This window comes from Amphiprion ocellaris, chromosome 4 (genome assembly GCF_022539595.1).
Source record: "Amphiprion ocellaris isolate individual 3 ecotype Okinawa chromosome 4, ASM2253959v1, whole genome shotgun sequence".
NCBI classification, from domain to species: domain Eukaryota; kingdom Metazoa; phylum Chordata; class Actinopteri; family Pomacentridae; genus Amphiprion; species Amphiprion ocellaris.
The window spans coordinates 15,096,329-15,350,721 of record NC_072769.1 but is presented as its reverse complement, the minus strand read 5'-3'; the positions used below and the strand labels follow the sequence as shown (position 1 = coordinate 15,350,721).

Genomic DNA, 254,393 nt, shown 5'->3' with positions numbered 1-254,393 from the left:
GAATGACAAAAGACCAAGACTACACTTTTAAGATGAATCTAAATACAGACAAAAAATTTGAAAAACACCAGTGACACTTTTGAATATCTAATTACACAGAAGACACAATAACAAAATCCAAAAAAACAAATGAATTTACATATCTTAAAACGTTTTCTATTCTGAAACAAAAACATCTGGTTGTTTCTTCAAACAGTTCCTCTTTCAATGTTCTGGGTTGCACTATGAATTGATTTACTAATAACTCTTTTCTCAAAACTGCTTCCCTCATAAAGTCTACTAATAGTTGAAATCATTGATCAAACTAATGTTACCTTCTGATCACCACTAACTATACTTTTCAGTGAATACAATCAAAGTTTCTGGACCATTTCTAAATAGCACACAGGTGAACATCTCACCAAAACTCAAATGGATACTCTAAATGTGAAATCAAGACTCATGTTCACAACTTTTAAGGCTTCGATTAAACAGAAATTTCTAACTAACAGAGAAGTACTAAGACACTTTGTACATTTCAGTCCTCACACTATCTGACATTTCAAACTAACAGACAACTACACATGGACATAGAAGACACGAGTCCTTGGACTATCTCAAGGTTCTAGTTTACAGACAGCTACTGTGAAACTTCGAAAATTTCAGCCCTCACACTGTGCGAAAGCTCATCTCCTCAGGACTCAAGAGGTCTGTACACTTAGAACATCTTGGAAATCAGGGTTCAACCCTCCAGCACAAAGCCTAAAGTCCAACCTCCTCACAAAAACTGTCGAGTCCAAACTCAAGTTAAAAATTAAAGCTGCAAGCAGCATTGGACGGGTCATCCATCTTTCTCTACAAAACTCCTTTATGTCCCCGAACTGTGGCCGTGAAAACAAAAAAAAAAACAAATAAAAGCTTTGCGCTCTTTGCGCTCTTTGCGCTCTTTGCGCTCTTTGCGCTCTTTGCGCTCTTTGCGCTCTTTGCGCTCTTTGCGCTCTTTGCGCTCTTTGCGCTCTTTGCGCTCTTTGCGCTCTTTGCGCTCTTTGCGCTCTTTGCGCTCTTTGCGCTCTTTGCGCTCTTTGCGCTCTTTGCGCTCTTTGCGCTCTTTGCGCTCTTTGCGCTCTTTGCGCTCTTTGCGCTCTTTGCGCTCTTTGCGCTCTTTGCGCTCTTTGCGCTCTTTGCGCTCTTTGCGCTCTTTGCGCTCTTTGCGCTCTTTGCGCTCTTTGCGCTCTTTGCCTTTTTCAGGCAATCTTAGTTTTGCAGGAACCACCCTTCAACTCCAATCCACTGACACTCCACACCACAGACCACAACCTTTCCACTCCACTATCATCCTCCACAAGGTTCCCAGTGGGGATTCGAACCATGACCCTCCACATGACAGACACACAACCTATGTGTGAGCTATCTTTCACACAAGGTCCTTCATGGACTTTGTTGTAATGATGGTTGAAAGAGGTTGTCATACAGCCAAAGTATGTATATATTGTAAATAAAGCTGCTGTAACAATGTAAATTTCCCCTGGAGTGGGGAGAAATAAAGAACTTTATCTTATCTTTATCTTATCTTATAAAGTGTCAAAAGAGCCCTGGGCTGGATTCGAACCAAAAACCTCCTGGATGAGAGGCAGATAACTTACCACTGCGCTATCCTTCCTACTGGGTGTAACTGTTAGTTTTCGTAAATGATGGTACACAAAACTATTAAGGAGGTGAAGATAATAAAGGTACTAAGGTGGATTTCAACCGGGCACCTTCAACATGCCAGGCAAAAAACTTACCTCTACACCACCTGTCCTACAAGATGTTACTCTAACTTTGCTTAAATGATGCTAGCAATTAGTACTTCAGAGCATCCAAAGGACACATAAAAAGTGTGAGTGGGGATTTGAACCATGGACCTTCAACATGTGAGGCACAGAACTTACCTCTGCACCACATTTCCTACAAGGTGTTGTTGTAAATTGGCTTAAATGATGGCATCAATCAGTACTGGAGCAATCAAAGGACAAATAAAAGGTGTGAGTGGAGATTTGAATCATGTGAGGTACAGAACTTACATTGTAGGTTTGTTTCTGAGACTGAATACACCCAATCTCATCTGATTTGCAAAGCTAAGCAGGGTTGGGCCTGGTTAGTATTTGGATGGGAGACTACCTGGGAATACCAGCTGCTGTAAGCTTTTTACTTCTCCTCACAACCTGAACAAGACACTGCTGGTCATTCACTAGAGACAGCTATCAACTAAAACCTCTTGGTTTCTTTATTATACACTCTATGAGGTGGATAAGCTGCAGCTCATGCTGATTTATTGCTGGTTCTGGTTGGAGCCAAAGAACAAAGGCGTCACCTGTTGGAGCAGCTGATGTCCTGCAGCCTCTTCACCACAGAAAGCCTCTGACAGCTTCAATTCTTTACACTCTGACTGCAAGACACCAATCACATAGGAACATATACATGTGTGGAACAAAGAGCTGAGCTGACACTCAACATGTGTTTGACCATTTATTGATAAAGACATTCAAACATGTCTAGAGATAGAACACCAACGCACGGTGTAAGAAAGGTCAGAACAGACTTCACCTGCTCAGGAAACTGAGGTCCTTCGGGGTGCAGGGAGCAATTCTGAGAACCTTTTATGGTTGTGTGGTGGTATCAGCCATCCTGTATGGAGTGGTCTGCTGGAGCAGCAGCATCACGGCTGCAGACAGGAAGAGACTAAAGAAACTGGTTAAGAAAGCAAGCTCTGTCCTGGGCTGGTGTTAGACAGGAGGATGATAACAAAGCTGTTGTCTATCATGGAGGACATCTCCCACCCCCTGCAGGAAACAGGACCATCACCGGCAGCTCCTTCAGGGACAGACTGCTTCACCCACAATGTTTGAAGGAGGTCCTTCCTTCCTGCAGCAGTCAGACTGTGTTCAATCAAACCTGCTCCCAGTAGTTCAGATCACCCATGAAGTAACTGCAATAAAATGTAAATAAGTCAATATGTGCAATTTCACAAGATTTTTTTTTTTACAAGCATTTCTATTTCTTCTCTAAGGAGAAAGCATCTATTTATATCTGTGCACTGAGTGCTGCTGTTCTTTTTACTTTTTTCCTATCTGCTACTGCCACACTGAAAATTTCCCCACTGCAGAATCTACCTATCCATCCATCTATCTATGGTCCATCTACCTCCCTACCTATCTATCCATCCATCCATCCATCCATCCATCCATCTCTCTCACAGGTGTGGGGGTTGATTCACCTGTTCTCAATCACCTTAATCCACGAAGGCCCGGTTCTTCATTCTTCCGCTCTCTGCCAGACCAGAGACTTTGAAACCAGAACCTTTCTCCTACAATTAGTCTGGTTTCCCCTTTTTGTTTTCACCTTGGTTTAGTTATCCTTTCTGTGTTGGTTTTAGTTTCATTCGTTAAATAAACTCCTTGTAATCTTTGACCTGTGTCTGCAGATGTCCTGTGACACCAATGATCCCATCTGATATTTAGCATGTTTTCAATTATTGGTCCCATTTCTTATAAAAAAAAAAAAAAAAAAAAAAAAAAAAGCCCCCTGAAATCTGATCAGATAAATGAATGTGAAACTACTTTGGGTCTGCTGCAGCTGCCTCCCTCTGATCTTGTTCCTGCCCACAGCACAATCTGATCAGTGAAACACTGAAGGACAACTTCAGCATGTAAAACATAAATAAGCAAAGGCTGCAACTCGTGATTATTTTAATTTTAACTTAACTTTATGTGCTGTTCAAAAACTTTATTTTTTCTGCAAATGTGTAGTGATTCCAAATCTTGGTTATTGATCTCCTTGATTACAAAAAAAATCTGTATCGACCCGGAAAAAAAAACAAACATGTCAGGCACCCTATGATGTTAACTGTTTGCCTGAATGTTTTTGTTTAAAATCCTCAGTAATAACCTTTGACTGGTTGCTCTTAACCCTGTAAAACTCACTGCTGCAAAAATACAACATCAGCTTATTTTTTAATTACTATTTTCTATTATATATATCTGAAATAAACCCTAATCTGGGGTCTGACAGCAGCGTGAGGTCAAAGAAGCTGCCATCAGCTGCTGCACTTCTGTCCGTCCAGCAGATGGAGCCATGGAGCTGCAGTGAAGTGAAGAGCAGCACAAGGCAACCACCACTTCCATCCACTGACGCATTCAATTTGACTGACGCTAATGTTTTATTGACTTCCAACCACTAAACCAATAAAAGCTGCAAGCAGCGTTGGACGAGTCCTCGCATCCGAGCGGCCCGACTGGCCCACGCATATCCACCAGGAGGCGCTGCAACTGAGAGAGTAAAGTTTCAGGCAGATTGGAGCATGTACAGGCTACTTACACAGCACTTACTGTTTCATGGCGAGAAATCCAAAATGGCCGCCAAGTGGTGCAAAGATGTGATTAGGGCCGGACTCTGATCATACATGTAAAATTTCAGGCAGATTGGAGCATGTACAGGCTGGTTACACAGCACTTCCTGTTTCATGGCGAGAAATCCAAAATGGCCGCCAAGTGGCACAAAGATGTGATTAGGGCCGGACTCTGATCATGCATGTAAAATTTCAGGCAGATTGGAGCATGTACAGGCTGGTTACACAGCACTTCCTGTTTCATGGTGAGAAATCCAAAATGGCCGCCAAGTGGCACAAAGATGTGATTAGGGCCGGACTCTGATCATGCATGTAAAATTTCAGGCAGATTGGAGCATGTACAGTCTGGTTACACAGCACTTCCTGTTTAATGGCGAGAAATTCAAAATGGCCGCCATGTGGCGCTATGACTGTGAGTGTATATCAACCTATGGACGTGATTAGGGCTGGACTCTGATCACACATGTATAATTTGAAGCAGACTGGAGCATGTACAGGCTAGTTAGACAGCACTTCCTGTTTCATGGCAAGACATTCAAAATGGCCGCATTCCGCTGGTAACTATGGCCACGCCCTCAAACTTTTGCAGAGCGTTTTGATAACTTTTGATCAACCATGACGGGTGTCCATCCTGACCAAATTTGAGCTCTCTCGTGGTTACGCTGTTTGAGGTTATAGCTTTTGAAAATGTCCAAAAATGACAAAATTGTCCAAAATATGAATCATATTTCAAAATGGCCGCATTCCGTGGCTCGCCATTTCCGCGTCCTCAGACTTTTGCGGAGCGTTTTGATAACTTTTGATCACCCATGACTGGAGTACATCCTGGCCAAATTTCAGCTCTCTCAGGATTACGCTGTTTGAGTTTATAGATATCAAAAAATGTCCAAAAATGACTCATAATTCAAAATGGCCGACTTCCTGTTGCATTATGGGTAATGATGCAAGAAGCTTTTTTGTGCGTCTTGATGAGTTACATATGTGTACCGAATTTCAGAAGTCTAGGTCAAACACTGTCCGGGGGCTGAATTTTCTTAATTTTCTAGGGGGCGCTATTGAGCCATTTTGGCACGCACGCGTGCCATTTCCCTAAAATATCAAATTTTTCGCCGGTTCTGATGTGTGTGGCGATTTTCATGCGTTTTCGTGTATGTTTAGGGCGTCAAAAAGGCCGATTTCCCGGCGGACGAAGAAAAATAATAATAATAATAATTCTTAGGGTTTCAATAGGTTCCTCGCACCATTTCGTGGTGCTCGGACCCTAATAATTCCTTGCATTCCAATAGGGTCTTCGCACCATTCGGTGCTCGGACCCTAATAATAAACCCACGGGTTTCAATAGGGTCTTCGCACCATTCGGTGCTCGGACCCTAATAATAAATAATTCCTTGCATTCCAATAGGGTCTTCGCACCGTTGGTGCTCGGACCCTAATAACATGCTTTTGCTAATTTCAATACAGTAGATATAGTGCAAAGTTGTGTTCAAATGTTTTAAAAGAACTATTTACCATTTGTGAAAATATAAATTTTTGTTGTGGACATTATTTAAAGTTTTGGCTTGTTTTGTTAGTTTCTTTTTTTTCTGCTAATCATGTAAATAAATGCTTTGTTGTGTGATTTTACTGGTTACTGTCTGTAATTTAACAAAACAATGGCAATCTAGAAAATACCAGAAAATAGTTTTTTTTAAACTCTAAATATTCTTTTTCTTTCCAGTTTTTTACAGTGCAGGTTCTCTTAGTTGTTCATTATGTTCTAAAGAAACAACTCACTACACCTTTCCTCTTCAATCAGAGACGGTAGCTCCAAACTGAAGAACATCATATCAGTAGCAGGACATCATGCTGTTAAGGTAAGAGTCCATCTCAGTCATGTGTTACCCTATAAAATGTAAAACTCATTATCATGTGAAAATATATCATTCTGACACTTAGCCATCACAGACAGACAGCTGCAAAGGAATTTTGATGATTGATCGATGGTCGTCTTGCATTTCTCATGGTTGTTAGGGAAGGAGTTGGTCGTTAGGGAGGTAACCGGTGGTTAGGGGACGTCCAGGTGTCAGCAGGATGACAGAACCACTCATTTGGTTTCTGAGGCATCTGGCCAGGATGGGACATCAAACAAGCCACAGTTGGAGGAAAAGAAAGGGGAAAGCAAGTGTGAGGGGAGAGGAAAGGAGAAGGGGGGGACAAGAGAGAAAAATGAGACTAGTAAGGGGTTGCAAAAGCGGAAAATCTTTATTTTATCTTTATTTAATTTTCAGAGTTGAGCTAATTTTTTGTTGACTGCATTGTTCATTTGTAACAACCATTTTGTCTTTGTGTTTCTTTGGTTTGTTTTTTTTTGGGGGGGTCGGCATGGCCAGCAAGGGCACACACACACACATCACACTGAATTACTGACACTACAGAGAAAAACTGACTAAATCATATTTTAAATAGTTACATATGGTTGATTCTCAAGAAAGCAATAGAAAAATCACCATAACAGGCCTCGCTTTCTACAAATCTATCGGTCATGGCTCCTTCACTCCCAAATCTGCATGAGCTCACAGTTTTCCTGCACATTAAAACATATTTTTAATGTACTGTAACATACTGTAAGGCGCTGGGTGTTTCCCCTTCTGGGTCCTTTTATAAGATGCGACTCAAGAGAAAAGTTTTTTTTTTCAGGTATGAACAAAAAGTATAAATGGTTGTAATGCTTTTGAGAGCAAACTCTTTTACAGTAAATGGTTTTAACAGACAACCTTGGCCTTCCGTGGTGACGACCAGCCTGCCTGGGCCTGAAGGTTTGCCAATTAGGTTTCACATATAATGTATAGGTTTCACTACTGAATCATAGCAGACAGGCGTGCTAAATGTCATTAGCTAAATCCCAGTGTAACGACACAAAAACTTCCAAAAAGGATCATCTTTACAGAACATAATGTTGGTAATATGCCAGCTCTCGGTTTGCGCAGTCATCATTTTGTCTTTATTTACTGCTATATGTCTCGGTGTGATTTGGTTTGAGCAGCATGTTAAGGAGCTGCTATCATGCTTCCAGCTATATATACAGACAGTGTGTCTATGTATTTAATCAGAAATGGCAGCTATTAAGCTGTTGCAGTGGAAAACAGACATTGTAGCCCTAACAGCGCCTGTCTTGGACAGAGTTCCCTGACAGGCTTTTAAAGGGTCCCTGTGTCATAACTCCATGGCTACTGGGTATCACTGCAGGGGACCGGCGTCTTAGATCTGGCTAAATGCCAGAGATGAGGGAGAAAGAAGGAACCAGAGAAGCATTTCTGTTTAATGTGTTTAGATGTGCAGCATATGTGTTTAGAGTCATGCTTTCATAAGGCTTTGTGCTGCAGGACATCCAAGTCCTTCTGTGTCTCAGGTCAAAGGCCATTTGCTAAACAGTCTTCACAGTCAGCTTGTCGATTGATTCACCATGTATTGCAGACGTTGCATCATAGCACTTTATCCACACATGTGACTCATATACCTTTATTCTACGTACAAACATATGCACTTACACAAAGACACACACACACACACACACACACACACACACACACACACACACACACACACACACACACACACACACACACAAAAAAAAAACCCAGAGCAAGTAAGCCTCTTATAGAGAAGTTACGAAATTCTCAGTCCCGGCAATTTCACACCCATGTTGAGAACAGCTGCGATGCCGATCAGCTGGCAGTCTGAGAGAAAAATGCATTATTGATGTGGTTTCTGCCACTCCAGACAAAACAGGTTGGAAAAGCGCATTATCTTTGCTCCATCTCAATGCATTTCTCCACACTGTGGCATTAACTCGCAGTACACAAGTAGTTTCTGATATTACAACTCTCATATCTTCTCACTACCTAACATAAAACAGTGGAAAGTTAAAAAATACGAGGCAAGTCATGCTGCACTGTGTGTTTACGGGGATAAAATAGGCCTCTTCCCAGAACTACAACATGCAGCCAAGGTAATATATTGCACCCATATGTGTTTGATCATTTATGTCCGTGCAAAATATTGCCTCAAATGCTACAAATGAAGACTTTGGGAGTGTGTCACTGTGGGGCTTTGATTCCTTTCCAGTGAATTTACAGTAAATTCTGTTCTGATTGTTCCCCGATATGGTACGGTAGTAAACTGAGTCATTATAAATAGCCATCTTTTCACTGTGAATCACTGAGAGGAATTGAATCATCATAGAGAGCAAAGGTACTTCACATGATTGGGCTCATTAGTCACACACACAGAAAGTGATAAGTTCTGGATACATTTAACAGATTTTTTCCGTTCTCCTCAATCCACTCCACAGTCTTGCTGGTATTTTTTATTTAGACTTTTCATCATTCATTTTTTTCCCCATCATCTCTGATATGAAAAAAGGAATAGCTTCGAATGAGACGAGCCTCATAAAGAGAAAAACAAACCGTGGGTGGAGAAGCAGGATCAAGGATGTGTGTCCAAAGATTTACAATCTCGCATGAAAATTCACAGGGAGAGATTTTGGCTTTGGATAAACTTTAGGATACACTACAGGAGCCCCACACACTCACCACGAGCTGTCACTGCACTCATACTGACGAGTAAAATGTGTGTGATCTCAACTTGAAAAACAACTTTTAAAAAATGAAAATGCACCTAAAATTTTTCACTTTCAACATTTCTTCCTACATCCCTCCCAAACTTTCCCTCCCACCCCTCAAGCTAACCCCACCTCACAAACACACACTCCCCCGTTAAACATGTGTGTATGTGTATGTGTGTATGTGTGTGTCTGTGTGTGTGTGTGTGTGGTTATCTTCCTCCCTCAGTCTCTCCATGGCTGGATTGTGGCAGCAGCTCTGCTCTCTGTGGCAGGGTCGAGCTCTGGCTCTCCTCCACTTTATCTGCTTTCTCTCCCCAGCCTTAGGTGTTCTTCCCTGGGATACCGAATCCGGCTCATCCCCTCTGGAGGTAAGACATCTACACTGTCACTGGGTGAATGCAACTCATATGCAGCTATGTGCAAAAGACCTACTTGATTGATTTATAGACATATTTTGCAATTTGGATAGAGTTTTACTGTTCTCCTGCACGTGACAGCTAAAATTGTTTTGAAATCAAGGAGAGGGGGCGAATTACTGCACAGCATCTAGCAGTTTGTTTTAGATTAACTCTGTCTTTGTCACTCCGGTTAAGTAATCACTAACAGATTATGCTGTATCAGACTGTAAATAAAGCATGAAAAGAGAAGAACCAGGGAGGCCTGTTAGGAGAGACAAGACATGAACAGAAGAAGTAAACTCATTTGCAAAATGGAGATCTGCACAGTGGAGGAATGGAGAAGGAAGACCAGAAAGGTTCCTCAACTCAAACCAACTGTTGGACTGAGAGAGCTGTGGGATTTCCAGCAAAAAGAGGGAAGGGGAGAGAGACGGAGAGCAGAATGGATGAGTGAAAATGAGAGAAAAAGAGCAGCAAAGTAATCCAGCGGAATTTATGATTATACTGTTGAAACACATGCCTGCGATGCTGAATCCGGGGGAAGGAGAGTCAGCAGAGGGTGTCTGTGCAAGTACACAAGTGGGCATGTACACAGTTTGCACTTGTGGCTTTGTGTGCATGAAAGTGTGTGGATGTGTGTGTTGGCAGGGGTTGGAGGTGGTGAAGGGGAATTTCTCTCGGACTTTCCTCCGGGTTGGCTACCATAAGATTGCAGAGATTCCTGCAGGAGCCGGCAACATCAGCATTCAGGAGACAATAAAGAGCCGAAATTATTTGGGTACACACACACGCACGCACGCACGCACGCACGCACGCACGCACGCACGCACGCACGCACGCACGCACACACACACACACACACACACACACACACACACCCTCAGACGTCCAACCATATCTAATGGCAGAAATATTTCCAGAATGACAAACACTAGAGTGATAGACGAACATGGGAATTTTCCAGCTCTGCAAACCCAAAGTGGCGTCTCCATCATCAATGGAAACTGGGTGATCGACAGGCCTGGCATCTACACTGCTCTGGGAACTCAGCTGACATACCGACGACCAAATGAGATCCGCTCTCGCAATGGAGAGTCCATCACTGCACCAGGACCGCTGACCGAGGACCTGCATGTTTATGTGAGATGCACAGGGACACTGGCTGCTGCATTGATATCATCCTTCCTATGTGTCATACCACTTGTCTGGGTACCAATAATGTCTCTTTTTCTTTTTCGCCCACAGCTGATCTATCAGCAACCAGGCCCAAGTATCTACTACGAGTACAGTCTGCCTTTAAAAACACACCCCACTGCTGAGCCAGATATACCTTCTGATATTCTGCCACTGGGTGTGTGCATATTTCCACATGCATAAATACAAACTGTATGTGAGTGACCCTAAATGGCCACAGTGTCATCGCCTCATACTGAATATTCTGGTTATGCCCTCAGGGAGCATAACGCATAACAGATGCTCCTGTTTGTGTCGGCAGAAGAGCACTTGTGTGTGTGTGTGTTTGGTGCAGATTTCACTGCAGGGTATTAGAAACGCCAGTATGTATCATTTTCAGCCTTTTGAAAATTTGATTTGGATTTCGATAATATTTGATACAGGCAAGCGGCCAAACTTTGTTCTGGCAATGAGCAGTTTCTCGCACCCTGAGACAATAATCAGTCACTTGGGCAGATTTTATTTCATTACCTAATGTTTAACCTTCATTAAAGAAACAGCTTGATGTGTGTCTGCAGACACTGGCAAATAATTGTTTAATTTTAGGAGATCTATTGAACCATGTCCCACCCAAAGCACAAATATACAAGGATTGTATTCCTTACGTTTGTTAGCATAATAGTAACTATTTTCTCAGTTAATGTTCATGAAAGCTACATCTTTAACCATTTTGTACAGGCATGAAATGAAACAATGCATGTGCCATTGGATGTCAATTTTTAAATACCAGTGTCAATTGCACTTGACAAACAGACAGCACAATGTCTTTCCAAAAATGTAAGAGTTATATGAGATTTTTTTCCCCTGTAAAACCTCTTGAATTTTCTTTGTGCACTGCAGGAGATTAACATTCATCTATAGCACATTCAGGGTTTATTTAGTATTCACTGACTGAAAAATGTTTTTGGTAATTCTAAACCTGCTTAACTAGTGTATGCCATCAGTAAAATCGCATCTAATTCTTACACCATTATTAGTTGCACAACTTCTTCCCTCATCCCTGTAACTATTTAGCTCCACTTCACAAGCTTTGTCTTTCTTGTTGCTGAGCCAGCAGGCCCATCCTATGCAGATGACAGTTTGGACCAAGATGACATCAGCAACAATGACATCATCAAGGAAACCCCCAAGCCCAACCAGGTTTCCCCCGATTCCAGCGTGAACTCTGAGCCTCAGCCCGCCTACACCTGGACAAAGAGCGGATACACAGAGTGCAGCACAACCTGTGGCACTGGTGAGAAACAGCATACAACAAAACAGACATACAGTGAATTTATACTGTCCAAATCTTTCTTTAGATTGACCCCATGTAGGCCTGAGACCACAGAGACACTGCAGTAAAGAAAAGCATATAAATTATCAATAGATGTTAAAAAAAATCTAAAGATGGCACATACAAATGTAACAGAAAGATGCACCTAACAGTCAGTGGTGTCTCCAGAAAATGTTGGCAAAAAGGAGGGAAGAATTTTAGCTTGGTGGCCTGGGAGGGCAGTATGTGGAGGTTCCTATATAAAAAACAGAATAGAATAGAGTAGAATATTATTTATTAGTCCCACAAAGGGAAATTTGCAAAGTCACTGCAGCAAAGTGACAGTAAGAAAAATCAAGAAAATACATCCATAAATTAAAGACATAAGATATATACACTATATATACAATATAAATAAGAAAAAATACACACAAGGATACTAACAACACAAAACTTCATGCCAGTCCTTTGTGCTTTTCTGTCTCTCTTGGTTATTCTTCTGCATTTTCTTGCTGAAAAAACAGAAAATATTTTTAAATTTTTTTTTCATTTTTGGTTTACACTGCAGGCCAGTCCAAATATTCAAACCTACAGTAATGCATTGTTTTTGAAGAGTGGACAGAGTTTAACAATTACAAGGCATTGCCATGAAATTGTTTAAATTCATCAGAGATTCAGCATAGATTAAATCCAGTATCCATTTTTATAGATATTAAAAATTTGAAGTTCTGTTTTAAAATTTATAGAATTGTAGAGCACGCCTTATAGTGTATATACTAAACTTTAACGTTAATCTTGTTACTAACTTTTTTTGTTGAACACTTGAATTTTGGTAGGGATTAATAAAGTATCTACCTACCTACCTACCTACCTACCTACCTACCTACCTACCTACCTACCTACCTACCTACCTACCTATCTACCTATCTACCTATCTATCTATCTATCTATCTATCTATCTATCTATCTATCTATCTATCTATCTATCTATCTATCTATCAATCTATCTATCTATCTATCTATCTATCTATCTATCTATCTATCTATCTATCTATCTATCTATCTATCTGATTTAGATAGAGAAGTCTTAAGATTTTTACACTTGTATTTAATAGTAACATTGAAAAATGAAATGCTCACGATTACTTTATTTTTACTGTTTTTACTTACGCAATTTGATACTTGAGCTTTCATTTAGAAAAGAAAATCAGTGCTGCAATGATAACTTAGCTGCTAATAATGTGAAAAGACAGCAAATTAAAACCAATGTTAATGACTTGTGCGTTAGAAATAGCTGCTCAAGTCACTTTAAACTAATTTCTAATCCCTATTAACTAAATTTAAATTTGGAAGGCAGGATTTCCATGCTAATTTGATTTAGTGATTTTGACAGCCTATGGACATAGTGGTGACAATTTGCTTCCCTCCTTTCTCTCCCAGTAAGTCCACCTTTGTTGCCAATAGTCACACATCCATTTAATGACTCTTACGCTATTATTACGAAAGAAAACAGCTTTGCTTCCTGTCAAATATGAACCCAGATAAACACATGCTCACTTGCTTAGTCTCTTTTGTGTGTCTACACTCTTGCCAGGAAAACGTCAGGTGTTCTGGCAGTGTGTTGAGCAGGATTCCCAGGCGACTGTTCCTGCTGACCTTTGCGATCCCGCCACTGGACCAACAAACCTGGAGGAGGACTGCAACATCCAGTCCTGCCCTGCATAGTGAGCAACACACACACCTGATGCCTCCATTGCTGTTACGTGTTACACAGAACGAGACACACATATGCATGAAGCACACTGTATTTTTTCCACATGGCGCTGTGATTTTCAGGGTGAAGTGTGGTCGATCACACATCCAAACCAAGAATCAGTCACCAGTCACAGTCAATCACACTGACTCACTGACTGAGTGTGGATTTGGTTTCCTTGTCTTGTGATGAATACAGCAAGAGATCACTAAGATATAGCGGAACGTGGGTTAGTGCATCAGCTGTATGTTCGGTTGGGGGTTTGTCAGATATTTTGCCCACGCTGTCAGTGATCTGTAATTGCTGTCATTCTGAAATACACACAATACACTACCGTTCAAAAGTTTGGGGTCACCCAGACAATTTCATGTTTTCCATAAAAACTCACACCTTCATTCATGTGCTAACATAACTGCACAAGGGTTTTCTAATCATCAATTAGCCTTTCAACACCATTAGCTAACACAATGTAGCATTAGAACACAGGAGTGATGGTTGCTGGAAATGTTCCTCTGTACCCCTATGGAGATATTCCATTAAAAATCAGTCGTTTCCAGCTAGAATAGTCGTTTACCACATTAACAATGTCTACACTGTATTTCTGATTCATTTAATGTTATCTTCATTGAAAAAAATATGTTCTTTCACAAATAAAGACATTTTTAAGTGACCCCAAACTTTTGAATGGTAGCGTATATGTTTCCACTGGAAATGCAGCAGCAGCAGAAGGTTGCAAGACTGAAACTTTAGTAGTAATAGCAGAAAAAGTCTCAACTTGTGCAGCATAAATTGGCCTACATTGTGAGTCTGTTTTTTATGATCTGGCTGTATAACACCCCTTAAGACCTGGGAAAGCTGACCGCACACAATAGCTGTGGTCAAAACAAAGACAGAAAGCTAGGACACACTCTGCTTGGGGGAGGTCATTTCTGAACTCATGCGTCACCATGAAACCACATCTGCTGTGACGTGCTGAAGAAAAAAGAAACTGCGCTTCACTTCCTCCAACCTTCCTTCTGTCCTCTGTGGTTGGCTGACAGCTGGGATGTGGGGGAGTGGTCCGAGTGCAGCAGGAGGTGTGGGCCTGGCACTCAGCATCGCCAGGCCATATGCCGCCAGGTCACCCACGTCCAAGTCAATGGGACGGAGACTGCGGTTACCGTGGCACCGGTGCTGTGCGGGTCGACTGATAGACCGGTGACCAAGTCGACATGCCAGCTGAAGATCTGCAGTCAGTGGGAGATAAGATCTGAGTGGAGCCCTGTGAGAAAAAGCACACACTTCATTATTACTAGCACACAACTACACTGTTCTAGCTGTAGTTTCATCAGCTGTAGATAAAAAGTCTTTAGATCTTTAATGAAAGCAGTACCACAATGTAATAATGTTCTACGTCAAGTGAAAGTTCTGCTTTCTACAGTAAAATAATTAAATATCAAAATTACTCATTATACATGTTATATTATGTGTCTTGCAGTATTATGAAATCTTTCAGCACTTAAAATGCTAAATCAAGGTCACTTTAAAATTTTATTCCATTTGGCAGATTTTGTGTAACTTCTAGACACTTCAGGTCACCAGCTGAGAGTCTTTATATTCTCGTTTTAGGAAATCATGCAAATTACTTCAAGTTTGTAGATATTTCTCGCTGTCTTGCACACAGAGAATATTTAAGATCTACTCATAGTTTTCAGATTTTCTGTGACAGTCAGGTCAAAGGACCGTAAGACCTGTTCCAAAAGCTTCCACTTGTGTTTATGGGAGCAGTTAATGGTGGATTTTGATGTAGTCTTTGCATTGTTGCCCTGTTGTGGAACACAATTTCCACTGCACTCAATCCAGGATTTAATGACATTTAGTGGGTCTCAATATGTGCAATGCTTCTTGTCCCAGGGGCTGCTGAATATTTCCACCCAGTACAGCCAGCTAACAGCTTTATGAGCAATGTGTACATTATACATTTCAGTATCAGGCACATAATAGACAATTTGGCTCCAGGAAAAATGCTTGTACTGTATCCACACCTAAATTACCTGCAGTATTGTTTGTATTTCTCTCTTCCCATCACCTTTCTGTGTTTCTGGTGCTCTCCTCCAGTGCTCAGTGCCATGTGGAGTGGGCCAGCGCAGCAGGGAGGTGGTGTGTGTGAGCAACCTGGGTGATGTGGATGACGACCAGGAGTGCAACATGAACCTAAAGCCTGACACTCTACAGAACTGTGATATGGGAGCCTGTGCACGCAGCTGGTTCACCTCCCTCTGGAGCCAGCGGGTAACACTGAAACTGTTAGTCTGAGTGTGAAGCTGTGTGAGCGTGCGTTTCTGTGTGTGAGTGTGAGTGTCGAGGAGGAGAGTGTGAAACAACAGTAGGGATAAAAGTGAAATCGTGTTAAAGTCTTGAATGGCCACCTATTGAAAGTACAAGTGTGTGTGTGTGTGTTTTTGTGTGTGTGATATTCCTCAGTGTTCTGCAGAGTGTGGTAAAGGCAATCAAACCAGGTCGGTAGTTTGCCTGATGGATCACGTGACGGATCTCCCACTGGACAGCTGTGAAGGGGAACGCCCACCGGAGGGGACGTTATGTGACTCAGGCCCCTGCCAAAACCGGCTGGAGTGGTATACAGGACCGTGGGGCCAGGTAATTCATGTACACTCATGTAGTACGCACGCACACTTTTAAAACAACACCCATTTGAAGCCTCACTTATGTGTGTGTGTGTGATTTAAGTGTTCGACAGAGTGCGGGACTGGCACACAGACCCGGAGTTTGGCTTGCATTTTCATCAATGATGGTCAAATGGAAGTTGTGGACCAGTTGAAATGTTCCAGCCTTTCTCAGCCAATCACAGCTCAGCCGTGCACACTGAAGCCGTGTGGCGTCCAGTGGTACATCACAGAGTGGAGTTCGGTAAGTGTCATCAAGTCTGCCTCACTTCATGCCAGCCACAATAAATATACACCGATCAGGCATAACATTATGACCACCTGCCTAATATTGTGTTGGTCCCCTTTGTGCTGCTAAAGTCCTCTGACCCAGTAGGGCATGGACACAGGACCTCTGGGGATGTCCTGAGGCACTGGGATGGTGGCAGAGAATTCTGTGGGTTGGATTTGGGGGGTTGCTTGACCTGCAATGTTTGGGTGGGTGGTACACATGACAAACATCCACATAAATGTCAGTTCTCAAGGATTCCTAGCAGAACGTTGCATTATAACAAGATGATCGATGTAATTCACTTCATCTGGCAGTGGTCATAATGTTGTGGCTGATCGATGCATATATACATATCTTACTGTCACAAGTGGGATGGAGCCTTACAGTTAACCCAAATAATGTGAATACTGAAAATAATTTCATGATACTCAACAGGACCAGGAACATTACCTTTAAAGGTCCCATATTCTGCCCATTTTCAGCAAATTGTCATATCTTCCCAGATGAGTTTTGTCAGTTTTTCAGTTCAGAATACTGAAAAAGACGGTTCATTTTATATTGTTTCATAAAAACAATTAATCTGCTGCTGTCCACTGCTGTCTCTTTTTCTGTCTACCATCACCAGCAAGGAGAAAAACAGGTGATCACAGCATTTGACTGCAACATGAACGAATGTGTGAGAGCAGGACTTTCTGTCCCGTCTAACTTTTTCTGAGTAATCATTCTGTATCAATCATTTTGTATGTATGATGGATTGCTCCATAATCTCAGCTTTCCGATTGTAAACAGAGTTCTGATCTCTGGGCATACGATTAAAGCTAAAATTAGTCACATTAGCCACGCAAAGCGGAGGAGGCAAGGATTTTACCATCAAAAAGTAATCCACTGGATCTACTGCTCCTCAGATGATGGGAGTACATGAAGACTCATGTGTTCACTCGTGCAGCCATCAGCAGAATATTTGGCGCTTCTTGTCATCATATCTGATCTGCATTGACTTTACACCTTCCAAGTTTATAACAACCCCAAGACATAATATGAAAGTTAATTTTCAACAGTCATACAAAAGTGACAAAAGTCACATGTGTGTTGAAAAACAGTGTCCTCTTCAATATAATAGAAGCTATGCAGCACACTGTCAACACTTCTCATTGGGACTCTTTCCATGATGAAAGCTGTTCACAGCAAGATCTGCTGTAGTTATCCAAAAGACAATGTTTCTGTGTAGGCCAAGTTGCTTTTTAAGTCTTCATACACTACGGTTCAGAAGTTTGGGGTCACCCAGATAATTTCACATTTTCCATGAAAACTCACATTTTTATTCATGTGCCAACATAATTGCACAAAGGTTTTCTAGTCATCAATTAGTCTTTCAACACCATTAGCTAACACAATGTAGCATTAGAACACAAGAGTGATGGTTGCTGAAAATGTTCCTCTGTATCCCTATGGAGATATTCAGCTAGAATAGTCATTTACCACATTAACAACGTCTACACTGTATTTCTGATTAATTTAGTGCTATATTCATTGGAAAAAAAAGATTTTCTTTGAAAAATACAGACATTTCTAAGTGACTCCAAACTTTTAAATGGTAGTGTATGTCATTTTGCACTGCACTGAACACCAAAACATGTTACAGTGGGGGCTGGAGAACCCAAGCGCAGACACAGAAACTGGCAGACAAGTAAATAAAGGAAAGAGTTTTATTAAACCAGATAACTAAACCAATACATAAATATAGAACGGAACTGGGGGGACAGAACTAAACCAAAACTACTAAAACTCTACAAGCAACTATGATTACAAAAACAGAAGTCTACAAAACTGAACTATTAACAAAACTAAGCTAAGGAGGGGTACTCACAAGATGGGGGAACTGACAAGCGAGGGGAAAACAGGCTGGGGTAAATCCATTAACAAGGTCGGAACAAACGGAGCCCAAGAAGGGGAAATCCAGGAGGGGGAAGAGCAGCAGAGTCCATGAGGCTGAAGTAGTCCGGAGGTGGCAGGCTTAGTGGGGAAAAACAGAATCCAGGAGGGTAACAGAATCTAAGAAGAGATGTGAATCTATGATCCAGCAGGGAGTGAATGGAAGCATGGAGCTTAAATACTGGAGGTGAGGTAGAGAACAGGTGAATGAACTAATTACTGCAGGTGACACTCATTGCAGTAATCAGCTGATGGCAGAATGCAGGCAGGTGAAACAGGGAGAGCAGGAGGGCGAGAGACAGGGAGAGAGAGAGACAGGAGGGAGAGATGACAGACAGGGAGCCAGAGAGAGAGACAGGAGGGAGAGATGACAGACAGGGAGCCAGAGAGAGAGACAGGAGGGAGAGATGACAGACAGGGAGCCAGAGAGAGAGACAGGAGGGAGAGATGACAGACAGGGAGCCAGAGAGAGAGACAGGAGGGAGAGATGACAGACAGGGAGCCAGAGAGAGAGACAGGAGGGAGAGATGACAGACAGGGAGCCAAAGAGAGAGACAGGAGGGAGAGATGACAGACAGGGAGCCAGAGAGAGAGACAGGAGGGAGAGATGACAGACAGGGAGCCAGAGAGAGAGACAGGTCAAAACAAACAGATGAGGAACAATGGGAGAAAGAAGGAAAAAGAGAAAAGGAGGAAGAAGGGCAGAGGCTGGAGCAGAATCACAACAAAACATTGTACTTTTACCTTTGTTGTAATGAAGTAAAACCTTCAAGTGGACATTTTTTTTTTAAAAATCCCATAAAACTCACATTTGTTTCACCAGATCTCACTACATGCATGCCAGAATATGCTTTGTTTTGTCATTTGAATGAACCGACCCTTTCAAAATGATGTCTGCCCGGACTGGCAAATCAGATTTTCAGGTTCTTTTCACATTATTTGAATGATGCGCTGTACAACATTTGCATTTTAGAAAAAGTTTAGAAATGTTGCATGAGCTGTTACGTCACAGTGTCAGTCCACAGATTAGTTTGTGTGTAATCCATCTTCTCTGCCTCTGCTCTCTTTTTCTAACACCTCAGTGTTCACGCTCCTGCAACGGAGGCTACCGTGTACGTGAGGTTCGTTGTCTAACTGACAGCATTGTCCCAAGCGACCGCTGTGACCCCAATTCGATGCCAGAGAGTCGAGAAGAATGCAACAAACAACCCTGTCTAGCAGAAATAGGTAAGTCTGCCGAGCAGTGTGCAGTTTTGCACACTGTGTGCTTAATATAGGAGCAGCTCTGTCACAGCAAGATCAGACTTGACCTGTTAGGACTGAGATTTCTCTGTGATGCTGTCAAGAGGGATAATGTTACGATGGTGAAGATGTTGACCTGGAGTCCCCTTGGAACGATGTTGTCAGTTAGACCAGGAGGAAATGTAAAGAAAAAAAGGGAAGAAATATCACAAGTTTTTGAAGATTTGGATGGAGAGGAAATGTTCTACTGAAATTCTTAAAAAAAAATATATATATATATGGATAAAAAAAAATATATTAGTAAAAACTGTAAATGTCAAAAGGATTTCTTTTAATGTTAAATATGCTTCTGAAGTTCATTGTAATGGTAATGAAGCATGAGCTGCGTTTGTGTGAGATCACACACCGGAAAAATCGGAATGTTATTTTAATCCAATATACAGTAGCTTCTGAAAAACTCCTGGAAGTCAGCACTGACATAATCAACACTGTAAACGGACAGACAGACAGACAGACTAAAATAATAAGATTAAAGTAAAATAGCCCAATTCCAATAAAGTGAAAAAGCAAAAAAGACATTTTAATTGTTTGTTTCATATATTCTGGAAAGAAATTATTACTTTAGAGATGATTCCTTTATTATTATTTTATTTTATTTTTTTTTTTACAATGAAACACCTTTAATAATTGGATAGAACTAAAAGATTTGAAATGAAGCTGTGTTATTTTCCAGATTTGGCCTAAATTATTATGACCAAACACCTGTAACAAGTTATTCACATATGCTCAAGATTGTTAGCTAATGGTCATATGTAATATATAATTACATTTTCCATGGCAATAATAATAATATATTACTTTTTTAGATGAAAATTTACAATTTCAAAAATAATTCTGCAGAGTCCCACAAGAGGACTTAGTTAAAGTGATATTTCTCTATGTTTTTACTCAGCTTGTGGGCTGCAACATATTGTGTAGACTCACATCAGATTTTACAATAATAAAAATTTTATTTCAGTAAATAAATACCACAAGTAAATGTCTGGGTACAAAGTGCAAAAATATAAGCAGCATGATGAGCTCCAGCAGCAAGATGTGGTGACAATAGAAAGGACAATTCAAACAATTAAACCAACATTAATGTTTATTCTGGAAAATATCTTCACACCCCAAATATAACTTCAGGACTGAAGCTTCAGATTTGAATTAGGATTTTTGTACAAACTTTAAAACATTAAACATCAAAATCACTCTCTGTATTATGCCATGGATTAGTGATAATGTAATGAAGCAGAACCATCATAAGATTTTATGGAAGAAATCTCTGTTGATTTAACCTCTAAAACTCATCTCTGTGTATCAAAATTACATATTTAAAAGGTTTTATTTTCAGTGAAAAAAATCCTCTTAAAGCCTTAAATGTGTTTAAATGAAAGAGCAGTTTGCAAATTTTCTGTAATTCTGTCTTTACTGATTTTTTTTGGATTTTTAATCTGACTCAAGTCCTGAGATTATATAACTGACTCAAGTTCTGAGATTATATAACTGACTCAGCTTGGTTTATGTAATCTGGAGTTGTAGGACGCAAGAATTAGCACTTCCACCAAGGCATGACGTAACCAGCCTGTGCGATGAAACACAAAGAATTAAAAATTTTTTCTAAATTTCTCAACCTTATGTATTCTTTCCCTTCACAGATCCATCATGCAGCGATCAGTATCATAACTGTGTGGTGGTGGTTCAAGCCCGACTCTGCATTTATCCGTACTACAGGAGTGTCTGCTGCGCCTCCTGCTCTCGTGCCCAGAAAACATACCCCAACTCATTTCAGAAAAACTACATCCGCAGGTGATACTGTCCCAGAAAGCTTAAATTCACTTCAGGTCATTCCTGGGAAAAAAACAGTACTGTGATGTCGACAGCTAGCATTATTTGGAGGGTGCCTCAGTGTGAGAATGTAGACTGTGATTTTACGTTTAGTCAGCCAGCCTGCCACTGATACATAAACCGGGTAATCAGCTACTTGTTTCTATTCAATCACAGAATAAATACTGTTATTCAATTAAGATCTTGGTGAATCGGACACCAAATTGAATAAAAACCTCATGACAACACATGCATCCACACAAACTTTTATGGGAATTTCATTATGATCAAATCTACATTTTCATTAATATTGTACCTTTAAACTGGACTGGTCACACTGGGTGATGTACTTTTATATTTATTCTTAATAAAGGCTGTATAACTTCTGGTACTCTGCTGTATTTTGTTGTAGTACTATAGAGGTTACAGAAAACATTTAACTGTTTGATGTTTGCATGTTACTTGCTGTCTCAACCCTCACTGATTACAACAAGCATAATGTCATTTCTCAGTTTTAGTTTCAGTTTGAAAAAAAAAATCTTATAAAAGTAATGATTTATCTGAAAACATCTCTTTTCTTTCAGATGCGTTGAATTCAAACCAGTTGTTCCTGCTGTAGTCTCAGGAACCAGTGGTTTCATGTTCTGTAATTGAATGAGGAGACACTTTACTAGATAGACTGACTGGCAAAGTACATGATCATAAACAGAACATTAAAGAACAATTAGTTTCAGTTGTGGTATTGCTGTGGCATACCACCAAACTAAAATACTTCACTAAATGTTTGTTAAAATAAATGTATGCAAAGTCTACAACTGCACTCATTTATGTGCTGTAACATCATAATCATCATAATCATAAACAGATTCATCCATGTGGCCAGTTTTATTGTTTTAGCAGCTCTAAGGAAACTTTGGTTAGTATTTGAATCTAACCACTCTCTCCTTTGTGTTGCTTTCTTTACAAAATATAGTGTATAACAAATTGCCACACACTGTAGCAGCCCGTTAAAAATGAAGTATGTCAGGTAGTGAGAGAGGAAATATTCAAATCTTTCACTTAAAAGTTACAGAACACTGCAAAATGAATGAGACTGTGGAGTAAGAAAGTAGTTTGAAATTCAGCATCACATCAGTACATCAAATTTGTACTTGAGTAAATTTACTGTTATACACATTACTGTACTGGTGCCAGGGACAGGCCATAGTTTGTAGAGACAACATTTTAAACCTCCAGTTGGATGCTTTTGTTGACTCTCTAGAAGTGGAAATCTGTTAATCTACTTGAAAAATCAAAAATTTGCCTCAATTGAATGCTCAGGTGAAAGGAATCCCATAATACCTATAACACTGAATTTGATTTGTTATGTTTCTGCAGCATATTTAATCTACACACGACAAAAGTCAGGAAGAGATCCCACTGGCTTTGTATTCTTTCAAGATAGTAAGACCATTGCTTTAATGGGACAGCTGGGCTGACAGCATGTAAAAGGCCATAATTCAATCACATGAACTTAAAGCACAGAAAGAAACATTAAATGAACACCAATGACAAAAGCACATTGCATTCTCTGTTTCTTATAAAACAAATTAAACATAGCACGGGGACCCAAACTCTCTTACATACACACTCCCCCATTTTGTAGCTATACATATTCATTAGTAATGTTCCCGAGGTGCTCCGGAGTCTCTCTGTGTACGTGGATGCAAGGCTGCACTGGTAGGTCCATGCTAGTAGGCTGCTGAGGATGTGTGATAGGACAAAAGATCTTTAGGGCGAGCCTGGGCCTTTGGCATTGAGGGATGCAGGGTCCACATTCACCAAAAATATCCATTTATTTCTTGACTAAATCGGTCGGACACCATTACCCCAAAAACATTCAAGGCTCTCTTTCCATGCTGATGAACCTAAACCCATTCTATCTTCATATTTATAGGAACAGAAATGGCAGCCATTTGTATGTATTTTTTGCTCTTTTTTCACTTGATAGCTCTTTTTTTTTTTTTTTTTTTTGGCTTTGACCTTGGCATAGGGGACCACCAGACAGTCGGATGTTAATGTCTGAGGAGTTCAACAATAGGCTCTCTAAAAACACAACTGTTAGCTTGCCCCCCCCCCACCCCCACCCATCCCTTATTGTCCTAAAATTGAACAATCACCAAGTCAGTTCTGAAAATACTATGGCAAGGGACATTTTCCCCACTTAAGTTTCAACAAAAAATATATTTTCACTGCCCATCCGATTTGTTCAGCTTATCAAATGCAATAACTGGTCTGTTTTCTTTGTAGCATCGTACCAACATTCACTGATTTCAATATTATAGAAGTTGTACAAAGACATAAATACAGTAGGATACAATACAGTAAAAAATACAAAATAAAGTTGATATAGTTTTTTTTTCTTAAATGATAATTTACCAGAGGCAAACCCAGAAACGGATCTTTGACACCAGGCAAAAAACACTAGAATTACCCCCTGAGGTAAAATGATAAAAGAATAGCCATGTCTCAGACCAGAGCTTACTCCCAGATAACTCACTACTTTCTTGTTATTTGCAAGTAGTGTGCTATGGACAGGACAACAGGCAAAATGTGGGTGTCCTGTGTGACACATAATTAATGTGTACTATGCAAGTGCACTAGTTCGGGTGTTATTGTACTAGTGAGACATTAAGCTACGGAAAACGTGAAGGCACAATTATCAGAGGCAGGATACACCTCGAGAATCTAACACAACAGTTGTGGTATCAAGGGAGTAAGATTCAAAAAGGGGAAGGAACACGAGGGGAAATGAAAGTGTACAGTTTAAGGTATGGTTCAGGTCTGACAACGACGAGGCAGTGAATTAAGTTAAGGCCAAATTACTTAAGATCGTCCAATCAGAACGCTCCGACAGTAAAGATGATGTTAGACCTGACATTTCAGAGATTTGCTGTACAATATCAGTTGAAGACCAGAACTCTCTATATTTTGTAATAGCCTGGCTCGCTACATATGGTTTTTCTCAAGGTTAAGTCAATTATATTAAACAAGGCTTTTTTTGCTCTTATTCCAGAGGTTGTTATTATGCACAATAATGTATAAATGTATGTTACAAGAATATACATGGGCTTCAGTCTATAATATCTCAGTCAGGAGTACATCCAAGCATTCAGGGTGAGGACTTTGGCTTTGAAAAGTTAGTCTACATATGCACAAATATGAAACACACATAGAAAATGCACCATAGAAAAACAATGGACATGAAAAATAAAGGGAAAAAAAGGAAATGAACTAAATGGCTCACACACTGATGTGTTACTCACAACCACTCTCTCACTCAGAACCATTTCCTCGAAAACAAATAAAAACACAAAACAAAAAAAGATATGTTTTCAAGTTTCACCTTTTCATAATCCTCACATTTTGTCTGAGATCACAGACTTGTTCAGAGCTGAAAAGAAACGAGAAATACAAAAAGGAACAAAGACGGGGTTTTGGAGGGCTTCAAGGGGTAAAGTTCAAGTTTGTCATTCCTCATGTGCAAGTCAATATAAAAATGCTACAACTCGTACAACGCTTTTGTCAGCAAGACAGGTTCGGGGCAGGCCAAGTCCCCCCACCCGCCCCCGTAGTTTGCTAAATAAAAAGGGGCTCGAAAATTGGCAGGCCAGCTTGCTCATCGATGATGCAATGCACACTCTCCACTGCACTGTGTTTTCTTCTCCAGTTCTTCACCTCCTCTGTCCCTCTACTCACGTGAAGAAAGAGAAACCGTGGGAGGCTGCCATCTTTTGTCTCTTCTCTTGTGGCAGAAGAGTCATCTCCCTCCTCTGCTTTGAAACACCACTCCTCACTCTTTCATTCCCATGACTTCTGCTGAGGTTGACCATCTTGTTCATCAGGTTAATCCCTCCTTATGTCTCTCACTCGCTATCAGTCTCTATGTCCGAGTCAGACCACTGCACTGGGGTCAGTTTTCCATTCCGCTGAGCATACTCGATGACTGCTGTGTAGCAGAAGTAATACTGATCCCAGGTCTGGATGCTGAAAGCCCTCTGCGTACGCATCCGCCGCACCGTCTGACAGACGTCCACCGTGCCGATGTCCTCTAGCCGGGACAGGCAGATGTCCAGTGTACAGAATGTGCCTTTCAAAGAGCAAGATAGAGCAGTTACACAAAAATGAGTCACCAAACAGATTCTCAGTAGTTCACAGTGCAGATTCAACAACAGGGGGAAACCTGAGACTGAATTCAGCAGTGGCCACTTGATCATATACACCTCATTTGGCCTTTAGAGTGGCCTACATTCTCAGCCGCATGATTCAACAATATGCAAGGTCTCCATTTCTTAACATCAAAAACTGAGTACTGAAATCTAGAACCTAATTCTGGCTCCACATTTACACACACACACATCTACTTTTTGGAGGTTTTGATGTAAAAGTAGTATTTCCGCAATTTCAGATGTTGGGCCCTATTTTAACCATGTAAGTACGGCAACAAGTGCAAAGAGGCACTGGGCACGCCAGCTGTGTGGGTGTCTCCAAGTGCACCTGTTATTTTGGTTCACTTGTGTGCAGCAGCGCAATGTGCTAGAAGTTGAACATAGACAGAGGGTGTGGTGGTCACATCACTGGTCTCATCGCTCTGAAATAACTGCACCAGTCACAGTGACGCAGGAGGACAACAGCTCAACAAATAAAAAGAGGCTGTAAGTTGTTGTTGTTGTCGTCTGGATGGCGCAAACTGACATGATCTGAAAACACACCACCTTATATCAGTAGCCAGGGGTAAAATGTGTGGTTTCCTTTATACCGCCATAGTAAAAATAATAATAAATAAAAATACATAGATGAATTCAGTTTAAATGACTGCATCAATTTCAATTATTTCAGTGTTCTTTTAATCTGTGAAATGTTACACAGCAGCAGCTGCACAAGAATAAAACATGAAGCACTACTAAAATAGCAAAGGAGGCCATTGCACACAGGATTGGAGAGCAGCTCTAATCTTACATCTACGCTATAAACATCAGAACACCGAGACATAACAGACCAGTCTGCTGTGTGCAGTATTGAATTTGGTTGATTTGCAGCAGGGGGGTGTCACTTGCATATGATTTAATTGACATAAACACAGCAGACAGGCTTATGTTTACCACTGGCATAACACTTCGTAAATCAGAGGCTGAAGATTTATCAGACTGTGTCTTCTGTCATTCAGAGAGCTGCAGAGTCTAAGTTAACTCAAGGTGAAGCATTTCACACAGCAAAAAGCAGCTGTGTTTAATACATACTTCATTTAAAAAACATACAAAGCTACAGATCAGTGCAGACTGCCTTTATTTTTTTAAAGTTATTTTTTGCCTTTTTGGCTTTATTCGATAGGTGCAGTAGAGACAGACAGGAAGCAGGGTAGAAGAGTGGGGGGGAAGACATGCAGCAAAGGGCTGCAAGCAGGAATCGAACCCGGGCCGCTGCATCAGGGACCAGTGGATCACCCACTTAACTCGTTGAGCTATATGGGCGCCCAGACTGCCTTTATTGACAGCTTTAAACACAATGTTATTTGTAATGGCCAATTAAAAGGCATTCACTGGTTTTAAAATGGTTTATTTTCTTTATATGCATTATTCTGTCATTGTTGCTCATTTGTTCAGAGTGTTTAGTTTGCTCCTGATTAAAATCACCAAAGGAGTAGCAGACTAACACTGTGCCAGAAAGAAACCAAGTAGCTCTGAGACTTTACTTAGCCTGAAGTCTGAGACAGATTTTCCATCAAAATACCAACAACTCACTTTGCACTGCTTCAGTTCAACCTATTTGCAGCTCTCCTCCCACCTGTGTACTGGCCCTCTGCACTTGGCACCAAAAAAAACCCACAGCTGGGCAAAACAAGTTTCAAGGTCAGGAAATTACCAAACAATCACAACACTGCTTGTTGTGCTGGCATTAAAATTGTTCTCTGTACCTAATTTAGGCAGAATTCTTGTACAACTGCTTGCGTTTCAACAACATTTAACATTTTTGGAACATTGTTTTTTTTTAAATGAAAAAAAAACATTCTTTAGCAAAATGTTGGATAAAGCAAGTTCTGGTTTTGCATAGAAAACCAAGTCACCATCTTTATTAGTGCCATCTGCCTCAACTGTTTAACATCAGCACCAGGTCAGAGCTTTGCCTCTAGAGAGCAATACAGCGCACAGAAGTCTTTGCTTGAAGAGGTGTGCGTGATTAAATGGCTAATAAATCTGGAATACAACTATATTTGAAGCGCATAAGGTTTGTGTTTACCTGTGCGGCCGATGCCAGCACTGCAGTGCACAACCACAGGGGGGCCCCCTGGAGAACCCCTCCAGCTGGATCCCAGGTTCTGGACTGCTGCCTCCCTCCTTTGAAGCACATGCTCACGGAAGTCCAACATAGCAGAAGCACTCTTAGGCACCCCAAAGTCTGGCCAGCTGACATAGAGGTAGTGGCACACTTCCCGTCTCTCTCCAGACTAAGAGGAGGTCAGACAAGCTCATGTTAGAACATAATTAAGACATCAGCCTTTTTTTGAACTGACATTACTCGTGAGCCTGTGAGTAATCTTATCACAATATGTTAAATGTTGACATCTTACAGAGATTATACTGACAAAAGCAATCTGACAATCTAAAGTAATCAGTGTCAGGTTATCTTTTATGAGTGTTATTTACAACTTTAAATGGATCAAAGACTGATGAAATTTACCTGTGTGTTGTAAAGTTCAAGAAGAGAGAGTTTGAAGTCCTGAAACACCTGGATGTGTGTATTCCTCACCAAGAAGTATCCATGCTGCTCAGTTCTGCCCTCCTCAAGAGGCCAGTACTGACCACATTTGACACGTCCACGCTCTACCACCCTGAGATAAACAGAGGAAAACCCTTTTCATCTCATTCTCACCCCATCAATGGCTACTTGTCTACTTTGGGGTTCAAACAAGATGCATAAAAACTTGACAATAAAGTTAACACCAAATGTCTAAAGTGAGATCTCACCTGGTGGTCATGACAATTATAAGTACCATTTGTTCCCACACCATGCGCCAGAAGTCACCAAAGGTTTTTGGCAAAGGACCTGAGAAACACAAATTCTGTCAGATCATGGTAACACCAGACTGTATGCTACAAATGACTGACTACAAAGGCTGGGCCTGGAGAACAAACAATTAAATACTGCAAGTAAAAATATTGTAATTAGCAAAATATTTAGGTGCTTTGATGCTTAGACTCTTCTTCATCTCACAGTTTCACTGGCTAGCAACTCATGTACATCACAGTGATCCAAAATCCACCCATCCATCATCTATACACTGCTGTATCTTCTGTAGGATTGTGGGGAGGCTGGAAACAATCCCAGCTGACTTACACCGAAGGCAGGGGACACCTGGACACCCTGGACCCATTGTAGGGCCGCACATAGAGACAGACAACCAAGCACACTCACATTCACACCTACAGGCAATTTAGAATCACCAATTAACCTCAGCTCGTCTTTGGATTGTGGGAAGAAGCTGAAGCAATCCAAAATCAAAACCTTCAAAAAAATGTGTACAAGTGTACATACCAGAACTGGTGCTGTTTAAAGGCAGGGGTGTTCACGGCAAATACTAATTTGATTGTTTTCGCTGTTTATTGCAAGTTAATTGACAAATTAATCCTATTTGTGAAATTATGTTCGAATAATATAATATATAAAGATATTGACAAGCAGAGCCTGAGTTTATGTGAATAGCTGCTCACCCTGAGTAGCGATGTAGGCGTTGCTCCTCTTGTACCCATCCATGAAACTGGCATTTATGTAATCTGATGTCTGTAAAACACACAGCAGAGGAGGTGTGGGGTTTACAGCTTAGACTTAAGACCTACTGCCTCCTATAGGAAGTTGTTAAGAACACCATGAACTAATAATAGAATGAGGTCCAGCATTTACTTACTGTAAGTAGTTAGAAAATTGGAAAGTCACATATAACTCACATGAATATACAGCAGATTCAATCTTCTTTAGTTAATTTGATTCCTTAAGCTGCAATGCCAATCCTAACATGCATCTTATTCAAAGTAACTGCTAATACAACATTAATGTTCCATATATGGTATCTAGTGGGAGTCCTGACTGATTGGCACACAGTGCCAACCACACTTTACTAAACTACATCCAGGCAACTCGTAACAACATTGTTTGTTTCTAAATATACAAACATGAAGGTGACAGATGTTGACAGCAAACTTAGCAGCAAACATTTACAAACTTTCTTTCATCTACAAATCAATAAAGTGAGGATGACATTTATCTACAGACCACAGAAACAAGGGAATTCATAAATACCTCATCCTCATCATCACAGAGCTGGCAGAGTCGCACTCGTGACTGGTCCAGGCAGAGAACATCGCTGTACCTGTTCTTGATCTGATTGGATAATTTCCTGAAATGATGGAATTGAGTTGTGAATTGTGGGTTGCTGACATTTTTCACAGTTTTCCTTTACCAGCTGAGACAGAAGCACACAGAATAATGAGTAGAATAATATAGAATAACAAGTCTTACTTGGAGTAGTCAAAGGTGCCTGCTGGTGGTTCCTTGCGGATCTCCTCGTACTCCTGGTAGATCCCCTTCTTCTTCTTCCTCTTCACATGCTCCACCAGCTCATGCACAGTCATACCTCCCTGTTCTGGCATGTGAACAGACACTTGCATGCAGCAGTTCTCATCCTCAGGACCCCACGATGATGACAGGGGCGGTGACTGTGAGGAAGGCTGGTGGGGTGGACGAGGCAGAGATTTCTGAGGCAATGGAGGCACCCCTTCCTCCTCTTCTCCTTCCTCATCTTCTGCCTTTACACCCTCATTCTGAGCCCTATTGGCACAGTCCGTTGCCTTGCCATCCACTGCAACCCCATCGCCTTTCTGTGAAAGCGGTGTGTCAGGGGGTGTGTCTGACTGGGGAGGAGCTTGGCAACCGCGACCATTCATGTTCGCATTGGGGCTGGAGCCACTAACGGCCACATTGGCTCCACTCACTGCTGAGCCGTTCCAGTGTTGGTGGTTCCCCTGCGGCCTGTCTGCAGCAGAATTTGGGCTCTGTTGGTACTGGCCTAAGCCTCGAGTCCTGCCCTCCACTACTCCGCAGTGGTTGTGTGGGTTAGCATTGCTATCGTCGTAGCAGTTTGAGTTAGCCATGGGTAGCTCAGTACCTAACTGCGTATTTATGTGGGTGTGGGACAGCGTAGTACCGACGCTTGTGTTGCTATTCTCCAAGCTGTAAGAGCGCAACAGGCTTCCCACACAGTCGTGAGTGTCATGCTCTTGTGTGTCACCCTGAACTGCGTTTGTGTGGACGTTAACACAAGACTGGATCCAAGCTACGTGGCTGTACTGGGACATTCCACCCAGGTGCTCAGGGAGGGAAGAGACTGGGATGTGACTGGCCAACTCATGAGCTTTCACTGTGCATACCTGGTGAATGGAGAGCAGAGAAAACATATTTAAAATAAAAAATAATGAGCCTCTTAGACATTAGAATGTAAATGTTTGATGACAATAGACAGTCATACCCTTTCTCTAAGCTTCTCGCGGACGAAGAGGCGGAGAACCGCAAAAGGTGCTCGAAACCAAAGAGGGGACGACACAATGAAGACACATTTTAGACGAGCCGGAAAGGCCCCCTGCAAAATACAAACATCAGGCAAAATGATGAAAAGGGTTTTGATTTTACAGAATACAAAGAAGAAGAAGGTAAGCACATGAGAGAGCAACAGAGAATGTTGGTTATTTTTACCTTGAGCAAGTTAAGGATCTTGACACAGAGCTCATAGTCAAAATTTCCATAGCTGGAGTTGGTCATGTCATAAATAAATATGAGTCCGTCTCTTTGAGTTTGTGGACTGGAAAGAAATGAGAAAAATTTTTTAGATTAAAAGCGCAGGAAGGCTGAAAAGAAACTAGCCTGAACATTACACTTACAGCATAATTTAATTCATTTTATGATGTACACTTAATTTATTAGTTTATGATTACTTCTTTATTTATGAATTAACATCAAAGCAGAATTTGTGAGGTCCTGTGTCTCTGATTGTATGATAGGGAAATTATTATTCTTTTTGTGATCTGGTTTTTTTGTTTATTGTATTGATGCACTTTTGTTTCATTAAAATTGAGAGGATTAATGTAATTTTGTTCAGTCTGTGCTGTTCACTTTAGCTTTTTCTTGATGTGTTCCTGTCCTGTGTTGTACGTTTTAATTTCTTTTGACAATAAAACTCAAAACTGTAAAGCAATCCCCCAAAAAGAAGCTTGCACTAACAAATACAAAAAAATTTTATTAAAAAGAGCTGAAGGAAGATTGGACTAAGTAAGTGTTTGTTTCATATTCATTCAGGTGGTTTTTAGAAAAATGAACGTAAAAGTGGCAGGGTGTTGACTGTACCATCTACTAGCAAGACCAGTTTAAATCAGATTAGAAGACAGAGTAACACGAAAAATGTAACCAGCAAAGGAAAAATTAAATATGACAGAAATAGCAACAAGGTAAAATGTAAGAGGAAAATACAAGTCTCATGTATAAATGATTAAGGCTTCACCTCTCTATGGCTTTGTCCAGCTGATATATGATGGCCTGCAGCACAGCTTTGTGGGTGGTGACGTCTGGCCGATGGAGGCGGGCAGTAAACAGTGCTAGAGCAGCACCCTTTGCATCACGGCCAGGCTGGTAGGAAAATCAACAGGTCACCACATACGACAATATATACCTCATTTTTATTCATAACATGACCAGTGACATGCAAACACATAAAACTCTTATTTGCTCCACTACTCACAAGGACTGTAAATTTGCCACTCAGCAGCTCAGAGCGTAGCGGCTCTTCGTCAGGGTTGATATTGATGATGCCCTCTTTGATTCTTGTGTTCTGATTTTGATAGATGACAGACAGGACAGAAAAGGGAAACTCATTAGTGTACAGCCAAATTTGCATCCAAACATCATTTAAAAGGATTAGAAAAACCTTAATATCCTGGATTTAGTTGCGACTCTGACCTGCTAATCAGTTTGTGACCAATAGCAAGTTCCAGGATTGTATCTTTAATGTTAGTGGCCCACCACTTTTTTTGTTTTCATCAGATTATGTCTTCACAGTTTATGCCATTTCTCCCATCATAGTCCTATGGCAACGCTACTATTTGCAACTTCATTATAAACGGATAACCAAAATTTACAAACAGCTTCACAAAGGTAGCATTGTTTGCTGGGGCCATAAATTGGTTTTAAATTCAAATATTTAACATCGAAAGGACATCATTAGAATTTTCATGGCACCGTGTCCACCACCCAATACAGATCTCCATGGAAACCTCAGCAGTCTGACTTCATCACTTATAGCACAGCATGTGGTTTTTCATTCTTAAACAAGAGCATGGACATTCAGAACTGATTAACAGAATGAGTGTGTATCAGACTGAAATGATTCCTCGAGTTATCCCAGTAATTTGATTACTAAAATTCCAAGAGGCCAAATTCTCTGAATGGAGGCCTCGTTTAATCCACTACATACCAGACTAACTGTTACCAACTAGTGGAATGCGGTCCAGACTCAGACTTCATCCTATATGGACCTGGACCTGTAATAAATGAATTATAAGGGGATTTTAAATCTGATGGAATGATTCTATTTTAACTGGCACAGCTTTTCTAGTGTTTACGGCATTTAGCAGAATTTCACAGGCAGTTTGACATAGTCGGATGTTCTTTGTGTAAGACGGCCTGAAAAGAACTAAAACCTCAGTCAGAGTTAACAGATACGAAGGTGGTTTTCAATTTTTTTTGTTAACTCAGACTTTCTGCTTCAAACTCATCCACACAAGCAGGAGCGTTTAACGCATCATTTGACTCGTTTTCCGCACAAAATGTACCGATCATCTGCAGCTGCTTCAGTCAACTGGATGTTTTAATGGAGAACGATGAGGAACATAAAAATTCATGACGGTAAAAAGCTGCGACTGGAAATTATGTAAGACATCATCAATATATTAATGTTACCAATCAATGCAGCTGATTCTTTCTAACAGACAGCTGCACATTAAAACTATCAAACTTCATAGATTCAAACATTACCTTGTATTGAAGTGCATGTAGGTCTGACACTGTCTCATAATGAAGGAAATCACTTTAATTCGTGGCCAAATCAAAGCAAAACTAATGTTACTAATTGAATATTCTCTGTAATAAATACTGATAAACTGATCAGTTTTCTAATTTGTGTTCTATAACGTACAATACCCCTGTACTACACTATATATGTACAATACACAGCAGATGTCCGCCCGTGTTCCACCAGGAGGTTATCTCTGTTGCACGCTCACGTCCGCTGTTGATGCCACATGCCAAGCGTGGAATTCAAGTACTCGATTAATGGCCAGAATAATCGATAGACTACTCGGTTACTGAAATATTTGATAGCAGCCCTAAGTGTGTATTTGACTGTGTAAAATTTAATGAAGTAGCCTAACACTATTGAACTATTATGTAAACTAACTTGGATGGTCTTCTAAAGAAAAGTCACTGTTAGAAGTTAGTTCAACTGATCTGCTAACAAAGATGAACACTTAGAGGACATAAACAAGTAACAACTTTTCTGATTGTATGTACTGAAAACCAAGTCTGCAGTGATTTTGACAAACTTGTCATGTTTCTATTGTTGAGCCAATATTGGTCAGAAAATATGCAATTAAATATCTTGTAGATATCTTACAGTACTGATTAAGCCCAGTGGTATCCTGTTAACAACACAGAACGTAAACAGATGTCTCAGTTCAGTCAAACAATGCTCTACCTTGTATGCTTGGAAAAGATCGATGGCTCTGGAGACGTCAAACTTGCGGGCCATAAGAAACTTAACAGCTGTAGGTTGGGAGACGAGCCCAGCACTGTGAGGCTGCTCCCTGCTACGCACCTCACTCAGGAACTCCTCCACAGCCTAGACAGACACGGGAGAATAGATGGAAGGGAAAAGGTGAGACTGTGGCTGTGTGGTAAGAATAAAAGTAGAAAATTCATTAAAGGGAGCAGACACATGCGCAAATGATTAGAATGATAACTGACATGAGAAGAAAAACGCACAAATCTGTCAGCCCCCCTCATCTTTGCAGTTTTTTCCCTGCCAAAGTTACAAAAACGTGTGATGCAGATGGTAGCAGCAGGCTGTGCCACTGGAAGACGCCGTGGATGAGAGCACTCATATGCCAAGAGACAACAGTTAGCTTGTTTTCCCCCCAAGTGGACTGCTTCTGTCCTCCAAATCTGAAACTTTGTGAGTCATGATTGGGTACAGCAGATTAATTCAGCAGATTCATAAAAAATCGTAATTCACTCTCCGATACATAAGAACAAAGATGTCGATATTAAATGTAAATATTCAGCCAAACACAGGGTTGCCTGAGAATTTTTTTTTGGCAGATGTAACAAACCACCTACATCCTGAAGGATCTTGGCTCATGATGCAGTTTATTGGACGAATGCCTCAATAAGAGACACACTCATCAAATATGGGGCATTTGATGAGTAAAATTCGACATTTTCTGTTGCATTTTTTCCTGAATATAAGAATTTACCGTATAACAGACATATACTAGCAAATTATGACACCCAGTAACAATACCAGGACCTAAAAGGACACATAGCCTGAACCAAATACAAAAAATGTACTAGGTGCAATGTTTACAAAGAATACACAGTATTTCAATTCACACAGAAGAAGCAAGGTTTTAAATTAGATGTATTTACAAGAAACGGTGAGCTTAGTACTCTTGCCACCCCTCGCGTTGGCCTAGATGTAACAGTACATATTTTCAGTTTAACACTTTATGTAAAGCAAGGATAAGAGTTGACATTTTTCCGATTTTGCGTACAAAAACACAGTAAAAAGGTGGTATACGCCATATAAGGAGCCTGTTAAAGGACTGATAAGGCTGTATGTTAGCGACAGGAATTGATCATTGGCACCTTAGAACGGCAAGAAGTCGCTGATTTCAGAAACGAGATAAATCTACAAATGTTTCGTACCTCAAGTAGTTAACCGATTGACGTTACTGGTTGTGAGAATGTGATGTTAGCCGTGAAGACAAAAATCTGTAAATCTAGGCAGCCGTTTGGTAATTTCATTTACTAATCAGATAACGTTGTTAAAGCTAGTGGTAGATTAAACAAGTAGCTATAAATTAATGTTGTCATCACAGTCGCTGCGTGACATTTGCTATGGGCTATCGTTGTCAGGCCCACCCCTTTTACTAGAAAGTGATGGCAACAACAATGCTAGGAAACGGAGGATCGCTTCTGTGAATTCTCGATCGTAACTCCGACAGACAGGACGCTGCTAGTTAGTAGGAGCACAGCAAACACTCGCGTTGTGCGACGGGAGTCCCTATCTTGGTCTTTATTCATCGTGTCACTGTACAGAAGGACAAGCAATAATTAAGACAACCGCTGTTTGTTCACTTTTAACCATCACAAGTAGTCCAGTACCACTTTTAACGTCTAGCAAGACAGCTGTCGAGGAAATTCCCTGCAAGTCAACAATAGCAATCGGCTAGCGGCTAGGTTACATGTGGTATCTGGATGGCTAACGATAAAGACATAAGACACCACATGTATGGTCCTAACCACATGTAATGAAGTGACGCTAGTCAACATTAGCAATATAAAAATATCTGTCTGCTCCATGTAAATCTGAGCTATCAAGGGAGCTAGTACTTGCGAAGCACAGCCGGTAAAATGAGCCCTTCTACTACTAGCAAACGCCATCATGCTAACACACATGCTAGCTACTGTCATTCACACCGGAGTCAGTCGACTCCGGAGGGTGCGAACGGGCCAGGGCTGTTTACTTCTCCACGGCGCTCCCAGCAACAACCATGTGACAAAATATACGGAAAAATCGGCGGTGAGAGAAGAAACTGAAGGTGACATGTGTACACCGTGAACATGATGAGAAAGTGAGGGAAAAATCGTCAAGAGACCCTTACCAGCTGCTCCTGAGTTGTCAGGGCTTCCGCCATCTTGAAGCCTCCGCAACGTCGCAGCAGGCGCGCCCACCAGCCGCTCGCTCACGCCATACAGCGCGAGACGAACAGCGAGGCCCCGCCCATCCAGGCCCACTTCAGAGCTACACACAGGAACCGCTGACAGTCCATCAGCCTCACAACAGCACACATTCCTCTGAAACACATACAAAAAGTCCTGAAATAAGTAAAAATGCATTCTGAAAGTATGAATGTGTAAATAAATGTGTCATTATGAAATACATGGCTCCGGATATAATTAAATGTGGCACTGTGATATAAAAGTCCTCTGAAATTAAGTGTGACAAAAGTCATTTTTCAAATTAAAATGTTTATTTATTTATTCATTTCCTTGTTTATTTATTTCATGGGAAAATTTGATGTATTTCAGTGGAATACTCATCTTTACAAATGGATATGGCATTATGACATAAAATTCCCCTTAAATAAAAGACGAGCGTTTTTTTGAAAAATGCCTTTTTTTAAAATTAAGGTAAAAAACTATCTGTTTAAAAAATATATATTATTAATTTCTTTGTCACTTCATTTATATATTTCAGGATTTATTATATGACTATGTCATTATGATATAACATTCCCCTGAAATAAGAGATGAGTAGTTTTTTGAAAATGGCCTGTTTAAAATTAAAACCAAAAAAAAGTAAAAAATTAATTAAACATTTGTTCTTCACTTATTTATTAATTCCAGGATTTATCTCATTATTATATGTATTTCATGCGAATGTTTATCTACTTAACAAAACGGCCTTCCATGCATAAACAGTAGAGTATTATAAATGTTTAGAGCTAACAATTTTGTTAAAAAAAATGTAATTTTCTCTGACAGTACATGGAATCATACTTCATTAAGTAAGGCCACACAAAGCTATTTACTAAAAAATATGCATAACTAGGGAACAATTAATCCAGATTTAGCATCATTAAAACTGGTATTACCATTACTGTTAGTTAAGTGGCAGCACCAGTAGTAGTGCTAGTAAACGGGAACTTTGGAACGCGCAGCATTGATTCCGTCGGACTGTTTTAGTGAAACACCCGGCCGGTTCTCCGGCGGCGTTTTTAATTTGTTTAGAACTCAATAACAAAAATGTTGTACTTAGCAACTAAAACAACCGATTAGACGCTGTCGATTGTTTTCGCTTGACTAGACAAACGTTAATAAAGACAGTTTGGCTTGTATCAACAGTTAACTTTATGTCATGTTAATTTATATTCACTTACTCGGACGTTTGTTGAAATCTGTACAAATTCTCCAGTATGAGTCCTCTAAAGAAGAAAAGCTACATGGGACAGCACCAGGTCAAAAAGAAAATAAGGTGAGTTTTGCTAACTTTTGCACGTTAGTTATGTTGCTAACTGGTTTAGATCAATTAGGACCAGATTCTTCTTGTTGCTTGTAGACATTTCTAACATTTCTGAATGTGAACGTCAGTAATAAACTTACCTATTCCTGAACACAGTTTCCAAGCCAACGAGGTGCCACCGGACGGACACGGGCTGTTGCAGAAAACCTGCTACCTGTCCGACAAAACAAACATATCACAGAAGTTCAGCAAAGATAGTCACATGGTGAGTGTGACAGTTTAAGAGTTTTTTTCTTTTTCTGTCTCTAGAGAGGACAAATTACATGTGTCATGTTCTGTCTAAGGGTGGAGGAGCTGTGTCTCTGCTGGGGGAATCCACTTTAGCTCTTGATGAGGAGATGCTGCAGGTTCTGGATGCTGTTGACCCTGTAAGACCCGTAATTACCAACGCTGGTTTGATAACAGTAAACAGACCTGCTCAGGAGGAGCCAGCATCCTCAGCTTCTTTTACCACTTCACGGCCTCCTGCGTCGATGGTACACAATAAAAATGAGAGTGATGCTGCGAAGACCAGGCACGTGGCAGGCCGAGGACCCCAGGATGCCTCCAGCCCTCAGGAGGGAGTCTGTGAACAGGGTGGGAAATGTAAGAGACCGGGATGGAGAGCTGACTGCAAAGACCTCGCTCAGAAGCTTCTCTTCAGTGCAGACTCTGAGGAAGCGGATCATGCTCAGAAGAGTCCAGAAAACAACCATTCAAAGCCTGCTTCTGCTTGTATCAGCAATCTACCTTGTCAAAAAATACAGAACAGTCAGCAAGCAAGCACTTCCAGCAAGTAAGTCTAAATTTACATTACTGTCCAGTTTCATTTTGGTAATCTATTTATAACAAAAAATATTACCAGACAACTTACTAAACAGATTCAAAAAGAGAGAAAGTAGATACAAATTAAGAGGAACTGAAGTTTTTTGAACATCAGAGTTTAGAACAAAACCAAAGGAAAGGTGTATCTCAATCCAAGGAGTCAGTCTGTGGAACAATCTAGATGATAAAATTAAAACTTCCAAGTCCATTTTTATTTTTAAGAAAAGTCTAAAAGCTTCATTACTAAAAAAAATATGACACTGCTGTGTAGCAGAAAACTTGCTTCATGTTTTGCTGAATCTCTTGAAAGATGGCTGTGTTCAACAGCGTAACTGGACAATGACTTGTCAATGATTTTATGTTGATAGGGGGCAGACTTTATAAGTTTTTTACTTCCTTCTGCCACCCTTTTATTCAAATATTTTTGTTGTATATGTATTTATGTTGTATTTGTTTATGGTGAATGAAATAAACGATAAACAATTATGCACTTTCCTGTAAACATTCTCCTTCTTACGCTCTGCTTTCCTTTTTGTAGGCAGGAGCTTATACTTAGAAGGAAGCACTCTCCTCCCAGCAAAGACAAAAATGGATCACGTAGTAATGCTGACCCACCTCTGGATGTATCCAGGGACTACATCCTGTTCAGCCCCACTCGTCTGGCAGCAGCTATGAAGAAGGCCAAACTCCAGCGGTCGTTACAGAATCAGTCTGCTTCTGTGCTCACAGTCCCCAGTGGCCTCGAGCTCAGCACTCTTAGCGACACGCTACCTCAGCCAGGTGAAGTATTTTAGCCCAAAAACTTCTCCTATGTTGGCATTTGTGTTATTGTTCTTATTTTTCTCTTCACCATCATGCCAGGCTAGATTAACCATAAGGGGGTTAATTCTACCCAGACATGAGTGATATTTTGTTGTTTGTAACTTGTAAACACAACACAGAATTAGTAAAGGTCTTGATGTCAGGTTTGATATGCAGACCCTCTTAACAACATAGATTCAAGTCCATGCAATCAAGGGGGACCCACTTTCACACTCTTGTCAGCGCTGTTTACAAACAAACAGAAAATCAATTAAATGAGTCCCAGGAAAGGCAATTGTATTTGAATAGAGCCCACTTACAGTAACCAAGCAGCTCAAAGTGCTTTACAATAAGTTTTAAAAAGGTGTTAGGGTTATCTGTTTACCACTGGTAAACACTGGTGTAAATCATTTAGATTGCTTTGTAATTTTGCTTATTTTTACTCCACCATTTTTACGTGATGGAGTTATGTGACAATCGGCGTACATTTGTCTGTCTGTGTGCAACATTACTCAAAAACGGAATAACGGATTTGGATGAAATTTTCAGGGAAGGTCAGAAATGACACAAGGTCCAACTGATTAGATTTTGGCAGTGATGCAGCTTATAGTCTGGATCCATGGATTCGTTCCGGATTTCCCTATCATTGAGAGATAGCGACACGGCGTCACTGTAACTATTACTACAAATAAACACTATGTCAGCTGCCTGCTGAAGATCACATGATTGCAATCCTACTACAAATCGACCATTGCGGACTTATCGGGAGTTATCTGTCGCAAATGATACAAGGACCAATTGATTAAATTGTGAGGGAATTTCCGAGTCCCATCAATTCCGCTACATATTTAGGTCACGCAGTTAGGTATCCGTATATAACGTACACATGCGTAACACACGCCTGTGCTCAATGCAAGGGCATTTTTTTTTATTACAGATTGCATCCATCGGAAATGATGCAACGACTGAGCAGCCTTGGTGGAGTACTGCGCTCTCTGAGTGCTTTTCTAGTTAGTGTTTCCATCTATCATTTTCACTTACTTTTTGCTCTGTTTTTGGTCTCATCCACCTCTTTGCTGGCTTTTTAGCTGCTAAATCAGACCTGGGCATCCTACGGCCCGTGGGCCACATCTGGCCCATCGGATGACCCTGACTGGCCCGTATGAGGTCATTGGAAAATATTAAAAGTCAATGCAAATATATATCATCACAATACATGCAAACAATATGCCTGCACTGCTTTCATTTTGAAAGATCTGCTAAGTCACCGTTTTTTCCGTGCGTGACCTTAGGCTGAGCTCTCAGATGCAGACTGGATATCAGACCTTGCTTTTGCTGTTGATGTGACTGCACTAATGAATGAACTAAATACCAAGCTGCAAGGCAAGGGCCTCTTTGCACATGAAATGTACAACCTGGTGACTGCTTTTATGAGAAAGCTGAAGTTTCTCTCAAGCCAGTTGGAGGGCAACATTCTCATCCACATGCCCACACTGAAGGAAGTCACACCATCAAAAATATCTACAACTCAATAGGCAGCAATCATAGTTTAAATGAAAAAACAAAGTCTTTCATTAAATAGTTGTGTTCTGTGTTCCACATTTTCAGTGTATCATTGTAATGTTTCATTTACTGTTTTTACTGAGATATATATTGAGCAGAGCTTTTAAGTGTACTGGTCCGGCCCTTAACAACTGTCAAAGTTTCTCATGTGGCCCCATATGAAAATTAATTGCCCACCCCTGTGCTAAATCCTCCACCAGCTACTTTGTAACTGTGTCTGAACAGGTAGTGTGCAGTCAGCTGCTGTCTGCTGGAGCATAGTAAATATAAACCAAACCTGTAATAATGATTATATATGTTGTAATAATAATAATACTGCGCTCTCTCAGTGGTTTTCTTCTTCTTTATTTATTTCTTTGGCTTACAAGCAGGACTTGAGAACTAATTTTGTATCACCTGATGTGAATACGTATGCTGGCATGGCAATGAAGAGGTATACACAAGGTAGAATAAAAACACAACGATGAAAATAAAACAGAAGATCAAAATAGACTAAATGATAGTAAAACAGAATAAACTAAAAAATATTGCAGAGCAGTCTAAAACATTATATGATGAATCTTATGTAATTATAAAGGCAGTGGCAAAAACCAGGGAACGCAGTACACACAATAAACCTGGAGCTTTTAGCATCCTATATTGTTTGGTTACTAATGCAGCCTTTTAGTTTTTATGAAGGACTTCTTGTCCGAATGTCTCCAGACTGTATAATTCCATTGAATTACATTTATATCTCATGTTACATTGTGTCTCTGGCATACATCCTAGAATTAGATTTGTCTTTCCCATATAAAGTCTACTTTCTCACTTGTGCTAAAGACTCCTGTCAATAGTGTGATTTAATACCATGTGTAAAAGGATTACATTTTGCTCTACTGTAGGCATTGCCTTGTGTGCGCCTGTGGAACAAGCTGAGAAGCTGCTGTTATCCAGCTGGGGATTACCAAAACCTGTCCTGGAGCGCTACCAGAAACATGGAGTGACTCAGATGTTTGAGTGGCAGGCTCAGTGCCTCACTGTTGGCCAGGTGCTGCAGGGAGGTAACCTGGTATATTCTGGTAAGAAACTAAAGAAAAAAGAGATTCTCTCTACAACATGATTTGCGAAGCCGCTCACTGTTGGCTCATTTTCCCCATTTATTGCTGCATTTTCAGCACCCACCAGTGCTGGGAAGACTCTGGTGTCGGAGCTGCTTATGTTGAAGCGAGTGTTGGAGACCAAAAGAAAAGCTCTCTTTATTCTGCCATTTGTCTCTGTGGCCAAAGAGAAGATGCACTACCTTCAGGTGAGGGAGAGGTGGACAGAAAAGTTTTGTTTTTCGCATATGCTGTATCTCAATTTAACTGTATCTCTTACCATGCAGAGTGTGTTTGAAGAGGCAGGGGTTCGTGTGGAGGGATACATGGGCAGCAGATCAGCTGCTGGAGGCTTCACAGCACTGGATGTGGCTGTTTGCACAATAGAAAAAGCCAATTCTCTCATTAACAGACTCATTGAAGAGGATAGTATGGATCTTCTAGGTAAGATATCTGTCATTAGAGCTGAAACTACTTGTTCGAATTTATTCATTGGTGAAATGACAGAAAATATTAGCAAATTTCAGTTTCTGAAGTGTGAAAATTTAGTTTTTCTTTATTTTAAATCACCGTAAATCAGACATTTCTTGGTTTCGGACTTGGACAAAACAAATAATATGAAGATTTGACCTCGAGCTTGTGTTCTTCATTATTTTCTGCTATTTTATAGACTAAAGACCTAACTGAAAAATCAAGCAAAACATTGGATTAAACTAATAAAATGTAGTTGCAGCACTAATTGTGTGTATTCATGGGCATAGATCATTGAGAAGCAGCTTGAATGTGTCATTTTTGTGCTGCCAGGTATGGTGGTAGTAGATGAGTTGCATATGGTTGGAGATTCTGGAAGAGGATACCTGCTAGAATTGCTCCTAACCAAAATCCGCTACATCGCACAGAGGCAGAACACCACAGGGTTTGTGTCCATTAGTTCGTCTGTTTTTTTTCCATCATTAACAGTATTTAAAACACACATTTCTCTTCCACGTGCAACAATTAGCTGTCTTTCTGCAGGTCTCTCTCTGAAGGTGTACAGATAATCGGTATGAGCGCCACTCTGCCAAACCTCTCTCTCCTGGCTAGCTGGTTAGCAGCAGAGCTTTACCAGACAGACTACAGACCTGTTCCCCTGCAGGAGCATCTCAAGGTGGGCTGCAACATCTATGACAAGAGCCTCGCTGTGGTCCGACAGTTCACCCCAGCTCTCCACGTTAAGGTAATTTAAGATGTCCAGAAATAATCCAGGTGGACGCCTTCTCTCTTATACACAGTCATCTGATGGTGTGCTCTTTACTGCTTGAAGGGTGATGATGACCACATAGTGAGCTTGTGTTATGAGACGGTGAGAGAGGGCCGCTCTGTGCTTCTGTTCTGCCCCTCAAAAAACTGGTGCGAGAAACTGGCAGACACTATCGCTAGAGAGTTCTATACCCTCAGGCATACTGGTAAGTGGAATTTAAATACACTTCATACTGAAGAGAAGTAAAACTGTAGCTTATTTAAAGTATAATTTGTGTTACATTGCATTGTATTATGCACGTTGCAGATGATGTTTTTTGCTTGATTGTTACGTGTCTAAAATTAGTTTTTTTTTTTTTTTTCAGATCGTTCGGGTGAAACGGAGCCTCAGCCGGTGTGTCTGGATCAGGAGGGACTAGTGGATGTAACAGCCCAGCTGAGACGTACTCCGGCTGGCTTAGACCCCATCCTACAGCGCACTGTGCTGTGGGGGGTGGCCTTCCACCATGCTGGTAATCACATTCACACAGTCCTTTAATCATAAAAAAACTCTTTTGTTCCGAGTATGTAAATAAGATCTTTGCACTTCATTTGATGCTGCAGGTTTGACATTTGATGAGCGTGACGTGTTGGAGGGAGCTTTTCGTCAGGGCATGGTCAGAGTCCTAACTGCCACCTCCACCCTTTCCTCTGGGGTTAATCTGCCAGCTCGCAGGGTTATCATTAGAACACCTACTTTTAATGGACATTTGTTGGACCCGCTCACATACAAACAGATGGCTGGACGAGCAGGGAGAAAAGGCGTGGACACTGCAGGTAGGAGAAACAAGTCTTCATTCTTAATTGGGTGATTTAGATTTGTTTGCTTGAAAAGTAAATTAATTACAAATCTTTTCTTCTCTATCACATCATATTAATCTTCCCCTCTAGGTGAAAGTGTGCTGGTGTGTAAGCAGGCGGAGCGTCAGAAAGGTATTAGCCTCCTTAAAGGTGCTCTTCAGCCAATCAGCAGCTGCCTTGTGAGAAGAGAAGGAGAAGGTGTCACCACTAGCATGCTGCGAGCCATCCTGGAGGTATCATAATACCTAAATTAAACTTGCAACAATGAAAATTACTTTTACTGTTAATAGTTTAGATGATAGTTACCACATAATTTTAGCTGCACTCACAGTGACAAAACAAACAGCTACATGAAGATGTGTGTAATTGTTTTCTGTCCCTTCTTCACATCATTCTGACTGACAGATAATTGTTGGAGGCGTAGCCAGCACTCCACAGGATGTGAGACTGTATGCTTCATGCTCACTTCTGGCTGCCAGCATGACATGTGAAAGCAAGAAAGGATCAAATGAAGAGGCCAACAAAGGAGCTATTGAGGCCTGTGTTGAATGGCTGATGGAGAATGAATTCATTAGTATCCAGAAAGAGGGACATGGTAATGCAACAACTGTCTCACTGCTATCTAATTATCTGTCACATTCATCCTATACTTCATATCACTGCTGCATGATGAATAGACCTCCAGTAATGTGATGACCTTCTGGTAACTACTGGGATTTTGCTGAAAATTGTACTCACTGTTAAACTATAAGTTGCTCATAAAAGGAAAAAAAAAATATCCACAGTTCATTCATTGTTTTTCTTTAACTATAGCTTTTATATACACTACTGTTCAAAACTGTGGGGTTACTTAGAAATGTCTTTATTTTTGAAAGAAAAGCATTTTTTTAAAATGAAGATAACATTAAATTAAACAGAAATACAGTCTAGATATTGTTAATGTGGTAAATGACTATTCTAGCTGGAAACAGCTGATTTCTAATGGAATATCTCCATAGGGGTACAGAGGAACATTTCCAGCAACCATCACTCCTGTGTTCTAATGCTACATTGTGTTAGCTAATGGTGTTGAAAGGCTAATTGATGACTAGTAAATCCTTGTGCAATTATGTTAGCACATGAATAAAAGGGTGAATTTCATGGAAAACATGAAATTGCCTGGGTGACCCCAAACTTTTGAACAGTAGTGTAATTTAAGAACAAACATGAGTTGTCTCACGTTTTCGATGACATTAATTACTGAAAAACATTGTTGCCTGATGTTTCTGCATATCCAGAAGAGCGCTACTGTCCAACCCAGCTCGGTGCTGCCACCCTTTCCTCCTCCCTCTCTCCTCCAGAGGCTCTGGGAATATTTGCAGATCTCCAGCGGGCCATGAAGGGCTTTGTACTAGAAAATGATTTGCACATTCTGTATTTGGTACGCATATTACATTATAACACACAGAAAGAATTCCACTTAATCTTACTAATAGAAGCCTAATCGCTCATAAATCCTAGTTATGCTGTAAACCAAGAAAAAAAATCCACTCCAGAAATGTTCAAAATCCACACCCGTACTCCGAAGCACAATATTTTAAATTCTGTGTCTGAATTCTTCTCAGATCACGCCGCTGTACGCAGAGTGGACTACCATAGATTGGTATCAGTTTTTCTGTTTGTGGGAGCAGCTGTCGTCATCGATGAAGAGAGTAGCAGAGCTGGTCGGCGTCCAGGAAGGCTTTCTTGCACGATCTGTCAGCGGCAAACTTGTTGCCAAGACAGAAAAGCAGCATAGACAGATGGCTATTCATAAAAGGCAATGCGCTTATTTATTTTGATTACACAAGCTATATGTACATCCATCAGCAGACAGTCCTTCTGATTTCTGTGGTTCAACTTTAAAAAAAAAAAAGACTAACAAGTAATAGCAAGCCAAAATGCACGCAACAAAGCATTTCCCCTTGTGAAGCTTATAATGGTGTGTTTTAGACAACATCCTGTCATAATGCAGTTGACTTAACTGATATATTAAACAGCAAATAACCCCTGTAGTCTGTTGTAGTTTTGCATTACATTGTATTATTCATGTGTTCATTTTCTGCACAGTGATTTCCAACACTGCGGCTCTTGGACAGAAGCCGACACAAAAAACAATCTCACTGAAGGATTTACTTCCGAAAAGCTCAATTTCTTTAATTAGATGGGACCCTTTGTCGTTCACATCCTCTTTTTTCATCTCTCCTCAGGTTTTTCACCACTCTTGTGCTACAGGATCTGGTGAATGAGGTCCCTTTGGGAACAGTTGCATCCAAATATAACTGCAATCGTGGACAGTTACAGTCTCTCCAGCAATCTGCTTCCACATATGCAGGTACATTCTTAAGAGTGTTGGAAAGTTGCTTCCCTGAATTTCAGTGCATAGTGTACAACATCCCTGAGGTTTGCGGCACAATATGTTACAACACAGCATGTTACTCTGCATTATATACTGCCTTTCAATTCTGCCCAAGACTTTGTGTTAAACAGGGAAAGCAGTAACAAGTATAATAACTCAATACAAAAAGCAGGAACACTTTTGAGTCATCGATATGGAGGGGGGGAGTTAAATCCATTAGCTGATATTTCCTCATGTTTTATTTACAATCACGAATCCATCATTGACCAGTGCTCACGCCTCTTGCATCAAGTTACTGTGGGATGGTTTATGAAGTCCCAGTGTTGCTCCATATCATCCAAATTTAATTTATTATCCATGATATATGTAAACACACCAAGAAACCTAAGAGATACAGAACGAAAAGTAATGCATTTCACTGACTCAAAATCCCATACTCGGTTGTGCAGCTAAAAGAAATTCCTCTTTGCTCTCCCTTTAGGTATGGTGACTGTGTTCTGCAAGCGTCTGGGATGGCACAACATGGAGCTGCTGCTGTCTCAGTACCAGACCAGGCTGAGCTTTGGAGTCCAGAGGGAGCTGGTCGACCTGGTCAGGGTCTCCCTTCTGAATGCAACACGAGCCAGAGCGCTGTATGCCCAAGGTCTCTGTACTGTTGCAGAACTAGCCAGGGCTGCTGTAGCTGACGTGGAGAAAGCCTTGAGGAACGCTGTACCTTTTAAGAGGTAGGTGTGTTTTTGTGTATGTGTCTTCCATTAAGGCATACATTTGTCTTTGGGAAACAAGTATACTAGTCCTAAGAGAACACATAGGCTCACAGCGTAGCACGTAGTTTAGCTGTGCTGTCAGTGCAGATGCTGACATTTATATCATTATTATTTTGAACAGTAAGTATGCTAAATCTCTCTATGAAGCATACTATGTACCCCAAAAACAGTGATTTAAGGATTAAACAGCAAATTGATGCCGTTTCGGATTCTTCCAATAAATAACGCAAATACAACACATTATGTGTCACTGTGTCCAAAACTCTTTCATTAATGTCAGCACTTCAAAGAATAACAGCTCTATTTATTGCATTAAACTGTAAGAAAAAAAGAGGTACAATCTGCTTTTAATACAAACTCATTTATTCCAAAATGTGACCAAGAAGTGAAAATGTTTCATTTGATTTTATTGATTTTAGAGCTATAAATAGAGTCAAATGAAAGGTAGCAAAACTAATTAAGGCAACAAGACTTTGTTTAAAAAAAACATTTAATTTTAGCACATAGCTTAAACCCTAAGTAACAGCACTTTATTTGTACACGCTACAGAATGTAAGGGACAGAAAAGCAGAAATGCAAAATGAATCAACCTTTCAAGATGATGCAACTGATGAATCCTGATTTACTCACGTTTGCAGAATTATATGCACATCACACTCCAAGACTATTGGAAATTAGCATTAATGAAAAGAGTGAAAAGTGCACACTGATTTGAAACTATAAATTTGTTGAAACTGACAACTTTGTTCCCAGTCAGATCTTCGCCAGACCAAAATATTTAAAGTAACCCCTCATGTATATACGACAGCCTGACAGGCTCTGTAACGGTGTATGTGATTAACCATCAGACCCATCCTGAGTGAAAAGAATTAACAGTTCAAAACTCAATCTGAAGTCAGTGAATAGTAACAGGCTTGGAATCAGGCTTTCCATTTAAATACATTTGTGTTATGGAGTGTGGAGCCACTGCTACTATAAACATGCACTAACCTCTTTTATTTTCAAAAGATGAAGCAGATAGAAGCAGGCTCAGTCATGTCAACCCCTCTTAAGCCCTAATCTTGCATATAGAATGTATAACTGTAGCACCAGCACTGCACTTCTACTTATAGTCTCCTGAAAAACTTAACTCCAGATATAAAGCCAATGTTGTACTGTTTGCCCTGATCAGCTCAAAGCGTGCGGCGGATGAGAGTGAGATGGAGGCAGCAGAGAGACGAAGCCTCCGCTGCGTCTGGGTCACTGGTGGACGAGCTCTGACAGAACAAGAAGCAGCGGTTGAGATACTGTCTGAGGCAAGGCTCCTTCTTCAAGAGGACCTGGCCCAGTTAGGAGTTCAGTGGGACCCGACAGCGCTTCTCTCCGGTGCTCCTGCTGTAAACAGCCCTGATGACCTTCACAGCAGGGACTCAAACACATCGTCAGACTCACATCTCAGCTCACATGAAGCCCAGACAGACAACACTGAAGAGGATCAAAAGGGAAAGCAAATCAAGAATAGAGTTCCTGACAAACACAGAGAGGAGAGGAAAGAAAGTTTTGAAGCCAAGAAAAGGATAGTTGAAAGGACAGTAGAGAAAAAGAAAGACAGGCAAGAAAGAGAAGTCACAAGGGAGCAGGGGAACTGTGAACCTGAAGTGAAGGAATTAAAGAGACTATTGGAGGATCCCACAGAGGAACAAAGGGCCGAACCAGAAATCAGACAGCCAACCAATGACGCTCCAGTGAAAACAGGTGAAGAAACAGTAAAAGCAGAGTTAAATAAACTAAAGGCAAATATCACAGAAAATCCAGAAGAGATGAAAATAAGAAAACAGGAGAGCACAGGTTCAGAGCAAGAAGGAGAAGGATGCAAAAAAACGAAGCCAAAAGAAGGAGAGACAAGTAAAGCTACTGTCTCAATCAGACCAGAGAATCATCAAGCCAGTTGTCTTGTTCATGAAAGGAGTTTGACGCAGGAGTTGTCTGAGATCATATCCACCCCACTGCCTCAGCTGCTGCCACAGCCAGAGCCATCACAGTCTCCAGTGCCGCTCCCCCGCTTTAGGGCCCCAATATCCCGGCAAGAGCAACAGCAAAGTGTTTCCACAAAGACAGCAAAAGGAGACTGCACCACAGGGCTTCCTGCCTCACCTGTTCAGTCAGGTATACTGAAGCACTCAAGAGCCTTAAGCAGGGTCCTCCAGTCCATACAAACTGACAAATGCCTACAAGAAAATGTAGAGGCTGCACAGACATCACACTCAAAACCCACAGTAGTTTCTTCAGTCCAAAACTTAGTGCCTTCAGGTCAGGTGACGACAGCTATTCCTGCTCCTGGCTCGATGCAAGAAACACTTCCTGGTGTTTCTGCACCTACAAACACAGATATGTTAGACTCTCCCCTGTCTGTCTCTCCTGAGGCCAAGCGAAGAAGACTGGATAGCGACAAGGCAGATAAGTTTTCATCACCTGAACTCTACACAGGAGATAAGACAAATGAAGAGGCTGAAGATGTTAAAATGGGAGAGGGGAGTTTTGGTGACAGCTTTGAATTGGACACTCAGACAGAAAGAATCATTGTTCAACAGACACACCAACACAGAGATGAGAGTGATGGAGGTATGGATCAGTTGGTAGAAACACAAAAGAAAAGAGAGGAGGAAATGGTAGAAGCAGCTGTAGAGTTGGCTAACAACACAGATGAGAGAAGAAATGAGCTTGAAGGCCCTGATAAAATATCTCCCAGGTTCAATATTTCTCTCACAGATAGCCAGATGGAGCTCATCCTTAACACCAGCCACCAGGTAAGTGATTGGGATCATCTAGAATGTAACAACTGTGTATAGAAAACACTGTCTAATCAAATACTTTACCTCTTTATAAATCTAAAGCTGTGGTGTTGTTTTCACAGATTTCCCCTGGTCCAGGTGGCGGTGATAACACAGATAAAGATGAAGGCACATGTGATGATCAGAGCCCTGAAGCTGATCAGGCTGCTTCTGAGAGTTTTAACAGAAGCAGCAGCTTCCTGTTCGACAGCCTGTATGAAAGTCCTCTCCTGGCAGGTCTGAGCCCGGATCAATCGGACAAAGACCAATCTGTGAGTGAGGAGGTCGGAGACAAGTGTCCTCTCCCATCCACCCAGGAGAGACGATGCAGCGAGCTCCTTGCCAACCAGGAAGCAGAAAAGCAGGAGGCAATCCAATGGGGCGAGTCCTCCTTTAACTTGTCAGAGTGGGGTGACTCGCTGTTGATCGGTGAACACTTTCTGGAAAGGCAGACTCTGTTGAAACAAACGGAGAGAACTGAAAAGGGGCAAGAAGCCAGCTGTCATCGAGTGCAGCCACCAAACACTGACAATGTTCTGACTGAAGAGCAGCAGTCAAAATCACAATCTGAACTCTGTTGGATACAACCACAACTTTTGATTGCAGCTCAAAACGAGCATGACAGGGATAAAGCCATTAATAACCAGGGACACAGAAATGAAATCAAACAGCAGAATAATGCACCAAAAGACATTAAACTAGGTGGAAGACAGGAACTGATTAATGAAAAGAATGACATTCAGGAACAGGGAAGGAAGAAAAGAAATGAGGAGAAAGACAAGGCAGAAGAAGTGGATGTTTTATTGTCAGATAATACAGTTTTCAAACACCCACATGTCCAAGAGGCACCTTTTTGTTGCAGCCCTGGTTTACAAGAGATCTTTGACCGCTGGCCTAGTATGTCTGACCAGCAAAACAAAACAGGAGGCCTCACAGCCACTCAGACACACACTGCTGCTGTTGCAAACACAACATGTGCTCCAGTGATACCTCAGACCCTGACAGAAGTGGGCAGAACAAGGGGAAAGTCTGTTTCTGCTGAGAATGACTCTGAAAAGGAGCAAACCTCAAAACATGACAATGAGAATGTAACGGAGAGACCAGGCTCTGCTGGTGACCTTATTCCCCCGACTCAGGAAACACCACCTGTCACACCAAGAGTAAAACTGACCACCTCATCTGTCCAGTCGCCTCTCACTGCTCAGCCCCGTAACCAGTCAACTCCCTCAAGCCTTTTTCAAGGAAAATCACCAAAACATCTTAAATGTCACTCAGGAAACAGTAATAATCTGTCAGCAGTTGTGTCTGTTTCCGACAATAAACAGCTGAAATCTGCACCAGATCACCAACACAAATATTGTTTTCAACCAGAATTTCAGATGTTACTTAAAACTGAGCTGAAATCTGTTCCTCCCTCAAGTTGGAAAACCAAACGCCCGCTACCCACCAGCCACAATCTCATCCCTCCCAGAGATGGTGCTTCTCCATCCTCCCCCGAGCCAAAGCCTCTGTCGGATACAGAATCGCCTGAGATCCATGAGGGCTTCACTCTTCAGCTCTCCCAGGATGCACCGCTCTGTTCCAGCAACTCTGGAACCTTCTCCATCATAGACGTGGCAAGTGACAGGCGCCTGTTTGACACTTTCATTAAAGAGTGGAAAACAAAGGAGCGCTACTCTCTGGCTTTGGCCTGTGAAAAGAGGGAACATAGACAGCAGCCTGAGGGGGAAATCGGAGAGAAACGAAATAGTGGTAAGTGAAACACTTGAACAAATGTCACATTGACTTGCAGTAAAATTTGATAAAAATGGTTGCCAAGCACTCAGCGTTAAATTGACACCATCTGACAAGTATTTGTGCAGAAATGTCTTTTTTTTTCCAACTGTGTTTTGCCTCGTCAGCTACAACACAGACAACCAAAGCAGACCGTCCTGAATGCCTCCTCATTCACGCATCTTTTCTGTGCAGTGTCAGCAGCTCGTCAGAACACAGCTAATGGTTTCCCAGTAAGGAACAGTGAAGGACTTGTGTTAATTGGACTGTCTGTCTGCTGGGGAGCAAGAGATGCATACTATATATCCCTGCAGCAAGAGCAGAGCAGAGGTACTGACACAAACACATGCTTTTTGATGGACAAACTGGGCCCTAGAAAGTTTCTCCTCAGTTCAGCCTGTCTGTTACTCCTCAGGTCTGAGCTCCAGTCTGGCTCCTCCTCCACTGGACGAGGATTTGCCAGTAAGTGAGCGTCTGCAGCAGATGAAGTCCTGTCTGATCAGACAGTCAGCTGGTCGTGGAGTGCATGTGGTCGTCACATATGACATCATCCAGGTGTACAAGACGCTAGTTCTGAGCTGTGGCATCAGCTTGGAGGGAGACTGTGAAGACCCAAAGGTGAGAAAACCGAAATTACATGTGCACCCTATACGTATGGAAATTGTTAGCTTTTTTTTTTCGACATATTTGAACAAGCATTTGAACCTCCTGTTCTGAAACAATATATACAGAAAAGGTGATATACTCAAACATAAATCTGACATTTTGCAGTCATTGTTTAAACAGATATAAAACAGATTAGCTACAGGGAAAACTAAGTGTACATCTATCACTTGTCACGCCTTCAAAAGCACAAAATTTGAATCCAAGATCCCACATTAGGTGGTAAGTCTTAGAATCTCGTTAGGGAGACAAATGGAACCTATCTTATTTAACATTTGACACCTATGGTCTGGTATTCCCTTTGGTTTTGAAGTGTGTGTTGTCATCAAGATCAACAAAGCTCTCCAAGGCCATCAGAAATAAGGTTGTAGACGCCTAGTCTTGCAAAAAACGCCTCCAAATGATTTGAAATAAATCTTTCCACTGCAAGAAAAATGATCAACAATGACGAGGGATTCAAATGACTGTCAGTTTGTGCAGAACTGCCTGCCACAGCAAGGTCAGCCCAAGAGCAGACCTCAAAAATGAATCACAGGATCTGCAGGTAACTCTTGGAACTGTTGGTGTCAAAGTGCTGCATCTGCAATAGACAGAAAATACACAAATTTGACCAGCATGGGAGGCATGCCAGGAAAAAGCCTGGGCTTTCCAAGGGGAACATTACATTAACACCACAGTTTGTTAGTGGAAAGATGAATCACAGATTAAGTTGTTTGGCCACAGCAACAGTAGACAGTGTTTCAGAAGAACTTCCTCCCACCTGTAAAGCACTGATGTTATGTTTGTGGTTGCTTCACTGCCTGAAGGACTGGAGAGCTTGCAGTAATTTAGTCAAGTATGAAATCTGCATCACATCAAAGAGTGCTTGAAGATAATGTGAGGCCATCTGTCTGAAAGGTGAAGTTGAATCGGAAGTGACCTTTCAACAGGATAATGTTCAAAAGCGCAAATCCACCACCAAGCAGCTTGATAAGAAGAAATGGAGGTTTATGAAATCATGTGGTCAAAGTTAAGATTGACTGAGATTTGAGGACAGCAATATACATTTCTTTTTTACACAAAAGGCTATTACATTTATTGATATTTTTGTTCAATATATGACAGTTAATTTTCCTTGTGGTTCTTAAAATATTCACTCCCTCTATCTATAGGCACTGTTTCAGAGGAGATGTTTATTTTATCAGATGTTTTTAAAAGTTCAATTAAAAACAATTTCCCTTGAAATAGCTTAAGTTTTCATACGGCTGATTTCGGTAAATAGAGAGAAACATGCATTCCTTTCTTTATATGTAAGTAGGATTTTGTAATCAGCCCATTTCTGACAGTCCCACCCTGAAAAATATGTGAAGTTGCAAGCAGCTCTGCTCCAGTGTTAATCAGAATTGTCTAAATTTTCTTCTAAAGCTTTTACCATCAGAATAATTTTAATGAAGCTGTAATCAGGTACACATTCTGCACATTGTGGCCTCATAAACAATCTTTAATGTGCAAAAAAACTGATAAAATGCTATGTATAGATTTCACAATGCAGCCACATGATCTGTTTGAATGCCTAATAAAGGTTGCATGCTGGCTGCTGGACCCTGGCAGTGAGGAGAGGACTCTGCCCAACATGGTGACCGTCTACTGTCCTGAAGAATTATCTCTGCTGGAAGGGCTTGGGAATGCACATTCCTACTGCCCTCGAGTCAGGGCAGCGTCCACGAGTGTGCTCATATACGCTGTCATGAACCATCTCACCACCATGCTGGAGAAAGATGGCACACTAGGTATATATATATATATATATATATATATATATATATATATATATATATATAAACTCAGAGTCCGTAATACCTGTGGTGAAAATGAGGTATTTAGACTTTGTTTTAATATGTGTGTATATTTCAGATTTATTCAGGAACATAGAGATGCCTTCCCAGGTCTGTTTGGCCTTGTTGGAACTGAATGGGGTTGGCTTCAGTGTTGAAGAATGTGAAAGACAAAAACATGTGATGCAAGCCAAACTGTCGGCGCTGGAATCTGAAGCTTACAGTCTGGCTGGACACAGCTTCTCCCTCACCAGCATCGATGACGTAGCTCAGGTATCTATCCCAGCTATGTTTTTGAATTAATCTGCCGTTTGGTCAGTGAAGCACAACGTTAGATGAGGATTTCCAAACTTATGTGTGCTCCCGTGCGCGCTGTAGGTGTTGTTCTTGGAGCTCCACCTTCCTCCAAATGGAGACGTGAGTGCATCAAAAAGTAAGAAGACTCTGGGCTACACTCGGAGAGGTGGTGGCAGAATACGACTTGGAAAGCAGTTCAGCACTACCAAGGTGAAGCCATTTTGCAGTATACAAATTTATTCTGGCTGTTACACTGTTTTAGTACAGCATAGAAATAATGATTTATTGTTTTTTGAGAAAAACGCACACTCATTTTACGATGGATTGAAATGATGGGATCAGTGTCCTAGAAATATTCTTCGTATGTTTGGGAGATGGGAATATTCTGATAAATTAAAAACTTCATGTGATGAATCAACTCATATTTTATGCAGCATGGAGAGAGGAAGTGTTGTTGGCTGTTTTCTGAGGGACTTTCAGAGTGATACCCACAAGTGGACATCAGTTGCTGAACTCAGTACAGGCAGTCACAATAAGCTGCTAATGTTGATTCTTGTTCACAGCCTGCTATAAAGTTCTTCCTGCTTTCTTCAACACAACAGCACTTCAGTGTTGCCTCAGCTGATTCTCATTTGACCTCATAACTTAAACCCTAAAAACCACAAATATCGCCAAACAAGCACACTGAGTTCTTCGATCTGAGATGTTTATTCCCTCATCAGGATGTCCTGGAGAAACTTCGACCCCTGCACCCACTGCCAGGTGTGATCCTCGAGTGGAGGCGGATCACCAACGCCTTGACTAAAGTGGTGTTCCCCCTGCAGAGGGAGAAGCAGTATCACCCCTCACTGAAGATGGACAGGATATACCCCACTGCCCAGACACACACAGCCACAGGTAAGACACACACCAATACACAAAGACCAGTATTTATTGTAAGTAATGTAATGTAGATGCACCCAAGCATCACTGGTTAAAGCTTACTATTGTACAATGCAGTTGTAGTTCAAGTAAACATAAAGCATACAATGACCCGGCTCATTGTGTTTTTAGGTAGAGTGAGCTTCACTGAGCCCAACATACAGAATGTCCCCAAAGACTTTGAGATCTACATGCCAACGGTGGTGGGTGAGAGTCCGACTTCACAAGACGGCTGCCACATGAGCAGCAAAGCAGGGTAGGTCAAGACTTTCTGGGATCCAAGTTCACTGCTCATGATTCACACGTGTCTTCAGTGGAACCTTATTTTTAGCTCTGGTGGGTTCTTTAAGAAACTAAGTAAGTAAATTAAGTTGGCACTCTGGCTCATTAAAGCATGCCAGCTTTTTTTTTTGTACTTGCAACTCCTGATTTTTGATACAGATAGTTTTAGAAATGTGTGCGCAGAGAGGAGTATGTATATACTGCAGTATTATCTGGTTTGTATGTTGTTTACCCAGTGTGTGCTAATGCTGTATTTTTTTAAAACAAAAACATGGATATATAATCCACATCTAATATATGCAGCGCCTTGATCCACCTGAATAAGGAGGCAGCTATACACCTTATTTACCTTTTTTTGTTTACTTTTTTGGACATTGAGGCAAATTTTTCATCTTGCCGTGTTTCACTTGAAATTGATTTGGGACATTTGATGAAGTATACTCAAAAGTAGGAAAGTAATGCCTGCTATGTTTACATGGGGACACATTTAATTCTACAAGGTTTCTTTTAAAATTGAACCTGTCAAGTGTTAAGATAAATAAAAGTGACTGTCACCTATATAGTGAAGTGGGCTGCTTGAATGATTTTCTTGCTGTTACAGAGAGAAGAGACACTCTGTGATGCCCTCAGTTACAGCTAAACCTGCAGAACAAGGCCCTGCCTTCTCCGTCAGCATGAGACATGCTTTCATTCCTTTTTCAGGTTACTATCATGATACAGTTGTCCAGTATGGTTAATTACCTTTTCTGCCTGCAGCTTTCTTCCTCCAACTGTTCTTTCAGCTGTGTCTGTCTGTACTGAACCGTAGGTGGAATGATATTGGCTGCTGATTACTCCCAGCTGGAGTTGAGAGTGTTAGCTCACCTCTCAAGGGACCAGCGCCTCCTGCAGGTCAGTGGCTTTTAGATAAAATGAATAGCAAGAAAACATAATGCATCAAACATCAATAAACAAAACTAAATGGTTGACACTGTGCAAGGTGCTGAATGGAGGAGCGGATGTGTTTCGCTGCATCGCTGCTGAGTGGAAAAGTGTCGACCCGGATTCTGTGCAAGACAGCCTCAGACAACAGGCAAAACAGGTACAACCAGGCAGAAGACAAAGAAAACACGGACAGATTCTTACCTGTGAGCTCACCAGCATGTACGTGTATCTGCGTTTGCAGATTTGCTATGGCATTATCTACGGGATGGGAGCAAAGTCACTGGGGGAGCAAATGGGAGTGGAGGAGAACGATGCCGCCTGCTACATCGAGAGTTTCAAAGCCAGATACAAAGGTATGCACGGGGTCTGATACATCACCCACATCTGCAGCACTAGTGAGAAGTCATGTTCATACTTTTGGGAGGTAGTCACAGTAATTGTCTCAATTCTTGTCCTTTAAGGTGGCAAGATTTATCAGTGCTTATTGGTTGATATGAGCATCATGACACCAACAAATACTATATATGACACAATCCAGCTAACATGATCTCCTCAAACAAAAAGGTTTGATCAGGTATTAAAGTTTTAGCTATAATCAGAAGACCATAAAAACCCACTTTTAACCCTTTGATGCACAACATGGGTCCAAAGTGACCCATATTCAATAGAAAATGGGTATCTCTTGACCCATGTTATGCATCAGAGGGTTAAAAGCAAATGATGAGAGGAGTAATACAATCGATAGACATTAAATGGGTCAAAGGGTTTCCATGTACATCACATACATTAAGCGATAAAACATTTTGAATGATTTTCCTGAAAAGTTTACAGTGGGTAACATTTCTGAGAGTATTTGATAAAAGGACTTTGATCTTATCAGTGTTGGAAGAACAAAGTCTTACATGTGTCAACTTCTTGATATGTGGTGTCATTATTGATCTTGAAACCACATTAAGGGCACACTGAAGCTAACAGCTGGGTGAATGTGGTGCAGTACACCATAGTGTGGCCACTGTGGGATACACTTGGCTCTGAATACAGATTAAAAGCAGTGTTAAGGAAATGCGCATCAAGTGCAGGTGAAGTGTGTTATTTTAACACGGGACACACTTGTGTGCTACTTGGTGGAGCATGAAAATGGGCTCAAGAGCTGGAGACCTTAATATAAATGCTAGTTTTGGATAGACTCACTGTTTGCTACCAATCATTGCTTCCAAGGCCCAGGTATGAATATACAGTACTGTGTATGTATGTGTGTAGCTGTGTGTTGGTTGCACTATTTTGTTTTCCCTATAATCACAAAAACCTATGCAGTTGTTTGAAATGTATTTGATTCAGATTCCTTTCTATTTTGTTACCCATGTGTACATGTAAAACTGACAAGATCCATTCTAAACACAAATATACACTATCGTTCAAAAGTTTGGGGTCACTTAAAAATGTCCTTATTTTTGAAAGAAAAGCATTTTTTTTCAATGAAGATAACATTAATCAGAAATACAGTCCAGACATTGTTAATGTGGTAAATGACTTCTAGCTGGAAACAACTGATTTTTAATGGAATATCTACATAGAGGTACAGAGGAACATTTCCAGCAACCATCACTCCTGTGTTCTAATGCTACATTGTGTTAGCTAATCATGTTGAAAGGCTAAGTGATGATTAGAAAACCCTTATGCAGTTATGTTAACACATGAATAAAACTGGGAGTTTTCATGGAAAACATGACATTGTCTGGATGACCCCAAACTTTTGTCACTTAAACACATTTACATCCATGTCTTGTCTTGCGTTTCAGGAATCAATGCTTTTCTTAAACAGACAGTTAAGAACTGTATAAAGGATGGCTATGTTCAGACACTGATGGGTCGTAGGAGATATCTTGCTGGAATCACCAGCACCAATGCGCACATCAAAGCTCACGTAAGCAAGCTTGTACATCGGAATTTATCTGAAAAGTGTGAGTTACATAAAAGTCATACAGGTTTTGTTTTAGTCCACGTTTAATGCCCTCTCTGCGTCCGTCTCTTCCTCCTTCACTCATTCAGGCAGAGCGACAGGCCGTTAACACAGCTGTACAGGGTTCAGCAGCTGACATTGTTAAACTTGCCACAGCAAACATCCAGAGACGGCTACAAAAAACTTATCCTGCAGCTCCACTGTCTCACCAGCACACACAACCAGGTGACCTGAACATGACCTTTTCCCATTCCATATGAAAGAAACACACAGAGATGACCGCTGTGTCAACAGACTAATTAATCGTGTCTGTAATCATGTCAGCTCGTAATAACCGCAGAGCCGGGACGTCGCAGCTCAGAGGAGCCTACTTCATCCTCCAGTTACACGATGAACTTATCTTTGAAACCACTGAAGAGGACCTCATACAGGTACGAGATTTACTGTTTGGGTTGTCAGTTCATGAGTGGTTGGTAAATATGTCTGTTTGAATGATAAAAAGTGTATCCTCAAACGCTGGATATTCATATTTCATGTAGTGTATTTTCAGCACACTTTTGAGAAAAAAATATTTGCTCATTCCAACTTCTCTTTGTCAGGTTTCACAGATCGTGAGGAGGGAGATGGAGTCAGCTGTGAAATTGTATGTACAGCTAAAGGCCAAAGTCAAAGTGGGACCAAGTTGGGGGAACCTGCAGGACCTTGATATATAATAATTTAATATTTCATATTGAAATTGAACACAATTCACTTTTTTTTTCTCAGTGTTCTTTAAGATCTGTATATACTATCATTTGCACAAACTCACTTTTCAATCACAGTAATGAAATGTAACTTAAATCCAGTCGATTTTGCTATGAGAACTAAATGAACTATTGAATGTATTTATAGCTATTCTCTAGTGTAGTTTCAGAAATGATGCATTTTGATGCAAAGACGGTGATATCTGATGTAATAATATGAAAACATATTGTCTGCACCAGTTGGGAAGTTTAAGGATTTTAAAACAGAGACTCAGCAGTTTTAATTTTGAAGACATCCTGAAATCTCACATTTTATTGGACCGTTGGTTGAGCTGTCTGTCACAATAACATACATCATTTTCATTGCCACTCATTAACACTGTTTTGTTTTACATGTAAATTTACTGCACAAGAAGTCTTGTCAATGTGGTAGACATTTGCTGTGCAAAGAAAAATTTACCACCTCTGGTTATGGGCAGAAAAATAAAGAATGCCAGGAAAACATTTTGTGTGACTTTAGTTTTGACTGGCTTCAGATCAGAAGTTTATTCAAGACAGATGACAAATCTTGCTTTATCTTAAGATGGATCTCAAACTCAATACAAAGCTTGATTTTAATTATTAAATTCAAAACTACACTGACATTATTGTCAATATAAGCCAGTACAGGCCATCTCAAGGACCCTTTTCCACAACCTTAAAAGGGAACTAAATGGAAAGATTTATATGCCTGGATGAACAGTTTTAGGATGACTTGCTCATTATTGATTAACAATTAACCAGTGCACCATGACTCAACAGAGCTCATCAACACAGGCTCAGTTTGACACAAAAAAAAGGAGTAACAAGTAAATAAATACATGTCACAGACGCACATCCATAAACAAATACAAGTAAATCATCAACAGAAAAGATTTCTTTCTTTTAAAACAAATCATTTTAAATGGTAGGAGTGTGATCCCAGATGTTGGTACAGATGTTTCATGTCTGTTAAAATAAGGCTTTTCTGTGTGAAACAGTCATTGAACTCATGCCAGTACTTAATCCAATGATGAAAATATTGTTTGCCCAAACATGATAACTGATTTGAGTGCAGTCATTACTGAAGTATTTAACAAGGTAGGTAAGACTAGCAGCTACAGTTTGGTAGTTTTACCCAAATTGTTACGTGCAACACACATCGGCTGTTTCAATGCACAGCAACTGACCAGGAATGAACAGCAATGTGATAAAACTGCTGCCTTACTGTAGCAGTTGTGCATCAACGTGTGATGAAGGCTCACAAGACGCTGCCGGTGTGTGTCGCTGTTGAATGTTTGGATAATATCCATCCCCTATGATATAGAGCAGTCATCTGCAGACATAGTGATAATCAGTATCTTTGGTGGTTTTGTCATTGTCCACTGACATGTTGCACCTTTAAATTACACAACACATACTGGTGGGAACGGTTTCTATAAGAGAGCGAGCCAGCAACCGGCAACTTCTGTAGATGGCAATATTACCAAAGCGAGAGGACTTTGAAGTCGATATGCCTACCAACTGCAAATCTTTATTGCGCCAACAGTCCTACTCAAACCCCTTTTAGACGCTAGCAGAATTAAAACAAAAAATGAGAAAAAAAATGGGGCTGTGTGTTGGGAGTACGCAGGTTTCTGTAAACATATTTTTCATTCAGACACGCTGCCACAAACAGAAAAAGGTTATTAATCAATTAAGGCATCGACACAGGCAGAGCTGTGTATTTCACCAGAGTAGAAAACAGAAGAGAGAAAATATATATACACTGGTACAATTATAAGTGCTACTCAAGCAGCCTTGTGTTCCACTGGCTAGATCTGAGGCAAGAGAAACTGGGACCCCGACTGGCCTTTCTTGCTCCATGATGTACAGGTGGGGGCTTGTGCTGAGGCCAGGAGCTTTGCCCTTGTCATCCTGAGGGAAAACTCTTGGCCCCGGCCTCGGTTATTGGGGGTATAACAATTTACATGAAAGAAGGGAAATAAGGACACAAGAGGTTTGAGGATGACATCTAGGAAGGTGTCACGGCGTCTCGCCATCGGGGCTGAAGTAGTACCTGACAGGGGGACCAGGGAGGTCCTCGTCTCCGTCCGCTTCTGGAGCGAAGGATACTGTGAGGTCAACATAGCGCCGGTCCACCGATGGCTTGATCAGCTTCTGCATCCTGTGGAGAAAGTGACAATCAAGATTATATTCATTTGTTCAGCTTAGGTAAAGGATAAATCATTTTAGTACAAGTAAGGAAGGAGAAAACTTCATGAGCAAATAAATCTTCCAAATTTAGGTGCTATGCTTAGCTTTAATTCATCAAAGCACCACGCATACATGTGTGATGATAAAGGAGACCATTTGTTGATTTAATTGATTTGGTATAAATCCACCCTGTTGACTCAGGAAGGCGCTTCTCTTTAGTATCAGAAAAAAGAATGAGGAGAAAGAGTTCAGAGGAAAGCACTTACGTCAGTTTGAGTCTCTTCGAGTGTCCAGGCATCACAGGCACATAGAGCATCTTCACACCATGGACCACCATAGTGGGCTCAATTCCATACTTTTCCTAAAATGATACAACAAATTCTCAACAAAATCTAATTTGACAAAAGATAATAGAAACCCATGTGGCAACTGCACCTGAATTACAAAGACAACAACGCTGAAAAATACAAGTAAATGTTTCTCACCCTGACTGCATTCATGAAGTCAGAGAGAGTGAAGTCCTCGTGGCCAAATATAGTCCAACAGTCCCAAATGGAGAAGTAGATGTTGTTCCTGGGAAAAGACGCCATGGAACGGTTACTATATTGCATTGTAAAAATATCGAAACGGTGCATTAATAGCAAGGTGCGGTGATGAGGGTAAGGTACTGGTGACATCTGTAGTGCAAAAAAAGTTAAAAGAGCAATGCTTTTTTTTGTCAGGTGTCTTCCACTCACCATCTGAGTTAGACAGTGTGTCATAGAGAAACTGTAAATATCTGCCTACCTGATGAGTGTCTGTTTGACTGGAGCAGGCTCAGTGAGCACAACCACAGGTATGGCCAAGTTAAAGAAGCAGTTCTTGAAAGATTCAAACCCATAGCCTCCAACCACCTTAATCAACTCCAGGGCCACCTGAACATCCATACAATGCAAAAAGTTACTATTTAGCTTGAGACTGAACAATGGACTTCATTTTAACAAATTAAACACTTGTAGTTTTCTGAATAACAAAATGTTAATTTCCTGATAGCTATGTATGATACAGCACAGCTTACTTTCAGATCAACAACCAAAAAAGTATCAGTGAAGACAGTCACATTGTTCACTGCATGCAATAATGGCTAAAAATCAAATCTGAGTATCTAAATCAAAGTTTCAATTGATGCTGGTTCAAAGCACTAGTGTCCAGACGTCAAAAATGTAAATAAATGTCAATGATTTTGTCTCACACACTAGTTTAAAATGAAACTGTCTTTGCAGGACAAGCTCGGTATGTAGACATGACTAATAACGATGTTCTCACCAGTCCAGCAACAGCAGCTGTTGCCGTGGCGATAGCAGGGATGATCTTGCCAGCGATGCGTTTGGTCTTCAGTCTGTCCGCAGGTTCGATGGAGTACATCCTGGCTCTGAGAGATGATGCCGATGTGACAAAATCCAAGTGACCGTTGCTGTCGTCGTCCTTTTCAAACTGAAGGGGCGTCATCTGTAAGCCCTCTGACAGAGTGCATGTGAAACAACACACACTGTTACTAACTACTACAAACAGTTTTACAATGTTTGTAATACAGGTCTACCCATTCAATAGTTCAGAGAAGAAAAAAGGTGAAAATATTTACACAATAATCAAATAAAAATAAACCCTCCAGAGGGGGTTCACAACACATCAACTGTGTGTTCACTTAGGTTTTCTTCATCAGGCTCTGTGCATAGGACATCATTCTCATCTCATAATTCTCTCACTCTTGTGCACAAAATGAACCAATCACATGGTTCTTTTGTCTACTTCATGTTGTCTACTTCTGTCAGGAGGAACAGATTATTATAATGGAGAGTTAGGAAGAATAAAAACTATTTATCCTGGCTCAAAGCACTGTTACTAAACAAGGCAAGAAATGAATGCTGGTTGTTACTGGCTGTTATAGTGCTAATCCTGCCACTTAATCTATTTGTTTTAACACTCAGTGGGCACCGAAGCTCTTGAAGTTTAAACTTAAACACAATTAATCATGATACTCAAGAAGTGCATTTAAGTCTATCGCTGTCCAATAATGAAGGACACGTGAAAATCACTTTTTCCTACTGGGCAGCAAATCAGAATTAAGTATAAAACCATATTTATGCATTTTAAGCATCATGTAGGTTCCTGCAACAATGCAACAAATACACACTGTACTACTATAACTGCACAGTTGCGTTCTGTAGCATTACCAACATATAGCTAAGCAGGTTTACAAATATATTAACAGTATTTCTTTAGCTGAGAATTCGTACTAATCATAGAGAATATCCTTGGGTAAAGATGCTGTGAAAAAGACAGTACCTTTTTGAATGATCAACTCCAAATCTCTGGCTTTGCAGCGTAAGTTACCATAGTGATTTTGCAGGTGGAAAGAGAGGGCCACCATTATGACACTGAAGACTCTGGCTTTAGGCTCAACATGCCTCACTACCATTAGTTACTTATCCCACTACTCAGTTTCAGATTTTAGATTGCAAGCCTGTTTACAAATCCTGTGTTAGCTTGTATACCTGGTGTGACCCTGTCAGTAGCAATGGCCTGTTCCAGCTGTATGATGGCCTCCCTCTCCTCTTCACTGCTTACAGGCATCTTCATCTGATCAGGCTTCTTTGCTGTCTCATCTGTCTCTATGCACTGGCAAGGACAGATCCACAATAATGTTAGGATCATGTTTTCAGACTCAGACAGAAAACAAAGACCATATCAACTGACAATCATACTTTCTCTGAGGGCTTGTACTCGGGAATCTTGACGTCGGACAGAATCCTGGTCACTGCCTCTTCAGAAAGATCCTGACACATGGAGAAGTCCAGTCAGTCAGTGATTTAAGATTGTGTGTTTGAAAGAGCCTAAGAGTAATGTGACCTACCGTTTCTGAGTAAGGGATGTTATAAATCCCTGCGAAGAGCCGGGCAGTGCTGACAATGAAAGTGAAGTGCCTGACGGGAATAGAGGAGAATTTTGAGAGCTTAGATGAGAAAAACACAGTCTGATTAAGGCTTAAACAATAATATAGGACAATACTCACAAAGAATCGTTCAAGTCAAAATCAATAGGTGCTGGAGGTCTTTTGGGGGATTGCCAAAACAAACCTAAGGAAGAAAATGTTTCATGGTACATTATATACTCTACTTATGCACACTGAACTAGTAAGAAATGATCTGAAAGCTTTACAGGTTTGCATGCAATTTGCAAAAACTCACTTCCATCTTTTAACCTTGTGTCCAGGGGGAAAGAGTGCAACAGTTGTAGGGCCTACATGAAAAACAAACACCATAAATAACATGTAAACAACGCATAACAAATCCTGGAGCTTGCAGCACATATATTTAAACAATCTGACAGGTATGAATATGTAACTTTAAGCAGAGACTCATTACCTTTCTCTTGAAATACTTTTCAAATTTCAGACGAGCAATGGTGACGCACTGTTCCCACTGACTCGGCCGTCTGCTCAGCAGCTTAATGACCTGGAATGACCCTTCCAGACTTTCTCCCGCCTGCATCCTCTACACATAAACACACACAAATTACGTTTAAAAACAGTGTTGTACTGAATGAATCACCACGGTGATGGCACAGATTTACACAATGGATATGTTGATGAGTAGGAACTAGACTTGTGATATACAAAGTGTTACCTGTAGCACTACTTCAGCCGAGGAGTGGGTCTGCCAGAACGAGCTGTACATGGAGGGCTTGTGCACAAAAGCATTCTCAAACTTGACACCCAAAATAAAAAAAATTAAAATTAGAAAGCACATTGGCAGATATTCTAAAATGAGAACAAGGATCACAGTAAAAGAACAGGCTTGAATTGAAGCATCTGACCTTATCTCTAGCCCACTGGATGGTGTGCTCTATAACAGAAGGGAAAGACTTGAGAGTGCAGAACGGGATCTCCTCTTCTGGAGGGTCCCTCTGGGAGGCAAAGGGGAAGCTATTTTAGGAGGCTGATGGGATGGCGATAATTCAAGTATTTTTAATATATTTGAGCCAAAAAAAGGCAACACAAAACATGGCCATAAACTGCTCCAGACTCACATGGCTATTGTAGGACTCTGTCAAGTTTGGCACAATGATTTCTGTGTGTCCTTTAGTTCCCATGGTACCAGAGTCCAGCAGGGGTCTCTGATTGGATACGCAGCGGCTGGAAATGACATAAATACCTTTAAATATACATGAAATACCGACTCAACTGAAAAATTCTTAGATTCCCATCACGACTAAGTGTATAATGAGGAGATGGGCTCAATCAAATTAGGTTCATTACACATAGATAATAGCTTGCTGTTGGTCTTTAAAACAGTGAAGTCTTTACCAACCTGTCAACATATCTCCTTGCCTCCACGTTGTCTAGCGCAGTAACCACTAGGTTCAGGCTGGTGAAGAAGGAGTCACTGTAGATGTTCTCAGTAGCAGGACACACCTTGTTGAGGTGAGCATCCACCTGCAGGTCTGGGTTGATGTCATGAGTGGCTTCTGCTGCTGTGGTACTTTTGGGTTTCTGAGAAAGAGAGAAAGGCAAAAAGAAATGTGTGTGAGTATGTACTCTGACTGTGGTTAATACACAAACCATATCTGCACCGTAGTGCATAGGAAGATAAGGAAGTGAGCACCGATTCACCTGTATATGATGTGGTCTGAAGAGAAACTGCCTGTTGAGGTTAGACTTTTCTATGAGGTCTGGGTCTGTGATGCACACCTGAAAAGTGACATATGTAGCATGGTAAAATGCACCAGAATACAGAAATATCCAAGAAATGCAGTCAGACAGTGGAAAAAAACTGGAAACAATTCCCACCTCTCCTGAGCTCTTGGTCAACCCCACCCCAAGCAGGGCAAAGTTTTTTAGCATCTCGCAGCCTATGGCACCACAGCCAACCTATAAGAAAAAACAATGTGGGGTTTATTCAGATATAACCTTTAGCATCATTCAATAGATGCCGTTAATATGTTAAGAATATCCTAATCTTACCATAAAGACCCTGAGCTTGTGTAGTTCAAGACACATCGATTCACCAATGCAAGCTCGTAATCCATCGTATCGATCACCTCTAGGGAAAAAATCCTCAGCAGAAAGAGACTGAAGTGGTCTGACTACCTCGATGGCATCAAGATACAACTAAACAAGAGAGAGAATGAGGTAAAATTAACAGCTAGATGGGGAAAACTGGAAAAATAGAAGAAATCAATGCAAACAATTTGCAAAAGTAGTTAAGTTCATTACATAGAGTGAGCTATACAACTGCCAATAAGAAACAGTTCTTCTTTGAAACAGAAGTTGACAGTTCAAATTTAGCAGCCTACCCATTGCTGCAGTGGTGCAAACTTTCCTGTGATGGCCTTAAGAACTTCCTGACTGGCTACGCCTCCTACAGCTGCTGCTAATGGAGGAAGAGTTCCCCTTGCCGTCCTCGACAGGCAACGCACCAATTCAGTGTTTACAGGGGTCTGGAAGGAAGAAGAGAAAGACACATACAGGGTGATGTTAGGACATTTGGGCAAAAGTAATCATAGAGGATGTTGTCTTTGCAGCTTCAAGATAATGAAATCGGAATAATAATTTTTTTTTTTTTAAAAGAAGAAAAACACTCACTTTGCTCTTAAGAGTTGCATTCACTTCCTCAGTCAGCTTTAATAAAGCCTCTGCATCCTGTAAACATCTGAAAACATCAGAGAGATCAGAAAGTAGAGCAGCAGATTGGATGCGACAATAAAAAGCACAGATACAGAAATTTTATTTACCCGATGTTAGGAAGTCTACTGTGCTGCTCCTGAAAGGTGTCCAGTGCCAACATAGCTGCGTGGATCTGTAATGGAGCCTGTTGGGTTGATTTGAAACAGGAATGTGACTGTTTGGTTAAGCTCAATCAAAAATAACCAGGCATCTTTGAATTATCTGGTTTAACGTGTTTTACAATGTGACAAATTCAGGAAAGAATGATTCACGCATTTTCACAATTGCTGTTACTTGTAAATGTGACAGAAGTGTTTTTGAGCATTGAGGTAATCTGTACACACTCACAGGTAGGCTGTTAATGAGTTTTGATCAATTTTATACTCAATGTGCCCTTGACCACATAAACCATGCAGGACAGTTTTCCATGGTAATATGTGGGAGACAACCTTAGCTGGCCCAATATTCTCCCTTTATGATACAAGCTTCACAGCTCTCTTTAAACTCTCACCTCTGGCTTACTGAAGTCTGGCGTCAGAACCTGAGGATCACACAACTGTTGCTCCATTGTTTCCTGCAATATAAAAGTGGATAAATGCAACAGGACACACATGAAGACAGGTTTTGTAACATTTCTGCATCTAATTTTATCCAACTGTAATATTTCTGGATGATATGAAAACTAGTTTTTGACAACTTACAAATTTATATGTCTTCGGAGTTTTCACCAGGACAAAGAAACCTCCATGTGCATATGGTTGTAGTTGGGATGTGTCTCCTATTGCAAAACTGTGAGGGGAAAGAACTAATGCCACACACATTCAAACACAACACACACACATGTGCACAAACAAACAAGTACAAACATGGCTTAGATTAGATTACTACTCCACTATGTGACCTCATACAGAAAAACTCCCACTAAATATGCTCTTGGAAAAAGCTGTTGGATTCTTTTGTATAACATACAAGTGAAATTAAAGGCTTGGCATGTTCTGACAAAATCAAAGTGTGTTTTACTTTATATAAATATTAATCAGAAGCATATTCTCAATGTTGTTTACATCCACGACCTGTTGGGCATGCCAGTGTTATACGGCCACAATAATAAAACTTAGTTAAATCTCTAATACAGTGACTCTGTTATCCACAATGCAGACACAATACCTGAGACCTGTCGTGCAGTGCTGTTGAGTTCCATCATACCGCTGACCTCTCTGAAGACAACACTCTGGCCTGTCTGCAGGCCATGGGGTTGGTTGTCCATGCAAGTTACCACCCCAGGACTGTCCTGAAGGGGAAAATGAAAAAAGTACTAAAATGGTTTTCAGACAGTCTAGCTTACTCTTCTAGCGCACGCACACACACACACACACGCACGCACGCACGCACGCACGCACGCACACACGCACGCACACACACACACACACCTGGCTCATTATTACATTTAACAACTAACAGAAAGAAACAACTTCATTCAGCAGACTACCTAATAATAGATTAGCATTATTGCAAAACGCATATTACAGTATATTCCTTACAGAAAGTTGGAACTGTCCTTTTTGGGTACAGTTTTTGAAAGCAATAAGGTTACCTGAGTGATGCTTTGGATGAAAATCTCCTTGGGCTCCTCTCCTGTGGGATCTGATACCTCAAACTCTCCTCCAAAATCACAAAACACCCGCACGCAGATGCCATACGCATCACAGCCAATGAACTGGAAAGGACAAAAGTGACAAGTTTCGTTAACATTTGACCATTTGCGTGTTCCCGATTGGCAAGTCATGAGTTAGGGAATGCTCTGTAATGTATAACCACTATAGGAGATGCAGACTTACTCTGATGGGGGGTTGTTGTGAGTGGCAGAACTCATTTACTCTTTTCTGTAGACTCAGTCTGGCCTCAGTTAAAATCACACACTGCACAGGAGAGAGCATTAATGTTACCAGCAGCCTGCAGCAAATTCCACAGCAGAGAACAATACTGATTTGACCCAGTGTTAAATGCAATCTATACCAATATGTCAATGCCCCAAAATTTGAATTGTTCCATCCATGAACAAGCAAATGGGTACTACTGAAAGTCCATGGGCCAGTCAGCCACTAGATACATCACCACTTAAAGTATCATCAAACTCTAACAGATGGTTTGGCAATTATGACCTTTTAAAATTTGACCTTTAAGTATAACATTCCTATGGACTGAGCAAGAAGCAGCGTTTACTTAAATATGACTGCTGGGAACATCTGGAGTGACAGCTGTTAAGTGAATCATACTGCAAGAGTGGTTTAATGAGTTTTTATTGGCATTTTCAAACTATGACATATATTTTCTATTGGAAACCATAGCAACTGTTCTGAATTTCACCTGACCATATCAACTGCTCTCCCTAGAAGAATAAACAGCATCTTGTGCAGTCATGTTACTAGTCTGCAGGGGTTGGGTGTTTTCATATGTATATACAACACAATTTCTAATCACCAGTGGAGCTGCTGAACAACCATTTTACTGACAGACAGGAAGTAAACCCTTCAAAATGTCCTCTGAACCATAGATTTATTTACAACTCAAATTCTGAACAGCGATGACGCACCTGATACTTTCTGAGAAAACTTAGATCAGTGTTATCATCCAGAGCAGAGGAACACGTGTCAACATGGACATAAGGGTTCAACTCTGCGACACGAGGGCTCACCGCCTCCACCCTGTGGTAGTGACAAAAGAGGACGGATAAGCACATGTAAGACAAAACAAAGAAAAGGAGACTAGATGTGTGCATAAAAAGATGGATCACAGGACAAGAGTGACTGGGCGATATTCCAGAGTGCGAGTAAAGTCAGCGATTAAGAGGAAGAGGGCAGCCTTATGGTGTATATTACCTCCTCCTCTGGCTCACAACATCCTCTTTGTGAATAAAGAAGTTGGAGCCAAGATCCCACGTCTCACACTGCTTTGTGTCATGAAGGGTAACTGCCTGCACATGCACAGAACACACATATACACAGTTACTGTGTGTGCACAAGCAAACATTATGGCTATGAGACATCTGATTCTTAACATCATAACATTTAGAGAGTATGCCTACCTTTACACCAGCCAGGACGATGTTCTTTGCTGTGAAACAAAATTGCTTTGTGTCAAATTACAATTGGTTGGGTAGATCATACAAGTACTGTGGCAATAAATATCTTAAGCCCTGTTCAGATATGGAAAAAAAAACTTGTCTTCATCAGTCTGTTAAAGTGACATTATTCTGTCATTCAGACTTTGTCATTTCGCCATTAATGTTGGTTAGAGCTTAATTCAGACATACCCACTGGGAAGTAGATACAGTGCACATGCAACATTTGGCATTCATATAAGACTGGACAACACGCCAAATGATGTATAATAAATAATAATGTAACAACATGTGTGAGCAACTCCATACCTACAGCTGTGATGAAGCTCAGGACTCAACCTACGGACGGCCGCTATTCAACAAACAACTAAACTGCAGCTTATAAACTGCAGCTCTGTGTGTGACAGCTCCTGTTTAAGCCCACAGTGCCATTTTATAAATACACTTATTTGATGAAGTTACTTAGCACTGTTGTTCCAGGTGCACAAATGAGCACAACTCTCTTGCTTTCAAGGCAGTCACATGGATCCCACTGCTGTTTAAGAATGTAGATTTTTGATAAACTAATGAGGAAAACTCCTACAAACAGCTGGAAGCAACAAACTAAACTTCAGCTCCTATTACTGTCTAGTGGGGAAAAAAAACATTACATGTATTTTTGGTGAGGTTCATTAATCTGTTAGTTTCTGTTTCTACCGTGGTAAAGATTTATCATTTTGAACATTATAGTCAGTAGACTGACAGATGTGAAATGTTAGAGCCAAGTAAATATTGGAGCTGAAATGTGGAAAAACCCCTCTCTGAATTGCTTCATACAATTTGAAGCAACATTGCCAGTCCTTTAGTATAATGGCATGCCGTTCAGACTTGTGCCAGGCTAAAACTGATATGGAAATATTACCAGGTCTGACCTAGTCTGACTGGAGAGAAAAGTAACCAGGGTGCTCATCCAAACATGAAGCTTACACGTTCAGTTGCCATCATATAACAGAAAAGAAAGCATGTCTGAAAAGCGCTATACAGTCCTGTGGGACAAAAAAAAATGTGCAGTTCTGCCTACCTATCTCCACTCCCAGTCCTCCCATTCCACTGAGAAAGACTGAGGACTGGGCCATCTGGTGCATAGCACTGTCTCCAAGCACATATCGCTGGCGGCTGGAGGGAGAGAAAAGGAAGGAAGAGAAAGTTTGTGAGAATGTGCGAGAGAATCAAAAATTAAGTACAACAACTGCACTGATTGCAGTTTAAAGCACAGCCTGGTGCCTGCTTCCTACTTCATGCTATCTGTGGTTTCGAAATTAATGAATAAGAAAGTGCACTACTAGACAAAATGATGTGCAGCCAAAAGGTAGACTTGCCTGTAAAGCGAGTCGTCAATCTCCATCAAGTCTGCAGCCATGCTGGGAGGGGAAGGGGGGGAGTTTAGCTGTCTCCGAGATAACGACTCCACCTATTGATAATATAAAAACACAGACGGTGGTTACCGAGGATAAAGACGTTTAGGATGTTAGCGGTAATGATCTAAAAACCAACGCCCTGCTGTAAGTTAGCTTCGCGGCTAACTAACTGTTAATGCCGGCTAACTCTACTTGTCAGCAGTGTTATTGACCTGACAACTGTCAGCGACGTGACAAGTGGAAGTCTTGAAATAATTAAGCAACGTGCTGTAAAAGTCTACCATGATAACGTAGCTACCTGAATACGGCTAGTTGATTTATGAGGCTGCTGAAGACAGCTCAACGTTAGCGGCTACAGCTAGCTAGCACTGAGAGCCACTGCTGCCTGGTGCCGGTGGCGGGGACACATGTCATTAAAACTCGTTAAAAGTGATGACACACACGTTAGGCTACAAATAACTCCGCAGAGTAGACAGAGGTTTTAGATATTATCAGCTCTATCAAGCAATATGGCAAAAATCGTTTTAATTACTGTTAAAATAAAACAAAATATCATGCGCAGCTACCTGTGTGCCCAGTGAGCTATAGCGAATGAATGGTTGTGACTGGTTAAAAACTAGGAGTGGTTCCGGGTTACCACAGTCACATGACCACAGCCACCCAATCATTTCACAGGACTTTTCAGGCCCGTGTTTGTGAACGTATTTCACTTATTCTGGCGTTGTCATGTAAAATAACCCACTTTCGGAATCAGTTACAATGGGAATTTACCATGGAAAATTTTCAGAATATGAATTTTCACAAATTGAAACCCTTGTTTCACGCATAAACATTTTTTCAGTTATTAGAATCAGAAAACGTTTAAGTAGGTTTTAACATATGAGGAAATGGACTTGTTTTGATACATAAAAGTAAACACTGACAAGTAGAATTTTTTTAATAAGGTTAAAAGATTTTAAGGAGCAAATGATGCAAACATAATCTGTATATATAATCTATGCATGCAAGTCAAGTAGACAGCAAGTGCTACAAGACAAATACGCAAATGTCACAAGTCAAATAAAAAACAAGTGTAGCAAATCAAAGTTCTCATAAAAGGAAAAAAAATGTAATGTTATTTAAGTGAGACAGCCATACATTAACCTGGGAATGTGTAAAATCTTACAGTATGGAACAAAAACAACTTGAAATGGGCAAAATAGGGACTTCAAACGTCTCTTAAATGCTATGGAAATATAATCTTATAAGATTTATTCTTGTTCTTAATGTGTTTACATTTTAACTTTATTGCTTGGTGCTTTTGCACATCCATTTTGATGTTTTTGTTGTGTTTTGTCATGTCTGTCTGTCTGTAACTCAGTGCTATATTGTATTGTTATATTGTCTAGTACAGGTCCCTTAGTGTCGTTTGTAAGTGGCTCAATGTTGTTTTGTTATGTTTTTTGAGGACAGGTCTCTCTTGAGAATGAGACCCTGTGTTTCAATGAGATTACCTGTATAAATAAAGGTTAAATAACATTTTAAAAGCAAAATAATAATCCCATTTCAAACCTGTGTGCTAATGTAACACAATGAGTCAATGCACGTTATATTATTCAGTTTATCAAGGAAAAACAAAAGAGAATAGCAATTAAAGAAAGGTGGGTTGTGCACAATACCCGTAACATTTTACACATTAATATTATTAATAGAGGTTGGTTCAGTTGAAAACAGGACAGAAAAGACCACCTGATTTTGGAATATTTTCTAGACGACGAATTGCTTTATCAGTTTAAATTTGAGAAACATTACCTCCTCAAATAACAATTTACGCGATGGTGATATTGATGTTTCTCAGTCTGAGGAGAATCATCTGTCAACTAAGTGGTGTCACTTTTTCTTTCACACAGACAAAGAAATTTGTCGTCAAATTTAAATTTTTTTTATAGCAAACAATTTGAAACAATTAAAATTATGGTTTATTTAAGACTTAATGGACATGCACAATGTTTTTATGTTATAAATTTCATTTATATCGTAACATTTAGCTCTTCATTTTAGATATTTTTTGTAGCATTTGTGTTTGATGCAGTATGCTCAACTTGTGTGACTGATCTCATAACATAGCATAAACTCCATTTGGGAAAATAAAGCGAGACTGCTGAACCAGTCCCAGCCAGAAACACAGAACAGGACATGCAAAGTTTAAGTCCTCCCCTGTTTAAAGAAACAAAGGTCAAGAGACAAGTGAAACATTTACATCTCCCTGACTCCAATTTTGTGCAATGATACAAGAAAAACACAAATCTAGTGCTGCCTTTAACACATTTGTGTGAGAGTTTCTGCGCCTGAGGTAGATCCATGTACAAAACGCACATACATGCCTCTACTTTCAGTTAATCCTGTACAAAGATTTGACTCAGTGATTTCGTATTTGGTTTGTCTGGGAAAAGTATCCCTCACCTTCAGACCTCGGAGACAGCCACCCTTTCATCATATTGGTTAAACTCACACAGGAACCTCCCCCTGAACTACAGCCAGAACCATACACAGGCCCACAACGGACTCTAAACTCCACATTCATCCTGCTGACACAGACTCTCTCTTGGCAATGTGGTGCAGTCGTATGGCACTGCCTCGGCTCCAGAGGATCGCCGTTGCTCCTTTGAATGCCGCTGGAGGTTTAACAAGCAAAGTGCAGAGGGAGATGTCGACCCTGCCACGAGTGTATGTCACCCGACAGATCCCACCTGAGGGCCTGAAGATCCTCAAAGACTCTGGACAGTGAGTCATGGTGTCTTGTTGTGTCAGTTAAAATGACTGATTTTTATATAGTACATCTTTATGATCAAATAACTGTCTGCTGCAGCTAATTTGACAGTGCTATCCTAATGTAGTTTGTCTGCTTAGTAAAGTTCATCATTTACTTAGAGCAAACAGGCCTGCTAATGTTTGCGTTTAGGTTGGTCAGATAAGAGGGGGAGCCTGAAGGGTATTCCCCCACAAAAGATCTGATCGAATGTCTCAGTGGGGCTTAGCGACCCAGTATTTTGAAGATCTAGAATATAGATCATATCTCAATTAAGAATCCCAGAAATATAAAAAAGAACTTTCCTTTTCCTCTCCCGGGATGCCTATTTTAATTGATTTTGGTTCTATTTTTGTATCGCTTGTGTGTGTTTTTGGAACTTCAGATGCTGACTCATGGTTTCTATTTCCTCAGGGTACAGTTCGAGCTGTGGGATTCAGATGACCCAGTGCCCAGGAAGGAGCTGCTTCAGAAGGTCAAAGGCGTTGATGGTCTGCTCTGCGTCCTGACAGAAAAGATTGATGCAGAATTGTTGGATGCTGCAGGTCTGAAGATAGTCTTTGAGTCAGTCGATTAACCTAGATGCAAAAAGCAGCCTCTCTGTTTATGCGTGTGTTTGCTTGTGTGTGTGATGTACTCTTGTAGGTCCTAACCTGAAGGTTCTTAGTACTATGTCAGTGGGTTTTGATCATCTGTCCTTGGAGGAGCTGAAGAAAAGGTGATCCTGGTCTTTCCATTTCTATAATACACATTTAAGTCAACAGGGTTTCCATGTATCTGTACTTACCTTTAGTGATTTCCATTAAAAACAATGCAGTATGCAGACATCGTGTGACATGTGTGAAAAATAAAGCGCAATGTTTGTGTGTTTCTCTGCAGAGGGATCCGTGTCGGTTACACCCCTGATGTTCTGACAGATGCTGTTGCTGAGCTGACTGTGGCTCTGCTGCTCACAACCTCCAGGAGGCTCATAGAGGCCACACACGAAGCCAAGACGTAATATTATCAATCACACACTCATGGGTCCCACAAATGCAATTTAAATTCTGCAAACACAAACTCTTTTGTTTTTTCTGTCAGAGTGTACATACAGTATTCTGTCTCTCCCTTGTGTCAGTGGTGGCTGGGGCACATGGAGAACTCTGTGGCTGTGTGGACATGAGCTGGCCAACAGCACTGTGGGTATTTTTGGTTTAGGGAGGATCGGTAAGCACATAATTCACATCATCAATCTCTTTCCAATTCTGTTCCCTTCTTTTATTATTAGTATACACTACCGTTCAAAAGTTTGAGAACACCTCAGTTTTTACATTTTTTTAAAAATTCAAGTAGTTCAGGTCCAATAAGTCCCAACTTGTCTTGATTACGTTCAAGGCCCTCTGTCTGCATAAAAGTAGAGTTGGAACACACCATGGCACTATACCCTCGAGAGCGTCATTTGAACAGTATTGTACTGCAGAAAGTAATGTGTGGCTATAAAAGTGATGAGGAAAAGACAGACTATCATAACACTTGAAAATGTAGGTCTTTCCTGCAGAGAAGTTGTGAAGAAAGTCAAAGTGTCAGTGAGTACAGTTTTCTTCACCATAAAAAGGCACTCAGAAACTAGAGGAAACTGAGAGGAAGAGGTCTAGAGCACCCAAAGCCACAACAGAATCAGAAGACAAGTTGCTGAGAGTCAACAGTTTGGTGATGGCTCACAGGACAACAGCTTCAAGCACAGCTTAATAGTGATCGTAGTAAGAAGTCAGTTTCAACTGTGAAGAGAAGACTTGGAGTTGAAGGTTTGACATGTGGAGTTGCAGCAAGAAAGTCATTGCTCAGATGTCAGAATAAGAAAAAGAGGCTTGCCTGGGCCATGAAACACCACCAATTGACTACTGAAAACTGGAAGAAGGTATTATGGACCGAGGAATCAAAAATTTTAATCTTTGGTTCATCACACAGGATTTTTGTATGCCATTGAGTAGAAGAGAGGATGGTTCCTCAGTGTGTGACATCAACTGTCAAACAAGGAGGTGGAAGCATAATAGTCTGGGACTGTTTTGCTGGATCCAGGGTTGGTGACTTGTACAGAGTGAGAGGAACTCTGAACCAAAACAGCTTCCACAGCATTCTGCAGCACCATGCAGGACCCTCTGGTATGTTCCTGGTTGGTCAGAGGTTCATCCTACAGCAAGATAATGACCCAAAACATAAGTCCAAGCTGTGCCAGAACTACCATATGAAAAAAGAACAAGATGGTAAGCTTGAAAACATGGAGTCTCCAGACTTAAACCCCATCAAGCTGGTTTGGGATGAACTGGACAGAAGAGTGAAAGCAAAGCAACCTACAAGTGCCACACATTACGGGGGAACTTCTGCAACAGAGTTGGAAAGAACTTTCTGAAGAACATTTGATTTCAGTTGTGGAAAGAATGCCACGAGTGTGTTCAGCTGTTATATCTGCCAAAGGTGGCTACTTTGATGAGTCAAAAGTTTAGAATATATTTTGGTTTCTAAATTGATTTTTTTTTTTTTTACTTCATTTGTTCATTTGTTCTATGCTTTCATTTCAGAGTACAATGAGACATTAACATGCATAATTTCCCACAAAAAACTGGAAAATTCAGGGTGTTCTAAAACTATTGACTGGTAGTATACATAATGTATATGAATTTTTATATATAGCTGTCCACAGTCTTTAACACTGTACGTAGACTAAAATATAGCATCACTGATGTTGTAGTACTCTTCTTTTACAGGCACTTACTTCTAATGATGCTAATCTTTTTTTAAAAACGTCTGTTTAAATGCTAATTACATTTCACTGGCTCTGTCCCTCTAGTCTGCACAATAACCACAATGTTGATTCTAATCTAAACTAATCTGATGTTTTCTGCTGGGCTTCAAGGCGTGGCTATCGCTGAGCGTCTGGCACCTTTCAAAGTAAAGAAGTTCATCTACACAGACATGGCTCCCAGGCCTGAGCTGGCCAGTGCCATCAATGCTGAATTTGGTAAGAAATGGATTTACGGTCACGCAGAAAGTCTCAGCCAGCATGTTATCCTCTTATGACAAATACACAATGGATTCTCTGTCAACAAGGAGGATAAGCGATGGGTTTAAGGGGAACTTAAAGCCCTGGATTGTGAAAAGCAAAGATCATTTTTATCTCTTTTGACCTTTCACATCTGTTGACATGCTAACATGGCAAGTAGGGACCTAAATCACAGTAGCCATGTAGACAACAGCCAGACTTTTCATGTAATGCGGTAACATCAGTGAACCTCTATCTTATTTTAGTGTCTTTCGATGAGCTGGCAAAGCAGTCAGACTTCCTGGCTGTGTGCTGCGCTTTAACACCGGAGACAAAGGAGATCTGCAACAAGAATCTCTTCTCCAAGATGAAAAACACCTCCATCTTTATCAACACCAGCAGGTACCCCTACTGTAAACACAAACACACATTAAAACAAGACCGAATAAATTAATGATTTATCCTAATTGTTGCTTTAATCAACTGATGATTTCATTTTGCATCTGCAGAAATGTACATGTGCTTGCATGCGAGTATAATTGTGGTCTTTCTGTTGCGTCAGAGGTGGAGTGGTGAACCAGGAAGACCTGTATGAGGCTCTGTCCACTGGCCAGATAGCAGGAGCTGGATTAGATGTCACTGTCCCAGAGCCCCTGCCCACCAGCCATCCACTGTTTACCCTCAAAAACTGCGGTAAGTCTGTCAGATATTAGCGCTTCAGCTGCCTTGAATGGTAGTGTTGTTTTCTGTTATTAATTTTTGTCTAATTCTCTCTCCCCACAGTGATTCTTCCACATATTGCTAGCGCCTCGTATACAACCCGTAATGCCATGTCCAGCCTGGCAGCAAACAACCTCCTCCTCGGCCTGCGGGGTCAGCCGATGATCAAAGAGCTCAAGCTTTAAGAAGAATCTGGTTCCCCCCTGAGAACTGACTAAATACTGAACAATTAGTTCTAGCCTCATGTCTAATTTTCCTTCATAGGATTGAATGGAGGATATTTGGTATTGTGAGTTACTGTTTTTGCTTTACTTTAAACTTTTCACCCAAATATGTACAATAACATTCAGTATTTGTTGTAAAGCCTCCATCAGCTCCGATTTCATATAAACGTCACGAGCAAACTGAGTTTCATCTTGTTTTTATTCAGTATACAACAACTGAACATACTATACAATCTTCATAGTCTTCAACAGTAAAGAGACAAACACTTAGTCATCTCATGGTTACACTACGTGAGTTATACAGGAAGAAACACAGAAATCCTTCAGTTTTGGCATATCAACAAAAGCCCGGCTTTTCAAGCTAGAGGGCATAAGGCAGTGACTGATAATAACTTTAGGCCTTTTACATATTTTTTTAAAAATCTGGCATATTTATACAGGGCGAAATACGGTCAGTGCATTTTTCAGGGATTCACACAAACTGTTGATACAAGTTTTAGCAGACAGCACCATTATAATTCCTAACAGGCCTTTGTGTGAGACATTGATGCCATTTTTGTGGACATCTCTCTTTTGCTTTATCACCTCTACAACTCTGTTTCTCAAAACGGTATCAAAGACCATTTCCATGACTGGAGTTGGCACTGCATATGAGCAAGAAAATTTGAGATTTAACCATCATTTTAAAATCTGCAGCCACACTTTAATGACTTTACTATTGATTCCATAATGTCACAAATTCTAGAACAAACTGTAGTTTAGCTTATGTTTACAAGGAGAACAACCAACAAAGCAATTTTTCTTCTGAACTAAAATGTAAAGATTAACGCATGTGTGAAATAAAAGTGTTATTTTGTACAGGCTAACAGTGTAATGACTCAGCAGTACAATAAGGTGCCAACTAGGAATGAAAGCAATGACCATGTCTCACTGACAGCGCAGATGTCACAATACATTGAGCAATAAAGTATACAAAAAGGCAAACATGTATTTTAAGGTGTTACTTTTGTCATCTCAGTTCTCTAAAACAGAACCCTACAACACTGCATGAACACTGTTTTTAGTCAACAAAGTGCCAACCCATGAAGCTGCTTATTTTCAACCTGCACTAAGTCAGGCAGGTTGTAAAAATCCTTAATGGTATTTTCTATGAGATGCAAATTTAGATTTCTTCTTCGCACGTTATTCTTGAATCCTACACAAATCGTTAACTGAAACACAGTTTGTCAAACTTACAGTATACGACAGCACTTACCAACTTACACGTAGACGGTAAAATACAGCTACATTGATTAAAAAAACAGCTAACACTCCTGAAATTAACAAGGAAAAAAGACAAAATGTCCCACAAAGACCTTTGTTCTGCTATTATCCTTCTGTGAAATAGTCGATACATTTTTAGTCAAGTGGATATCCTGCATGATCGACTAGTTGCTGAAGAGCAAAAATGTTAAACTCTTGGCTTTCATACTGAAAACAACGGTAACGTCAGAAGGAAGAAACCTCGAGCTCGCAGGATAAACGCAGCACAACAATGTTTTTACATAGTACAACATTCCAGTAAACATATTATTTATAAAAAAGACTGATTTGTCTAAGTGCTTTTATAACAGATGCAACATTATATATAGAAAGAGACATGTATAAAGCACTCATATCAAGTACAGTAGCAAACCTTTACACAACTTTTACTTCTTAATGAGTTTTTTTTTGCCTCTTTTCACGAGAGAAATTATGAAACTGACCATGAATGTGCAATATTTACATTTCTAAAGCATTTTTCAACACATGCTGAACTCCTGCCCCTCAGCACAACTTCACTGTCCTTTTAATAAACACACAGGAACACCAGCTGCCAGAGAAACTTTGCAATGCGTGGACGGTCAGTAAACTTGTTGGCCACAGTCGAACTTTTTAAAACAGTTAAAGTCAGTAACCAATAAGTAGGGAAAGTTGTATTGTGCCAGATCGTTTAAAATTGAAATCACAACTGTTTTGCAAATCGCAACAAAAGACAAGTTTTACGTATAGCATACTTTCCTGTCAAGCTGTAATTAAAATGGCACTTTAATGCAATATTAGTTTTCTCAAAAATAGAACACAAGGCCCAGTAAATGCAGAATTTTTGGTGCAACCTTTTTTGCTTCCTTTAACAATGCAACTTAATTCTAAGGTAAACAGCTAAGTCATAAATTAGAACAAGGTAGGAGTAATTCAGTTTCCCCTTTGCCCAAAACTTGTACATGACAAACAACAAATGTAACAGTATCATAGCGAGACAGTTATTCTTATTGTCATAACAAATGTGAAAGCCCCATCAGTACAAACTGAATTATTTGCCACCTATCAGAAATATTTTAAACATTAACTGAGTGCAGAAGTGTTATCATTGATGGCTATTCAAAGGTGCTTGGACTGAAAGGCAACTACAAATATCCCACATCAATTTGAGCATGTTTATATGCATGAAAATCCATTATCAGCTATTGAGGAATGGAGAAAGTTTTTGTTTTTGGTTGCTCATTTCCTGGTAAAGAATGCCAACTACCTCAAATGTCATTACTTCAGTAAACAAAAGAGAAAAGATCATCAAACTTACTCAGTTCATGACATTTTCATTGCATAAAGCAGAATGAAAATGCTAATGCAACACTAGATTCTCTGTCATCTTCTGATTAAACTTCCAAAAAGCTACAGACTGGACTCTGACTTTATCCCTCCTTTTTGTGCAGTATCTCTAAGTATCATGACAATCATCAGTTTATCGTACTTTTATAAAAGATATCTGGCACCCAAACTACGAATTAGATATCCACAGTCTACATGATGACCCTTGCACAAAACAAGGCACAGTCAATATGCACAGTTGGGATAACTCATGTGGGATGCTGCTACATGTTTTACAAATGTGCAATGGAATATCTAAGTACAAGATTTTACATATCAGTTCTTAGTGCTGATTCTGCAGAGCTGCCTCTGATCTGCAAACACTCCGAGTGTTAAAATGATTGACTCAAATTTGAGCTTACACACACAAACGATAGATCAGCACTAAGGGATCACCTCAATAGAATAAAATTTCACTTAATGAAGAGAGGTCACACATGACTGCTTCTTTTCCTTCGAAATACAATATAGTTAACAGTTTTGCAGTTTTAAAAGACAAGTCATGGACTTGCCTGGATCATTTTATGCGAACTCCATGGACTGCATAATGAAAAACCCTTATAATACTCTTGTGGTATTCATACAGAGTACAGACAGAAAGGATGTACTATCCGTGGTTTTCCACAGAAATACATTTTTGCATGTCCTGCACCCATATAATCTTTCTACAGTCTAAATGTGTTTCAAATAGCGATAGTAATTGTTTGTCCTGAAATAGAAAATTAAATAACCATCCCTATCTTTGGTCTGAGATCAGGACTGGTTGGTTTGGACAGAGCAGATGATCAGGTCTGGCTGTTCTGTCAGAGCTTCAGAAAATCTTCAGTGTTTTTGGAGGTTTTAACCTCATCCCATCACTGATTCCCAGTGTATCCATCTCATCACAACACACCAGCCACTTCTGTCCTACAGTAGGGCATTGGACATGTTGCTGTTCTGCCAGCGCAGACAGGTGGTCTTGGAATGCTTGTAGAGATGTGAGGACTGACTGAAACGTTTCCCACACTTGAGACATGCATAGGGCTTCTCTCCTGTGTGGACACGGATGTGTTTCTTGCAGTCAGTCAGGGTGAGGAAGGTTTTGCAGCAGATTTTGCAGGCGTATTTTCGTGCTCCTTCAACCACCAGGACATTGTGCTCTGAGAGAGCCTTTTTGCACTTGGAAAGAACATCTGCTGAAGCTCGGGTGAGCTGTGGAGGGAGGGAGGTGGGCCTGCCACTGTTCATTTCGTATCCTCCACTCTCGTTGAGAAGCAGGGGACTCGTCAGACTCGAGGAAGAAGAGGCTGCATCCTGAAGAACCCCACCTACTCCTTCTTCTCCTCCCATGCCAGTGACCATTTTTGGAGCAATACGCCTGTAGCCTGGATAAGCAAGAGCTGTGGTAGCTGCTCCTCCTGCTCCTGAAGGCCGTCCCAGAGAGTGAAGCCCCAGACTAGAGCGCTGGAAGTCCAAACCAAAAGGATCTACTCCTCCACGTCCTCCACTTGCACTTCCCCCACTTCCTCTGGGGTTTCCCAAACTATCATGCAGAGGGTGAAGGAACAGAGAATCAGCCTGGAGGTTATCTCCAAAGCTGTTTCTGCTCTCACCACTGAGTGGACTTGACTGCAGAAGAGCAGAAGAAGCAGAGCCAGATGGCCCAGCAGCTTCCTGTCTCAGCAGAAAGTGATGTGCTACAGCATCTCCAGTTGTTGTATTAGGAAGGTCATCCTCTCCTGCAACCAGCCGTGATGTGCCACTTGCAAAATCCTTTGGGTTGAGGAAGCTGGAAATACTGAAACCTGGTTTGCCACTCATTGCACTGTTACACGCAAAGCCTCCTCCGACTCCACTGCTTCCTCCCCTGCTTTTGAGGAGAAGTTGGGAGCTGGGCTGGAGCAGAGAGTCCGAGCTAGGCTGGGGTTCAGAGGTGAAGCTGCGGTCGCTGCTCTCTGGGCTCAGCTCCACCTTCTCCTCCTCCTCCTGACAACCAGGCTCAGCTGGGTCGCTGCCTTCTGCTTGAGATGTCACGTCACTGACTTCATCCGCTGGCTCAGGTGAACTTAGTGGCTCTCGTTTAACCACCACCTGGGTAAAGACAGATTTTGGTCTTTCAGAAGCCAATTTAAAAATGAACATGCAGTTTAAATATGTTAACCCAAATCCATCTAATTAAACAATACTTTTAACACAAAATTAACCCTCTGATCCCCAAAATTTTCTGACACGTTGGAAAAGCATGTTATCTTTAAAAAAATGACCAATAAAATGTATCCAAGTCTAAGCTTACAATTGCAATATATTATCAAAATCACTTTTTTCTACATGTCTCATTTTAGAAATTGACCCGGGCTGAACTGCAGGCTGTGTTTACACAGAGCAGATAGGAGACAAGTATGGAAACAGATAAAAAATACAATGAATGTTTTTAAATTTTTGTAAAATAAATAATCAAAGAAATACAACTTCATAATTTGTTTTTAGGATTTATGGCACTATAGCTGTGTTATATTGTACGAAAGATATTTTTGAATTCTTTCTATTTACAGTCATAGTTGCGCTGTTCCCATAGAGTTGCAGGACTTTAAATCCCAGTAAAAAACCTAGTCTTGTGAGTGAAACGTGACAGCAACTGCATGGGGTTCAGGGAATTAATAATCTGTTCACCACAAAATCAACAAAGGGTGCCAATTTATTGGAGTTTAACATAATTTGTTTGTAGATTTCATGATTATGTTGGAATGTATTGGTACAGCGGTTTACAAGGTTCAGCAGTTGTTAGGAAAATTCTCACACCTGCCTCAGTCTTTCTGCAAGAACAACCTCATCTACTGTATAATAATCTCTTGACTGCCTCCCATCTAAGTGATGGACTGCTTTGCTTTAGCGAGATGTTTTTCTAGCATCGAAATTTCTCACAGGCAATTTCCTCTCTTTTTTCCATCACAGTACGGTGATGCTTTGTTGACAAGTCAATGGCAGCAGCTGTTTTTTTCTCACAAACAATAGAAGTCACAACCTTACCTTTTGTTCCTCCTCTTCGGCTTCCTCCTCCTCTGTTCCTGATTTTATCTTCACCCCTGCTCTGCTGCCCTGGCGATCCTGCTCATCCATGTCTTCTTCCTTGCTCACCCCTCCCTGCATTCTCCCCAAGTTCTCCCCCTCACAGTGTCCACTGTCTGACTGACTGGGCATCTGAGGATCATCTTGGGACACTGCTACTAACCCAGTGATTGCGGCGTCTAATTTGGAATCATCTCCCATCTTGTGGGAGTCTGGGGACAGAAGTGCTCCCTCCTCTCGCTCTGCATTTACCCCTTCTTCTCCTAACAGCCCCAGGTTAGGGGCAGAGGGGCGCTGCCTCTGTCTGGGCCGCTCCTCTGAAAGCCCCAGGGCCAGAGAGGGCTTTCGTTTGTGGAAACGTCGGATTGGGAAGGAGGCTCTCTGTTCGACCACTCTGCTGCCGACCACATTTCCCACTCCGTCCTCCTCCATCCCACCCAAAGCAGAGCTCACCAAGCTAAGCCCCAGCTGCTGCAGCAAGAAAGAGCGCTGCAACTTTGATGTGGCAGCATTTGCTGCAAGGTTAGCATTAGCTGCTAAAGTCGGATTCGCCGCTAAATCTGCTACTTGCTGCTGCCTGTGCCTTTGCTGCTCTTGTTGAGGGTGGTGATGGGTGGGTCTATCGGAGGAGGGGGACATAGGGAGCGTGCGGGTGGTCAGATAGTGTTTGCAGGCCTTGACTACATTGTTGAGGTGTAGATGTGAGGCTGCAAGAAGAATATCCATGACATTGCTCTCCCCCAGCATCAGTGTTGACGTGTACATCATGTCCACCAGAGCAGCGAAAGCTTCAGCTGTCACCACCTGCAACATGGCATCATTAGAATCAATAAAAACATTAGCACTGTCAATTGTCAGTATTTTTTAACACCGTCACTGTTAAGGTCTTAACCTCGCTGTCCAGCTGGATCATGTTCATGCTGGCATCTCCCTCTGCAACAGTGAACAGGGCTCTGAAATGGGTGCTGCAGGCCGCCAGCACTGAGCGGTGGGCCTTAAAGTGTCGGCTGCCCACCACGATGACACAATCACACAGCTGTCCATGAACACGCTGATAGTTAAGCTGTTGAAAGATCTGCTCGAAGTGGCCTGGGAAATCCATGGCCCTGGAGGCACAAACAAGCAGAAGACTTGGCAAAAACACATAATTACTGATCAGAAATGATTAATCAATCAGCAGAAGATTAATGAACATGAAATATCTGGCTTTTCCAGCTTCTGAAAAGTGCTGCTTTTCACTGTTTCATTACTGTAAGTTGTGTTTCACTGATTTTTGCATTATTGCTCAGACATAACAAGTAACCCTAAGATATCACCTGGAGTCCAGGGAAACTGATGATTCACTGACTTCACAATTAGGCCATTACTCTGGTGACTAATACTGAGGTTATGTGATGCCACAAATTGCAGGCCGGGACAATTGCATGATGATGAGGGTGGAATACATGGAAGTAAAGATGGGATTTCAGTGAGGATTCACACAGATGAAGATGGTTTGCATGAGCTAGTTTTGTTTGAGGACGTGTTGATAATGTGTGGATACAGTGCTGTGGATGCTGAGGTCCTGGGGTGAGGGCCTACAATAAGTTCAATAAAATTATTCATCAATATGCACTGGGATCAGTACTTCCAGTGGGTTGAATTTCCTATTATTAACTCGCTTATTGTGAAATAGCTTGCACTTTAGGTGGTCGAACCGTTCACTTGTGCTTAAGGCAGGCTGTAAACATTACAAGTGCACTGATAACACAGTAGCTCCGGAGTAGTGTTCTCTGCACGTCTAGTCTGGCTAACACGCGACTAGTTAGCTAATGTTATTAGTTAAAGTGGCACAAAAAAAGCCTTCTGTGGTTACAACGGTGAGAGCAGAGAGCTAGTAGCATCTAATATTACCTTGATTTTATCCGAAAACGCAGGTATCAAGAGGCAGAAAGGGGCCCTTATCAGAGCAGCTAAAGTTAGCTGGCGACAGCCCAGCAAATGTCCTGCTAGCTAGAGCACAAGTAGCGGCATACGGGCACCGAGATGGACCCGCGTCTTTATATCCAAACACCGTTTCCCCCACAAAATGTCCCCTCAAATGCCGCTATGAGTAGCGGACATTTCCGCTGCTACGCCCTCGTTACACAGTTACCGGACGGTTCGGCCGTTGTGGGCCGACAGCTGCCCGTGCGGTTGTGCAGTGTCACGGTGACCGTTGGTCTCACACAGCCGGACACGTCGGTCCGTCTCACCGCACAGCCACTGGCACATAAAACAACCGCTACAGTCGGTAAGAAAGACCGGCTATCAGACATTATCCGGAAGCGCCATGCATGTCCTGTAATATCTATTAATTTCCCCGCACTCAGACGGTTTTTCCGAGCAGACTCACAGGGTGGCGCTGTGCTTCACTTCCATGTCCGTGACCCCGCCGAGGTGAAGAGCTGCAGCTGCACAGTTCCACCACAAGGTGGCGCTGCTGCGACCTCACAGCTGCTAGAGATAGATAGATAGATAGATAGATAGATAGATAGATAGATAGATAGATAGATAGATAGATAGATAGATAGATAGATAGATAGATAGATACGTTATTAATCCCGAGGGAAATTCAAGTGTTCAGCAGCTTACATATATTAAGATAAATAACAAAAAAGGCAATACTATAATAAAAAACACTTCTAATTTTAAAATCTATAGAATATTAAATGTAATTAAAATTCAATATACAATATTTACACATTTCGAGGCACGGAGACATGTACAGTCTGTTATAGACAGTCTTATTACGAACTCCATTCAATGGGTTGTTCATGAATCACAATGAGGGATAACCTCTTAAACAGCATTCATTTTTTACAGTTTGGTCAATATTTGTGCAATACTTCTGTCACAGAAATAGAAAATACTCTTTAAGATGCTTCTTTACATTTAATTTTTTTGCACAAAGTTGCTATTGTAATATTGAATATCATTTTTTTGCCCTTATGCTTGTTGTCTTTAATCAGTCTGTTTCCTGTCTGTACTGTATTTAAATCTATATTAAAATCTGTTCAGACTATTCAGATATTTGCTGTTTTTGAAATAGAAATATATATATATGCTAAGGGCTGAAAAATGATAAATATTTTTCGAAAACTTTTGTTTTACAGATTTTCCCTCTCTTGATAAACTATAGATAACATCTAGTAAAATGAAAGGGGGGAAGGAAGCATTCTTTTACACACTGGCTGCAGAAGAAAAGCGGGCCAGAAGTCTACATAATGTCCACTTCAAAAATCAGTAATGTGGCAAATAGTAATTGGTTCTTTTACAGTGTGTGACTGTAAAAATCATACTTTTTAACTGTATTTAAATCAACTAACAACAACAATCAGAAGAACTGTTGTTCTATTAAGAACTATTTAGAGCTACTATTAATGTTATTGTTGTTGTTATTGTTGTTGTTGTTGTTATTATTATATAGATATTTGCTGTAACAAGTGTACACTGTCAGAAATATGAGGCAGCTAGAAGAAATCTGATACATTCCTGAGAGAGATCAAACAGAAACAACAGACATCAGACATTCAAAAAAAATTAATTCAAATCATATGTTATTTTTTAGACAAACTAACTGCATTAAGAGGGTAGCAATGTATTCTATATACTGTATTTTTATTCAGTAATTTATATTATATTGACTGAATATTTTTCTTACATTAAATAACATTTTTAAATATATATTATTTAATATTTTCTTATACGGTGTATAATTTTAAGGTAATACCGGATATGGTCATTCATCCTTTGCACCAGTGGGTGGCGGTAATGCACCAGTTTCCCCAAACGACAATAAACGTCAGAGAAGAAGAAGAAGAAGCCCGACGACAACAGTCATGGCAGCCTCCTGCTCGTTCGTGTGCTGCGGAGAGGAGAGAGATACCGACAAAGCTGTTATAGGTGACTGTCTCCGTTTGCATGTCAGAACTTTTAATGAACAAAACTTTGTCAAAATGATATTTGTCGGTTGGTTGTTGCTTAGCTGCTCGTTTTAGACGTCCTTTACGTGCTTTACACGTGGCGCTCGCTGCAGTGTTAAGTTGTCTGTCCAGGCTTCTTCCCACGTGTATTATTAATGTACCAAAGAGTCCACGAGAGTCCATGAGAGTTTGAACGTTATGAATGTGTGTGTTATATCTGATAACATGTGTACCGTTATAAATGTGTTGACCTGTTTGTCTGTCACACAGTCCGCTTTTCAAATGGCAGCGTCAAAAACCCAGACAGGCTGGATTTCTCTTTGTACAAGAACACAGATGAGACGAACCCAAGAAAAAAGAGCAGGCGGATACTGGTGAGAAAGCTGCAGGATTTTTATGTCGTTACACCTGTTTAAGTTGAGTTGTTCTAGTCTCAGTACTTTCATTGGAGTGTGTTGTGTTTTTCTCTCTCAAGGTTGCTGAATCAGACAGACTGTCCTATGTTGGACACAACTTTGGAGCAGGATCACTGAAGTGCAACAGTCTTTGCAAGTGGGTGACTGTAGCTTGTTTTGACATGCTGTCTCTGTGGCGAAGATTAATAAGTGTGATGTTTTGTGTCTATTTAGATATTATGTTGGGGTGTTGAACAAACAGACCATGCAAATGGAGGTGCACAACGCTCAGCTCTTCAACATGCAACCAGCTATACCAGGTAAAAGGAACACAATCACCAACAGTCGACAGTCCCCATACAAAGTCTTCACTTCTGTTTGGAAATTTGCCATTTTTATTACTTTTTAAACATTGAATCGTGTGAGATTTGTTTAAAAAAATTACAATAACACTGTTTTATGTCAAAGTGAAAACATAATTCTACAAAGTAATGTCAATTGTTTAAAATTATAAAACACAAAATAAGTAACTGCATGAGCATTAACTCTTTCAAGTTAGTGTTTAGTAGACACACCTTTGGCCACAACTACAGCATTGAGCCTGTGTGGAAAGGTCTCAATCAGACTTGAACATCTGGATAGTGGAGTTTTACCACATTCGTCTTTGTTAAACTGACCCAGCTCTGTCAGGTTGCACAGGGATTATGAGTGAACAGCCCATTTCAAGTGAAGCTACACAGTCTCAGTTGAATTGTGATCTGGGCTCTGACTCAGCCAGTCTAAGACATTCACCTTCCTGTCTTTAAACTATTTCTGTGTCGCTTTGGCTGAATGCTTTAGGTCATTGTCTTGCTGGAAAACCAGTCTTCTCCCAAGTTGCAGTTCTCTTATAGACCTCATCATGTTCTCCTTCTGGATTTTTTTGCTGCATTCATTTTACCTTCTACCTTCACAAACCTTCCAAGGCCTGCTGCCAAAAAGCATCACCACATAATGATGCTGCCACCACCATGCTTTGCAGTGGGGTGGTGTGCAATGCTTGGTATCTGCCAAACATAGCATCTAGTCTGATGGCTAAAAACCTCATTAAAGAATCTTGTTCCAGTTGACTTCAGAGTCTCCAATAGGCTTTCTGATGAACTGTAGTTCAGATTTATTTTTTTCAGCCGTGACTTTCTCCTTTCTGCTTTCCTCTTAAGCTTTGACCGGTAAACTGGCAATAGTTATTGTATGAATAGTCTCTCCCATCTCAGCTGTTGACGATTGTAACTGCTTCTAACATTTATGTTTCAGTGAAAGTGCAATATTAAAAATGAAAAATAAAGTTAATCTTATGAATAACTAACAAGTTTATATTGATTAAAATTATGTGGGAGGATCTAATCATTTACTTAAGTTTTATGTTTGTAACATTAAAGAGTCATTTTAAAATAATTCTTGACATAAAGGAACTAATAAAATTGACCACGATGAAAGCTAGTAGAGGAACGCTTTCAGTTACTTTTAATAGGTTCTGTACATAGCCAAAATCACTGACAGCTATCCAGAAGACCAGATCATCTTTTGAAAATGAAAATGTGCAAAGCTTTGTCTGGCCTGAGATGTGGTCAGTGTCAATTTATCTGACTTTGCACTGTCTTGCCACCAGGAGAAACAACAGATATTGCAAAATCCCAGGACACTACTCAGACCTACAGAGACAAGGTACACTGATTAGTCCTGTTTTTCTTGCTGTAAAAGAAGACCGTACTCAAATCAGAAAGAAACTGCTACTAATGTCTCAGTCATATCTGACATTTTCTCTTTAGGTTGACTCATTGATTGAGGCCTTCGGCACCAACAAACAGAAGAGAGCTTTAAGCTCCCGCAAGCTCAATCAGGTGGGCAGTGATACTCTGCAACATGCAGTGGACAAGGCTGCCAACACTGTGATCAACAAGAAGGGTCTGGAAGGTAAACTACACAGTCACTTTGTCAAAGACGTGTGTGGGTGTCTGTTTTCTGACGCCACTGGTTAGCACAATGTGGAAGAGAAGTCAATGAAGGAAAATTAAAACATAAGCTAACGTAAACATATGGATCCTTATGTTCTCATCTTTCTCACAATGTTCTTGTCTCAGTTTATAAGCATTTTTCTCACCTCTGTCTTCAGCTCTACAACAGGAGGTGGCTGATGCTGAGTCGCAGGGAGAACTGGCTCTCCACCTGCCGCCCTGCAATGCCAATGCAGACAAACAAGAGAACGTCTATCCATTTGATAATCGTATCTTTTATTGGCTCTGAGTCAGCATATGTGTGTGTGTCAGTAAGACAATGGAGATATAATTTTGCGTTCAGGGCCACAGGTTTCCATCCTTAATCAGTATCTGTAGTGCTGAGTCCAGTAGAGTTTGAAGCTTTGGAAGAAGCCGGTTCTAAGATGCTAGCAGTCACCCCTGAGGAACTGCAGAAGATGAGAGATGATGGAGGGTAGGGCAACGATGGGCTCACGTTTGCCGAGACATTTTATTTGCCAAGTGTCTTCTTGCATTCTAATTTTTGTTTGCACTTTTTAAATTTAAGGTGCCTGAGTGTTGTGAGGCACCTAGAGAACCTGCCAACTGCAGATGAGGCCAGAGTGAAAACAGCTCGATGTGCCTTTTACCTTTCTCTACTCCTTAAACTGGTGCGGCAGAGGAGCATGACCCGCAAGTGTGAGTGAAATACTTTTTCATCATATATGTATGTAAAGTGCTCTATAAACTTGCTGTTCACACATTGACTAATAACATTAATCCATGTTTATGTGTACAGTTGGGCAGGAGGAAGGCTGCCCTCGCATCATTCAGAACAAACTCTTCAAAACATTCACTGTGGAGACTTTCAACAGCGGCAGGTATGATGACGGTCAAGCTGTGAGCTTCTGTAAACCTTTGCAACATTCGTTCATGACCACATGAATGTGTCTTGAATTTGATTTTGCAACTTGATATTAAAAATCTCTATAAAATGCTTTTTACTCTCCTTGCCAGGTTTCCATTTCATGAGCAAAGTGGCTCTTTCTCATGTACAATTTTATACCACTCGCCCCTTATTCATGTATTTTTTGTTTTGTTGCACTGGTTATGTTGAAAATACTCCATATAAACACACACATCTTTAACTTTTAACTGTACCTTTTCCTCTTAGGCTGCAGAACACAGTGTCTGCATCAATGCGTGCCAAAATAGCAGCATACTGCCTGGCTCTGCTGCTGCATTTGGGCCACATGACTGCTGACCTCACATTACTTCACCGTGACCTGAGAATCACAGAGGCCAGGTAAGAAAACAGGGCCTTTGATATCTGGAACGGTGCGCTAAAGTATGTTGAACCAAGACCACTGTAGTGTGAACTCAACACATTTCAAGCTATGAAATGTAGCAATCTTTTCAAATGCAGATATGATCACACACCATAAGTCACTGTCAGTATGAAGGGTGATTGAACTCCACCAGTGTAACTGATTTATATATTTCCCCATAGGATGATTGAAGTTGCAAAGTCAATGGGACTGACCTTAATTAGACCAGCTCGGGCCAAGGCTGATGAAGCTGGACTGCAAGATAACCACACGCAGGCCTCTCTTCTTCTACCTCTAGTTAAATATGAGCAGCTCACTGAGAGACGGAAGCGCAAGAAAATGCACTGAAGACCATAAGAAAAGAAGTGGACAGTAAAAAAAAAAGAAACCGTAAGACTTGAAAATACCACAAACAAGACTTGTTTATTATTGTATTTTGTAGACAAATAAAGTGGTGAACTTTGAGTTATACATGATATCATTACATAATGCTTACACTTCAATATACAAAAAAGCGGACTAACAAGCTGTAAACAAATTCTAGATGACAGAACATCTAGCTTAGACTTTCAGAACGTATAGGCACATTTGTAGACATCATGTATTGCACACTAAACATCTTTTTCCCTCTCTGACACTGGCTCTCTGGCTACTATCCAGTGAGTCTGTGTGGTTGTGTCACTGCGCAGCATGTTGATAGTGTCAGAAATGATATTTAGAACGGGTCTAAATTTTGAAGTGAAAAAGCTGAGCTGTGTCATATTTTCAAAACAACATGGAGGACATTATACAAGAACACAGACTCACCAGGAAACAGCTCTGCACAGGAGGCAGAAGCTTCATTTTGGCTTTGTTTTTTGCATATACACCTCACACTCTGAACGCTCCTTGCCTAGCTACAATCATTGATTGATTTAAAAAGTCAAGCAAGGCACAGCTTTACTTTGTACCATGGTGGAAGCTGGCATCTCCATAATCTTTGACTCTTGCTAGGATTTATAAATGTGCACTTCCTAACCAGCGAGTCCCAGAAGCAAATTGACAAAACCAACATAGTCTACAGTAAAAGAAAACATGACAAAGGTAAAGCTTTAGTGGTGAAACGGATATCGAAGATGTAGGATGATGGTGACGCTTGAATGTGTTGCATTCAAGCTTCACTTCATCAGTTCACATTTTCTGAGTGCACTAGCATTTATCACAAAATTACAAAAGTCTGATTTACAAAATGTTGTGTGCCACCCTTGTATACTGGTCCCTTTAGTGTTTTTTGTGCAGCCTCCTACTTCTTTAGACACTTGTAACCACGGGAGCATCATTTCTGGAGGGTCTTCTCTGAGACTATACTCTACAAGTACAGCATACACCAGTACAGGCCTCTTGACATTGGTTTTCATACTGGCTAAGTGCTTGCCAGTATTCACAGGATGGAGCAGAACATGCTGCCACTGTGGCAACCACTTTCCACAGTTGCACTGATCCTGGTCGTCATGGAAATTCCAAGTCGGGAAGGATACTGGGACGAGGAGAGGCCAACAGGGGAGCTGGCCAGTGGGCGAGGGGGAGGGTTTTCAAAAACCCATGGTGGAGAAGATGTACAGCTGTAAAATGGAAAGAGACAAAAAGTAAGTATTCAATTAATAGAAGACCCTCGAAGTTCATTTTCTGTGCCTGTTAGCTGTGGTTAACTTGTCTACCTGGAAAATCCAGGCTATATCCAGAATAATATACTTTGCCTTTTTCTTTTTTAGCAATACTACAGTTGCATATAATGAGACATACAGCATTGACATAATAATCCGCCTCAAACTTTTACAGATTCAGTCTGTACTGTGAAGTGAACTATCACCCCTCTGTGCTCTTACAGCAATTAAAGCTTGTTTATGCTCCAAGACACCATAACGAATGTGAAGTACTGTACAGAGAACTGCGGATCAGAAGGGCCAGGCAAGCATGCTCTCTTAAATACTGCAAAATCCAATGGGTGTAGTTAAGACATCCTGGTATTTTTAGCGTTGTATATTTGACATACTATGAACTGAAAGACACCGCATCTTTTTCTGTTAATGCTATATAGTATGGCAGCATCTGTGTGCTGTATAGAGCTAAGCAAACAGTATATGGTGGATTTTTAGAGCTCTGTCTGTCAAAATGGCCTGGAGCTTTGACAATGAACAATCTCCCTCACTATAAAATAGAGGAAGGGTTGCAGTTTTGTGTGACAACTCTAATCATCACCTAATGATTAAAATCAATGTGTGAGGAGTAAAAGGCGCTGATGGTCTCTGAATGGCTGCTACTTTTTTAGTTACCTGTTATTATGCCTTAGAATACTGTTGTTGCGCAACACACAGCTCTCATTGGCAGGATCCATATGCAGCAGTGTTTTTTTGTTTGCAGGGTGACCCTGGAACAAGATATTGTCATGGACAACACCCTTTACGGCCCCTAGCACAGCGATGCCACAGCTCTGTGCTGGTTGGACACGGTTGCGCACTACCTAAAGAAAAAAAATCGTACAACACGCATAAAGGTACAAAAGTAAGTGCATCTGAAACAAGTCTAACAAGTAAGTTCACCTGTATCCATGTTTCATTCCATCTCACCTTGATATCAGCTCCCCCAGACACCTGGATCCCGTAGCCACGGTTTCCAACCATATCATTTTCCACAATCTGCCCATTTCCACTGAAACTGACACCATGGCCACTGTTTTCATAGACGCCATTACCACGAAGCTCCACTCTGCAGTCTTTCTCCACCGCAACACCACCTCGACCATTTTCGAGAATGCAGTTTGTAACAAGTCGGGTCAGCTGACTGCTCTGCAGCACAGCGATGCCAGGGCCTCGGTTATTGTTTACGAGGTTAGCAAAAACATTAAGGGCCTCGCTGCTCTTCACATACAGGCCAACTGCTACAGAAAGAGACAGTAAGATGGAGAGAGGATTAGAGATGGCGAGTGAGTGATGATCTGCGCTTGACGCAACAGATTAGTTTAGTACCTCCATTGTAGCTCATGCAGTTGCTCTCCACCAGAGCCACGCTAATGGAGCGACGAGCAGAGTGGCGCTCATCCTCGCTGTCCAGATCGCTTTCCCAGGCAAACAATTCACCTTCTTCATTGAAGTTCTCTTGACCTTCCCTTCCTTCTCCTTCGACGCCCCTTCTCTCCCCACTGCCTCCATCTCCACCAATTCCTTCCTGTCCAGGCCAGTTCCCCTCCCTGGCCTCGATGTTCTCTGGGTCCTTCCTGCAGAACACTGCCAGTCCATACATACAGTTATGGATGATGTAGTTTCCTAGGAGCTGTGGGAGGCTGGACGACATAACCCACACACCGCAGCCTTTGTTACCTAAAGCAATCAAAAGAAGGGGGAATGAAATGTCTGTGCCATAGCTGTTAAAGATGAGCTGTTATGTCGAGAAATTACATACAATAGACATGGTTTCCTTCAATAAGTCCGCGCCCTCTCTCTCCTACCACCACGCCGTCTGAATAGCCATAACAGATGTAGTTGTTCCTCAAGATGGGGTCGCCTCCTCGGCGGATGTCCACACCTCCCCATTGGTTCTCTCTAATCACATTCTCTGGAATTATAGAATTAAAATGCAATTGGAAGTAGAAAATAAGAAAGGATCAAAACCAAAAATGGTGCTTTAACTTTATGTAAGTGGTACATCAGTGGAGGAAACTGAAGAGCCTATTTTTCAAGCAGATGTGTAACGTGGACAAGGAGATATTACAGACTTAGATACACACCTGTTATCATCCCTCTGCCATTCTCGTTTATAGCAATCCCTGCTGCCTGACCTTGGAAGATGTGATTCCCACTAGGAGAGACAGTGCAGAAAGAATACATACATGGGGCAAATGCTGAAAAAACTCTGACTTGTTTCTGCAGCCACAATGAACGTGGCTTGCTTATGTACACTACCGTTCAAAAATTTAGTGTTACTTAGAAATGTCCTTCTTGTTGAAAGAAAAGCATTTTTTTTCAATGAAGATCACATTAAATTAATCAGCAATACAGTCTAGACATTGTTAAAGTGGTAAATGACTATTCTGGCTGGAAACAGCTGATTTTTAATGGAATATCTACACAGGGGTACAGAGGCCCAATTCCAGCAACCATCACTCCTGTATTCTAATGCTACATTGTGTTAGCTAATCATTTTGAAAGGGTAATTGATGATTAGAAAACCCTTGTGCAATTATGTTAGCACATGAATAAAAGCGTGAGTTTTCATGGAAAATATGAAATTGTCTGGGTGACCCCAAACTTCTGAACAGTAGTGTATGTGTGCACCTGCAACCCCAGCATCACATCTTACAACATTGTGTAACACTGCTTATACCACATATTCACTGCTTTAACCACCCCCTCCAGTGAAAAGCATTCTTTTTTTTTTACCTTTTCAACATGTCCATATAGTCTTTTATCTGCAATGAGTGAAATAAGCATTTGTTTTTAGCATGTGCATTTTCACATTTTAACTGCAGTGTACAAATGACCATCTCAATATCACATATTGAGAAATCTATAGTTTCATTTATAACAAATGTAAGGAACCACTGTAGTCCACTGTCATGGTGGGGCTTTCCATATAATCATTCTTTGTCAGAATCTGTTTCTGGTTCAAACACATAAGACTGAATGACTCAAATTTCTTTAAAGACAAATAAGGACTTTTTTTCTAGAAAAAAAATCTAAAAATGTAATTGTGATGCATGGGGTTGAGTTTTTGGAGTTTATTCAATAACTGCAGAGACACTTTAAAGTTTGTATGAAAATCTACATAAATGATGCAAACACTCTTTTATAAAGCATAGTGCTGGCTTACTGAGCGAAATTATTGGAAAGGAGGTATCTTTAACATTTTTAGTATCATCTGCAATACTGCTGTGACATCAAAATATCTGCTGTGAAAAAACTGTTTTGTAGAGGTGTTTTTTCTACTAAACAATACTGCTTTCATATAATGTGCTACAAAAACAAATAGCCAAGCCTCAGAATGGTGAGAAAACCCACATAGTCTGTATGAACAATCTGAGTAACACCCATTTAACGGGAAAAGCAAGGAATACACTTGATGTTTGATGTTTGTGGAGTCCAGCGTACCTCACCACAGGATTTCCGCTGAAGAGAATATAAACTCCCGCTTCCTTGTTGTTATAGATCTGGTTGCTCCGAATTGAACCTTTTCCATTGCCAAGGACAACAACCCCAGAACGCAAACCACTGTGTATTCTGTTGCACTGTGGAATAAAAGACAAAGGGAGAGAGTAAAAACAGAGAAGCAAAAACATAGCTAACATCAGTCCATATGGAAATATATCTGCTGATATCACAAACATTTTAAGCAAATGCTAGTTGCAACAGATCATTTTTTATTGCGTTCGATAAAAGTTTACATGCAGGATGCATCTAGTTGATTATGCACTCAAAACAGCATCTTCACTTCATATAACTGTAACTGGCAACGAGATGCTGTTGAAAGCTTTGGGACAAGCTACTTTGTCAAAAGTTGGTGTTGTTTATATCTTTAAAAACAGACACTGGTGCAGCAGTTACCACAATGGTGGGGTTAGCCCCTTTTCGGATGTCCAGCCCTGCCTCCCCATTCGAGTGGATGTTGTTTTCTGCAATGAGGCCCTGAGCAGAAAGGCGCAGAAACACACCTGACGCCCGGCACTCGCAGACTTCGTTTCTCAGCATCACTATCTGAAGCAGGTGAGAGAAGGAAGGAGCTCAAGTAACTGTTTTAATAGGAAACTGCTGCTAAATTACGAATGATCTGAGCTACTTCCTTAACTTGATACATTACTCTTATGGTATGCTGTGTATAAAAGTAACTAAATGTGGAAATTCTAAATATGTTGAGATGCTTTTTATTGATACATTTCATGATTCTGAAACAAAGTTATTATGGTGTCATTTACTGTGGAGTTCTGGATGCAGCGGACCGCGTAGTTCAGCCCACGGAAAACATTCTCCTCCAGGCGAGCTTGTCCATAATTAGACAAATGTACACCACCCTTCCCGTCCCTGAAAAGACAGCGTCGGAGAATGCAGCCAAGCGTAGATACTGCCAACATGTGAGCTTCTGGGTCCCTGTCTAATTCCTGCTGAAGGGTGAGGGGTTCAGGGGCCACAGATGGGGGATCAGGGGAAGAGGCAACTGACAGAGAGCCATCTGGCCGAGGCTTGAGGAAATGGGATAGGCCATGATGGTCACATTGGATTTTGTAATCCAGTGTTAATTGTTTTTTGGTGTTGTTGATTCCCTCTCCATTGTGATTTTCCCCCTCTCCTTCGCTGTGTTCACCGTCACTCCAGCCATCTTCAATCACTGTGCCCTGACACACGGCATCTACCTCCGTCCTTTTCTTCCAGTCCTCTATGCTCACGTGTTCCTTTTTAACATTAGCCGCTGGAGGCTGAGCTCCACCAGTGGAGCCGGCCTCAGGGTCTTTGAGAGAGCTATTATTTCCAGACATGCCACATGATGGGAACGTCCTGGCCAGGGCAGCCAAATGTTTACAAGCCCAGTTCCTCTCTGACACTGGGGGACCTTCAACAGTCACTGAAGCTGTGTCACTTCCAGAAAAGTCGCAGCTGTCCAATAAACTGAGAACGACTCCCAGCAAGTGAGCAGAGCTGCCCTGTGAGAAGGAGCAAAACCGAGCCTGGCAGGTTCCTGGGCCCCGGATTTGCAGCTGAGCTCCTTCGAAGTTGCAGTTGTCTAGTTGGACGTGACCCCATGATGTCTGGAGAAGAGCACGGAGGAAAAAAAGTCATTGGAGTCAGACAGCTTGAGCAAGAAAGACATACAGTTAGGCCTTATTTGGTTAATATATAAGTGGATATAAGAGTGAGCAGACTAGGCCACTTTAAACCTTAAATCTCTAATGAGACATTGCTCTCTTAAGCCCCTTACATACATGCACTCATTTCTGGTAATCTAACTTCGTGATAAATGAGACTCCCTAATAATGAATGTACACAAAACATTAACTGGAGCTGAAGTTTAGTTTTTGTTTTCGGTTGTCTGTTGGAGTCTTTCCTCTAAGTTATTTACATGCCTGCATGGTATCATTAAAGGGTCTCCAAAGTGACACAGTAAAGTGCATTTGTGCATGTGGACTTCAGCTACAATGACTTAATTAATTACTTATAAATTAGGCCCAACATGGATACATAATGAGTCAGGCTCTAAGGGCCAGTCAGAATGTACTTTTCTTCACTTCAGACAGGTGAGCTGCCACACATGGTCACAGTTCATAAGCTCCAGTTAAATTATTTGGCACAGCGGCCCTCAGGTTGAGTCTTGAGCTCCATCACACCTGTCAGCACATTGTCATTTTACAGCTGATAAGTCTGTATTTAAATTATCATCACAGATGGACAGAATTTTGTGCAACTAAGGAAGTACAAATAGTCAAGTCAATTAGATATTTGGACTGCCTGATAAGCTTTCTGTTAGTTTAGAGGTAGTCTTTTGTTTGTTATTGCATTATTACATATTATACATCATTTGGTGTACTGTCCAACCTTGCGTGAATGACAAATATTGCGAGCGTCACTGTACAGGTATGTCTGAATGAAGTGTGAGGAACATTAATGGAAAAGTAACACACTATCATTTAAAAGTTTGGGGTCACCCATACAATTTCACGTTTTCCATGAAAACTCACTTTTATTCGTGCACTAACACAATTGCACAAGGGTTTTCTAATCATCAATTAGCCTTTCAACACCACTAGCTAACACAATATAGTATTAGAACACAGGAGTGATGGTTGCTGGAAATGTTCCTCTGTACCCCTACGTAGATATTCCATTAAAAATCAACTGTTTCCAGCTAGAATAGTCATAAACAGTGTCGAGACTGTATTTCTGATTCATTTAATGTTACCTTCATTGAAAAAACTGCTTTTCTTTCAAAAACAAGGACCTTTCTAAGTGACCCCAAACTTTTGAATGATAGTGAATGTCAACCTTAACAATGTTTTGTATCTTATGCCTGAAAAGGGCTTTAGGAACCCATAATAACAAGCTGTAATTTCACCTTGTACACAACGGTGGAGAACCAGGGCGGCATGAACACCAGATTACACAGCCTGGCAGTAGGGCACTGCTGCTCCATGCACACCAGGAGAGCCACCTCGCCCAGCCGGCCCAGCCCAACCAGCTCCACGGGCACCTTCAGCGCCACCTCAGCCTGCTCCTCATACACCCCTGGATGGAGCACCACACGGTCATACGGCCCGGCCACCCCGAGGGCCCCGCGGAGGGTCTCAAACTCGCATCCGGGGCCCACATGCCAAACCCTGCGGTCTTTTCTACGCCGGAAAAAGAGGAGGCAGGCAGAGGACTGCAGCTCCGGCCCATTCTGAGTCCAGGTGCGGGTGGCGAGGGCGTGCTGCTTCAGGGCCTCTCTCCAGGACGGAGGCTCCAGGTGGGGCTGACTGGGCCAGTTGGGGTGTCTGCACTCCGGGCACCCGAGGCACAGCTGCCTCCAGCGGGTGTTATCCAGGGAGAGGACGAGCTCCCTCCAGGCACGGCACACCTGGCAGCAGCGGCCCAGCTCAGGGAGGGGAAGATATGCCAAGATAACCCTCCACAGCTCCACAGGTAGGCTGCCCACCTCCATGGCAGCGGAGACAACGGCTGGGGAGTACCGAGCCTGGAGACAGTCAGTCACGTAGCTAGCGTTAACCATTGCACAACAATAACAAAGACACACAGCTGCGCTTATCAGCAAATAACTCTGCCGGCATCTACAGCAACTAGCTACAAATTGTTAGAAAGGAACGCACATTTCTGCTAGCTTAGCGTTAATTTCACGTCAGGGCTGAAATATTTAGCTAAAAGTTTGCTACGATAAATGTCGGTTAGCTAGCAAGGCGGCGCTAGTCACTGGCCACCCACTACCGTTAGCTCATGAAATAATAAAAGCGTTACCTTCTTTTTTCTTTTCTTTTCACCAGTTTTCCATGCTGCGACGAATCAACGCATGTCGGCTCGATGTTTGGAGCTGCTGCCTACGGACGGTTACATGTCTGACACTTCGTCCTCACAGCCTCCAGAGTTCAAAACAATCCATGATGCCAGCAGATGTGCCACCGAAATGGAGTTCAGACTGTTGCCTCCAGTTTACGGCAAGAGACCACGAAGGGATCTCCATCTTCCGCTTACCCAAGGTGGGCGTTTACCTTCTGTGCTCCTTAGCGCATCCATAGCTGTGGGGAGGTGGGCTGATGTAAGCTGTGATGCTAGAGAAGACAAACTTTCATCACATGCAGACATTTTGGTCTAAATTCTCTCCTCTGAGGATGATCTAGTTTGTCACAGCTGGTGTATTAATAGCATTTCTATCAGTAATAATAACACTGTCTGCTCCAAATTGGACCCAGAAATAATTTAGAAAGACTCCTGATCGGACACTTTGGATAGTTTAACTAATTCATCCAGCAAATTGCCAAACTTGATCGCTTTACTTCATCAGATGTGACAATTTGCTGTATTTCTCAAGTTCGTCTTTTAGTTTTAAACTGATATTTCAACCTGAGAATGAGTTTGAGGATCACTTTGGGTCCTGAAAACTTTCGATTGGCATTTTAGACTAAATAATTTATTACTAATTGATAAAATAGATGCATTAACATTGGATCACTGACTTATAGCTGTGTGAGGAACAGACGACTCAAGAAGGGAACTTAGTTTTCTGTCTGTTTCGGCTAAATGTTGAAATAGGCAAACACTGGAGGCCTTGCAAATCTTTAAATACAGCCCCTATAAAGAGCATTCACACCCTTGGAAGTTTCCCCTTTTATTGCTTTTCAACACAGGAATCAACAAAAAAGATTTTTTCATGTCAAAATAAAAAACATTTCTACAAAGCAATGCCAATTTTTAAAAATATAAAAGGTACAAATAATTGATTACGTATGTATTCAAGAGAATATATAGTAGGTGCACCTTTGGCCGCAATTGCAGCTTTAAGGCTGTGTGGATAGGTTTGCACATTTGGACACTGCAGTTTTACCACATTCTTCTTTGCAAAGCTGCACAAGCTCTGTCAGGTTGCACAGAAATCACGAGTGAACAGCACTTTTAAAGTCCAGCCCCAAATGCTCCACTTGATAGTGGTGTGGACTTTGACTCGGCCACTCCAGAACATTCACCTTGTTTTCTGTAAACCGTTTCTGCTGAACTTTGGCTATAAACTTGAGGTCATTTACTTGCTGAAAAACAAATGCTCTCCCAAGTTGCAGTTCTCTTGCAGACTGCATCTGGTTTTCCTCAAGGGTTTCCCAAAACTTTGCTGCTAATCTTTTACCTCTGCAAGCCTTCCAGGGCCTGCTGCACTGAAGCATCCCCACGTAATGATGCTGCCACCACCATGCTTCACAGTGGTGATAGTGTGTTAGTAGTGTCGCATCTAATGGCCAAAATATCCAAATTTTCCCTACATGTTTAATGTAAATGTAATTTTAAACAAGCAGACACAGTATGCCTATTTCTTCAACTGAGAAAAAATTAGACCCATGCAGTGTCACAGAAAGATAACAATGGCACAGAGACATTAAAAAGTATGATAAATTATGAAAATGTTCAAGAAATACAGAGTGTGTATCTCCAATTCCGTGATTATGATTAAGTGATCAAAGCCAGACAGCAGCAGTGTAAAAAGCATTCAGATCTTTTATTCAGGTAAAAGTAACAATGCAAGAATGTAAAAACAGTCACAGGTAAAAGTTTAGCATAATCATATTAAGTACAATGGTGTTACCTGTTAATGTGCTTAAAATATAAAAAGTAAAAGGACTTTTCTATGCAGGGAACTGTCCGCTGTGACTCTGAAATTGTTTATGTCCTTTCAATATTATAACTACTGATGTGCCAGCAGTGTTTACAGTTGTTGAAGGTGGGGCTATTTTTTCTACTTTGCATTGTTAGTTTAGTCCAGTGCTCCTAAGAAAGGTCACAAGATAAATCTGAATGGTCATGAGACGATTAACCGTTGCAGCCTTTGTCATAAAAAAAAGCTTTTGAACAAAGATTCAATCATTACAGCTCCACAACTTTAAGGTCAAATGAGTACCTTTGCATTATAAAGAAGAGACACTTGTGAGAATTTTGAAATTGAAGGAGTGGATCTGAGTGAAAAACTCCAGCAGAATTTTACATTTTTTAAAATTGTTTTTACTTCTGTTCAATCAAAACTGTAAAGCCGTGAGAGTTGGAGAGTAAAAACTGCCAATGACAACAGTGACTCACTGATGCTTTTGAGCATGTTCTAAACTGTTAAGTTGCAAATCTAATGCTGCATTCATGTCAATCATATTAGCTGAATTCTCCATTTCAGCCATTTGAAGAACTTAAAGTAGACATACATTGCAGGCTGTTATTCAAAGCATCGGATTATTTGGATCATTTTATCTCTTTAGTCTGAAAACCACAATTTAGATGAAATCATGTGAGAAGTTTTTAAACTATTACCACCTTAGATATATGAAACACTGCGCAGAGGCAGATTATTGTTGTTGGATGGTATTTTGAGCTTATTGTGGTTTTTTTTTCTAATGTAAAATCTGAAAAAATAACTACAACTGTGAGATTATTTTAACGGAGTAAAAATGTATGAATGAAAATACTTCAGTAAAGTAAATCAAAGATGCATGAGTATTTGAAGAACTGCATTTTACTTCTTTTCACAGCTATAGTATATTCGCTGACTAAACATTTTTAGCCAAAAAAAAAACAAAAACAAAAAAAAAAAAAAAACACAACTCAAAGACAGAACCATTTACTTGGAGAGTGAATGCAAGCAAGAGTCAGTCACAGCCTTAGTAATGCAGAAAAGCCTGAGGTTCAGGACAGACAAACGTAGGCGGAGCAGGAGACTGAAATACTATACAGTCTGGCAGGTAGTGAAAGGAAGTAGGCAGGTGTAAATGCTGCTAAGCTGGTGACGTAATGGACAGCAGGTGTGCAAGTGGGCGTGTAAAAGTCAGGTGATAAGGAATTGCGGGAACAACAGGGTTAGCGGAGGACAGGTGGGAGTGACTGGATCGGAAATGACTGGAGAACTAGTGCCAGATGAGGACGAAAAGCAGAAATAAAACAGAGAACTGATTACTGAGATATTTCACTGGAAGGTTTCACTCCTTAACATTTCAAAACCATTTTTCAGCCACTTCTTGTTTTTCCTGAAAATGCAGAGCTCAACAAACACAAATGACCTCTACATGTCCTGAGCAGTCTTTCACATAAGCACCACTCTGCAGTTGGCTCAGGAGCAGCAATATGGTGTTGTTCTTGGCTTTTGTCCTAATCACTTCATGGGCTATAGTTGCACGGCAGCCAAATGTTTTTCGTGAAAATTATACAAAGAAAAGCATTTGAATTTTGGCATAATGTTGCACTAAAATAATACAATGTCAGTAGTGTCAGCTGCTATTTAAGAAGTGTGCAGGGTGGGTCATAAGTTGCCATACACAGGAAAAATAAACACTTTATGTTGTACAACTGTTTTTATTAATATAATGTACTCTATATGTTTACCATTGCTTCGAAAACATATATTAATATATGTTTTCCACTGCTGATGAACTTGCATTAGCACAGTTGAAGTTATGCTTGTAATGGTGTTGGTGATACATTCCTTGAGATGATTTATGTCTCGTATCTTCACCTGATACACCATGGCCTTCAAGGGCCCCCAAAGATAGCATCAAATACATCTTCTAGGGTATCTGAAACATTTAAAAAATACACATTTTACATTTTCCTGTGCATGGAAACTTATGGCCCACCTTGTGTTTTGCAGTCACATAAACTGACACGGTCCTGATGGTGCATATGTTTGTCCAAGAGGTGGCGATGTCCGTCCACTGACGGTTTAATTTGGCTTAGCAGGAATAAAGGTTCCAAATGACACAAACCAAGAAAACTCTGCTTCATCTGCTATTTTATTTGTGCTAATTGGTTTATTTGTGTTTCTAAAACACAGCAAAATCTAAGACGATGCCAGCATTTAACAGACAAGATGGAATGGACAATCACACAAAGTTCATGTCTCTAACATGAAGGAAATACAAAATATGAAGAGACAGAGTAATGTTTACTGAGACAGTGTTTTTCCCAGAGAAACTTGTTTAAAAACAGAATTTAATGAATTATTCTGTTTGGAATTTCAAAAGTCAAAATACAGAGATCTTGTCTGACCTCTGGGGGAGAATATTGAGGTGTTGAACCTGAAAATGTCCTGTCTTAGAGACTGTATGAAATGAAGCATACTGTGATTCCCTGGTGCTGTTTCAATCTAAATTTTCATTACTGTGGCTGATGTTAACAAATTCATACTTTAGAGTCTTGTGTATTGGATATGCAGACAGAAAATGTGACGGCCACCAGCAATTTAAAATACCGTCCATGATGGCAGATATTTTTTTGAATATCTGGAAAGTGATCTTATTACTTCTTTTTTTCCACAAAACCACAAAGAATGATCTAACTTTTCTGTTGAAATCACGGATAAACCTTTTTGTGACTTTTTGCTGTATCATCCTTCCTCACTTTTCACTCCAGTGAAAAAAAGCGAAGTCAAAAATAACCTCAAATAAGTGAGTATGAGCAGGTTTGTGATTTGTAAAATCAGTTTATTCACAATCATTGTCTTAATGTTTTACATAAAACATACAGTATACGTATGTTTACATTTACTCCGCTTCACATTTGAAATAGAATAATTTGCATTTCTTGTAGAAATACCATCCTGTTCAGTAAGTAGACATATGATGGTTAACATATTGTTCAGAATATAAGTTTGTGTCACCGTGCCTTCCTTTCTTGCTCAGGAAACAGAAAATTTGGGAACAGATGATCTAAATGCCACCTTTGAAATATAACAGCCAAACTTTGTGCCCCGTCAGTGCAACCCATCCTCCCATTTCATCATTGGGGATGCTGAAAATCTGTCCTTCTTCCATCTGAACCAAATCTGGGAAGGTTTGCTCTTCAAGTTGTCTGCCTACAGAGAGGAGAATTTTATTTATTTATTACTTAATATCATTATTTATTCATTTCACAGTGAAGGCTATCACACTTAACTTACACACACTGGATAGAAAATTGGTGACATGATATTCGCCGACTGTGTGATCACTACAAAAGGAATTCAAAGTATGAATTTCTGGATTCAAATAAAATAGCATGACAGCTTTGAAATTTAATGCCATGACTTGAAATGAAATGTTTTAAACTATAATTTACGGACTCGCCTGTGGCGAATTGATGACTAACCAACTTCCTAGAATGCTGAAAGTTCAGGAGAACTTCACTTTTCTTCTGCAAACATCCTCCTTTTTCTCCGAGCTGTGACTAAGAGCGTAAGACAATAAAACTCCGGTCACTGCCATAAAGTTGCCAAAATTGCCTTTTAGTTGAAGTGAATGTGACGAAATACCCATATGCAGAAATGAGACTGTGAAATCAAGTTGCTATCAGTTACTTCGGTCAGCAAATTAAAATTCTTCTCATTCATGTAAGGCTTTATTTTCAGGTTAATCTATTAACAAAATCACAAAAACCCGGTAAATATACAGATAGAACATAGTAAATAGACTTACACAGCTGGTCTATTGGCAAGCACTTTTTTGACCCATGGAGCATCAGGGTCCAGACAAATCTTTTGTCCATCCTTTTTAAGAGTGGCACTGCAGGATCAGATCCAAGACGTCAGACACAATGGAAAACTTATATTACCTCAGACGCATTAAAATGCAGCTTAGGCATGCTTTAGGTGTTTTGTGAGATCAAAGTAAAAGGGCAACTTTCATACTTACATGATCTCTATTTCAGTGCAGTGTGAGTTTGCAGGCCTCACTTCCACCTCTCCAATTAAACGACCAATCTTCCTTTTTTCCGTCGTGATGCACTGACATCGCGGACTTATTTCTGGACCCCCAACACTGATACCTGAAATTGCAGAGATGAGATTTCAATATCTGGACAGAAACAAACCACATGACACAAATCTCAGCACCGATGCAGGCAACAGGCATCAATTGTAAATGTCAAGGAATATTTCAACAATTATCTATATTTATTTTATATTTTAACAGATTAAACTCACCTTCATGGATGATCAGCAAAACCAAGAGTGCCACAGTAGTGATGGTAGACATATCTGCTGTAAATCTGAATTCAGAGATCTCGGGGATGCGATCTAAATTGTCAGTTTGTAGCCTGCAAACATTTATATGAAGCTCAGCCCTTTCCACTACAACTGCCAGATGTGATGCAAGTCTGCTCTTATGATTGTTTTTCTCCCAGCATTGCTCCCTCCTACTTATTCCAAGGAACTGAGATGTTCAAAAAAAAAGAAAAAAAAGAAAAAAAAAACACTTCTGATGGCAATGACAGGCAGTAATTCACATTTAATGGTCATTATTTAGATTTCTGAGAACTTTGCTGAGTAAAAAAATGTATAAGAAACTAGATGAGGTGCATATATCATATTTGCTCATTGTGACAGCAGTGATTTTGTTTTCTTATCTCTTTTTGAGATCCTGCCATAGCTGCTGCAGAGGTGAATTAGCAGAAACAACTGGAACATCTAACAATGGTCATTTAGGGGATTCATTTCTTATGAGAAAATCACTTTCCCATGAAAATTAAGCCCGTATTGTTGCAGCCGATCTCAATCAGCAGTGAACTAGCTGGAACTTGGATTTCTGCTGCCCAAGCTGCAGCTAGTATTTATCCTCCCTTCTCCATTCTGTTATACTTCAACATATTTGTTTAGATTATGAAGTCAAAAGCCTTGCAACATCACCAAACAACTCCAAAACCAACATAAAAACCTCAATTATGTGGAAAAAATCTTTTTATGCGTAACACAGGCAGTGAGATTAATGTCAGTGTAAATTTCTTTTGTTTAAAGAATAAAACTGAAGAAAAACAATTGCTGAACAAAAAAAAAAAAAAATTTGAATGTTTCTGAATATTATCTACAGTTGTCATATACGGGTGGGTTATGACAAACCAGCGAGCTTGTCCTGGCTTGACTCTTCATCAGACAAATGCTCTTACAAATGGGTAGACTATAAACTGGACGGTCACCCACCCTCAGATAGATACCCCAGCTCAAAGTTTTGTGTGAGTAGGTAGTGGGGTTCAGTCTTCAACCACCTATTTGTAAATCAGAAAACTCCCTGACATTATCCAAATCCCCCAGAGGACGACTGCAATAGAGTCTCGTTTCGGAAGGCTGTTGCTTCCTTGTGTTGTATATCATTCATCATCATGTCAGTCAGCAGTTAAACCCTTGTTTGAAACTGTGCACAAAGTAAATCGCACATGCTTATGCTAAAGTGACACACTAATGCTCAAGCATACCTATCAGCTTTACACAAAGGCTAAAAAACACAATCCATGAGGAGGACTAGCTCATGACACGCTCATGATTCATTCCTGGTTTTCCCAGCTCCTGTTTTCATCCTCATTATCTCGGCTGTTTGTAATTGGTATCAGTGTGTGGTGTTTTGTGTGCAGGAACATATAGTGAATGTTATCAGGTAGATTGCCATCTCAGACGAAACCTCCATCTAAATGTACAGTGTTACATACATATGCTATGTAATGGAAACCTACTGCACTTTTTGCACTTGATTGGTGTTTTTCTTGTTCCAGTCATGCTGGAGGAGTACGTCTGATGAGAATATTTTTTGCATGCTTGCACACATGGCGAGAATGTCATCAGTTTTATATGTAAACTGACATTTATTTGGAGCGGGACTTGATATACGTGCCGTATTTCTTGTGAATTCATGCAGTCATTGTTAGGATATCTTAATCAACAAAATCAAGTGAACCTGTTGGGGCAAGGTGAAAGATTATGGGATCATCAAAGTAATTAAGCGTAATCCTGTGGGAATTGATCAACACCGTGTGCAATCCATCTGGTAGATGTTGAGATATTTCACACGCTTGCAGGAAAAATTGGACCTGCTGAAAATTCCTTTGAATTCATCCTCCTAGGACCTATCCGCATGAAATGTAGTGACAATAAATCTATTATTTGATGGTCTACACCAAAGTAGTGAGCTGAGAGTGACTGGAACTGCCTTCTCCTTAATCTGCTGCTTAGATTTATTTATCCAATTGAAGTGCCTTTCTTCTTTGCAATAATGAAAGTTTTGTAATAACCAAACAGCTGTGTATCATACTGTCAATTGTTTTTGGAAAATTCCTATCCCTCTGAAGTTACAGAGCCTGTTTACTCTGTTGTGTGTGTGAAATTCACCCTACTCCTATAAAATTAAATCCTGCATATCATTAACAATAATAAAATAGTTCACAATTTGAAATAGGCTCTGTTATAAACATAACATGGCATAAATGCACAACACTTTTCTTTTCACTCTGATTGATCCGTTATGAAGAATCTGCCCCCAGTACCAAATAAAATTTAGTCAGAAGACCAATAAATGGAAATGGTCATTTGTTTCCAAACATATGATTGTCACATGCTGCCTGTCATTCCATTTTTATTTATCTCACAACCTATATTGACTTGAACCGCAGCAGTGAAATGGTAAATTAGAAAATTTCCATTGCAGTTCATCATGTGCTCGACACAGAGCTGACCATAGAAGGACAAGTATGGTTTTAGTTGAGACCTGGTCATAGCTTCCGGTCTGCCTGACATTTATCTTAGTTCTTGTTCAACCATGAAATAACTCCAACTGTACCAAAAATGGTTAAGCTGCTAACAGACAGATTGTTGGCGTCTGTCCAAAAGTGTTCAATCAGTTCAGTTGATGTATGTGAGTCAACAATTGAAAAATATGTCTCAAAACCGCAACATTTGGCCTCTTGTTCAAAAGTTTCTCAACACTTCCTTCTGCTTTGTGAGTGTCTGTAGTGACGTGATGAATGCCACAAGATCTGTTGGAGCTTGTTGAGGTTACATCAGGCGTTCGTCCCATGAAAGTTTTTGGCACATCGCCTGACTTTGCTTCAGGAATGTCAAATGCATGTACTAGCAATGTATGCACTTCATGGTGACTGTAATAATTGTCTGGCAATGACGTGCTCATATATGAGTGTACATAAATGTCAAAAGTTCGATATGTATTTATTCACCACTTACAATATTACGTGTTATATAACTATAAGACTCTGCAAATGTAATAGAAAACTTTAAACAATAAAAAAAGAAAGGATAAAAATACTGATGTGAGGAAGAATACTGTATGTACAGTAAAGGAAAATAAAAGGTACTTAGTCTATAACTGTTATATACAATGAACTGTGCAGGAATGATGCTTGGAAATAAAAATACCAGTAGAAAGTGCAGTATGCAAAAGTTATTCAGTAACAGCCACATCAGTAAAATCCTAAGACTGCTGTGATAAGAAGAAGAGGAGGCTGCATGTACACAGTATTAAAATCCAGCAGTTGTGTAGCTCTTGTTCCTGAGGTCTACACTGATTTGCCATTATTGAACAAGAAATAAACCTGGCAGTTCATTCGGGGTAGAGTTTGGACACCGTCTAATTGAGTAGATGTCTGAGTGTGTTAGAAATCTGCCAACGGCAAATTCGCAAATGGCTCTTGGCACAATAGACTGCTCTTCCTGAAGGTGAAATTTTAAGTGACACAACCGGAGGGCGACATTCATCAGCCACTCATTCTGAGATTGCATTTAACTGTTCATTTTATTGCATGTCATCGGTGAATCAGTTATCAGTTGATCAATCTCACGTCCTTGAGCTCGGCATGAGCAATCCAGCATACATTGTTAACAGGAAGACAGACATTTTTATAATATTATAAAAGGCTTCTCAAACATTCCTGTCGTGTCTGTCAATTTATTACAGAGATTTAGTCACAGTGTTTTTCCAAATCACAACTCTGTCTGAGTGACAAATGCTGACCCGTGAACTCTCTTGATAAATCACAGATAAGGAAAAAAAAGAGAGGTAGAAACCTGAGTGTAAATTCCCACCAAGTCCCAGATTGCACAATCTTCCAGAGCTGGGAAATGACTCATTTCCTGGAGACGGCTATAAAAGGAGGGCCTCTTCAGCGCTAGATTCAAACAGCAAACAGCTGAGAGCGAGAAAGCAGCTGAACACAGAAGAGGAAAAGTAGAGGAGAAAGGGAACTGAAAGAAGAGAAAAATACTGCAGAATAACATATACCTTCTCTACTCTTGCATAGTACTCAGGCTTTATCTGACGGCATCCTGAAGAACATTCTTTCATCGTTAATTATTGCAAAATTTGAAAAATCAAAATGGCAAGCAGCAGAATCATCATTTTCTCCATTGTGGTGCTCCTGTCCTTCCTAGCCATCAGTGAAGGTAAGCTTTTTTTGTTTTTTAATAATTGAATGTAACAGCAATTGTTCAGTTTCTGCTGTCCTCTTTTCTTCGATGCATTAAGAGTTATCTCACACTCTTGCACTTTGTGACCATGTACAACTCCTGCCTCTTCACAGGGATGAGTTTGAGAAGTCTGGGAGTGGAGCTGCACTGTCGCTGCATCCTGACAGAGAGCAAACCCATCGGCCGACACATTGAGAAGGTGGAGCTGATTCCTGCCAACTCCAACTGCCAGGACACTGAGATCATGTAAGAGCCAAAGCCTTTATCCCATCTCTATAGCGATAATGATGGCACTCTGAGATAATGTCATTGTCACTTCTTGGCTCTGGCATGAGGCCTTCATTGAAACTTACATCTCTCTGTATTGCTTTGTGCTGCAGTGCCACCTTGAAAAAGACAGGCCAAGAGGTTTGCCTCGACCCCGAGGCTCCCTGGGTAAAGAAAGTGATCCAGAAAATCATGTCCAGGTAAGATTCACTCACAAATGCACTTAAACACATTAGTTTATTACTAAATAATGAACAAAAAATGTAATCTCTGATTCTTGTGATGGATCTAGTAATAATAATACTAATAATGTATCATACAATGTTCAAGTCAACTTTTGACACACAAAATAATCATTCTTTTCTGTTTCTTTTTTCAGCAACAGAAGACGCTGAACAAATGTGAGAGATGTGCTTCGTCAGTGAGCTGTTTATCGCCAAATGAAAAGTACCGAAGAGTATTTTTTGATCAGATGATCAAGTCAAGACATACCACTCATTTTATTTTAATACATGGAACCACTGTCCTGATCAGCTGTTGAAAATGACAACAGAATTCATCCAGTCAATTTGTTTGTATCAAACATACTGTTTATTTATGTCTTTCCTTGTTTCTATGTCACATATGTATGTTGCAGTCAGCAACTATTTTCTGCTTGTAGAGTTTTTAAAAACTGCACAACTCTTCTCTTGTCTCGTTTAACATACTTATTTATGTATTTATGAACAATTGGTGTATTTAAATTTCTATATATATGGTTGTGTGTTTTGGGTGATATCTTGTTCATTGATTAAAATATTATCTTTAAACTGAAAACAAATTTGCTTTGTTTTGTCTTTCTTATGTATTGTTAATGAACTCTTTGTCTTGTATGTATTGCATACTTCCTTGGTCTCAGTAAGGCAGGGAAGATCCTGTCTGACCTCTCAAACCCTGGCCAGGGTCTCTTCAACATTCTGCCTTCTGGCAGGAGCTATAGAAACACTGCATGCCGGACAAACCGGCTGAGGAGCAGTTTATTATCCGTGGGCAATTAGGCTTTTAAACTCAAAGGAGTAACCCCCCGTGTCCTTCTTTCAATTTTTCTTTTGGTCAAACATGGGACAGTACATGTGTGTGTGTACATGTTGACTTTTATTGTTCTTTATTACTTTAAATTACGCCATGCATATTACGTTTGTATTTTTTAAGTGCAATATGGGAGATGCTCCCACCAATTTCATTGTACAATTTTTGTGTAAAGTGGCAATAACGCTATTCTATTCTATTCTATTCTATTCTATTCTATTCTATTCTATTCTATTCTATTCTATTCTATTCTATTCTATTCTATTCTATTCTATTCTATTCTATGCCACTTGCAAGGATGTAGTCATGGGATTTTCATTATCAATCAAAAAATTCAATGTCTTGATATATCTTACGAATAGTGGAATAATTACATTATTTACTTGAGTAAAACCTCCAAATGGAAGTGTACTTAAAATTAAAGGTACACATTTAGCACAAAACTGACCCCTCTGACTGATATATTGTTATATATGATGTAATATAATATTAGTATTATTACAAAAATCAATGTTATATTTATTGCAAAAATTGACTATTATATAGTCACTACTGATACATCAGTATAAAAGTAGCTTTTGTACTGTTGGTCACAGATAAACTAGATCTAATTTATGCTTGAGTCTACTGGTTGATCAATAGAATTCACCTAAGGCAGTTTTAGGGTGTCATCCAGCTTTTTATGAAGCTAAATGTTAACTTCAGTTCCCATGGCTTCGTCTCATTTAAATTTGTTTTCCCTTATTAGGGCTGGTGCACATTTAAGACAGTCGTAGCCACTGCTATAATAACAATCTTTTGTGTAGAATCTGCAGTGAAACCGGCTTCCCACCATCTGAAGGGACATACACACTCATCTGCCTTTGTAGAATGGCCAATATAAACACTGTCTCTCTGAAAAAACTTTCTGGAAAAAACAGTGTTTGTGTGACTGGTGGAAGTAAGCCGTCACATGCTACATTTTCTAAAACCTGAAAACAGAGCCAAGGGAAGTGCACAAGTCTAGTTTCCTCTCAGACTGCTTGAATTACAGCATGTTAAAAACTGTTATTGTGGAATTTTTGCCCAGTGACACAAAACAATTATGAGAATAATAATTAATTGAAGAAAGCTAAATTCTTCATTGGTTTAATTTTAACTATGCCTTGTATGTTAGAGGCTTATCATATGTGTTCTTTTAATATAAAATGTCTAAACTAAAGCTGCCACATAAATGAAGTAAAGAAGTAGCTGAAAATAAAGTTTTCAAGTAACTTGCAAATGCAGTGTTTCTGTGGATTTTTGGATATTCCCAAAAATCTCCCCCTACTCAACGGAATGTTTTGTTTATTATAACTTTGGATGTTTGAGCAGTTTGGCTCTGCTGTTTGTGGATTTATGAAGGCGGGGAGTGTGTCTTAATACAAGTATCAGCATGATTTTGTGGTCCGAGTGCTGTGTTGAAACCTGACACCTTTCAAGTGCACATAAAAGGGTGAAGTAGAAGACATTTTCACTTGTCAAACAAGTCCAAGCTTTAAACATGTTCAGAGGCCATGCATTTTTCACTGAGAAAGAGAGAGTGAATTGTTTTTAGATAGTGAATTATAAATCCTTAATGGACTGCTGCGGTGGAGAAGGTAAATCACTTTATGCATAATCTTTAATTATACACAAGGATAATCATATTTAACAAATTACATGCACAATAAATGAAAAACTAACAAAAGCAACCCCCTCCAGAAAAACACACACAAAAATAACTAATGCAATATCCAAAGTATTAAACTGTACAAACCTCCCTCTTTTAGAGCACATATTCAAATGCAAGTGAACTCCTTTGTCTCCTGTGCAATAACCTTCCATGTGAAATGTTAAGCATTTTAGGGACTGTTTTGTATATACACTTTTGAACATTTGTTTTCATACTTGTGGCCTTTTTTGTTTTCTTTGTTGCATTTTTGATTTTGTGTCCCCGACTGCAAGACAAGTTCACCATCTGGAATAACTGTTATTGCACAACTTCTTGGATTGTGTCCCGCATCGTCTGTATTCCTCTTGTCGCTCACTTAGTCAGTCACTGCCGTCAGCATTACAGAGCGACGCCACATGATGGCCTAATGCTCGGTTTATTCCAACATGGATAAATAAACCTACTGTGTATCATTTTACACCGATTCATTTTAAAAACCTGAGTCCTTCTGCTGTGGTAAATAAAAAGTGAGTTAAACTTAACTAATTAGTTTGAGGTCGTCATTTGGGTTTTGAAAATGAAAAAACAACTTGGGGAACTGAACTTGACAAAACAAACTTTATAAAACCCAAGATATTAAGCTACAAATGTTCAAATCACACTGATGATTGGTGACTGTCACATTTGGCTTCTCTTACATTTTCTGAGTTCTTCAGTTTACACAAGGGCAATACAGCTGCAGTTACTCCTGTTAGAGCTTCTTTGTTTCACAGTTACAGGGATGACAGGTACGTTGGCCCTGAGGGAGTTTTTAAAATGAAAAGAGTACAGGAGAAGGGAATCTGACATTAACCTTCATCTAGGTTTGCGTTGTTTTTATAGTGTTATTAGAGGAAACAGTCATGACTTGTTAAGTATTGAGAACACACTGCAAAGTTCCATTTTACTCTATATGTGTTCTTCAAGCTATGAAAGAAGATTTTCTGGAGTGTTTTATCTCAATGCACAATGCAAGCTGGGAAGTCAATTATGCTAATTTGCAGAACTAGTTTTTATTTTACTTTTTTTTTTTTTTGGCTCCAGAACTTAATGTAACAGGTTTGGGTGAAACTAATATTCCAAGTCTCATATTTAGAAGCTCTTAAATTATCTGAAAATAATAGTTAGAAAATGTATTTTTAAATTTAGGTTGATGTTTAGTTTACATACACCAGAACAGATTTGTTAATTCCACTAATTTCCTGTACGATGTTTTACAGTGTAACAGCTGGGATTTGGTCTGCGTCAGAAGTCACACACACTTCTTATTTAATTTGCATAAACTTTTACACCTCTGCTGATGTTATTATCAGCCGTGACTGTGTGGCTGGTAGGTCAGTATATAACTGAGGAAGTCCATGAAGTCCATGGGAAAATCTACATTTTTATTAAAAGTAAAAAAAAAAATTTATGTTCATTATGATCATGTCTTTACAAATTCCATGGTTATTTATTAAGAAAAAAAAATACTGGATATCACTAAAATGTTGACTAAATAACTGTCCAAATTTGATGGCAACCACCTTCTAATAAGCTAAACAATAATAAAATTAGCTCATTAAAAATGGTTTTGATTGTGTTCTTTTTATCAAGTTGAGATAATCATGACAGATATTTCTTTTTTTGGCAATACATCAAATTTTACATGGAAAATAACAAATTGTATCTGTGTCCGAGAAATCACTTTCAACTCAGTTCCCCATTACAAAAACACCTCTCAAGGAAGTGTGTTAATTCCAGATAACATGACCTGCTCCACATGATGTCATTTCCTCCTGAAGAAAACACTGGCAGGACTCCAAGCCTTTCTGAGTTATTTAATATAAAGTAGTGTGTCAGTCAAGTGTGGATTTATGGCATGTTGACAGGTTTTCTACACGAACTTTATAAATAACTTGCAATTTCAATTTTACTTAATTGTATATTTAATATTTAGAAGAATCTTTCTCTAAAAGTGCCATGTGGTGTTTGGTTATAGGCGGCCATATTGATTTTAGGCCTGAAAACAGCAAAAGTGCCAACTATGATACCTTTCAACTATGTTACAAAAGGTCCCGCAATCATATATTGTCCCTGGCATTGTGTTCACGTTTTGCGTTTGTGAGTCTATCATCATGACAAAATACAGTGCTAGAGACACCTACTATTGCAATAGCTACCTGCAAGGTGAGTTTGCGTACTCTGGCAGGTATTTTTATGTCTGTCTTTCTGTTTGTGTCCAGATTTTGTCACAACCCTTCAAGATGTCATCATAAAACTTTACAGGTGAAATAAAAATGAAGGCCATATTCAAAGATGAGTGTGCTCTGACCCATCTAATCTAATCTCTTATTCATGTTGCAGTGAATCTTAAGCCTCATGCATGCATTCAGTCAATTTAGTCACATTGTTTTCACTTCATTAGACTTCCTGTGTGTGCATCTCATCCAGGAAAATGTGGTCCAGGAGACACTAACTGTAGCCAGAACTACCACCAAATAATATTTTTTGTTTCTTTGACAACTGTTTATACACCGATCAGCCACTTTATCTCAGCTGACAGGTGAAGTAAATAACACTGATCATCATTGCAATGTTCTGCTGGAAAACCTTGATCCCTGCATTCATGTTAATGATTAAACATGATCCCTCTATTTCAACAGCACAGCAGCAGTCTCCCCCAGCAGGACAAAGCGGCTCGCTACAACACAAAAACTGTCCAGGGACAGATTAAATAACACAACGAAGAGTCCAAAGTGTTGACCTGGCCTTCAAACTCCACCTGAATAACCTCAGTCCACGGAGGCATCACCCCAACCCCATGATCAGCTGCCAGCATCCAGATGTCAGACACCACAGAGTTCCCATAGCGATCCATGTCCTGATGGGTCAGGCCTACAATATAAGGCAGGTGGTTTTAATGTTGTGGCTGATTAGTGTATTTCTTTGTCAACGCATAGCTTCACAACCACAAACTCACAAACCTCTACAGTTGTGTCATCACAATTAAGACTGAGTTCGAAGATGGATGTGATGTGACTCACGAGTAGCTGCTGAGTAGTCTTATGAATATGTAGAAATGACAAATAGTGAGTAGAATGTAAAAAAAAAAATGTTTTTTTCCTTTTGGCAGTTTACTGTTATTTGACAAATTTTCCCTATTTTGTTAAATTACAAATAACTTGTAAAATCACAGAAAAAAAATACTAATTTACTTGTTAACCCTAAAAAACAGGGCAAAACTGTAAATAATGTCCATTATTTCACAATGTTTGACTATAAAATGTCCCTATTTTTAGTTTATTATATCAGTTACAGGTGTAATTATTTTAGAGATATTTGCCATTATTTGAAAGGAAAAATATGGATAGTAAGGACTGAAAATAATATTTTTTTTAAACTGGTAGTTTACAGATTTCCACTGTTTGTTGAAATACAGAGGATATCTAGCAAAATCTTTTTTTAAAATAGTGTGCATGTTAACTGTGCAAACAAACAGCATCAATGTAAAACTATAAATAATATCAACATCAACATTTTTACAAATAGTATTTTTTGTGACTCTAAGATGACAGTTTTATTTAAATCAACTTTTAAAAAAGTCATAATTTTACAGATAATTATTGTTATTCCCACCATGTTTATAGTTTTTGAATGTCACAGTATTTCACTGTTTTTTATGTATTCTTTCTGGAACCCTTGCTGCCTGATTTTCACAGTTTTTTATTGAATTATTTTTTTTTTACAGTGTACGTCGATTATCATGATGCGACAACAGCAAGACAACTATTTCTTTTTAGATTGTATTTTGCAATACAGCTTCACATTTCTAAAAACAAGAACAGCAAAAACAAGAGAGCGCAGTACTCTGCCAAGGCTGCTCAGTCGGATCTTTTCCAACGACTGAAATCTTGAAAAAATTTGTGGCAGAAATCATGGCACTATAGAATGTGGCCATTTAAAATAGATGTACCCACAAACAGAATAGCTCGTTGTACATCTGCTGTCCTGCTGTTCCCACTCCGTCATCACCCCAACCAGTCAAGGTAGATGGTTGCCTTCCCTGAGCCTGGTTCTGTAGGAGTTTTTTCCCCATCACTGACTACCTGCTCATAGGAAAATTGAAAGGCAACTTGGATTGTTGGGCTCTCTGTTTTTTACTCAAAATTCATAAGGTCTGTATCACATTAAGCAATGTACGATGACATATGCTGTGAATTGGCGCCATATAAATACAGTTTAATTGAACTGAATTTGAATTTAATTGAATAATCAGTCATCAGCTTCAGTTCGCAATGTTTTGTTTTTTTTTTAAACACACTCATGCTTGTACATATACCTTTTAGCCTTCACTTGTGTGGCTGTTTGTTAAATTTATTTTCAAATCAACAGTTTGCTTCTTTGCCTTCCACAACTGCAGCTGCATTAAAGCAGATTTTTAAGGCGCACATGTATTTGCGGTGCCGCTGTTAATGTTAACCACAACACATTTGATATTATTGTTATTCTTTGCCATTGGCCTGTGTGAGGATGCAGGCAAAGGGGCGGGACTGAGCGCACAGCCGGGGGTAGGTGCGGTAGTGCGGCGTCTGATGCGCGCAGAAAGCCAACACGCACAGCGCCGGACGGATGCGCACCGGACACACCGAAATGCACACAAAATGCTGCGTCCACGAGCTGTGACAAGCCGCTGGATGTGAAGGAAAACCACGCAACAGCTGACGACAAAACCCTACGAAGCTTTCCGGTCCAGATCGCAGCAAACCCGCTCAGCCTGTGTGGCGTGTGTGTGTGTGTGTGTGTGTCTTTTTTGCCGCAGAAATCATTCCACCGGAGCTCCCCGCCGATGTGCTTTAGCTGTGCATGAGTCCCTCCGTTTGGTTTGCAGGTTCAGGACAAAACCGGGCGGTGTTGACGACCGTGTGTGGTGGATACAGTTTGTGAGTGCACCTTATCTCCGCGCAGCCCCCCTTGGCGACTCCTTCAGGATGGCGTTAACGATCTGCACGAGATTTACCGACGAATATCAGCTGTTCGAGGAGCTGGGGAAGTAAGGAACATGTTTGTCTTTTTTTTTAAATCATCTGGCATCATCCCTCCATGAAATGCCAGCTCGTTATATAATAGGCCGCCTTGGTTTAGGGACGCGGATTTCTGTCTCTGAGTGTGCGCTCTGCTGGCTGTGTAGCCATGAAACCTGTGATGCAGAGGGGTAAATAATAGCATGTATATCACGCAGGCCTGTGCGGTTGCATCCTATTTGTTTTGTTTTGTTTTTTAAAATCCCACATTTGAATCCCAGCTTGTGAAAGAAGATGTCATATCCACTGTGTCGTCATTTGCCTCCATCCTGCCTGTGCGCCCGCCTGATTTCGACCTTAAGACGTGCCAAAAGCACACTGTTGTTGAAAAGCTCAGCCGGGATTTTAAAAAAAATGCATCGGGTGTGTGGAAAGGGTGAGATTCGGTAACCCACCCCTCGTTCCCCCCCTCTCTCCCTCCCTCCACCTCCCCAAATCCTCCTCCCGCGTGACAGAAATACACACTCGGTAATGCGACAGCAGACCATGTAGTTGAAGATGACACACTCCCCCATTGGAGCACCGAGCTGCGGTCGATTATGAGACCCGGGCAGGGAATTCCTCACCCCCAGAGAGAGGGAAAAGATCCGTGCACCTGCATGTGTGCGCGCGCTTTTGCATGTCTGTTGTCTTGATTATGCAAATATATGTATGTAGGTGTGTGTGAGTGTGTGAAGGCATTTTCCTGACCTGCAGTCTGCCCAGCACCCTGTGGTCACAGTGTACAAAGTCCCAGATGTCTGCAGCCTGTGTTGACTTTCAGCCAAAGCAGAGAGAGATCTAAGAATACACTCCCAGTTAGTCCACTTATTCCTCTAAACTGGAGGAATTCATTTCCTCTCGCCCACCTGATGGAGGCCTGTGTTTTATCTGAAGCCTCGGCGCTCTTGACTTTATGATCCTATGCAGCATTCATCTTACACCATCTCTCATTAATAATGCATCCATATTGCTTTTATAGTACCTTTTAACTCACCTGATCCCTTTAGCACAGCACCGTTTTCCCCACATGCATGTACAATAGAGTACCTGGTAGTTGAAGAGCAGAGATACCACTATGTTTTCCCCAAATAATAATAAAAAAATGAGGAAAATCATATCAATACATAAACATGCATAATGCTAGGAAACCTATTCAAGTTCAGGTGACAAAAATAGATCTTTAAATTCAGCTGTTGGGGAGGAACACATCTCCAGAACTACACCAGTGTATAAATGATGGTGGAAGAAGTACAACCAAACCAAATGGTATATAAAATCCAGGTCCAGGCACTCAAGGGGAATTTGAAGGTAGAAGTCAAATAGAGATGCTGAAGAACATGTTTCTGCTCTTGGATCTGTATTTTTAATGATGTTTTTTTTTGGCTTGTAATTCTTCTGCCCCTTCTCATTATTCTCTTTCATGACCATTGCTGGTTTTAGTGACACCAGCAGCACTTCTCTCACTTTCCTCAGTGTATAGTTTACGTTTGTGAAGGTTTATAAATGCCAGCTATATGTTTTTTGGATTCAACTTTTAGTCTATCTTCATTTTTCTCTATACGAACATCACTGGACTCTTGGAACCTGTTGTTCAAACCACCACAAAAACGATTACGTCTACATATTGTTGAGTGGTTATGCAGTTTATGCAGAGATTGATTTGAAAAGGCTGTATCGTGTTAACCAGTACTATACCGTAACTGACAAAAGAATAGATATTACATAAGTCTGCGAATAGATCGAACATTATATAGAAATGATTTGGATTTCAAGTGGTATTTAGATAGAGGAAGAAGTCATTCTAATTAAACTTGACAGCATGGTTTGCAGAAAGGTGAGCTCTGCATTTACGTGACTCGACTGATACATGCAAAAATCAGTCTACAAGGAAAATACAGCTATATCAAAATGTTAAAAAGGCTCTCTTGAAACTGATGTCACACCAGTTTGTGTGCTTATGTGACCTTTGTTTACAGAGAAACCCTTTATCTGCGTCTCTACACAAAGCTATTTTTATCTTTGTAAGTCATTTTTATGTTGTTACACAATCAGATGGTCCAGGCAGATCCTCAACAGTTATTCCATTTCATTTTGCAACCATATATATTATAGAACACGAATATAGTGATGGTTCATTTGCTAACCTGGAACCATGTTTCAGCTTTTGCCCTTAATTTACTTTCAAATTTGAGAGCACAAGCATTTCACTGTGTATCTTCTGTCCTGCAGGATTGTACTCACACGCTTACCATATGCACTTCACAGTGCCATGCTTCCCAACTCGACAGTCAACTAAAATTCTTATGTAACATGTTATGCTATGATCATTTCCTTTAACAAATCCCCTATAAATTAGAGGTAAGCTTTAGTGGCAAGCTGCTCACTCCAGAGGATGTTAGATAACGTGTTCATGGTACATATCACTATATGCTCAGCAGCAAGTCACTAAAAGCATCAGCTATTTCTGCTGTTGTTACTCTGATTAAATCAAATAACACTAAGCACGGCAACCACATCTGTGAGACATGAGAGGTAAAGTAAATACCAGGGTTCATTTGAGGTAATGAATATGCTCAGCTTTCTCATTGGGGGTTCTAACTGCTCCTGCCGTCTCTGCTGTTGTCAGGGAAAAGACAATGGATTTTTCTGTGGCGTAGAAGTGATTTCATTTGAAAGAAAAGGCGAGCACAGACAGAGAAGGAGGCTGAATAGCGAAGCCGCCTGCGTGGCTGCAGAGCTGAGGCAGGTGGACCACTCCATGGCTGCATTTAGAGATGCAGCACTCTTTTCCTCTCCTCCCTTCAAATATAGCTGACCTAGTTTTTTGATATTCATACATGTGCCTGAAAAGCCAGAACAGCACATGGCTGAAACAATAGAAGGCTGGTTGGCACGTTTGTAGGTGTTGATGGTGGCGTGTAGTGGTTTGGACATTGTGTGCTGTAGGTGTGGTGGAGCTGCGCAGCTACTGCATCTAAACTTCTGTGCTCAGAATTACAGTGTAGATGAGGGATTTAGCTCCTGTAACATCTGATGGAAGTTTATTTCTGCAAATAGGAAGACTCATTTAGTGCAGTAGCTTTCAGTGAGGCTTACACGGTTGGTCTAGTGTTCAGGTGTAGCTCCACCTCAGGCTCTAGTTAAATGGAATCACAATGTTTCTCCTCAGAAGTTAGTCATATTCAAACTGTAACAAATGTCCAATTTATGGCAGTTTGACACATATTGCCAATACCACCTAATTAAAAAAGAGGAGCTTAGGCCTTTTCAATTTGAATTATCTGGCTCACTTCCATAAGCTCATTTAAGCCAGGCTTTTCTTTCTTTCCTTTCTGAGCCTGTCATAAATCACCCCTCTGTTTCTATAATGAATGATGCACATTATAAATTATTTTGACCTTTTTGGAATATGTTAATAAATAATTCTATGTCTATGTTCATTTCAGGGGAGCCTTCTCTGTGGTCAGGAGGTGCGTGAAGATCTCCTCTGGACAGGAGTACGCTGCCAAAATCATCAACACCAAGAAGCTTTCAGCCAGAGGTGGGAAACACATAAAACATACTACACACAAGCACATACCAGAAAGACATGCTACACGTGAGCAGAAAATCCTTCCCAGAGTGTCACAGAGTTACATGTGGATGAGCTGTGAACACTGATGCCTTTGAAACAGGCTTCAGGGCTCTGAGAGTATGTGTTCTAGTGTGTTTGTGAGAGAGAGTTAAAGCCACTGAGTGACTCGGAAAGGAAGAGACTCATCTGGACTTTGGTTGATTACATTTTCTGTGGAAAACAGTGAATATGTCAAATAATATGTCACAGAGTATTTGCTCAATTGCATTTTTGTGCTGTGTGACTCTCACTCCTTTTTGTGTTGTTCATAGTTGTCCTTTGGTTTCTATGCAAGTGTCCGTCACATACAACCTTGTGTGCATGTGTGTGTGTGTGTGTGTGTGTGTGTGTGTGTGTGTGTGTGTGTGTGTGTAGGTGTGTGTGTGTGTGTGTGTGTGTGTGTGTGTGTGTGTGTGTGTGTGTGTGTGTGTGCGCATGTGTTCCGTATTGATTCAGGGCTCTGGCTGGTCTTGTCGTCCCAGGGGCAGATCTCTTGCGAAGCCGACCCAGTTCTTTCACATCCGTCACTGTAATTGTAGCCGCTGGCCTGGTTGCCTCAGGCCCCGGGACGCACACACACACATATAAATTCACACAGTAGCTCCTAAACACACACTCGCAAACATGCGCACGTGTAAGCACACTCATGACCCAGGAGCCACTAGCAGCCTATTTGCGCTTACTAACCAATGGTGTGTTGGGCCTTTACGGTTTCTCCTTGTCTCCAGCCAGTGGCGGGTTTCGTCACCGTGTTAACTAGCGACTGATGTCAGGCTTCTGTAGATGTGAGCTGAGCCTTCAAACTCAACTCTCCTCTGTAGTAATTTACTGAAAATTAGCTTGCGCACATGTAACATTCATTCTGATGATACAAATCGGTGGTTTGGCCTAGTGTTGTTGCCCCTCCACCTCTTTGCAGTATTTTACCTTTCAATCCATTCCAGCAGTCTCCTCCTCAGCATCCTCCCTCTCCATGTTCCTCTGCATTTACTTTCCCTCCCTTTTTCATACCTGTCGTCTTTTTTTTTGGTGTGATTTTCACATGGTACCTATCCTCTCCTTCCTGCATATTTTCCCCCACTAATACCTCCCCATCTATCTCTGCCTCCTTTCCTGCATCCTCTTGTTTCTTATCGCTCCTTCTCTTGGCTCCTTTCATGCTGTGCCTCTTTTTTTTCCTTCTTGCTCTCCTCTCTCTCTCTCTCCTCTGAACACTGCTTTGCTCTCTCCCTCTTCTTGTCTATCTTCTGCCCATGTTGACCCTCCCGCCTGCTGAGTGCAGTGTTGGTAATAGACACCTTGGCAGACGGATCAGTGTCTCACCGCTCGCATGGACAGATTTTCCAAAAATACTGCTAAGAATTATCTTACCACTCACGCATGTGGGCCTGCATGTGCACACACACTCTCTCTCTTTCTTCTATGTATGTGTGTCTATAGAGGTTTTCATACAGGGCATGCTGGCGTGTCAGATATGGTCTTACCGTCTTTCCGCGATAAGCCCTAGAATTGCAACTCTGATTCCCTTCTCTCTGGCAGGATCATGACCTCCTCCCCACCCCCATCCCCCCCTCACCCAACCCCTCCCCAGCACTGTGTGTGTTTGCATATGCAAGTGCAGGCGCGTGTGTGAGTATATATAATTGAAAGGGGTTTAGGGTAGGCTTGGTGGCTGGAATGCAAGCAGATCAAGGCGCTTGTGCGTGTGTGTGTTTGATGTGTTTCTGGTTATGCAGGCACACATGTGTCGGGCCTATAGGACCAGTCACAGTCCTGCAATCTGCAATCCTGATTATGCAGCATTTCATTAAGAGCAGCAGATGAGCCAGTGAATGAGAGGAAGCAGTGGAGAGACATAGGAAAAGAAAAGGATAGGAAGCAGAGAGAGAGAGACAGATAATCAGAGACAGAAAGAGAGGATGGCAAGCCAGTGCTTAAGAGTGTGTGTGTGTGTGTGTGTGTGTGTGTGTGTGTGTGTGTGTGTGTGTGTGCGTGTTTGTGCATGCATATTCCTCACAGCAGTTGAATATTTGTCCTCCCCCCTTCATGCATGCGTCAGTGTCCTGTCACAACGACTCTGTCTAGTATCTTTTGTCACTTTGTATTTGCTTGTGATGTGCTGCCTGTGTGTGTTCGGTGTGTGTGTGTGTGTGTGTGTGCAGCTATGCAGGTGCTTGTGTATGTGTCTGTAATCCCTCATCTGTTTGAGTGTGTTTGTGTATGTGGATGTCCTTGTTTGTGAATCTGTGCACTAGCCTCATTGCCTGACTATGTGGCTCTTCAGCTTGCCATAGCAGTAGGGGAGGTTTGCACTGGCGAATCTGTTGCAATAAAGATATTTCAGAATTAAAAAAAAAAGAGGCTTGCTCATCCTGCTGTGTAAATATTGCAGAGCCACACTGATAAGGAGTTAGGGTGGAGAAAAAAAGGCTGCATTTACAAGGAGTAATGAATCAAGACAAAGATTTAGAAATATGTGTTTTGATGCAGGGTTGCCGGTGCTTTTCTTGCTCCTTTTTCGCATTTTATCTTCTCTGATTTCTTGTTCTTATTTTATCAGAAGCGTACCATGTTGGTAAAGTCCTCTTAGTTTTACCGAGACTGAATTACAGTTGTTCCTGGCTTGATGTCGTTCCAGTCCACTGATCCGTAACTGACCCTCCTTCAGAGTGGACAGTTTCTGTGGTAATTGGGTTGTGCTGTTGTTATTTTTATGTGGCGGTGTCATGGTAACAGAGATGATAGCTGTTGCTGCAATATAAGCTGGTCTTCTTTAGACAAATTGATACCATATGCCTCTGTAGATACATCTTTGCATGTTTTTCCTTTTGTGTATGATACCCCTTGTGTAGTTTTCCCTCATTAGGCAAGATCAAGATTTGTCCACCATCCTGATTTCCCTTCTGTTTTTTTTTTTTTTTTGCTTTGCTGTCTTTATTCCCGTGTTTCTCTGTTGTCACTGTGACTCTGTTTCGCCTCACTTTGAAGTGAAGGGAAGGAGAGATAGAGGGGATGTGGTTGTGGGAGAGAGAAAGATAGGGACATAGATAAACAGGAGGGGAGGAAAGGAAGGAAGGATCAGTGGGAAGACGGGGGATCACATGACTCACTGGGTACTTGAAGGCTAAAAATAAATGCTGGTCGTGCTTTTGCTCTGTGTGTCTTTATCACACATGCACACACACACACGCACGCACGCACGCACGCACACACAGAATTGAAAATATTCCATCTTTTGAAAGGAGCCAGGTTTTTGGTTTCAGTCGATGCTCACCTGTCTGACAAACCAGGCTACCAGTGGACACAGGGAAGTGTGATTCTATCGTTTTGTGTGTGTGTGTGTGTGTGTGTGTGTGATATTTCAGTGTACAGATTTGGCATGAAACTTGGATAAAATGTCTGATTGCGATTTTTCTGACCCGACCTTACAGTAAGTTGTATTACATTTTTTAAATTAAACTCCATATATCAGTCAGTGGTATAAAAAATATCAAACATGTACCCCAAGTTAAATTACAAACTCATTCTCAAAGAATTCTGTTCCTGTGTTAAAACATGATTCAAATGAACTCACGTTGGGTGTGATTTTATATCACACATTGTTTAAAACTGATTAAATATAGTAGATTTCTTCCGAAGCGTTCAGCTTCCCATGGCCTTTATAAGCAGATAGAGTTTGTATGTACATAAAGGCAACTGAATCGTCTCCATGACAACAGAGCAAACCTTCTCCACTGTTAAAGGCCATCTGATGCGGCTAAAAGCTCTGAAATAAATCTAGATGTTTTTTGTCAGACTACTATTTTTAAAGGTCAGGAGTGAATCTTCAAGCTGAACCACAGAGGCAGCTTAATGACACTGGGCTAATTATCTGAAACTGGGTGCCATGTAGCTGCTTTAGCCTAATAAATTGACAGGACGAGCTACTTCACAGCTGAAAAAATGATATGATGAAGAGTTTCTGCTGGCTGTTTGCAAGTTGCTCCTCATAATTGCATACAGTATCTGAAAATGATGCTAGATTGATAATGTGGAGGCTCATGTCAGTGTCTAAATGACTATAGTGGATTTTTTTTTCTCAGGAAACCCAACTGGCCAATAAATACAATTCAAGCAAATAAACTGCAGAGAGATGCAGAGGCCACACTAAACAGATCACAGCTTACAGTCCCATTTGTAGTTAATTCTGCTGTAAACATCTCTTGTGACAGTTTCTGCAGGCGACATCAGAAGTCATCAGATAAAAATGTCATCTCTTAAAACTTTGTTAATAATGGAAGCTATAATCAAAATTGCAGCCCTTGCACTTTTGAAATGTCAGGATTTCGATGAACACGATTGATTGTTCAGCAGCGACAGAAGCTGCAATATGACTAAGAAGCTTAATGGACTGTGCAGAAAGCAAGGACATTCTTAATTACAGACTCTGCCTGTATCTCCTCCTACCTCTCTCACTTTATCTTTTTTTTTATACCCCTCTGCCTATTGTATATCAACCTCTGTTTCTTCTCCTTTTCTAGTCTATGTGTTCTAGAGTTAAAATCTTTAGTCTTGTCTCCTTTCGTAGAAAACATATTGGTAGACATTCAGTCTGAGGCCACAAATCCATGACTTCAACAATGACAAATGAGAAAAAGATGAAACTATTTGCTTTAATATGCATTTTTGTTCATGTACAGTATGATCCCTGTGTCGTTTTTCCAGCAGAGTCATTTAAACACTGGAATATGAGCATCTTGGAGTCAAGTCACTAAAGTAATATCCATATAAAAACACTTAAAAATCATGTGCCTTGCAATTCAGACAGATGGAGATTAGATGGATCAGCCATATAATCACAGACACATTTTACATTTTCAAAAAAATAAATATGTAAATGTCAGATTTTGTGTCACCAGAAGTCACATTTTGCACTGATGTCTCCTAAGCAAAAGCAGAAGAGGTATAGATGCCACTTACTTTCTCACAAAAGTAGCTGCAATATGTGTGGAAGGCAGTGTTGCTATAATATCAGACCTTTATTTCATTATAATTTATTGCTTTCCTCACCTCTATATAAAGGAAAAAGCTGCGTGGAAAGTTCATGTTCTCGAGGGGTTTGTTTGGAGGCATTGCAGGTAAACCTAGACAGAATTTAACTCCGGCAGATGCTGAAAATGCGGAGAGTTGTCCTGTTCATGTAGTTACTGTATATTAAACTGTTAATTTTGTTTCTTTATGATAAACCTTTGCTGGCTATTATGCCAGGCCTTGGTGGTACCCAGGGAGCTACAGAGTTTCATCTGTTTATTAAATCAGGGGACATTATATTACTGCTGTGTAGCAGAAATGGCATTCTCAAGATGAATCTTTTATACTGCGACGTCAGTGTTAGTGCTGTAGCCGTCATCATATTACAGAATACCTTTCATCGTAGGGCTTCATCGCTGTATTTAAACCTGTGGTCTGTGTATACGATTCTAAACAGGATTTTGTCTTTGTGTTGGTAAGTGTCTCCTTGTCAAGACGTCTTCAGACCATCAGCCTCCGATTAAACCACTTTTACATATTAGTCTAATGTGTGTGTTTGCATTATGCCGGATAAGATAGAGGCAGACATTACCGCACGTTATTAGACTCCCAGCCATACTCTTGGGGCAGTTTTATCTCTGACACCAGCCACATTTGTTTGTCCTCAGAAGAGAAAGCAGAGGAATTATCAGTTTCATAATTCTTCCTTTATTGGGAACCAGCAGAGGGTGACGGTGTCTCGGTGTCCTGGATGGTTTCATTAGATCCCTGGGTTCTGCAGGGGGTGGAATGGAACCTTATGTAGGAGGACTACTTAGCCGCTGGCCACAGACGATGTTACATTCACCCCACTACTTCTTTTTAATTAAAGCTCCTGATTAAATTGGAGTGGAGCAATTCCAGCGCCCTGTTGTAGCGTGTGTGTGTGTGGTTAGTGCGTTTGTGTGTGTATTAGGGTTATAACTACAGATAAGGTTTATTTTCATTGATTCAAAATATTGATTGTTTAATAGGGCTAATTGGTTATCATCATCACAAATACTCAGAGGATGCTTTTAAATGATTGATTATCAGAAATGTCACAATAATTTCTTGTGGGTATGTACACTTTACATCTGCACTGGCATCTGTGCTGTCTGATGGCTTTCTGTATGAATGACTGGTGAATGTAGAACCAATCCTCTGTGCAGTTCACTGCCCTTTGTTTTTCGACTTTTTCCACCAAGAAAACTGACCTATAGCAATGATATTTGGATAAACTGACCATCACCTATTGCTCCAGCCACTTTTAGCTTTTATGGACTGCAACATCTCTCATGGCACTTTAGTCAGAGCACGGTACAAAGTTAACACTAGCCGATGTTGCTTCTCTTCAGCTTTGGAGCCATTTTCAATTCAACCCACTTCCAAAAATATTTTGACATTAGCTCCCCTGATGACTGGCAATGTATTCACTGTGGGAAAGAGCAGGTCAGCCAATCCTCCGCTTTTCATACTTGGCACATGAACTGCTGACACACAGTTGGAGGGTCAACAAACGAAACTTGGGTCAGGGTCTCGGCTATTTTGTCACGGTACATGAGGGACCACAGTGTTCAGCTTAAAGGTCCAGTGTGGCGGATTCAGTGGGATCTATTGGCAAAAATGGAACAAAGTGTTCATAATTATGTTTTAATTAGTGTAAAATCACCTGAAAATAACAATTAGTTCATCTATATAGGGAGTAGGTCCTCTTTCACAGAGTTTGCATTGTTACACTACCATGTTTTTACAGTAGCCCAGAATGGACAAACTCTGACTCGACAAAAGGCCTTTTGTGTTTATTTGCGTTTTTATCCGCCACTTAAGTTCTTCTAAATGCTTAGAAAGGGCGGGTGAGGTGAGAATTATGTACTGAATGCCACTAAATCAAGCATCGGACCTTCAGCTAACCTTCCAATTCAAAGAGATGCATGCAACGTAGGTTTGAGCAGCAAAAGTGCTTTTTTTTTTTTTTTTTTTATACACATATGTTTAAATCACCTGTAAAAACATAAAACATCAACAAGAGTTTCAGTGATAAAGTTAGAAAACTATATTTTACATGGAACCTCTCCACTTTTCCAGTTCACATTCTTACACATTCACACATAAAGGCATTTTTTCAAACAAACAATCTCACGACTTTACAGCACCAGTTCAATACCTCATCACATTAATAGAGCAGAAGTACAATATGTCCTCTTTGTACATTGTTCCTGCGGTAACTAACGTCACCCTGTTCACATTAAATGTAGTGTTCTGGCCTGTGTAAAGTCACGCTGTAGCATACAGGTCACACTGTCATTACTATCCAGTTAATTAACACTTAACACTGAAGTCAATGGTGAAGACATTTATAGCAGGTCGTCATGTTCTTTCCTGGAATAACTCAAATGAAGCCCAGGTATGCAATCCCGATGGTATTATTGTCAGTAAATTTGAACCAGTGTAAAATCAACATATACTTAACAGAGATGTTTATATGACACATCAACAGTAATATTTCCCATCAGAAATGGAAACTGCAAATACTTGACATCAGTATGGGACCATAGAAACCTGTATTCTTTGTTTCCCAGTGTGTATTTGAGTGGATTTTAGATTGCAGTAAAATGGGCACTTGACAATATTATGTGGATCTGACTGATCCAAGAAAACAGAAATCCAATTGCTGCAATAACTTGATAAACCAGAGTGAAGATACAAAGCAGGAATAGGATGTTTGAAGCTAATACGGGGATGGACTCAGACTTAAAAGCAGCCCTGGAGCTTCTGTCAGGGCTGCAGTCCAATATAAGCACCACAGGGACACAGTGCAGTAGCTGGCTGGGCTGTCTCAATACCCTAATTTTATCAACAGAACAATACAAGCCTAAGTCAATTTGGTGCTGTGTTTCATATGAGCTGCATTGCTCTCCTGCTGCCCGGCTTCCCTTGGTCCTCTTTACTGCTGCCTCTGCTGCTACGAGTATTGCTGCCACCAAGCAACTCTGTTAATCTTCTACATTTTGAAGCTCCTCAGTGTCTCCTACCTACCCCTTTCTTTACATTTTCTTTACAACGTGTTCCTGATTTTGCCTTACTGTATTCACATGTATTCCATGCGATCAAACCTTAATGAAAGCTAAAAAGCCTAACAATAATCACATAATTTTTGAATTTACTAGTTTCAGCACCAGCATGTCCAGGTTAGGTTGGATCTGCTTCAGTCGGCCACCCACTCTCTCCTCTTTGTTTGAAGCTCCTGTTTTTGTATATCGGACTCCCTTCCTCTGTCAGGTTTTTGTTCTGTCTCTATTTCTGTTCCCGTCTCTCGCTTGTTTGCTGCTCGATTTCTATGTCTGCCTGTGTCCTCTATGTCCGTCCCTAAATTTGGTAATCTCAGACCCAGAGGATGTCAAATTACAGGAGGCAAAGAAAACACATACAAACACACAAACACACAGCACTGTACTGCTGCAGTGCGGTTGCAGACGCGACGCGTCAGAAACTGAAAGAGAAAGAAGCAGCAGTGGAAGGAAACAGAGGGGAACAGAGGTGGGGGGTTGTCGGGTTCTGCTCTGGCAATTCTGAAATTTGTCTATTGATGCTGTGATTCACGGTGGACAATTTGTCAGCGACTCTTCATTGCAACACTCTGAAGTGGAACTTTGCAAACAAAACAGGTCCTTGGATCTGGAATATGTTTCTTTTCACAGTTAAGACAAGCTGTCTTCCTAACTGTGCGCATTAAAGTGCTTTGAAAAAGAGAACCAGAGCATAAAAATGACAGATGCAACAACAAGTTGTCATATGGATAATACTTCCCTTGATAACAGCAAATCCAACTGTGATTTAGGTTTTACACTTGCAGATAAAAAAGGGGGATTGCAGCAAGAAAAGCCAGGATGGAAAGATGGTTCAAGTTGAAAAATTCAAATCAAACAAACACTGAAATATAATCATGTATATGGGTGAGGAGAAGTTTAATGTGGACATACATATCTGTGCTTCTTGGCCCTTCTGAGGCATACAGTTTTCATCTTATTTTATTAGGATAAGACAGACATTATCATCCTTAAATCCTTAAACAAAACAAAACGAATGTTCTTTCATAGAAATTTTGCTTTTTATCATTCACGGTTTGATTTTCACAGACAGTATGTCACTCTTTTCAGTAAAACCAGTCAGTATTGCAGCGTGTCACGTTCTCTGAGTGATTTATGACAGCAGAAAGTCGTTTACACCGTCTGCTGTGTGTTTGCCAGCTTATGTTGTAACAGGACAGGTTCATGAGAAATCTAGTCCCTATTGCAACAATAATGTTGCAACACTCGTGAAAGAAACCCAGTACAAAGTAGCAGGTGCAATTACACAGCGGTTTTTGAAAGAGTTTGATTAACTCTTGTGTAAACGGCTGTCAACGTCTTAGTAATATATGAGTGTTTCATTAAGTTGTCTGTGTAGATTTGCAGTCATCCGGTTGTTGGTAATCCTAAAAGCTTTAGTGGAAAGTACCTGGACTTCTTCAGTTCTCCAGTTCCAGAACTGAAGAAGCCTCCTTGATGACAGATGAAACGTCTTCAAGAACCTGAAAGAGAAGTCCAGTTGCTTTTTCCTGAAGCTCCCAGAATTTCTTTCAGTTATTGCAAAATTGTAGGGTTCCATCTCTGAATGTTAGAGGTGGTAGCAACACATTTGAAATCCTACTTAATCGGTTCTTGCTGTTGACAAACTGACTTAGACGTGTACAACAACTGGACTGTCCTAAATACAGTACAACGTGTGAAATCCTAATCTGGCCAGCACAAAGGCTGCACACTGGGAATGCTGACACCAAGAAATAGATTGTTTTAGACAACATGGTTTATGATGTGGCAAATGCAAGAGGTCAGTGGAAGCAGCTGACTGAAGTACAGCAAGCTGGACTCTCTGTGAGTGAGATTTTGTCTTTTTTTTAAAATTTTTAAATCTGTTGCATCTGTAATGTAGCAATTTTATCTTCGCCACAGGAGGTTCTGACATAGTGTTGTGATTATCATAAGCATAAAAGAGAGCATTATTAAAACATTTCAAGGTTGTTGTGGCTACTGCACTGCATCACAATATTTCTCAGAGTAAGATTTCACCACAGAGCTTACGGATTGTTTTACAGCACAAATAGATTATTTGGCATTAATGTGGAAGACGGTTACTCATCTGCCATTACAGACAGAGTAAATGTCTTTTTTGTGCCAAAATAGCGGATTAAAAGACAAGTTCCAACATGTTGATGTCATTAAAAAAATGAATGAGGAAACTTTTCACTGATACACAAAGAACTCTGTATATTTTAAATGAAGTTACCAACCGTCATGGTTTTACTTTATAAATGAATAGGAATTCTGCTGGACAGAGTAGCATACAGACGGACAGACATTCAGCTATGATCCCGCCAAAAAGGTGCAGACAGTCCTGAATGATAACAGCTGACTGGAGTAGCTTAACATTTGTCTGCACAATTGCATTTGCTTCACATTATGTAGAAATGCTGCTGTCAGTTTTGACCGCATCGGCAAAAAGCCTCTCACTAATGTCTATGGCAACAGGACTCAAGCTTACACACACACAGATACATTTAAATATTGTAAAGCATTTTTGTCAGCCAGTCACAACTCATTGTTGTCAGTCTGAGAGTTTTCGACAGTCAGGCAGATTTCAGAGTTGCCTGCTGCAAAATTGTGTTAGGAGAAGGTGTAAAATGCGATTTACTTGTCCATTAAGACATAAAAATGCTCCGTTAGGCGAACATGGGAACTGTCACACCTTCACTCATGCACTTTTGTGTTCCAATCCGGTTATCTTGCGTGTCTTTGAAGTATGCAAAAATAATGGCCCTCTCAACGGAAAACCACATAGCTCAGGGAAACCATACAAACTCAACACAGAATGACACATTACATTCATAAAGCTCTTAAAATCTTCTGGACTGGATCATTCTCTTGGAAAAACAAGTATTTTCATAAACAGTATAGGCTAAATATAATGCACAATGTTTAATTTCATAAGATTATTCACTAAAAGCCAGCTTATCTTAGGAGTATTTACAGTATAGTTATAGCTTCTCCCTGAAATCAACACCCTATTAACACATTTTCCAGGTTTGGCAGAGCTTTTAGCAGCTTCCTGTCTTCCACAACAACTAAATGTATCTTCTCTATAGCTCAAGCATCATCATGCAGACAAATGTGTACTCTTCCTTGCACTCTCTGCTCTCCTTTTAATGTTGTGCATCAGCATAACAACCCTTAACTGTTGCACTACAGTACAGTATGTGTGATGCTCTCCACCCTACTCTTCCATCCTTATTCAAGTTCACATTCAGTGTTCCAAGCATGACAGGTTGAGCGATTTTCACATTGTGCGAGAGCAGACGTGTTCTCATTAAAGTTATAAACACATACGCTCCTGCAGAACTAGTTACTTGTGCTCTCCTGTCGGTAGTTCTGTAGAGTCCGATAGTTGTGTGTGAACTCTCGATGTCTGCCATTTGCATGCAAGGCTGGTTCCACTGCAGAGGAGAGGAGAGGCCTGATGCTCTGATTGGTGCAGGAGTTGCTAGACAACAGATGTCCAGCCGGCTAGAAGGTAGACTACCTGTGGAGGAGGGAGAAAGAGGAGGGAGACAGAGAGAAAGAAAAAGTGGAGGTGGAAAATGATGGAGAGAAGCTTGCCATATGACTTCACTGTGTACAGTCAGTGAGTCCAGCACAAAGAAAGGCCATCAACCTAACATGACTGACTTTATATTCACCATCAGCTGCTGATTCGAAGTGAAACCGTTTTCCCATGAAGCATCCAAGTTGATTTTGACAGGTTTTATTTGGAATTGTGAAGTTTCCAAGTGGTTATTCTTATGTTTCTTGACTATTAAAGCCCCAGCATGGGACTTCTACTCTGTAATGTGACCAAAAGATTGCATTTGAACAACAAAAATATGTAAAGTTCACTACAAACACCAAATGTTTTGCTTTCGTTGTGGTAAACTTTTCTTTTGGGGAGCTTCAAAGTGGACACGATTGTCTGCAACGTAGCATCCCTATCTTAATCCAGAAGTCAGTTTTCCTGCTGTAAATGAATGCACATAAGTGAGCCATTCTGGAAGAAATAAATAGTAATAATAACTTTTTGGTCAGAGGCTACAGTATGATACAGGTTTGGCCAGTTGGATGTGTTTTACAGTATGCAGCAGAAAGGTTGGGAGCTAAAAATATGGACGAGTCTAACTTTAGCAGGGTATTGTTTGCTCTCTAGTAATCTGTCTACTGTAGAATGCTGTCATGATGAATTATGTAGTGAACTTACTGCCAGTGATGATGTTTCAAATGAACACAGTGTGAATACAATAATGCACAATAGTTTTTTTCTTCTAAAATATCATGAATCTATTATGTATACTGCTATTTAGCTGAATAACCTTGCATCAGTAAAATACAATAATAAATAGTTATTTAAACTCCTCATGAGTACACACAGCAGAAGTTGTCAGTGTAACATGTAACATTATGCTGTCAGACTAAATCAAATATAGATGCATAACCAAACACAAAATATCTGGTTAAGAAAGGTGCATGGTGAGGTTACTGCAATGAATCTATTAAATTAGCAACGCAAAAGCAGGGTTTGTGTTTTAGACTGAGACAAATGTAAAAGGATTATGTGCCATTCAGTAACATAAGGCGAGATTTGTGACCTTGCTCAGGGGGTCCTGCTAATCATGCAGTAACGGCAGAGCTGCCATTTTTTCTGCTGCTGCTGCCTGTCAGGATGCTCTTCTGTCTCTGTGCTGCTGTGCTCGTCTGTAAAGCTGCCGGTGTTGTTCAACGAAATCGAAACTGCCGTGTTCTCGCAGGCAACATAGCAGACACATGGCAGCCACAGGAAAAAAACTACATTAGGTTCTGGATGCTGGCAACGAGAAGAAGTTTCCACGCTGTTTTCTTCACCACCACTGCAGCTACTGTTGTGATTAAAGAAAATAATTTTGTAAGATAGTGTGGTAGTGCTATCTAAGTTTGTTGATTTTTTTTTTTTTGTATTTTTTAAGACAGAGTTTTCTGAGGTGAACAAGCCGACAGGATGTGACACATCTCTTCCTCCGTGGTTTTCAGTGTTTTACCAACTCTACCCGCTAGGTTTAAAATCAGAATCTCTCACGTGCATTTTTAGCTTTTAAGAGCATCGCAGCCACAGCCCGTGTTCTTTTTGTTTTGCATTTCACTGTCGGAATCTTACACGGATTCATCTCAGCCATGACTGATAATGTTCAACCTTTTGGTGTAGATGAACAGTCTCTCAGACACAATGAACATATCGTACTGGCATTTTACTGCACATTTGAAAGCACGCCAAGTTCCACTTGGTTCTGAAGCATACGGAGCCCTAAATTTGTCTGGGCGTCTGCCTGTTGCTTCCTATAGGTGCAGCGATATGCTGACACGAAACAAACAGATACCTGGACCTATAATGAGAACAAGCTGCCTGGTGCTTCTTTGTTGGTGTCGTTGCCTCTGTGCTGCACTGAGCCCACAGTTTCCATAGCATCAAGAAGAGCCGAGGAAGGAGACACAGATGAGAGTGAAAAATAGGCGTCCTATTTTATTTGGAAAAAAAGCTGAACCCGCTGCTCCCCTCTCTCTTTCTCTCTCTCTCTCTCTCTCTCTCTTTCTCTTTTCCCATGTGTCCTCAAGCAAAGTTGAAGTGGGTCACCTCAACACCGTACTCCGTTACTCATTATAACGACTGCTGTTCTGACTCAGTTCTTCCGTATCGGAGTCACTGGACATTTGAGCATCACTTCATGCTCACAAAGTCAGACCAATTCAGTCTGCTCTCACAGACGAGACCAGACTGAAATGTTGCTGTCTGACGCTGTCAGGGGTTCTGTTGCACTACAGTTAGAATACAGTAGCACTCGCTGTCACTTCTCTGCCTCTCCCAGAAGGCAGCGTTCAGTTACTGAAATTTGGTGGTTTTCCTGGTAGCAGAGGTGTACCTCTTGTTATCAGCTTCTTAGATGTTTTGCTAGATATTTGGCATATGCTAGCAACAACAATCAGTTAAATTTCCACTTTCTAAAATAAAAGCTCATGGATTGCTTATGTTTTATTTAGATGAAATATACTAAGGAATAAATAATTGCGTTTTATTCTTCAGTCGGTAAACTGATGCACAGACTGTTATGGACTGCAGAATACATACGGCAACAGCAGCACACAATTTATTGTTGTAGTGAAAATTATTTAAAGATGAGTCTTTTTTTTGGCAGGTAAAATTCATTAATTGCCTGACGACTCAAGGTGCTTCATCACACTGATGCAGAAATCCAGTTCCAATATTTCCATAAAGCTCCTGATTAATTTTCAATATTGCCAGAAATTATGTGATTCTAAATTGGATAGCTGCCCTGGTATAACTGATGATATTAGAGTCCCCCTGCTTACTTTACAATATCTTTTGTCTCACATAAGGCTAAACGATAATAAAATAATTTGTTGTTTATCTATTTATCATACCAGCTGGGAGAGACTCCAGTAAAACTCTACAGAGAAGCAGGTAATGCTCATCAGTTGTAGGATGGATGGCCTTTTTCATTTTCAAATTAACTTTCTGTCCAGATAAATAATCCCACGCAACTTAAAAACAAAAAAAGCAACATTAAGGCTTTTCTTTCTTGCATTTGAAATGATTACTTTCATGTATGCATAATGAAACACAGTGTATTTGTATTCATTTGGCGATATTGATTTCAACTCTAATGCCCAGACCAGCTTCTTAATCTGTGTTTTCATATAAGTGAAGGAAGAAATGTTAATAGCTGGAAAAGCCTCTTGAGCCCTGCCTTTAATTTACGTAAAGCTTTTAAATATGTGATATTTACTTTAATTTCATTTATTATGTCCTCGGGGCAGCAAATGGAAGCTGCCTGTGCGTTGCAGGAGTTTATGTTGAGCCTGGCACCAGAGGTCAACATGAATCCATTGTGGCTGTTCCCTCTGTTTATTGTTCGCTGTCGCCTGCCTGTTTGTGGCACATAACCAAGCACATATCAGGTCACATTATTCTTGTCAAGCATTTCAGTTCTGATAACGAAAAGAGCAGGCTGACGCGAAGCCAGCGCGCACACACCGACCGACACAACACAAACACACACCGGCACCGACAACGATGCCCAAACACTGCAATGTGTCCTCCGAGCGAGTCAGAACTAACTTAGAGCCAACTTCATGTTGGATGATGTGGAGAGCCAATCATAGCAGGGAATAATGAAGAGCATTAAAATAACTCATCTCTGTTTGTGTCTCTGCTGTTTTTTTCTTTTAGATCATCAAAAGTTGGAGAGAGAGGCGAGGATTTGTCGTTTACTGAAGCACCCCAACATCGGTGAGCTGAGTGTCCTCCATCTCCAAAATACGCACACACACATAAACTCACACCGATACAAATGAAAACACACACACACACACACACACACACACACACACACACACACATTTTCCTCAGGTCTCTTGTGATTTCTGCTGTGGCTATTCATCTTCTAGACACAGTTATGAGAGAGAGAGCGAGGGAAAGCACCAAGCATGTGTGTGTGTGTGTGTGTGTGTGTGTGTATATATATGTGTGTGTGTGTGTGTGTGTGTGTGTGTATATATGTGTGTGTGTGTCAGTGTACAAGCATCTAATGATAATGTACCTGTGTGCTCTCCCAGCTGAGTCATCAAAAAGACACAGGATTCCTCCACCCTCCTGCTAAACCACTGACCCCGTCCACTCGTTCCTCCTCATTATCCCTCTGATAAAAGCTGTCGTTCCTCTTTTGTTTTTACACTCATCCACACTTTTATTTTCTTTACTGTCACACTTTCACATTTCTCAAACAATCCTTGTTCTGTTTTCCAAGATAAGTCTGCTCTAATCAAGTTTAGGAACAACCGCGACAGATTTTTTCAAACTCATTGGCTTCAAAATCTCATGAACCAATTTCATGATCGTATAACAAATCAGCATTAAGGACATTTGTTTTGCGTCAGAAGCCAAATGTGTTCTGTATTTTTGTAGGTGTTTGTGTTTTTAGGACCCCCTTGAAAATGACGTGCTACATCCTTTCAGTAAATTCCCAAATGTTTCAGTGGGTTTTGCAGACATCATTGGATTCATGCTCTCAAAACACAGTCTTGTGTATCTTAACACTTCACTTTTCAAAAAAAAACAACTGCAAGAATTAAATTGAAACCAGGTCAGAAAGTTTGTTTCCCCAGATTTAAATGCAGGTGTCAAAACAGTGATGCAGAAATCCCTTGTTTGACTGTGTGAGTGTGTTACTGGTGTTATCAAGATTAATTAAATTAATGCTTGAAGCAACGGCCCATTTCACAAAGCAAACATATATAATTTATAGCTGAGTTATTTAAAAAGAATAATCTGTAGTTAGGTATATACGCTATAATTGGAATTTAATTAAAACATCAACATTTCAGAAACTTTTTCAGAAACCATCCACTGTCAGCAGCAGAATAAATCATCACCAGAGAGAGTGGAATATATTTTACATTAGAAACTCATTCTGCTATGTGACTTACGCTTAGTGCCTCATATTGCTGCATACTTTACATACTACCATCTTGTTTCAACGTGCAGTAAAGCTGAGACCCAGCAGAATAAAAGAAGATGTAAATACTGAATGTTGGCTTTAATAGTAGAATACTGACTGAGTCTTCTTTAATTAGTTTCTTTCTTCTGCTCCTGTTTCCTTTTTCTGACACATGTTGGCATTTTTTGTTCAATCTCCTTCACAGTAAGACTTCATGACAGCATATCAGAAGAGGGTTTCCACTATCTGGTGTTTGATCTGTAAGTAACAGATTTTTTCTCTCCGTCACACACACACACATGTTTTGTCTTGTTTTACTTTCCCTCCTCACTTGTATAATGCCATGAGGATAATACTATGTATACAAATATAGTTATTTCTTTTGAAGCTGCAAGGTTCTGAGTAGGTAGTTTCAAATGAGCACTTTACATAATAAAACCAAAAATAATGTCTTGGCTGGTTAAGTTGTGCATAAACTGTTTTCTAGGAGACATTTGTAGCACTTTCCAATCTTAAGCAATCAGCTGTGTAAACATAAAGTCACTGTAACTGAACATCACATGTCAAAGCTGTAACGTAATTGCCCGAAATGACAGTTTTAGAGGTGAACAATGCAATGAAATTAACTGCTAGTCTTCTGTAAATGTGAGCATTACTTGTACCTCATAATTATTATTATTATTGTACTGTTTACCTGCATGGAGAAATGTGCTTCATGGTGAAATTAAGGGCAATTAATAGACATTTTATTGAAATCATAACATGAAGAGCAAAGCCTGAATGCAGGAGGTGCAATTTTAAAAGTAAAAGTGTCACAATGTGTGATTTTAAATGAAGCATTTAAGTCCTACAGAGATGATTATAAATCATATTCTCTCAGGATAAGAGAATACAGCAAACAATATTATCATTATTTTGCTTCTGTGAAAATCAATGCAAATTTAACCATTCTAAAGTAAAACATGACTCATGTTGCCGTATCGGTCAAATTATAGCTTTTTTAAAAAATGCACGTCATTCAGCATTTTTATTCATGCCGTTTGGAGTGATATGTCCGATTAAGCTACGCTAACTGATGCTATTAAGTCTGATGTTAGTAGCGTTATTTTGTTGTAATTTGACATGTATTGTGCTATTTTTATGAAATACAATCATCTTTAAAACTGCAGTTAAACTGTGTTTTGATTTGTCGATTAGGATGTGTCACATATAATTCATATGAACTCTTTTACTGCTCTACAGGTCGTATAATAGCGAGCTGTTGATTCGTTTAACTACACAACAGTTACACCTGGCAGTTACTGGCTGAAAATAAAGACCTGCTTTGTGGGGCTAGCCCATTTTAATTTAGTGATGCATTACGCTCTGAGCAGCAAATTAAAGTTTATGAGGACCTGGTGATAGCAATTTCTGATCTATTCCCTCTCCAGCATGTGTGTGCATGTATCCTGTTAGGATATGCACTCACATTAACACACACACACACACACACACACATACACTAAAGTGCAGCGAAGAAACAAGCACAACTGTCATCATCACATGTGCTTGCACATGCAAATATACGTTTTAGCATTAATGCACACAGATGCATGGCTTTAGCTACATTTAAAGTCATGTATTCTAACTATATATAGTATAAAACCCTGGGTTAGGTGTTTGATTACATTTATGCAACAGTGAATGAGTACATGTCGATGCAGAGACTGAGTCGTGTACAAACTAACATCGTCTCTGTCTCCCCGCAGGGTGACAGGAGGAGAGCTGTTTGAGGATATAGTAGCCAGGGAGTACTACAGTGAGGCTGATGCCAGGTAACATACACCCACACACACACTCTCTGCTGAGCACAGCACCCATTATGCATCTCTGTTACTGGAGAGAACTGCATGCGCCTCTATATATGTGTATATTTGTGTGTTTCACATATGGTCGTCTCAGAGGTGTGATACAGCTGCCTTGTCTCTGAGGCATCTCATGGAGTTATTTATAAAGGTGATTAATGACATATAGCCTGCGGTATTAATCATACACGGCCTACCTTATGCTGCCAGTTTTATGCAGAAATACTGCCTCCCCAGAGACACACAGAAAAAGAGAACGTGTGTTTTTCTGTTGTGGATCTATATGGTGTAATGCATTAAATCTTCAAAAAAAATGACTTGCCATCATGTGATATATTATCCATTAAGAAAACAGCATAAGAAGTCTAATAGTACCGACTTATGATATATTGTTATGAAATAGTTTCTTCTTCTTTTTTCCTCAATTATTTCCCCTCATCTCCTTTTTCTCTTTGCTTTCTTTCCTTTTCTGTTTTCTTTCCCATCACTTGTTCCATCACAACCTTCACTTGTCCATTGCTGTCTTGCCCTCAGCCACTGCATACAGCAGATCCTGGAGAGTGTCCACCACTGCCATGTTAATGGGATCGTTCACAGGGACCTGAAGGTTTGTATGACCACAGCCATCGCTGCAGCCCAAAACAAAATCCCATTCCCAGTCCTGAACCTGCACCACAGATGATGACATCCAGAAAGACCTACAAGTCTTGACCTGTGCACTTTGAAATGGAAGTTTACTCATCTGATGGGAAACGTCGCCCCGTTATAAAGGTTTTTTATTTGTCACATTCTCTCGTTCTTCCTTGTAGAGGAATAAAAGCTTTAGGTATTTACTAAAGCTGACATGACCTTGACCTCAGCTTCGAAACTTGCTGCAGTTCTGGTTTGCAGAAATGTGAATGAAGGCCACCTACTTCTCTCCTGCTTCATTCTCTTCTTCTGTATTATTATATTAGATCCTTGTTGAGCTTGTCTCTTGTATTTGTGGTTCAGTGGTACTGTCAAGAATAAGGATCCCCTCAAAAATTCTACTCGATGTTACTGTGAGCATGCTTGTATTCTTGTGAGTGTGTGAGGTTGTGTAACCATCCCGAATGTGGCGCAGTGTTGATAGAAATAGGAGCAATCACGAACCAGAAGCTCAGGAATGATCACCATTTGCATAATTATGTAAAAATTCTGTTGAGATATGAAAGATTTTCTAAGGTCATGAATATTCTAATGGTAGCCTGTATTCTCATAACTTCCCATGAGCATTTTGATGCGGAAGGAATAGAATGCAAGAGGGCTCTTCTGAATGTGGTCAAATGGATTTTGAGCATGTAACTCAAAAAAAGGGAGAATAATAGCCATGTTGATTCACTTTGTTTAGTTGGATGTCCTTTGCTGAAGTGATTTTAAAGTTTTTGTGTGCTTCATAATCAGGAGGATTTATTCATCATTATGTAAATCATTATGTAGATGTGTCCAGTTGTCAGTTAGTGTCTGTGTCCTGAGTCACACGTCTGCCATAAACTGACTACTCACAGGCTGTCTGTGTTTAGACTCCCTAAATGTTAGAAAATGTTTTATTCATTAGAGCGCACTGTCTAACTGGCCTCAGGTTAGCAAAGACCTTTCTGCACCTGTGTCTGTGTGCGCGTGCACGAGAGCGTGCATGCTGTGGGCTTGCATATACTATTTACGATCGTGCTAAACTGTGTTAGTGTGCAAGTGTGTGTTTGTCGTTACACATATGTGGCTGAGTCACTTGTTTTTACACCCACGTCTCCCGTTACACCACACCTTCCCCCTGTATCCTTCTCCCTGCAGTGTGCACTTTGTTCCCACTCATGGATTTTAACAGTGGATTGGTGTTACTGTGGACGAGCAGCTCACGTCTACTACCAAGACACTCCCCTCAGAATCCATGAGGCTGATGGAGCAAGTCCACAGCTCCAGCGTGAAAAATGTCCGTGGTCACGTAGAGATTTGGTCCCGTGCACATTTTTGTTTCTCTGTCATTTTGTGTGGCAGAAAGGGAGTTGCCTCGGACACTGATTTAAGAGCAGTTTAGTGCTGTTGACCCCTAATGGTGCTGATTAGGATTTGGTCTGGCTAATCTGATCTTAGATCTGTGTCTGTGGGCAACATGTTCCCAGAGCGTGTGACCTCTCACCTCTAACCTGTTTGACTCCGCCCCCCCCAGCCTGAGAACCTTCTATTGGCCAGTAAGCTGAAGGGGGCGGCGGTCAAGTTGGCTGACTTTGGGCTGGCTATCGAGGTGCAGGGGGACCAGCAGGCATGGTTTGGTGAGTATTCATCCATTCATATTTACAAGCTGAAACAGTTGGTCAATCAAGCAACCAGTCAGTCAGTCAATCAGTCATTCAGGTAGTTGACAAACAGCCTCAGTCACTGAACTGCCCATACCCGCCTGCCATTCCACAACTCCTCCCTCCCTTCATTTTACTCCTTCAGGTTTTGCTGGCACTCCGGGCTACTTGTCTCCAGAAGTTCTGAGGAAAGACCCATATGGGAAACCAGTGGACATGTGGGCCTGTGGTAAATAACATTCAGATTCTCTCACTGGAACTGAATTTGACACTCCTACCACTTCTACAATCTATGGTCTTGTTTGACCTAGTCAAGTAGAGTTGTCTGTCCCAACACTGCAGTCTTATGTTGTTCTGAGTGTTTTGTGCAGTTGTATGATTGAATTTTACATTGTTGGTGAATACAATTGTCTATATCAACATAAAATCCTACATTATAGTGGTATTAGCTGGGTCAATATATAATTGAGGGACTTTTGAAGTCCATGGGATATATCTTGCATACATTTTTATTAAAAGTAAAAATATATATATGTTTTTTATGTTCATTATGATCTTGTCTTTACAAATTCCACAATTATTTACTGTGGAAACAATCACTTATTTAAAAAATGACTGGAAATCATTAAAATGTCTAAACTAAATAAACTAAATAACCGTCTGAATTTAATAACAACCACCTTCTAATTAGCTAACCAATAATAAAATGAGCTTATTCATAAAAAGTTTTGCTTGTGTTCTTTTTATTAAGTTGAGATAATCATGACAGATATTTCTTTTTTGGCACTGTATCAAATTTCATATGGAAAATAACAAATTGTATCTGTTTCCGAGAAATCACTTTCAACTAAGTTACGCATTATAAAAACACCTCTCAAGGAAGTGTGTTAATTCCAGATCACATGACCTGCTCCACATGATGTCATTTCCTCCTGAAGAAAAGACTGGCCAGACTCCAAGGCTTTCTGAGTTATTTAAAATAAAGTAGTGTGTGAGTCAAGTGTGGATTTATGGCATGTCAACAGGTTTACTATAATATCTTTATAAATAACTTTCAATTTCAACTTTACTCAATTGTATATATAATATTTTAGAAGAATCTTTCTCTAAAAATGCCATGTGGTGTTTGGTTATCGGCGGCCATGTTGGTTTTAGGCCTGAAAACACCAAAAACATCAAGTATAATACCTTTTAACTATGCTACAAAAGGTCCCGCAATCATATATTGACCCAGCTGCACATAGCATCAAACTTCACATGACCCCTGTTTTTTTCCAGGTGTGATTTTGTACATCCTGCTGGTGGGCTACCCTCCCTTCTGGGACGAGGATCAACACCGTCTGTACCAACAAATCAAGGCCGGGGCCTATGATGTAAGTGTGGACATACATATAATACATAGGACTGCAACCTAGAAAAACGAAGTGTGATTTTGCCGAAAACTGACTTGAAACATGCCCAAACTTAAAATACACCTCTACACATTACTTCTCAGGCGTTTAGTGTCATAACTATTTCTTCAACTAGGCTGTTTACTTTGTCCATCAATACACTTGAATACCAGTAGGATGAGGACGAGTCATACAGAGCCGAGCCAGTTGTGTTTGTCCAAATTATTTGTACATTTTTGATCTTTGAATCTAGATAAATCAATACTAAAGTTTTTTCCCTATTAGTATGAAATTCGATTTCCACATAACCCTAAAGAACGAAACACGTTTATCTTATATGAATCAGTTTGGAGAAGTTATTTTAAAAAATGCTTTATTTATAAAAAGCAGAATAAAAATATTCTAATCATAACTTCAAATCTAAAGGATTACCTGGACTGTGTTCTTGCCTACTAATTTCCACCACTGCTTGTATCACTTCAGTGGAAATGATGCTCCAATAAAATCTTCTGGTCCTGATAACATGCATACCATCTTGAATACACACATTTACTGTACTATTGGCTCCATCCTCCCTTTAGAGGAGCATTGTTATATTCATTTTCTGACTGTTCACATGTTTATTTTCCTTCATGTTCATCCTCTACTATATTTTGTTAGTTAAAAAGTATCCAAAATGCTTTATTATTATGTTCCTGTTAGTTTTGTCTCTGTAATGAGTGCTTGACATATTCTTGACAGTTTCCGTCCCCAGAGTGGGACACTGTAACTCCTGAGGCCAAAGATCTGATCAACAAGATGTTAACCATCAACCCCAGTAAACGCATCACTGCCGCCGAGGCCCTCAAACACCCCTGGATCTGCGTATGTGGCACAAACACACACAAACAGATTCAGATACAGAAATAAAGACTCACATATTGATAATAGTAAACCATCGGAGGTAACAGATTACATAAACGCTGCATTACCTAACTTCCATGAACACACATTAATCCGCAGTTTGTTTGCCCACACAGACACATCTATACATTCCTCCCACCCATTGTTTCCATTCCCTCCTAATCCTCAAATCCTCTCATCTTCCTCCTGCAGCAACGGTCCACTGTAGCTTCCATGATGCACAGGCAGGAGACTGTGGAGTGCCTGAAGAAATTCAATGCCAGGAGGAAACTCAAGGTGAGACTTTTGGCAATCCTTCATGCTTCTATTTATGTAGAACAATCCATCCAGTCACCTTTCTCTCCCCCTCTCTGCCTACCTCACTTCTCAGACTAACTTCTCAGACTAACTTAGAAATGATGACTTGTTCTCTAAAGCCTACAAGTTGCCCTTTTACTGTGCTTCTCTTTTCTTGTGCAAACTTATAATCAACCTTCCTTTGTGTCTCTTCCTTCCTTTCCTGCATTATCATTTCCTCCTTCTTGCCTTCTTTTCCTTCACTGCAGGGAGCGATATTGACCACTTTGCTGGTCACGAGAAACTTCTCAGGTATGTCATTCTAAGCTTGGTGACCAAGACCTGGTTTCCAAAACATATGTTCTACACTAGGAACATTTAGAGCCTTTAATACTGAAGGTTGTTTGGTTAGGTGCACTACGAGAAGTGCATCTTTTTGTACTGAGGCACTACAAAGAAGTTAAAATAGTGTAAAGACTATAATTTTGGGGGAAAAAATGACTATTACTGAATACATTCAGTCTGTTTCTGAGATGATCCAGTCACCTCCCTCTATCTCTCTAGGTGTTGTTCTACTACTCTATCTCTATTTTTGCACTTTGTCATACTTTTTGCATGTTTTTCCTTTCACCTATCTCTAATTTCTCAGGCTGCTGCTAGTCCACTTTCTCTCTTCATTGTACAGTGCAATGCATTAGTGCATTTGTGTCTCTTTATTATTCATCATTTTCTTCTTTTTTCAATTTTCTTTCCTTTTTTTGGTTTGGATTATGGTATCCATTTGAGGTAAGATTTTTGGGATGGCAGGGAAATATGTGGGTCTGGGTCCAACTATACCAAACTAAAGTTGTGATATTTAAGATGTCCTGTTCTTCTAATAGCCAGTCACATATGCATGATTTGGTATTTGAAGAAGCAATTTTTAAAAATCACGCTTGCAAAAGTGCCAATATAAGATCAGAATGAAATTTAAACAAGCACACAGCATGAATTTGAAATGCATTTTGCAGTTTGGGTTCTTTATACCGTGAGAAAATAAAGTGAGAATAAAGAATGGTGGGAGTGTATGTGTGCGTGCCAGAGTTTCAGTGCATGTGTGTGTGTGCAGATGCCAATTTAAGAATGGAGATGGGTAGATTATCTTTTTCACCACCTGCTATATATACACCCAATTAACCACCCACAGTTCAGCCTCACACGTATGAATTAGTATGTAGTACGATAGCACAACTTGCATAAATGATGATGTTATTCGGAGCATTTGCTGCATTGCATTATGGACCTTGCAGTCGGATTTTGCACCTGGAATTTGAAGATAAGCACAGTTGATTGATATGCTTGCTGCATGTTAGTGTAGCCTCAGGTACAAGACTCTGTTTGTGGACTCTCATGCTGAAGTGTTGTCTCTTTCTTTGCTTCTACAGCAGCCAAGAGTTTGCTCAACAAGAAGGCAGACGGCGTTAAGGTGAGCTGCTTTGCACAACGAAGAACATGCTTTGTTTCTTGCATTATGTTTTTGGAACGTTCGGCATCTGAGGAGCCTTACTGATTGTTATTATTATGCATTGTGCACTTAACAACATCATCATTCAGGGACAGTCACTCCAAGTTGTGGGAAATGGTTGTTATTTTCTTAGCTTGATCTCACAGTTGTTTTGCGCCACAGCCAAACCACATTATTTATTTCTGTTTCTGTTCTGCTTTCATCATCCTTTTTTTTAAAAATTCACTGATCTCTTTAGTTTCTCTTCCTGTCGGTATTTCCTGAATTTACCATGTCTCATATTTCCCATAATCATTTAATCTTTTACTGTAGAGGCCCTGGTGTGCTCTATCTTAGTTTCTTTGTGTGTTTGAGGCCCAATCTGAAATCTAACACCTGATGCAGAGGTGCATGTGTGAATGTTTGGTCACATTGTTAGGTATTTCGGTGTGACTGACTAATTCTGTGTGAATGTTTCTCCTACAAGTGAGTGTTGATTTGAAATTGGACCCCTGCATACATTGTTTTGAATCTGTGTCACTGTGTTTGGGTCTCACTCAGGCCTACAAAGTATCATGCTACAAGATCAGTTCCAGGGAGTTTATCCCCCACCATGTGACCCCATCTGATGAAGACATTGGACATTTTAGTCAAAAAAAGAAAGAAGGGACATGGCTATTATGTGAAATTGACTGTATAGTTGGTTTTGTGATTATCAAGGACAAAGACACTGAATGTACAAGTTGCCAGCTCAGATTTTTTATTCCATATTAAACACATAATATGTTGATTTTTGACCAGCACATTCATACAAGGGTCGTGTTGGGAAACGTTTTCATCGACTGCTTTGATGGATGAAGAAAATAATTTAGAAATATCTAGACTGGAGGAGAGCCGATTTCTTAATTGGTTGACTACTGATGTTATTTTACTGTCTTATCTGACAGGGAAGGTGGTCAAAAATAAATTGAAACTGCTTCTCATCACCACATTATTACATCCACTGTTATCTTCTCCCAAATATAGCAGCTTAGAGTTACATCAGAAATGGCTACCTTTGAAGAAAATTGGTTTCAGGAACTAATTTCTTTCTAAGTACCTTTAGCACAGCTCAGTTGATGGTGTTATGGCACTTTCCTCTACATGGACCTTCCTTATATCTAATAAAGTATAAGTCATATTACATAGTGCGCTTTGTAAGATGCACAGATTCCATAATTTGGTCTTATTGTGTTCTGCTAACATCAGATCTTCAGGGCACATGAGTTGGGATGATCGTTTTGAAACTGATGGTAGCCAGGCAGAAAGAGAGGCAGTGAGAGAAAGTGTGAGTGTGTGTTTGAAAAGTGTGTGTCATGTCCCCTCTACACTGCCCCCTGCAGGTCAACAACAAAGCCAACACAGTGACCAGTCCTAAAGACACTGGCCCTGCCCCTGCACTGGTATACACACACAGTCTCATCCACACCCACACCTTCATTCACGAAACATCGATGCCTCCCTCCCTCACATCCCGCTGTGGAGGAGGTACAGGTTCACCCTTTCCACAGGGTCAGATCATTTTCTGTTTGATCTCAGCCTTGCTTGATAAGATTTAAATTCTTAACCAGGTGTGTAAGGATACTGAATAAAGAAATCCAGGGCAGTAATATGAAGTGAAACAGATGTCTAGGCTATCCCTGAATGAAACAGTGTGTAAAAGCTTTTGTGACCACGCAGCATGTCCCAGCTCTAGATAGTTTGGATAAAGCTTCAGACATTTCTAATTCACATGGATGCATTCATTCATCTGAATTTGTAGAGTATGCATGGGGCATATAAACATACAGACCTTGGCTAGTTTGGATTTGCTGCATTCATGCAATGTTAATGTTGGGCTGAAGCAATAAGCCTTTACACATGTTTGGATTGGGGTTTGAGTAGTGTAATCTGTGATTAGGGCAACCTCTACCTCAACCTCTTTGTCCCATTGTATTCTTCCAGACTCCCCCCTCTTCTCTCCTTCCTCTTTCCCCTCCTATACCATGCATGAATTCCCTACATGTCATTAAATATACTTTATCCATTTTGCATATGAGAGTAAAATCAGAGACTTAGAATCTGCACAGGCATTATTTAGAGTTTGTTGCAGACATGGTTTGTCTGTGCATGGCTGTGAGAGGTGTGAGGACACTGGCTCCTTGGCCGTCACTCATTTGCTTGTGCATGGTGTCTGCTGACTGGCTGCTGACGTCAGGCCACATGACTGCTGCTCTGCATGATGTCAAAGGCTTTCTGTCCCCCCATTTGCTGTCAAGTCGATTACGCATGAACAGAGGCACATGACATCTGTCTCTTTAGCTCTCTCTCTCTCTATATCCTCCTTTCTCTCTCCATCATCATGCACACACACACACACACACACACATACATACACGCACTGGCACACACACGAGGCTGCTGATGTTATAATCTAGCGTAATCTGGGTGAGTGATTAGAAGGACTGAGCATGTCATCAAGATCGATTCCACAAAAGCTCAGACATCTGATTACCGAGGCAGGGCAGTGGTGAGGGCTGATGAGAGAAAAGCAGACAGAAAAAAAGACAACAATGCCATGCTGGAGGAGAGATTAAAGCACAAAGAATGAGAAACAAGTGAGCACAGGCCATTGACAAAGGCTTTATTTTTTATTCGCTGTCAGATACATTGTGATAAACAGACAGACAGTCAGACAGATTAAAATCTTCTTAACCTTCAAATTTTGAAAATACACACAAACACATCTGCTTTAACAGTGTCTGTGCCATCATACCTTTTCTGGCGTTCTTTTGTTATTTATAAATTCTCCATCATTTGTTCTCTTCAGGAACCACAGACAACTGTGATTCACAACCCAGTGGATGGAAACAAGGTATAACCACAAAACCACCCTTAGTGTTTTTTTTATTGATAGTTATACTTGATATCAAAACTGCCTGCACTGTAGGTCTTTCCACTGTCCTTACTGTGTGCTGTTATATAATCACTTGTTAATATATGATGCTCTTGGGGCATCTTGGTGGCTTCAGGGTTTTAAGACTCAGCCCAGCCAATGACCTTGTTGCATGTCATTCCTCCTCTCTCTTCTCTTATTTCCTCTTGGCTGTATTGCAATTGAAAAATAAAGGCCAAAAATGCCCCTAAATCTGACTTTGCAAGAGCAGTTGACATTTTAAATGTTTTACTTTGCCCCACATTGGTACTAAAAATACGTATTGCACTACTACATCTTTGTAGATACATGCGGTACATAAACAGAATCTGTGTCTTGCTTTACTCTCTGTCAGGAGTCCGTTGAGAGTGCCAACACCACCATCGAGGATGAAGATGTAAAAGGTATGACAAACCTGTGTTTTTGTCTGTTGTCTGCTTACAGTTCTCACCTACACTAAATGGTTGGAACAGCCAGCCCTCATCGTTTCCAATCAGACTGATCACTGTTTTGTGTTTTTTTTTCTTTATTCTGTTTTGCCATGCAGTTTATAGCAAGTTAACTACCGCAGCTTCCTTGTGGCTGTCAATTCCTCTCGTAAAATGCTGCCCACCCTGTTCTGTTTTTCTCTCTTACCCTCGACTGTGTCATCTCTCCCCCATTTTACGTCTGAGGTTAATACTGAAATTGGTGAAGAATGCCTTTTTTCTGCACGCCTTTTATGTTTTCAGTATAATTAAACATTTCCCCTCTCTACTTTTTTCTTCCCTTTCTTGTGCTTTGTTGAGAATATCGTTTTTTTTTCTCCTCCATATTTCCTATCCTGCCATATATGCTTATCTTTGTCACATACTTCACACCCAATCACACACCCATCCATGCAACCTCTGTCAGCCCTTCGTCTGGGCAGCTTAGTGAGCGGTATCTTGAGTTCTAAGAGCCGTTCCTCACAGATGTCTGACTCAAGACAGACTCCCACCTCCTCATTTCAGAGTAAGTCCCTCCACAATGGGGGAGATGCCCTGTTTTGTTTACCTCCTGTTACCCAGCCATCACTGTAGGATAGTGATTTCTCTGTGTGAAGTGTCTCAAATCCTGTGTTTCTGATGTTCAGATCATTTCCTCGGCTTAGACAACTGGGTGTTTGATGTAGTTTGAGATAATTGCTTCGTCTACTGCACCGACTTTCCCCTTTCCAGCGAAATGAATCCTTTGTTTATGCCCCTCAAACGTTTGCTTCTCCCATTCGATTTATTCCACTGTATTTGTAGAAGATACTGTCCTGCATATGCTTGCTTTGTAAATACAGATGCTCCTGTTACTCCTCGATTTACCTTTTGTTCTGACTTACCCAAACACTGTCTGGCACAGTAAAGAGCTGACTCATATACACACACTCAGCATCATATTTCATGTCTGTAAAGGAAATGACGGTGAAGGACTAATTCTCACATACAGTATTTTTTATTATTTCACATGTCTGTTGTTTCACAAATTAAGTAATTTTTTTAATATCCCCCAGCCTGCACCAATAACAATAAAGGTAACTGTCAATATTACTTAGTTAAAACTGCTTTTGTAGCAAATACTTGCATCTGAGCATTGGTTTGTCTTTGTTCATTTTGAGCTTTGTTGGGTGAAAGAAATCGTGTCATCCTGCATTTTCCTGCCTGATATCACTATTAGTCATGGGAGGCTTTCTTCTTGTTTTGTTACTCAGAGATGAAATACATCAAAAACTTTGTGAAATACTTTTTTGAGCGCCTTCCATTTCTAATAACTTTGAAATCCTGTAAATTTGTAGACTAGAACCCATCTGAAGCTGATTTGATGTCAGATTTTCTTTACCTGCACTCAGACCAACATTTGCCTGAAAATAAAGTACCTACGCAATTTTTTTTTTTACATCAGTTCAGTTGACAATGTTCTGTGATCTTGTGTTGTAGCCCGCAAACAGGAAATTATTAAGGTCACTGAGCAGTTGATTGAGTCTATCAACAATGGAGACTTTGAGGCCTATGCGTAAGTTTCTTTCTCCCTAGGTTTGTAGAGCAACATCTAACTGGCAGTAAGGATTTGTTTACTCCCTTTGCTGATTTTACTGTTTTGCTTTTTCTTTTTTGGTCTAACAGGAAGATTTGCGATCCCGGTCTGACTTCCTTTGAGCCTGAAGCTCTGGGCAACTTAGTGGAAGGACATGATTTCCATCGCTTTTACTTTGAGAATGGTAAGTTCAAGACTGTTCATTATGACTTTATCATAATTAGTCAGTATCATAAATGACAGCCTATATTAAACATTAAAATCTGTATTTTCTAGAACAAAACAAGTAAATTGCCAATTTAAGCATCAGAGTCAACACATTCAACAAATTGAGTGAGAATTTGTCACAAAATAAAATTCTTGCTTATACCACTGTTATCTAGAGCTGTTAAAATGTGTACCAGCCATCGATCTGACTTTGCTCCAAAAGGAGCAGTGAGAGTCGGTTGGTCCTGCACCCAAATTAAACACAGCATTGTGCTCATCAGTTTGTTGAAGGTTTTCCTGCTGCTCTGGAGATTTTAAACAAAAATAAACATGCTTGCTTACATTTGCATGATGTGATGAATGACCTAATACATGAATTGTTTGTTGCCCGTCACAATAAGAACATGTTAAGATTATAATGAGGACTTTATTAAATATGGGCTGGAATGTTTGTTCTAGATCAATATTTATTATCAGTGTTCGGTTGGTGTTTGCCGCTATACTACAAGGGCATGGAATAACCTTGGAGCAAAAAATCACTAATGAATAATGACTGCTATAAATGGCAGAATGTTCTCAGTCTGGGTATATATAGTTCAGACAAACCAGATATGTCCCAGAAACCTCAATCACTTGGCGAGCTTGTGCTTGTCCACCTTCCAACATCAACATATGGACACTGCAGCTCCTCTGTTTTCATATCAATTAGTATTCCAGGAAAGAACTAGTGTTTTGTTTTTGAACAGCTATGCAGCTGTAGTTCTGTATTGGATTAACATAATGAGCATTAATTCTTATCCAACCCAGTACAGGAAGTAAGAAAATATTTTCCACAATATTTATTCAATGTAACATCTGTCTCATTTGCAGCACTGTCCAAAGGGAATAAGCCGGTGCACACCATCCTCCTGAACCCACATGTGCACCTTATTGGGGAGAATGCGGCGTGTATTGCCTATATACGGCTGACCCAGTACATGGATGGCAGCGGCATGCCTCGCACCATGCAGTCTGAGGAAACCCGTGTGTGGCACCGCCGTGATGGAAAGTGGCAGAACATTCACTTCCATCGCTCCGGATCGCCCAGCATCCCATCCCAGTAAGAGACAGTAAGAAATACACAGCAGAAACCTTGATTCATTCAGGTGTGGTCAGCACAATCACCAACATCTCATTCCTCAGTTTGTAGAACAACAAAATGAGACACTCTTGCCGTGGAGCTGTTGCTTTAAAGCAACGTCAATTAAATATGATGTGTGGCACAGCTGCATCATCTGTCCATTGTTTTGTTTTAACCCACCACTGTATTTTATGATCTCAGAACAGTGTTCATGACAACTTACAGTATATATTTACTTATAAATCGATTTACAATGTGAGAATATGACAACAATGTACTGATGCCTTAAGTTAAATTTTTTTTTAACACACACATATGCTGTGAAGTACAAAATAGAGATGATACATAACTGAAATAATGCCGATAGATAGATTTATTTTATTGCAATTGAGTATTTAAACAAAAAAAATCTATATATGTATATATATATATATCTCTATATATATATATATATATATATATCTATATATATATATATATATATATATATATATATATATATATATATATATATTTGTCAGTTCATGATTTACACATTCCAGCTGTGTCACACATCGTTTATACTTTCGCAAAATGACAGCGATTGTACACAGCTGCTCCAGCAAGTTTCCTCTCGCCTCATTTTAGGGATTGAGATACACTTCAAGATGGCACGCTAAGATTGATTTCCAGGTCACAGGCAGGAGGACAGAGGACGGAGGAGGCTTAAAATAGTACTATAAGATGAGCCTAGTGTGCCATCACTGTTGGGTGTGGTTACAGATGCAGCAGAGTACATTTGTGGGCGGACACGTGCTGTGCGCCGCCAGCCACAGAGCTTAATTCAGTTTAATTATCATTAACTATTTAAAATGTGCAAATGAACTAGTTGTTAATTTCAAGGCACATCATTCCACTGTTTTAAGAAATAAGGTATTATATTAAGTTTGATATATATATTTAATATGAGAGACTTTAAGCTCCAACTTCCTCAACTTTTTAATGTTAACATCTAGCCACAGTGCTATTATTAGCCACTGACAGCTCCACTGGTCCACTGTAGTTGAGGTGACAACGCGACAGAAAAGGGTGGCAAGACGGCTGGTAGGTTGAACTGCAGGCTGCTGCCACTTTTTATGTGCACTATCACAGAAGCACCAGGCCTTGAAATATTAAGCAGGACATGACAACCAAGTCACCACAGTATTTTATCAGTATTTGAAACAAGAAATAATGTACATTCAGTCCTTATGTTGAATTTAAATCTTTAAGTTGACATCAACCCTTTTTCTCAGTGTGACTTGTTTTGATTGTACAAGATCCTTCTGAGTAATGAGTATCGGTAGCATAGCTGAGCTTTTAGAAATAACGAATTTTCTTTGCTGATTCAGTTGCTGACTAAATGCAACACTCCTTTATAATTGGAGTCAAAATAATTGCAACAAGCTTGACAACAGTGTTGTCCATGTGCAGCCATCAGTTTCTGTAGCCACACCCAGGTAAGAAAATTACTTGCTACCAGTGTTTCTGGACACACCTCACCATCAGTGAATGATTAATGGTACAACTGCCTTAAAAACCAGAGACAGCAGGGAATTTCGGCATTTTATTGTGGTTACTCTAACGGAAAAGGCAGAAAAGAAAGGTAACAGGTGTACCACCCAAATACCTTGTAGCCAACTCAGCTAGAACAGATTTCATCACCTGTAGTTAGTGAAAGCTAATACTAAAAATAAAACCCGTGAGTTGGGTGAAAACTCTGTGTCCATTTGACTTTTTAAATGTCTCCTGCTGACAAATTTTAAACAAGAGCCCAGTGAAATGGTGCTAAATATTCACTTGATGGCACGGATGCATGATATAATGCTGCTAGTGTAGAAAGGTTAAAAGTTTAAAAAACACATTTCGAAACACCTGTGTGGGTTAGCTGTAGGTGTGTAAGAGCCACTATCAGTAAGTGCCAGTAAAATGCCATTGAACTGTTTGCACAATGGTACTTTGGCAGTCATTAATCACACTTTGCCTTTTCATGATTTTACATGAAAAACTGTCATAGTGGTCTGATAAGCATCTTCATGCTCTGTGTAGATTCACATTTTTGTTGTCTTTCTCTCTCTCTCTTTTTTAATAGTTAATGGAATATCAACCTGTGGTCAAAAAAACAGAAAGAAAAAAAAAAGAAATCCCATCAGCAAACCTAGAGGTGCAGTCAACTAGCCAACCCATGACTGCCCTTTGACCCTTCTATAAGGATACGACATCGCACAGGACACAAGTATTATTACATTTTACTGTTATGGCATTTTATTAATGGACATCATTCGAAACCACCACCAGGTGGCTGCACACTGTATTTGGACATTATGAAACAAACATATTGAGAACATTTTTTTTGTTTGTTTTTTAAGATGTTTTGGTATGCATTTTAAATATAAAATAGAGATGTTTAAAAATCTACTACTGTAACCTCTCCCAAAAATTAGTTATGTATTTTTATGTGTATTTATGTGTGTGCAATTCAAAAACATTTGGAAGATCAGAATGTTAAAATTGAGCTTGCTTTAGTTCTGGTGATGTATATACATTGTGATTGTTGATTTAAAAAACAAACATTGAAATTGCTATTCTTGCTATCAGAGGACTTAAGAGTTTACGTAAAATCCAGTTTATGAGCTACAATTTATGTTTGCTATGAGCTAAGTCATACTGTTTAAATTGTCAGATTTCAACCTATAGTACTAATTTAAATGTAAAGAAAAAGCAGAGCAGCTTACACTTTGCATTGAGATATGTTTGCCTTTATATCAGTGAAATAAGAAATAAGAGAATGTAGCATATATGTAATATAAGAAAATCCAAGACTATTGTGTAGTGCATGGTGGGGGGAGGGGGGTGTTATTGTGAGTAAGATCATATGAAGCTATAATATCTTATGTTTAATTTGTCGATCACTGACTTGTTTGTTTGCCTTTGTTAATGTTGTGCATCAGTCCTGTCCCAAATGTTTCTGCTATCCTCCAGTATCACGGAACTGTTGTAAAAACAATAACACTGTTACGGTTGACATCCAGCGCAATTATTAAAATCTCATATCTAAGAGGAGGAAAAGTAAACTCCTAGTTTGCCGAAGCACCCCTTGCATTTTGTATAAACATGAGAAGAAAATGAGCTCATTTTTTCATAATGTTTGTACTCGTATTGTATGACTGTATGTAGAGTTTCTGTTGTTATTTTATTCTTGTCATACCAGTGTGTTGCTTTGCCAGCTGTATGGAGAAGGTGCAGATGATGAAGATGGAGCAAAGGCACTAGAGTGTCTACCTTCAGTCAGAACAAGTGTTAACCTGATGGTTGGACTAACAAGTCTGGAAGCGTTGCGAAAGCAGGGGATTGAAAAAATGTTGCAGTCAGAGATGGAGAGGGATGAGAGTTGGACTCTAAGAAATGTTGGGATGTCTTCCTCAACGATCAGTGCTTCTGCCGGCCAGTGGTCTCACCACTGCAGGACAATGACAACGTCTTCAACATCAACACCGTTCGCTCTTTTCAACTGGTCTGTCTCTTCTTTTTTAAGGGGGAAAATATGATAAACATTTCTTTTGACGAAACGTATGATGTCAATGCAATGCACCACTCCTTATATGGTGTCTACCTGTTGCCAGCATGGCAATGGATGGCTTAACATGTTTAAGAAATAAATAAATCAGCTAAAAGGTGTGATAATGAATTACTTTTAAGTTGTTTTGTGTCACTGGTTGATTTTTTCTTTCCCCTCCATGAAGAGATGGAAGGGAGCTGCTGTTGACTTCATAAGACTTGAAATACTGGAAACAATTGTGTCATCTTTTTTTTCTGGTTCATTAGACTCATTAAATACACAGGCAGTATATTCTGGTCCAAAAGGAAGTGATGTCTTGTAAATGAAACTGACTTCTTGGAAACACCAGTTGGACTCATGAGTAAACTATTTGGGTTGTAGTTTCAGTAACTCATTGTTATCTGTTGGACAGATAATTACACTGATTATGATCTTGAGACTCACGTGAGTTTATGGTGTATACAAATATATTTAAAGAGTTAAGCACAAGGACTGGTTAGTCATTGATCTCAGTTGATGCTTATATTTCTGTTTAATTTTCTTAAAAAGTGGGGACATCTGGTGGATATCAGTAGAACTTACAGTGTACAATATACTTACCCATTACAACAGAGTAACAACAGATTACATGACTACATCTTTAACCCTTTAGAACCCAGCGTAGCGCCGGCGCTACGTTTTGCATATTGATTTTTGATTGGCTGTAGATTTTAAACCAGATAAGATAGATCGATAATTCTTTTTGCATATAAAATCTGGGGAGTTACACTAACATTTCACACATTCACCAGGTCTCAGAGTGCTTTTTCGTTGCAGTGATGGGTTTGTAAAAATACACAATAAAGCGCACACAACAAAACTCTTTATAAACCAGACCACCGGTATTTGGAGGACTTCTTACGTTGAAATAAGCGTCATCACGTTGTGGCCATGACCTGTCACATGATTCTTATGTGTCCATACCCGAGAGGCTCCCGTCCCCATCAACAGGAAGTGACATGGTTGCCGGGAGTTGTAGTTTTTCAGTCGACAACTACAACTGTAGTTTTCGGCTGGAGCCTGCACAGATACGAGCTCTCACTCGTTTCAGTCCCACTTTTTTTTTTTTTTTTTACAAAAACATTCAGACGCACAGCCCACACACACACCAGACATCCACCCCGGTCCGTGTACGGATCTGGTAATCTGATTTTCCGTTCTGAAACGGGTATTGAAAAACAAAAAATGAGTGTTTATTTGATTTTCATTTTGATACAAAAATTAAAATTGAAATACAAGGCGTTTTTCCTTTTCATGATCAAAAAGGGATATATGATTTTTTTTAAATGCTTTGATTTTCGTTTTATATTTAGAATAACAGGAAAGTAAAATCAGTAAGAGACAAAAAAGGTCCGTTTTTTCATTTTCTGAGACCGGAAGAGGTCATCAGCAAGCGTGGAGCCAATAGACTGTACATATGTTTTTTTTCGTGAGTTTTCATGGTCAAAATGAGAGCTCAGGTGGCCGATCTTAAAATAAATCAATATTGATTTTTTTATAGGGAATTAAAGTTTTGCGAAGCCAGGGGGCGGGACTACTTGATTGACAGTCCGGTCTGGAATGATTGACAGGTCCTATGGAGGAGGCAGCAGAGACTCTGTTCTCCTCGTTTGGATTAATTCTGATATAATAACTGTTGGTTTATTTATTGGTGGAGCAGCAGAACATTTTCCACAGACAGTTTTCCTGCCCGTTGGCTTGTTTTAACCAGTTTTCTACCTTCGGCTGATTCTACCAGCAGACACTGAAAGGACTCTGATAGTTCGGTAAGTCAATGTTTATTTTCGTATCGGTGCCGCTTTTAATGCACTTTATATGCAGCTTTACTGTCAGATGTAATGTGTGCCATGCACTCCAGATGTTGGTGGAGTTTATTTCAGTGTGTGTTGACCAGAGAAGAAAGTTAGCATAGTAAATATTAGCTTTAATGTTAGCGATGCTAACCGAGCTAGCTGCTCAGTCTTAGCCTGATTAAAGCTAACGTAGCATCAAGCTAATGTGTTGAGTTTCATGTAAACAGCTGAAGTGTGTTGTGTTCCTGTCATGTGGTTCATTAAGTTCATAAAACTGTGGCTGGTTGACATTAATGTAACGTTCAGGAAACTTGAATGTGATTAAAACAGTAACGTTAATGTTCTAGTTGTCAGTAATCAGCTTTAATTTGACACTAAAACAGACTGTGATAGTTTTAAATGACATCAGTTTCATTAATTTGTTGAAAATTGTCTCATTTGTTGTTGTTGCTGATTCATTAAAAGCAGATGATCCATGTTGAAGATACGTTTAGTTATAGTATCAGAAGTACAAGAAGGAAAATGGAAGTTTAGTTCTGCTACATCAAAGATTTCAGGATTAAAATAACTAAATGAGCCTTTATGCCTCAAACTTTATTTTTACATTAAAGAAATAATGAAATAATCACAAGTAATAAAAATATAAATAGCAGAGAAAACCTGAGAGAATAATTTCCTGAAAAGTCTGTGAAGGAAAAGCAGCTTTTTATCCTGAAAGATCAGAATCTGCTCCAACATCTGCATCTGACAGCATCAAGTCAACCAGAAAGAAAAGAAAAAAGAAAATGACTTCTTTCTGATCACATCTGTTCCGCTGCTCACAGTCCGCTGCTGCTCAGATTCTTCACATTTATAGTCCACTTTTAAAAGTTCAGCGGACAGGTGTTCTGCTTTGGAGTGTGACGATGTCGTCGGTGATGTGGAGAGTGAAGTTTCCGTTTCACCCACAGCATGCTTTAGGGCAGCCGGGTCGGACTTGATGTTTGAAATACTGACCGACAGCTCAGATTTAACTGTCTGTAGTTCCGTTTTGATGGGTGTTAAACTTTCACTCAAAGCCGCCAGGAGCTGGGTCTTTAAAATAACCGCCGTCTCATTACAGAGTGAAAGTAGCAGTTCCTCCTTAAGGTCAGAGATTGCAGCATCTGAGGGCCTCTTCAAAAGAAGACATAGTTGATGAAGGCGTTCTGGAGCAGGACCAGAAAGACCACGACCAAGCAGCCTTGAGATCTTAGGCAGCGTCTCCCTCAGGTGGGTGTCAACGGTGTTCACGGTCAGGTCTGTGGTAATCCTGTCAAAAAACAAAACAGAAAAAAATCTAGATTATAAATCAACATGTAACCAAAGCACTCTGTGTATAATGCCATAGTATAGGATGTAGTTCAGAAAATGTCAAAGTATAGTACTCCCCCATGCCCTCCGTGACTGCACCAACCTCACCACATTTAAATCCCTTTTAAAGACTCACCTTTTTAGATTTGCTTTCCTTAAGTGATTCTGTATTTTATCTTGAACTTGATTTACTATTTATTGATTTTAATTAACTGTTTTGTTTTATCTTATTGTATTTTATGTACAGCGTCTTTGAGTTATTGGAAAAGCGCTTTATAAATAAAATTTATTTTTATTATTATTATTATTATTATTATTATTATTATTATTATTATTATTATTATTATTATTATTATTCGTATACTTTTCAAAAATAACATAGTATGGCCTGTAGTTCATAGTATAGCATGTCGGCAAAAAAACCCAACTGATTATTATGTGGTTCAAAAAGTGCAAAATGATAGGATGTTGCCTGAAATTGTCATGTATGATATGTGGTTCAAAAAATGTCATAGTGCAGTATATTGTCAAAATAGTATGTTTTTCAACAAAACATCAGAGTATATGTCATCTAAAAAATGCCATAGACTAATATTTCATTGCGCAAATAAAAGTATAGTAATTTTTAAAAGTGTTCAAATGTTGCTAAAAAACAAAAAAACTAAAACAAAAAAAATGTCATAGTAATATGTCAATTTAAAAAGCCTATAGTATAGAGTGTCGCCCAACAAACGTCATAGTATAGCCTGTCGCTCTAAAAACATCATAGTATAGCCTTTGGTCCACAAAACGTTGTTTTGTCCCCGCTGTCTGAAGTAGGTGAGGAGCAACACCAAAACAGTCCAAACGCTGGTTTCCAGAGGGTTAGACGAGTATTTATTTGAAAGTGTAAGTTTACAACAACACAACATGTGAGGGGGTTAAAAGCAAATGGGTGATAGTAAAATAAAAATAAATAAACAGAACTAAAAGTAAACTTCACGTTGACATTGATGGGCATTCCAACCAGGAACAAAGTAAAAGATAATCAATATGAAAAAAAAAACTCTTCCTGTTCACCTCTTCAAGCCCAAAAACACACCGCAGTAGCACCCTAAACTAAAACTACCAATTGGTTTCCTGTTTTCCTTTCTGAACAATTCAAAGGTCCCTCTCTATCTCCACACAGATCCACCAACCACTGGAACACATCTCCAAAGTTCTGCCGGGCCAGCTCAGCTTCCCCTCAGAAGAAGTGCTGCCACCTGCCAGATGAAGGAGCCTTTTGAGAGGCAGCTGGCATCGTGATTGGACTGTACTTTGGTCTGTTCCAGTCCAGCTTCAGCTCCAGAGACGGCAGGCGGGACGAGTCAACGGAGGCCGGGTGGATGAAGGCATGAAGCTGAGTACAATCCAGAAAACAACAGAGGAAGAAACAAACATAGTGTATACATCATATACTGTATAAAAGACACATCCACTGTAGAATTGTAGTAATTGTGGGCTGACTGATTTACTGATTATCAGTATTTTATTTTTTACTGATTTACGGTAATAAATACATTTAAAAATGGCGCTACTTTGGCTCTGAACCTTAATCTACCTGTGGTCGCTCTGTCTTCTGGAGTGATTTGATTGGTTATACGTCACGAATAAAACTCCTTTAACTTAACATCTGTAAACAAAACAAAAACGTATCAACAAAGTTTTCTGTTAAAGTTTGTGTTCTTCTAAGTTTAACTCCAAGATTTTAAATACTTTCATTTACTGCAAATGAATATCGACTCCAAATGTCTCAGTAATAATCATTATCAGCCTTAAAAACCCACAAAACACCCCTCTATACTCGACCACACTTAGTACAGTCCGGTTCCCCCTTCTATAAATCTGCTTGGAATCGTCCACTTCCTGTTTGTCAAAGTGGCCTTCTACCTGGACAGGTTTTGTTGGAGCTCATGCAGCAAACATTTTGGGTAACTGCACTTTAATATGGATGGATGACACTGAATTAGAGTCTGTTTTAATGAGACTGAGTTAAGATGTGTAGCTCTGTCATTAAATAGGAAATTATTTCTCAGAATTCACAGAGGAAAGTCTGAAATGTTTGCTAGGTTAGCGTCCCACATGTTCTTTGGCTCAGCTAAAGCTAACTCTCTCCAGCTTGTGGATCTCTTGAGTTGCTTGTTGTTAAAATATCTTGCTGTAGGTGCTGAAGCTCAGAAAGTCTGACATGTTTGTTCAAAATAAGCTCATTCTCAAGTCTTATCTGAACTGTCCTCTTTTGTTTGAACTTTCCCTAAACTTAGGAGTTAATGACAGAGCAGCACATCCAGACTCAGTCTCATTTATGTAGAGATTAAACTTCAGTGTCATTCATTGATGTTAAAGTGCAGTTTTTCAAATGTTTGTTGCACATGCTCCCGACCAAACCAGTCCAGGTGGAAGACAATGTGAAGAGAAAGCTCCAGAGGATGAATATCACACATTTACGTTGGAAATAAATGTCCTTTAATTAGACATTGTCATGTAAAAGTTGGATTTCCCTTTAATGATGTTCAAATCTTTGTTTTGTTGATGTTTGTTTCTAAATGTTTTCTGACACTCGGCCCCAAAGATTGAAACCTTCTACGGCTCACAAGCTGCAACAATTCACACATTATCAACTATCTTTCTGACTAAACTAAGATAAAAAGTGAAAAACTGCCTGATTCCTGCATCATGAATGTAAATCTTTTTGGGTTTTATGACAGTAAACTGAATATATTTGGGTTTGACATTTTATAAACCAAAACAAGAAATGAATACTGGAGAAAACAATCAATAGATTAATGGTAAAAGAAAATGTGTTTTCCAACATATATGGCTGAATTACTCCAACATTACAAGATACATACAATTTGAATTCATTTTATTCATATAATGCCAATTAAAGGTCAAATTGTCTCAAGACACTTTATTTTTATATTTTTTGTCATATTTAAAATATGACAAAGTAAGAAATTTAAACCGCTTGACTAATCCCAATTTATTATTTGGTTTTTAAGAGACTAATCGACAACTAAAATAACTTTCTCCACTAAAACTAATAAACATGAGGTCAAATAGAAGGAAGAGTTTTAAATACTGCAGTCCCACGATGACAAGAATAAAGTTTATCAACAAAAACTAAATCTGCTGGTGGATTCCATTAAAGTCCTAATAAATGATAATAAAGTGTGATACTAAAGGTTTGTGGTGCTAAAAATGTCAAAGATATCAAGTTGAACATCTGGATGGAGGTTGATAAAAGTTGACCTCCCTTCATTTCTCTGGAGCAACTCCATGGATTTTATGGATGGTGGTTAAAGACCTGCTCTTCTAGTCGTCTTCCTTCTAGTCGCTGTAAAAAGTCAGTCCATCCTGGCCGACTTCAACACCTCTTCATGACAACTTGTTCTGCCTCAGACCTGGTGGAAACTCCAGAAACTCGGGAAAACCCGTGGAGACTCGAAGAACTCGTGGAGACTCGAAGACCTCGTCGGGCGGGGGAAGGTGTGGTGGGCGGTGGGGGGAGGTGGGGAGTAGAGGGGGGAGGCCGCCACCCACCTCCCCGCCCACCTCCCCGCCTACTCTCCGCCCTGACTCCACCCAGACTCCGCCTTTGCTCCACCCATGTGGTCACTTCAGAAACTACGATGTCAAAGGGACGACGAATTTATTTCTTTTTATCTGATCTGTAGCTCAGTGAGTTAAGGATTCGCCTATGGAGCTGCAGGTCGCTGGTTCAAGACCAGACACTTCTTAAATTTTATCAAAATCCTGACAAAGACAAACAAAGAAAATTGCCAGTGGCGGGTCTTGAACCTGCGACCTTCCACTCTGTAGTCTCTCTTCTTATCCCCCTGAGCTATTCGCTCAGATACTAATTCTTCTTTTTTTTGCGCATTTATCATCTAGTTTTTGTCGTTTTCGAGTTTTTTTTTTAACTCGAGTCTCGACTCGACCGTTTTTCTCAGGAGGTTGGACTTCAGCCTTTGTGCTGGAGGGTGGAACCCTCAGTTCCAAGACTTTCCAAAGCCTCCAGACCTCCCGAGTCCTCAGGACCTGAGCTTTCACACAGTCTGAGGGCTGAAATTTTCTAAGTCCCACAGTAGTTCTCTGTTAGATTGAACCTTCAGACAGTCTGAGGGCTGAAGTTTTAAAAGTTTCTCAGTAGTTCCCTGTTAGTTTGAACCTTTCGACAGTCTGAGGACTGAAAACCTCGAAGCTCTTGAGTACTTCTCTGTTAGTTTGAACCTTCAGACACTCTGAGGACTGAAGTTTTAAAAGTTTCTCAGTACTTCTCTGTTAGTTTGAACTTTCTGGTTAACAGAAGCCTTAAAACTTGTGACCATGAGTCTTGATTTCACATTTAGACCATCGATCTGGGTTCTTCTCAGACCTTCACCTGTGGGTTTTTTAGAAATCCTGAACAAACTTTGATTCTCTTCACTGAACAGTAAAGTTTATGGAGATCAGAAGGTAACATTAGTTTGATCAATGCCTTCAACTACTAGTAGACTTTATCTGGAAAGCAGTTTTCTGAAATGAGTTCTTAGTAAATCTGTCCACAATCAAACCAAGAACATAGAAAGAAAGCAACAACTTGATGTTTTCGTTTCAGACTAGAAAACACTTTTAGACTTTTATCTGTTTTTGCTCTTTTGATCATTTTATTGTTTCTTGTTTAATTTGATCTTCTAAAGTTTAACTGGTGTCTTTTCAAATGTTTTGTCTTTAGTTTGATTCTTCTTAAATGTTTAGTTTTGCTTTTTTCTCACCTTTTATTCTTTTCTAATGTCTGATTTGATTTCCAAATGTTTTTGTCTTTTGTCTTTTGTCCAAATGTCTTTATAATGTTTAATTGTTGTTTTTTTCAAATGTTTTATTGGCTTGTTTGAAAAATTTCCTTTTCTTTCCCCGTGTTTAATTTTTCAATTAACTCTTTAAGGTTTTTCTTTTTAAATGTTTTACCACCTTTTAATGTTTAATTTTCTTTTTAAATGCTTCATTGTATTTTCTGTTTAATTCCAATTTAAAGTTTTATTGTCTTAAAGATTTAATTTTCTAATTAAACATTTAATTTTTAATTCAATGTTTTGTCTTTTTAAAGGTTTAATAATCTAATTTAATGTTTTGTATGTTTAAAAAATGTTTAATATTCTTGTTTAATTTTAGTTTTTAAATGTTTAATTATTTAAATATTTCATCTTTAATGTTTCATATTTAAAAAAAAAACCTAACCCTTAATTTCATAATTACATGTTTTGTATGTTCTGTTTAATTATTTAATTAAATATTTTGTGTTTAATATAATTAATTATATTAAACACAACACATATATAATATTAATTTTCTTTTTAAAAGTTTTGTATTACATTTTTTCCCTTTGATTTAATTGCTTTTTTTAAAACATAGTTTATTTCTTTAATCTTCTTTTTCTGTCAAGATTTTAACCTCAACCTTAGAAATGAAACAAACCTTAAATCACAATGAAAATACTTCTGTTGTCACAATCATGAGTTAGTCAATTATTCAGTTTATCAATTCAGCTTTATTTGTTTAGCACCTTTCACACAGATGACAAAACTAAACAAGCAAAGAGAAAAAACTATGCTAAAACTATGATTAAAACTCAACAACATTTAATAATAAAAAAAAATAAAATTAAAAAAAAGATTTAACATGGTAATTAAATATGTTGTGTCCAGGGGATGGAGGGAGTTTATTGAAGTCTTCTTGGGCTCACATGGAAAATCATTTAAAATATAAACTTGATATTTAGTCTAAGGAAACTGCAGAGCGACAGAAGAACCAACAATATCTCCTGTTTTCTCCTTTAATGAGTCGACTCTTTTTGTGCTTTCAGACCAAAGAACTACAGACTCTTCACAACCTGCTCAAACTCTTGGTACAGGACCTCACCACACGGGTCAAAAAGGTTTCCTTCTCATTTCTACTCTGAAGCTCACCTTCTCCTGCTCAAACTGCTGACAAATGTTTCTGCTGCTCTAAAGTCTGGTCTCCAGAACTTCCTAAAACCTCTCAAAGTCTCTTCTGCTGCAGGTTGCTTTGTAGAACTGTTGCAGAAAACCTCACTAAACCACATGGAGGGGCCTCAAGATAGTCGTCCAAATGAAACCATACAAAAACCAAACTAGCACAACCCAAACTCTAAAGTCTCCTGCAGCCTACCAGAGAACCTCTGAGAACAGAGAATCAGGACAGGAACTCTTACCTTCTGGACAACCAACGCTGGTTCACAAACAAGAATACAGAATGTGTCTGACCAAAAACCTCCGAAGACTCACTACAGCCAAGATAAAGACACAACTCAGCTGCACCAAATCCACTAATCACTGCACACATTAGGACCATGTGCTAACTGTGGCTAAAGAAACACATTTACCAAGACAACTATCCAGTACAAAGCCCTAAAACACACCAAGAAACACATCAAAGACAATTTTACTGCTGGAAGCTGCAAGCCAACGCCTAAAGAACAAACTACAGCAATGGAGCCAAACCCGGTTCAGTGGTGAATAGAAGCAGAGGAAATGTTTGGCTGCAGCTAAATAAAGCAGGAAGACACTGAGCTGCTCAGGTGTTCCTGATAACACCAAGCAGCCACCTGGACAGCCAATAGGAACACAGCTTACTGGGAGTCCAGAGGGCTGGCTTAGTGAAGGAAATTTAGTTTAAAGTTGAAGCAGAAAGTTAACAAAGAAAGTTGAAAACCACCTTCTGATACCTGAAATCTCTGAGTTTTCACACAAAGAACGCCTGAACATGTCAAACTGGTTACATAGTAGAACCATCATTGTAAAAACATCATAGTATGGTGTGTTGCTCAAAAAACATTACGACCCGGCTGTCTAGGGTCGCCGAGGAGCAACACAAAAACAGGACAAATGCTGGTTTCCAGGGGGTTAGGCGGCTATTTATTTGAAAGAGGAAGTTTACAACAACACATGTGAGCAGAAAAATCACAAAGTCTGTCTTTAGTTCAGCTGAAAATATTAGTTTTTGTCTTTTTTTATTGACCAAACTTTTCAGGAAGTAGATGAAGAATAATTAAAGCTCTCATGTAGAAGTCCAACTTATTTTGGATCCTTGTGGAGAGTTTAATCTTAGAGTTTGTACAGCTGTTGAGTTTTTAGAGTCACATGGATTGTTTTGTCATTTAATAACCGAGTCCTGAAATAAAATTACAGTTGTGGATTTCTGTCATTTAGTCTGGACTAAACAAATAACAGCAACATAAATCTCAAACGTCATTATGAGGAGTCTGGATTGAGGTTTCTCACTTGATAATGATCAAAACATGAAATTTAGGTCGATTTAAAGGAATATTCCACCTTAAATCTTTGAATGTTGACCTAAAAGGTTGGTTTCAGGAAGTATTCCACCTACAAGGTCCTCACACATCCACCTTAAAGGAACATTCCACCAAAAACCCTTGGACATGCACCTAAAATGTTGGTTTAACCGAGTATTCCATCCAAAATCCTCAAAGAGACCTGAGGGGCTGGTTAAAAGGAATATTCCACCTAAAACCCCAAATATAGACCCCAAATGGCGGTTTAGAAAAAATCCTTCAATGTAGACCAAAAAAGTTAGTATGGAGGAATATTCCACCTGAAATGTAGACCTGAGAAGTTGGTTTGGAAGAATATACCATCCTAAACATCCTTAAATGTAGACTAAAAGACGGTTTGGAAGAAAATTCCACCTAAAATCCTCCAATGTAGACCTAAAAGGTGAGTTTAATGGTATATTCCACCTAAAATTCACAACTGTAGACCTTGGAGGATGGTCTGATGGTATATTCCACCCAACATCCTTAAACATAAACTTAAAAAGTTCATTCAAAGGAATATTCCACCTAAAATCCTTCAATGTAGACCAAAAAAATCTTGGTGTAAAGGAGTATTACACCTTAAATGTAGACCTAAAGGATGGTTTGGAGTAATATTCTACTCTAAAATCTTCCAATGTAGACCTAAAGGATGGTTTGGAGTAATATTCTACTCTAAAATCTTCCAATGTAGACCTAAAAGGTTGATCTGATGGTATATTCTACCTAACATCCTGGAACATTTACCTAAAAGGTTGGTTTAATGGTATATTCCCAGAAGAACCCTTGAACGTCTGGCTTAATGGTATATTCCACCCAAAATACCAAGACGTCAATGTAAAGGAAATGTAGACCTAAAAGGATTGTTTAAAGGAATATTTAAATGATTATTTTCATTATTTAATAATCTGTGATCAGTCAGAACCCTGGCAAACTTATTTTCATCAGTTTTTTAGTGGAAGTCACAAATAAAGGAGCTCTTGGTTTTTCCTGGCGTTACTGAGTCCAAAGCTGCTGTTTCAACACAGAACGTTCACATGCATCCACAAACCTCTCAGCACTCAAACACCCACAGACAGGCGGCCGGCTGGACCGAGGCTCGGCGGCGTCCTCAGACCCACGAGTCGGGGAGTCGGTGAACTTGTTGGTCCGGTTTGAAGGCCTCCATGTGGTCCAGTAGAAGTCCATGTAGTCGGTGTTGGCTTTGAACACAGCGACTGGCCGCCATCAGGTGGACCGGCTCGTCCTCGTAGGACTCCTCCTGTAGCCTTGAGGGAACCACAGGAACATTCAGTAGCTGTTGGAGTTCTTCCTGTCAGGCTCGTGGTAGAACGGCTCTGAAGAATCTTGTACTTGTCTTATCTGGAACAATCTAACAGCCTAAACTGTTAACAGTGGTGTAAAGAAGCAAACACACAGGCATAGATTAGGACTCAAACTAGATTTATTTTAGAAAACAAATCAACTTAGAGGCATTTGTTGACACGTGGCTGAATAGGAGGCCGTCCAATCAGATTTGAGGTCTTCACTCTGTAGGTTGGTTGTTCGGTGAGACTCTTGGACCTCCATCAGCTGACATGGATGTTTGATGGTCTTCTTCTCTAGTGCCAGATGATTCATCCATGAATTCAGCAGCTACAAACTGAAATGAAGCTCATGCTGCCGTTATTGAATTCCTGTTCCAGATCAAATGTTCAGAGCTCAACTTGAATGCATGCCGTCTGCTGTCTGATAGTTTTTCTCATTGCAGTCTTCAATAAAGTCTTTTTCCTCATGTCAGGATGTGGTGAGACTCTTTCTCAGTCTCTGCAGACGTCCCTCATTGTGCATCTCCAGAGAAGAAACAGAAAAACTGGTCACTGCTTCAGCATCACAAACGCTCTCCAGCATTGAGAGTGTTTTAGGAATTCATTCATTGTGTTGTGAACTTTGAAGGAGCAGAAACTTTACAGCTGCCAAAGATATGAGCTTCAATTCTGGATGTTTTAGGAAATGAAGTTCATCAAATGAACACTTGATTATTGCTGATAACGCTCATTAAATTACTGAAGAAATCCAACATAAAAACCTGTAAACTCTCAGGCAGCTTTTGTTAAAGTTTGTCTATAATTCTATCATCATGTTCTGGAACCAGGACTCTGCAGAAGTTCCTTCAATCAGAGACTTGTGTGTTTCTATTTAAGGCCTCAGGTTTGAACATACAGCAGAGGATTAGAAAGGAGTGATTTTAATATTTAAATCAGTCCAGTAAATGTTTGGCGTGAAAATTATTAAAATTTTGATTTAGATAGATTTGTGTCAAATAATATTGTAGAGTCTCACTTAAATATATCCAAATGAGTTCAGTGTATTTACATTTTATAGAATATTTGATTTCTTAATCTCAATACTGTAGGATCTGACCCTAAATATTATAATAATGATGTCAATTTAAATAATATTGTAGTGCAGAGTCATAAACTTTAATCAGCTAAACTTACATAATAAATATCACTGCACAATCTTAACCTGAACATTCATATTATTGAGGTAAAGTTACATAAATCATGATATTCTAGAGTCTTAACTGGAATATTTCTAACATTAATCTTTTTGTATTGTGCTGATAAACAACAATAACCCGACTTTCAGATAATATTTGTTGTCTGTGATTGTGAGACTAAATTCCTCCACATTCTGGAACTGGACTGCATTTCCCAAAATGAAACATGGACAGAATTTAACACTCATGTATCCATGGCAACGCAAAAGTTTCTGCTTCTTACCAAAGTCCACAACACAAGTAAAGATTTTAATGTAAAACTTCAGGGATGACTGCTGATCATCAGTATTCTGATCAATATTTCATGATCAATATCAGGACAGATGTTACAACTCCAGCTGTTGCATTAGACTGCAGTTATTCACAGAGAAATTAAAACATCACATTCCTCATAAAAACTAGATGGGACTTTTATTAAATAAAGTGTTGGTGAATAAACAGTGTAAAAAGTGCAAAGCAGCTCCATTAAATCAGGAGATGTGAGACTTCCACAGCATGGATCACCATCTGCTGTGTTGATTCATAACTGAATGTCAGAATGAACTGAGATAGAAAAGCTGCTTTGAGCTGCAACAATACGGTCTGACAATCCAACACCATCACAGTTTTCATCTGGTTGTTTTGCTTCAACATGCTGTGAAGTTCAGTTTTTACCTGAATCAATACAGAGATTCTATTTCCAGCCAAGACTGGAATAAAAATTAGAATGTTATGAGGTTATTAATGCAACTAAATCCTTTCAGATGGAAGGATTTACTTCTAAGTTCTAATTCAAGTTTCAGTTGGAGCACATTGCATTCACAAAGAAAAACAGCGAAACCTTCATAGCAACATTTAATAAACCTAAAGCTTCCCTGTTGGCTCATTGGTGGAGTTTGTTACTGAGCATCTGAACCTTAAATCCAGTGAGACGACCATCTTCAGTCGAGGCCAGTCAGAGAACTTCAAGACCTTCCATCAGCTGGACCAGATGTGGCATCATCTCCCTCTGAACATCTGGATGACAGGAGAAAAGACAGAAATCAAACACAGATCACAGAAATACAATTTATTCACTTTCATCATTTTATAAAAGTAGCATGAACTTTATTAAAACTTGACAACATCAGTAATGAAAGTAAATGTTTTTATCTTGTGTTGAAGCTAAATTTAAAGTCAATTTTAATGACAGTTTATCCTGAGAGGAGTGAGAATGGAGCTTTTCTTTCCTTTTTAGAATATTCCCTCAAAATATTCTGTATATTATTGGCTTTAGAAGCATTTTTGTTTATTTATTTTTAGATACCTCAGACTGATACACTTTGCTGGTTTGCAGATAATTGTACAATGTACAATTGTACAGAGCCATTTGATTGACAGCTCAATCCACCATGTGAAAGCAAGGGCTTTTGTCTTTGCCTTTACTTGGTGGACTGAGCAATGACAAAAGGAAAAGGCAATGACAAAAGGAAAAATAAAAGGAAAAAAGAGAAATGGGAAAAGCAAAGACAAAATTTACCTTTTTATTTATTTCCTTATTTATTTTTCTTTATATTTCCACATTCATTTCCTTATTTATTTCTTTCTCTTTATATTTCCACATTTATTTTCTTATTTATTTCTCTTTATATTTCCACATTTATTTCCTTATTTATTTCTCTTTACATTTCCACGTTTATTTCCTTATTTATGTAGATTTTATTGTGGCACTCCTGTGACTCCATACCTCCTGTGACTCCATAGTACTGGTCATAATGATCATTGTCCTTCAAAGCCACATCTGATTGGGGTTAGAGTTATTTCAGTGGTTGAGAATTTTTCACAGCTCAAAAGCTTTTGCATTTGGATAAATTTAGCACTTTTCGAATGAGAACAAAACAAATTACATTTTCAACCTTTTCTCTAGGTCACAAAAGAAGACCATTGACATGATGCATTCATATTTGTATACAGTGGATTATGAGACAGTCTTGATCTTAATTTAGAATTGTGAACTGCAACATGTAAACATAATTATTCAACTATAGTTATATTTGCTATAAATGTTTCCATACTGGGTTTAACAGGAATCTGCTGCTGAAATGCCTCCTGATGCCCAGCAGGGGGCAGCACAAGGTGTTTTCAGTACAGGAAGGAAAAGCCTGCTCTTCCCAAATGGCTCTTCCTCTCTCAAAGGTGAGTTGATTAAAGATTAATGCAAGTGTTTTAAGATACAGTATAGCAGTGATGGTATGGTAAAACAGCATGCAAAATGACAAATCTGCAGTTTCACAACATTCAACCAGATACAACACTGTACATTTGTAGACTTTTATTCTCTATCAGCCATAGATACACTGCAGCCATTTTGTTTTTGTCTTTTTGAATTCTGATACAGTAATACATGCCCTTATAGATATTTATATATGCACTGTATATGTATATAACTGTCATCATCACAGAAAAGGGATGCTGATTCTTCAAATTAAAAGCATACCTATCACAGTGAACTTTCACTAAATTTGCATTTTACATTTTTTTCTAAATCACAAAGTAAACAGTGATAGTGAAATAAATACATTACATGTTGTAGATACATACCGTAGCGATGCTCAGAGCTGTGGATAATCATACGTTTAAGCTCTCAACCTCCCTCGTGTCTGTGTATCATTATCTTGTATCTATCACCAGTTCCTCCAAAACGAGACGACCCCTGTGGCTAAGATCTACTGTACCTCTGTACCTGTGCACAAGAAGCATGGAGGCGTCCCCTTCTGACATTCAGGAGTGCAAATGCGAGTTGTGTAAAATAAACATTTCTTTTCTTTGCTAACAGAAACTGGCACACGCACAGACTCATTCATTCACCAACATCTCACACTTCTAACACCTGGTTGAAAAGATAAACTGATCAAATTTCACATTGAATAAAACAGTTAGGAACCACAAATGTAGCTTCAGAAATATGTCTCTAGAACAGCTGTGATGATTTGTGCCCCATTGGCAAATTCTGAGGGATTTCTCATTAAAATCAAAGCTTAAATAAGTTCTATATATTAACATGTAAACTAAACCAAAAATCAAAAATAAACTCTAAAATAAGACATCTTCAAACAACAATTTAAAATCACGCAATACTCTCTTCAAACCAGCAGTGAATCCAGTATCAACACAGGCTCAAACATACAGTACCTACAGTCTAACCTCACTCACACAGTCACCATCCCCACAATATGAGTCAAGATCAACAATTTAAGAGAAAACGCCCCCCAAAAAAGAGTGAAACATAATAAGAAAGATGGAAAGAAAGACACATAGAGAAGAGGGGAAAGAAAGGCAGAAGGACAATCCATAGAATAACAAAGCAGTCAAAGCTAGGATCAAACTGACAGATGTTGATTAGTCATGCCTGTTCTACTTCACATGAGTGATTATTAATTCCTAGGCTACAGATGTCATTAATGTTTAGATTATAGATAATATATCATTTCCAAAGACAGATTACACGTAGTCTACACGAAACACAACAGCAGCAGTTAAATTCAGTGTCGATACAGTCTGATTTTTCTGTGTGACATCTTGACCACCTGAATCCAAAAAGCAGAGAGGCTAGTACAGTGAGTGAGAGAGTGGTTTTTTTTGTTGTTGTTGTCAGAAATGAATATCTGAGAAGCTCTAGTTGTGAGAGGCAGTGCAATGTGAAATATTGTCTTTCAGTCCAAGCACCTACTCGGAGAGCAGTACCAGCATTTTGTAAAGTGTTCTTTACCTTCAGGAGGTTTGTGAGTTAGTTGATGTGAATAGTGTTCCACTGTTTTCTTTGTTTCTTTGTTGTTGTTGTTGTTGCTCTATCACAGGATCAAGACACAAGTATCAGACATGGAAAGTAAAGTGAATCAGGAAAACAACAGAAGGCTTTCTTTGGTCACAAAAAATGGCAAAACAACACCAGAACATGAAAAGAAAATCCTGAATACATAATAACCAGCCAGGGAAGAAAACTCTAAATTGTGAACAAAAAGTCATCTTCCAGGACCTAAATGGGAAGACTGTGGTAGCTTTGAGGTGCTGTGGTGCACACTGGGATTGCATGTGGCTAATGCATAGGATTAGCAGGGACTTTAGCATGTGCAGAGCCAGAGAGTGGGGGGAGAGTGTCACTCATTCTTCTACTCTTCCTCCTCCTCCTCTTCATCCTCATCACTGTCCCCCTTTTCTTCTTGGTAGTAGCGGTGAAAGAGCTGGTGGAGATGCTGCTGGAGATCACGAGGTTTGGACCCTTTACCAGGGTTGTCCACTTGCCCTAGAAGGACATTTTCGTGCTGCCCAGCTCCCTTCACCACTGTTCGTCTGAGGGTGCGGCCTTTACGCATGTGGGCCCTAAAAGGTGGGATTGAAACAGAGGAAAGCAGTTCAGAATCTTAAAAAAGATGCATCTGTAGCTCTGTGGAAACTAATAAAGGGATAAAAGAAAGAAACAAATCACACAAGTTATATCACGCTCCGTAAAGCAACTTCATAGCTAACTTTTTAGTTGCAGAAACCAAAAGATGATGTCATAAAACTGGTGCTGCAAAGGCCACAGCATATGATGACCAATATTCACATGCCCTTCACTAAATAGCAAAGTGACAGCAATAATTCTAGAAAAATGCATAGGAGAATTAGCCAGTTTTTTCTTCTCACATTAAAAACTGTGAAGAAGACATTGGATTTGGATAATGTTGTCACCCAAATCACTAAATTAGAAATTCAAAACTCATTGGTTAATTGTATGTTATACCTTCATGTCTGAATAACAATACAAACATGTTACAGTACACTAGCAACAGCAATATTAGTGGACAATAATCAGTATTAGTGAGTTTAATAAACACAAGGATTATTGTAAAAACTAAAGTACACTCAAACACTAGTAGTCTTTCTCACATATACACAACCAAACAGTGGCACTCCAGCACACACACACACACACACACACACACACCTCCTGACCACAGTTCCATCCTCTCTGACAGTCTCTCTTTCTACCACATGAGGGAGCTCTGTTATGCTCAAACCATTGAAATAACCAAGTGCCTGGAGGTATGAACAGGAGAAAATAGCATTCAATTCATTTGGAATGATATAGTTATGTAAACAGAAATCATACGTGGTAGCTCTCCACATGCATGTACAATGATTTTCTTCACTAGGATTCCTGCTGAGCTATTGTACATTGAGGAATAGTAATGCATTAATATTCTGATCTTTATATATATATATATATATATATATATATATATATATATATATATATATATATACCAACCAGCCACAACATTATGACCACTGACAGGTGAAGTGAATAACATCGATCGTCTTGTTATAATGAAATGTTCTGCTGGGAATCCTAGAGTCCTGACATTCATGTGGATGTTTGACATGTACCACCCACCCAAACATTGCAGGTCAAGCAACCCCTCCCAAACCCCCATGACAACAGCAGTTCTTGATACCAGTTTCCACCCTCAGCAGGACAATGCACCCCGACACACAGCAAAAACTGTTCAGGAGTGGCCCGGGGAACAAAACAGAGCTAAGGTGTTCACTCAGGTTCCCCAGATCCCACATCTTATTGAGCATCTGTGGGATGTTCCAGGATAAGCCTGATCTAGGTAGGTCTCAACCTGCAACCCACAGGACCGACATAATTCACTGCCACCATCCCAGTGCCTCAGGACATCCCCAGAGGTCCTGTGTACATGTATGCAGTATTAGGCAGGTAGTCATAATGCAATGCCTGATCGCTATACATAAATCTGAGGTAAGAAATAATGGTGCCAAAGCTTATTAACGAACCTGTTTGAAGTCATCTCGGGCTGAGGGGAGGTCAGAGGCCAAAGTCGGATCACCTCGGTGTGTCATTGTTCTTACACCCTCCACCACTGTTGTCCTTTCTACGTGACTGACCTTACAATCATCAGCTGTCTCCTGCCTTGATGATGAGAGACCCTCATTTTCAGCAAACGTTACCTACATGAGAATAAAAAGTCACCAGTTCAGTAAACTGTGCTTTACTATCAATATAAATGCCACTGTGTTTGACATTTTCAATTAAAAAGAGAATTTTCTGACTATGATAATGAACACAACACGTAATATGCAGCGCACTCACCTCTGTGTGGTCACCATCACTCTTCAGTACAGTTCGCTTCACCACCTTGGAGTAACCGTCTCCTTCTGGCAGAGTGACGGACCCCTGAGAAGCTCCTTCTAATGTCATCTCTTCATGCTCCACGCCATCCGCAGACACACACTTACGAATAACTTTACGGGTGACCTAAGCAATGTAATGTGTTAAAAGACATTTAGCTAATTATCTAAACATTTCACTGCAAACATTGTAAAAACCTGTTCTGTGGTTGTCTGTAAACATGAAGAAATGGTGAGAAATTCTGTATTGCTATGTAATGGCAAATTTGCTTTAAGATTTACCGGCTACTGTGTAATATGTGCATTGGGCTTGTAAAAGAATCTTGCTTCACCTTTTTGACAACCATGTGTCCATTTTCGTCCCTGTACTTTTCTTCTGTCACTGACTGAGTGGGGAGGTCGGGCATTTCATCAGCCTGTAAGGGAAACAAGACAAGCAACAATCAGGATTGCAAACTTGAGTCAGGCTGAAGCTCACGAGTTTCATTCTCCACTTAATGGCAAAGCATATTAAAGAGAAAACAGACACTTTAGTTCACAAGAGGAGGGGATCTTTGTTGCACAGGACACAAACTTGCATTTTCAGGGTTATGTTTGTCAAAAAAAAAAAAAAAAACAACAAAGAAGAGCCCACAGCAGCAGAAAACACCTTCAAGAGGTTCAGCCATCTACACAAATCAAGTGGCAAGTTGATTAATCTTTAAACACACATTTTCACCTATTCAGATAAGACTAAACATTGTTAGTTTTTTGTAAACCTGGTTAAGACCTTGTCTCCATGCTAATTTAAAACCACACTGATCATGCTAAATCAGATACCTGGATGACAACTCTCCTTCGTACTATTCTGGTAGTCACAAATTCATCATCTGAACTTTCTGACATTGATCCGAGCTCTGCGGTGATCTCCTGATCGAGCAACACAAATCCACTGAGATTAAATGAATGACAATATGTACAACAACTGCAGCAAAGCAAGCAATAGGCAGAGTGATATGATGCACTATCCAATATGCTGGATGTTACATTTTCAGATGTCACATTGGAAAGTACAACATGGCAGTCTGAAACTTTAAAAAACATTTGAAAAAGATACCATGCTTTTAGTTAACTAAATTATAAATGTGCTTATTGGTGATTAAAAAAACAAAACATTTAGATTATTTTATTGCTGTGAGTGACACTGCTAGTTACAGGCAGCAAAGTGACATGCTAAGTTAGGATTTGTTAAATCTGAAATCAAAACAAAATAAGAAAGATAAAGGGTTTAAATCCCATTCATGTGGCCACAGGGTTAGCAGCCATTCCTTTTCGAAGCAAATATAAAATTTGGTTAGGCTCAGCTCTGGGAAAACTTGCGAGTTTTTACCAAATCTCATCTTACCCTTGCCAGAGATTTATCAGTATCATCATATGCTCCACTTTCACAGACAGGAGGCGGTTGTGAAGATTCACACAAGGTGAATTCTTCATCTGATGTTTCTGAAAAGTGTGGTAACTCTTCACTCTCTTTTTGTAGATCATGAAGAGGCTCATGAACAAAAGGGGCATCTTCGTAATCTTCACTTCCAGAAGACAACAGCACTTTTTGATTCACCTTTTCTGGCGGATCCTGAGGCTGGCTTTCCCTTGGCCCAGCCTTTGACTCAGGTTCCCCAAGCTCAGGCTCTGAGAAATCAGATGAAGCTTGTCTGCAGTCAAAGTAAGGCTCTGGGTCAGAATATTCACAGGTGGGGCTGTCTGCACTGCTATGCACTACTTCTGCGTACCCAGGCGGAATACTGTACTCCTCATCAGAGGCTGATGAAGTCATCTCAGTTTTGGGTTTGTCTAAAGTGGACTCCGAGTCAAAACATTCATAGTCTATTGGAGTCAGAGAGTCTTCTGAATACGGTCCACTGGTCCTTGGCCTGTCCTCATCTGAAGATGTGACCAAGTTGCCTGAGGAGGAGTACGGCATCAGTTCCTCAAAACTGAAATGTCTTGCACATGTAACAGTCTCAGGAGTCAAATCAGAAAGAGACCGAGAAGAAATATCTTCACTCTGAGTGGTTTCAACAGAGGCTGCTTTCCATAAATGTGGGAGTTGATCTGGGACACTCTGTGATGATGTTTCTTCTGTCAAACTCTTTAAATCATTAGATGGTGTAGTTGATTCGTGTCTTTCTCGACTTTGAGGAACATCAGTTGTAGAGTCTTCCTGACAAAGATTAGTTAGATTTTTCTCTAGTATGTCATGCTGACTCACTGCAGCTCCTGAAGGAAGGGTCTCAGTAGCATTTCCATCAGTTCTGCTTGACTGGAACATATCATCATGAATAGTTGGCTCCATTTCTTCACATAGGTTTTGGGGAGATTCTGGGATTGAGAAGGACTCAGTAGGTGATACAGGACTGTCTTTATGAATATCAATGCTTGATATTACACTTGTCTCAGAAGTTATATCAGAACTGACTGTTACCACTTCAGGTTCAACTTGATGGAAATGTGCTGGCTGTGTGGCTGCTACATTTGTTTGGGTATCTTCTGCAAGCTGCACAAATGATGACATGCCGGCTCTTAAAGATTCCTGACTTTCTGTACGGCATCGATCTTCAAATGCAGCATCTTCAGATTCAGCACTTTCATCAGTGAATTCTGAAAGCGGTGGGTCCAGTATCTCTGGTCTAAACTTAAGTTTCATATCCTCCAGATCTGACAGAAGCTGGTCAAGCTGAGGGGACCCAGACTTTGATGGCATTTGCGTGGACTCTGAGGACATGATGGTGGAAACATCTGGATTGTCTTGAGCAGTTTGACAGAGGGAGTCTTGGGTCAGTGAGCTTGGTTTAGATAAGACAGAATCTTCACTTTGTTTAGGGAATGAGAGCTGCTTATCCTTTTGTGTTTTACCTATGTCAGAAGAACCTGAAATCGGTAATTCTAGTTTTTCAGTAGAAAGTGTGTTTAAATCATATGCCAAAGATGGTGTTTCAGGTAGAATGACCTGACTCTGTCCTAAATCAACATTGTTTTGTTCAGGAGATTGTGAAATATTTGTCTTGGAAGATGCAGTTGATACCTGAAAGAAATGATACAATGGAGTGGGGAAACAAATTACAAATGAATGTCATTTGTGGTTTCTTTGTTGATGAAAGGATGACTCAAACAAAACATGCAATTGACAAAAACAGGTTGCTGTTCTAATTAAAGGAGGAGCATCTATAATGAAGAAATTCACTTGTAGCCCACATGCATGTAGGTCATAATTATTAACATATTAATATTCATGTTAATATCATCAGTTTAGGAGACAACAAATAATTCACAATTCATAATATGCACTATAAGTGGGTCACAAATTAACTTGAGTGAAAATCAGGATGTTGTGTAACATGAAGGTTTAAACTTATTTTAAGTAAATGGTTGCTGCCTGTCTAAATGTAAAACAACAAAGCACTTCAATTTTCATTAAGATGCAAGATTCAGCAGTTTATAGTATTTGTCACAGTCAAATAATACTGTTTCCTGTATTTTTGCTCCCTCTCCCAAAAGGTAAATAATACTGCTATTAGAACAAGAAACAATTATTGACTGATGTACAACTTTATTAACAGAATTTAAGGCAGAATATTGGAGGAGGGCGGCAGTGGGAAGCAGTATTTTTGCTATATTCATGCATTAATACCATCACATTTAATTTAGCAGCTGAAGTCAGTTCTAAATTGACCTGATCTCTGTCACTGGGATGCAGTCATTGAACATTACAGGTGCCAATGGTAGTATGTCTACGTGATCTGTTTTTTATGTTTGGTATGAAAGCAGTGGGAGCATGAGCCTTACAAACAGGAGAACAAACATAGCAAACCGTACATGCCTCTAGCTGTGGCAAATTTAGACTATTATGGTTGTTTAGTGAAGATGTAAATGGTGCTATGCAACTTAGAGTATATTATAACAATAAAAAAGTAAAAAAAAAAGATTCATGTTATTAGGATTGGATCATAGTAATTTAGATTAGTTCTACTTCACTTGAAGATCAGTTCGTCTACTTGAACGTAAACATGCCACAGCAAGACAGTAAAGCCCCTGTTTGTTATTAGTGGAAGCTTGAGGAATAATTCAACTGAATTCACACCTTATGTACTGCCATATTCATTACTTTTGAAGCCAACACCACATTCACTGATATGCAATAGCTTTTGCTGTCTTACCAACACCAAGGAACTTTTTCTCTTGTCCTTGCTCATGGATTTTCTTTTCATGTTCTTGGGAAAATGAATCTTGGGTGTGTGACATCTTTAACTGGGATTCAGGATCTGTCCATTAATGTTCATACACGTGGTCTTCATTTCATCGATTCTTTGTTTGTTTGGGTTTGTTCATAGAAAGCCTCCTCCAGCAAGACAGCATGATGAAATCCATTTTTTCATACATGGCTTGTGACTCAACTGTACAAAACTGGCTAATGATGTATGGTTTGACCTGATCTAGTCTAGATTCTTTAGTGTCCCCCAAAAAACAAGCCGTTGCAGTGTTAGTGATTTTTACATCTTCTAATTTATTGTCATTGTCTTCTCAGACGATTGATCAACCACACATCAAAAAATCGTCAGAGATTGTATCTTTTTTGTGTGGGACTCCCAGAGAATGGTGTATTCACAAGTTAAGTGTCCTATTTAGTTGAAAAACAATCAAATTCTTAAATTGATTGAAGAAGTTGAGAGATAAATGATCTAAACTCACATAGCCAATGGTCGAGCAATGACTGTGAATACTTATGATCTAAGGGAAATTTATGAAGAACTAATGACATTAGTTGTCAAACACAATTGGAAATCTAGTCTGCTCTCATCAAAAAAGGTATCAAAACATAAATAATTAGAATCTGTTAATAAAGGCAAACAGATAGGCTTTGTAATTTCTCAGTGTTTTTGTGGGGCAGTTGAAAAGTGGTTTCTGATCAGTTGTACGCTGAAGTAAAGAAGATTAATCCATCAACTAGATGTAATATCTCAGGTGGCGTTAGGATAGACTCTGACAGTGAAGTATGCTTATCAAATTAAAATGATTAAAAACTTGTTGGCCTAGTGTCAGCCGTTTGAAATAGTGATATGAAATACAATTACTGGTGGAAAAACAACGCTGACTGCATACTTGAAGACAGAAACTCGTCTTTTTAAAAAAAAAACAAAAAAAAAACAAGAAGAGCTGTGAAAATTATGAGAAGAATTGAAATGCTGCTTGGACTTTGATCTGTGAAGTAATATGTCAAACTTCTTTTTGGTATAATGTATTGATGATGCTGAACTAAATTTCTTGGGTCAACCAAACTTAGGGAACAAATTGTATTTCACAACATGAACATTTTCCCCGATAAACTGGATCATACGAATGTGACATTAGTCTGTTAAGAAAGGGGTTAACTCTTCCCCTGTATGTCATTAGTAGAACTGCGTCATGTGAGTTTGCGGAAAATAAATCAGATGAAAAAAGGCTGGGCTGTATAGAATTGGTCTGAGATACAGGGAGTGAAGAATTTTTCTTGAAAAATGATGTTGCTAATCTTTCAGGTGTACTGGCCTGGCTTCCTTCTGCATGTCTAAGAGGTTGGGAAGAGCAGACAACTGGGGATGTTGTGTCAAACAAATCTGTGTGATTAGGGGGAATAGTTGAAAAGGAATCTGGAGAATCTGCTCTGTTTTCATCAAACATTTCTTCAAGACAAAATTCAAAGTCCTCAGCATCTGACATTGTTGTCAGAGGAGATATTGCTCTGTTTTCTGAATAGTTTAAATAGTAATTACAATGTTGGCTTGACATTTGACCCACTGTCAGGAGAGGAGGAGAAGAACAGCCCTCAACTGAGGCCACAGATTCTGGGGAGGATGCTCTAAAGTCCAACAGCCAGTCATGAAAGAGTGAAAAGTCATAATCAGAAAGTTCTGATTCTGGGGACAATGCTCTGCTACTAAATAACTTATCAAGCTCAAAGTCTGATAAAGCTGACTGAGGGGAGTCTGGCCTGGCCTCATTGAAGAGAAATTCCAGACACAAATCAGTGCCTTCCCAGTCTGATAAAGTGGACTCCGGTGTAAAAGACCTGTGCCCTGACAATTCCACATGGCAATCAATATAGGCAGATCTGAACTGAGGAACAGGAGAGTCAGGAGAGAGGGCTCTAAGTTCACTCTGAGACTCTACTGACTCGGGAGACTGAGGTCTGAACTCGTCCACCCATTCGTCTTCACAACATGAACATTTTCCCTGATAAACTGGATCATACGAATGTGACATTAGTCTGTTAAGAAAGGGGTTAACTCTTCCCCTGTATGTCATTAGTAGAACTGCGTCATGTGAGTTTGCGGAAAATAAATCAGATGAAAAAAGGCTGGGCTGTATAGAATTGGTCTGAGATACAGGGAGTGAAGAATTTTTCTTGAAAAATGATGTTGCTAATCTTTCAGGTGTACTGGCCTGGCTTCCTTCTGCATGTCTAAGAGGTTGGGAAGAGCAGACAACTGGGGATGTTGTGTCAAACAAATCTGTGTGATTAGGGGGAATAGTTGAAAAGGAATCTGGAGAATCTGCTCTGTTTTCATCAAACATTTCTTCAAGACAAAATTCAAAGTCCTCAGCATCTGACATTGTTGTCAGAGGAGATATTGCTCTGTTTTCTGAATAGTTTAAGTAGTAATTACAATGTTGGCTTGACATTTGACCCACTGTCAGGAGAGGAGGAGAAGAACAGCCCTCAACTGAGGCCACAGATTCTGGGGAGGATGCTCTAAAGTCCAACAGCCAGTCATGAAAGAGTGAAAAGTCATAATCAGAAAGTTCTGATTCTGGGGACAATGCTCTGCTACTAAATAACTTATCAAGCTCAAAGTCTGATAAAACTGACTGGGGAGAGTCTGGCCTGGCCTCATCAAAAAGAAATTCCAGACACAAATCAGTGCCTTCCCAGTCTGATAAAGTGGACTCCGGTGTAAAAGACCTGTGCCCTGACAATTCCACATGGCAATCAATATAGGCAGATCTGAACTGTGGAACAGGAGAGTCAGGAGAGAGGGCTCTAAGTTCACTTTGAGACTCTACTGACTCGGGAGACTGAGGTCTAAATTCATCCACCCATTCGTCTACTATGGAAAGACTGCATTCCTCCTCTGAGGACATGGCTGAAGGCCACGCAGTCCTCCACTGATGTACTTTGATTCCTACATCAGCCTCTGCTTGATTGTTGTACGTCATTCCCCTCACAACATCTGCATATGTAAGAGGCCTGAAGGCAGACAACAGTGGGAATGAAGTCACAGTTACACCTGTATGTCTGGATTCAACACATGGTGGAAGTGAATCTGGAGAATCTGCTCTGTTTTCATCAAACATTTCTTCAAGACAAAATTCAAAGTCCTCAGCATCTGACATTGTTGTCAGAGGAGATATTGCTCTGTTTTCTGAATAGTTTAAATAGTAATTACAATGTTGGCTTGACATTTGACCCACTGTCAGGAGAGGAGGAGAAGAACAGCCCTCAACTGAGGCCACAGATTCTGGGGAGGATGCTCTAAAGTCCAACAGCCAGTCATGAAAGAGTGAAAAGTCATAATCAGAAAGTTCTGATTCTGGGGACAATGCTCTGCTACTAAATAACTTATCAAGCTCAAAGTCTGATAAAACTGACTGGGGAGAGTCTGGCCTGGCCTCATCAAAAAGAAATTCCAGACACAAATCAGTGCCTTCCCAGTCTGATAAAGTGGACTCCGGTGTAAAAGACCTGTGCCCTGACAATTCCACATGGCAATCAATATAGGCAGATCTGAACTGTGGAACAGGAGAGTCAGGAGAGAGGGCTCTAAGTTCACTTTGAGACTCTACTGACTCGGGAGACTGAGGTCTAAATTCATCCACCCATTCGTCTACTATGGAAAGACTGCATTCCTCCTCTGAGGACATGGCTGAAGGCCACGCAGTCCTCCACTGATGTACTTTGATTCCTACATCAGCCTCTGCTTGATTGTTGTACGTCATTCCCCTCACAACATCTGCATATGTAAGAGGCCTGAAGGCAGACAACAGTGGGAATGAAGTCACAGTTACACCTGTATGTCTAGATTCAACACATGGCGGAAGTGAATCTGGAGAATCTGCTCTGTTTTCATCAAACATTTCTTCAAGACAAAATTCAAAGTCCTCAGCATCTGACACTGTTGACAGAGGAGATATTGCTCTGTTTTCTGAATATTTTAAATAGTAATTACAATGTTGGCTTGACATTTGACCTACTGTCATGAGAGGAGGAGAAGAACGGTCCTCAACTGAGGCCACAGATTCTGGGGAGGATGCTCTAAACTCCAACAGCCAGTCATGCAAGAGTGAAAAGTCATAATCAGAAAATTTTGATTCTGGGGACAATGCTCTGCTACTAAATAACTTATCAAGCTCAAAGTCTGATAAAACTGACTGGGGAGAGTCTGGCCTGGCCTCATCAAAAAGAAATTCCAGACACAAATCAGTGCCTTCCCAGTCTGATGAAGTGGACTCCGGTGTAAAAGACCTGTGCCCTGACAATTCCACATGGTAATCAATATAGGCAGATCTGAACTGAGGAACAGGAGAGTCAGGAGAGAGGGCTCTAAGTTCACTTTGAGACTCTACTGACTCGGGAGACTGTGGTCTAAATTCATCCACCCATTCATCTACTATGGAAAGGCTGCATTCCTCCTCTGAGGACATGGCTGAAGGCCACACAGTCCTCCACTGATGTACTTTGATTCCTACATCAGCCTCTGCTTGATTGTTGTACGACATTCCCCTCACAACATCTGCATATGTAAGAGGTCTGAATGCAGACATCAGTGGGAATGAAGTCACAGTTACACCTGTATGTCTGGTTTCAACACATGGTGGAAGTGAATCTGGAGAATCTGCTCTGTTTTCATCAAACATTTCTCCAAGACAAAATTCAAAGTTCTCAGCATCTGACATTGTTGACAGAGGAGATATTGCTCTGTTTTCTGAATAGTTTAAATAGTAATTACAATGTTGGCTTGACATTTGACCCACTGTCAGGAGAGGAGGAGAAGAACAGCCCTCAACTGAGGCCACAGATTCTGGGGAGGATGCTCTAAAGTCCAACAGCCAGTCATGAAAGAGTGAAAAGTCATAATCAGAAAGTTCTGATTCTGGGGACAATGCTCTGCTACTAAATAACTTATCAAGCTCAAAGTCTGATAAAGCTGACTGAGGGGAGTCTGGCCTGGCCTCATTGAAGAGAAATTCCAGACACAAATCAGTGCCTTCCCAGTCTGATAAAGTGGACTCCGGTGTAAAAGACCTGTGCCCTGACAATTCCACATGGCAATCAATATAGGCAGATCTGAACTGAGGAACAGGAGAGTCAGGAGAGAGGGCTCTAAGTTCACTCTGAGACTCTACTGACTCGGGAGACTGAGGTCTGAACTCGTCCACCCATTCGTCTTCACAACATGAACATTTTCCCTGATAAACTGGATCATACGAATGTGACATTAGTCTGTTAAGAAAGGGGTTAACTCTTCCCCTGTATGTCATTAGTAGAACTGCGTCATGTGAGTTTGCGGAAAATAAATCAGATGAAAAAAGGCTGGGCTGTATAGAATTGGTCTGAGATACAGGGAGTGAAGCATTTTTCTTGAAAAATGATGTTGCTAATCTTTCAGGTGTACTGGCCTGGCTTCCTTCTGCATGTCTAAGAGGTTGGGAAGAGCAGACAACTGGGGATGTTGTGTCAAACAAATCTGTGTGATTAGGGGGAATAGTTGAAAAGGAATCTGGAGAATCTGCTCTGTTTTCATCAAACATTTCTTCAAGACAAAATTCAAAGTCCTCAACATCTGACATTGTTGTCAGAGGAGATATTGCTCTGTTTTCTGAATAGTTTAAATAGTAATTACAATGTTGGCTTGACATTTGACCTACTGTCATGAGAGGAGGAGAAGAACAGCCCTCAACTGAGGCCACAGATTCTGGGGAGGATGCTCTGAAGTCCAACAGCCAGTCATGCAAGAGTGAAAAGTCATAATCAGAAAGTTCCGATTCTGGGGACAATGCTCTGCTACTAAATAACTTATCAAGCTCAAAGTCTGATAAAACTGACTGGGGAGAGTCTGGCCTGGCCTCATCAAAAAGAAATTCCAGACACAAATCAGTGCCTTCCCAGTCTGATAAAGTGGACTCCGGTGTAAAAGACCTGTGCCCTGACAATTCCACATGGCAATCAATATAGGCAGATCTGAACTGTGGAACAGGAGAATCAGGAGAGAGGGCTCTAAGTTCACTTTGAGACTCTACTGACTCGGGAGACTGCGGTCTTAACTCGTCCACCCATTCGTCTATTATGGAAAGGCTGCATTCCTCCTCTGATGACATGGCTGAAGGCCACAGAGTCCTCCACAGATGTACTTTGATTCCTACATCAGCCTCTGCCTTATTGTTGTGCGTCATTCCCCTCACAACATCTGCATATGTAAGAGGTCTGAAGGCAGACATCAGTGGGAATGAAGTCACAGTTACACCTGTATGTCTGGATTCAACACATGGTGGAAGTGAATCTGGAGAATCTGCTCTGTTTTCATCAAACATTTCTTCAAGACAAAATTCAAAGTCCTCAACATCTGACATTATTGACAGAGGAGATATTGCTCTGTTTTCTGAATAGTTTAAATAGTAATTACAATGGTGACCCTTCATTTGACCCATTGTCAGGAGAGGAGGAGAAGAACAGCCCTCAACTGAGGCCACAGATTCTGGGGAGGATGCTCTAAACTCCAACAGCCAGTCATGCAAGAGTGAAAAGTCATAATCAGAAAGTTCTGATTCTGGGGACAATGCTCTGCTACTAAATAACTTATCAAGCTCAAAGTCTGATAAAGCTGACTGAGGGGAGTCTGGCCTGGCCTCATCAAAAAGAAATTCCAGACACAAATCAGTGCCTTCCCAGTCTGATAAAGTGGACTCCGGTGTAAAAGACCTGTGCCCTGACAATTCCACATGGCAATCAATATAGGCAGATCTGAACTGAGGAACAGGAGAGTCAGGAGAGAGGGCTCTAAGTTCACTTTGAGACTCTACTGACTCGGGAGACTGTGGTCTAAATTCATCCACCCATTCGTCTACTATGGAAAGGCTGCATTCCTCCTCTGATGACATGGCTGAAGGCCACACAGTCCTCCACTGATGTACTTTGATTCCTACATCAGCCTCTGCTTGATTGTTGTACGACATTCCCCTCACAACATCTGCATATGTAAGAGGTCTGAATGCAGACATCAGTGGGAATGAAGTCACAGTTACACCTGTATGTCTGGTTTCAACACATGGTGGAAGTGAATCTGGAGAATCTGCTCTGTTTTCATCAAACATTTCTTCAAGACAAAATTCAAAGTCCTCAGAATCTGACACTGTTAACAGAGGAGATATTGCTCTGTTTTCTGAATAGTTTAAATAGTAATTACAATGTTGGTTTGACATTTGACCTACTGTCATGAGAGGAGGAGAAGAACAGCCCTCAACTGAGGCCACAGATTCTGGGGAGGATGCTCTAAACTCCAACAGCCAGTCATGCAAGAGTGAAAAGTCATAATCAGAAAGTTCTGATTCTGGGGACAATGCTCTGCTACTAAATAACTTATCAAGCTCAAAGTCTGATAAAGCTGACTGAGGGGAGTCTGGCCTGGCCTCATCAAAAAGAAATTCCAGACACAAATCAGTGCCTTCCCAGTCTGATAAAGTGGACTCCGGTGTAAAAGACCTGTGCCCTGACAATTCCACATGGCAATCAATATAGGCAGATCTGAACTGAGGAACAGGAGAGTCAGGAGAGAGGGCTCTAAGTTCACTTTGAGACTCTACTGACTCGGGAGACTGAGGTCTGAACTCGTCCACCCATTCGTCTTCACAACATGAACATTTTCCCCGATAAACTGGATCATACGAATGTGACATTAGTCTGTTAAGAAAGGGGTTAACTCTTCCCCTGTATGTCATTAGTAGAACTGCGTCATGTGAGTTTGCGGAAAATAAATCAGATGAAAAAAGGCTGGGCTGTATAGAATTGGTCTGAGATACAGGGAGTGAAGAATTTTTCTTGAAAAATGATGTTGCTAATCTTTCAGGTGTACTGGCCTGGCTTCCTTCTGCATGTCTAAGAGGTTGGGAAGAGCAGACAACTGGGGATGTTGTGTCAAACAAATCTGTGTGATTAGGGGGAATAGTTGAAAAGGAATCTGGAGAATCTGCTCTGTTTTCATCAAACATTTCTTCAAGACAAAATTCAAAGTCCTCAGCATCTGACATTGTTGTCAGAGGAGATATTGCTCTGTTTTCTGAATAGTTTAAGTAGTAATTACAATGTTGGCTTGACATTTGACCCACTGTCAGGAGAGGAGGAGAAGAACAGCCCTCAACTGAGGCCACAGATTCTGGGGAGGATGCTCTGAAGTCCAACAGCCAGTCATGCAAGAGCGAAAAGTCATAATCAGAAAGTTCCGATTCTGGAGAAAATGCTCTGCTACTAAATAACTTATCAAGCTCAAAGTCTGATAAAACTGACTGGGGAGAGTCTGGCCTGGCCTCATCAAGAAGAAATTCCAGACACAAATCAGTGCCTTCCCAGTCTGATAAAGTGGACTCCGGTGTAAAAGACCTGTGCCCTGACAATTCCACATGGCAATCAATATAGGCAGATCTGAACTGAGGAACAGGAGAGTCAGGAGAGAGGGCTCTAAGTTCACTCTGAGACTCTACTGACTCGGGAGACTGAGGTCTGAACTCGTCCACCCATTCGTCTTCACAACATGAACATTTTCCCCGATAAACTGGATCATACGAATGTGACATTAGTCTGTTAAGAAAGGGGTTAACTCTTCCCCTGTATGTCATTAGTAGAACTGCGTCATGTGAGTTTGCGGAAAATAAATCAGATGAAAAAAGGCTGGGCTGTGTAGAATTGGTCTGAGATACAGGGAGTGAAGCATTTTTCTTGAAAAATGATGTTGCTAATCTTTCAGGTGTACTGGCCTGGCTTCCTTCTGCATGTCTAAGAGGTTGGGAAGAGCAGACAACTGGGGATGTTGTGTCAAACAAATCTGTGTGATTAGGGGGAATAGTTGAAAAGCTGACAATTCCACATGGCAATCAATATAGGCAGATCTGAACTGAGGAACAGGAGAGTCAGGAGAGAGGGCTCTAAGTTCACTCTGAGACTCTACTGACTCGGGAGACTGAGGTCTGAACTCGTCCACCCATTCGTCTTCACAACATGAACATTTTCCCCGATAAACTGGATCATACGAATGTGACATTAGTCTGTTAAGAAAGGGGTTAACTCTTCCCCTGTATGTCATTAGTAGAACTGCGTCATGTGAGTTTGCGGAAAATAAATCAGATGAAAAAAGGCTGGGCTGTGTAGAATTGGTCTGAGATACAGGGAGTGAAGCATTTTTCTTGAAAAATGATGTTGCTAATCTTTCAGGTGTACTGGCCTGGCTTCCTTCTGCATGTCTAAGAGGTTGGGAAGAGCAGACAACTGGGGATGTTGTGTCAAACAAATCTGTGTGATTAGGGGGAATAGTTGAAAAGGAATCTGGAGAATCTGCTCTGTTTTCATCAAACATTTCTTCAAGACAAAATTCAAAGTCCTCAGCATCTGACACTGTTGACAGAGGAGATATTGCTCTGTTTTCTGAATAGTTTAAATAGTAATTACAATGTTGGTTTGACATTTGACCTACTGTCATGAGAGGAGGAGAAGAACAGCCCTCAAGTGAGGCCACAGATTCTGGGGAGGATGCTCTGAAGTCCAACAGCCAGTCATGCAAGAGCGAAAAGTCATAATCAGAAAGTTCCGATTCTGGAGAAAATGCTCTGCTACTATTTAACTTATCAAGTTCAAAGTCTGATAAAACTGACCGAGGGGAGTCTGGCCTGGCCTCATTGAAGAGAAATTCCAGACACAAATCAGTGCCTTCCCAGTCTGATAAAGTGGACTCCGGTGTAAAAGACCTGTGCCCTGACAATTCCACATGGCAATCAATATAGGCAGATCTGAACTGTGGAACAGGAGAGTCAGGAGAGAGGGCTCTAAGTTCACTCTGAGACTCTACTGACTCGGGAGACTGCGGTCTAAATTCATCCACCCATTCGTCTACTATGGAAAGGCTGCATTCCTCCTCTGATGACATGGCTGAAGGCCACACAGTCCTCCACTGATGTACTTTGATTCCTACATCAGCCTCTGCTTGATTGTTGTACGACATTCCCCTCACAACATCTGCATATGTAAGAGGTCTGAATGCAGACATTAGTGGGAATGAAGTCACAGTTACACCTGTATGTCTGGTTTCAACACATGGTGGAAGTGAATCTGGAGAATCTGCTCTGTTTTCATCAAACATTTCTCCAAGACAAAATTCAAAGTTCTCAGCATCTGACATTGTTGACAGAGGAGATATTGCTCTGTTTTCTGAATAGTTTAAGTAGTAATTACAATGTTGGCTTGACATTTGACCCACTGTCAGGAGAGGAGGAGAAGAACAGCCCTCAACTGAGGCCACAGATTCTGGGGAGGATGCTCTAAACTCCAACAGCCAGTCATGCAAGAGTGAAAAGTCATAATCAGAAAGTTCTGATTCTGGGGACAATGCTCTGCTACTAAATAACTTATCAAGCTCAAAGTCTGATAAAGCTGACTGAGGGGAGTCTGGCCTGGCCTCATCAAAAAGAAATTCCAGACACAAATCAGTGCCTTCCCAGTCTGATAAAGTGGACTCCGGTGTAAAAGACCTGTGCCCTGACAATTCCACATGGCAATCAATATAGGCAGATCTGAACTGTGGAACAGGAGAATCAGGAGAGAGGGCTCTAAGTTCACTTTGAGACTCTACTGACTCGGGAGACTGCGGTCTTAACTCGTCCACCCATTCGTCTATTATGGAAAGGCTGCATTCCTCCTCTGATGACATGGCTGAAGGCCACAGAGTCCTCCACAGATGTACTTTGATTCCTACATCAGCCTCTGCCTTATTGTTGTGCGTCATTCCCCTCACAACATCTGCATATGTAAGAGGTCTGAAGGCAGACATCAGTGGGAATGAAGTCACAGTTACACCTGTATGTCTGGATTCAACACATGGCGGAAGTGAATCTGGAGAATCTGCTCTGTTTTCATCAAACATTTCTTCAAGGCAAAATTCAAAGTCCTCAGAATCTGACACTGTTGACAGAGGAGATATTGCTCTGTTTTCTGAATAGTTTAAATAATAATTACAATGGTGACCTTTCATTTGACCCACTGTCAGGAGAGGAGGAGAAGAACAGCCCTCAACTGAGGCCACAGATTCTGGGGAGGATGCTCTAAAGTCCAACAGCCAGTCATGCAAGAGCGAAAAGTCATAATCAGAAAGTTCCGATTCTGGAGAAAATGCTCTGCTACTATTTAACTTATCAAGTTCAAAGTCTGATAAAACTGACCGAGGGGAGTCTGGCCTGGCCTCATTGAAGAGAAATTCCAGACACAAATAAGTGCCTTCCCAGTCTGATAAAGTGGACTCCGGTGTAAAAGACCTGTGCCCTGACAATTCCACATGGCAATCAATATAGGCAGATCTGAACTGAGGAACAGGAGAATCAGGAGAGAGGGCTCTAAGTTCACTTTGAGACTCTACTGACTCGGGAGACTGCGGTCTTAACTCGTCCACCCATTCGTCTATTATGGAAAGACTGCATTCCTCCTCTGATGACATGGCGGAAGGCCACACAGTCCTCCACTGATGTACTTTGATTCCTACATCAGCCTCTGCCTTATTGTTGTGCGTCATTCCCCTCACAACATCTGCATATGTAAGAGGTCTGAAGGCAGACATCAGTGGGAATGAAGTCACAGTTACACCTGTATGTCTGGATTCAACACATGGTGGAAGTAAATCTGGAGAATCTGCTCTGTTTTCATCAAACATTTCTTCAAGACAAAATTCAAAGTCCTCAACATCTGACATTATTGTCAGAGGAGATATTGCTCTGTTTTCTGAATAGTTTAAATAGTAATTACAATGTTGGTTTGACATTTGACCTACTGTCATGAGAGGAGGAGAAGAACAGCCCTCAACTGAGGCCACAGATTCTGGGGAGGATGCTCTGAAGTCCAACAGCCAGTCATGCAAGAGTGAAAAGTCATAATCAGAAAGTTCCGATTCTGGGGACAATGCTCTGCTACTAAATAACTTATCAAGCTCAAAGTCTGATAAAGCTGACTGAGGGGAGTCTGGCCTGGCCTCATTGAAGAGAAATTCCAGACACAAATCAGTGCCTTCCCAGTCTGATAAAGTGGAGTCCGGTGTAAAAGACCTGTGCCCTGACAATTCCACATGGTAATCAATATAGGCAGATCTGAACTGAGGAACAGGAGAGTCAGGAGAGAGGGCTCTAAGTTCACTTTGAGACTCTACTGACTCGGGAGACTGCAGTCTAAATTCATCCACCCATTTGTCTATTATGGAAAGGCTGCATTCCTCCTCTGATGACATGGCTGAAGGCCACACAGTCCTCCACTGATGTACTTTGATTCCTACATCAGCCTCTGCCTTATTGTTGTGCGTCATTCCCCTCACAACATCTGCATATGTAAGAGGTCTGAATGCAGACATCAGTGGGAATGAAGTCACAGTTACACCTGTATGTCTGGATTCAACACATGGTGGAAGTGAATCTGGAGAATCTGCTCTGTTTTCATCAAACATTTCTTCAAGGCAAAATTCAAAGTCCTCAGAATCTGACACTGTTGACAGAGGAGATATTGCTCTGTTTTCTGAATAGTTTAAATAGTAATTACAATGGTGACCCTTCATTTGACCCACTGTCAGGAGAGGAGGAGAAGAACAGCCCTCAACTGAGGCCACAGATTCTGGGGAGGATGCTCTAAAGTCCAACAGCCAGTCATGCAAGAGCGAAAAGTCATAATCAGAAAGTTCTGATTCTGGGGACAATGCTCTGCTACTAAATAACTTATCAAGCTCAAAGTCTGATAAAACTGACTGGGGAGAGTCTGGCCTGGCCTCATCAAAAAGAAATTCCAGACACAAATCAGTGCCTTCCCAGTCTGATAAAGTGGACTCCGGTGTAAAAGACCTGTGCCCTGACAATTCCACATGGCAATCAATATAGGCAGATCTGAACTGAGGAACAGGAGAGTCAGGAGAGAGGGCTCTAAGTTCACTTTGAGACTCTACTGACTCGGGAGACTGCGATCTGAACTCGTCCACCCATTCGTCTACTATGGAAAGGCTGCATTCCTCCTCTGAGGACATGGCTGAAGGCCACACAGTCCTCCACTGATGTACTTTGATTCCTACATCAGCCTCTGCTTGATTGTTGTACGACATTCCCCTCACAACATCTGCATATGTAAGAGGCCTGAAGGCAGACAACAGTGGGAATGAAGTCACAGTTACACCTGTATGTCTGGATTCAACACATGGTGGAAGTGAATCTGGAGAATCTGCTCTGTTTTCATCAAACATTTCTTCAAGACAAAATTCAAAGTCCTCAGAATCTGACACTGTTAACAGAGGAGATATTGCTCTGTTTTCTGAATAGTTTAAATAGTAATTACAATGTTGGTTTGACATTTGACCTACTGTCATGAGAGGAGGAGAAGAACGGCCCTCAACTGAGGCCACAGATTCTGGGGAGGATGCTCTGAAGTCATGCAAGAGCGAAAAGTCATAATCAGAAAGTTCCGATTCTGGAGAAAATGCTCTGCTACTATTTAACTTATCAAGCTCAAAGTCTGATAAAACTGACTGGGGAGAGTCTGGCCTGGCCTCATCAAAAAGAAATTCCAGACACAAATCAGTGCCTTCCCAGTCTGATAAAGTGGACTCCGGTGTAAAAGACCTGTGCCCTGACAATTCCACATGGCAATCAATATAGGCAGATCTGAACTGTGGAACAGGAGAGTCAGGAGAGAGGGCTCTAAGTTCACTTTGAGACTCTACTGACTCAGGAGATTGCAGTCTGAACTCGTCCACCCACTTGTCTATTATCGAAAGACTGCATCCCTCCTCTAATGACACAGATTTAGTCCCCACAACTGTGAAATTATTTGTTTTGTTAGCTAGCAAAACATTTCCTTGTTTTTCGTATGCAACGCCCTTCACAGTATCAGCATATGTCAGAGGCTTTGCAGCAGACAGCACTCCAGGATTACATTCTCTGTTTACAGTTTCAAGAAAGGCTGGTGTTGTGTTTGACATTTGATGCAATACATTTGGAAACTCTAAATTGTACCTCTGTCTTTCCACAAAGTTAAATATCGTAGGCTTTGGTGTTTGTAATTCCCTGAAGGCCTGAGAAATTTCAGGAAGTTTCTTGTGTTCTTTGTGATCTGGGTAAGAATTACTCTTTGACGTTTCCCTTCGCCTATGTAAATGTACTGACTTTTCTTTTGAAATGTTTTGTGTTGTATTCGTTAACTCATCTTCTTTCTGAGCTCCTGGTGCTGTATCTTGACAAGATTGTAGTTCTAACTTAGAAAGCCAGTAACCAAGGTAAGACTGGTTACTTTCCTTTTCTAGTTTTTGAGCTTGAACAGATTTTTCTGTTTGACTAGAACAGACTGAGACTTCACTGGGGATACTTTTGATGTCTGCATCAGATTGCAGATAACAATTTAATGTGACACATTTCTGAGGGAGAGGAGGAATATTATCTGAAGCTCCTGTTTTTTGTGTCATGGGACTATCTGGACCCACTTCCTTACCACAGACTTCAGTGGAAGGAGCTGACCTAAGTAATGGTGAGGGTGGATTTTCTCCTGAATACAACAAATAATAATCACAATACTGACTCCTGAGTTGTGTGCGGGTTGGTTCAGAGAGTAAGAGTTCAAGAAATGAGAAACTGCACTGAGAGGTTTGAGATTCTGGAGAGAATGGTCGGCAATCTCTATCTGAAGATTCAAAGTCATGAATAGATACTGACTGACGCAAACACATTCCTCTATCAGAAGAAACATTTTCAAGTAACAATTCAATGTCTGATGTCAGAGGTGAGAATGCTCTACACATTTTCTTTTTATGTATACCTTCAGGTAATGGTTGGCTATATTTAGATACTCTAGAGTCAGGAGACATTGGCCGGTACTTATCCAAAGACTCACAGGACTTAATTACAGTAAAGGTGAAATGTTTAGAATCAAAGGATGGTTCACACTCATATGTATGAGTTTGATAAGGGTTTAATTTACTTTCAGTGAAGTTAATCGGAACTTCTGGTGAACTACATGTATCAGACAATGGAGAGAATGCCAGACTGTCATCTAATACACTGAAAAAGTCTGCAGGTAATACTCTTCTTTCTCTCTGAGGAGAGTCGGGTGACATTGCCCTATAATCACCAATTGACATTACAGATTCTGGGGATGACAGTCTTGGTATAGAGTCATTTAATATACATGTGTCTGCAGTGAAAAGACCACTTTCATTAATAGGTGAAAATGAGCCGCATTGCTCATCGGACACCAAGGAATCAGGGGTCAAAGGACTGTATGGTATAAAAGTGGAAGGTAATGTCAGATCTTGTTCAGGGGATTGTGGTGTGAGATGGGTAATGGGCAGGAAAAAGCTGGAAGAGGCCGTCTTTTGCTCCGAAATGGAAGATGTTTTTGCCTGAAATGTGCCACGGTCACTGTCTGGATTAAGAGAACACAAATTGCAGTATTTCTCAGTTGAGTCACAAGCTATGTGAGTAGACCCATTTGTTGTCAGGCTGTGTGGCAAAATGGTCGTTGACAGCTTCATTGGTTTCACCATGCTGTACTTAGCAGCAGCAACAATGGGCTCTATTGACTGGATATCATCGTTATCATCAATGAAGGCCATGTTTTCTGGATACCCATTACTGTATACTTTGGGTTTTGTGTTTTCTTCTTTGCTTGACTTGAAGGGTTGGAATCTCGTGTCCACACCTGAAATGCTTGGGATTTTTTCATGATCATACAGTACTTTGTAGATTCGGGCTGGTACCTCATCAGTAGATGTCTGAGAGAGCCTGCTTTTTTGAGCTACACCTGTGTCATCTTCAGTCATTGCCAGAGTGTGATGGTCGTCCTCTGGTGCCAAGGCTAAGAGGCTGGGATCATAGATTCTTCTGGCAATGGTTTTACCTGCATCTGTATTGCCATGCTGTGGTGTACAGCTTAGCTCATCACAAAGCTCACTGAAGTCAGTCTCAGCTTTGTCTGACTCTGACAGACTCAGACTAAAGTCTCTGATATATACAGATGAATGTAACTTCAGAATTTCAGGTGATTGGCCATGGTCATCTTCACAACCACACTGCTTCAATGATAAGACTCGGCTAGAGTCAGCTTTGACTTGAGTGCCACCTTGGAAAGATCTGATGAAATGAGCTTCAACACTGCAGCATACTTGCTGGTCTTTCACTTTGGAGTCATAAACCTGAGTTGCTTGCCTCCCCAATGCTGCTTCTTTTGAAGTGCGTAGCGTACTTACTTGCTCATCTGAGTTGTTGTAAATTGCAGGTTCTTGTGTAATTACATCCTCAGAGGTCCATAGGTTAGGGTTCAATTCACTGAAAAACAAAAAGGATAGGTCACATAATGCAACTCTGATGATGAATGTGACATGTCAGAGCCTGAATCGAACAATAAAAAAAAAAGCAACATTCACAAACAGTGGACGGGGGACAAATATACCCACTGTACGTCACAGTGCACTAGTGCTGTCATGATTTGGCACAATTCTATTTGATAGCCTCAACATGTTAAGTGTTAACAGACTCCAGAGAAACAGCAGTTTTGAATACCTTTTGATGGCTTTACCTCTATTTGCCTGGTATGTGCTATGGGTGCTAATCAAAGTGCAACAACAATGTGTCACCATGTTCCACTGCCAATGTGTGTTGCAGAGACAGAAATTATTCCAAGTAAATGATTTACTGTGGGATCTCAAGCTCCTCCAGTAGGTCACCATGCATGCTCTCTGAGGGTGTGTGTCCAACAGGCTCTGCCCATGAAGGGATATCCAGTAGGGAAGCAACAGAGAGGTCTTCTTCAGAAACAGCTGGGGGTGGTCTGCGGTCTGACTCCACTCTTCTCACGATTCTGGGGCTGTCTACATCCTCTTGCACTGAAGATAGGGCTACTGACACTGAAAAACACACATGTGATAAATAAGAGTGCAAGCAAAACTGTAAATAGAGCCTGGTGTAAAGTGTTTGGAGCTTTTACTACCTTCACTGTGATCCAGTGTCTTCTCTATTTCTGCATAAGTTCTGGATGTTTGCTCTTGAACTGACTTGTTCATCTGGGTTTCAATAAGATGAACAATGTCCATGCGGTTGATCTTGGTTAGTCTCTTAATCAGGCAGTCCTCTGTGGATGGATTTAGCAATCATTATTATGAGGTAGAAAAACATTAATTTACAAAAAAAACCCCAAACCAAACCAAACAAACAAATAAATAAATAAATAAATAAACAAAAAAACATATTGACAAAATTGGAGACAAAACAACAGATTCATTCCAGAGGCTGTAAGCATTAAAGTAAAAGGTATATTGTTCATCCATCATTCTCAAACAAATTAAGAATGTCTAACAGATTTTTAAGTATTTACTGACAAATACTACGAAAATGTGAAGTGAAACCACAACACCATGTACCTGTGGCATGTTTGCCTTCCCGCTCAACCCAGCGCTGCAGCAAGGCATGGCTCTGCTCTTGGAGAGAATTGGGATTCTCTGTTCTTACTAGCTGAATGTCATCCTCACTGAATTCAAGTTCTCTTGCCAGTTCTGGGGTGATGGATAACAAAGCAAGAAATAAAAAACTAATAAAGTAAACTTGAATGATATATTCAGTGTTTTCTTGCTTTCAGCTATTCCTTAAATCTTGCTAGTTAAAAAAAAAAAAACTGTACACATTGCATCTTGCCAGAATGCACAGAATTTTTGAAATTGTAATTTAACACACTGCATTATTTGACAACTTACCAGTCCAGCTGAAGCCAAGAAGATCTGCAATGATAGCTAATGTTTCCTCTTTCCTGTCAGCATCATCCTGCCAATCAACTAAAAAATGCCACCATATCCAAACATAAATTTTAGAATCATGGCCTCAATCATACATTTAACAATATATCTTGTAAAATAAAAACATACTGCAGGTAGCTGCCATGTGGCATAAGCTCTTAAGTGTAGATGTAAAATGGACTTTAAACTAAATGTGGATCTGCAATGTTGACATGGATGATAACATAAAGGTTGGATTCGAGAGGAGTCGACTTGTTTAAAGACAATTACTATTTGGTCACAATTAGCACATCATGCTTTTTAATCATTAGTGTAAGCCATGTCATTGATGTGCTGATTAAGCAATGTGGAGGGTAATATTAGTATTAGTCAGTATTAGTATATATACCACAAATAAATTAGTCGAACTCTGCATCAAAATAGTTAAAGCTAATTCTTTAACCAACATGGCCATTCAATCTTGAGATTGCAAATACATAAACACAGATGAAGTAACTGACCAACATGCAAAACACCATAACTTATACACACACACACACACACACACACACACACACACACACACACACACACACACACACACACACACACACACACACACACACACACACACACACACACACACACACACACACACACACACACACTCACGAACAGACAAACATGTGGACAAGACAACAATGCAAGATAGGACAAGACAATGTATGAAAACATCACAAAATGAGTAATGGTGACATTTTTCTTAACAAGAGGAAAAAGGTCTTGCTGCTGAGGAGCAGAGATTTAAAAAGAGCAAAAGCCCACTGTAGGTCTGGCCATACCTGCCGTACACTCTGGAGTTTGGTCATCGATGATTTTCTGCATCTGAGTTTCCACTGTGTCATCCCAAGCAGGCCTGGATTCAAATACATCCTCTGTCGCACAAGACGGATGCACAACTGGCAACAGATTACTATCAGAATCTGAACTGTGTGAGGCTGGAGTTTCATATGTGAAGATAACAGAATCTGGACTCTTGTGACTAGAGCTGCTTGGTTCATCAGTATCCAAAGAGGACCTAACAGATGTTTCTACAGTCCTGGACAGTTGGACGTCTTCCCTTGTGGAAGAGCTTGGGGAGAACATATGAAATGGAGGTTTTTGTTGCATCATGTCTCCAAGTTTGGACGGAGACAGGCTGGATTTATTAGTGGGATCACAGCTGTCAGAATAACTCCTGTCTTTATTAGAGGTTTTACTTGTGGTACTAACCTCAGATCTAGTCCTACGAACCAACGTTCTGCTTTTATCTGCCTGATCAAGCTCAGATATCTGTGACCCTTTCACATGTTTTTCCAATTTGAAATGGCTAATCTCTTTAATTGTGGTGGCTGATTTGATTGCCAAAGGTGGGAGGGTTTCCTGATGACTTGCTTTTATGTCAAGCTGTGCAGCTGAAATTGTCATCTCTATGACTGAACACTGGTCTTCTTCATCTTCTTCCACATCATCATCATCATCATCATCATCATCATCAGGAGAGGAGTCTGAGAAATCATGGCTCTGCTCCGTGTACACAGAATGGGCAAATGTGGATGTGTCTGACTGAAGGTCAGCTATGGTAGAGTCTAGATAGTCTAGTCCAAGGCTTTTAAGGCTTTCAGCTTCAGCTTTAACATTTGTTAGACTCTCCAAAGCACTGGTAGCACCAGGCTGAATCTCTGTGGAGATGTCAAGATTAGCAAGTGTCTTCTCAGGCTCTGCCTTGTCACTTGACCGTTTGATGAGAGTTCTGGGTTTGGGATGAGGAATTTCGTCACTGACATCCTCTTTTGGATGTGATTTTAGGATCTCTTGAAATGCTGCCTCTGAATCTGAATCCCTTTTTGGTAAAGTCAAAGATCTTGTGTGGGCTTCTTCAGCTTCTTCTGGAATAACTTCATCAACTGGATGTTCTCCAATATGAAAAAAGGCATAACCATCCACTTCTTCATCAAAGCTTCTCCTTGTCATATCAATAGCTCCACCTCTGGTCATTTCAAAAAGCTTCCCCTCTTGAAACTGAAATGGATCAGGAGATCTCTCATCACCTGGTGTTTGAACAAATTTTGTATCAGGTGTTTTTCTGTCCTCTGCAGGACTATAATTTAATAGTTCCTCAGCTTTGACCTGTGTGTTGTCACCCTCACATCCTAAAACATACTCTAGTTTGTTTGCAGATCCTATAGCCTCAGGTTTGCTGAGAGAACCTGAACCGTCTGACACTGGCGATTCCACTTCTTTGTCTTCATCTGAATTGTCCTTTTCTTTTGCAATGCAGGAAAAATGTGTGTCCGTGACTGGTGAAGGCTCACCTTTTATGGTGTCTCTATCCTTGTGTATTTCTGCTTCTCTTTCCGCAAACAGTGACACGGACTCTACACCTTCTTGATCAGGTTCCTCTTTCTGAGTTGCAGTTAAACACAATGAATCATCTAAAAAACAAGTAGATTGAAGTTGTGATGGATTCTCTGTCATCTCCTTAACACACAAACTGGCATCTGCTGCCTTATCAAGTCCTTTAGCGCTGTCTGTCACACGTTTTTCATCATCTTTCTGCACTATATCTTGCGAGGAAGACATATCTGGCCCAAATCTTAGATCTAGTTCACCATCATCAAGATCACCAGTCTCTGATAGTGTAGTTGCATCTCTCTTCATTTTGGATTCCTGTTCCATTTCCTCGAATGTTTTGATTTTTGCAGCCATTTTAAACATCTCCTCTTCTGGGGTGAACTGTGTATTGGTGGGTTCATCATCATTATCATCTCTGTCAAGAGAGTCCTTCATTTGGATTATCTCAATATTGCGTTTTTGCTCACCATTCTCACCTTCATCTGTGTAAATATTTTTGTCATAAGAAAAACATGCCTGGAGCTGGGAAGTATAATCCTCATACACAGCTGTCTGGGCTGACATCTGAAGTTTTGTGTTCTTTAATTGAGTAGGACTTGCCTCAAGAGAGTCAAATGTTTTGATCTTTGCAGCCATTTTAAACATCTCCTCTTCTGGGGTGAACTGTGTATTGGTGGGTTCATCATCATTATCATCTCTGTCAAGAGAGTCTTGCATTTGGATTATCTCAATATTGCGTTCTTGCTCACCTTGGTCACTTTCATCTGTGTAAATATTTTTGTCATAAGAAAAACATGACTGGAGCTGGGAAGCATAATCCTCATACACAGCTGTCTTGGCTGACATTTGAAGTTCTGCGTTCTTTAATTGAGTAGGACTTCCCTCAAGAGAGTCTGGACAAGGAGATTCTTTGGTAGGACTTGGCTCAATTGAATCAGGGGATTTATTTGAAGATCTATCCTCCAAGAGAGGACTTGCCTCTAGTGAATCTCGATGACACGACTCTTTACCTGGGTCTTCAAACTCGACAGTGTTTAGGTCTTCCAAATCAGATGGCCGTTGTGGTGTGCTGTAACTACTTTGTAGTTGCAAGTAATCGTGTGTTTTGAGAACTGAATGAGAATAAGCCACATCGACATCTTCATGATCGATTTTACAGTCATCCATTGTTGCAAATGACTTGACTGTCCCTTCAGCAGAGTCAATATAATGTCTTTCTGCATTTGGTGAGGTTTTAGCCTGCAGGTCATCATTTATTTCTTCCTCTACCTTGTCCTCTAATTGATCACCTGTCAGTTTCATTTCTTTGCAGCTTTCATGGACGAGATCCTCTTCTAAGAGGCATTGTATTGTCACTGGTCTTTCCTTAAGATGCTGATCTAAGTCACTACTGAGAAGTGACAATATGCCTGACATGTTCTTCTCAATTGTAGACTCTTTTTGCTCTTCCTTTCTCTTGATATGAACTTCTTGGAATGGAATCTCCAACACCTTGCTTGATGTTAGTTCCTTGACTACAGCTACATCAGTTTGCAGGTCATCATTTGCTTCTCCCTCCATCTTGTCCTCTAAATGATCACCTGTCAGTTTCATTTCTTTGCAGCTCTCATTGACTAGATCCTCCTCTGAGGGGCATTTTACTGTCACTGGCCTTTCTTTAAGATGTTGATCTAAGTCACTACTGAGAAGTGACAACATGCCTGACATGTTTTTCTCAGTTGTAGACTGTTTTTGCTCTTCCTTTCTCTCGAGGTGAACTTCTTGGAATGGAATCTCCAACACTTTGCTTGATGTTAGTTCCCTGACTCCAGCTACATCAGTTTGCAGGTCATCATTTGCTTCTCCCTCCATCTTGTCCTCTAAATGATCACCTGTCAGTTTCAGTTCTTTGCAGCTTTCATGGACTAGATCCTCTTCTGAGTGGCGTTGTATTGTCGCTGGTTGTTCCTTGAGATATTGATCTAAGTCACTACTGAGAAGTGACAACATGCCTGACATGTTCTTTTCAGTTGTAGGCTCTTTTTGCTCTTCCTTTCTCTCAAGGTGAACTTCTTGGAATGGAATCTCCAACACCTTGCTTGATGTTAACTCCTTGACTCCAACTACATCGGTTTGCAGGTCATCATTTGCTTCTCCCTTCATCTTGTCCTCTAAATGATCACCTGTCAGTTTCATTTCTTTGCAGCTCTCATGGACTAGATCCTCTTCTGAGTGGCGTTGTGTTGTTGCTGGTCTTTCCTTCAGATATTGATCCAAGTCACTACTGAGAAGTGACAACATGCCTGACATGTTCTTCTCTGTTGCAGACTGTTGTTGTTCTTTTCTCTTGATGTGAACTTCTTGGAATGGAATCTCCAACACCTTGCTTGATGTTAGTTCCTTGACTCCAGCTACATCAGTTTGCAGGTCATCATTTGCTTCTCCCTCCATCTTGTCCTCTACATGATCACCTGTCACTTTCATTTCTTTGCAGCTCTCATTGACTAGATCCTCCTCTGACGGGCATTGTATTGTCACTGGCCTTTCCTTAAGATGTTGATCTAAGTCACTACTGAGAAGTGACAACATGCCTGACATGTTCTTCTCAGTTGTAGACTGTTGTTGGTGTTCTTTTCTCTCGATGTGAACTTCTTGGAATGGAATCTCCAACACCTTGCTTGATGTTAGTTCCTTGACTCCAACTACATCAGTCTGCAGGTCATCATTTGCTTCTCCCTCCATCTTGTCCTCTAAATGATCACCTGTCAGTTTCATTTCTTTACAGCTTTCATGGACTAGATCCTCTTCTGAGTGGCGTTGTGTTGTTGCTGGTCTTTCCTTGAGATGTTGATCCAAGTCACTACTGAGAAGTGACAACATGCCTGACATGTTCTTTTCAGTTGTAGGCTCTTTTTGCTCTTCCTTTCTCTCGAGGTGAACTTCTTGGAATGGAATCTCCAACACCTTGCTTGATGTTAACTCCTTGACTCCTACTACATCAGTTTGCTGGTCATCATTTGCTTCTCCCGTCATCCTGTCCTCTAGTTGATAGCGTGTCAGTTTCATTTCTTTGCAGCTCTCATTAACTAGATCCTCTTCTGAGTGCCGTTGTATTGTCGCTGGTCGTTCCTTGAGATATTGATCCAAGTCACTACTGAGAAGTGACAACATGCCTGACATATTCTTCTCTGTTGTAGACTGATGATGGTGTTCTTTTCTCTCGATGTGAACTTCTTGGAATGGAGTCTCCAACATCAAACTTGGTGTTAATTCGACGACTCCAACTACATCAGTCTGCAGATCTATATTTGCCTCTTCTTCAGTCTGGCTATCTAAATTGTCATTTGTCAGTTTAAATTGTTTGCAGCTCTCATGGACTATACCCTCCTCTAGTTGGCTTTGTAGTTTCAATGACTTTTCCTTGAGATATTGATCCAAGTCATCACTGAGGAGTGACAACATCCCTGAAATATTATTTTCAGTTTTAGGCTGTTGTATGTAGGCCTTTTTCTCTATGCAGACTTCTTGGAATGGAGTCTCCAACACAATATTTGGTGCTTGTTCTTTGACTTTAACCACGTCAGTCACTGTCTGTCCATGTGTCTCTACATTAATCTCATCCTCTACACTGGCACTTGAGGACTTGCGGATTTTGGTGTGAATAGCTTGCTCGAAGTTCTCCTGAACAATGTCCTCCTCTGGATGCCCACTTTTCACTGGCCTGTCCTTAAGGTATTTGTCTAAGTCACTGCTCAGCAGTGACTGCATACCTGACATCTCCTTTGCTTTGGTAGATGGTTCATATGAAGTCTTCTTCCCTAGCCACTCTTCCTTCATGGCTTGTTTTTCAGTCACAGTTTCTTGGGTTCCTGTAAAGGTACTCACCACTTCTTGACCTACCCTTGTGACTTCATTATTTTTTTGTGTTGTTACATCCATTATTGATTCTTCATTTTCATCGACGACAAATGTGTACATTTCTTCATCGATGTCCTTTGTTAGGATAACTTGTTCAAACCTTTCCTGAACAATATCTTCTCCTGATGTCTGCCTTTCCACGGGTCTGGCTTGCAGATACTGATCCAAGTCCCTATTCATCAAAAGCAACATTCCTGACACGTCTTTTTCTGATGAGGATGCCTGGCTAGAAGCTTTCTTTGATATATGGAATTCTTGAAGTGGTGACTCCTTGATTTTGCTCTCTGTTACTTCTGTGTCAGTTTGTGAAAGGTGTCGGTTGCTTCCATGATCAATTGTTGTATTTTCCTTACTTGCTTCATAAACCTTCTCTTCCAGTGAATGTATGATGTGCTTCTCCTTTCTTTTAGTAGAGGAAGTGAACATTTCATCGGTCATTTGGTGGGTCACTGTTAATCCTTCAGAAATTCCTCTCTCCTCTGAAAAGGAATGAGACACCCACACATCAACATCAGTGTCTGAGGATTCAGCCATGCCCTCATGCTTTGGACTCTCAGGACTCTCAAGACTTTCATCTTCTCCAAAATATGTTTTCAAACATGGACTGTGGATGGATGCTGGATTTGCAGCTGCTGATGACTGCTTGAACAGCTGATACTCAGGACTTTCCTCCAGCTCAGCCTTTATGTCTGCACTGAAGTCCTCTGAGGGTCTCCGATCAGGGCTGATCTGGGTTTCTTCAGAAAAACTCCTAACAATGCTTCTGACTGGTTCTTCTAACCTCATCCTGCTTTGACCCCTCACAGACAACTGTCCTTCGTCTCTCTGAGGGTTAAACATTCCACCATCAAACTGAGTTCTTCTGTTTGGAGTTTCTCCAGGAATACCTGATATCTGTTGTGATTCCTCAGAATCATCTGCCGCTAACCCTTCTGTTTGAGCCTCTAAATCCAGTTTTCGACCCTGTGATTGGAAAATGGTGATATTCTCCATTTCAGTTTTCAACTTTGACTCCTGCATGGAGTTTTCAGTCCTCTGAGTCTCTTCAGGCCCAACTGATTCAAACGGTTCAGCCTTTCTTTTCAAACAGTCCTGCCCAGTATGGGTCCGAGTTTCGATTTGTAAGTTTGGCTCTTGTATAACACTTTGTTTAGTGGTCTCAATCTCTTTAGAATCTCCTGAATAAGATATTAATCTTGAAACAGACAAAGGCACAGCCTTGTGTTCAAAAAGTTCCACTCTAGACTTTGAGGGAGCCTGCCCGGTCTGGAATGTTTTCATCAGCTCCTTAACAGACACTGTCTGCTTCTTTGACAACTCTGGCATTTCTTGCTGTGGGCTGATATGTCCAGCATCGTACTGAACTGTCTGAGCAAATGTTACTGTCTTTGCCACAAGGGTACCATCTGAGTTATTTCTGATTAAGCTTACTGATTGATCTTCTATGTTGTCATGTATGTTGGAATCACTCTGTGAGGAGAAAATCACAATGCTCTGAGGTTGGCTTTGCAACTTTGGCCCCTGTGTAGGATTTTGTTTAGTTGTCTGTATTTCTTCAGAATCTTTAGGTATTGTTGTTGAAATACAAGAAGCTACGGCTTTGTGGTCAAAAGGCCCGGCTTTATTTTTTGGCTCGTCCTGTCCAGTTTGGAATGTTTTCATCAGCTCCTTCACAGACACAGTCTCCTTCTCTGTCAACTCTGGCTCCTCTCTCTGTGAGCTAACACTGCCATCGTAACATTGAACTGTATCAGAAAATGTTACTGTCTTTGCAATACAAGCACTGTCTGAAATCAGTTGTGATTCTTTAGAGTTATCTCTAATTAAGCTTACTGGTTCATTGTTTATGTCTGTTTCGTCCAATTTCTTGACATCACTCTGTTGCTGGAAAATTGGGACGCTTTGAGTTTGGATTTGTGATTTTGGCTCCTCCACAGGACTTTCTTCCAATTTCTGTGCCTTTTCAGAATCTATTGATGTCAATGTTGAAATACAAGGAGAAGGCATTGCTTTGTGTTCAAAAAGCCCAGATTTATTTTTTGATGGGTCCTGCCCAGTTTGGAATGCTTTCATCAGGTCCTTCACAGACATAGTCTCTTCCAATCTTTCTGTTTGAGATCTGGGAGATTTAGGGGACTTGGGAAGCCTGGGGAGTTCTGGCATGACTTCCTCCGTCTTCTTCATAGTGACAGAAGATTTTGCGTCAGATGTTAGAATTTGAGTATTTTTTTGGATCTCTTCTTCCTGAACTTTGTTCTGTAAAGCTTTAACTCTGTCTTTTATAGATCCTATAGGTGTCTCAACCACTAAAGGAGAAGCTGGAGGATCCATAACTGGAGTGGGCACAAGGCCACTCTCCTTAAGAATAGCATCGCCATCTAAAGACTCCACAGAACTCATCCTTTCCAGCTCTCCCTCCGAGCTGCTACATGCAGAACGCTCTCTGTCTCTGAGTTTCTTCCTAATAGGTTTCTTGATATCAGGCGGGCGACGTTTTCCATCACGCTTTAAAATGCCCTGTTCAGATCTATCTTGGACAAGATCTTCTTGAGAAGCAAATGTCACAACAGGTCTCGGTTCCAGGAATTCTTCCATGTCCATGCTTAACTGTGAGACCAAGCTTGTCATACCTCTGACCTCTGTGTATGAGCCACTTAAATTCTTTGTCTCACTGCAAGTCTCCTGTAGAACTTGTTCTTCAAAAGCCTTTGCTTCATAGAGAGAACATTTTATCGCATCATCTTGTTGGGCCTTCTGTCTAGTGTTGTTCACACCATCTTTTTGAATGTCTCCTACCCTTCCTAGCCTGTCTTTGATCTGTTCCACAATGACTAAAGATTCTTTTTCCTCGAGTCCTCTAGCTCCAACGCTCTCATCACACATATCTGTAGTAAAAACCGCAGATATTTTGATGTCTGACATGTCTGACAGGATGTCTGGGCTTGCAAGAGTTGCAGGGTCAAGAGGTTGGTTAGTTCTCAGGGAGAATGTCTCAGTTGATTCAGATTCATCATCTTCAATGAAAAAAGTTTCAGAACCAAAAAGGGTACATAACATAAGGGACAAATGAATTGGGAAAGAGAGACATCAGAAAACTGTCATCAAGACATTGCCATCAAAAATCCATCTTCAGTTCACAGAGTAAGAAGAAAGCTGACTGGACAGAGAATAAGGAAGTCTTGAAAACAAGACTAAAAAGAAGATGACAAAGTAGTCCAAAGAAGTTTGAAAGGGAGTAGAGCAGCATCAGCATAAGCAAAGCCAGGAGGAGTAACAAAATGGGTAGAATGTGGATAGGAATACTATTAATCTAATTTGAACAACGTATTCAGGAATTTAACACATAATATACAAAAGTATCAAATGGAACACAGAAACTTACATATGGAACAAAAGGACAAGAATGAAGGATAACAGACAAACAAAACTTCTCAAGATTGTTGCACTTAGAAACAACTACGTTTACTTAAAAACAAAATTTTAGAACACAATAAAATTTCAATAAAAAAATCATAATATGACCTTTTTAGTAAGAGGTGTGAGGTGAGCAATCACTGTTAATAATAGGATAGAAGCTACTGATTGTTTTTTATTAGCTTCTTTTAATTTTAACCTATGTAAAGTACAGTCATACTTGAAAATTTACGTTATATATTCCAGTGAAAGACTAGATAATGACTATGAAAATTAGCATTAATGTTGTATTTGAGATACGTGCTGGTTCATGGCTATCAAATATCATTACAGGTTAAAATTTGTAAATGTTGCTGTTTTGTGACCTTATAGCACAATTAGCTCACATACAAAAATGAAGTAATGATAATTAAAAGAAATGTAAAACAGGTGTATACTGCAAATGAATGAAGGAAAGAATGAATGAAATCAACTATGGAAATGTTGTAAATGAATATGAAATGTGTATTTGAAGTAAACACTTCAAAAGAAATAGTAGACATCAAAATGATACAAAATGAACTATAATAATAAGAAAACATCAGCAATACACGTAAACCCTTGAAGTAAGAACAAACAACGCGATGTTGTTTGTCTATTTTATCTGTTCGGAAAAAATGATGATTTTCAACATGCCACTGGTAAAACTGTTAGCGGGGTTTACTTGGGAAAATAATATGTGGTCAAAATGAATACTTCTTACATTGTATTACCACACAAGATAATTATTTTTACGTTAACATGAACTTCCAAGCACAAATACCATGGAAATAGAAATAATATAGTGTGGATTTCAGTTTATAAAAAAAAAAAAAAAAAAAAAAAGTATTATTTTGACCTTAATTTAGGACAAGTTAAAAAAGCAGAATGTCATAGCAAATACTGTAAAATTAAAATGCTAAGGAGAAGAGGAAGTCAGTGGAGTCTGGAGTGAGGGCAACAGAGAATACATCAGCCATAGCATAGCTGCCAGTAACAAATACATAACTACACACAGTGTTAGTAGAGCAAAATAAAATAGCAGGGTTAATCGAAATGGAAGGTAGCATGTATCAATCAGTGCGTTTCTTAGTGAATACAGTTTGTAATACTTCAACGCAAATACTTCACAACCTTTATGACCAATCTTAATCAAGTGTTGTGTCTTCAGTTTACACTCTGTTGTATTGTGCACTGCATGAAAGTATATCATGCATTCAAGTCATACAGTCTACTTGTTCAAACACTTAAACCATTTAGACTAAGTTCACTTCTTACATTCAACAATGAGACAGAAACATCACAAAATAACTTACATTTCTTGTCACTCTTTTCACTCTGCAAAACAAAAGATCAACGAGGCATAGTTAGTTACAACCCGATTATGATATCATTCTTTCTATGTTGCAGTACACTATGAAGTAAACTTTATTTACCTCATCATCTGCATCTTGGTCTGAATCAGACTCCTAAAGAGAAGAAATGAAACACAGAGAAAGCAGCAATGCAGTCACCACATAAAATAATACAGTATGACTGCATAAATACAAGCTGAGATAGATTCGACCTGACCTTTGAGTATGTTGGGAGGGTGATGTTAAGGTTGCAGATAGCATTGTGGTTAAGACTGCGGTATGTGCGAGGTTCCTTTGTGAAGGACAAGCGACCACATGGCTCCTGTGCTGTGTCTCTAATCTGTTCAATATGGAAACAAATCTGTTAACGAACTGCATATATTTGGATTTCTAAATCTTTAAGAGAACTCTGAAGAAGGTGAAAATTTGAGAAATGTTTATCAATTGTAGATTCATACTTTAATAAAGAGGGCCAGTCTGTTCTCTTTGAAGGCAAAGAAACTGAACACATGGTGCTGTCCACTCTTCGTAAGAGGCACCAGGTTTCCAAAGCAGTCTGCAAATATAGGCTTTCCCTCCAGCACCTGTGTGGATATGACAGTTGTTTTCATGGCTCAAACAAACCAGTATGGCCTACTTCCAGTCTCTGAAAACATTATTTTCTAATTTTCTAAGGACATGAATATGAACCAGTATGCTCTAACCCTGACTCTACCAATTTAACACCCATTTACAACACTTTCTTTCTCTGCACTGTAACTACAGACCATTATAGCATTATATCTCATCCCCTTTCTCACACTTTTCTCTCTTCACATTTATTCCCCATCATCATACTGCACCTCTACATCTCGGCTGCGGGCGACTTCAGTGAAGTTCTCCTGCTGCTCTAATGTTTTGTCCATTTTGTCGTCTGTCATGCAGAAACAGCGCAGACGTGCCTCGATGGGGTCCAGTGTCTTAGCAAAAATGACAAACTTAGCCATGTATGGGACACAGATGATTTCTCTGTACAGCTGAGAGCCAAAACTAACAGACTCCTGGATCTGTCTGCAGTCTATCAGCCAAAACCTAAAAATATGAAAGAAATTTTTAGTTAGCAACTGATAGATAACACCAGGAAGAATATGACACTTAAAAGAGGGCCATAGTGTTAACCTACACATTTAAAAAGAAATGAAGGGTTTACCTTGCTGACACATTTGTGGTAAAGGAAACACATTGGTTAACAAAGGTGAGTGGTGTGGAGCCGGTGATGTCCTCCCATTGGGCTGGAGTGGTTCCACCTGAAACACATACCCACAATTTATTACCCAACCTGTTAAAAAAGTCTATTCATTTGTAATAGTATAGTTTTAGAAATAAAAAAAATATGATAGAAATAAGCCAAGAGACACATCTACTAAAAACAGTGGGATTTCACATTATATTAGTCAAGTCATTTTATGCATAGAGTACATTTAAAAACAACAAATCTTGAACAACGTAAGTATAAATAAGAGGATATAATTAAATTAATAAAACATATCTATTTTATTGAAATCATAACAAATGAAAAGTTGCACAGGCAGCGAATAAAGTATTTCCGATAACTGTAAATGGAAGCACATTTTTAGGTATTTATTTGGACTACCTGGTACTGAGATGTTTACACTTTATTATTATCTGCTGATATGAGGATTGATTATTCCCCATACTTACCTGTAATACTGCAAAGCAAACGTAAAGTGGGGGTCTCTCCACTGAACATTGCACTCGATCCGTCACTGTTGGAGCTCTTGGGAATGGGGATTGTCATTGTGATTGGTTTGTGGAACTTCCTCCGTCTTGGCTCCAATGTGACGATCGGGCTGAATGTGGCTTTGTTTCCAAGAATCTTTCTCACCATCTCAACATCAATGGGCTGAGCCTGGGACAAGGGACAACACGCATCACCATTTTCATAGCCATGATTTGGAATATTCTATTTGTCTACTTTTACTATTGCCTGCTGGCCAAGGAATACGCTGTATGTACCTGTAGCCCAACTCTAATCTTCTTAGTCAGGGCTCCTTCGGGGAAGACAGCCTGGACCTGTGGCACTAGAGTACTACTGAGGACTCCACCCTCTGGACCAATCAGGTGACTGTCCTGCTTTATCCTGGACACCACGGCAAAATACTGTGGGAAGTCTCTGGTGATGATGCGGCATATTCTTTTCTTCTCAAGCTCCTCAGGTGAGTCAAGTTCTGTGAAGAATAGAGATATAAAGTATAAATACACTGCTTTGCGATATCCCTAAATTTTTTACTTCCAATACCTTGTGCTTCACACTTTCACCAGAGCATTTTAAAATCTAGGAGATAACTCTTTCATGCTTAACTACCATACAGTAGCCTGTGCATTTCTGTGTGCTGTCTGTATCAAAATGCTGTGTGATAAGATGTCAATTCAACAGTCATTGTTTGGCATCAGAGTCCAGTTAGGATCCCTTACTTTCATCCATGCCATTTAGTATCTGGTTTAGTTCTTCTTCAGTGAAGTCACAATGGTGTTCTTTCCAGCTCTCCCCTGTTTCACTCCTCAGGATCACCAGCTCTCTCTCAGTGCCCCTCAGAGCGGCAAAATGGGGGATTTCAACAATCACAGGCCTAAAAGGGGTGAAAAAGTGCAGTCAAATACAAAGTCAACTTGTGGTAACTGTTTGTCAGAGCTGACTTATTATTTAATAAAATAACAAGAGATCATAAGACATATGCATGACCTTAAAAACAAAACAATACATAAAAGAACATGATTTGAATTTGAGCATTCCATGCCAAGTCAAACAGGCAGTCATGAAAAGTAATTTGAAAAATACATAAACGTAAAGATCCGCATGAGCAGAATCCAACTAGAAACATGACAGGGAGTAAGTGCTGGAGACTGAGGAAGCATGGAGGTAACTTATACAGCAACAGAACAGGTGGCTTCAGATTAAGAGTTTGGGCAGTTTTATAGCACCAAGGAACTACCAAAATAACAAGTCACTTAAAAATCATGAAAAACTCAAAAAGTATGTAGTCTAAGGTGGACACAGTGGAAAATATGGGTGGGTCTGTAACCCGGACTCCAGGGCGGCAGGGTGTCCCCCCACTAATGGTCCTACCCGAGGAACTTGGTTCCTGGAGGACCCAGCTGCAGGATGCGACTGACCAGGCTCTCACCCTCATTCAGAGGGGGTGGAGCTGTAGGAAGGTGGAGCTTACTGATCCATACGCAGCACAGAAGGGGAGCGGAGAAGAAAGTATGAACACACCACACAACTGCGTAAACACACTCACACAAGCAAAGACACACACACAAATTCAGGCACATAGCTAGGACGCAACACACATTCGCTCAAACACTTACCCCAGGAACTGAGCTCCGGTGGGTCCCACTTCTATGATGCGACCAGCCAGCCCTTCACCCTCCACCATGGGAGGCATGGAGGCCAGACGATGTCTCTTCACCAACCTGCATGTCACCCGGGTGGGAGCAGAACACTTTCTTGGTGGCACAATGATTCGCAGGCCATTGTGACGGCATCCACGCATAGCTCCGCCTCTGGCGTCTACCATGAAGCTGACCAGGAAGCTAAAGAAAAGGCCCCAGCAAGGGATTAATTGGTTACTTTATCACATGATGAATGCAATATTTCTGACACAGATTTTTAGTCTGTGAATAAACCTTCATGCAGACAAAGCAACTGAAGCAACAGAGGCCAAACAGCAAAGGGCAACTTTTATGACATGAGTAGAGATATCAACAATTAGTAGGTCTCATTAAATAATAAGCTAATTCTGGTTCATTGTTTTCAATCCTGTTCATATTCATTCCACTTCCACTATTGAAGTTGCAGGACAGGCAAGCAGACGGGAGGACTGTGAACAAGATTCTGTCTTGATATTACACGTCTTTGGGAAAGTAGGTGCTGAAAGTAATACCCAGATTTTCAAGGACAAGAAACTTGGTTAGAGCGTCTTTAAACAAAACCTAAACCAGGGTTATGTAAAGTCATGCATTATGAGACCATGCAGATAATTTAGATGGGAAGGAAAAGTTTATTTAGAAAAAAAGGTAAAGACAAGAAAAGAGAAGAGAGAGTAGCCGAAATAAAAAGTATCACCTGCTGTTGTCATGGTCTAGGCATGGAGAGGAACGGCTAGAAGCAGAATACAACACAAACACACGCACACACAGACAACCACAAACACAGCAAAGACAAGAGAGTGCACACAGAAGCCAACAAGAGAATAAACACAAAGAGAAAGAGAGAATAAAGAATGAGTAAAAGTGAGAAAAACGTGACCGGACAGAAGAACGCACAGTAGCAAAGATAAGACAAGGAAGGAGAGTAGAAAACAGATGGAAAGTACTGAAAAGTAATGTAAGAAAAAAATGACCTTAATTATAAACAAAAGTAAGTGAAAGATGGAATTTCCATTTCAAGACAAAGTAAACATCCTAAGAGGCAGTGGCAGTGCAGTGCGTGAGCAGTGTGTCGACTGTTTGGACATTTCCTAACCCTGAAATTTACTTTGTGCCAAGTGCAGGATGCACAGTGCACAGGTGTGAGGACAAATGAAAACAGGTGGGAGGTTCACACACACAAGGCAGTGGAAAGCATGTTGTTGCTTTTTTTGGTGTCTTCAGTTTAGCGTCAGTTGGCTGCCATTTTGCTGACTTGATCAACAAACAAACTAAAAACTCATACTAAATATTCAGTGATGACAGAATAATGCTGAACACACAGATACACGGTATTAGTTATTAACCAACCAGTACATTCATTTAAAACAGCTACTTTAGACTGATGAGTGACTGGCACACCCTTCCATTTATGTTCAACTCCAGCCACTTCTTTGGCATTTTCTGTTGCTGCACGTATATGAAGAAGAACAGCCGATGCGGTTGGAGACAGCAACATGATCGATATGCACAATATGTACAGCTTTGCACACTAAAAAAGGGCCCTTACAGCCTGAATCCAAATGTCCAACCTCCAGACTGGCAGACAGTCCTCATAGACTTCCATACACACAGGGACATGTTCACTGCCACCATGTCAAGTCTGCAATAGTGGTGCACCATGAGGAGATCAAATTGAAGTCAACTTGAGGCCTCTTGTTGATTTAATGAACTGCAGATTTGGACAACCCTTAGAACTTAATGGCAATGTGCCTCTTTAGTCTGCAGAAATCTGTATGAAAGCTGTGAAATCTAGACATTTGGATTCACTTTTGCACAAAGAAACAGTGACACTTTGTATGTGAGCGTGTGTGTGAATGTGTGTTTGTATACCCAGAGTGTAGCAGACTGGAGGACAGCATAACATTATCAAGGTGTTCGGCACCCCAGCTGAGACGGTACGAGTCCTTTTCGTGCTCTCTAGACAGCGCTGACACCTACAGACAACCAAACATCAGCAGGTTGGCCACAAAAGTCTAAGGATACCTTCAGTAAAGTTACACTGTACACGCTTTGTCTGCTTTGTCCTCACCTGGTGGCTTGTGAACATGTCTTCGATGAGAACACCGTCTCTCTGATGGAAACTTTGGTGAATGGGAGTGTGTTGGGGCCTGTTGGAAAACCAAGGTGGATTTTCTGAGTTCCTTTGTATATATCTGTCTAAATGTATGTTTGCATCTGCATGACGTCAAGCTGGTCAACAGCAATCGATGTCGGTATAATAGACGTGACATCACCCATACTTGCAGTAATTTCTGCAGTTAAATCTGAAATTAGTTTGTTAAGTGTAAGTATGTGTGTGTTGTTTGTGACCTGTCCAGGTTGTGGCTCATATAGCTGAAGCTGTCCAGATAGTGTCCTGGCAGAGAGTCATCTCCCAGATCTCGGAGGTCCTCTGCTCTCAGATACTCTCCTCCATCACCTGTCATAGTGTCCTCACCTGGGAAAGAGTTGCAACATTGAAGATACTACACAAAAATGTCAACACTTTCTATGAGCAATCAAAAACTCTACATGTCAGCTATCGGTACAAGTACAGCATCTTTTTTGCCTGTATTTACTCTAAAATGTGTCATTATTTTCATGTCAGCTTATCAAACCTACTTCGATTCTCTGGTCTAGTTGAGAAGATTTAGTGGCACTGTGGCAAATTTATTTTGTATGTCCACACCATTAAATTAGTGCATTTTAAAATGACAACTTAGTCATCATTATTGTCATGATCTCATCCACGGTCCTACATGCTCCAAAATTTTCATGCAGTTAGTTTCCACCAATTAGTGCCATTAACACACATTCCACTAAATTCTGATTATTACCTAAAAACCATATGGTGTTGGATCAAAGAAGGTGCTTACACAACATAAACTACAAGTATATACCGAACACCAACAAACAGAACACAGCCATAATAAATCTTTTGAGTCTGTATGTGGTTAATATGGAGTTCATAAAGTTGAACTGAATGTAAAAGGCAAAAATTCTCATAATTCTCTCTTTTAGTTTTGAAAAAATCCGTGTAATGCTGCACGCCAAGCTGGAGGAGCAGAGCCGACATTTTGCAGTACCTTCCAACTCCACAGTCATTTCAGATAATGGCTCATCGTCCAGCCTCAGAGCTATAAAACATACAGTTTTAAGACCAACTGCTAAAAAACTGCATCCCATCCAATGCACAGTTTTTTATGACTACAGCACAAAGGAAAAGACAGCTAACACTTTTTAATCCAAGGTCAATTTGAATTTTTAGCTTCTGACGATTAAAGTAGCCTGAATATTTACCTTTTTTCCCCTGTAGAACAACCAAAATTAACCTGATGTGCCACTATGTTTGCTTTCTCTGTTTAAAGTAACTCACCTTCTTCATCAGACACATCAAGGATCTCAGTCATAGTCTCTGGAACGTTGAGCTTGTGTTTCTCTGTCACCGTCTGACACGACATCCATTCATAGTCATGAGGAAAAACAACCGAAAGAAGGAAAAGTTAAACAAGATTCTCTGGGAAATTTAGGACAAAACGTAGTGGCTCCAGATCTGGAGTCTAAAAATATCAGCAGCTTACCGTTGTGGTAGTGATGACCTCCTCAGTGACGACTTTCAGCGTGTCCACCACTGAGATGTAACCCAGACGTCTGGCGATGGACAGAGCAGTGTTTCCATTCTAGCAGAGAGAGGGACATCACATTTGTGCGACAGACAAAAAAAAAAAAAAAAAAAAACCAATTTCATGCTTATGTGTTCATAAATTATTTTACATAATTTACACCAGAGTAAATGCATCTGCTATTTTCTTTCTTACCACTGTAGTAGCGTTGGGTTTGGCCCCGTGTTGCAGCAAAACATTGATTATGTGTGTATTGCCTTGTTGAGCTGCCTGGTGCAGGGGTGTGTAACCATTCTGTAAAACAAAAAAAGGGACAAAATTTGGTTTAGTCACTGTAAAAACTAAAATCAGTGTGACTGATTACTTTGGTTGTATTTTTTTTTCTATATTTGTGTTTGTATGCTGCAAATCTAAGATTTGACTGCTACCTTGGTTTTGGCGTTGACGCTGGCACCTTGCTGTAGCAGGAAGTTAACCATCTTGACATTTCCATAATGACAGGCCACAATCAGAGGGGTATATCCGAGCTTAAGAGCAGAGAGGATGAGAAGAGAAAAAAACTATTATTTCCACAAGTGTCTGATGTGCTTAACTTGTTTGCAGTCAAGTTATAAGGAAGTCTTGAAAGACAGATGGTTCATCCAAGTAAGCTCTGTTTTGACTTCTGACCACAAATGAGACCGATAAACGTGTTAACATCAAAGCCTCTTAAATGCATAATGAATGTCGATGTAGACATTGTTGTGCTTCCAAAAAGCCAGCAGGGGGCAGATATACTGAATTTACTGAAGTCACTTTTAAAATCAGCTGTTAAACACAAACTCCAGCAGGAAACACAGAGTTACATACACAATTCACACTTGCAAATTCTTGTTCATTAACTTGTGTGTGCCAAGCTGTACAGATCTCATTACTGCTAACTATTTTTGTCAATGTGTTGGTGTGTTTATGTGTGCATGTATGTGTTTGTACTTTAGTCTGTTGGTCCAAGTTGGCATCATGTTTGGCCAGTACTTCTGCTGCATTGACTCTGTCCTCTTGGGCTGTGAGATGTAGAGGAGTCAGTCCAGTCTGTAACACATAAAACACAAAGTCATCTCACAGTGCGCACACAGTTACACACAATAGGTCCAGTAAGTCTATTTCATGTGTGGAGACTTACATTAGTGTGTATGTATCTACAGTATATATAAGTGACACTGTTTATGCTGTTTTGAATGGCTGATTTGCAATCAATTCACTTACAAAGCAGTACACTGTGTCCATGCAACTGGTCTAAAGTGTGAACATAAATAACATATTTTAAATTGTGTGTTTCTGTTTGACCTTGGTGGCAGTGTTGACGTGCGCTCCTTTGCCCAGCAGCAGGCTGGCCATCTCAGCGTGTCCTTCCTGGGCTGCCAGGTGTAGAGGGCTGACCCCCTGCTTGGTCAGAACGTTGGTCTCTGCTTCATACTGCAGCAGCGCTAAAGCAATGTTCGTCTGGTTCTTTTTGGCTGCAATGTGCAGTGGAGTGTAGCCATTCTGGACAGAGAAGAAGGTTAGCAGTTAAAGACTCTGTTATTGATCGAAAATCAATGGAAAAGGGCTTCTTAACATCACTCTCGCTTTTTGCTTTGCCATCATTATTGTCAACTAATGCCATCAACAAGACAGCATATAGGGCGAATAAGTGGAAGAAAACTGTTTATCAAGTAATCATAGCAAGCTAAATAAATCATAACAGAGAGGATTATATAGAAATAACAGTATGAGCGTCTCTTAAGTATTTTTCTTCTTTAAAATCCTTTGCCTAACCTTTGCAGTAACGTGAGGTGATGCTCCTTTGTCCAGCAGCAACAGAGCCACCTCTTGGTTGTCATAATGAGCTGCCACATGTAGAGGAGTTAAGCCGTTCTGAAAGAGGAAGGATTTCATTAAATTGAATTACCGGGGAATAAACAACATACCTTTAATATTGTGTCTGTTTTGTGGTGCATCTATCTATTCTATTTGAAATTTAAATGATTTATCAGAGACTAAAAGATTGAGTTGACTGTGACTCTCGATGAAATTACCCTGAGACCGCAAATCTTTTTTGATAATCTGCATTTATAGATCTTCAGCTCACCTTGCCAGCATCATCAGGAAGAGCTTTGCGTTGAAGGAGAAGTTTTGCTACATCGAGGCTTCCATATTTTGCTGCTACATGTAATGGAGTGAATCCTTTCTGTAGACGTAAAAGCAGGAAAAAAATATATTTTTTGCATGTTTGGCTGGATTACAAAAAACCTTTGCATCCATCTGCGATACAAACTTCCCCATCACTTTCGACCCTCTGCTCACCTTGGTGGCCATCGAATGTGAGGCTCCGGCCTCCAGAAGCACAGCAGCAGTCTCCACTTGGCCCTCTCTGGCTGAAATGTGTAGAGGAGTGTAGCCGTTGGTGGTGGCAGCATCCGGGTGGGCCATGTGCTGTAGCAGTAGCTGGACAATATCCGTTTTCCCTAAACGGGATGAAATGTGGAGGGGAGTCTGGTCCTCCTGTAGACAAAAGAAAGAAAATAGTTGTGTAGAAACAGTGGAATTAGAAAAAAACAAACCTACTGCAGCCAAAGCTGAGGTAGGTGACATGAGCCATAAATATGTGTTTGTATGCAATCCAGTGAATGTAATATACTTATTTATTGTAAACAGGAGAAAACAGTGATTAGCGCCGATGATGATGCTGGCAGCTGACTCACCCTGGCCATGGCATCCACCAACGCTCCGTTTCTCAGCAAACAGCGAACCACTTCCATCTGACCTGCCCGTGCTGCCATGTGGAGAGCTGTCTCACCACGCTGACAGGCAAAGACAGAATCTTTATTACGACACTGTGCTGAATGAAAACTGCGTGCAAGAAGAGCAGCAAGCGTTTGCACAGCCAAACCTGATAGTGACATATGCATTTCCGACTATTGATCACCGAGCGGATAAAATTACTACTCACGATGTTGCGGACATCCGGAGAGGCTCCATTCTGCAGCAGAAGTAGAACAATGTTGAGGTGACCCATGAAGGCAGATACATGGATGGGAGTCAGACCAGACTAGAAGAGAGAAGATAAGAGATATTCCGGATGATCAGCCACAGTGTGTGAACAGTGTTTACAACAGTGTGAAAAGGAACCGTGTATTGTATTTACACATGCCGTCCTCACCTCAGTAATTGCCTGGATTGAGGCGCCGTATTTGACAAGGAGTTCCATCACCTTCACTCTGTTCTTCTTACAAGCAATGTGGAGGGGAGTAAAACCATTCTAGTAGACAGAATGAGAAAAATAACTGGTAAGTACTACATTTCTGTATGATCTACAGCAAGGCAAGATATTTTCTTTTATTTTACAGCTGGCAGTTTATTTTATAGATGGTTTGGGTTTTCTTAGAGTGTCACTACCCCAGTCTGTAAATGTGTTTTATATTTATGAGTGTGTGTTAATGCCTGTTTTGATGCTTCTGTAGCTGTTATCTGAATCCCTACCAGTGCTCTCGCATTAGGATTGGCCTTCTTGTCCAGGAGCAGCTTGGTGACTCTGTAGTGGCCACAGTGAGCGGCGACGTGCAGCGCTGTGAGGTAGTCGAGTGTGACATCATCAACAGGCGCCTTGTGTTGCAGCAGCAGTTTCACACACTCTATGTGGTCTCCCTGGGCTGACATGTGCAATGGGGACAGTCCATTCTGTATGAGATGGATATAAACAGTCAGAAAAAGCAGGACACTGAACGAAACGGTGACAGAAATGAGAAATATTGTGGGCTTGCCAGGTAAAATACAAGTGGAATCCTGAGATTTTCTGACTGTATCCTGGAGTAAAATTTTAAAAAACTCTTTATGTAGCGGTACAAAAAAAATTCTAAAATGTGCTCAGAATTGAAGAAGCCTATTGGATGACCAGAAAGAGAAGTCCGGTTGCCTTCGACTGATGCTCTTAAATGAATGGCTGAGAATCCACAGTGACATCTGAAGCATGCTGACCAAGTATTAAAGTGACACTACCTTGGTTCGGGCTAAGATGGGAGCTCCTCTCTCCAGCAGAATTTCCACTGCTGGGTCATGTCCACTCCTGGCTGCACAATGCAGTGGTGTCAGACCATCCTGAGGGGCAATCACACATGGAAAAAAAAAAGAAACATATAAATACACGCATATTTTCACAAAATAACAACTGGTTACTACAGTCACTACAGGTGAGCTGAAATTATTTAATATAATCTGATTCCATACTTTAAATAACAGTCTCACCCTTGTTTTAGCATCTATCTGACCCCCTCGGTCCAACAACAGGGCTACCATGTTGGTGTTTCCTCTCTTGGAAGCCACGTGAAGAGGTGTTATTCCATTCTGTCAAGGCAAATAAACAAATTGGAGCTAACTTGCCCACAAACACCGTATCAACCACACTGGCAAAAACATAATGCATTATTGTGTATTGCTGTGAAAGCTGACATGATAGAAAGTGCTATTAATAATCTGTATGATTTTCATTCTTCTCTTTTTATTGATTACAAGGCAATCATATGAGGTTACGTCACTAAAGAAAAAAACGCATTTAAAGAAACTAAAACTAAGATCACGTACTAGTCTCAGGAAGGCAATTTAGCTGAAAATATGCAGGATGAAATGGACTTTTGAAAAGTTAGCGATAAATGTAGTTATTAAAACAGATTCGAAGGGAAAAGCCATAATGGTAAAAAATAAACATGCTGTTCTACAAGCGTCAAAGTAAAAACAGCCACACACATCAAGTTTAAATAGACAGAGTCTAAAAAAGACAGTCTCTTGATGTGCTAAGAGGTAGAAATGAGGCTGTACCCTGGCCGTGAAGTCGACAGCAGCTCCTCTGTTCAGCAACAGGGTGGAGACATTCACATTACCATAGTGAGCTGCGATGTGCAGAGGGGTGAACCCACTCTGTTTAAGAAGACAAGGAGAGAGGATGGAAGAAGAGTGAGAGGGAAAGGAAACAATGCTACATGTGAGGAAAGAAAGAAAGAAAGAAAGAAAGAAAGAAAGAAAGAGAAAGAAAGAAAGAAAGAAAGAGTTTTCAGTGGTAGATGCAGGACAGAAACCTGACTGTACTGAAGCAGTATTATGATGAGCCAGCATGCTGAAAACAGACACGGTGGTGTAAGAAGAAGCAATAAAAAATGAGCATACCCCAAAATAGCACATGCAATGCATAATACATGCAAAATCTCTATAACTCTGCCATGCTTGCTAGAAAAAAAGGTGAAAAAATCTTAACAGTTTGGTTTTAATTATATAAGAGAAATGTCAAAATAAAGGACATTAAACACCAGAACTCAAATACAAAGAACAAATTACATGTAGGCTCACAAAAACGTGTATCTACTTGGATGGACAAATGGACATTTATATACAGTATAGGCATTATATATAAATATCTAGAGTATATATTTTTAGGTTGGTTTACTCCTTACCTTCCCATTCTGATAGTCATGGTGCAATTTAATTAAGAAACAGAGTTAACTTAAAGATTGTGTTTCAGAGAAGAAAAACAATGCTATCAACATGCTCAAAAGTATACATGCTGTAGTTTATGCAGAGAAAAAGAGTAACAAATAAAGATAACATAAAAATGCTTTCAGTGTTTTACTCAAGTAGATACTACTAATACATAAAGAATTATTCATCACTTTAAAAACAAATAAAGAAATGTGAACCAATTGTCTGTAATCAAATAAACTAACATTCTCTGGGATTTACCGATGTGTTTTACTGTCAGCCATGCAGTTTGTGGTAGAGCATAGTCAGTTCCATGCATTCATATTAACGGTATGTCATTGTGACATGCAGGATTTCAATATGTCCCCATTAAGTCAGGGGAAGGTCGGGACAAAAGAGCTGAAAGAGATGGTCAGAGGTGAGTAAAAAGGAGGAGGTGATGAGTCTGTATACCTCTGTGGTTCTATTGACCATCATCTGGTTAGGAGGCATAGAGAGAGAAAGGGGGAACAGGGTGGAGGGTTGTTAGGGAAAGGACTAAACACAACATCCATACAAACACACAGGATAAGTTTATAAGGTCACACTGTTAGAAAACAAAAATCAGTGACAAGGAAGAGCACAATAAAGCACCTGAGGAGATGACTGATCTGTCATTTTATTATATTCCTTGGTGGTGGCCATGCAGATAATTGTTAAAACGAATGAAACTGTCAGCATGGAAAGTTATCAGCTCATTCAGATACATTCTGACACCCCTCCTGCTAAGTCTTCGTGCTTCCCTCAGTTTCTCCTTCACACTTACATAATTACACCCTCCTCTCTGTTTCTATTCTCCCGTCCACCCTTCTCCCCTTTCCATCAATTTCCTTCCTCACCTTGGACTGGACATCAGCGTTGTGATCATTCTGGAGCAGGAGAGCAGCACTCTTGGTGTCGTCTTTGCGGGCTGCAATGTGCAGCGCCGGCAAGCGGACTTTACCCTTGGTGTCGTGCTCCAACAGCAGGGAGACAACCGAGTTGTGGCCCTGCTGGAGTGCGATAGCAAGTGGAGTGAAGCCATCCTGGAGGAGCAGAGAAAAACAAGAATCAGTCAAAATCAAAGGAAACCGAGGCAATTAGTACATAACATACATAGTATAAGTTGTACAATTGAATATATACATACACTACTGTTCAAAAGTTCGGGGTCATTAAGACGATTTCATGTTTTCCATGAAAATTAACACTTTTTTTCATGTGCTAACATAATTGCACAAGGGTTTTCTAATCATCACTTAGCCTTTCAACACCATTAGCTAACACAATGTAGCATTAGAACACAGGAGTGATGGTTGCTGGAAATGTTCCTCTGTATCCCTATGGAGATATTCCATTAAAAATCAGCTGTTTCCTGCTAGAATAGTCGTTTTCCACATTAACAATGTCTACACTGTATTTCTGATTAATTTAATGTTATCTTCATTGTAAAAAAAAATGCTTTTCTTTCAAAAATAAGGACATGTCTAAGTGACCCCTAACTTTTGAACGCTAGTGTAGATATTTTACACATAAACATACTTCTGTTGCAATGCTTTGGTTCCCTTCATTTTCCAGCAGGTATCGTACCACCTCCAAGTGATTCTCCTGCGCTGCCATGTAGAGTGGAGTGAAGCCATTCTACAGAATCAAAAGCATAAAGTTCACACACACATACACAGAGAGAATATAATATATATTCTATTCTTTTCATTCTTCTACTGCATTATCCAACACTGTCTGAACATCCACACCTGTGACTGAGCATTGACATCTGCTCCTCTGTTCACCAACAGTCTGACTACCTCTTTCTGTCCAGCCAGTGAGGCGATATGGAGAGCAGTGTTTCCTTTCTGCAAAGGCAAAAAAAAAAAAAAAAGCAGGGTTAAGACCATCAGCTTAGTGTGTATCCTGTGTGGGTATTAACGTCTTAGAAGTCACAGCTGCTTGAAAGAGATGCAAGTATAAAAGTTGTAATGGACACAGAAACCTTCTTGAAAGCCAAATTATGCAAATTAACGTTGCACAAGTGTTTCCATCACAGTTTTCAGGATGTGGAGGTTGTGATTACTACCGAGGAACATATTCATGTCAGTCCAAGGACACGAGCAGCAGGGTGACAGATTCCATGTTGGCTTGTTCGGGGTGACTCATGAGACATTCACAGAGTCGTGTAGCGAGCAGCTTCCCAGGCAGCACACCGCACACTCATTCCTTTCTTTCCATTCCACTGGAGGTGGCAGAAAACCCATTTTGATGCAATTATTAACCCACAGTGATCTCTTTAAAAGCCAAAGACTTAAATAAGCAGTTTGTTTTTCTGTAAATCACATAATAAATGAAGAAGAAAGCCATCCAAGAAATTACATATCATGAAATGTTTAACCTGAACCTCAAAACCCACTGGCAGCATTGAAAGGCACGTTATCTTCAGAGCCAGAAACTGTAAAATAAGAAAGTGTTTTTTTTTTGTTTGCTTTTGTTTTTTTACAGTTCCAATGATCTGAACTAACCATGGGCAAAAATCTGACCTTACAAATTCTATTTCATCAAAATCACTTAATGCTATATGTCTTAGTTCAAATTTTACCAAAGAGAAATCATTTGTTTTAACCAGATTATGTGAAAAACTAAAAATTCTGCACTCCTCAGGACAACTGTGGCGACATGACTGACTCAGCTGTGACTAACAGTCACATGACAGGAATCCAGGGATTCTTTGGCTTATTTACACAGAGCAGATAGGAGGCAAGTATGGAAACAAATAAAAAATGTAAATAGTAAAATATCTACAGCATGTTGAGGCAACATTTTTTCCCAGTAACCTCTGTGGGTACTTGCATTCATGAATTTCGATTTTGATTTCATTTTTTTCTCCTTATTTATTGAAAAAGAGCATATCTTTGACTTTATTCTAGTAGCCATGATTGTGCTCGACTACCCTAAAGGTGCAGGACTTTATATTCCAGTGAAAAATGAACCAACACAGAAAACATGTGACAAGAGCAAAAAAAAAAACCCAAAACAAACAAACAAAAAAAAAAACAGTTTGAAACCGCACAGACTTCAGAGGGTGAAGATACAAAATTAAACTCCTTTCTTAAGATTTTTTCCATCTTAAATCACACTCATGTCCGTCATCACGCTTCGGGATCACGTTTCATAGTTCAAGTGATTTACATGATACTGTACAACTGACACCACTGTATATGTGTACAGCTCTCCGTCCTGTCGCCCAACTGTCACTCTCCTCTCCACCTCCCCCCTTTCTTCTCCCACCCACTTCAAATTGTGCTTTATTTGTATCTGGAAAGTTGTTAAAGCATAATATGAATTATCACAATGCTTATTTGCGTGTGTACCTTTGTGGAAGAGTCAACAGAAGCTCCTCTCTGCAGCAGTTCCTCCACTAAATCCTTGTGTCCCTCCTTAGCTGCCAGGTGTAATGCATTGAGACCATTCTGCAGAGAAAAACATTAACATAAGATTTCAAGAAAGCAACTGCAGGCTGCTCATGGAGTGACATTTACAAACATTAAGCCTGATCACAGACCTTGGGTAATATGCATACTAGCATTACATAATAGGAGACTGCATATACAGAGAATTAACGCAATGACAACTGCACAATCCAATGCTTTGAAACATAATATTCCTGCAATAAATGCATGCGATCTGTGTGAGTTGTTGAGACCATTACAGAGAAGTTACATTGTTGATAGTCCAATTAGCTGATATTGCACATATTTATATGATTCTGTCCATCCTTTGAACATTTAAGTCATTTATCAATATTATACATCAAAACTTTGTATCAGTGTAAACATTTTTCAAAAAAAAAAATTAGAATTTAAAGACCTGTTTTGGGAAACAATAGTCAGAATATCCAACAAAAGAACTATCAGTCTGAAATTTTAAAAAATGGCAGTTTTTGTCTTCAGGCAAGTTTGATGTGAGCATCACATCAAGGGCCCATCAACCAGAGCTACAGGTTTGAGGCAGAGTGTAAATGTTTCACAACACAACTCATCTATTCATGCAACACACACATGCACCTCCTCTGAGACAGATATATGTACAAACAGAAAAGAATGATTCACCTCATCCTCGCTTTCCTCCATTCTGGGCCGTGACCCTTCGGAAAATTAGAGTATTTCTAATCCTGTCCTTGTTTTTATCCTTCAGATTCCCTGCTTCTTCTGAAAAACTCCGTATCTATCTATCTCTCTGCATGCTCTGTCCTCGCTCTGTGTTGTCCTCCTTCATAAGTCTTTTCCTCTTTTCTTTCTTTGGCCTTCTTAAATGGTCGAGTTTACAGGTGATGGAGCTCCATTCACACCTCCGCCTCCTGCCTCCGCTACCCTCTTTTGGTTTAGAACCAACTTTCTAGGTCTGTCTACTGTCTTCTCCCCCCCTGCAGGCTCAGTCAGGTGGATTACAGTTAAGGAACTGTACTTCCCAGCTCTGGAGGGTCTCCTGGCACTGATATGCAAGAGGAGCTGCTATATTGCTAACACCTCGATCATTGCCCCCTTCCTTCCCCAGCGCACGTACAACATGCACATACACACACATATAAAAAGCAGACCTTCTCTCTCTCTCTCTCTTGCTCTCTGAGTTGCCAAATGCCAAACAGCCAAAAGGGTGTCATGTTTCTGCACAGTCATAGAGGGTATGTAGGACACAAACACACACAAACACATATTTAGAAGCTACTGAAAATGTCAACCTTTCCAAAAGAGAAAAAAAAAGAGGGCATCCCTTAAAGGCCAAAGTGAGTAAGTGAGTGTCTGGCCGAGTGATATATGATATGACTTTAAAAGGTAAAAACGATGCAGCAGTAGAGCTACAGTACCTAAAAAAATAGTAAAAAGGCATAGATGTCTTTATGCAACATGTACCTAATGAGCTCTTAGCAGATGATTAAAGAAAATATAACTTCCCCTTTTGGTGAAAGCGATAATGGCCCTCCAATTAGAAAGCTACTTTACTGTAGCACAAATGGCTCTCAAACAGAGTCTCACTTATGTTTTTTAATTAAATCTGAGTCAGCCAGAAGTAATTTGAAGAGCTATTGCAACACATTTTATCTTTGCCCCTGTGCACCAGCCCTCTTATCTGCAGTGTAAAAACATTAGAAAAATGAAATTAGAATAAATCTCTTATTCCAATCACTGTTACATTGCAAACATCCCACATACAGCTTCAATTACTTTCATTATCAATAGATATCCAGCACTCCAAAATCTCTAATTATTTCAATAATAATTTAAGCCAGCAGCAATATGGATTATAAGGTTTAATACCTGATCAAATTTATAAAAAAAATCTATCATTAATGAACTATGAATTTCAGCACCTTCACATAGCATGATAAAAAAAATCTAGTCCTACTGCTTTATTATGGACTGACAATATAGTTTTTCAAAATTTGTTTACTGTTTTTTAAAGTAAAGTAAAAGTTAAGTAAATCATCAACATTTCTATTTTTATTATCTGACGTTTTTAACTGGCTCCACTGAGCTTGGAGAAATGTTCATCACGTCTGTCAGGTCACATTGCCAAAGCTTCCAATGTCATCACTTCAGTAAATCATAAATCATTACGTAGTCAGTCACGCGGTGACATTTCTACTGCTTTGCCCACAGATAAGAAGAAACAACTTCCAAATGTGAGGCTTAGACGCACTTTGCTGACATTTGCATGAGCACAAAGTTGAGTTGCGGCGTTATGCATCAGCTCTGAAACGACGGACTGACGCAGCAAAAAATTATGCAATCTTATTAGAGTGTTTCAATCACATTTCAACCATTACGTATTCCAGGAGGGACAAGCGAAACCAACAACAGGCACACATATGCACACACTCTGTCACACAAACTGATCTAAAGCTCCTTTTCCTCTGAGCCGAGCTGTAAGTGAAAGCTTCATTTAGCTAATGGACATTCGGCCCAAGGCAGTGATCCCCGGCAGTCTGCAGCTCCCTTTGGCAGGAGGGGAACTGCTGAGCTACATCCAACGCAGATTAATACTCCTCTGACCACTGACCTTTGTCATGATCACACATGGTAATAAATGATCATTTATTTGGTGTTGTTTTATGGACCCAGGTGTCTCAGGGGATGAATATTGGAGGGGAAAAAAAGAGGATATAATGTAAATGCAAGCAGATTAAAGAGTAATATCACTTACGCAGGATTAACATTTGGGGGAGATTAGAGGGGAAGTCTGGCCTTTAATTGTGTGGACATGAAACAAAACAGCTCACACACACAACACACACACACACACACACAACTCACTCACACACATATTAAAAACAAGATGGAATGCCGGTGTCCCTCCTTCCCTTCGCAACTCTAAAATTCACAGACATGCTGCTTAAAAGCTGGGAGATAAACTCAACCTTTAAGAAAATTAATTATTCATTCATTTGCCTCATTCACAAAATCTGTGCAATAGAGGAGCACAGTTTGACTGTGGCTTTGGCAGGCTGGAAGTATATCCCTTCCTCGCTCTCTGTAACTAACTTGGACAGACTCCTGCCTTTGGCGCCTGACTCTGGCCCTTGCCACGCTGTTGCTGCTTTCTAGGATTCGACTCTTCAGTTATTAATGTGCACACTGCCGACGGCAACGCTCAAAATTCCTGTGTAAAGTTGCAGCTTCTCACACATGCACAGACTGAGTAAAGAAATCACGAATGATGTTAAACCCATTTTGTGACATACATTTCCTCTGGTGTATTTGATTGCATTATGAAAAAGAATGATAGCACACTGGAAATAAGTTAACAGTCAACAGCCTGTACTTTATAGATTCATATAATTTCATGTCGATGCTTCTATCAGCAGACCACTGACTTATTATTACAGATAATGGCTCTGTAACTGTGTGGAGTGCTTTTCCACTGACTCCTTTCTTTGACAGAAATTTTGCTGCTAATCATAGTGGCACTATCAGATTTTCACAACATGATTCATTGCGGCCAAAACAACTCAATATTACAACATTTAGAGAAGAATTTTTTAAAAAAATAATGCAATCAGTCGATTTCATCGTTGACTTTGTTTACTGTTTATGGTGTTTCTTTTTTGGCAAATCAATTAGTCAAAATATGAGTGTATAGAGGTCGGCTAGGGATGTTAATAGTTAATCATGAATCTTGTGTCGGCAAGCAGACAGTACTGTGGGAGTTTAGCTAGTTAAAGTAGAACCATGAGAAAGTATCCTGCAATGCTAAATGTCTACTGACCAGAGTTTTCATATTCTGGGGAGTAAAGGAGCTTTAATTCAACATAACTTTGAGCTAATTGTTGATTAACTACACTAGAGAACCAGATAATAACATGTGATAACAGGCAGTATACTGACTATAACTGGGTTTGTTTCACATTGTTGGTTAATGGTCTATAGATTAATAAGGCTGCAAACTATCAGTAAAGGAATTTATTAAAAATATGCATCCCTAAGGTGGACCAAGTGTTTGTAACAATAACTGTACTGTTTGTTGTTTCTATGTTGTTGCATCAATTAGACAGGTACTGAAGTTGGATTCTTAAAGATATTATCTTATGTGTATGTATATCTGTATAATTAACATGATATCACAAATAACCCTCTGAACCTCAAGCAGTTTCTGGGCATTTTTTGCTAAAGTAACAAAGTTCTGATGCCACAAATCATAAATAAATCATTGTACATACTACAGATATTTCACTACTTGTATTTTTACTTTGCTTCCATGCTTGTCGTCTATGTGCTCTGTGAAAACACAGCCTGAAGTTCAGCCCAATCCAGCCACAATGAGCAGCATAGAAAGTTTTGTTTTGGACAGAATCTGGCTATGCTAATTGTTTATTTTCGGCAAATTATAAAATGAAATATGCAAAATAAAATGACTTAATGAAATATCTCAATGTTAAGCTTAGTTCTAATTACGTTTTCCAATGGAATGGCATGTCACAGATGAGTAATTCAAAAGTTGAAAATCTGATGATTCTTTCCATTTTTATCATTTCTAACTCTGACAATGGTGTCAATTTTTGCACTTTTGTGAGGATGACATGACCAGGTTTGGGGTTTAAAGGGTTAAATATCAAGTGCATTGTCACTACTGCTACGTTGCAACACCGCTGCATCACAGGAAACACTGTATTACCGTGGTGTTTGTGGGAAATGGCTTCTTAATAAACAATCACTAGGATGAAAATGACATAAGTCTGGGTTGATGTCAAATATCACTTTTGGGATGGTAATAACACTGTGTTGTGTCTGCCATATTTACAAAAAATACTCCAGATGAACCTGTGGCAGACTTTACAGAGTTTAACTACATTCAGTCCATGCTAATACCAGTGTACGTATGCTAATTCCATGTCACTAAATGTGATCACACACCTTCAGGAAAAGACACAGGTGGTGAATGCAATCAAGAGTATTAGATGACTGGTAATCACGCTGACTTTTACCATCTGTCACAGTCAAACAAACTGTCAAACTACATGCCTGGAACTAGAGTAAAAGTGCTGGACTTATAAGAATGTGTGCATGTATGTGTGTAATCTTGAGCCTGCTTTTAAGCATGTGCGGTCAGAGACAAAGACATTTATAAACACCAGGAAACATGCCCACGTTAATATACATTAGCGCAAATATGAACTGGCAAAATCACTACAATCAAAAAATGTGTGTGCAAAATTGGAACTTTAATTTAAATAGATTCTGTATGTCTCTTCCAAATAGAAATGAGTTAGAGTTAACTGCTTATGGTCATATGAGCTGAAAGGTGTTTATGTTAGCCATTAACAAAATTACATCTGCTGTATAGTGTATGTGTATAAGTGTGTGTATGTGTGTCTCAACACATACACACATTCATTTTAAGTGAGGGCATCACTGGAATATATATCAAAAAAGTCACACATTTTTGGTCACCTGACAAGGTGTCAAGTTTGATCATCTGACTGACAAGAAATACTATAAAGGGCAGGATTCTCCTGTTGCAGAGCAAGAGGTGTGTGTTCGTGTGTGTGTACAATCACAGCCTCGTGCACTCAGGCTTCCCTCTTGTTGCACAAAACAAAACCCACGGTGCCCATGACAACAAACAGTAGAGCCACTGGTGGGCAGTTGCCACTTCCTGGCCGCCAACCAATTATAGTCCAGCACATAAATAGATGCTGTTATTTTCCTGGACAATAATAAAAGGCCAACAGTGATGAGACAGTAGAAAATATGATATGCACGTCCCAACACAACACACACATTCACGTACGTCGCCTCGCTCGCCATCCTCCCTAAGCTACCTTGTGACTGCTGTAAATCACACTGACATAGACAGGGCAGAGGGGTGGACACAGCTGTGTGGGGGGGGGGAGTATTTCAGCCTCTCCACTCCCTCCTCCTCAGTGGAATGTGGGCGAGGGTGGATATGGGGGGTAAGGAACAGCTGTCAGCGGGACGTGGACACTTCAAATGCAGCTGAGATTGGAGGGAGGAATGGGTGTGGTGGAAAGCAGGGGAGGGGAGTAACTGTATCTGTGAGGCTGGTTATAATGTTGCGATGGGGGACTGGTGAGTTGAGGTATGTGCTGACCTGGCTCTGGTGACTGATGCCACCATGACACAGCAGAGCAAAGGTTGGTTTGAGCTGGTTTGTTAGGCTGAACCAGTTAATAGTACTGACCTACTGCACTGACAGTGCTGCATGTCATGTATGTTGAAAAGAAAATGTCTGTGATGAACAATTTAACAGCAGATTTCTGAAAACATTTCTAGTGTGCCACTTGCCATAGTGGTGATGGTTGTGATTAATACTCAAAACTCAAAACAGAGTTACGACAAGAAATACATTAAGCTGACTTCAAAACAGCATGATTTTCTGGACTAAAAAAATATTTTTTTTAGCTTTTAGACAATCTAAAGTAACCGATGACAAAGCAATGAATGAAAGATGAGTATAATATTAACAAAAGGCCCTTACGTAACAAGGCTTCACACTAATTCCTTCGATGACTTGTTGACTCCACATTATCCTTAAATATATTTTGGTGCTTAGACTGAAAATTTGTACAAGACTCTGATGATCTATGATGTTCAAATTACTCACAATAGGCCAGCCTTTGCCAGTGAAAATGGGAATTAATTGGTCTGCTTTTTACATGCAGGCTACAACTCTTTACTGCATGCTTTCCTGTCACAAACTTAGAGAAAATTTTTAAAAATTTCAAGTAATTCCATGAAGTTTTTATTTTTTTATTGTGTCTGTTTATTATTTCACTGCTAGAACCAGTGATCCTTTGCAATTGGACATACATTTAGTCACAGTTATGTGAACATCTGCAGATTTACATCCTTAAAATGGGTGGAACACATTTTGTTATAGCTCGAGATATGGTTTCAAATTTTCCCTGTTTCAGCATGAGTGGAAAATTAAATCTCACATTATTTTTGATGTGTAACACTAGGCTTTTGACATGATTTCATATCACAATGTTGTAATGTAGCATACATTTGCTGACAGAAAGAAGAAAAAGCATCATACCTGGACTATCAATTTACAAAGAAACATCTATCAATACAATGCACAACACAACTACAGCAATAAAACTGCTTTTTGAAACTGGATGCACTTTTTGTTGAGGTAAATCATTTCCTTACCTGGTTACAGGTGCTGATGTCTACTCCATTTTTCAGGAACTCCAGGACTTTGTCGATGTTCCCCGCTCTGGCAGCCCGAAGGAAACTGGTGTTGCTGTCGGACTGGAGGGATGAAGACATAAATAAGGATAAGATTAGAAACAAAAACAGAGGCATGTTTTCAATTTTCAGTTTCATTAAGTGTCACGTCTATCTTTGAAAATTCTGGCAAAATTGGCAATAAAGATAAAAGTGAAAGACGATTATTTAAAGTCAGACTGCATTTATCATAGAAAAAGAGTTCTTCCAATGTCTACTTTAATTTTGGCAGTTTGTACTAACCGACCATTTAGTGCTCTCCTTTTCTTTAGTCTTTAATTTTAGTATTTACAATTGTTTTTCACTCAATTCTAATTACACACACATGCGTATTAAAAATATATTTTAATGAAAAGCTAATATACAGGCATTTACAAAATGTTCTTAGGTTTTATGGAAGTTTTCTTGAGTCAATGTCATGTTGACTTTTCTAAATTTAATCATCAGACATCAAGGCTGCACAAAGCAGCTGCAACGCACACATGAGCAGTGACATTAAATCAATTTCCTAGGGACTGACCCTCCCCATTCTTCCAAAATCAAGTACTGACATTTAATGATCTTTATTATGGGGACTTGCTTTTTGTTCCCAAAAGGGAGATGAGCCCCCACAAATTATATCCACTGAATTTAGAATTCCACATTGAATTCCCTCAAAAATGTTGACCTATTTCTTGTTCTCTTTAAGGGATGTAACAGAAGAACAACACTACCCACATGGCCTTTTCCTCTGAGCTGGATTCAATATCACCTGTAAATATTCCTCAAGACAACCTGACCCCTCTCAACATTTCACTGCAACATAACTCATCGTAGCCATAAATACCTCTCCAAAACACTGCGAGTGTAGAGTCAAAATATTATACAAAATGTGAAGAAAAAATCTATTGAGTCTAACATAAAATTTTAATAATTTGTATTCCTTTATGCACTTTTTAAAAAGTTTCGGCAACAAACTTCCAGATTAATTTTTTGAAAGAATCAATGACATCATGTTTTCCGGCTGAAAATAAACTTTATAAACAAAAGGTGACAGCAACAGCGAAATAAAATTACAGTACAGAAAAGATTCAGGATGATTTAATTCAGTAGGAAAAGTAAATGAAAACAAAATGTCCACAAATATATACTGAAGTTGACTTGAGAAACAAATTGAAAATATCTAAAAATGTCAAGCATAAAAATATACATTGTAATTTTTTATTTGTATGTCTTCAAACATGTACACCAAGATGTAACCAATTTCAGACAATAACGTAATTCTGCTGATCTATTAAATGCTGCCCATAATAACGATTTTATTTACTCAATTTCAGATTTTTTCAGTACTAACTATTGGTTTGGTCTGTTGCATATCAAAAAATGGTGAAAAAAGAACTCAAAAACCTTAAGATATTATGGTTGCAATGCATTTTTTTGCTAGAATGATAACTTAAATGGTTAATTCATATTCAAAAAAAGTTTGAAAAAAACTTTTTGCCGATGACATATTGAGAGTACAAGGACGATCCTTCTTACAGGGATCTACTACTGTCCAGGGGTTGGGCAATAATGAAAATGTATACAGATATAACTCGCTTACTTAATTCCATTGTGCTGAGTAACTAAATATCACAGTAGGTGCAAACTACAGCCAGCTGCATTGACTTGAGAGAGCGTTGACAAGGTTTTAACCCTTTGATGAGGTTCAGGGCTTTAACATGCCACTGAGCATTAACATGTGAGTTCAGCACAATCAGACTCCCCACAGCATGTCAGGGACGAGGCCACGCCCCCGTGTGGGGTCAAAGGTCAAACCCCTCACATGAGACGTCACCCCACACACACACACACACACACACACACGCGCACACACACACACACCACCAGCAGAGATTAACACGCCTCCCTGAAAACAGATACTTTCATCAGTGCAGCAGAAATCAGAAAACAGTAATTACAACAGCAGAACCACATCTCTCCCTCCACGTCTTACCAGTAAACCATCAACTGCAGATCCAGAGTCAGCAGCCTGGTAGTAGTCACTCTGTTGGTTTATATCATTGACACTCCCAGTGGTCTTTAAGGCTTTATCTGATCCACAAGCCTGACATGTTGCTGCATTTCCCATGGTTACAGTCCAAGTCAGATTTTAAATTCGCAGCTATACTTGAACGTCCTGATCTTTCTTCACATATTTTTAGAACTGAATGGGGATATATAGTCCACCAAATCCTTTCTACCTTCTCACTTTGTGTCCTTTCCTTTTGTCTACTTCCCCGTTATCTGACTGCATCAGTCAGTCTCACAATGCATTAAATCTGTGCATATCTGTGGCCCAAACTTACGTAACATCATGTCAAACCTCAGTTCCTTCTCTGTTACCACTACTATATCCCCTCTCTGTTCCCTCTGATCCGTTGCCCAGCCAGAACTCCTCCGCCTCGAACCCCGCTGGCTCTGTCTTGGTGTGTTTGCGCTGCGTGCAGCCAAGGCCCAGTCCTGCCTACTCTTCCTCAACTGCTCTTCCCTCCATGTAGGATAACAACTGCAGCCATAAACATGTAACCCCCGCTGTCTCTCCCGTCTTGGCTATTTATATCCACCAGGACCCTATGCTCTACCAAGTCACCAGCCCTTTGCTGTGGGTGCCCAGGGTGTGAGTGGGTGACAGCTGGGCTTTAGTCAGACTGTAGACCGCAAGGCCTGCGATGCTCTCCAGCAACACCAAAGGAGACACAACAAGTCCAACAAGGCCTGAATACAGTAGTCACATCAAATGCAACTAATTTACAACCTCAGACAGAGTTCACACTTCATCACTCAAACATGGTTATTTTGATTGAAAAATTTTAAAATTACCCCATCGTGCCTGCACCCCACTCACATATTCTACATTTCACATTAAAAATGTAAAGGCGGGCGCCCCTGTAGCTGCGGCCATGGGTTCGATTCCAGCCCATGGGCCTTTGCTGCAGTTTGTTCCCTTTCTCTTCTCCCCACTTTCGCTACTATCCTACAAATAAAGGCCAAAAAAATAACTTTGAAAAAAATCGTGAAGGCACTCTTACTGCTGTGTCACTGTGCTTTAAAGTCATAATAAGTACTAACGTAAAAATAGTAAATCATTTGTACTACACAAGCGTGTTGGCGTGTGTATGTATGATGAGATCACTACTCTGCATGGGGGTCTAAAGTTACCTTACTCAGGAGAAATAAGTCACAGATCATCATGTCTACATTCACATGGTGTCACATGGTACACTCAGAAAGGCACTACTACAGGTGTGTGTGCATACAAGTCTATGTTTTACAGCCTCTTCAGAGTTTGTTGTCACTTGTCAGCCATGTCTACATGATTTGTCCCTCTATCTGATGAGCAAACTACACACAGACAAACTGTATTGATTGGTAACCAGCTGTAATTTATCTATCTGTACAGGATTTGTGTAGAGTGAAGGATACTAGATTATACCCTTTTCCAGATAAAAATCAAAACTTCTTAGTATTGTAAATGTCTCATTAGCACCTGAATTCATGTGTACAAAATGTGTCAACTCTCTTACAGATGGCATTGATGTAAAAATGAAAATAATTGATTCAGTGGTTGTGGTATAAGATCAATAATACACTAGGTTCCATTGAATGGTTTATTTTTTTAAGCAATTCTCCATTATCTGTTATCTAACATATTTGTAGCCACAGCATCATGCATGGTCAACCACTTCCACATCTGTGCAACCCCCACAGCCGGCTCTCACACAATGTCCTAAGTCCAAGGCTTACAATAAATTCTCACAGTAAGCCCACAAGAGACTTAAATCTTTTCAAAAAATAAAGTACAACACGTGACATATGTGTTTTACCTGACGCTTTCGCTCAGCCCTTTCCCGCTGTCGTCTCCTCCTCTCCCTGGCTTTCTGCAGAGCTCTGTAGTCTGGGTGCTGCTCAAGCTCGCGAGCTTTCTTCAGGTGGGCAGCAGCATGGGCCATGATTGCACCCTTCTACCTCTTGCTGTCTCAAAAAATAGTTTGACTAGTTCTGAAGGCTCACTTGGTTAATTTTCATCTATCTTGTACGTAAGTACTTAAACTCTTAAACCTGTGCTATACTGAATTGTAGGAAGTATTTACGCCTCGTGCTGTTTTACCACTGTGCTACCACAAATAAAAAATATAATCAGGCAATTTTTTAGATTATTTCCAAGTGATTGAAACAAAACAAACTCCTCAGTTTAAAAACTGTTGACTATTCCTCTCTTCTTCTTCAGTTTCCTTTTCCTCCGTCTTGTATAAGTTCCAAAAAAGCAAGAAAAAGCAGCTGGATTTTCACATTCTTACACGACAACACGAGTCCACGCATCCATGTACAATGCCAAGCGAAAATAAATCGTTCACATTCATGTGCACGAACATACGATGACTGAAAAGGGCTGGTGAATGATGAGACCAATGCACTCACTCATCACTGATCCTAACACACACTCAAACACACAGACACATGCACGCACACACGGAAAGACCCCGTCCAGATGTACATGAAAACCCGACTCCATGTGAACAGATGTGGCTAAAAAATGTGTATTGTACGCGTGTGTAGATGTGCACGTGAGTGTTAATGTGTATGTGAGCTACAGCAACAGGAAAGTGTTTATTGTGTAAGGGGTTTAGGAGGGCTGCATGCCAGCAGCCAGCTGACTGCTGCAGCCACAGCTACTTTCCCTACCGCTGTGGAAATGCTTCTCATTCTGAGGGACACGAGGGGAAGACAAAGTTAATGGGTGAGGTGGGGGGGGGGGGGGGGGGGGTGTGTGCAGTGGATTAGAAGAGGAGAGATGCAGGAAATGAGGGAAAAGCAGTGGAAATTAAAGCTATGTTGTGTAAAATTTGCTAATGTTATACCTCTCCTATATCATTATGAACATATGGATACTAACATAAACAGTGTAAAAGGATTTTCTTGACATATCAAAGACAATTTGAAACACTGTGACTTTAAAAGGACATAAAGGCAGATATTTTATTTAACTTTTGTGTATTAATGGAAAATGTAGCACCATCATCCCACAGCTGGCAAACAATATCACACAATTAGTTGGGTTTTCAAGAATCTCCATTTCTCAGACAAAGTAGCTAAAGGTTAAACTATTTGGAGGTTGCATTAGGATCCTGATTGTCTTCTCGTATGTTATAGTTAACCCCTGATTTACGGGCTTGTAAATTCTTAAATCGAAGCGGGAAGACTTCCAGCAGTGTTGCAGTTTGACTTCATTTCTACTGTACTGCAACCTTAAGAAATAACAGGAAAAGCAGACAATACAAAGGAAAAAGTTAATGGAGTAAGTTGAAACAAAAAGCTGCAAGGATGAAGAAAAAAGGGTAAAAAGATGGGGGGAAAAAAGGGTGAACTTGGGTACAGACTGTCCTTCGGTGAGCCAGCAGAGAAGATGGGACACACCACTCAGTCCAGAGGGGGACCAGCGAGCTCAGAACAGCAGCTTCCAATCACCTGCAAGTTACAGGCTTCCCCCCCTCCTGCATTGGGGAAAGTGGGTCGGTCTGAATCTCGACCGCACTGCACCCTCAGTACTGGTGGTTGATGGAACATAATTTGACAGCTTGTGTGTGTGTGTGTGTGTGTGTGTGTGTGTGTGTGTGTGTGTGTGTGTGTGTGTGTGTGTGTGTGTGTGTGTGCAACCACCATCCGTGTGTCAAGGTCTCTCTCTGTCAATGCCGCTAATGTTAGGAGTTTGAAATTTCAGCACCAGGGACAGGGACACTATCTCACACCTCTATTTCTGTTCACACATTCTGCCTGATGTGTTTTCGCAGGCTCAGTCAACAACGACGGCATCAGCAACATTTCTTTCTGCTAGTAATCATGAATGGGACAGATCTGCTGAATCACTCGACGCTGCGGTAACTGCCTAAAATGTTTTACCTTGATGCACCAGCGCTGAGTGCTTCATTTAGTTCCATGACAATTCTGCTGTTGGGGGATTTCTGCTGGATATTCTGCTTCTCTAGCACTCTCTGCTGGCGACGGAGAGAATAAGGCAGTTTTTCATAATGGATCTCAAATTTAACCCCAAAAATAGAATAACATGGTGTGAACACTGTGATGATGACTAAAAATGAAGAAAAAAATAGATTACAAGAAATAAAATGTATTTTTGCATTATTTTTCAATGAAAATGATTATCTATGCGTAATAGGGATTTTGTAAAGTAATCCTATTTTAGGGCTGCACAGTGACTCGATGGTTAGCACTGTCGCCTTGCAGCTCGAGGATCCCTGGTTCACGTCCCGGTCTGGGATCTTTCTGCATGTTCTCCCTGTGCATGCGTAGGTTTTCTCTGGGTACTCTGGCTTCCTCCCACAGTCCCCAAAACATGCTGAGGTTAATTGGTGACTCTAAATTGTCTGTAGGTGTGAATGTGAGTGTGATTGTTTGTCTTTATATGTAGCTCTGTGATAGACTGTTGACCTGTCCAGGGTGTCCCCTGCCTTCACCCCAAGTCAGCTGAGATAAGCTCCATCCTCCCCTGACCTTTATGAGGATTAAGTGGTGTATCGATGATGGATGGATCCTATTTCTGCACATGGAATCAAACCATTGCTCTTTTCAGGATCAAAAAGTAAATTTCAGAGTGACAGTACAGTGCTGGAAAATGACAGAAACAGACTCTTCAGTCTCAGCTTTGCAATGATGTAGATCAATTGCTATTTTTATGTGTCCATATTATCTTTCTGTCCCATTCTTTTAGTATTTTACTCACTTTAGTTACTTAACCAACGAGTGATGAGACAGGGCTAGAAAATGACAGAATCTTGATTCCAGCATTGTAATGACATGCCAATTTTTGCTATTTCTATGAGTCCATATTATTTTTTTATGTTCCAGAATTTTCATACTTGGCCTAATTTTTGCATTTTATATCTTGCATCCTAAAAGAAAAGGGCTATTATGCACTTATAAAACACAAAGATACCCTCCCCCATACCATACACCACACTGTACACACTGCAAGGAAATTTAAACCTCTAAAAGTGACAACCACTGTATTTGCTTGATGTCTTGAGTTTCAGATTTACCAGACCAAATCTATAATTATTGATCAGCCTGTTAGTTGATCCAGAAACAGGACTCTAACAGTAATAATGCTACAGTTGCTTGTGTGCATAAAGTATATCTCAAAGTATAAACTGTTCAGTGTCCATACATCAGCAAAGGCTGATCAGTGACCTCTATTGATCTCTCTTGCAGGATAATGGTGATTAGTAGAATACATTATAAACTAACAAAGAAACTCTGTGTGTGTGTCTGTGTGTGCTTCATCCATTTAAGAGTCAGATTACATTGACAGAGGACTCCAAAGGAAGCTGATGTGAGCTCTGGTTTCTATTGGTTTAGTGGATCTCGCACATGGGGAGAGGTTAATGGTCTGCTTTCCATTTTATAGATCCAAAGGCTTTTATTTGGCCCATTAGGATTCCATAATAGACAGATAGGGGAGACACAGAGACCAGCACACGCATCCGTGCACGTGTTTGTCCAAGTGCTTCAAATTGTGAGTGTTTGTGGCTACAGGTACATTTCCAAATATATGTCTGGATAAGAAAAAAGGACTGGATACTACCAAATTCACACTACAGATTTCATATGTTCAGGTTTCACTTACTGTTCTTTGTCCTTCGGGGTTGGTTTTCCAACAACATACAGAGTGTAAGTGCAATTCTACTGGGAAAAAAAAAATCTCCCAAGCAATTTAGCGCACCAAATGTAAGGGAGTTTTAAAATAGCGCTGCTCCATTATCATTACCAAGCAAAAAAAACTAACAAAAACATACAATTTTGAAGAGATAAATGCTGAATTTAATGAGCTGTCTTTATGCAAAGTACTTGTCCTTGTAAATTTATTTTTCCACATCATACTCACAGGAAACAAAACTCCCAAATACAGTTATCTGTTATTTAAAGTACACAATTTGCAGTAAATGAGAAAAAAAATATACAAAATTGATTTGCATGTGAGTTCTTCTCTGTTTTTGCTGTTACTTGTTTGTTTTGAATCTTGCTGTTGGCACTGTTGTTTATGATTGTTTATGTCTTCTAATGGAGCCACAGTGCTGACTAGTGAACTTCTGCTTGTGATGAGTGTCTGCCAGCATATAATGCATCAGAGATTTAATGGAGGGAGGATCTTTCTGTTTCAAACAACTCATTCAGACTTCTTTAAGCGTATACATTTTTCATTACAGCAATTTTCAACCTCCTCCTAACTGCTCTTTACTGAGAAATGCTAGTTTTCATTCGTGCTTACATTTGCTTGGTTTAAGTGGTGCATTGCACTGTTATCCATAAACTGTTCGTCTTATCCTGGTAAGTGAGTGTGTGAGTGACTTTTACAACCTACTGACAGTAATACAGCACATGACGTAACCAATAACCACTGGGCCCGAGGCAGGCATGGCTATTTCAAGAGGTGACTGGAAGGTCAAAACCTAAGAGACCAAGTTGTTTGCCACACTTTAATACATTTTCCATGACTATCACCTCAAGTGCATCACTGAATGACTTCTTCTAAGGAGACAAAAACTCTCACACGGAGGATAAAAGAAGCTTCTCTGCTGAAATACTAATTCAATACATTCTTTTCAAAAGAAACTTCAGATCTCAATGCCACAGCTAACCTTCTGTGTTGAGAGATGTTGTTCTATTATACACATATTGAGGAGAGAAAGAGCTTAGTACCATGAAAGAAATACATCCAGTACATACATAGCTCTTTCTAAAACTACAGCTTGTCATTTACAAATTTATGAATAGGTCAAACAAATGATCAACTATGGTTGTGAGGATAAAAGATGCCTTTTATGTATATACTCTAGCTCAAGATTAGAACTTAATGCAGAAACATCAGAGTAATCATGAAACTCTAGTCTTACTTCAGCAAGAAAGATGAGAATGTATTTCCTAAAATCACCAGTACTACATTTTTTGATATGTTTCTAAGCTGTTAGTCAGCCGAGATAAATACCACTTGCAGCCCAGGCTTCAGTTTACTTTATTGAAACAACCATCCATTATCTATCCATCGCTAAATCCTCATTAGGGTCACGGGGGGTTGGAGTCTATCCCAGCCAACTTAGGGCGAAGGCAGGGTCACCCTGGACAGGTCACCAATCTATCACAGGGCTACATATAGTGACAAACAATCACACTTGCATTCAACCTATGAAAAACTTAGAATTATCAATTAAACTCAGCATACTTTTGGGACTGTGGAAGGAAGCCGGAGTACCCGGAAAAAACCCACACATGCACAACGAAAACATGCAAATTCCACGCAGAAAGATCCCGGGAAGGCTGGGGCACGAATCGGGGTTCTTCTTGCTGCAAAGCGAAAGTGCTAACTTTAATTGAAACAATGGATTTATAATAAAGGCTACATTTTTCAGAAATCTGATTAAATATTTTTGTACAATCTCATCGTGTACAGTAGTAACACTGCAGAGGGTGCAATGTGAAGTAAAGCAACTGAACTCAAACACATAATGCTAAAACTTTTTTTTTCTGCTCAATACAAAAAGAAAACTTACCCAATTCTCATATTCAATTTCTCATCTACAACCAGTTGGTTTGATGGAACATAATTTACTCTGATTTAAGTCGTCTTGGACACGCTTGGGTTGTTTTTGTAAAATTGCACTCATAGAAAATGGAGTTTGTTGACATCAATGTGCACAAAAAAATGAGTGAGTAAAAGAAAACACTGAAAAGGAAGATCCATCCATCCATTATCTTTATCTCTCATTGGGGTCACGGGGGGCTGGAGTCTATCCCAGCTGACTTAGGGTGAAGGTAGGGGACACCCTGGACAGGTCACCAGTCTATCACAGGACTACATACTCAGACAATCACCCTCAAATTCAGACCTACAGACAATTTAGAATTACCAATTAACCTCAGCATGTTTTGGGGCTGTGGAAGGCAGCCGGAGAAAACCCACACATGCACAGAGAACATGCAAACCCCATGCAGAAAGATCCTGGGAAGGTGGGGACACGAACCAGGGATCTTCTAGCTGCAAGGCGAAAGTGCTAACCACCAAGCCACCGTGCAGCCCTAAAAAGAAAGATTTGGTTGCAAAAAGAAACGTAATGTCAGTTGTATGAAAGTATATTTGATACAGGAAGGAAGATGTTGAGGAAAACAGACACTCATTTGGCAGTGTCTTGCTATTGTTTTTATCTCTGATGCAGATGCACTGCACTACAAAATCACTGCATTTCTTAAATAATAAACAGTATTTGCAGTGAAAATTCCTGCATTTTTTTCACATGGTGTATATATATATATATATATATATATATATATATATATATATATATACACATAGCAGAAAAGCAAAATTTCACAAGTCAGGTCTCCACAATATCATGCAAACCCAGTACAATCTATGCTCAAAACAACACTAACCCCACACTGAAGCTCGTATGCACACAGAAACACACACTGCTCATTCTGTCCCTTTGTGGTATTGATTCTAAACTGCAGCTGAACCCTGCACCATATGACGGTAAGACGAGAAAATCAGCACTGCAGTTTTACTACCTGCCTGATTCATGGTATGTTCCCTGTTGAAGACGTTCTTAATGTAAGTGGTGTGTGTGTGTGAGTCTGCGCAGCTGAAAGAATGGAGATAAACAATAACTTTACAAGGTTTTCACAGGCTTTATGACAAGAATGACGCACAGCATGTGACATTATTGTGAGCTTCATATATCTACCAACAAGGTATCAAAAACAAAAGCTTAAAAAACAAAATGATTCAGCACTGAAAAAGCTGATATTGCTATGGGTGCTGGTTAATTTACTAGTCTATAAACTATGTCCGTCCTGTTTGTATCTATGTAAGAGACCGAACAAAACACAGAACAGTGTCAGCAATGTATTGGCTCACAGATATTATTTAAATGTCAAGTCATTTTCAGGCTTCTTTTACTGCTTAAGAAAGGTCAGAGTCATAAAGTACACAACACACACACTCTCCCTCCGTCTCTGTTTCTCACACAGCCAAATTACACAGAGTCAAATTTAATAGCGAGTGGACGCAACGGGCGGTTCAGACTCCAGACCAGACCACACCCAAACACACTGAGTAATGACACTGACAGATTGAGTGGGAGGGGCTGAAATAGAGATGAGAGGGAATAGAAAGATGCACTGTAGATGGGATATGTAACCTTGATAGAGTCACTTGATATGCCCAGAGAGGAAGACAACTGGAGGAGGAGGGAGTCGAGAAGACCACACCCTGTCGCATCTGAAGCACTACCATGTCTACACACCATCATACAGACGCACAGAAATGGAAGCATCTGATTTGTGACTCAGCTGATTTACCAGAAACATGACACGCTCCATTTGTCCTTCAGTGTTGCACCCACATTTGCAACCCTTCCCTCATCCAAAGATAGACAAGCAGCAGCCCTGCAGGCAGACAGCAGCGCCGCATTAACTGATTGCGAGCAGCTCATGCTTTTTTGGCTCCATTAGGCCACCAACCTTCAGCATCTTCTTTCATGGCAAAGTAGGAGCTCTGGATAAAGAATGTCCAGAAATGCAGCGTAAGCAGCTGCTCAGGTCCATAAATTCATTATTCACTTCCCGTAACCGACACCAGTTTATGAGGTGTTATATCTAAAAGCTATCAGTAAAATGCAATCCCTGCAAACAACAGCTGACGCCCAGAGCTTCTTGGTGATGCGGGGAGATCGGTAAGATACCTACTACCTTAGAAGTGGCCGTCATGCTAATTTACGGTTTTCCCTTTTTCACTCTTTGAAGTGCTGCCCAAGTCCCTTGAGAACACATGATGTCATCTTGCTGTTCCTGTTAATTAGATGAGTGAGGGGCCTTGAGCCCGTTGGAAAATAAATACTACACTCAAGTGCACGTGTCGCCCCACTGCAGATGTTTCCAATGTTAAGTAATATCAGTATTCCAGATATAAGGGTGACAATAGTCTGAAGAAGTCTGAGTGTTAGTAGAATACTGAAGCACATTTTGAAGCCTCACAGTCTGATGGATAAGCACACAAGCTGCGATTACAGATCTTTACAAGACAGAGCACTAAGCTACCTATTGAGACACTAACTGCCTAAATCAGTTGGAATTTAAGTAAGTAAAAGGATATAGGAGTTACAGATTTTTTTCCCCAAACTGACTTCTGAGAGCATTTTGTCAAAACTGGCTCAACGATAAAATCAGACACTGTGGAAAAATGATGTAAATGGTAGCTTGTGTGTCTTTAAACCCGATTATTCACTCCAGACAGTCAACAGTCTACACACAGAGAGCCGCTGCCGTCAAAAAATGAGTACACAGATAAATACAGTTTTTGTTTTAACACTCCAGCATTGCTAAAACGCTGGCAGAGTGTATCTCCGTCGGACGGCTGATCTCATCCAGCGTCAGATGACAAAGGGTATTGAGGCAGAAAGTGATTTTACCTCCAAGTTGAACGAATTATGAATAATGAAGCGTGTGACCTAAAATTCGCTGCAGCACACAGTCATACCAGGAATGCTGAGTGATGCTGTCAGACTGAGACACAGCAAAAAAACCAAAAAAAAAAACAGGCAGACTATTAGTCATACACATATAAGACTGTGTGACAAAAGGGACAAAATAAAAAAGATAGTCATAGTAGTAGTAGTAATAGTAGGTTAAACAGCAGGCACTTTAGGACAGACATTATGGTGACTTGCTGGATAAATTACGCTCCGATTCACCAAGTGCAGGGCTTAGAAGTTGCGGCACAGCATCTTCCTGCATGCAAAAAAAACAGCCTGATGTTTTTTTTGCTTCCATGTATATATGTGTGGGGTTGTTTGTCTCCATTCAGTGCCGTGAGCTATGCTCTTCTCAACAACATGGCAAAAGGCTTTGATGTGGGCTGCTGTGAGAAAAGCTTCACTTACCCAATTTAAACATGATGAGAGAGTCAGCAGAGAGATGATGGGAGGAGGAACATTAGGACGCAGCTGACAGGAGATAGAGAAAGTGCATTTACATGTAGGTGTTTCAGCACTGCTTCTGAGAAGTCCATTGATCACTAACCACGCCCTGCTCTCTCTCCCCCTTTCTGTATCCCTCTAACGGGAAACAGCATTATAAGGCCATAATGAATAATTGAGATCTAGAATGCCTCCTACTGCCCCAGTCCAAAAAACACCTGCCCTCCATGGAGCAAAGGGTGCTTCTAAAGTAATATAATATTTCTGGAGTCTAGCTAATATTTCTCATATTCTGCAGCTGTGGGCAGCTAATGCAGTTTTTCATCTGTTCTCTTTTGATGAACAACCTTTTGCCTAAATGAGAAAAGCACAATAAAGATGAACTATGACTCATCAAGCCATGCTATCTCTGCCCTTGAAACATCCATCAGGGGAAGATATGCCAGAGAGACGGTGTCAGACAGAACTAGGACATCCCAGCTGGTTATGAGGTACCGTGACGACCAAGAAGGACAGCTCAGGAAACGGAGTGTCAGGATGTTGTTTGTACCCAAATATAGACATTCTGATGGTCCACATGGATTTTGGATCCGGGACAGGAATACCGGTGCTTGTCTCACCACCATATCACCATTACAAAGTATGGAAACTCATCCGAAACCCAGATAACATTATATGAGTGTTGCTTGTACGTTGCATCACAGCTCATCAACAAAGTGGCTTCTTGGTATTTGGAGGGTTGACTGTCAAGCCTAATATGGACACCCTTTGAGGTGAAGTTGCTCAAGGGGAAGATGAATCTTTCAGGTTCAACTTTTAATGCTAGTTCAGAACAAGTGAAAGATTATAATACTAATTAGAAAATAATTTGTCAATTATTTAATTAGTCATTGACAAAAAAACATTCCCATAATCGTTCTTTAGAGCCCAGCGAGATGTTCTCAATTTGCCTTTTTTTCTTGTCAAAAAGCACAAAACATTACAAAGAAAAGCCTTTGTATTTGAAAAGAAGTAAATGAAAGGCATTTTTGAATTTTTAAAAAAAGAATAAAGCAATTAATTAGTTAGCAGTGGGTGTAAGAATTAGTTCTCTGTGTGCCTGCGTGGATTTTCTACAGGCGCTCCAGCTTCCTCTCGAAATCTCAAAGTCTAAAGACATGCATGGTAGGTTAATTAGTAAATCCATATTGGAGCGCATGGTTGTCTGTCTCTTTGTTTTAGTCTTAATAACAGTTGGCGCCCTGTTGAGGATGAAACCTGCCTCTCGCCTAATGTCAGCTGGGATAGGCTGCAGACAACACAATTTTACATCTTACAGACTTGAACAAGAATAACTAAAATAATTGGGAGATTTGTAAATAATAAAGACAATAATTGTAAGAGCTTCAGTAGAAATCAACTGGACTTCTCTTGTAGGTTCTTGAACCTTCTTATCCAAGAGGCTTCTTCAATTCTGAACTGAACTGAACAAGCCTCTTGGATGAGAGGTGAAATGTTTTCAAGAAACTACAAGAGAAGCCCAGCCGATTTCTACTAAAGCACCTACGATTACCATGACCTGGATGACTGAGAATCTACACAGACAAAGACAATAATTAATTGCAAACCTGTGTTGCAAAATTTATGACTTTATACAGCTAAAATACATTCTTATTCATGTATTTTCCTTCATGAACTGTAACAGTACGCCAAAGTACGAAAAGTTTCTAGTTTGGAGGTGAAGGTGTAAGTCAGACACAGGGCTTTCACCCAGGATACTGAGGTTCATGTCCCCTCTAGGCCCATTAATATTAATAGAATTTAGTTTTTACTCATTTAGAACAACATTGCGGTTTGGGCTAAAACTGACCATTTAGTTATGTTTCACAGGCTTGGTTTCTTTTTGCCAGGAACACTACTTGGTTAAGAAAATATCATGGTTTGGATTAAAATACAACTCTTTCACAGTATGTTTGAGGATTCTTTTCAATTTTCTGGGTAATCAGGATGATGAGTCTCAGTAGGCTGAAAAGGAGTGACAGTAAAATAAGAAATGTCAGAGATACACTATGTTGATTAGAAACTTATTTGTGATAGTTCACAAAGAAGAAAAAATTACGATACCCTTAAAATGTGGTTGAGAATTGACAAACATTTAGCCATGGGAACATAGTTTTTAGTAGAAAGGGCTGTATCATGCTGCTGGTTTCACATGCAGAGAGTGGGGCAGTGTAATGGACAGACATATCTTGCTGAATCATGTCTACACAGAAATGATTCTGAAACCATGCAGCAATTCACAGGAAACAATTATAAATTCTTAATGGTGTTTGGTAACCATCAGCAGATGTATAGAGTGGCTGAATTGTGGTCATTTACAGGTTTCTCTGTAGGCATTTATACCCAGGCACATGCTCTAATAGCTTTAGTAAATACAGATATCTAATACTCTATGTGTGAGTGTGAATGGACCCCAAACGCATCGTCAGAGAGCCCAACTGGTCTGATGTTTCTATTGGACGACATGCACTGGAAGATGGTTGCAGTCATATGTGGGTGTGTGTTCACGTAGCCGTTCTGAAGTAATGTAATGAAGGCCACGGCTTCATTATGACTCCCTTCCTGCAGAGTGCCATCATACCACTCCCAGTGGAGAACGTGCGACAGACAGATCGGCAGGCAGATACAGAAAGGCATAAGGGATGCAGACACGGGGCGGAAAAGAGAGAGAGATGAAAATGTCAAAGGCTGCAGTGTAATCTGACCTCTTGGCACGTCAGGACCTTCGTTTGGGGACCAGTGGGGAAGAGTGTGGGGCAGATGGGGAGAGAGGGAGGGAGGTATTTTTGCTGGGAAATGAGAGATGGGTAGGAATGGGAGCCAAAAAGACAAGGAGAAAACTAGGCTAAAGAGTTGAACCCCCCCCATGTTTTAGCAGCGAGAGGAAGTGAGGTTCTGGAGGTGGAAAAATGGATGACAATCTGAAAAGAGAGTGTGGTGGTTGTGGTGGTGGTGGGGTCACGAGTAGAGCTGGAAAATAATACAGAGAAGCTGGGGATCATAAAGCAAGTTCACTTAACAAGGGATCTTCCTGCCAAGCACTGAGTAAAAAGCAGGTGAAGTTGTTTAAATACAAGCTGTCTCTGGATGTGAGATGAGAAGATTCCAAAAGCAGATATCTGTCTTTCAAGAAAAAGAAATTTGTGATGTATTCTTATGCTCTGCCTGCGAATCTTCAAGGTGCAAATATTTCCATGATCCTGCAACAGAAACTAAATCTAGCCTTGAATTGATCTCTGCAAACCGAGCTCTAAGTATCCGCTATTCAATCACAGGAAAGACGGCTGGCGCAGACGGAGAGTTGACATATTATGACGCAGCCTATGTATTGTTAAGACAGAGGAGAGAGCCGACTGCAGAGAGCAATCATTCAGCAGCAGCCCAGAGCAATGTGCTAATGCCCAGTGACACAGGTCCAGTGCAGTGAGCAGAGACATGGAAACACAGTCTCCTGGCCAGGAAGAAGCTATTTTTCTCCAAGACAATCACACGAGAGACAGGCAGTATTTTTAGACCTGCAACTAAGCTCTTAGCATCACAGCGTCCCTTTGTCGTTTTCTCTTTTTGTCTCACATACGTAGATCTGTCAATGTTGAACTCTGTCTCAACATTGAGACTTACAGAATACTGTTTGCTGCATTGCATCCTTACCTATTAATCTGTGTTTGTATCTGTTTTATCTATCAGAAAGTCTCCACCAGCTTAAAGAGTCAGCCCCAACAAATCACAAAAAACATGTTTTCCAGCTTAACTCACGGCATGTAATAGTGAGGCATCTCCTCAAACTCAATGCAGTGGAGATGAAGGAACATTTAAGAACTGAAATTTTTTTAAAAAATGCCATTTTAAACAACTCAACAACGATGCTCTGCTAATTCAGGGTGTATTGCAGTGAACAGTTTCAATTGTAAGACACTGTGAGCAAAGGTAGGAAAGGTGACAACAATCCTCAGCAAGGTCTGTGAAATTGCTGAGTAACAAGGTTGCATTTTCTGTTAAAAAAGTTTTGTTGAGTTGAAAAAAATAAAATCAAGACTACCTACAGGACTAGATAGTGTCACGTACTCACAAGAAGACACATTAGAATGGCACTTCTTGTCGCAAAGCCTGACGGTTGGTGCCATATTCTTTCTAGCTAGTCAAAATAATCCACCACAAGTGACTGAAATAAGCTGTTCTATATACTGAGGGTGAATAAAATGAACATGCAATTTGGTCTGGATTGTTTTAAGTAAAGCATTCACTCCAGTCTGCAGCTCCTCCAAGCTTCTTAGTTCATTGCTGTGGTTTTAATGCATTTTCCTTTTCACTGCTTCTCACCAAACTCAATTCCAGCAGCAGCAGCAGAAAAGCAAGAAAAATGCTGATAAAACCACCGCCTGCTACCAACAACTCTTTGCTGGCGAAGACACTACACCATCTAGCCAGTGGAAAACTCAGAAGATGGAGGAGATCAAAACAGAGGTAAAAAGTGAATTGAGATTAAAGGTACGTTTGTCAAGTGGCCAGAAATATAACTTCAGGTGCATTTCGTCCATGTCTACCGGATTTGAAACACAACTTTATACATGGCTAGTATGTGATGGATTCATGGTAAATAAAACTAAACAAGTAATTCAGCTTTAAAGCACCAATACCAAATGTCTACCCACACAGGCAGGTGTTGACATTTATTTTGCCTGATGAGACCTGCATGGTAATATAAAGCAAATATGCTCAAAGAGAAACAACTAATCTCTCATTCTCCTGGATGCACTGTACAATAAATCACTGATGCTTGCAAACTACTCATTACTCACTACTCATTACCAGCACACATCTTGTCAGCTTCAACTGAGTTGGCCTTTAAAAGATGGTACAAGCGTAAATGTTCAAAGTCAGAAAGCTACCTCTGTTCATTTTCGTTATTTTTGTACTTTAGTCCTCCACTCTCTAATTCTACCTGCAGTTTAGTCATCACTAATAGTAAGTTCTGATACCAGCCTGGAGGGGAAAGCAGAAAAAAGGAAAAAATCTCAGTCAGACCAACCAGTAGGAGTCACTAATGCCGTGACAAGGACATGAGTATTCACGAACCACTGCCAACTTCGAGACACTGCTGCTGGGGGCTAAAAATGGATCTCTGCAGGGGTAAATAATTATTCCCCCCGCATCACCCAGGTGCCTCAGAGACAGAGTGCGACTTTAGCAAATCTGTACCTTAAACTGTCTTTGTTTAAAAGGTACAAACTTTGTACCTTTACGATGGATCAAACAGAACACATTTACTCTCTGGGGCCTTTCATGTGTGAGATTTGCCCTTTTGAAAACAAAAGCGAACCTCTTGAGTCAAGTGGTGTACAGGGAAACAGTGTGACCTCTGAAGAGTCAGCAGAACTCATCTGGATTTAGCTGCCAAAAGAATTTCTCATGGAAAAATACTAGAATTCAATGCTCAAACAGGATCATTTCAAATAAAAGTAAAAGTGTGCTTCCATGTCAAAAACTACTGAAGATTAGCTCAGGGGATCACAACCGAAGAGACGTGTTAATCCAAGTTACTTAGGCGAAGTTGTAAGCCTTCACACTTGACAGAAATTAAGAAATCTCCTTATTATTACACAGCTCATCAAGATGAACACAAACAAATGTTGTATAAAAGTAACAGTTCAGACACCAATGACTAATCTTTTTATCATCTGTCTGTCCAAACTACATCACAACATCACCTCTTGTGCACAATCATGCAAACACCTGGATGAACAATGCCAATTTGGATTTTTCAACCTTGAAAAAAAGAAAAATTCCTAATTGCATTCGAACATCCAATCAGAAATACCCCACCCTAAAAGAAAAGTCTAAAGTGCGTGTCTTTGTGTCTCTGTATGTGTGTGTGTGTGTGTGTGTGTGTGTGTGTGTGTGTGTGTGTGTGTGTGTGTGTTTGTGTGTGTATACAGTCCATTACTGAAATCACATTAGCCTCAGAGAGTGCACTGAGACAGGAAACAACCCTCCACCATCTCCTGACTTGCTTTCATTGAATACACAAACACACACAATTACACGTGATCAAATCTGGATGGTAACACTTAGGAGCCATTTTCCTGTTCATAAAACGCATTTGTGGAAAAAACAACAACTTGTGGATGTAAATGAGGTGTCCATAAAGAGTCAGTTTTTCTTATTAAGCTCATGTATGAATTTATATGTGATGGTGCTGCTGGGTGCAAGTGAAGGTGAGGAGGACGGACAGACAAACTTAATGGCAAAACAGCCCAACCCATAAGTGCACTTAGAGGTACACACACACTTTACAGCATTAATGCATCATGCTGGAGGAGAATCACAAGCAAGCAGACTTTAAATAAGTGCACGTGTCACCATCTGAGATAGTTTGACCACCTAAAATTCACAGGAATCCAGTGCTAGATACACTATCTGCAAAATGTCATGTTTTATATGGAAATGCAAATGAAATACACCCATAATGGGATGCTCATCCTCTGCAGAATAAAGGGTAAAAGCTTCAGCGGTTCATTTGGAGTTGTTAACATTCCCCACTTGAAGCCTGTTCCAGTAACAAGAGTCAGTGCAGACCTGCTGGTGTTTATTTTGACGGCCACAACAACTGGCACACTTGGCCTGTTCGGGTAACAATCGCACTCCACACACTATCATCAAAACAGACCCTGCAGAAAAGCTTCCCTCTCATTAGCAGCTAATTTGGACGCAGTTTTATGCAACAATCTGAAAAAAAACGTCAGATCTGCATTCGCCGATGTGGTAAAGCAACGGCAACGCCTTCGCCTAAACAAGCGCACAGCATAAGCAGCGGTTCGTGCTGCTCGTTAAACGGCTCACTGGGCCACTTAGCGCGGGGAGCGGACACCCACCTGCCGTATACGGTTCTGGTGCAGCGGCGGCGGAGGTCCACCCTCCGGGGACGTGTTGCTGGAGGAGGCCGTTTTCAAGTCACGGTCGGAGCCGCCGCCCCTGGAGTGACTTTCTTCGGGGCTACTTGACATTCCGTCGCCTGCTGGCTGCTGCTGCTGCTGCTGCTGGAAGAGACGCGGTCAGTGCGGGTCCTTCTCGCCGGTGCAAGGTGGATTTCTGTGCGGGCCTCACAGTCCACGGGGCTCGGCGGGGCCCCGGATCATTCTGCGGCGTCAGAAGCAGCCGGTGACTAAACGTGACAAGAGCAAAAAAAACAAAAACAACGAGCGATTCTTCCAGAGTGTGAAACCAAAACGAGCGCTCCTTCCGCGCAGGGATGCTCCCGGTGTGCTGCTGTGGCCTGCGCGTGTATGTGTATGGACACGTGAACGCGCTTCGGATGCGCTTCCCCGAAACTCCGCAGGATCTGTGCTGCCTTCAAGCACAATTGGAAACCCTGGCCGCGCAGAGTGATTGTGGTGCAAAACTGGACATGGTGGGGGCTCGGAGCAATGGTAAAACTGACGCTATTGCCATAAATGTATTTCAGAATAATCAAAACAGCAATCACATTTTCTACCACTAAGCAGAGAAGTGATTTATGTGGCTATAGTAAAACATTTGTCTGCACTTAAATGCACCATCAAGCGGTAGTGGGCTCCTGTTTTGCTTATTTTTGTGACCCCAC

General features: G+C 40.2%; 12 protein-coding genes and 1 long non-coding RNA gene across 53 annotated transcripts; 7 read left to right on the top strand and 6 right to left on the bottom strand.

Annotated features, from left to right (window-relative positions):
- Nucleotides 1–9,202: 9,202 nt before the first annotated feature.
- Nucleotides 9,203–21,970, top strand: adamtsl7 (ADAMTS-like 7). Its single transcript, XM_055009558.1, has 12 exons — nt 9,203–9,337; nt 10,016–10,145; nt 10,332–10,507; nt 10,613–10,718; nt 11,655–11,834; nt 13,447–13,576; nt 14,646–14,868; nt 15,703–15,876; nt 16,069–16,242; nt 16,333–16,512; nt 19,554–19,698; nt 21,411–21,970. Exons 1-12 carry the CDS (start codon nt 9,203–9,205, stop codon nt 21,563–21,565), a joined length of 1,908 nt encoding a protein of 635 aa, XP_054865533.1. The 3' UTR covers nt 21,566–21,970.
- A 1,033-nt stretch (nt 21,971–23,003) lies between these two features.
- Nucleotides 23,004–36,729, bottom strand: ptpn9b (protein tyrosine phosphatase non-receptor type 9b). Of its 3 annotated transcripts, none has more exons than XM_023269207.3 (13): nt 36,600–36,729; nt 34,412–34,555; nt 32,402–32,491; nt 32,165–32,289; nt 31,363–31,468; nt 31,139–31,249; nt 30,133–31,040; nt 29,914–30,010; nt 29,328–29,397; nt 28,584–28,662; nt 28,297–28,447; nt 27,856–28,063; nt 23,004–25,708 (listed from the first exon to the last, which is right to left on the bottom strand). In XM_023269207.3, the coding sequence occupies exons 1-13, from the start codon at nt 36,630–36,632 to the stop codon at nt 25,485–25,487; spliced, it is 2,346 nt and encodes a 781-aa protein (XP_023124975.1). In that variant the 5' UTR covers nt 36,633–36,729; the 3' UTR covers nt 23,004–25,484. The 3 variants fall into 3 exon arrangements, with proteins under 3 accessions (XP_023124975.1, XP_054865790.1, XP_054865791.1); XM_055009815.1 differs by lacking the exon at nt 36,600–36,729 and adding an exon at nt 36,415–36,558; XM_055009816.1 differs by lacking the exons at nt 34,412–34,555; nt 36,600–36,729 and adding an exon at nt 33,134–33,174.
- A 985-nt stretch (nt 36,730–37,714) lies between these two features.
- Nucleotides 37,715–59,799, top strand: polq (polymerase (DNA directed), theta). Its single transcript, XM_023269203.3, has 35 exons — nt 37,715–37,972; nt 38,117–38,225; nt 38,305–38,795; nt 39,363–39,604; nt 42,070–42,246; nt 42,343–42,473; nt 42,552–42,708; nt 43,069–43,180; nt 43,279–43,480; nt 43,568–43,709; nt 43,869–44,015; nt 44,107–44,319; nt 44,434–44,576; nt 44,749–44,938; nt 45,621–45,763; nt 45,948–46,141; nt 46,572–46,696; nt 47,202–47,445; nt 48,659–50,273; nt 50,381–52,049; nt 52,266–52,400; nt 52,486–52,688; nt 54,295–54,502; nt 54,627–54,820; nt 54,926–55,054; nt 55,567–55,741; nt 55,898–56,021; nt 56,649–56,749; nt 56,856–56,938; nt 57,027–57,128; nt 57,213–57,324; nt 58,771–58,895; nt 59,021–59,156; nt 59,256–59,362; nt 59,531–59,799. The coding sequence occupies exons 1-35, from the start codon at nt 37,914–37,916 to the stop codon at nt 59,642–59,644; spliced, it is 8,553 nt and encodes a 2,850-aa protein (XP_023124971.2). The 5' UTR covers nt 37,715–37,913; the 3' UTR covers nt 59,645–59,799.
- A 153-nt stretch (nt 59,800–59,952) lies between these two features.
- On the bottom strand, nt 59,953–72,429 carry uba6 (ubiquitin like modifier activating enzyme 6). The gene is made up of 32 exons (XM_055009814.1): nt 72,409–72,429; nt 72,072–72,163; nt 71,774–71,868; nt 70,678–70,706; nt 70,472–70,566; nt 70,186–70,297; nt 69,431–69,511; nt 69,187–69,309; nt 68,760–68,883; nt 68,294–68,397; nt 68,104–68,166; nt 67,661–67,737; nt 67,512–67,578; nt 67,223–67,366; nt 66,891–67,037; nt 66,717–66,797; nt 66,540–66,617; nt 66,238–66,419; nt 65,957–66,062; nt 65,744–65,833; nt 65,554–65,634; nt 65,293–65,421; nt 65,116–65,167; nt 64,941–65,004; nt 64,782–64,851; nt 64,633–64,704; nt 64,423–64,546; nt 63,194–63,387; nt 62,675–62,802; nt 62,374–62,461; nt 62,155–62,249; nt 59,953–61,859 (listed from the first exon to the last, which is right to left on the bottom strand). The coding sequence occupies exons 2-32, from the start codon at nt 72,110–72,112 to the stop codon at nt 61,718–61,720; spliced, it is 3,078 nt and encodes a 1,025-aa protein (XP_054865789.1). The 5' UTR covers nt 72,113–72,163; nt 72,409–72,429; the 3' UTR covers nt 59,953–61,717.
- A 2,219-nt stretch (nt 72,430–74,648) lies between these two features.
- On the top strand, nt 74,649–79,045 carry grhprb (glyoxylate reductase/hydroxypyruvate reductase b). Its single transcript, XM_023269193.3, has 9 exons — nt 74,649–74,873; nt 75,313–75,443; nt 75,544–75,616; nt 75,778–75,894; nt 76,016–76,104; nt 77,792–77,896; nt 78,184–78,319; nt 78,480–78,610; nt 78,701–79,045. The coding sequence occupies exons 1-9, from the start codon at nt 74,701–74,703 to the stop codon at nt 78,820–78,822; spliced, it is 1,077 nt and encodes a 358-aa protein (XP_023124961.1). The 5' UTR covers nt 74,649–74,700; the 3' UTR covers nt 78,823–79,045.
- On the bottom strand, nt 79,043–86,999 carry LOC111567850 (zinc finger and BTB domain-containing protein 5). Of its 2 annotated transcripts, none has more exons than XM_023269191.3 (4): nt 86,948–86,999; nt 85,466–85,679; nt 84,535–85,377; nt 79,043–83,598 (listed from the first exon to the last, which is right to left on the bottom strand). In XM_023269191.3, the coding sequence occupies exons 1-4, from the start codon at nt 86,971–86,973 to the stop codon at nt 82,435–82,437; spliced, it is 2,247 nt and encodes a 748-aa protein (XP_023124959.2). In that variant the 5' UTR covers nt 86,974–86,999; the 3' UTR covers nt 79,043–82,434. The 2 variants fall into 2 exon arrangements, with proteins under 2 accessions (XP_023124959.2, XP_023124960.2); XM_023269192.3 differs by lacking the exon at nt 86,948–86,999 and adding an exon at nt 86,467–86,941.
- Nucleotides 87,000–88,342: 1,343 nt separating this feature from the next.
- On the top strand, nt 88,343–92,699 carry polr1e (RNA polymerase I subunit E). Its single transcript, XM_023269181.3, has 12 exons — nt 88,343–88,497; nt 88,788–88,891; nt 88,993–89,069; nt 89,147–89,232; nt 90,561–90,616; nt 90,721–90,865; nt 91,065–91,175; nt 91,285–91,381; nt 91,475–91,605; nt 91,706–91,787; nt 92,081–92,212; nt 92,417–92,699. The coding sequence occupies exons 1-12, from the start codon at nt 88,434–88,436 to the stop codon at nt 92,580–92,582; spliced, it is 1,251 nt and encodes a 416-aa protein (XP_023124949.2). The 5' UTR covers nt 88,343–88,433; the 3' UTR covers nt 92,583–92,699.
- On the bottom strand, nt 92,639–101,437 carry fbxo10 (F-box protein 10). Of its 2 annotated transcripts, none has more exons than XM_055010331.1 (11): nt 101,204–101,437; nt 100,308–100,925; nt 98,179–99,006; nt 97,811–97,960; nt 97,358–97,494; nt 95,998–96,068; nt 95,673–95,825; nt 95,240–95,590; nt 94,841–95,148; nt 94,547–94,734; nt 92,639–93,835 (listed from the first exon to the last, which is right to left on the bottom strand). In XM_055010331.1, the coding sequence occupies exons 2-11, from the start codon at nt 100,890–100,892 to the stop codon at nt 93,655–93,657; spliced, it is 2,952 nt and encodes a 983-aa protein (XP_054866306.1). In that variant the 5' UTR covers nt 100,893–100,925; nt 101,204–101,437; the 3' UTR covers nt 92,639–93,654. The 2 variants fall into 2 exon arrangements, with proteins under 2 accessions (XP_054866306.1, XP_023124947.1); XM_023269179.3 differs by having other exon boundaries at nt 94,841–95,151; nt 101,204–101,435.
- Nucleotides 101,438–105,885: 4,448 nt separating this feature from the next.
- On the bottom strand, nt 105,886–107,540 carry LOC111567847 (interleukin-8-like). The gene is made up of 4 exons (XM_023269183.3): nt 107,382–107,540; nt 107,092–107,224; nt 106,876–106,962; nt 105,886–106,277 (listed from the first exon to the last, which is right to left on the bottom strand). The coding sequence occupies exons 1-4, from the start codon at nt 107,431–107,433 to the stop codon at nt 106,265–106,267; spliced, it is 285 nt and encodes a 94-aa protein (XP_023124951.1). The 5' UTR covers nt 107,434–107,540; the 3' UTR covers nt 105,886–106,264.
- Nucleotides 107,541–111,251: 3,711 nt separating this feature from the next.
- LOC111567845 (interleukin-8-like) lies at nt 111,252–112,728 on the top strand. Its single transcript, XM_023269182.3, has 4 exons — nt 111,252–111,617; nt 111,755–111,887; nt 112,022–112,108; nt 112,288–112,728. Exons 1-4 carry the CDS (start codon nt 111,551–111,553, stop codon nt 112,301–112,303), a joined length of 303 nt encoding a protein of 100 aa, XP_023124950.1. The 5' UTR covers nt 111,252–111,550; the 3' UTR covers nt 112,304–112,728.
- A 6,497-nt stretch (nt 112,729–119,225) lies between these two features.
- camk2d2 (calcium/calmodulin-dependent protein kinase (CaM kinase) II delta 2) lies at nt 119,226–158,222 on the top strand. Of its 15 annotated transcripts, none has more exons than XM_035947648.2 (22): nt 119,226–119,716; nt 123,176–123,270; nt 138,715–138,774; nt 140,187–140,241; nt 141,730–141,795; nt 142,360–142,432; nt 144,014–144,116; nt 144,286–144,369; nt 145,419–145,513; nt 146,273–146,395; nt 146,627–146,710; nt 146,980–147,022; nt 148,135–148,175; nt 149,576–149,635; nt 151,042–151,086; nt 151,502–151,550; nt 152,041–152,139; nt 152,669–152,689; nt 153,093–153,168; nt 153,279–153,373; nt 154,267–154,505; nt 156,627–158,222. In XM_035947648.2, the coding sequence occupies exons 1-21, from the start codon at nt 119,655–119,657 to the stop codon at nt 154,497–154,499; spliced, it is 1,662 nt and encodes a 553-aa protein (XP_035803541.1). In that variant the 5' UTR covers nt 119,226–119,654; the 3' UTR covers nt 154,500–154,505; nt 156,627–158,222. The 15 variants fall into 15 exon arrangements, with proteins under 15 accessions (XP_035803541.1, XP_035803543.1, XP_035803542.1 ...); XM_035947649.2 differs by having other exon boundaries at nt 119,228–119,716; nt 148,138–148,175; nt 154,267–154,495; XM_035947647.2 differs by having other exon boundaries at nt 119,228–119,716; nt 154,267–154,495.
- Nucleotides 158,223–159,594: 1,372 nt separating this feature from the next.
- On the top strand, nt 159,595–163,753 carry LOC129348738 (uncharacterized). The gene is made up of 3 exons (XR_008601401.1): nt 159,595–159,898; nt 161,028–161,176; nt 162,426–163,753. It is a non-coding gene; the product is annotated as an uncharacterized LOC129348738 (long non-coding RNA).
- Nucleotides 163,754–173,428: 9,675 nt separating this feature from the next.
- Nucleotides 173,429–254,061, bottom strand: ank2a (ankyrin 2a, neuronal). 23 transcript variants are annotated; one of them, XM_055009789.1, is made up of 52 exons: nt 253,666–254,061; nt 233,673–233,774; nt 226,374–226,472; nt 224,766–224,864; nt 224,554–224,652; nt 223,872–224,057; nt 223,447–223,470; nt 222,340–222,438; nt 221,770–221,868; nt 221,524–221,622; nt 221,008–221,205; nt 220,688–220,786; nt 220,478–220,576; nt 220,230–220,328; nt 219,832–220,029; nt 219,617–219,715; nt 219,304–219,402; nt 218,833–219,030; nt 218,479–218,577; nt 217,935–218,033; nt 217,702–217,800; nt 217,465–217,563; nt 217,260–217,332; nt 216,970–217,020; nt 216,215–216,341; nt 215,934–216,012; nt 215,735–215,838; nt 214,560–214,595; nt 213,803–214,027; nt 213,558–213,656; nt 212,906–213,060; nt 212,447–212,658; nt 212,132–212,339; nt 211,620–211,716; nt 211,273–211,501; nt 210,889–211,014; nt 210,648–210,770; nt 210,512–210,544; nt 210,392–210,413; nt 200,195–208,657; nt 199,335–199,412; nt 199,005–199,136; nt 198,575–198,715; nt 198,281–198,491; nt 197,835–197,913; nt 178,691–180,367; nt 178,126–178,215; nt 177,639–177,722; nt 177,269–177,433; nt 176,953–177,126; nt 176,099–176,190; nt 173,429–175,491 (listed from the first exon to the last, which is right to left on the bottom strand). In XM_055009789.1, exons 1-52 carry the CDS (start codon nt 253,795–253,797, stop codon nt 175,281–175,283), a joined length of 16,119 nt encoding a protein of 5,372 aa, XP_054865764.1. In that variant the 5' UTR covers nt 253,798–254,061; the 3' UTR covers nt 173,429–175,280. The 23 variants fall into 23 exon arrangements, with proteins under 23 accessions (XP_054865764.1, XP_035808323.2, XP_035808322.2 ...); XM_035952430.2 differs by lacking the exon at nt 253,666–254,061 and adding an exon at nt 237,596–238,073; XM_035952429.2 differs by lacking the exon at nt 253,666–254,061 and adding an exon at nt 235,726–236,252.
- Nucleotides 254,062–254,393: the final 332 nt, after the last annotated feature.

Excerpts from the sequence above, each read along its gene's own strand:
- adamtsl7 (XM_055009558.1), top strand. The coding sequence starts at position 9,203 with ATGGCTGGATTGTGGCAGCAGCTCTGCTCTCTGTGGCAGGGTCGAGCT. Across the intron at positions 11,835-13,446 it reads CAGCACAACCTGTGGCACTG|GAAAACGTCAGGTGTTCTGG; the intron begins GTGAGAAACAGC and ends CACTCTTGCCAG. Across the intron at positions 16,513-19,553 it reads ACATCACAGAGTGGAGTTCG|TGTTCACGCTCCTGCAACGG; the intron begins GTAAGTGTCATC and ends CTAACACCTCAG.
- ptpn9b (XM_055009815.1), bottom strand. The coding sequence starts at position 36,543 with ATGTCACCTTCAGTTTCTTCTCTCACCGCCGATTTTTCCGTATATTTT. Across the intron at positions 32,290-32,401 it reads GTGGCAAATTTACAGTCCTT|CCTGGCCGTGATGCAAAGGG; the intron begins GTGAGTAGTGGA and ends TTTTCCTACCAG. Across the intron at positions 25,709-27,855 it reads TGCTGGCATCGGCCGCACAG|GCACATTCTGTACACTGGAC; the intron begins GTAAACACAAAC and ends GCTCTTTGAAAG.
- polq (XM_023269203.3), top strand. The coding sequence starts at position 37,914 with ATGAGTCCTCTAAAGAAGAAAAGCTACATGGGACAGCACCAGGTCAAA. Across the intron at positions 43,481-43,567 it reads CCCCAGCTCTCCACGTTAAG|GGTGATGATGACCACATAGT; the intron begins GTAATTTAAGAT and ends TACTGCTTGAAG. Across the intron at positions 44,577-44,748 it reads TGCTGCGAGCCATCCTGGAG|ATAATTGTTGGAGGCGTAGC; the intron begins GTATCATAATAC and ends TCTGACTGACAG.
- uba6 (XM_055009814.1), bottom strand. The coding sequence starts at position 72,112 with ATGGCTGCAGACTTGATGGAGATTGACGACTCGCTTTACAG. Across the intron at positions 66,618-66,716 it reads TGACCAAGAGCTCAGGAGAG|GTGTGCATCACAGACCCAGA; the intron begins GTGGGAATTGTT and ends GTCACTTTTCAG. Across the intron at positions 66,063-66,237 it reads GCAAGGAGATATGTTGACAG|CCGCTGCGTATCCAATCAGA; the intron begins GTTGGTAAAGAC and ends TGTCATTTCCAG.
- grhprb (XM_023269193.3), top strand. The coding sequence starts at position 74,701 with ATGTGGTGCAGTCGTATGGCACTGCCTCGGCTCCAGAGGATCGCCGTT. Across the intron at positions 76,105-77,791 it reads TTTTGGTTTAGGGAGGATCG|GCGTGGCTATCGCTGAGCGT; the intron begins GTAAGCACATAA and ends CTGGGCTTCAAG. Across the intron at positions 78,320-78,479 it reads ATCTTTATCAACACCAGCAG|AGGTGGAGTGGTGAACCAGG; the intron begins GTACCCCTACTG and ends CTGTTGCGTCAG.
- LOC111567850 (XM_023269191.3), bottom strand. The coding sequence starts at position 86,973 with ATGGAAGTGAAGCACAGCGCCACCCT. Across the intron at positions 85,680-86,947 it reads GTGAAGCACAGCGCCACCCT|GGCCATGGATTTCCCAGGCC; the intron begins GTGAGTCTGCTC and ends TTGTGCCTCCAG. Across the intron at positions 85,378-85,465 it reads TGATCCAGCTGGACAGCGAG|GTGGTGACAGCTGAAGCTTT; the intron begins GTTAAGACCTTA and ends GCCATGTTGCAG.
- polr1e (XM_023269181.3), top strand. The coding sequence starts at position 88,434 with ATGGCAGCCTCCTGCTCGTTCGTGTGCTGCGGAGAGGAGAGAGATACC. Across the intron at positions 89,070-89,146 it reads AAGTGCAACAGTCTTTGCAA|ATATTATGTTGGGGTGTTGA; the intron begins GTGGGTGACTGT and ends GTGTCTATTTAG. Across the intron at positions 91,606-91,705 it reads GAGGAGCATGACCCGCAAGT|TTGGGCAGGAGGAAGGCTGC; the intron begins GTGAGTGAAATA and ends TTATGTGTACAG.
- fbxo10 (XM_023269179.3), bottom strand. The coding sequence starts at position 100,892 with ATGGAGGTGGGCAGCCTACCTGTGGAGCTGTGGAGGGTTATCTTGGCA. Across the intron at positions 95,591-95,672 it reads TGAAGGAAACCATGTCTATT|GTAACAAAGGCTGCGGTGTG; the intron begins GTATGTAATTTC and ends TGATTGCTTTAG. Across the intron at positions 93,836-94,546 it reads ATTCTAAGGCATAATAACAG|CTGTACATCTTCTCCACCAT; the intron begins GTAACTAAAAAA and ends TCCATTTTACAG.
- LOC111567847 (XM_023269183.3), bottom strand. The coding sequence starts at position 107,433 with ATGTCTACCATCACTACTGTGGCACTCTTGGTTTTGCTGATCATCCAT. Across the intron at positions 107,225-107,381 it reads TTTGCTGATCATCCATGAAG|GTATCAGTGTTGGGGGTCCA; the intron begins GTGAGTTTAATC and ends CTGCAATTTCAG. Across the intron at positions 106,963-107,091 it reads TGCACTGAAATAGAGATCAT|TGCCACTCTTAAAAAGGATG; the intron begins GTAAGTATGAAA and ends CTGATCCTGCAG.
- LOC111567845 (XM_023269182.3), top strand. The coding sequence starts at position 111,551 with ATGGCAAGCAGCAGAATCATCATTTTCTCCATTGTGGTGCTCCTGTCC. Across the intron at positions 111,618-111,754 it reads CTTCCTAGCCATCAGTGAAG|GGATGAGTTTGAGAAGTCTG; the intron begins GTAAGCTTTTTT and ends GCCTCTTCACAG. Across the intron at positions 111,888-112,021 it reads TGCCAGGACACTGAGATCAT|TGCCACCTTGAAAAAGACAG; the intron begins GTAAGAGCCAAA and ends TTTGTGCTGCAG.
- camk2d2 (XM_035947648.2), top strand. The coding sequence starts at position 119,655 with ATGGCGTTAACGATCTGCACGAGATTTACCGACGAATATCAGCTGTTC. Across the intron at positions 141,796-142,359 it reads TACAGTGAGGCTGATGCCAG|CCACTGCATACAGCAGATCC; the intron begins GTAACATACACC and ends TCTTGCCCTCAG. Across the intron at positions 149,636-151,041 it reads CTGGCCCTGCCCCTGCACTG|GAACCACAGACAACTGTGAT; the intron begins GTATACACACAC and ends TGTTCTCTTCAG.
- ank2a (XM_035952429.2), bottom strand. The coding sequence starts at position 235,860 with ATGGGAAATGCAGCAACATGTCAGGCTTGTGGATCAGATAAAGCCTTA. Across the intron at positions 214,596-215,734 it reads TCCAGTCTGCTACACTCTGG|CCGTTCCTCTCCATGCCTAG; the intron begins GTATACAAACAC and ends TTCTGCTTCTAG. Across the intron at positions 213,061-213,557 it reads CCAGGAACCAAGTTCCTCGG|GCCTGTGATTGTTGAAATCC; the intron begins GTAGGACCATTA and ends CACCCCTTTTAG.